This window comes from Doryrhamphus excisus, linkage group LG13, assembly GCF_037039965.1.
Source record: "Doryrhamphus excisus strain RoL-2023G ecotype Guam linkage group LG13, RoL_Dexc_Guam_v1.1, whole genome shotgun sequence".
NCBI classification, from domain to species: Eukaryota; Metazoa; Chordata; class Actinopteri; order Syngnathiformes; family Syngnathidae; genus Doryrhamphus; species Doryrhamphus excisus.
In genome coordinates, this window is record NC_136369.1 from 802965 (window position 1) to 1069703 (window position 266739).

The 266739-nt window shown below is 47.4% G+C and overlaps 11 protein-coding genes and 1 long non-coding RNA gene across 23 annotated transcripts; 8 read left to right on the plus strand and 4 right to left on the minus strand.

Annotated features, from left to right (window-relative positions):
* Positions 1-1089: 1089 nt before the first annotated feature.
* LOC131139736 (uncharacterized) lies at positions 1090-16223 on the plus strand. The gene is made up of 9 exons (XM_078795828.1): positions 1090-1205; positions 1311-1641; positions 2301-3165; positions 4773-5032; positions 5232-5288; positions 6514-7366; positions 8278-8722; positions 12942-13023; positions 13902-16223. The coding sequence occupies exons 2-9, from the start codon at positions 1449-1451 to the stop codon at positions 15137-15139; spliced, it is 3993 nt and encodes a 1330-aa protein (XP_078651954.1). The 5' UTR covers positions 1090-1205; positions 1311-1448; the 3' UTR covers positions 15140-16223.
* A 729-nt stretch (positions 16224-16952) lies between these two features.
* LOC131139746 (uncharacterized) lies at positions 16953-19921 on the plus strand. Of its 3 annotated transcripts, none has more exons than XM_078795607.1 (3): positions 16953-17675; positions 18329-18759; positions 19653-19921. In XM_078795607.1, the coding sequence occupies exons 1-3, from the start codon at positions 17507-17509 to the stop codon at positions 19866-19868; spliced, it is 816 nt and encodes a 271-aa protein (XP_078651733.1). In that variant the 5' UTR covers positions 16953-17506; the 3' UTR covers positions 19869-19921. The 3 variants fall into 3 exon arrangements, with proteins under 3 accessions (XP_078651733.1, XP_078651734.1, XP_057945605.2); XM_078795608.1 differs by lacking the exon at positions 19653-19921 and adding an exon at positions 18914-19083; XM_058089622.2 differs by lacking the exon at positions 19653-19921 and having other exon boundaries at positions 18329-19202.
* A 78-nt stretch (positions 19922-19999) lies between these two features.
* LOC131139715 (uncharacterized) lies at positions 20000-36676 on the plus strand. Its single transcript, XM_078795829.1, is given in 21 exon segments — positions 20000-20397; positions 20593-20712; positions 21074-22213; positions 22719-22723; positions 22813-22915; positions 23170-23709; positions 23712-23940; positions 23942-24131; positions 24846-25107; positions 25329-26217; positions 27926-28010; positions 28361-28519; positions 29608-29865; positions 29926-29989; positions 31886-31979; positions 32124-32202; positions 32258-32736; positions 32781-32953; positions 33066-33253; positions 34615-34885; positions 35169-36676. Coding segments are annotated over 21 exon segments (6507 nt in total). The 5' UTR covers positions 20000-20303; the 3' UTR covers positions 36254-36676.
* Positions 26851-30827, minus strand: LOC131139748 (uncharacterized). Its single transcript, XM_058089624.2, has 2 exons — positions 30363-30827; positions 26851-28632 (listed from the first exon to the last, which is right to left on the minus strand). Exons 1-2 carry the CDS (start codon positions 30556-30558, stop codon positions 27893-27895), a joined length of 936 nt encoding a protein of 311 aa, XP_057945607.2. The 5' UTR covers positions 30559-30827; the 3' UTR covers positions 26851-27892.
* adamts7 (a disintegrin-like and metallopeptidase (reprolysin type) with thrombospondin type 1 motif, 7) lies at positions 34820-68331 on the minus strand. The gene is made up of 24 exons (XM_058089711.2): positions 68047-68331; positions 65615-65985; positions 64258-64441; positions 62766-62986; positions 58943-59026; positions 57709-57833; positions 56108-56257; positions 55367-55510; positions 53312-53456; positions 52037-52129; positions 51464-51609; positions 49675-49844; positions 49441-49574; positions 48434-48554; positions 48042-48286; positions 46012-46153; positions 44913-45039; positions 44430-44643; positions 41810-43231; positions 40381-40533; positions 39073-39246; positions 38603-38749; positions 37387-37549; positions 34820-37168 (listed from the first exon to the last, which is right to left on the minus strand). Exons 1-24 carry the CDS (start codon positions 68162-68164, stop codon positions 37050-37052), a joined length of 5112 nt encoding a protein of 1703 aa, XP_057945694.2. The 5' UTR covers positions 68165-68331; the 3' UTR covers positions 34820-37049.
* Positions 68332-70104: 1773 nt separating this feature from the next.
* Positions 70105-115897, minus strand: itga11a (integrin, alpha 11a). The gene is made up of 30 exons (XM_058088642.2): positions 115768-115897; positions 105337-105451; positions 100399-100511; positions 99954-100045; positions 99309-99423; positions 99096-99223; positions 98176-98324; positions 97238-97382; positions 96122-96287; positions 95903-95973; positions 93659-93803; positions 92481-92629; positions 89923-90066; positions 87362-87565; positions 86194-86324; positions 85221-85387; positions 82512-82651; positions 81677-81787; positions 81526-81611; positions 81247-81457; positions 81077-81175; positions 76434-76510; positions 76153-76236; positions 75998-76088; positions 75811-75924; positions 75290-75373; positions 75107-75217; positions 74941-75036; positions 73076-73189; positions 70105-72306 (listed from the first exon to the last, which is right to left on the minus strand). Exons 1-30 carry the CDS (start codon positions 115838-115840, stop codon positions 72229-72231), a joined length of 3603 nt encoding a protein of 1200 aa, XP_057944625.2. The 5' UTR covers positions 115841-115897; the 3' UTR covers positions 70105-72228.
* A 10200-nt stretch (positions 115898-126097) lies between these two features.
* Positions 126098-149840, plus strand: coro2ba (coronin, actin binding protein, 2Ba). The gene is made up of 12 exons (XM_058088647.2): positions 126098-126307; positions 141322-141522; positions 143514-143630; positions 143983-144132; positions 145212-145376; positions 146219-146335; positions 146407-146511; positions 146712-146808; positions 146961-147073; positions 147156-147246; positions 147788-147927; positions 149007-149840. Exons 1-12 carry the CDS (start codon positions 126293-126295, stop codon positions 149124-149126), a joined length of 1431 nt encoding a protein of 476 aa, XP_057944630.2. The 5' UTR covers positions 126098-126292; the 3' UTR covers positions 149127-149840.
* A 2332-nt stretch (positions 149841-152172) lies between these two features.
* Positions 152173-156757, minus strand: anp32a (acidic (leucine-rich) nuclear phosphoprotein 32 family, member A). Of its 4 annotated transcripts, none has more exons than XM_078795794.1 (7): positions 156585-156755; positions 154836-154985; positions 154645-154767; positions 154237-154438; positions 153195-153301; positions 152577-152652; positions 152173-152505 (listed from the first exon to the last, which is right to left on the minus strand). In XM_078795794.1, exons 1-7 carry the CDS (start codon positions 156636-156638, stop codon positions 152441-152443), a joined length of 777 nt encoding a protein of 258 aa, XP_078651920.1. In that variant the 5' UTR covers positions 156639-156755; the 3' UTR covers positions 152173-152440. The 4 variants fall into 4 exon arrangements, with proteins under 4 accessions (XP_078651920.1, XP_078651919.1, XP_078651921.1 ...); XM_078795793.1 differs by having other exon boundaries at positions 152173-152508; XM_078795795.1 differs by having other exon boundaries at positions 152173-152508; positions 154836-155001; positions 156585-156727.
* On the plus strand, positions 155600-157763 carry LOC131139248 (uncharacterized). The gene is made up of 2 exons (XR_013629695.1): positions 155600-157183; positions 157336-157763. It is a non-coding gene; the product is annotated as an uncharacterized LOC131139248 (long non-coding RNA).
* Positions 157764-159444: 1681 nt separating this feature from the next.
* On the plus strand, positions 159445-179625 carry glceb (glucuronic acid epimerase b). Of its 4 annotated transcripts, XM_078795672.1 has the most exons (6): positions 159445-159601; positions 166185-166265; positions 167052-167566; positions 169239-169484; positions 174107-174399; positions 175350-179625. In XM_078795672.1, exons 3-6 carry the CDS (start codon positions 167065-167067, stop codon positions 176079-176081), a joined length of 1773 nt encoding a protein of 590 aa, XP_078651798.1. In that variant the 5' UTR covers positions 159445-159601; positions 166185-166265; positions 167052-167064; the 3' UTR covers positions 176082-179625. The 4 variants fall into 4 exon arrangements, with proteins under 4 accessions (XP_078651798.1, XP_057945171.2, XP_078651801.1 ...); XM_058089188.2 differs by lacking the exon at positions 166185-166265; XM_078795674.1 differs by lacking the exons at positions 159445-159601; positions 166185-166265 and adding an exon at positions 165493-165603.
* A 3593-nt stretch (positions 179626-183218) lies between these two features.
* LOC131139505 (membrane progestin receptor gamma-B) lies at positions 183219-190495 on the plus strand. Its single transcript, XM_078795580.1, has 8 exons — positions 183219-183289; positions 184607-184734; positions 186838-187043; positions 187397-187523; positions 187691-187735; positions 188070-188166; positions 189171-189315; positions 189815-190495. Exons 1-8 carry the CDS (start codon positions 183236-183238, stop codon positions 190060-190062), a joined length of 1050 nt encoding a protein of 349 aa, XP_078651706.1. The 5' UTR covers positions 183219-183235; the 3' UTR covers positions 190063-190495.
* A 213-nt stretch (positions 190496-190708) lies between these two features.
* On the plus strand, positions 190709-205496 carry LOC131139240 (kinesin-like protein KIF23). 4 transcript variants are annotated; one of them, XM_058088632.2, is made up of 23 exons: positions 190709-190841; positions 191683-191749; positions 192613-192741; positions 192823-192928; positions 193003-193139; positions 193726-193838; positions 193911-194081; positions 195238-195350; positions 195911-196032; positions 196154-196256; positions 196328-196407; positions 197429-197548; positions 198055-198214; positions 198367-198531; positions 199548-199714; positions 199997-200170; positions 200341-200541; positions 200751-201038; positions 203706-203939; positions 204068-204156; positions 204733-204784; positions 204894-204934; positions 205052-205496. In XM_058088632.2, the coding sequence occupies exons 1-23, from the start codon at positions 190828-190830 to the stop codon at positions 205065-205067; spliced, it is 2862 nt and encodes a 953-aa protein (XP_057944615.2). In that variant the 5' UTR covers positions 190709-190827; the 3' UTR covers positions 205068-205496. The 4 variants fall into 4 exon arrangements, with proteins under 4 accessions (XP_057944615.2, XP_057944617.2, XP_078651823.1 ...); XM_058088634.2 differs by lacking the exon at positions 203706-203939 and having other exon boundaries at positions 205052-205494; XM_078795697.1 differs by lacking the exon at positions 200751-201038 and having other exon boundaries at positions 205052-205494.
* The last annotated feature ends 61243 nt before the right edge of the window (positions 205497-266739 follow it).

Consider the following 266739-nt stretch of genomic DNA (forward strand, 5'->3'; position numbering starts at 1 on the left):
CTGTTTAACAAACATTTCAACCGTGTTTTGTTTGTTTCTTGTAATATTAAGAATTGTAGTTAAAATGCTTTAAAATATTTTATATTTCAACTCTATGCTACGAAAATGAAGTTTGTTTTTTCCGATTATTTCATATTTATTCTTGTTTTTTCTGGTAATTCGTGACTTTAATCCCAAAAGATTTTGACTTTATTCTCATGACGTCATATCATATTATAATTTTTCTAGCATTTTCCAAAAATTCCAACTTTATTCAGTGTTTTCTTTGTTGTTCATATCATTACGACCTGAAAACAATTGTTCAATATTTCAGCTGTACGCTACTGAAATGACCATCACAATGTTATTGTACAATTACAAACAAATTACAAACCTTTTCTCTTAGTATTTTGATTGATTCTTGTCAGACTACTGCTGATCTTTTCATTTTTATTTTATTTTGTTATTTCATGTTAAAGTCTAATTTTGGAATGTGCCGCGGGCCGTTTAAAAACAGACTCGGGCCGCAATTAGGACACCCCCTTTTCTAAGACGAGTATCATCGTGGTGGTCCGTAATTAGGCGTGTTAGTGTGCAGTAACCAAGCGTTTCCGCTAGATGGCAGCATTTTACCTTGTTCATAGAAGCAAAAGCGAAGACGTCCATTCTTCTTTGTGCATGCCCATATCCATTATTTATTCATGATATGGCTCAACAAACATTCCTCTTGCTTCAGATCGCATCGCCCGTGGGCACTTTGAAGCTTCTCATGCCAGCTTAGCTTGCTGGCTGCTAACAAACACACACAGAAGTGATCAATGTTAAGACTTTAATCACATCATATTTAATAATACTAATATATCCAGTTTTATTCAGTGTTTTGTTGTTCATATTACGGTTTTCAAACAATAATTCAACATTTCAACTCCAAAAATTGTACAAAGCTCCAACATTCCAGGGCACCACAACCTTCATGTACAAATACAACCTTTTGGGTTAAACTATACGTTTAGAATGTGCGGCGGACCGTTGGGAAAAAGACCCGGGCCGCACTTTGGACACCCCTGTTCAAACCCAACAAGCTGGATCTTTCTGCTCGAACGTAATTGGTCACTGCAGTGTGTAGTAACCAAGCGTTTCCGGTAGAGGGCAGTATTTCACCGTCCCCATTCTTCCCATTGTGACCCCCATCGTGGAGGCAAAAGCGAAGACAAAACGTTAGCAAGGTAACTCCTCGTTTTTGCTGCCATCGCGGCATCGTTCGCTGCTTCGTGAACGGCCCTGTGCGTTATTTATGTCGTGTGGCTGAGCAAAGATTCCTCTCGTTTCAGATCGACTCGCCTGCGTGCACTTTGAAGCTTCTCACGCTAGCTTAGCTTGCTAGCTGCTAACAAAGAGCCGCGGAAGTTGTCAACACGTCGCTAAGCAGAGATCAAGCGATTGAGATCAAGTGTTGAGATTGTCCGAAAATGTGTAAAGTGCAAATGCTGAGAGCGTTGCTCAATCAGCGGCTAACTGCGGCTGTTGAAGAAATATTTGGACTGTTCGAAGTCATGATAGCGGAGTACGAGGGGGAACTTTCTCGAACAAAGGAGGAGAACGAGCGACAACGTCAAATGCTGGACGCCATTTTCAAGCCAGAGGATGAACTACAAAGAGCGGGTATGTTTCTTCCTTCCTCTCGCACATTCGTCATTAAAAAAATGACGCTTCATCTTTTTTGTAACGACGAGGCCCCAGGCCTTGCATAGGCTGGAGCTGAGCAACACTGCGCGTGCGCACAGTGGTCGCCATTTTGGGACGGTATCGACGTGTGACTTATCTGAAACTGTATGGTCGCATGTAAACGTCCTTAGCTGGACAATTACCGTTACCATTATCATCTTATTTTATCTTATCATTCTCATCAGGGTTTTCCCTTTCCAAATGAATACCGTGAAAGAGTATCAAAGGACTTTATTCTCTGAGGGAAACGGCGCCACATTCACTTAACCTCCAGTGGAATGTGGACAGTATGCTAAGCTACAGTGCTAATAAATAATTTTGGCCCGCATAAGCTGAGCAGAAGTGATTGATAATGTAGACCCTTGACTTAAATGTATGGAGTCACCATAAAAGCAAAGTTTCACAAGTATTAAGTATTTAATATAAGTATTTTCCCGACACTGCGGCCGATGTGCCCATGGGCAGCAGTGGTGGTAGCCCACTGACGTAATACATCAAAGCGTGGTGGTTCTTTCACGGTGAGATGATGTGGACTCCAGGCGTGTGGTTGCAGCTTCTGCCAGATATGATGCTAACATGCACCTTGTGTCCTGCAGATGTGGACGAAGAAGATCTTCCCCCTGAGCAGCAGCAGCAGCAGCAGTGGAGCTCCAGGGTGCAGCTGGAGGAGCCCCGGCCTCCCCACATTAAAGAGGAAGAGGAGGAGCTGGAGCCCGGCCACATTGAAGATGAGGAGATGGAGCCAGAGCCCACCCACAGTGAAGTGTGGACTCTGGAGGAGGGGGACTTCACCAAGTTCCCGGTGGTTCGTGTTATCGTGAACGCTGACGATGACGAAGACAAAGGTCAGCGTGAGGAGAAGAGGGGGGCGGAGCTCGCAAGCAGCAGCTCGGCCCACTGGGTGAAAACGGAAGTTGATGGCGACCGCTATGGAGGTTCACCAGCAGAGGGAGCGCCTCCGTCAGATAGCGAGGATGCGTCCCACTCTCCTGACACAGACGACGAAGACGCGAAAACTGACAATCGATGTCCCGGCGACAGCAAAACCTTGAAATGTCCCGTGTGCAACAAGACCTTCACCTACGGCAGCTACCTGACGCGCCACATGAGGAAGCACACGGGGGAGCAGCCGTACATCTGCTCGGTTTGTGGCAAAGGTTTCTCGGAGAAGGGCAACTTGATGAAACACTCCAGAACCCACACCGGAGAGAAACCGTTTTCCTGCACTATCTGCAACAAGAGCTTCCGAGAGCCGTCGACCTTGAACAAACACAAGAGAACGCACACGGGAGAAAAACCTTTCAGCTGTTCGTTTTGCGGCAAAACCTTCTCCCAGAGCGAGCACATGAAAATACACACGAGAAGGCACACCGGCGAAAAGCCGTACACGTGCACCATCTGCAACAAAAGCTTTATCGACTGCTCCACCATGGTTCGCCACATGAGGACGCACACCACGCAGTAGCGGCAAACCCTAAGCCGAATGCGTGTGTGTGGTGAGACTCTACCATCTACATAGAAGATGTATGTGTGTGTGTAGTTAGACTCTACCATCTACATGGACACGTGTGTGTGGTTAGACTCTACCATCTACATGGACACGTGTGTGTGTGTGTGTGTGTGTGTGTGGGGAGACTCCATAGAAGACGTGTGTGTGTGTGTGACTGATGAGACTCTCCCATCTCCATGGAAGAGACTCCAGGAGAAGTCTCCTGAACAGAGCCTGCTGGTGAGATCATCAGCAGCAGCCAATGAAGCCGTGGGACTTGAACTGGCTTAGAATGACGTCCGTCAGCCTGAGGCCAACACGCACGCTGATGTGCTTTTATTGTACATAGATTGTCATGTAAGACGTAGATGATACTTCCTGTCACTAAACAAGCACTGCTTTCTTCTAGACTAGAGACGAGTGTCAGATATACACCACAATAAATGATGCAAGTGTTGGGTAAATGGCCTCAACGGCGTGGTTACGTTTTGTCCCGTCTGTCTTGTAGGAAGCATTTTGCAATGTTCCTGTGGTTTCGGGTGAGGAGGCACACGGACTGAGGTATCTCCTCTCTCCTAACGGATACGCAGGCCCGCAAAGCTATTTCCCCGTTCAAAAACGCTCTTGAGCATTCTCTACCTTCTAAAGCTATAAAAACGGCTAAAAGAGGCAACTAAGAATGCACATGATGGGATGCACCCGTTCCGCCCATCTGAAAAACCCTCAAAAGCGCCCACGGCGGTCCATTTTTATGATGCCACCTGCACGCCAACCAAGCTACGGCGACGCGATGGTTACTAACGGCTGACAACTACATTCCTGGCATAGTGACACCACAACAGCTAGCGACTAGCCGGCTGGAGACTAGCTTCACCACGACGCTCCATTGCAATGCCCGAGGCCAGTGGTGGGGGGTAACCTCCCTTCCGGAGCTGCTGTGAGTGTTTGGGACGCGAGGTGTAGCGTTCCTTTCTGCGTTGCTGTGTGACAACAACGCACCCAGGAAGAAAGTTCCACCAATGCTTAAAATGACCAAAATACCGTAATACACTTACAATACCGTAATACACTTACAATACCGTAATCCCGAATGTGCAAGTCATCGCGTGGATATGAAACCATGTTCATGTTTCATAAACGGAAAAATAGTACACTTTCCCTTTAAGGCTAACATGATCCCGGCCAGTGGCGGCGCACTTTTGGTTTCACTTGCGCCACCTCTCGTGGGGGGGGGGGGGTACATCGGCCCATGCAGTACTGAAACCACATCAAAATTAGACTTCACGGCGTTCCCCTAACTTCCATCCATTTCTACCGCTTATCCTCACGGGGGTGCTGGAGCCTATCCCAGCTGCAAGTTGCCAAGCGACAGGGAACGTCGTCAAGCAGCGGTGACGTGTGGAGTGTTAAACGTCATCGGTCACGTGCTCAACGGACCGCGACACGCCCGATGAAAACACGGAGATAGAATGTCGCCATATTTGTAGTCAACTGTCGCCTACAACGGCGAAAACGCAGTTCACTCTCGGAGAACTTTGAAGCGTTTCCGGTTAGCTTGGCCGGCTAGCTGCTAACAAAGACACGGAAGTGGTCGACCAAAGCAGAGACCGAGTGTGAGTGTAAAGTGTCGGGATCGTGTGAAAATGTGTCAGGTCCAAATCCTGAGAGCGTTGGTGAATCAGCGACTAACTGCGGCTGTTGAAGAAATATTTGTAGTGTTGGAAAGAACCATAGCAGAGTACGAGGAGGAACTTTCTAGAACAAAAGAGGAGAACGAGCGACAACGTCAACTACTGGACGCCGTTTTCAGGAAGCAGGAAGTTGTGTTTGCATTTGCAGGTTGGTTTCATTCTTTTGTTGTGCCCGTGAGCAAGCTCCAGTTGAACGCCATCATGAGATGATGGATGTTGCCCGATACTGAAAGAATGACACTTTTCTTCATTTTATGACGTAAGACTCCCGTCTACATCAACAAATGAAACCGTAGGATCGTATCGAACCGTTTGGTAACGTCTGTACTGCCATTCTCTTCTTAAAGACACCCTTTTGACCACCACGTGTGACCAGAAAGAGATTGACACCCCCAAGAGCGATGGTCAGCATTTGATGACAGATACTTCCCCTCAAATTGTAGAGTGACGTCATATTTAAGACAAATACTGCAACATCCGTGTTAGTAGTAGTAGTAGTAGTAAACATTGTGTATCCACAAAATAGCCATAAAAACCATAGTTTTGTCTTGGTTGGGTTTAGAAAGACTCATTCTCATGGACTCTCATGGACTGTGATGTTTGCAGATGACGTTGGGATTTGTAGTGAGAGGAGGGAACAGGTGGAGGAGATGCTGGAAGAGTGGAGGTTTGCCCAGGAAAGGAGAGGAATGAAGATTAGCCGCAGCAGGACGTAGTATATGTGTGGGAACGAGAGGGACCCGAGTGGAAGAGTGAGGTTACAGGGAGAAGAGATACAGAAGGTGGAGAATTTGAAGTAGTCCGGGAGAATGGAGATAGTGAAAAGGAGGTGAAGAAGCGTGTGGAACGGGTGGAGAAACGTGTCAGGCGTCATGTGATAGAAGAGTTCAGCTAAAAGGAAAGGAAAGGTATACAAAACTGTGGTGAGAGCAGCCATGTTGTTTGGTCTGGAGACAGGAAGCAGAACTGGAGGTAGCAGAGATGAGGATGCTGAGGTTCTCATTGGGAGTGACCAGGATGGATAGGATCAGGAAGGAGTACATCAGAGGGACATTACATGTTAGAGGCCTTGGAGATAAAGTCCTTTCGGCCAGACTGAGATGGTTGGGACGTGTCCAGAGGAGAGATAGTCAATATATTGGTAGAAGGATGCTACCAGGTAGGAGGCGTAGAGGAAGACCACAGAGAAGGTCTATGGATGTAGTGAAGGAGGACATGAGAGCGACAGATGCAGAAGACATGTTTGGAGGGAAAAACCCAAAGAGGAAGACGATTCTCACGCGCCAATAACATCAGAAAAAAAACGATACCGATGTGAACGATATCCAATCTTTATGCCACCATTAGCTGGGGGGTGGGGGGGGGGTCTCGGTCAGTTCCTTCCACATTTTGCAGCACAACTTCATGCATCTCCACGTTTTCTGTCCTTGTGATCGTTGTCCTTAAGTTGACGTGTAAAACTCAATTGCGAATAATAACCACAAGATGATTTTATGGGATTAGAAATAAGATTCGCATCCATCATTCCCAGACGTGGCCGTGATATTCCTTGGCAACCAGGCAGAATTCCTGCTCCACAAGAATGAAGCTCTGTTAATGGCAGGTGTGCTGTCTTCTTGCGTCCTGCAGATGCCAGTGAAGAAGATGGTCTCCTTGAGCAGCAGGAGTGGAGCTCCAGGCTGGTGGCGGAGGAGCCAGAGCCTCCCCACATTAAAGAGGAAGAGGGGCAGCCACCGCCCCTGCACCTCAAAGAGGAAGAGCCGGCGCTCCCCCGCATTAAAGAGGAGGAGGAGGAACTCAGCGTCAGTCAAGAGGGAGCAACAGAAGCTGATGGAGACCACTGTGGAGGATCACCAGCAGACAAGCTCTTAGCTCCACTATCAGATAGTGAGCACACGACGTCACACTCTCCTGACACTGATGATGATGATGAAGACTCTACAGCTGATATGACATGTCACCCTGACAACACACGCTTGAAATGCCACCACTGCGACAAGAGCTTCGGCAAGAAGGGAGCTCTTGAAACCCACATGAGATACCACACAGGAGAGAGACCCTACGTATGCTCTGTGTGCGGTAAAGCCTTCACAATAAAAGGACATTTGAGCAGACACGGAAGAACGCACAGCGGGGAGAAACCGCATTCCTGCTCAGTTTGCGAGACCAGTTTCAGCGCTCGCTCGGCGTTGGTTCAACACATGAGGACGCACACCGGAGAGAAACCTCACACCTGCTTGGTCTGTGGTGAAAAATTCTCCCAGAAGGGAAATCTGAGCAGACACACCAGAACACATAGCCGGGACGGCGTTTTTGGCTGCTCCGTTTGTGGGAAAAGCTTCTCTCAGAAAGGATATCTGAAGATCCACACAAGAACTCACACGGGAGAGAAGCCGTACTCCTGCTCCTTCTGCGACGCCAGCTTTAGCGTCCGCTCGGTCTTGGCCAAACATGTTAGAAGAAGACACACTAGCCTACCGTGAGTAGTCGCTTCCTGAAATGCGAACACGTCGGGAGATGCTGTACAGTACTGCCTCCCGCCAGCTGGGATAGGCTCCAGCTGGGATAGGCTCCAGCTGGGATAGGCTCCAGCTGCCAGTGGCCGTCAAACAGGACGTGGTGGAAAACGGATGGATGAAGGTTCAGACGGCAGAGCTGGGTCGTTTCCGCCGTCATCAAGTACAAGCGGCCATGGAAGGCGACACTTGGCGATGTGGACGTGCAGGACACCTCCACCAGCCGGGGGGTTGGGAGGGGCGAGGTGTAGTGTGGTGTGGCGTGGTGTGGCGTGACGTGGCGGTACGCTGCCCACGCTGTGACGACGGGGATTCGTGAAGAGGCTGGACACAGGAAGACAATGGTGTCCAAACTGCAGCCTGGGGGCTAGTTGTGGACTGTGGCTCATTATCTGCATTTTCTGGTGGGTGGAATAAAACACAGCAAAGTGGAATAACAAAGCAAAAAGGAATAAAAAGCAGAACTGTTGACACCAACAACGTAAATATATGTACAACTTGTTTTTTAAAGGAATGACATAACATTGTCCATAATGGCCACCCATGCAAATTAGGGGATGACTTCATCATCATCATCATCATCACTGCCATGTACTGGAGGAACTATGGTAGACATCGGTCTACGGTCTGAAGATGGAACATTTTGAATGTGTCAATCATGACAACAAAAGACAGTTTGAACCCCCCCAAATACTTGAAAATACACAACCTATTTGTGAGCAATTGAAGGCAACACCAGCAGACAATAAGACAATAAAATGAGGGTAAGGACATCCAACATGGGCTCTTTTACTTTGTGCTAACGTTGCTAACAATGTCGCCTCAGTGGTGCTAAACTATTTGGACTTCTTGTCCACCGCCGCCTCCCCTGACTTAGTAGAACACTGACCACCAAAACAGGTACTTGTGGCAAACGTCGAGTAGAGAAATGTGATATCGCCCACTGTGTGGATGAATCGACATTTGGATCGATCCGCCCATCCGCCATTTTCTTCAGTCGCCAGAGACGGCGGGACTCGACGGGACTGGACGGAACCATGACCAAGCCCAAACCAAAGCAGAACTGCAGTGTCGTTGGCTGCACGGACCGGCACCGATCCTTGCACCGCGTCCCAAACACGAAGGACGTCCGAGCCAAGTGGATTCATTTTATTTACGACGGAAACGTCCCGGCGTCCTTCGGCAAAAGTCTTTTCGTCTGTGCCAACCACTTCACGGCGGACTGCTTCAGCAACCTGGGCCAGTACGACGCCGGACTGGCACTGAGGCTGAGTGTGAAAGATGGGTCCGTGCCAACTGTTCGAGCGACAGAAGAGGGAAGCGTAAGTTGCTCGTTTCTTTGCGTTAGCCTCGTAGCACAAGCTAACGCTAACAGTTGTATCAAAACGAAGACGAGCCAACTCTACGTTAAGTTATCGGGGTTCGTTTCCGGGTCGTGTACGATGCTGCTGCTTGTATGTTGTGCCTTCGATCGGGGCTTTAACGTCAGACCGTAACGTGTTTAGCCCACACAAGCCGTCCGTTCGCGCACTTCCGCACTTGGACTTTTTGAGTGCGGCCAAATGCAGTGAGCCGCCAGTACCCGGATGTTGCACTCGACAAGGTGAGTGCGCAGCCATGAACACACTTACCACCCTCAATGGCCGCCATCTTGGCTAGCGGTTAGAAAGGAAAGGAGCTGTCTCGAGAGAGGCATTTACCGGAAGTGTACCGATAATAATCCACGTGGGACAGCAGTATAGCGTTCAAATATGAATATTTGAGACCAAATGGGACAGCTCGAAGATTGACTGGTTTGACTTTGTCTAATTGGTCGGTTAGCTTGAAGTTGCTGTCCTGTTGTGTCTTTTCCTTTCCGGTTGGCTGAAGTATTCATTGAGTTTGACTTGGCTGCGTCCGAATTCAGGGCCTGCGGAACACTTCCTGCTTGGTCACGTGTCTTGGTAACGGTAGTGCTTTTATTGCATGTGATGCATCAGATTACAATTGAGTGATCACATCATCAGTTCCCAGTTCCACATGTCCAAAATCAAAGTCAAGTAGGCAGATAAAGAGAAGGGAAGCAAAATGTGAACCAAAGGAGCCCAGCTTGTTTTAGGATCTTTTTTTGTTTGTTGCCGGAAAGAGAAGAGGAGGTCAACCGTCGACAGATTTATTTCCCGACACGGAGCGGACCAGAGGTAAACCTTTTATTATTAACCACAGTAACATTCAGTGTTTGCCATGGGACTGCGATCTATTATTGGCGTCGTTACGTCATTAGCGTCATTAGCGCCATCGTCCATCATGCATGTGTTTCCCCAACATGGAGGATATTTCTAAACAAGCGTTTGTGTTGTTGCCAGACATTTCATCATGCAAAGCATGCAGACCCTCACCTGGGACGTAGCTGGCCTAGCCTAGTTTCGGAATGTACTGTAGCGTCAGTACACGTTAGTACGTGTACCGTGTACTCTGTGTACACTTTTGACGGTGCTCCCCTCAATGCTTTACTGTCACACCCCACTTCCTTCTTAATGGAGACGCCCATCGATGACATCATCGCCAACCCTTCTATGGCTTCTATAACCCTTCTATTAAAATGGAGCTGCGGTCGTCTTGCATGCCGGAAGGGGTGTTGCAAAGGAGGGAGACACGGGCTATTTAGCAATGGCGTCGTGCACGTGAAGCTAGCGGCTTGTGTAGGTGCTACCTTGCCAATGACACGCCCCCCAGCTTAGCCACGTCGAGCTGGAAGGGGCGGAGTCAGTGGCGTTGCAGCATAATTTGGGACGTTAGACGCGGGGGTGTCCAAATTGCGGCCCGGGAATATTTTTTTTCTATTGGCCTGCCCACATTGTAAAAATATAACTGAACGAGAAATATAAAAGTGTTACGAGAATAAAGTCGTAATATTTCAGGAAGAACATTTGAAAGATGAAATATTTGGGGAATAAAAACCATCAGAATGGAGGAAAATGGAGGAAAAGAGTGACGTTGATCGCAATAAGAAACTCTTTCACCGAGAGGACGAAGCCGTGTTGCAGTTTTTTCTTGAATTCAACGGTGGAAAAAGGTTTGATTTCTTCCTTTATTGCGTGTTTGCCCCCCCCCCCCCCCCCCCCAAATGTTTCACATCATGAACCAAACGTAAACAGGAGCGACTGACGACACTGAATGCACCCGCCTGAGGTAACCTGCTCTAGGTTATTAACCCCCCCTTGTCCTTCCAGCCTCCCCACCCACGGCGCTACTGCAGGATCAACAACACGGTGCCGTTACTGGCGCTCTACTTTGACGGGCAGAGCGACATGAGGCCAGACTTCCGTCTCTCCAGGGCCTCCTTCTCTGCCCTGATGGACCTCCTCGGGACCCAGTGTGACCACGGCTGGGGGCCCGTGATCGAGACCCTGGTCTTTCTGTTCTGGTTGGCCAGCGGCGCCTCCTACCGAGTGGTCGGCCGAGCGTTCGACATGCCCCGAACCAGCGTGCACCGCGCCGTCCACAGAACAAGCGGGAAGATCCGCGCTCTCCTCCCCCGGGTGGTCAGCCTTCCGTCTGCCGAGGATCTGGCCCCGCTGGGTGCCGGCTTTGCCCGCTTGGCCGGGTCGGCGGCCTTCAGCAGGGTGGTCGGCAGCATCGGGGGCTGCCACGTCCGTGTCAAGCCGCCCCTGGAGGAAGCGGCCGGGTACCTCAACCCCAAGCTGTTCCATTCGCTGCAGTTTCAGGCCATCTGTGACCACACGGCCAAGTTCCTGGACGTGTTCATCGGCTTCCCCGGGTCCGCGCGGGACACCAAGGTGCTGAAGCACAGCCCCATCTACGCTCAGCGGAAATACCCGCCACCCGGCTTCTGCATCGTTGGGGACGGCGTCTACCCTTGCCTCCGACAACCCATCGCCCTCATGACCCCCTACAGGCACCCGGTCCGCAACCACCTCCAGGCCCGCTTTAACGGCCACCTCTCTAAAGCCCGCTGTGTCGTGGAGAGAGCTTTCGGCATCATGGAGACCAGGTGGAGGTCTATTTTCTTAAAGGCTCTGGAGGTGGACGTCCTCTACGTCCCGGAGGTCATCGCCTGCTGTACGGTCCTGCACAACATCTGCCTGAGCAGCGGGGATGTGCTCGAGCCGGAAGAAGCTCGGGGGGACGAAGCGGCTTCCGACTACGCAGAGGACCCGGAGGATCCGCCGCCCGCGGGGACCGTCTGCGGCGCAGAGGACAGGCACAGGATGGCCATGCTGTGTTACGCCCCGGACCACGACTACTTGTAGATGCTAGCTTTGCTTGGTCTTCGTTCTGGCGCACGTTCGTCCTATTTTCATATTTGAAGTCTGGCATCGTGTTTCATCTAAAGTACTTTTGTAAATAAACGTGTTCAGTACCTGTGGAACCCGCACACGGACTGCTTTGTTTCTACGGTGACCCATATGATGTGTGGAAACCGGGGCAACATCTTTCTCAACATTTTTGACCAAAACCAAATCTGGAGCGTACAAAAACCAAAACACATACACCGGGGGTCTCCAGATGTTTTCCCCCAAGGGCGGCATCCTGACAGCTCAAAGCCTCCCTGGCATGATTCAGCAACTTGGCCTGAATATGCTCCATCTTGTTTGGAATTGTCCTCCACCTGGTTAGAGCTCTGGAAGCGCAGAGTAAATTTGCCGGAATGAAAACTCGCTCTTGCAGCTCAGCCTCGTTTCCGGAGGGGGCGTCACGGGGGTGCCACCTCTCAGCTGATACAGAGAATGGAAACGCTTCCCCGGGCAGATGGTGGACTTGGTTCATAGTCCTGCCAAAATGTTGTGATGCTGCTGGAAGTTCACATATCTCGGCGATACTGTAAGGCTGTAAAACCAAGTTATATAAACATCCTTCACAGCCGTGTGTGCTGGGGGGGGGGATTGGGTGAACTCCAGTTGGTTCCCATTCTGTGTTTTCAGGGCCACCAATCACGGCCATGTTCTGCAAGTTCTCCGTTCCATCCATTTTCTATGCCACTTATCCTCACTAGGGTGGAGGTATGCTGGAGCCTATCCCACCAGTCCAGGGTGGACCCCCCTGGACCAAGTTAGGGTACCAACCATAACTTGTACCAGGTACCAAGCCCAACCCTAGACGCCCCAGGTCTCGTATGGCGCCATGTTGGTGCAGCCGAGAGGTGTCACCCTGATGACGGCGGTTCTGGAAACGTAGCTTAACTGCAAGAGCTCGCCCGTCATGGCCGCTGTGCATTTTAAATATCATTTTTGAGAAACAACAATCCAAAAATGGAACAATGTAGATTACAAATTACAAAGAGTATTTTTAACCAACGTTGGTCAATCATCCTTTGGAGTTCTTGGAAAATTACTGCAATTTTTTGTTCTCTTGTATTTTTAGAATGTGCCAAGGGTCTTACATGGCCCCCGGGCCACACTTTGGACACCACTGACATGTCCTCAGCTGAAAATGTATTTACCTGCCCCCCGCCCCCAACCCCATTTTTTGACCAGTAGTGACATCTTACTGTGAAGCCATCAGGAACTGTCATTTTTTCATCAGCGTTTCTGTCTGCAGCGTCTCTGCGACACGACGACCACGCAGGAAGTCGGCAACCAACTCGCCATAGAAAGAGACGGGGCTCCCCTCAGAAGCACGGGTATGTCCAGCCAGACCTTGTCCACTCACCCCCGGTCTCACCCCCCACTTTAAATTCCCTTCTTAGTAGATGTAACTTGTCTAAATATTTATGAACATTATTAGAGCCCTGTAGACATGAAACAGCACCCCTATAGGCACCTTTCCACTTCCCTATTATGCAATATTGTAGACATCCTAAGAGACAATAAGACCTTTTAAGACATAAATGTGTTGATCTGAAGTCATGAAGTCCGCCATGGCGTGTCCCACATCATAGAGTGAAAAAGGTCCTCATTGTGTGTGGAAGTGGTAAATTTAGAAGAAATCTATTTGAGGCTTGATCACTCGCTTTCCAGCTCCCGGCCGTCATCAATGAATAATACGCATGTAATGGTGACCATAGGTGTGCTATTTTGGGCTATTTAGGTGTGCTAATCATGTTGGAAAACATTTACAACGTCGTACGGGTTACTTTGAATGCGGAAGTCTGGATGGAGGCACAGCTGTAATGTATTTTATCATAATGATGCAATATTTTCTTTAGTTTATTATTAGTATTAGTTTATTTATTTCCATCTCGATCCTTGGTGGTGGTCTCACTTCACATCATCTTTATTTCCATCCCTGCGCTTTCATCGTTTTTCCTCCCACTGTCGCCTAGATTTCCTGCATTGTGTGTATGCTAGCGGCCCCGCCTCCCCCCACAGCGACATCGTATGAACAACCTGGAAGAGCCCAAAGCTTGTATAAGCCACGACTGCCGTAAATGCGGAGACATATTGTTGTCCAATGAATGTCCCCCCGGCCCCCGGCCCCCAAACCGCTGCAGACACTACTTCTATTCCCTCACGTTTCATCTTCACTTTTCCAAAGTGTTTGTCTTCTTGTGTCCCGCAGACATCAGTGAAGGGGATTTTCCCCCCAAGCAGGAGGAGCCGCGGCCTGCCCACATGAAAGTGGAAGATGAGGAGACCCAGCCCCAGCCCCCCCACGTGAAAGCGGAAGAGGAGGAGACCCAGCCCCAGCCCCCCCACATCAAAGAGGAAGAAGAGGAGCCGCAGCCCCCCCACATCAAAGAGGAAGAGCAGCATCACAGCATCAGTCAGGAGGCGGAGTATGTGGAAGGAAAGGAGGAGTTCCCGGTGATCCGTGTCGTTGTGAAGAGTGAAGATGATGAAGGAGGCGTTGCCGGAGACCACCGTGGAGGACCACCAGCAGACAACCTTGTAGCGACGCTATCAGACGGCGACGACGCAACGTCACACTCGCCTGACACGGACGACGAAGAGTCTCAAGTCGATGTGACGTGTCACGCTGGCGACACGCGCTTCCGATGCTCGCAGTGCGACAAAACGTTTGTCAACAAGGGAAACCTGAAAAGGCACATGACAAATCACACAGGAGAAAAACTATTCATGTGCTCCGTTTGTGGTAAAAGATTCTCTCAGAAGGTCCACTTGATGACGCACACAAGGACACACAATGTAGAGAAACCGTTCACCTGCTCGGTTTGCGGCAAAGGATTCTTTCAGAAGTCACACTTGAAAGGACACGCGAGTACGCACACAGGAGAGAAACCATACACCTGCTCAGTCTGCAACACCAGTTTTAATTATCATTCCGTGTTGGTTCAACACATGAGAAGGCACACGGGAGAGAAACCTTTTATGTGCTCCGTCTGCGGCAGCAGATTCTCTCAGAAATCAGTTCTTATCAAACACAGCAGAACACACACTGGAGAGAAACCTTTCAGCTGCTCTATTTGCGGTAAAGTGTTCTCGGTGAAAGACACTTTGATAACACACTTGAGGAGGCACACCGGAGAGAAACCTTTTGCCTGCTCAGTCTGCGGCAAAAGTTTCTCTGTGCAGCAAGACTTGAAAAGCCACGCACGAACACACAGTGGAGAAAAACCTTTTCCCTGCTCGGTGTGTGGGAAAAGGTTCTCTGTCAAGGAACACCTCAAAAGCCACACACGAATACACAGCGGAGAAAAACCTTTTCCCTGCTCGGCCTGTGGGAAAAGGTTCTCTGTCAAGGGCCATTTAAAAAGACACACCAAAACACACGCTGGGGAAAACCTGCTGCCTGCTCAGTCTGCGGGAGAAGGTTTCCTGGAAGTGCAGATTGATTAGCCATGAGCGAAGAAGTGTTGAGTCGCGGTGCGTGCGAGACGAAAGGTTGGCCGATACGCCGACGTAGCCGCTTGGCAATCGCAAGGGTCCTGGTGAGAACAGCAGCGGTAAATGAAGCTGCAGGACTTGGACTGTGGGGCAACATCTCCACGGGGAAAACACCAACAGTAGTGCTCCAGAACTAGGTAGGACAACTTTTTTGCATCATCAAATGTTCAACCGCTTTTTTCTTGATGCAGAATGTCTGCACTGTCGGATCTCAAGGAGGTTCCGAGTAGAGCTTCAAACTGCAAAAGGAAGAATGTTAGAGTTTGCGGTTGATGGGTAGTCGGCTGACCATCAGCTGATCACAAGTCACTGTTATGGGCGTGCCCAGAGGCCTGCCCTCCTCCCCGCTCTGCTGCTCCGCTTAGTTTTGGGAGTGTGACCAATCACAGCTGGAATAGGTGCAGATTATGGAAGGCGTAGAAAGCCTTGCGTGCGGTGATGGTGGGGGGCTGCTCTGCAGGGGCCCACAGCGCAACACAAGGGCCCCAACATCAGCATCACGGGTCCCCTTTAAGATTGCAGGATTTAGTGTCAGGTCGTCACTCCGTCATCATCTCTGGATGGCGAAGGCCAGCGGGCTTTCCCTCTTTGAAGGCGGTGGGATTGTTGTGCTGCGTGAGCAAAGCCTCTGGCAGCGCGCCAGTGCTCACGAGGACGGTGGAGCAAAGGAGTCAAGGAAGATCCCAAAAATAGGCCGGAGGATTCCGGTGGCTGTCCGCCAGCTCACGGGACCACCCTCGGCCTGAGTGAAGGTCGCTGCTGGGGGGGCTTGCAGTCCGCCAACCATCAGACTCCGTCTGCCAGAGAAGGATTTAGGGTGGAGAAGAAAGACCATGGGACGTTGGAAGGTGGAAGAAGGTTCTGTTCTCCTTTGATGGTCCTGATGATTCCAGCGGGATGTTCTCCAACGGCACAGTGGAGGGGGGCCATTGTGACCCTTCAGGTTGTGCAGGGGCGTCAAATGGCAGCCGGCTATGTGGAGATGTGACTGACGGCCTTTCTGAAGATCCAATGTACTTGATGAGATCAACTGGTCTTCAACGAGGAGGTCGTTTGGTGGGTGACCTTCCATACATCACGTGGGGTGCAGTAGCCAAAGGTGCCAGTAGGTGGCAGTAAGGAGGTGTCAACGCCTCTTGTTTTATGTGGCCTAAAAGACTAAAAAATACACTCCTGTCGTGGTAGCGTACCGGGACATAATTCACCCCGGAACTATCGATAGGCGCTTCACTCCCATTATTCTTATTATTCTTATTTTAATGTAAAAAATACCTAAATATATTTTCAATGGCGTTATTCATTCATTCATTTTGTACCGCTTTTTCCTCACGAGGGTCGCGGGGGTGCTGGAGCCTATCCCAGATGTCTTCGGGCGAGAGGCGGGGTACACCCTGGACTGGTGGCCAGCCAATCACAGGGCACATATAGACAAACAACCATTCACACTCACATTCATACCTATGGACAATTTGGAGTGGCTAATTAACCTAGCATGTTTTTGGAATGTGGGAGGAAACCGGAGTACCCGGAGAAAACCCACGCATGCACGGGGAGAACATGAAAACTCCACACAGAGATGGCCGAGGGTGGGAATTGAACCCTGGTCTCCTAGCTGTGAGGTCTGCGCGCTAACCACTAGACCGCCGTGCCGCCCCAATGACATTATTTTAACTTTAAATAAAGTTGTGTTCTTGTTTGTAATAATGTGAAATGCTATTTAAGCTATTAAATGAAATTTAAAAATGATCATTTTTACCTCTCTTTTAACATATTAAGTGATTTGTGTGCCCGAGCCCGCCGTGGCGTAGTGGTTAGCGTTCTGGACTTTGGAGCGCCTTGGCTTCGAATCTCCACTAGTAAGCATCGTCGGTATTCATCCGGAATTTAAAGGGCTCAAGCCAAAAAATCAGTACGCCGATCAAAAAGTAATCAGGAAAAAAGCCGAAAGAAACAAACAAGTGATTTGCGTGCCCGGTGTGCGACGTTCATGACCGAAATGCTGGTCCGGGTTGTAATGACGCCTCCACTCCTGAGGGAGGCGGTAATACACAGGATGACTGACCCGCCAAGTCTGCCGGAAACCGGAAATAGGTCAAGGAGAAGAATGTAGCGAGATCGTCTGATTAAAGCCGTGTTTTTGCCTCAATCAAACAACACGATGTCTTCCTCGTAATGTACATATTTTTGTCGCATAACGGAGCGCACACTAACTTTTCTCATCAGGATAAACTCAGCGAAAATCGAAGCTTCTCGTGCTAGCTTAGCTTGCTAGCTGCTAACAAAGGGACTCGGAAGTTAGTCGGCTGCTGTCGTGTGAAAATGTGTAAAGTCCAAATGCTGAGAGCGTTGGTGAATCAGCGACTAACTGCGGCTGTTGAGGAAATATTTGTAGTGTTGGAAAGAACCATAGCAGAGTACGAGGAGGAACTTTCTCGAACAAAAGAGGAGAACGAGCGACTACTGGCCGCCGTTTTCACCAAGCCTCCAGGTTGGTCACACCAACGACCTGTCGTCTTCGTTTCAAAGCTGTGATTGATGCATGACAGGCGACTGGAGTGGTTATTTTTAGCCCGTCAAATAGGTCATGTACAGCTGGTGTCGGACCTATTTCTGATGTGCGCTTGAGCAACATATTTGTCATTTTCCTCCTTGTACAGTCGAGTGAGTGTTTTATATTAGTATTAATAATTCATGCGGCTATGTTCGTCTTCATTTCCTTGACCAAAGGCCTTGGTTCATTCCTCAAAAATGTACTTTGGACATGGAATCGCTTATATTCACTTTCAAAAGATGACGGGCGATTACAAAAAATACACATTTGCTTGGTTAAATAAATATCACTAAAACGACTCAACAAAGTGTAAAATAATACTGAAAAAATACATTTAATAAAATGATTGAAGTGTATGAAATACTTACAATATATATTAAAAAACATTAAAAATTGTTAATAATAAATACAAGTGGCAAACAAACAAATACGAAGAAGTTACTTACTTAAGGTTACTTAAGGTAAATCAATGAATGAATGACTGAAAAGTGTAAACCAAATGACTTTCATAAGGAATGAAATATATCACTAACATATGACATATATTACAAATAATCAAAAAGACTGAAACAATCATCTGGTGTCCCCAGACGTCCAACAGATCAAGGAGGAGGAGGAGGAGGCCGAAGATGCCAAGCTGCCATCCGTTCATGTCATTGTGAAGAGTGAAGATGATGAAGACGGCGGCGAAGGCGAGGAGAAGAGAGAGGCGGAGCCTCCAAGCAGCAGCTCAAGTCAACACATGACAACAGAAGCTGATGGAGACCACTGTGGAGGATCACCAGCAGACAAGCTCTTAGCTCCGCTATCAGATAGCGACGACACGACGTCGCGCTCTTCTGACACTGATGATGAAGACTCCAAAGCCGCGGCGACGGGTCACACCGACGGCTCACGCTTCAAGTGCTCGCAGTGCGACAAGACTTTCAACGACCGCAGCAATCGGAAAAGACACATGCGATGTCACACGGGAGAGAAACCGTTCCTGTGCTCAGTTTGCGGTCGGCAGTTCTCTCAGAAGGTACACCTGACGACGCACACAAGAACGCACACCGGAGAGAAACCCTTTTCCTGCTCTGTGTGTGGTATGCGTTTTGTGCGCAATCAGCATTTGAAAATACACACCACGACACACACCGGAGTGAAACCTTTCCCCTGCTCGGTCTGCGGTGCAGGTTTTCTACGGAACGGAGATTTGAAGAAACACATGAGCTCGCACGCGGGAAAGAAACCTTTCGTGTGCTCCGGCTGCAACAAAAGCTTCAGCGACCAAAGCGCGCTAGTCAAGCACATGAGGACTCACGCTGGTGACAAAGTGCTGAGCTGCAACGCTTGTGGGGAAATCTACAAGGGCTGCAGCGGTCACCTGTGTGATGGTGACAGCGGCGGCGCTAAATGAGGCCGTCTGACATCGGCTCACGTTTGGTGTTCGTAGGCCGTCCTTGAGATGGAATAAAAGTAGAAAATAACTGGCTCGCTCCTTTTAATCTGTCCAATTGGAAACTTCAGCCAATAAGCGAGGCTGAAGCGGCGCTCAGGGCGTTAGCCTTCACCGCACACTTTATTGGTAGGGGCTGTGATGGCACCGCCACACCTGAGGGAGGCAGTCATGCAGCACAATGCGCCTACCGTGTGTTACCGGAAGTAGCCAACAAAAGAAGGGAAACGTTAGCTAGCAGGGCAGTTAAGTCTGCGCTAGTTCCTTCTCATCCCAAGGCTGCTCTAGCATAGCCCTGTCAACCTATGAGGATGGATGGATGGGTGGATGTTGAGGATACAGATGGGTGGATGGATGGATGGTGAGGATAGAGATGGATGGATGATGGATGGATGGATATTATTCATATTTGGAGCCCCAATATTCCGTAACTCTGCTTTTTCCAAAGCATGTGTTTGTCTTCTTGTGTCCTGCAGACATCAGTGAGGATCTCCTCATCTCCTCGTCTCCTCCCTGAGCAACGAGTGAGCAGGAGGAGCCACCGGTCAGTTCGTCCTCTCAGCTGTCGAGTTTGTTTGAGGAGCACCGCTTTAGATGGCGGCTCAATTTCTCCACTTGGTTCAGGCCGTAATGACACCTCCACGCCTGAAGGAGGCGCTGGTGCGCTACAATGTACCGGCTGTGTAGGGTAACTAGCGTTACCGGAAGTAGTGCATTAAAAAGCCTCACAGGATCCAAGTCCGTGTCAATTATTCGTTTTTAGGTGCGTGCTTTTGTGTGTCGCGGAACAAACTACACGATATTAGTTTTTTACGACAGGATAAACTAATCTCAGTCAATTTTGAAGCTTCTCGGTCTAGCTTAGCTTGCAAGCTGCTAACAAAGACGAAGGTTCTCAATGCCTACTGCGCATGCGTCTGTCGTCATTTAGCGCTACTGTTTTAGCAACGACGCGGTTTCAAAAAAGTTAGCAAGGCGGCGAGGTTGTTCCCACGCTGGTTCCCTACTTTGTTAGCTACTGCTAAGAATAACAATCGTCTAATCGTCACTGTGAAGCTTCTCGGGCTAGCTTAGCTTGTTAGCTGCTAACAAAGAGACGAGTAAGAGATCAAGTGTGTGAAAGAAGGATGGCGGAGTACGAGGAGGTGCTTCGTCCGACAAAAGAGGAGAACGAAGGAGAACGTCGACGACTGGACGCATTTGTCAGGAAGCAGCGAGCAGGTTTGCTTCATTATTACTCCGACGTGTTTACTAACTTGAGATTTGATGTCAGCACTCGGACTAGAGGTTGTCCGCCTGCAGGTCATAAAATGGCGGCTCCTCGTGAGGACCAGATCGCCTTGTTGAAAAAAAACTCTTCTTCATCTTCCATCATAATCATCATCAACATAATAGGAGGCTTTTTGTGTCCTGCAGATGTCAGAGCGGAGGATCTTCCCCCCGAATGGCCCCCCCACGTTAAAGAGGAAGGGGAGGAGCCAGGACCCCCCCACATGAAGGAGGAAGAAGAGCAGCCACAGCCTCTTTATATCAATAGTAAGGATTTTTTATTGATTGACAGATCACAATTCAACGTGCGGCATTTACTGATCCCCCCGATCCCCCGGGGGGGGGGGTTATGACATACATAGAAAAAGCTGAAGAAGGAAGCGAGGAAGAGGGATGTATTTCTCCATGCTTCTGACCTACAATGGAGGTAGAACGTCATATTCTGGTGGGTCAGGTCATCAGGTTTGTGTATTTGGGACGGTTCTGAACGCTGGCCGTGTGACTTCCTTATATGGGCGTGCCCTCCTCTCTCATGAAGGTTTCACATGTTAGCTCATGTTTATTTAGTGTAAGTCTGTGCAGCGCTATCGAGTGTGAACACGGGGCCTTCCGTTTCTGTCTGTTCAAGGGGGAGAGATGGAGTCCCAGCACCCCCACGTTAAAGAGGAAGAGGAGGAGCCCTGCCCCCCCCACATTAAAGAGGAAGAGGAGGAGCACAGCATCAGCCAGGAGGGGGAGGAGTTCCCAGTGATCGGTGTCATTGTGAAGGGTGAAGATGATGAAGACGACGGTGAAGGTGAGGAGAAGAGAGAGGCGGAGCCTCCAACAGAAGCTGATGGAGACCACTGTGGAGGATCACCAGCAGACAAGCTCTTAGCTCCACTATCAGATAGTGAGCACACGACGTCACACTCTCCTGACACTGATGATGATGATGATGAAGACTCTACAGCTGATATGACATGTCACCCTGACAACACACGCTTGAAATGCCACCACTGCGACAAGAGCTTCCTTCACCGCTGCAGTCTGAAGCGACACATGCGGAGCCACACGGGAGAGAAACCGTTTGCATGCTCAGATTGCGGTAAAAGATTCTCTCGGAATTCCGATTTGACAATCCACACGAGGACGCACACCGGAGAGCAGCCGTTTTCGTGTTCGGTGTGCGGTTTAGGATTCGTGCGAAGTCAGCATTTGAAGATCCACATGACGATACACACCGGAGAGAAACCGTTCACCTGTTCCATCTGTGGTGCCGGTTTCGTACGAAACGGAGATTTGACAACACACACGAGGAGACACACCGGAGAGAAACCGTTCTGCTGCACCATCTGTGGCGTAGGTTTTGTACGCAGTGACATTTTGAAGACACACATGAGGAGACACAATGGAGAGAAACCTTTCTCCTGTTCGGTGTGCGGCATGGGTTTCGTACGGAGTCACACTTTGAAAACACACATGAGACGGCACACCGGAGAGAAACCCTTCTCCTGTTCGGTGTGCGGTAAGAGTTTTGTGGAAGGCCAATATTTGAACAGACACATGAGAAAGCACACGGATGAGAACTTGTACTCCTGTTCAGTCTGCAAAAAAAGCTATTCGGAGCAGTCGGCGCTGGTCAGACACACGAGGATCCACACGGGGGAGAAGGTGTGGAGTTGCGGAGCGTGCCCGGAAAGGTTCTCTTACAAGTACCAGCTCAACAACCACACGTGTGGCGGCCAGAGCGGCGGTGGCCAGAGCGGCGGCGGCCAGAGCGGCGGCGGCGGATGAAGCCGCACCACTCCACGTACACCTGAAGAACCTAACGTCATCACCACGCGCTGTGTAATGCGGTCGCCATCTTGTGTGTCACATGATCTTGTTCATGGCTTCTCCCATTTCACTGCAATAAAGGTCGGTGACAGAGTGCTTGAACATCCCTTGTTTACATTGGGATCGATATTGGGATCGATAGTTGGATCTATCCGCCCACCACAAGGAGGCGGTAACGCGCTAGAAGGTACTAGCTGTGTTTTACCGGAAGTAATAAATAAGAGCGGTTCACAGACGGTGACGTCTTTGAGGTCGTGTTATTATCTCACTTCCGCCTTTCCAGTTTTGTCTTTAGTGTCGCCAAATACACATCGTTAATTCTTCCGGAAGTCGGGATAAGCCGGTGACGGTGTGAAGCTTCTCGGGCTAGCCTAGCTTGCTAGCGACTCACAGACGGTGACGATACCAACACAACGCGCATGCGTCAGTCATTTCGTACTACGGTCATGTTTCAGTAAAGGTTGCAACGAAACTATTGCAAAATGTCAGCAAGACGACGAGATTGTTACCTCCCCGCCATAATTTGACTTTATTAACTAGCCGGACTAGTTTAGCTTGCTAGCTGCTGCTAACACGAGACCCGGAAGTGAAAGACGCATCGCTGCTTTCGCCCACAAAAGAGGAGAACGATCGAAGAGGTCGACTTCAAGAGGTATCGGTGTTTGGAAGACAGAACCGGTCTGCTTCGTTCCTATTCTTACTAACTTTACATTTCATCATTTAACTCTTTGTTCAAATGTTCTCTACCTGAAGGTCATTTTAATGTCGGCTCCTCGTGACGATCAATATGACGATATTATCGTTAAAAACGCAACTGGGTGTTTTATTGTACACGCTGTTATCTTTACTCGGACATATTGTTCTTATCACACATCGTCAACGTCTTTGTCGTCATGTGACCTGCAGACGTCGGCCAAGATCTTCCCTCTGAACAGCTGGACTGGAGCTCCAGGATGGAACGGGAGGTGTCTCGGCCCCCCCACCTTAAGGAGGAAGAGGAGGAGCACAGCATCAGCCAGGAGGGAGAGCATCCGGAAGGACCGGAGGAGTTCCCAGCGATCGGTGTCATTGTGAAGAGTGAAGATGATGAAGACGACGGTGAAGGTGAGGAGAAGAGAGAGGCGGAGCCTCCAACAGAAGCTGATGGAGACCACTGTGGAGGATCACCAGCAGACAAGCTCTTAGCTCCACTATCAGATAGTGAGCACACGACGTCACACTCTCCTGACACTGATGATGATGATGATGATGAAGACTCTACAGCTGATATGACATGTCACCCTGACAACACACGCTTGAAATGCCACCACTGTGACAAGAGCTTCCTTCACCGCTGCAGTCTGAAGCGACACATGCAGGGTCACACGGGAGAGAAACCGTTCATGTGTTCATTTTGCGGTAAAAGATTCTCTCGGAATGCGAATTTGACAATCCACACGAGGACGCACAGCCGTTTTCGTGTTCGGTTTGCGGTTTAGGATTCGTGCGAAGTCAATATTTGAAGATCCACATGACGATCCACACTGGAGAGAAACCGTTCACCTGTTCCATCTGCGGTATGGGTTTTGTACGAAATGGAGATTTGACAACACACACGAGGAGACACACCGGAGAGAAACCGTTTTGCTGTTCATTCTGCAGTGTGGGTTTCGTATGGAGTGAAAATTTGAAAACACACGAGAAGACACACCGGGGAGAAACCTTTTTCCTGCTCGGTGTGTGGTAAACGCTTTGTGGAAAACCCGTATTTGAAAAAACACATGAGGAGACACACAGGAGAAAAACCATATTCCTGCTCCAGGTGCATTAGAAGCTTCTCTGACCGAACCACGTTTGTAAGACACACCAGATCTCACACCGGGCAGAAGGTGTTCAGTTGAACCTTCTCCTACAAGCACCAGCTCCACAGTCACGAGTGTGCTGCTGACCCATGAAGCCGCAGGACTTCACACATCATGACTTTGTCTGACAACGTCAAGGAGAATGTGTGACGTCATTGTTGCGAGGGTTCACCCTTTCACTACAATAAAAGTAAAAAAAAGGCGAAGTTGCTTTTATTTCAATTCATCCTTTGTGTTCAAGTTTCACTAAATGGCTGCTGTCAATTTCTAGTCTAGCCAAGGGTGTAATGACACCTCCACACCTGAGGGGGCAGGAATGCATCAGACTGTAATGTCTCTTGCCGGAAGTAATAAGAAAGGCAACGGAAGGGGTAGCGGACGATGTTGCATATTCGGCCCGCCTCTTACTTTTTACATTTTAACGTTTGTACTTTTTATGTCGGATAAAAAACTACACATTAATTATTCGTATCGGCATTAACGCTTCTCACTGAACTTTGACGCTTCTTGGGCTCGCTCAGCTTGCTCGCAGACTGCGCATGCGTCCGCCGACATTTTGGACCACGATTTCACCCCGCCGAAAGGATTGGAAAAAGTTCGGAAAACGACCAGATTGTCACCGTTTTTGCTCGTTTTCTTCTCCGCATCCCGCGTAAGGAAGGAAACAATCGTTCCTTCTTGTTTGGACACAACTTGCCTCATTGCCGCTTTGTAGGCTGGCAGGCTAGCTTAGCTTGCTAGCCGCTAACAAAAGACGCGGAAGTGGTCGACACGAAACCAAACGGGATCGGCTGTGAGTGGAAAGTGTCGTGTCGTGTGAAAATGTGTCAGGTCCAAATCCTGAGAGCGTTGGTGAATCAGCGACTAACTGCGGCTGTTGAAGAAATATTTGTAGTGTTGGAAAGAACCATAGCAGAGTACGAGGAGGAACTTTCTAGAACAAAAGAGGAGAACGAGCGACAACGTCAACTACTGGACGCCGTCTTCAGGAAGCACAGAGCAGGTTTGTTGACCTTTTACTCTCACGTGCTGTCGTGTGTACAGAGTACGCAGTAGTTGTACAGAGTACGCAGTAGTTGTACAGAGTAATTTAGTTTCACTTGTACAACCCGTAACTGATCAGGTCAAAGGTCGTTAAGTTTCTTTCATTTCAGTACATTTTGTCCACGTGACGTGGATGTTTGAAGGGCGTGGCTCAAAATGACTTTGTTCTTGTGCCCCCAGTCAGTGAAGATGATCTTCCCCCACGCCCCCCCCCCATCAAAGAGGAGGGCGAGGAGCCCCGGCCCCCCCACCTTAAAGAGGAAGAGGAGGACCCCAGCATCAGCCAGGAGGAGCAAGAAGCGCCGGAGGAGTTGTCGGTGATTGGCGTCGTCGTGAAGAGTGAGGATGATGAAGACGGCGGTGAAAGCCAGGAGAAGAGAGGGGCGGAGCCTCCCAGCAGCAGCTCGGCTCCGCAGCAGGTCAACACCCCCGCAGGTCCCCATAGCGACGCCGACGAGGCCGACCTGACGTGTCACGCCGACAGCGCCCCGCCCTTCACGTGTCCGGTTTGTGGCAAAGGATTCTCTCGGAACGCACATTTGGTAACGCACACGAGGACGCACACGGGAGAAAAACCTTTCATTTGCTCCGCGTGCGGCCAGAGGTTCTCTCAAAAGGGCAGCTTGAAGAAACACACAAGAAGGCACACTGGAGAGAAACCCTTTTCCTGCTCAGTCTGCAACACGAGTTTTAGCGACCGCTCGGCGTTGGTGAGGCACACGAGAAGGCACACTGGAGAGAAACCCTTTTCCTGCTCGGTTTGCAACGCTCATTTTAGTCACCGCTCGGCTTTGGTGACCCACACGAGGGCGCACACCGGAGAGAAACCGTTTTCCTGCCCTGTCTGCCAAACACGGTTTCGAGCTCGTTCGGGGTTGGTCCAGCACATGAGAACGCATACGGGAGAGAAACCTTTCGCCTGCTCGGTTTGCGAGCAACGATTCTCTCAAAAGGCGACGTTGAGAGAACACGCCAGATTGCACACCGGAGAGAAACCGTTTACGTGTTCAGTGTGCGACATGAGTTTTAGCTATCACTCGTCATTCGTGCAACACACGAAGACACACGAGTGATGCGTTTGGAGGAGTCGTTACCCGGGCAACCTTTCATCCTAATAAACAACGTTTCTGGCCACACCTGTTTTGGGATCTCTGTTGGGTTCCTTCCGTGGAGGAAGGCTGCAATCTGCACCGCTGCGTCTTTTTCCAGAATAGTTTGAAAACGATACGCCGTAACCTTTTCACCGACACTTTTTACAGCATCCCTAACCTTTTCACCGACACTTTTTACAGCCACTGATACATCCCTATATACGTATAAAGTATATACAATATATACTCATTGAAGGGAATAGCTGAAAGAGAAAGACAAACACACACATACATATATACACATACATGTATACATACATATACATATATACAGAAACATTCATATACACACACACGTATACATACATACATACATATACATATATACAGAAACATTCATATACACACACACGTATACATACATACACACATATACATACATATATACATATACACACACATATACATAAATGTATATACATACTATATATATATACGTACTATATATATGCATGTATACATATGTGTATATATGTATGTGTATATATACATATATAAATACATGTAAATATATGTATATGTATACATGCATGTATATATACACGTATGTGTATATATATCTGTGTGTGCATAGATATGTATGTGTGTATATATATATATATATATATATGTGTTCCAATGTTGGTATTCTTTCTGTGTTTTCCTGGTGGGCGCTGCCGTCACCCCAGGACCTTATGAGAGGCCTTTTATTGGGACCAGCCTCAGGCAGACCAGAAAGGTCTACACAGGAAGAAGATTTTTCCATCTCTTCACGTCAGCTCATGAAAAATGCCAGCAAAGACAAAGGCGGGGGACTGGGGTGTCCAACGTGCAGCCTGAGGGCCATTTGCAGCACACAGTTGTTTATTGTCTTTAACAGGAAATCCAAAAACGGCAGCAAAAATGAAAAAAATGAAAACGCAAGAATGAAGTCAGAAGCGGACGTCATCTGACAAAGCTTGATGCTTTCAGAAGAACAAGGTTGGAATCGTCTGGGAAGAAAAGGGAGAAATGTTGGGAGAATCAAAGACAGTCAAATATTACGGCAATAAGGTCAAGTCGGACCAGGATTGGGATGAAAACCGATATGAGAAAAGGTCGGTTGGGAAGAAGCCATCTTGGGATGGGAATAAAGTCAGAATAAGGAAGTCCGGATGAGGAGAGGAACGTTTAGTGACTCCCTGTCCAAGACGCTCCGGGCCCCGGTCTTCGGGGGCCCTCACCGTTACGAGTTTGGACACCCGTGGCGTTGCGCCGGCGTGTGCAGGGGGGGCCAGCGGTGAGCTGGTGGTTACGTAATGCGATGAAGATCCTGTGTAACATGTAAACATCACGTATGTGAACAGACGTGCACACGGACACCTGAGACACCCCTGCTCCAGCCTCGCCAGGGTGGGGGGGTACGCTGGAGCCTATCCCAGCTGACTTTGGGTGACCGGTGGCTGGCCAATGGCAGGGCACGTTAAAAAGCAGCATCACTGTTTCCGTACATTCGTAAACATAAACATATTCCATTTTCCTTTATTTCTTTGAGGAAGCCAACACGGACACGAGAGTTGGGCGCTACGACCTGAAAGGTTGGAGGTCACGCTGCAGTGGCGGCGGCGAGGGCGGCTAGCCGGTGTGTAACAGCATGTGTTTCATCAGAGTGTACCTTCTGGGGAACCTCCTACCGCAGAAGAGGCAGAGAAACGGTTTCTCTCCGGTGTGCCTCCTCATGTGCGTGGTCAACGTGCCCTTTTGAGAAAACCTATTGCCACAAACTGTGCAGCTGTATGGTTTCTCTCCCGTGTGGATCCTCATGTGAACCTTCAAGTCGTTGTTGACCACAAACTTCTTCCCGCACTGGGAGCACTGAAAGTGGCGGTCCGGCGTGTGGCGTTTCATGTGGCTCGTCAGATTGAACTTCTTATCGAAATGTTTGCCGCACTGAAAGCAGCGAAAGGGTTTCTTTTGGCCGGAACAAGCCACGCCGCAGTCTTCGCCGTCAGCGTCGGAGGACTGTGACGTCGTGTCGTCGCTATCCGATCCGTCGCTGTCGGCTTCTGTCCCCGTGCGTCGACTTGAGCTGCCCCCTGGAAGCTCCGCCTCCTTCTTCTCGACACGTTGACCTCTGCCTTCATCACCTTCACGCGCTCCCTGCACGAAGACAGCCGGGAGCTTGGCGGCGTCGGCGTCCTGAAGCCAGCCTCGCCGCTCTTCCTCCTGGCCGATGCTGGGACCTCCCTCTTCCTCTTTAATGTGGGGGGGCTGCGGCTCCTCCTTCTCCTCTTTAATGTGGGGGGGCTGCGGCTCCTCCTTCTCCTCTTTAATGTGGGGGGGCTGCGGCTCAATGGGAACATCTTCACTGGCGTCTGCAGGACATAACAACACAGAGACGGGAATGCGTTGCACACAAACTGAAGAACTAAATACTACAGAAATATGTATGTACAGTATGTCACAAAAGTGAGTACACCCTTCACATTTCTGCAAATATTTTATTATATCTTTTCATGGGACACCACTGAAGAAATGAAACTTTGCTACAATGTAAAGTAGTCAGTGTACAGCTTGTATAACAGTGTAAATTTACTGTCCCCTCAAAATAACTCAATACACAGACCTTAATGTCTAAACTGCAGGCAACTAAAGTGAATACACCCCTAAGTGAAAACGTCCAAATGGGGCCAAACGTGTCAATATTTTGTGTGGCCACCATTATTTTCCAGCACTGCCTTAACCCTCTTGGGCATGGAGTTCACCAGAGCTTCACAGGTTGCCACTGGAATCCTCTTCCACTCCTCCATGACGACATCACGGAGCTGGTGGATGTTAGAGACCTTGTGCTCCTTCACCTTCAGTTTGAGGATGCCCCACAGATGCTCAATAGGATTTAGGTCCGGAGACATGCTTGGCCAGTCCATCACATTCACCCTTAACTTCTTTAGCAAAGCAGTGGTTGTCTTGGAGGTGCGTTTGGGGGCGTTGTCATGTTGGAATACTGCCCTGCCGCCCAGTTTCCCAAGGGAGGGGATCATGCTCTGCTTCGGGATGTCACAGTACATGTTGGCATTCATGGTTCCCTCAATGAACTGTAGCTCCCCAGTGCCGGCAGCACTCATGCAGCCCATGCAGACCATGACACTCCCACCACCATGTTTGACTGTAGGTAAAACACACTCGTCTTTGTACTCCTCACCTGGTTTCCGCCACACACGCTTGACACCATCTGAACCAAATAAGCTCATCTTGGTCTCATCAGACCACGGGACATGGTTCCAATCCATGTCTTTAGTCTGCTTATCTTCAGCAAACTGTTTGCGGGCTTTCTTATGCATCATCTTCAGAAGAGGCTTCTTTCTGGGATGACAGCCATGCAGACCACGTATGGTCTGAGCACTGACAGGTTGACCACCCATCCCTTCAACCTCTGCAGCAATGCTGGCAGCACTCGGGCGTCTATTTTCCAAAGACAACCTCTGGATATGACGCTGGGCACGTGCACTCAACTTCTTTGGTCGACCATGGCGAGGCCTGTTCTGGTGGAACCTGTGATGTTAAACCGCTGTATGGTCTTGGCCACCGTGCTGCTGCTCAGTTTCAGAGTTGGCAATCTTCTTGTAGCCTAAGCCATCTTCGTGTAGCGCAGCAATTCTTTTTTTCAGATCCTCAGAGAGTTCTTTGCCATGAGGTGCCATGGTAAACTTCCAGTGACCAGTATGGGAGAGTGTGAGAGTGATAAAACCAAATTTAACACACATGCTCCCCATTCACACCTGAGACCTTGTAACGCTCATGGGTCACATGACACTGGGGAAACAAAATGGCTAATTGGGCCCAATTTGGACGTTTTCACTTAGGGGTGTATTCACTTTAGTTGCCTGCAGTTTAGACATTAAGGTCTGTGTATTGAGTTATTTTGAGGGGACAGTAAATTTACACTGTTATAAAAGCTGTACACTGACTACTTTACATTGTAGCAAAGTTTCATTTCTTCAGTGGTGTCCCATGAAAAGATATAATAAAATATTTGCAGAAATGTGAAGGGTGTACTCACTTTTGTGACATACTGTCTAAGTATGCAAGATCAAGTAGTACAAACCTGCTCTGTGCAACACAACTTCCTGCTTCCTGAAAACGGCGTCCAGTAGTTGACGTTGTCGCTCGTTCTCCTCTTTTGTTCTAGAAAGTTCCTCCTCGTACTCTGCTATGGTTCTTTCCAACACTACAAATATTTCTTCAACAGCCGCAGTTAGTCGCTGATTCACCAACGCTCTCAGCATTTGGACTTTACACATTTTCACACAATCGCGACACTTCCGCCTTCCGCGTCTCTGTTAGCAGCTAACGAGCTAAGCTAGCTGGAGGAGCCCCAAAGTGCGCCGAGAGGAGACTGTGATTAAACTGCGATGTTTCGTCTTTGTCGAATGAACACAGAAACGAATAATGGCGATCGCAACAATTGGATTTGACGTTCAAGGCGGCTGGATTCTTACCGACCCGTCGCCGTTGCTGCTTTGCGCCTTCCGTCCGGTACTCGACTCTTCTTCGTCTGCTCTGACGAGGCCGCGCATCGCTGCCCCCTGTCGGCGGCTTGGTGGTATCGCTTCTTTTGTGGCTGGAACTTGGGAAGCTTTTGGGATGTTTTTTGTTTTTAGTTCCCAACTTCGTCTTGTCCATTTCCGCTCATCGTCATTTCATCTGAGAAACGTTTATGGTCTGACTGCACAATATTGATATACGCAATATAATAGACAATATAAGACACAATATAATAGACAATATAAGACACAATATAATACACAATATAATAGACAATATAATACACAATATACACAGGGGGGCGTTTTCTCTTCGAATTGACCTGCTTTAGTCCTACTTTATTATGTTGGTACTGTACTGCCTATTACCCAAACTTGGCTCCATTTTACATAGTTTGAATACAATGGCCGCCACTCGTAGCAAGAACGCTATTTGGTAAAAATGCGGGTACGCTGCTAACAGTCAGCTTGGGGAGGCCATCTTGGCTGAAAAGCTCTTTTTGCAATATTTTCCAAATATTTCAGCATTTACATTTTCTATTTCTTGTAGTGTTATGACTTTATTACCAAATGTTCACATTCTTTTTGGAATGTGTATAACTATTTTGCAACCTAATTGTCCAAAAATTGCAACAGTATTTTTAAAAAGGTGTTGCTCGTATGCCTTCAAGTGAGACACGGCTGGAAGAATAAAGTCAAAATATGGAGAAAAAAATCCTCAATTGGAGAAAAATTGCATATTAATAAAAATAATATTGAACAGCATGAAGCTGAAATCTAAGACTTTGTTTTGAAGAGCTAATATGAGAAACAACAAAAACATTAGCTTGCCAAGAAAGGGACAACGCCAACAGAATAAAGTCAAAATATTCTGGGAATGAAGTCAGAATTGCCAGGAAAAACTAGAAAATTCAAACAAAAACGGAGCAATTTTACAGGAATAAACTCCATATATATATATATATATGGCATCAAAATATTTGGAAAAATACTACACAAAAAGCAGAGCTTCCCGGGGTGGGAGGCGTTTGACTTGCGGGAGGTCAGATGTCACATGCGAGCATGACTGGGGATGGCGGCCTAGCATCCTTCCACCTTCTGCCGTTGGCTCCTTTCGGCTTCTGCGGCGACTACGCAGCCCGAGCGGGTTTAGGCGCCTATGGGCCCGGGGGATCCAGGTCAGACCACGCTGGAAGAAACCACATTCAGGCAGACCTTTCCGTTTGGGGGAGGATGGCGTTTATTACACAGCAATGAATGAGCAAACATCCAGAGTGGCAGGGCACATAGGAGAACACTTTGATTCCTTTGTGGAACCTGAGGAACATGAGGAACATGAGGAACATGAGGAACCTGATGAACCTGAGGAACATGATGAACATGAGGAACCTGAGGAACATGGCGAGCGTTCTACTCGCTGTGTGTTCTCATGTGTCTCAGCATGGATGAATAAAAGCTAAAGCTGGAGTTGCAGACGGAGCAGGAGAAGGGTTTTTCCCCCGTGTGCGTTATTGTGTGTTCCTTCAAATTCACCTTCCGAGTGAAGCCTTTGCCGCAAACAGAGCACACGAAGGGTTTCTCTCCGGTGTGGGTTCTCGTGTGGCGGAACCACGAGGAATGGACGCTGAAACTCATGTCGCAGACGGAGCAGGTGAAAGGTTTCTCGCCCGTGTGCGTCCTCATGTGGTTCACCAACGTGGACTGGAACCTGAAGCTGGACTTGCAGACCGAACACGTGAAGGGCTTTTCCCCGGTGTGCGTCCTCGTGTGCGTCATCAAATTCATCTTTCGAGAGAAACCTTTACCGCAGACGGAGCACGTGAAGGCCTTCTCGCCCGTGTGCGTGATCATGTGTCTCATCATCGTGGAATGGAAACTGAACATCATGTTGCAGACCGAACAAGAGAAGGTTTTTGGTCCCGCGTGTCTTCTCGTGTGCTCCGTCCAATCTTCCCTTTGAGTGAACGTCTCGCCACAAGCCGAACATCGGAATGTGGCGTCTCCCGCGTGGTCTCCCGCGTGGTCCCTCGCGTGTCGCTTCAGAGCCGTCTTCCTGTCAAAGGCTGGCTCGCATTTCACGTCCGCCCGGTCCGTGTGACGCATCCCATCGGCTTCGGGGCCTCCCCGGTCGTCGCCATCAGATGGCGGCGAGGCGAGGTCGCCGTCTTCTGATCTTCTCGTCTCCTCGCTTGGACTGCAATCGACCTGCGACCGCCGAGCGTCCCCGTCGTCATCTTCGCTCTTCACAATCACACAAATCACAGGAAACGTGCCGATGTCCGCCTCCTCCTGGGTCCACGCTCCCTCCTCTTTGATGCTGGGGGGCTGGGCCCCCCCCCCCTCCGGCCTGGAGCTCCACTCCTGCCGCTCAGGGGGAACTCCTGCAGGACGCAAACACAAGCGCTTTGGAAAAGCACGGGACTCCACATCAGGATACACTTCAGAGGAAAAGGTTGTAGAATAAATAAATAAACGTTTCCGGCAAGGACACACGCGGATACGCTCGAAAGAATCCGCTACGCTCGAAGGCATCCGCTACGCTCGAAGGCATCCGCTACGCTCGAAGGCATCCGTATCTTCAGAAAGCACCTGTGCCTTGTGAAGACGCCTGTTAGCATCATGTCATCATATGGTCGTACAATGGCCACCTTCTCTCTGCAATAAACCTTTTTGAGTATTTTGACTTATTTCATTCATCACAATTGTTTTGGTCTTTTCAATTTTCCAAATGTTTCCCACTTCTGGTAATATCAGGACTTTATTCCAATCAACTAGAACTTTATGTGCAAAATGACATTATTTGGATTTTTTCCGTCATAGTTACACATTTAGGCCTCCCAAGGATGATGATGATGATGATGACATCCATCCATCCATCCTCATCCTCACTAGGGTGGCAAGCTATGCTGGAGCCTATCCCAGCCGCCTTTGGGCGAGAGGCTCTTAGGACAGAATCCGGTCAGGCATCCAAGATGAGAGACGAGGAGGAGAACAAACCTGCCGTCCGTGACTCCATCTGATGCTTCCTGAAAACGGCGTCCAGTAGTTGACGTTGTCGCTCGTTCTCCTCTTTTGTTCTAGAAAGTTCCTCCTCGTACTCTGCTATGGTTCTTTCCAACACTACAAATATTTCTTCAACAGCCCATGGACGGCATACAAACAACACTTAGCATGAGATGCTAACTTCCGCGTCTCTTTGTTAGCAACAAGCTAAGTTAGCTTGAGGAGGTCCAGGCGAGCTACAAAAACCCTACGATATTTACTTATTAGATAAATAAAGACAAACACGTGTTTCCTAAACGGCAAATGACAAACTTTACGATAACATTTAAGGTAGCTTGCCTCCGACAGCCGTCACTCGGTGGTTTCCGGAAGTGGTACGGCAACGCCACTAGGACAAAACAGTTTATGCGCTCTCATGTGGAATTTGAAGTGAGACGTCGGTGTATATATTTTTACGTACTGCATTACATTTAATAAGTACCCACAATCAATGGTAGGCATGAATATATGGGAATATTTACGACAAAAACGAACGAGGTGTCCCCCCCCCTCACCTACCAACCCGCTGAAATCGTATTTTCTTCACGGATGCTCGCAAAGCCGGAAAAGGAAGGCAACCGTCCAGCATGACGTCACTTCCCCCAACGACACTAGCATCGGAGCGTCGGGGCAGTTTAACCAACACTGTCGTTCGACACATTTCGTGGAGTCTGTTTCGTTGTTGTCGTTCATATAATACGCCGTGTATGTCACGTGACCGTAGAAACCCCGGAGTCGAATCGTGCGGGTTAACCCACTTCCTCCAGCTAGCCTTGCATGCTAGCTGCAAACAAAAGGGACGCGGAAGTTAGCAACAACAAAACAGCCAAGTGTCGGGATCGTGTGAAAATGTGTCAGGTCCAAATCCTGAGAGCGTTGGTGAATCAGCGACTAACTGCGGCTGTTGAAGAAATATTTGTAGTGTTGGAAAGAACCATAGCAGAGTACGAGGAGGAACTTTCTAGAACAAAAGAGGAGAACGAGCGACAACGTCAACTACTGGACGCCGTCTTCAGGCCACGATTGGAGTCGCAGGGAGCGGGTTTGTTGGCTTCGCAATAGTACAGCGGTGCCTCGGTTTTCGTCATTCATTTGACGAAAAACCAAGCAATGTTTCCCATAGGAAATGATATCAATCCAATTGATCCGTTCCAGACGGTAGAAAATAATAATAATAATAATAATAAAAATAATGGTTTGGCAGCGTCACGTGGTCTGGCATGCTTCCAGGCTGCAGTGGACGAAAACAGAGGCACAATTCCATAACGGCAGTTTGACTGACAGCTCCTAAGTATGACGTGTGTTGGTCCTCTTGTGTCCTCCAGACGTCGGTGAGGAAGATGTTCCCCCTGAGCGGCAGGAGCGCCAGCCCCCCCGCATTAAAGAGGAGAAGGAGGAGGCTGACCCGGGCAAATTTCCAGTCACTCGAGTGGTCGTGAAGAGCGAAGAGGGCGAAGTAGAAGCCCGGCGCTCAGCGCTGGATCACAGTCAAGGCGAGAAGACGGGAAGATCAGAAGCAGACAGCCTCTTGGCGCCACTATCAGATGGCGACGACGCCACGTCGCGCTCCCCTGACACCGACGACGAAGACTCGAAAGCGGGCATGGCGTCACGTCACGACAACAAACGCTTTAAATGCTCCCATTGCCACAAAGCCTTTGCCCACAGGAAGAACTTGCAAAGACACATGAGGTGTCACACGGGAGAGAAACTCATTTCCTGCTCCTTCTGCAGCGAAAGATTCGCACAGAGGGAACATTGGATAGCGCACACAAAAGTCCACGCCGGAGAGAAACCCTTTTCCTGTTCCGTGTGCGACATGACCTTTAGATTTCAGTCCACGTTTGTGAACCACATGAGAACGCACACCGGTGAGAAACCGTTCACCTGCTCCGTCTGCAGCATGAGCTTCAGCGTTCATTCGTCTCTGTTGAGACACATGAGGTCGCACACCGGAGAGAAACCCTTCGCATGCTCGTTTTGCGGTAAAAAATTCCCCAGGAAGATGAGTTTGAAGGAGCACACGAGAATACACACCGGAGAAAAACCCTTCTCCTGCTCCGTCTGCAAGGCCAGCTTCAGGTTTCAGTCCAAACTGGTGAACCACATGAGAACCCACACCGGCGAGAGACCGTTCTCCTGCTCGGTGTGCCAGAAAACCTTCACTCAAAAGGAGCATCTGAGGATCCACATGGTGACGCACAGCGGAGAAAAAGCCTTTTCCTGCGCCGTCTGCCGTCAGAGATTCTCGGCCAAGAGCAGTTTGGTCACGCACATGCGGACGCACACCGGCGAGAAACCATTCAGCTGCAACGCGTGCGACGAGAAGTTCTCCTACAAGTATCAGCTTTGCAAACACGCGTGTCCCGGCGGTGAAAGCAGCAGCGGTCAGACGCGCCTGACCTCTTAGACGCCGTTTTTATTTGGGTCTGCGTCTGGCGTGCACAAGTCACGTGACCGCGCCGTGCGCTCTTAAATAAAAGCACATCTGTCAAATGTGATGATCTTGGCGTCTTTTATGACCGCGCCTGACACGGCCCCCTAAGAAAGTGTAGACCGAAGTCTGACTTTCTGGTCCGGTTTGATGCCTCAAGAAACAAAACACAACGACTTAAATACGAGTAGAAATAATCAAAGTACTACAAAAGTCCCTCTGGTGATACCAGGCCAGAGACTGAAGGGACAAGGGGGGTCTGATCGTTAGTTCCATGCGTCCCAGTTTGGACTGCCAGCGAGGTCCCAAGCACCATGTTGAGATAGTTTGGTCCTGATGGGTTTCAGTCTTTCATTTCCAGATTAAAAATGAGTAACAATCCAGAAACAAATGTCTATTGTTCACGTCGTGTGGTGGGAATCTGTTTTGGGGGGGAGGGGTAGGACATGTTTGACCGAGGTCAGGCCTCGGGGAACTCTCACAAAATATTCATGGTGGCTTGTCCAGCTGTGGAAATATCGCGTTGTAGCGGGCCTTCGATGGGGGGCCTTTGTTGGGGGGCCTTTGTTGGGGGGCCTTCGATGGGAGACCTTTGTTGGAGGGCCTTCGATGGGGGGCCTTTGTTGGGGGGCCTTCGATGGGGGCCATCCAAGCCAAGACGTCCCTCAGACATTCTGCTTTCATCTACCAAGTGATTATTTACATCCCTACCCCGCCACACGGAGGATGGAGGTGGAGGTTCGGCTGACGTGATGGAATCAAGATGTCCGCCTCAGTGGCGGCTGCAGGTCCGGCAGCACTGTGCTCGGACGTTGGCCATCTGGCAACGGCCTAACCAGCGGAGGGTCTGACAGAAGCGAGATGACAGACGGTTGCCGAGACAAGCGTCTCCTGTGGGGGGGGGCACAAGTGAGAATGCTGGACTAAACATTTGAAGGTTCAATTCACATTTGAATGGGGGGGGGGGGGTTGTTTGTTTATATGTGGCCTGTGATTGGCTGGCCCCCCGTCCAGGGTGGACCCCGCCTCTCGGAGAAAAGAGCGTGGCTGTAGTGAGTGCATCGTGTCTGTGTGGAACATTCTCATGGGATTGCATGCTGCTTCCTCACCAGAGGGGGCGCTGTGGCAGCCATCTAAGCGACAGCGCTGCGTGGCGTGCGGCTGCGGCTGGTGGTCACACTGAGCTCCATCCACTTCCTGCTCCTTCTCGGCCTTTGTGTCCACACACTTGATGAGGCGGCGCCGTACTCCGCTGCCACACGAAACGGAGCACTGAAACAAGAATTGAAATAACGAAACGGGATTTCATAAACGTCACGTTTGTCAAAATCTTCACAAGTTTGGTTTGATATGAAATATAGAACACGCTTAGCACACGGACGCCATGCAAGAGTTTTCTCCGTGCTCGTCAGTCGCCGAAAAGGAGCTGGTCGTCAAAGAGGAAGCGCACCGATAGAAGTGAGAGAAGCAGGTTAGCATAGCATACAGAAAAGAAGCAGGTTAGCATAGCATACAGAAAAGAAGTAGGTTAGCATAGCATACCAGAAAAGAAGCAGGTTAGCATAGCATACGAGAAAAGAAGCAGGTTAGCATAGCATACAGAAAAGAAGTAGGTTAGCATAGCATACCAGAAAAGAAGTAGGTTAGCATAGCATACCAGAAAAGAAGCAGGTTAGCATAGCATACCAGAAAAGAAGCAGGTTAGCATAGCATACAGAAAAGAAGCAGGTTAGCATAGCATACCAGAAAAGAAGTAGGTTAGCATAGCATACCAGAAAAGAAGCAGGTTAGCATAGCATACAGAAAAGAAGCAGGTTAGCATAGCATACGAGAAAAGAAGCAGGTTAGCATAGCATACAGAAAAGAAGTAGGTTAGCATAGCATACCAGAAAAGAAGTAGGTTAGCATAGCATACCAGAAAAGAAGCAGGTTAGCATAGCATACCAGAAAAGAAGCAGGTTAGCATAGCATACAGAAAAGAAGCAGGTTAGCATAGCATACCAGAAAAGAAGTAGGTTAGCATAGCATACCAGAAAAGAAGCAGGTTAGCATAGCATACAGAAAAGAAGCAGGTTAGCATAGCATACCAGAAAAGAAGCAGGTTAGCATAGCATACAGAAAAGAAGTAGGTTAGCATAGCATACCAGAAAAATAGCAGGTTAGCATAGCATACAGAAAAGAAGCAGGTTAGCATAGCATACCAGAAAAATAGCAGGTTAGCATAGCATACAGAAAAGAAGCAGGTTAGCATAGCATACCAGACCGTGGCGGCGTGTACGTCGTCCTCTAAGTCCTCTAAGTCCTCTAAGTCCCAAACATACGTACCTGTCCCCAGGAGCCCGTGAGCCACTGAGCACAAGGTTGCGTGTTGCAGCGCCGGATGTTGCTGGGCTGGAGGTCCAGGTCACATCGGCCCTCTTCTGGGCAGGTGACCATACGCTGTTGCCCCCCTCCTCCGCAAACCTCTGAACACTGAGCACAGCACAAACAACCGATGAGTACAGCTGAAGGGTTCGAACACGACGCTATTAGCTAGGGGCGTCCGGCCGGATCCAAAGGTGACAAGATGCCTTGCCCGGTGGAACCTAGGCTGGGACGCTAACACATGAATGGCTCACACGATCAATGACATGTATTGTCTTCCTCGTCCCTGGCCTCCGAGCAGGCAGGACGAGGGTTCAAATGCCGTGGCAGAACGAAGGGACGACGCTGGCGCCCCCACGCCTCGATCGGTGGGTCATGGCGTCCGTGCAGCAACACGCCAAACTGGGCGTTTCCACGGCGGTGATGCTCACCTGCCCCCAGGATGAGGCGTACCAGTCGACGCAGGGCGGAAGGCGACAGGGCGCTTGGCTCAGCGGCCTGACGGACGTCGCCCGACAGTGGAAAGGTCGTAGAGGTCTTTGATCCCGCATGTCAAAGCACTGGACCTCCCGAGACTTCAGACTAACGCCGCAGTTCTTGGAGCACTGCAAAGAGACACGAATGACGTGATACTGAAACTTCCATCTCACCACGGCTTTCTTCCATAACATTCCCATCGCCTGTTGAAGACCGAAGACCTGAACACGCAAACCAGTCCCATCTGGCCCTCTAAGCAGGCCTTGGATCTTCCTCATCATCAGGCAGAAGGTGCTAAACATAAGGAAGGGGGAGTTGAGGCTTCTACTATTGAATATTACATAATATAGTAATACTTTTGAAGAATACACGCACCGTAGTACTGACTCATCTTCTCCCAGCAACTCATCAAAGTCCTCGTCTTCTCTATCTGGACTGTAGAGCTGGGCAATGTGGCCATCCAACATGGCGGGTTCCCTCTCATCATTGTCGGAGTCGGCCTCGTTGGCAGGTGGCTGTTCCGCCGTGATGCCGGCTTCCGAACCCCAACGACGCTTAGAGCGGATACCTCGGCCCCGGAACTCGCCCGGCGCCGCCGCCGTGTTCGCCCTCTTTCTTCCATCGCTCTACGCCGCTCGCTACTTTACACCGATGTCCGACCGTAGGACGTCTTTCCTTCGCCCGCCCGGAATGATGGCAAGGTCCCGGTTCATTGGCTTCACTCGCTGGTTCACGGTGGCGGACAGACGGCCGCCATGTTGTTTTACAGCCCTGGAGGACCTTTAGCTTACGCACGCTACGTATTAGCGCAACTTCTCTGATTGGTTTATAACTGCCAATAATAATAATAATAACAACAACAACAACAATAATAATAATAATAATAATAATAATAATAATACTGTATGCCTGTACGGTATACTTCTCCAATTGGTATATCGCTGCCAGCGTACGTATTACGCCCGCGTGCCAGAGGGAACTGGTCCGACAGTCAACAAAGCGTAGCGCTGACCAGGACCATTTTAACAGATTTCGGGGTTGGAGTACACGTGAGTTGCACGGGACGGTAAGAGGTGCCATCAATGTTGGAGAAAAGGAAAGGCTTGTAACCAAGCTACATCGAGAATGTCGGTGTGGTTGGCTAGCAGACCTTAGCGTCGAGTGACCGGAGGCAGACCGATGGATCAGGACTACCGCTCCCTCCCCGAAACCGTGTGGCGTCCAAACAACCCAGAGGAGGAGGAAAAGAAGACAGGTCTCACCTTGCTCCATCGACCAATTCGCCACATGGAGCACGGTCGCAGGTAACAGCGCCGGGCGGGCGTGGGCCTCTTGGCCGGGTCGCAGTCGGACTCGGAGCCGGTACTGCAGGCCAAAGTCCTCCACATGGCACCCAGACCACAGCTTGTGGAACACTGCTTGGAATGACGGTGTCACATTGCAACAAAGAAAAGGTCATTCAGACGAGGAAGCAGACGAGGAACAGAAGAGGAACCAGACGCGGAAGCAGACGAGGAAGCAGAAGAGGAAGCAGACAAGACTCAGGATCTCAGTTCCTCCTAAATACAGGAAGGAATCCTTGAGACCCGAACAGGTCTTTCTGTTTGGCTAAAAGGAGGCGGCTAAGAACGCACGCGCCGGGACGCACCTATTCCGCCGATAAAGCCTTGTGAAGAAACCTTCCGTTTGCATCATGTGACCTGCATGTTAGCCAAGCTAGCCCGTGGTTATTCTTCTTATTAGCATTGTTGCACCCAAGAACTAGCCAGCTAGCGTAGCAACTAGCCAAAGGTAACGCCAGGCTTTGGAGCTGCTGCACTGCTGCTGTCTTCAAAGTACTGGAAGTACAACGTTAGCGTGAATGTACCCGTTAGTACACGCTGACAACATGGACAGAACCCTGAACTGCTGTCTTCAAAGTACTGGAAGTACAATGTTAGCGTGAATGTACCCGTTAGTACACGCTGACAACATGGACAGAACCATGAACTGCTGTCTTCAAAGTACTGGAAGTACAACGTTAGCGTGAATGTACCCGTTAGTACACGCTGACAACATGGACAGAAACCATGAACTGCTGTCTTCAAAGTACTGGAAGTACAACATTAGCGTGAATGTACCCGTTAGTACATGCTGACAACACGGACAGAAACCATGAACTGCTGTCTTCAAAGTACTGGAAGTACAACGTTAGCGTGAATGTACCCGTTAGTACACGCTGACAACATGGACAGAAACCATGAACCCTTGTTGGAGGTTTGGGAGTCTTAATGGCGGCCTTTCTGGGTGGAATAGGTGCGTCCCATTACCTTGCCTCTTTTTGCCTCTTTTTATATCTTTAGAAGACATGGTAGAGAAACGGTAGAGATGTGCCAGTAGTCATGTGATGATATTTGATGTGGACAAGCCGACAGGTAGATTGATCCCATCCTAACGTGCTCCAGTCCTTCTGACCTCCGGGTGTACACAGACGACGCTTACATCGACATTCCAAAAGCAGATTTACGTTAACGTAGCAACCAGTAACGAGTTCTGGGTATCGGTGGAAAAACACGTATGTTGCATCTGTCATGTTATCTCTCGGCTACGTTGAGAAGGTCGCCGAGCAGAACCAGACTGGGAAAAGACGGAGACAGAGCCGAGCTTCGTTCCTCTGCTCCAACGGAACGGGATGGACTCGTGCACACTCACCGAGCTCCAGTTGCCGCTCAGCCAGTGGGCTGTCACTCGGATGGGGGTGGGGGTGGGCGATCGTACTGATGTCACATGTGGGGTAGCTGGAGGCCCCGTCGTGGGGGGGACCGCTCCTTCGCTGGGGTCTTCATGGTGTAAAAAGGATGCTGGGTCTGTCCTTCCACTGGATGCGGGTTGGACTGGAGGCTGAGAGTACGGTTCCTGGTTCCGTGTTCCGGCAGGGACGTTCCGCTTACTTGGCAGGAACAGATCCGGGGAAAGGAGCAGAGTCGGACCCTCGGGGGGAGGCAGTGAGGTCCTAACGGGCCCATGGTGAGACAGTCCTGAATCTGGACTGGGACGAGTGGGATCCACATCGGCCAGTTCAAGGACTGGTGAAAGAACTGCTGATTCTGGGCTCGTTTGCGTGGTCGCTAAGTCCAATTCCAAAACATTGTCTTCCATCCAGGGTGCGTGCTTGTCAGTCTTTATTTGATTGGCTCCATCGGTCCCTGGCAGGGAGGGGCTGCCTACAACCTCAGTGGGGGGGAAATGTGCTGTGGTGTAAGATTCCGCCTCTCGGGGGCTCGCCGTCGCTGTCGCGGTGTGACGATTGCCATGGTGACGTACAGGAGTTGGCACCTCCCCAGTGGAACCACGGTTCTTCTCTGCCTGCTCCCTTTGCCGGCCCATATTCTCACTCTTGGTAGGCCACCCGCCGGGGACCTCCAGACTTCCAGGTCTTGTGCTAACATCTTCAGGCCGCAGGAGATCATCAGATCGCTCCTTCAGCGCCGATGAAGGCCCCGTTGTTGAAGAAGGTGGGGACCGAGTGCTGGCCACCGGCAGAAAATAATCCCCAAAGAGGTGGTCATCAAGAGCGGGTTCATCTGGGCCAGAGTTCCCGCTGTCCTTCACAGAGCCAGGATGGATGATCCGCGGTTCTGCAGGATTCCAAGACTGACTGGGGTCCTTCCCACTGGGGGGCGGCTCTTCCTCTTGGGGAAAATCCACTTCCTGAGCGTCTCTTGACTCTGTTCCATCACTCCCATCCGATAGGTCTTCATGGAAGTTGATGAAGTTGTAGTCGTAGTAAAAGTCATCCACTCGCAGGCTCTTCCCGGGAGAATCCTCTTCACTCTCGATCCGATTGTGGTAGTGGAAGTCTTCCAAAATGTTCTTCAAGTCATCTGGACTTTTCGATCGGACTTTGGCGGGACTGTGCTTGGGAATGGAGTTGATTTCATTGAAGACCTCTTGGCTTGTCCACCCACTTCCTGACCCGTCACCTCCTCCGAAGTTATCTCCAGGCTGTGGGCAGTCTTGATGGTTGCAGGGACTGACAGATGCGGGTTTCTCTTGCAGGTCGCAGGCCACACCCGTGTTCCTGGAGCAGGTAACATTCCGACGACGTAGTCCGCCTCCACAGGTTAGTGAGCACTGCATGACGGAGGAAACAGACCATCGTTAGTCACATGAGGGGGACGGCCATGAGACAGATTAGGCAAGATGCAATGTGGCCCTTTATATTCAGTATAGTTATTCCAGACTCCATTCACTGTGCAATATCTGGTCAAGCTCCACGTGTAATATTAAGCTCTAAGTGCAATATATGAACTTCTAAGTGCAGTATTTTTATATCGCCTCATCGAACTCACTAGCAAGGTCTCATCGTGTATCGACTGGTCATATATTTCATCTCATATTTCGTATTATCTTGCAAACTGTATTTGTATAGAACTCAAAAACTAAAATGGTTAATTTGTTAATACTTGTTTATATTGTTTATTTTTTATACTGTGTATTTTGTACTGCTTAACTGATTCTGTTCTCTTGCTGCTGTGCAATGCAAACTTCCCCACTGAGGGACAAATTAAGGCATATCTTATCTTATCTTATCTTATCTCTTTTCCCACTTTTGCTGGGCTTTTGTTTATTTTATTTCTGCAATGAGCCATGTTCCACGGATGGCCCTTGTGCCACGCTTTGGAGGGCTTGGGGCTGTAAGGATTGTGTCCTGGGGTGTCCTGGCTGGGTTGCACGGTGGAGGGTTTTACGGCTCTGAGACGCGTTGTTACGAACGTACGGCGTCATGGAGGTGGGCTGTCCACCTTTGTTGATGGCGTATGAACGACCTGATGACACGGACATGGCCACCCTTCCTGGCTAAATACAGCTAGCATGTTGCTCAGCTGGCAACACGGATCACTTCTATGAGACGAGTTATGAAACGGAAGCCATGATCCCGGGGGTTTGAACTTTGAGAGAAGCGTTTGCTCATCAAGGGTGCAGACAAGTCGGAACATCTGACAGATCCAAAGCGTGGAGTTGCTTCGTTTGGACATCAACAAGCCGTTTCATTTCCATGGAATAAAAGGAGCCACGTGTCGCTCGTTGACCCCGGGAACACGGAGGCAGGTTGGATCGCAAGGTTTACCTAAAGCACGCGATGCACTTCCATGTTGCTGTACTATCACCCATAGTTCTCAGCCTGGTTGGCCCCTGGCCGCCCTGATCCTCCGACCCCCCCTACTGGATTGGGATATGAATTGATCCTACAAGTAAATCAACACGTGGCGTACACACGGCGCTCGCTCGTCAACAATGAGTCGATGTGGAACGCTGCAGCCAGACTGACCTGTGACCAGCCGCCAGTCGTCCAGTCTGCGGGGCAGGGAATGTGCGTGTTGCAGGATGATACGGACTCGGGTTTTGGGATGTGCTGGCATTCGCTGGGCTGTAGGGCTTCCTGCTCCTCCACGCCGATGGCTCGTATGCACAGCACCGTCCTTTCAGCCATGCCGGACCCCCCGCAGCTCGCCGAGCATTTGTGCCACTCCCCCACCCACCATCTGCACTCACAAACACCAACGTTGGATGGATGGATGGATGAATGGATGGATGGATGGATGGATGGATGAATGGATGGATGGATGGATGGATGGATGGATGAATGGATGGATGAATGGATGGATGAATGGATGGATGGATGGATGAATGGATGGATGGATGGATGGATGAATGGATGGATGAATGGATGGTCACTTTATCGGCCGAACACACGTCTCTTTTTATCCGTTTTTATATCTTTACAATGCCCGTGTTCACAAGGCAAACCCACCTGGGCGGACAAGGCTCCTTGTTGCAGCTGCTTTGGTTGGCGTCAGGTCGGCTTGAAGGTTGGCAAAACGTCTGCTCCACTATCCCGTTGGTCCGTTCCACACAGTGGACCATCTGCCTCCGAACGCCTGGAAGCCACAGGAGATGGCAGTCAATGCACAGTACACGTGCAGTATGCATACTACACTGTATACGTAGTACACGTGCAGTATACGTTGTATACATAATATACATAGTACACATGCAGTATACATAATACATAGTATACATAGTATACACAGTACACATGCAGTATGCATACTACATGGTACACATAGTACACGTGCAGTATATATAGTATACATAGTACATGTGCAGTATACATAATACATAGTATACACAGTACACATGCAGTATAAATAATACATAGTATACATAGTACACATGCAGTATACATAGTATACATAGTGTACATAGTGCAGATAGTATACATACATAGTGTACATAGTGTACATAGTATACGTACATAGTGTATATAGTGTACATAGTATACATACATAGTGTACATAGTACACATACATAGTGTACATAGTGTACATAGTATACATGCGTAGTGTACATAGTATACATACATAGTGTACATAGTACACATACATAGTGTACATAGTGTACATAGTATACATGCGTAGTATACATAGTATACATACATAGTGTACATAGTACACATACATAGTGTACATAGTATATGTACATAGTGTACATAGTATATGTACATAGTGTACATAGTATACATGCATAGTGTACATAGTATATACACATAGTGTACATAGTACACATGCATAGTGTACATAGTGTACATAGTATATGTACATAGTATATGTACATAGTGTACATAGTGTACATAGTATACATACATAGTGTACATATTATACATACATAGTGTACATATTATACATACATAGTGTACATAGTATACATACATGGTTTACATAGTGTACATAGTAATACATAGTGTGCATAGTATACATGCATAGTGTACATAGTACGCATACATAGTGTACATAGTGTCACAGCTTGGCTCCAACAAAAGAACATCTCCCAATGGCAAATGACCAAATTACCTGTTCCACAGGTGACGCTACATTCAGTCCATGAACCATACTTCCAGAAGAACCCCGATCCAGGGTCCTGGTTGTCGTCAGCCCCGTCCTGACTGATGGTGTACTCGTAGCGTACGCCTGGATTCACCTCCTGAAAGAGGAGCTGCAAAAACAAAATCAACACAGATAAATTCATTTGTTTTACAAACGATGCCGATAGCGTCCTGCTCGCCATCACATGAAATACACATGAAATACACGTGTAGTTGGTGTAGTTAATGTAGTTGGTGTAGCTGCTGTAGTTGGTGTAGTTAGTGTACTTGGTGTAGCCAGTGTAGTTGGTGTACTTGGTGTAGTCGGTGTAGCCAGTGTAGTTGGTGTACCTGGTGTAGTTGATGTAGTTGGTGTAGTTAATGTAGTTGGTGTAGCTGCTGTAGTTGGTGTACTTGGTGTAGTTGGTGTAGCTGGTGTAGTTGGTGTAGTTGATGTAGTTGGTGTAGTTCAGGGGTGCTCACACTTTTTCAGCATGCGAGCTACTTTTAAAATGACCGAGTCAAAATGACCTACCCACTACAAAAATCCAAAACATATGTTTATTTTCAAATGTATTGAGGATTATTTGTACGTACAATGTATGTTGATGTACCTTACATAACCAAATGAGCCAATATTGCAAAACACGCATAATTAACTATTAACATTTTTTGTAATTACCTGAGTTTACTTTGATGACTTGCACTGAATTGAATCAGCCAGGGATGCATAGTCCGGACAGTAGCTGCTGCTAGCCAGGTTAGCCAGGTTAGCCAGGTTAGCCAGGCTAGCCAGGTTAGCCAGGTTAGCAAGGTTAGCCAGGTTAGCCAGGTTAGCCAGGTTAGCCAGGTTAGCCAGGTTAGCCAGGATAGCCAGGTTAGCCAGGTTAGCCAGGTTAGCCAGGCAAACGCACTTCGAAAAAGACATTGTGAAAAAAAAGTCCACCTCCCATTCCGTATGGAAGTGATATGTTTTTGCCTTTTTACTTGGTCCAGCTACTTCACTCATTTTAGTGACCATAAACTTTAGCGAGGGCTTAAAATCTGACGCAATTCGCCGACTAGCTTAGCACTTTGCATCGTTGTTTACGCATGAGCGGTGACCTAAAGGTCAAAATTCAGTTGTCATCTGACTGGTTGTCCTGTATGTCAATCAAGTAACGGGGATGGATGATAGGCTGACATGGTAAGTTCTGCTGCACTTAGAGACGTTGTTTGATTTGATTGGTCACCCGAAGGGCAACATTCAGTTGTCATCTGAATGGCTGCCCTGTATATCAATCAAGTGACGGCATTGATGCTAGGATGATATTTTTTTCATGTCACGCCGCGATCAACCGGCGATCGACCAGTACCACCTCCGCGATCGACCGGTAGATCGCAATCGACTTCATGAGCACCCCTGGTGTAGTTGGTGTAGCTGTTGTAGTTGGTGTAGTTGATGTAGCTGTTGTAGTTGGTGTAGCTGGGGTAGCTGTTGTAGTTGGTGTAGGTGGTGTAGATTGTGTAGTTGGTGTAGCTGTTGTAGGTGGTGTAGTTGGTGTAGCTGTTGTAGGTGGTGTAGTTGGTGTAGCTGTTGTAGTTGGTGTAGGTGGTGTAGTTGGTGTAGCTGTTGTAGGTGGTGTAGTTGGTGTAGCTGTTGTAGTTGGTGTAGGTGGTGTAGCTGCTGTAGTTGGTGTAGCTGGTGTAGCTGTTGTAGTTGGTGTAGGTGGTGTAGATGGTGTAGTTGGTGTAGCTGGTGTAGGTGGTGTAGATGGTGTAGTTGGTGTAGCTGGTGTAGTTGGTGTAGCTGCTGTAGTTGGTGTAGATGGTGTAGTTGGTGTAGCTGCTGTAGTTGGTGTAGATGGTGTAGTTGGTGTAGCTGTTGTAGTTGGTGTAGTTGGTGTAGCTGGTGTAGTTGGTGTAGGTGGTGTAGTTGGTGTAGTTGGTGTAGCTGGTGTAGTTGGTGTAGATGGTGTAGTTGGTGTAGGTGGTGTAGATGGTGTAGTTGGTGTAGCTGGTGTAGTCTGTTGGTCCCACCTGAATCCACAGTGGTTCTGTGGTGGGTCCGGGTGAAGTCAGGTTCTCCAGATGTCCCGTGCGTTCGTAGGTGAAGACGGTCCCCGCCGCCTTGTACTCCCCATTCCACTGGATGGTCCAGCCGCCGTTCAGGTAGTACTTCCCGGGAATGTCACCACGAAGCGCCAGAAAATTTCCAGCTGCCGCCATCTCCTCGATCCTGATGTCCCAGGATCCCTCCGGGATCAGTCCAATGTCGACGTAGCCTAATGACAGGACATCTCATCTAAGTGACGATGCTTGTGGGGTCACCTCTAAAGCACACGACCTTCAGGAAGAAGAAGCAGCTGTTTCCCGTCCGGAATGACGAGCCAGCACGGGAATCTGGAGGTTGCATCTTGTGGCAAACATACCCAGTCCTTGGCTCTCCTCAAACGTCTTCCTGATAGTTGTACAGGTGGAGCCATTGCCGTGACAGATCCCGCAGCGATCCTCCACGGCGCTGGACTCGATGACGTAGTCACAGCCGACATTCTGTGGCACGGAACCAACACCAAGACACGCTATTGGCTGGATGGTCGTGGACGCAGGGAAAGGCTTCGTCAGAAAGACCACTTCTATCGCCAAAGAACTTCTCCTATGAAACCGAATTTGTTCCACGTGTCCTCATTAGTGACACGCCTACGGAGACGTTTGTCAAAGAATGGCTGCCTAAAATGTCACCAAATGTCATGAAGGTCAGCCGAGTCCGTATTCGGACGGCGCCTCAGTGCCTGGCATTTTGGCCCGGATAGTCGAGTGGATCTTATCTCCAAAAAAGTAGCACAGCACGTTTGGGAGACGTGTTAAAAGCTTGCCTGCAGGGGCCAAAGCCAGCTTTAGGGGCCCCTAGCAGGCTCCTTTCATGAAGGACATGGTACGCTTCTTTGATGAGCTCTTGGATCTTGGCTATTCCGTGTTTTCCGGACTACAAGTGGCACTTACCGATGTTGGGTGGCGCTATCGTCAAAGCCAGTATTTCAAAGCATGGAGCAGCGAGCTAGCCAGAGTTGTCCAGCTAGCTTCTGGTCTTTGGGCTCCAGGTTCATCTACTCGGTGCTAACTTTGTTAGCGCACACTTTGGCTCTCTTCTTGTCATGATGCTAATTATGTTTTATCCCGAAAACTCCATTTGTGGCTGGTCGTGGACTGAACATAAGCCGTACGATGGCTGACCACGTGGCGTGAGAAATGAACAAGACCTCATGGAAATCTTGTGAGGTTCTCCTACCCAACCTTCATGACATTTAGGAGGACAAGCGGCCAATGGACGGCCCCTTTCACGGCACACGTGAAGTCCAGACCGACAGCGTAGGAGAGAAGGAGATAGGTCGGAGGGATGAAGTGGTTTCTCTTGAAGGTGTAGGAGGCAAATGGCTACCTTACAGATGCCGTTGACGCACATATCTCGGCTTTTGTTGCCATCGAGGCACGGAGTCCCATCGATGACAGCGTCACGCATTTTTTCAGAGAAATGTTCATTCAGCGGACGGCAGTGGAGCTCGCAAGGACTGACTGAAATAGCGTGGACACAAAGGCGAGGCCATCAGCAATGAACAATACGGACAATGGCCAAACATCTCCATCTTCATCTCCATCTTTATCTCCAACTCACCTCTGTTGATGACGGCCACCCAGTTGTAGAATTTGCCCTTATAGGGGGCGCTGTTGAAGTTACTGCACTGGATATCTCGGAAGGTGGGCACGTGACTCTGACATGGGCTTGTGCTACAGATCCGATACCTCCGTCTTTCACCCAGGCAGTACTTGCCCCTGTTCTTGGGACTGGACGACAGGGGGGTTAGGGTTAACCCAGTTGACTTGTGGTACCGTACACAGGAACGTGTCCTCATACACGTCCCTGGACTGGTCACCAACTTGTGGTACCATACACAGGAACGTGTCCTCATACACGTCCCTGGACTGGTCACCAACTTGTGGTACCGTAAACAGGAACGTGTCCTCACATGTCCCTGGACTGGTCACCAACTCGTGGTACCGTACACAGGAACATGTCCTCATACACGTCCCTGGACTGGTCATCGCAGCCCGAAGAAGCCATAAGAACCACATGCAAATAGCAGAGATGAGATTCTAAGGCCCCCCGAACTGGACTCCCTCAACACCTTGGCTGCGCCTAGAAATTCTGTCCATGAAAATTGTGAACAGAATCGGTGACAAAGGGCAGCCTTGGCGGAGGCCAACGTTTATCGGAAACAGGCTCGACTTACTACTGGCAATGCGAACTGGTCACCAACTTGTGGTACCGTACACAGGAACGTGTCCTCATACACGTCCCTGGACTGGTCACCAACTTGTGGTGCCGTACACAGGAACGTGTCCTCATACCCGTCCCTGGACTGGTCACCAACTTGTGGTACCGTACACAGGAACGTGGAGGAGTTTAAGTATCTCGGGGTCTTGTTCACGAGTGAGGGAAAGTGGGAGCGTGAGGTCGACAGACGGATCGGTGCAGCCTTGGCAGTAATGCGGTCGCTGTACCGGACCGTCGTGGTGAAAAGAGAGTTGAGCCGGAGGGCAAAGTTCTCAATTTACCGGTGGATCTATGTTCCCACCCTCACCTATGGTCATGAGCTTTGGGTCATGACCGAAAGAATGAGATGGCGGATACAGGCGGCTGAAATGAGTTTCCTCCGTAGGGTAGCTGGACTCACCCTAAGAGATAGGGTGAGGAGCTCAGCCATCCGGGAGGGGCTCAGAGTAGAGCCGCTTCTCCTTCACATCGAGAGGAGTCAGTTGAGGTGGCTCGGGCATCTAGTCCGGATGCCTCCCGGACGCCTCCCTGGGGAGGTGTTCCAGGAATGCCCAGCCGGGAAAAGGCCCCGGAGCAGACCTAGGACACGCTGGAGGGACTATGTCTCACAGCTGGCCTGGGAACGCCTTGGTGTCCTCCCGGTGGAGCTGGAGGAGGTGGCCGGGGATCGGGAAGTCTGGGCTTCCCTACTAAGACTGCTGCCCCCGCGACCCGGACCCGGATAAGCGGAGGAAAATAGATGGATGGATGGAGGTGACAAGGCCAAAAGTATGAGTGTGGTATCTTACAACCTTCAACCCCCGTGTAGACGACATGGAGCAGTTACTTCCTAGTTGGAGGCTTCTTCCTTTGACTCCGTGGACGGACTGAAGTCCCAGCCCTGATCTTCACCGGCTGGATGTTAGCATTCATCCATCCCAAACGTCTTTCACAGCTCACTTCCAGACGCACAAACCTCCTTAAGGGAGGCGTTAGCACGCTACAGCCGGAGATACAACATTGTAGCTCGACTTAGAGGTCAGACGCGTGGAAGAAGCATCAAGGTCCCCTTTAGAGGAAGCGTTGTGATGCTTTTACATCTCTAATTAGACATGCACCCCATCTGGTCTCAGGAGGGTCTAAAACTTACACGGGGTGGTCACAGTCTCGCTGGGCACTCTGGACTCCGGCTCCACATGACCTCGAACAGGCCGTCCACTCAGTCCACGACCCCCAGCCTCCATGGACGCTGTCTGGGGGACGTCCAGCCACCACACACTCCCCACTGGAACACCACTGGCATGAAGGAAAGACAGTTTGATGTGCAGACCTGCTGGAGCTGCTGGAGCTGCTGGAGCTGCTGGAGCTGCTGGAGCTGCTGTAGCAGCTGGAGCAACCGGAGCTGCTGGAGCTGCTGGAGCAGCTGGAGCTTCTGGAGCAGCTGGAGCAGCTGGAGCTTCGGGCAGTCAACCAGTCTACCTGTCTCCTTTCATCGAGCACACTTTCTTATAGCAGGAGTTTGATGAGATGTATTTTTAGATGTTGCCTTTTGTCAGTCCAAACTTTCTTCAGGGTCTCTGGAGGCTTCAACCGAGCCACACGTCAAACTTTATTTTAAAAATCACCATAATCAGCAATCAATACTGACAAAAAGTACAAAGAATGAAGGGAAATTGGCGAAGCGGAATTCATTTGCAGCTTTCATATCCGAACCGGGACTCACCTTCTCTTTGCCACAGCTGGTCCCGTCCACGGCCCCGTCCAGCTTGGAGTGACACGTGCTTCCCACCGTGCACCACAGCGTGCTGCACACGTTCTTGGGGAGCAGACCAAGACCAACGTCAACATGATTGTCCACAGCAGTCATAGTGGAAGCTGCTCAATGGGATTCAGGTAGCGTTCAAGGACACGTTCACTGAGGTGATGTGGTGTAATATGTTGTATGATGTATGATGTTGTATGATGTTGTATTATGTTGTATTATGTTGTATGATGTATGATGTTGTATTATGTTGTATTGTGTTGTATTGTGTTGTATGATGTATGATGTTGTATTATGTTGTATTATGTTGTATTGTGTTGTATGATGTATGATGTTGTATTATGTTGTATTGTGTTGTATTGTGTTGTATTATGTTGTATGATGTTGTATGATGTATGATGTTGTATTGTGTTGTATTGTGTTGTATTGTGTTGTATGATGTTGTATGATGTTGTATTGTGTTGTATTGTGTTGTATGATGTTGTATGATGTTGTATTGTTGGCTACACCAGCTGTACACGCATCGATGCTCTGCACAGCTTCCTAAGTACGTAGCAGTGAAAGCACCACGCGCGGATATCCGGGATAACTTCCAGTGTATGGAATACTCGGCAGCGCAGCTGAAGCCTTTTCCCCACTGGAGATAATCTGGCGGTTGGATGTTGCACGCCAAATACACAAAGCGTCCCACGGCTGATAACACAAAAGGTCAAATGCGGCGTTTATCAGGGAGTTCACTCACTCGGACCGCCGTTGGTCTTCTTTCCTTGTTCACGCGCATGAATGAGCATCTTCTGGAGGAAAGGGCGAATGCCAAGGAAAGGAGAGCCTGTGATGTCACGTTACTGAAAGGAATCCTTCCAACTGCATCCTTCTTGGGCTGCATCCTCTGTTTCCCTTGTTGCCATGGTGACGCCTCTTCTGGTGCTCCACTTCCAGTCATGGCGACTCTTTCCCTGCTTCCCCGAGTCCAGCGCTCGCTTGGGCGATACGACTGTTGTGTTTTGGCGGATGCTCGTTGGGGCAGACGCTTGTACCGTTTTGTTGGGTCCAGAGCTTCAGACACTTTGCCTGAGGAACTCTTTCCCAGAATGCTTTGGGATCTTTTCACGCTTTCAAAGTCAAAGAGACGCGTTTGTTCGCCGGTTTGATCGAGGAAGTGTTTGCAAACAACGTGATGGACAGGAATGAGAGACTGGTGGCGAATGAAAAGGAAAGATGGGAAGGTGGTCTTACATCCATGTCATCGCAGAGCACGGATCCGGAGCCATACTGCAGCCGGCACTGATGGGCGGCGCTGTACAGAACGCCAGGAAGCAGCAGACCATCAGAAAGCGCATCCGCCGCCGGAGCGTCGTCAAGGCACCGACCCCAGCCACGACTGCAGGGGGGGAGGGGGTAGGGGGGACAGGTCACCAAACAGTCTTTCATTTCAAAGGACAACAATAAGGATTCCATTTAGAAAAGCATTCCGACTGTACCGACCATTCCTCTCTTAAAGGTAAAGTGCACCTCTTTCTCTTTTTGTCTTCTAAAGTTCTAGAAGTTGTTTGGTGAAAATGTTGCTTTTGGCGTCTGAGGCCAGAGGATCTGTCCGTGTTCCAACGACAACGACTCAAACACACAATCTCAAATACACACTCCACTGGCTTTTGTCCTGCCGTGCTCCTTCATTGGCCCACCTGTAAAGCTGACTTGTAACAAAGGTAACAAAGCCTCTCTCTGAAGGCTGATGATGTCACAGGCAGAAGGAGAAAGGAGATCTTTGTTGGCTTCATCGAATCTGGCAAATCACCAGATTGATCACAATGACATCATCGTTCCATCATGTCCGCCCCGTGATCGTCATGCACCCCTGATTAAAATGTCCAGGTCTCAGCTCTTTTTGTTTCCTGCTGCTCTTTTCCTCACCTTTCTGGTCTGCTTGAACATGCAACCCCTCAACCCCTCAGCTCCTCAACCCCTCAACCCCTAAGCTCCTCAACCCCTCAACCCCTCAGCTCCTCAACCCCTCAACCCCTCAGCTCCTCAACCCCTCAACCCCTCAGCACCTCAACCCTTAAACCCCTCAACCCCTCAGCTCCTCAACCCTTAAACCCCTCAACCCCTCAGCTCCTCAGCTCCTCAACCCCTCAGCTCCTCAACCCTTAAACCCCTCAACCCCTCAGCTCCTCAGCTCCTCAACCCCTCAACCCCTCAGCTCCTCAGCTCCTCAACCCCTCAGCTCCTCAACCCCTCAGCTCCTCGACCCCTCAACCCCTCGACCCCTCAGCTCCTCAACCCCTCAGCCCCTCAGCTCCTCAACCCCTCAGCTCCTCAGCCCCTCAGCTCCTCAGCCCCTCAGCTCCTCAGCCCCTCAGCTCCTCAACCCCTCAGCTCCTCAGCTCCTCAACCCCTCAACCCCTCAGCTCCTCAACCCCTCAGCTCCTCGACCCCTCAACTCCTCAACCCCTCAACTCCTCCCTTCTGCTGAGAGTCAACACACACTTGGACCAATCACGTGCGGCTAGAACAGAACAACCAAACTACGGCTTGTTCACTTCCAACAACAAACACGCCATCACGATTGCTTACGTAAGTACGACCTCGGGTGTGAAAGTATCGGTCAGCGATCTCCATCATGGCAATCCTTGCACCAATATATTACATGTGTGTATGTCAGTGGAATCATATATATGATTCTATCTAAGCAGCATGCATAAGCAGCATGTATATAAGCAGCATGTATATAAGCAGCATGTATATAAGCAGCATGTATATAAGCAGCATGCATAAGCAGCATGTATATAAGCAGCATGTATATAAGCAGCATGTATATAAGCAGCATGTATATAAGCAGCATGTATATAAGCAGCATGCATAAGCAGCATGTATATAAGCAGCATGTATATAAGCAGCATGTATATAAGCAGCATGTATATAAGCAGCATGTATATAAGCAGCATGTATATAAGCAGCATGTATATAAGCAGCATGTATATAAGCAGCATGTATATAAGCAGCATGCATAAGCAGCATGTATATAAGCAGCATGTATATAAGCAGCATGTATATAAGCAGCATGTATATAAGCAGCATGTATATAAGCAGCATGTATATAAGCAGTATGTATATAAGCAGCATGTATATAAGCAGCATGCATAAGCAGCATGTATATAAGCAGCATGTATATAAGCAGCATGTATATAAGCAGCATGTATATAAGCATCATGTATATAAGCAGCATGTATATAAGCAGCATGTATATAAGCAGCATGTATATAAGCAGCATGTGTGATGGGCAGGACTCACTCCAGGAAGCGTGTGATGTACTGGCGACTGCAGCGGGACCACCTGGGCAGGGAGGTGCCGTACAGCAGCTGAGGCGACATGATGAAGGGTCTTTTCCCGACGGGTTGGCAGTCATTCCCGTTGCCGTCGTGCTGAATCCCAAAGCTGACAAAGAAGCAAATAGAAGAATAGAAGCACATAGCCGCATGTTGGAAACCCACATTTGAAAAGATACATCCCTCTTTATGATCAACTCCCAGGAAGCATGAAATCCAAGGAAATCCAGCTGGAATGGGTGCAGGTTGTGGAGGATCTAGAAAGCTTTGTGTGCGGGTTATGGTGTGTAGCGGCTCTACAGGAGTCCACACCAATACAAAGACCCCACGTGAGCCTCATAGTCCCCTTTAATCATTAGCATGCTTAGCATGCTACCCAACTGACTCCAATGAAACTCCAATGATTTGAAAGTTCAAGTGTTTTGTTGGGACAAAATTCCGGGTCTGGATAGGAGCGTTGTTGTGGTATTTCACATGTGACTCAGTTGTTTTGTCCAGATCAATGTGACAGGAGCTCATGTGTCATCAAAGGATAGGAATGGAAATGGAAGACAGGTGCCAGCGGTGGGACGGGAAGATGGAAAGACTACTTTAGAGTTGATGAATGAGGAAAAGGAGAGCGAAGGAAGAGGAGAAGAAGCGTCTGCTGTGGACCAGGAAGTAGCAAAGATTGGCATATGGAGGACCATGCGTGACGGAGGCTTACTTGTGACCCAGCTCATGTGCGACAGTGAAGGCCAGCGGGAGGCCGGTGTCCTCGCTAATACTGCAGCTCCGATGTGATTGACACATCCCCGCCACATGGGACAAACCCAGCGTTTCACAAGGCTTGTTGATGGACGCACAGATGTCCTTCCTGCGGAGACGAAGAGTGCAATCTTAATTCCATTTGGCCGGCAGGAGATGGGTGACCATGACAGATGATGGCTCTTCATGACGTGCTGCCATTTTACCATGCCAAGAATGCCAATAATATGCAGTTGCATACCTGAGTACCGCCTTCATGTACAACATCTGATTTTAAATACTACCTTCAGTTGATTATCACAGTGGTAAAAGTGGCCTGCATGTGCTTTTTCACACACTTTAAAGAACCAAAAGTCAATGAAAGAAAAACTTATTTCACTGCTAGGAAGTAAAAAGTTCCATTTTTAGACCTCCTGTCCATCAAGGTCGACATGAAGGAACTAAAAATGTATCGTCTGGCAAGGAAGTCGAAGAAGAACGACATGCAGGAGGGTGATGATGAGTGGGAGTGATGGCGTTGACGTCAGAGACCAATACTTTAAAGGAAAATGCAGTTTTTTAATTTTTTTTTTAGAATCGTGCCCATCATCCACAATCCTCATGTGAGATGCAAACTCCTGCTCTTGTCTGTGCCTTCTAAAGATATAAAAACAGCAAAAATAGGCAGGTCATTGAGGAGACACGTCGGTTCCGCTAAGAAAGCCCGCCATTAAAGCGGTGATATGATAGCGATAGATGTTTATGTAGGTTTGATGAACTGCTGTAATGTTGCTATGCTAATTTTAGCATGTTAGCAAAGCTGACATCAGCATGTTAACAATACTTAACGTTAACATGCTAAACCTATCATGATAGCGTGAAGTGTTTGCCAATGTTAGTAATAATATTAAAAATAATGATTAAAAATGCTGCTATGCTAATGTGAGCATGCTAGCACTAAAATGCTATGCTAGCTCTAGGTTTTTATATAAGTGTGTACTTATGAAAACAGCTGTTATTCTGCTAATTTGAGCATTTTAGCAAAACTAACATGTTAGCATGTTAAGCTAACATGCTAGCATGTTAACAACATTTAGCGTTAGCATACTTAACCTATCATGATAGCGTAAAGTGTCTGCCAATGTTAATGCTAATAAAATGATTAAAATTGCTATGCTAATTGTTACTATGCTAATGTTAGCATGCTACAAAGGCACTTAGCATGTTCATGTACCGTTTCTACTGTTCCACTGCATTTCTACTTGTGAAAACGGCTGAAATGTTACTGTGCTAATGTTAGCATGTTAACAATGCTAACATTAGCATGCAAAACCTAGCACGATAGCGTGCCTGCCAATGTTAATAATCATAAAAACTGCTAAAAAAGCTACTTTTCTAACGTTTAGCAGTGTTCTATCTTTAGAAAGCCAAAGTCTGCCACTGGGACTGGGCATGATTGGATGCAAAATTCCCCAAAAGTGCAGTTGTCCCTCAAAGGGAGGTGGCAGCAAAATGAACTTCTGGCACACTCTCCAAGTGGCCGCCAGTTCCCTTGAATCACGGACGACAGCCGTCGCTCACCTGGTGAGGAGAACGGCGACATCGTGGTGAAGAGGATGGTCGTCTGCCTTCACGTTGAGTCCCTTCTGCCACTTACAGAAGCTACTCAAGCTGTGGTCGGCATGGTGAGTAATCTTTAAGTCGTCCTGCACATCACGAGGACAAAGTTGAGCAAACGTAGATCGTAGATCATAGGTCTAGCTTTGAGGACAAAGTACGATTAGTCAAGAAAATTGCTCATGACGAGAAAAGTACGGTGTTGCCGTTTGATAGACAGATGCACCGAGCCAATGGCGTTTTCTTTCAGCCGCCCAACTTCAAGCACGCTCCTCTTCGCCTCGTGCAATAAAGCATCATACAAAACTACGGCCGTGCAAATTAGAATACTTTGGTTACCTAGAAGTATCAGTACACAGCATACACGTACCAGTACACAGCATACACGTATACCAGTACACAGCATACACGTACCAGTACACGGCATACACGTACCAGTACACAGCATACACGTACCAGTACACAGCATACACGTACCAGTACACAGCATACACGTACCAGTACACAGCATACACGTACCAGTACACAGCATACACGTACCAGTACACAGCATACACGTACCAGTACACAGCATACACGTACCAGTACACAGCATACACGTACCAGTACACAGCATACACGTACCAGTACACAGCATACACGTACCAGACGTCTTACAGCTGATGTTTGTGCTCCTTGTTTTCCGGTTCTTCAGCTGACACGCGTCCACAGAAGCGCTTTATTAATATCTTTTCTGCATGATTCCAATCCTTTGTAACGTATTCTTAGTAAACAAAGCCGGGTTTGCCGATGAAATGCCGGCAGCCACCAAAGATGAGGCTGCCCGGCATCTCTTCCTGGTTTAGTGCCAAGCCAAGCGACGTTCTCTTTTTGGACAGCAGCAAGTCAAATGAATCAAAGAAGTTTGATGCTCTGCTCAACCAACCAATGAATTTGACTGCCAAGATGGAGGATGCAAGAAAAGTGGATGATTTTGATCGGGGAGTGATCAAACCCGCTGGCATGGATGAGCACCGTCCAGGTCAAGCTGCCACTAAGCTGGGCTAAGCATTAAACACATGCGGAAGATGGAATGCAGTTGGAGCGCCACCTTGAGGCATCTTTCAGTGGAGGCCACCCAATAGGATCAATAGGTTATTAGGAAGCCGTGGACCAGAATGAACATCTCAACATCTGAACATACGCTCCATCGTTTTACCTCATCCTGCTCCAGGAGTACGAGTCGAACGACAACAATGTTGATAGCGTTTCCGATACTGGCATCTTGGAAAAGACCCGCCACCTGGAAAACACAGCAGGGGTGGGAAGGGGGTGGGGCGGGTTCATGAACCAGGATGAAGATGTTAAAAACATCATTTGCATACAAATATAAGTAATATTTCCTGTTCTAATGGTCTTGTTGTTTCTATAAACACTCTGGTCACTGCTGGCCTGGCGGTTGGCCGACCTTCCCTGCAGGCCCCCTGCTGAGTGGCTGGGTCAGAGAAGTATGGTTTCAGCCCTTCAACCACATGGAAACTGTTGTGGGTGTCCTGGAATGGTATTGTCTTGACAATGGAATCGGAGGCGACGGACAAGCGGAATGATGAGGAGAGGACCAAGCCCACATCTTGAGGGAATCTTTGGGACGGGGACAGCAGTTATTGAAAAAGGCGGATTGTGTCCCATCGGTGAAATCAAACGTCAGCCAGGCGATTCCGTTGTCCGTGAGGTGGTGAAAAGATTTTAGGCGGGAAAGCAGGATTGCATCAAAAGGGGTTGTGGAACTGAGGGGGACTACGGAATCCGGACTGAAGTTGGTCCTACAGTCGTTGGTGAGATGGCTCCCCATTGAGGTGGCAAAGCCCGTTGAAGGATCTTGGAAAGGAAAGGATTTGATTTGGACAGAAAGTTATGGATGGAAGTTGAATTGGGCTTTCTTGAGGATGGAGGAAACGACAGCAAGTTTGGGAGACGGAAGACAGTGGAGGAGCTACGAGGACTTTACAATTCCATATGGGAGTTGGTGGGGGGGGCAGTGATTAACGGGGATGGATGGGATGGAGTATTTCTAGGAAGTGATGCCTTCAGGAGGTGGGTGCAGATGTGAGGCCTTTAGATCGTATGAGAGCGATCATGAAGCCAAAAGAAACAGTGGAGATTCTGGATGAACATCTGAACTCAGACGGCGGGTTCATAACGCGACCGGAGGCGCTGAGCAGGGAATGTAAACCGAGGTCGAATTTGGACTGAAACGTTCTTACTTGTTCCTCAACACGTGCTTGAAATGAGACCCGAGTCAGAGATAAAGGACTCGTACCGAGCTGTATGGCGACCATTATTATCCTCTCCGCGTCGGCAAATGAACACCGAGGTCGTCAAGGCGACGTCATTCACTTTGCATCCGCTTTTTAAAGCTTCCGCGGTTCGATTTTCAGCCTCACGCTGGGATTTTAACCTTTGCTGTATTGATCTTATTGTGAATGAAAACACTTCATGGGATTGTTTTCACTAGAAGGTCCATTGATTCTTCACCTCCAGCCACGGGCTTTCCATCTGCACCCATCCTGAGGTTGAAATGTTCACCAAAACCATCCCAACGTGGGACATGAACACACCATGCTAACGTGTCATACTTCCTGTTAGCAGCCACATCCATGGTAACGTGTCATACTTCCTGTTAGCAGCCACATCCATGGTAACGTGCCATACTTCCTGTTAGCAGCCACATCCATGGTAACGTGCCATACTTCCTGTTAGCAGCCACATCCATGGTAACGTGTCATACTTCCTGTTAGCAGCCACATCCATGGTAACGTGCCATACTTCCTGTTAGCAGCCACATCCATGGTAACATGTCATACTTCCTGTTAGCAGCCACATCCATGGTAACGTGCCATACTTCCTGTTAGCAGCCACATCCATGGTAACGTGGCTGCTAACAGGAAGTAAAAAGGAACGCTAACATTTCCAAACTGAAAGTGTTGGCAAGCGTTGGCAAGCTTGGGAAGCGTTGGCGTTGGCAAGCGTTGGCAAGCGTTGGCAAGCGTTGGCAAGCGTTGGCGTTGGCAAGTGTTGGCGTTGGCAAGCGTTGGCAAGCGTTGGCAAGCGTTGGCGTTGGCAAGCGTTGGCAAGCGTTGGCAAGCGTTGGCAAGCGTTGGCAAGTGTTGGCGTTGGCAAGCGTTGGCGTTGGCAAGTGTTGGCGTTGGCAAGCGTTGGCAAGCGTTGGCAAGCGTTGGCGTTGGCAAGCGTTGGCAAGCGTTGGCTTTCAGAGATGTACTGTCCAGCTGCCGCACGTGTGTTTGGACAAGGAAGTCCAGTTGAAGTGGAAGTCCAACTTCCCAAGTCGGGCTTCCTCCACAAGACAAGGTCGCTACGGCAAGAAGAGAATGGAACATCTGCTCACTACGGAAGACGATGCCATTCACCGTGAGGACGGGAGGCAAGAGGCGGTCTCCCTTGACGTGCCGCAAGATTGTTTTCATGAATGGAAAGATTGGGAGCGTGGAGGTTGGAAGCCTGACAGGATGTGAGGAATAATGACAGTTTCCTGTTTCTATTGTTGGCCACACAAGCGGCAGCTCCTCAGTCGCTGACCTGCTGTGGCGCATCCTTCTTCTTCTGGCGGCAGTTTAATTAGCTCCTGTCGGCAAAGACATCAGCTATTTGGGGAACGCCACTGGGGGTCCAACTGGAACGCCCGGGAAGTCAGGTTGACTGAACCCAGACGGACGGTGAAAGAGACGAGTCAAATAACCGTTTGTGTATCTGGCAACCCCCTGCCCTCCTTTAAAGCAATCTCAATGATGCTCCGCTTTGACGGACAGCCAGGGATATCCATCCGACGCCGCCATCACCGTGGCGGAGCGCGGCACGGCATCATCCTCAAAGCTTTCATCCTTTTGCCTTCATCCACCCCACGTGGGATTTGAAACAAAGCATTCACGTCTAGACTTCCCAAAAATATATTCCACCAGGAAACAGAAGTCAAGAGTTGCCTGGAAGCTGACTGGTGATGGAAATGGGATGGAGATGTCCTCCACGCAGGAATCATGGAGATCTAGACACGAGTCTTCGTGTCTGAGGGACGGATTGGACTGACATGACGGCAAAGTGGGGAAAGATTCAAGGATGACCATAGAAGATATGAAAGATAGAAGTTATCAGAGTTAGAAGATGGAAGATATGAAAGATAGAAGTTATGAAAGTTAGAAGATGGAAGATATGAAAGATAGAAGTTATGAAAGTTAGAAGATGGAAGATATGAAAGATAGAAGTTATCAGAGTTAGAAGATGGAAGATATGAAAGATAGAAGTTATGAAAGTTAGAAGATGGAAGATATGAAAGATAGAAGTTATCAGAGTTAGAAGATGGAAGATATAAAAGGTAGAAGTTAGAAGATAAAAGATGGAGAACGAGCTAAGAACGGGCCGTACCAACGTGACGTAAACAAGCCATTTTGGTACGGTTGTTGATTTATTTCACAAAAGCAAAACATATTTGTGTGAAAGTGAGAATTATGCTTGAAACGTATGTTTTCACAAAAAGCTGCTTTTCTCCCTTTTGTAGTTGGGAACTGATATTTGCCTGAAACGGCTGATTAGCAGAGAACGGTCAAAGGTAGAACCAACTTTGTTCTGGTAGGTTCCATGCCGATACGGCCATAGAGCCCAGTAGTCAGCGGTTAAAATGGCCGCTCTTGGGATGCGTGCGATCACTCCCAGGTACGCAATCCTAGCTTCCCACACGAGGATGAGGATGAGGATGCTTGCTGGCATTCCAAAGAATGTTCACGGCCGACACGCCAGTAGACACAGTGGAGCTAACAGCCGTGTTAGAAAGCCACATGAGATGTTCATGATGGAAGTATGACGTATGACGTATGACGTATGACATATGACGTATGACGTATGACATATGATGTATGACATATGACGTATGACATATGATGTATGACATATGACATATGATGTATGACATATGATGTATGACATATGATGTATGACGTATGACGTATGATCATACATGGCGTCATACTTACGATGTTCATAACCGCCAGGACGTAGCTTTCCACACCTTTGCTGCCGTGGTATTCCACCATTTTCGGGTCGGCCACCACCAGCGTCTCCACCCACTTCTCTTTGCTGACGGAGCGTTGACGGATCCTCCTCTTCCTCCTCTTCCTCCTCCTCCTCCTCCTCTGCTGGGTCTGCTCCCAATGTTCTCGCTGGCGCTCCGTCTCCTCCAAAGTGGGATGGGAATCTACGAGGAGCAAAATGGAGCAAAGAGGCATCATCATCATCATCATCATCATCCATCCGTGCCATCATCATCATCATCCAGTATTAGTGTGTATATTAGTGCGCATATTAGTGCGCATATTAGTGCGTATATTAGTGTGCATATTAGTGTGTATATTAGTGTGCATATTAGTGCGTATATTAGTGTGTATATTTGTGCGTATATTAGTGCGTATATTAGTGTGTATATTAGTGCGCATATTAGTGCGTATATTAGTGTGTATATTTGTGCGTATATTAGTGCGTATATTAGTGTGCATATTAGTGTGTATATTAGTGTGTATATTAGTGTGCATATTAGTGTGCATATTAGTGCGTATATTAGTGTGTATATTAGTGTGCATATTAGTGTGTATATTAGTGTGTATATTAGTGTGCATATTAGTGTGTATATTAGTGTGTATATTAGTGTGTATATTAGTGTGTATATTAGTGTGCATATTAGTGTGTATATTAGTGTGTATATTAGTGTGCATATTAGTGTGTATATTAGTGTGTATATTAGTGTGTATATTAGTGTGTATATTAGTGTGCATATTAGTGTGTATATTAGTGTGTATATTAGTGTGCATATTAGTGTGTATATTAGTGTGTATATTAGTGTGCATATTAGTGTGCATATTAGTGCGTATATTAGTGTGTATATTAGTGTGCATATTAGTGTGTATATTAGTGTGTATATTAGTGTGCATATTAGTGTGTATATTAGTGTGCATATTAGTGTGCATATTAGTGCGTATATTAGTGTGTATATTAGTGTGCATATTAGTGCGTATATTAGTGTGTATATTAGTGTGCATATTAGTGTGTATATTAGTGTGTATATTAGTGTGCATATTAGTGTGTATATTAGTGTGCATATTAGTGTGCATATTAGTGCGTATATTAGTGTGTATATTAGTGTGCATATTAGTGCGTATATTAGTGTGCATATTAGTGTGTATATTAGTGTGTATATTAGTGTGTATATTAGTGTGTATATTAGTGTGTATATTAGTGTGCATATTAGTGTGTATATTAGTGCGTATATTAGTGTGTATATTAGTGTGTTATTAGTGCGTATATTAGTGTTATTAGTGCGTATATTAGTGTATATTAGTGTGTTATTAGTGCGTATATTAGTGTGTATTAGTGTGTTATTAGTGTGTTATTAGTGTGTTATTAGTGCATACATTAGTGTGTATATTATCACTTTTCCCAGTTGTCAGTCTGGTAGGAAAAGAGGAAAGTTACTTTTGACTCCACAGGAAGCGTTGAGCGTTTGGGTCCCTGGGATGGACCCTCCAGGCGGACGCCAAGACGGGGAGGGCGCCTGGCGCTTGTAGACGGCATGGGCCTGCCGCCGTGGGGGCTCATCATGTGACTTTTCCAAAGGCTGGATGAAGAACTCTTGGTCTGCCAGCTTGAAAAGTCCTGTCTGAAGATACCAGGGAAACGAGGTCAATCCCAAAATAGAGCAGGCACCGATGGAAACGAAGATGCACCCTGCGGGTGACTGGAACCCTCGCCTCAAGTCAGCTGGGATCGGCTAAGGGAGACCCTGCAGGACTACCGAGGACTAACTGTAACTAACTCAGGACTAACTAACCAAGGCACACTAACGCTAACTAAAGCCAAAAAGTCGGCCAACGGCAGCGGAGAGAAATGCTGCAGATGTCGGAGGGAAGCGGCCGCCAGGGGGCGCTAGTGCTGAAGGATAACCGTCTCTAACGACGTTAGACGAGGGACGTTCGATTCCAATCGCTTGGCTAAACTGAACATTTGTACATTTATTCATGATGAGTGTTGTTAGCAAGACCGTCACACAATTCCACGGGTCCCTGGCAAATAAATGTTTTTTTTTTCCGTTATTTATTGAATTTATTTTAACACTGAAATTGTTTTGAGGGCAACAATACAGCAAAATTGTTCAGTGACGATTGGAAAAGTTAGTACGTAGCCCATGAACGTGGTATCCGGTTCCCCGTGGGGCAAAACCGAGCTCCTAACTAACCACATTGCTTGTTTGTTTTAGAAACAAAATGGGACTTGGTAAAAAGTCTCTGGCATGAAGTTGCTGAGGTTTTACAGGCTCGCGTTGATTCTGGCGGCGATACGGGAAAACGGCGATGCGCCCCTTGTGGGCTCAGTATGGGTACTGGCAACCCTACGTGACGCAGCACGCGTGCAGCGATTGCCACCGCACGGCGATTGCCACCGCACGGCGATTGCCACCGCACGGCGATTGCCACCGCACGGCGATTGCCACCGCACGGCGATTGCCACCGCACGGCGATTGCCACCGCACGGCGATTGCCACCGCACGGCGATTGCCACCGCACGGCGATTGCCACCGCACGGCGATTGCCACCGCACGGCGATTGCCACCGCACGGCAATGGGTCTTTGAGACCAGCCCTTTGAAAGGCATTTGTCGGCGTACGCCAACACGTCTTTTACGGTGGCGACCGATCGATCAGACAGATGATGTCCAAGTGGGACCGATGGACCAATTCCTACAACATTTGCAGCATTTCTCTTTGACATGAAAGCGACCGCAACCTTTCAGTGTTTGGGACTTGAGGTGCGGCCCCTCGCCATTAGCGACTCACCAGTCCATCACAGGTACTGATGGCGGCGCTCCCTTGGACAGCAGCCTCATCCCGCACTTCCCCCAGGAAATGACACTGGGAGGATCCGTGGGGGCGGACCTTTGCCCCTTTGAGGCCGCCGTATCTCCTCTCCGTCAGGAATCCGGGGGCCAGCAGGTGCGGGTTGAGCGTCAGGTTAAAGTGCAAACTGTGGCCTGCGTGCCATAACCGGTAGAAGACTCTCTCCTGGTCCGCCGACTCCGCTGAGGCATCGCGGCGCTGCACGCGGCGGGAACGATGACACAGGAAGTTGGACAGGAAGTGACCTCTGACATCCACTCTGGTGGGGTGAACCACTTCATACCGGGGGAGGTCCTGGTGGACTGGCCCTGCTGGTGGGAAGAAGCCAGGAAAGGAAGATGAGCTGGGAAGGGAAGATAATCCCTTCCTCTGCCTACCCGGCTATCCGGCCGCCATCTTTGCCGAGCCTCACTGAGCCATGCCACATATTTGACCACGTACGTTTGAGTCCGTATTCTGCAGTGTGACTGGCAGCAGGCGGGTACGCGGCTGATGCTGGACCATCCGCCATGCGGTGGAAGATCCCCATCGGCCCACAAAAAGACTCGGGAATCACTGCCCGACTCTCTGTGCCGTTTCCGACAGCAGCAGGGTGGAAACGCACAAGACTCCTATTCATGGTCCACGCAGAAGGTCAAAGGTGAGCCTCGGCAGCTGAAGTCAGATCAGCGCTCGCTTCTTTTCTTGCTGAAGCAACAAACGCGCTCATGTGCATTTGGTGACGTAGCATAAGCAAGCAACACCATGATGGAACATCTGCTGCAAGCCCCGTGAAACCAGAGATGGGAGTCTTCAACCCCTTTTTTGACTGAAACGGGATTCACGGGTCGTTCAATGGTTCACTTGCCCACTGCTTCTTCCACTAGTGGAACTTGCTCAAGGGTGCTTGACGACGATTTGAGATTCACCGACTCTCAAGTTGACAAAAATTCGAATTCCATTGAGTCACGGGTGCTTGATGAAGACTCACGAGTTTCACTGACTCACGAGTTTCACTGACTCACGAGTTTCACCGACTCACGGGTTTTACTGACTCACGGGTTTCACTGACTCACAAGTTTCACTGACTCACTGGTTTCACTGACTCACGGGTTTCACTGACTCACGAGTTTCACTGACTCAAGGGTTTCACTGACTCACGAGTTCCACTGACTCACGAGTTTCACTGACTCACAAGTTTCACTGACTCACAAGTTTCACTGACTCACAGGTTTTACTGACTCACGAGTTTCACTGACTCACGAGTTCCACTGACTAACAAGTTTCACTGACTCACAAGTTTCACTGACTCACAAGTTTCACTGACTCACAGGTTTCACTGACTCACGGGTTTCACTGACTCACGGGTTTCACTGACTCACGAGTTTCACTGACTCAAGGGTTTCACTGACTCACGAGTTCCACTGACTCACGAGTTTCACTGACTCACACGTTTCACTGACTCACAGGTTTTACTGACTCACGAGTTTCACTGACTCACGAGTTCCACTGACTCACAAGTTTCACTGACTCACAAGTTTCACTGACTCACAAGTTTCACTGACTCACGAGTTCCACTGACTCACAAGTTTCACTGACTCACAAGTTTCACTGACTCACAGGTTTCACTGACTCACGGGTTTCACTGACTCACAAGTTTCACTGACTCACAAGTTTCACTGACTCACAAGTTTCACTGACTCACAAGTTTCACTGACTCACGGGTACTGCAAAGACTCGTATTTGACTCGACAAGATGACTGTATCAGGGACTCACGGATACTTGATGAAGCCTCGAGTTTCACCAACTTACAAGCTGACAAATACTTGACTTGATACTCAAAAACTCAACAAAGTTCATACAAACAAAGACTTGAGTCTCACTGCCTCACAAGTACTCACGAGTACTCACAAGTACTCACAAGTACTCACGAGTATTGATTCCAAAGTTTCATTCAAATTGTAATGCTCTTTTCCTTAGGGTGATGATCTGAAATATGAATTCAAGGGGGCGCCTCCCCTCATCCCTCATGACACCTTGATGGACCTCCTCCTCCTCCTGCTAGCTTCCATAATCCATAATCCATAATCCATAATCCATAATCCATAATCCATAATCCATATTTAACATCCAGCGGGTATGAGCAGAGAAGCGCATCAAATGTGCTACTTGGTATAGGAAGCAACTCCACGGGGAGGATTAGAACTTGCATCCTGCAAACCCCCCAGAGAGATTCTCCTCACCCTCCTTCATTTGCAGACGCTGGGGTGGGGGGTGGGGGGAAGTGGGGGGTTAAACCTTCCTTTCCACAAAAGAAGACCCGCTTTGGTTCTTCACCTGATTTGACAATGAAAGCAACCGGTTCAAGTTTCACGTCCGATGCCGAACTGACCTGGCTGTGGCGGCCCCCCCAGCGCCTCGCAGCCTCCCAGCACGGCCACGAGCGCCACGAAGAAGCGGACGAGAGGAGCTCCTGGTCCGGCGGGAAGCCCGCAGCCCGAACGGGTCATTTCGGAACACAAGCCGGAGTTTAGAGCCGAGTGACGGTTGGCTTCATCCCCACCGGGGCCGCCGCGTACGAGGACCCGCTCGGACCGATCCAGGCCTGGTCGCTATCGGGACATTTCCACGCTCGCTCGCGTCCGAGTTCTCCATCCGCGCCGACAAATAGTGACAGCCTGGAAAGTTAGCAAAGTTGGGCGGCGGAGCCACGCCCACGGATGGGTGGGCCCAAGACAATGGCCTTTCTCTGGGACCCCTCCCACAAATGGGACATCCGCCTGGAGGACTCTGGCGGAAAGATGAGCTTTCACCCGCCTTGACCCCCCCGCCCCCGTCTCTCTCTCTCTCCCCCCCCCCCCTCTCTCTCTCCCACCTTCTCACGGAGAGCTGAGCCAATAGAAAACAGGATGTTGTCATATGTTGTCATATGTTGTCATATGTTGTCATATGTTGTCATATGTTGTCATATGTTGTCATATGTTGTCATATGTTGTCATATGTTGTCATATGTTGTCATATGTTGTCATATGTTGTCATATGTTCTATGTTGTCATATGTTGTCATATGTTGTCATATGTTGTCATATGTTGTCATATGTTGTCATATGTTGTCATTTGTCATAACAGAAAAAATGTCCACAGATATTAGGGTATTGATGATATTGATGATATTGATATTGATGTACATTGTAAATATCAAATAAATGTATTTTCATCTGTCAAAGTGGGCGATGTTTCTCTCGTCTTTCTTTCTCGGCAAATATCAAGTATCGTTTGTGTTTGTTTTCTAAAATCATGTGTGAAGTAAAACATGATTTTTATTGGAGGAAAATAGGGACAATACTCCAAGGTCTGACCAGACCTTTTGGAAGGTGTGTGTCCCATTCTGGCACAAAGGGTAAAATATGGTGGTGGTAGTGGGATGGTCTCCAAGACTTGCTGTGATCAATGGAAGCATGAATTCAGCAGGTCCACCACTGGATGGCTGAAGAAAAACCAAATGTAGACGTTGGAGCGGCTGGTCCAAGTCCTGACCCGGACCCTGTGGAGATGCTGGACCAGTATTCCAATTTGATGATTGTTTGAAAAACAAGAAATCAGGAAGGGGAAAACCCTTGTTCACCCCCCCCCCCTTCCAGTTCTGGGACACTGCCATCAGTCATTTGAATGCAGGTGTCCAAGTGTTCCTGAATGCAGCGTAATTACGGCCCCCTGCTGGGAATCACCAGCTGCTTCTGCTGAGCAGAGCGGAGAACCTGAGGTGGAAGACCATCATGCTGCCCATCAGCATGGTTTGGTTGGCTTGGAGGTCTTCCTTCTGCTGTCACCCAGACAGACCCGGATGACCCAGATGTCATCCGGCCAAGCCTCTGCACCGTGTTCCGTGTTCCACCTCGGAGCATCACGGAGCGGTTTCATCACCAAAACTGTAATATGTACTTTAAACAAAAGAAGATACACCAATACTTGTTTGTACATACTAGTATTATGTATTACTGCTGGTGTGAAACGCAGTAGTTCAACATACCGAGAATTCACCCAATTCCGGATCAAATCCAAAGAAAATTCTCTAATGAATGCAATTCATCAGCCTGACAAATAGAGTACTGCATTACCAGGATGATGCAGTATAAGAAGTATACAACGGGCCTGCAGTTATCTCTCAGCAAGGGAAGTACTTCATGGTCTTCATGGTCTCTGCTGTTGCTTTTTTGTCGCGCAAGAACACGACGGCACCAAGACCAGCAAGTCTTTGGCCTCGTTGACTCTTTTCACGTCCTTCTGTAGACAGGATGTGACTTGTTGGAGACAAACGCATGTTTTATTCATAGACTTATTCCAGCTCCTCTACACTCCATCGGGACAAAGAGACTTTCATTGGCAAGCCCACCAGGATGCTGGCACGCTGCGTCGGCGACACGCTGCACTTTTACTTCATCGACGTCACGTCCAGGCCTTTTCTGCTGCACGAGAGCGACGGCCGATGTTTTGGATCAATGAGTAGCATTCGTTAGCAGCTTGGCTCCATCCAAACCCTCGCATCCTCACGTCCTTTTGGACGCACAATGCCATAAACCGGGTCAGGACTAGTAACAGGCACGATATCTTTGTTTTTCAAACCGATAACTTTCTGCTCCTTAAGACCAAAAACGTTTAATGTCTACTTTAAAGAAAAGAAAAGTTTAGTTTGTCCACACCTGGAGGTACAAAGGACCGGAAGAAATTAGGATTTGACCAAGTGTACAAATTCATCATCAAACATCAAGACATGACTACTAGCACATGACTACCATCAGGAGAACCAGAGTATGGGGCGGGGGGGTGGGCACCTGCTGTGGCCCAGCAAGGTGCACTGTATTCGGGCACACGCTCCGAGGATTTTCCCCCTCATCACAGAGCATTAGGCACAGCTAGCATGCTAAATGTCTTCCCCAGAAAGTGGATGTTTGTTTACAAGTGAGCTCAGGGATGCTACGTCAGGCCGACATCATAGGCAGGAGAAAAAGGAGCACCTGATTTGCTCACCTGCACAGTATGGCTAATCTCCTGTAACTGCAGTGTTTTTTAATGACAGTGGTGCCTTGGTTAACATCCGCCCCGGTTATATTATTTTCTATGGGAAAATTAGCTTTGGTTAGAATCCGTTTTGGTTTGAGTCAGACCTTCTGGAACCAAGGCAGCACTGTATGGGGGATTGGCACTACTTTGTTATCAGATTATCGTATGTATGACGTACATATTTCCCTCATATCGGCCTTATTATTGTGCACCCCTAATTTAAAAGGATATAAAAATGTGTATGAAGCTATTTACAAGTTCAAGTTAAATCTGTACAAAGTCAAAGTGCATCAAATAATTAAAAGATCATCTGGCATGTTTTCAAGGATGAAAGTATTCTTGAAAAGGGAGTTTCAGAGAGAAGACAAAAGTCTACCGTAAATTTCAGTGATAAGCCTTAGAGGAAAAAATTGATTAGTACGCATAGAAGCCGCACTGGTGCATCATTCCGGTGTTTTATATTGTGGTGCAGGAACCAATCATGAGCAATGAAAAATTGGAAATTGCAAGATGTCATTCTGACTGACATTAAACTCATCACACATGCACTTAGCACTCAAACAGTATAACTTTACAAGATGTATGAATGTATAAATGTGAGTTTCATATGAAAAAATCGAACATTTTAAAGTTTGAATGCATTTCGGTTTCATTGGAGGAGCATAGAAACCATAGAAAATGGTTGATGGTGCAGTAATGCTGCCTCTGTCCTCCAGAGGGAGCCAGAGAACCTGGAGCCAAAAGCCCAGAGGCAAGCTGACGTCATCGCAGCACCTCAATGGATGCTTTGCTGAGACGCAATGCCTTATGGTAAACTTGAATGTTTTTTTCAGTGTAATCCCATATTGACTCATGTTTGTATATTTGTATACATATTTTCAGTGTTAAGTGACTGTGTGATGGATTTAGTGTTGTTTGGAAGATGACACCGTGAGTCAGACTGCTATACTGGTATACCTGATGACCCCCTGCTAGCTCGTGATTGGCTCCTGCCAGTTGAAGACAAAAGTAGAGGCTCAAACGCTGGAATTTACGGTACTTTGAAAGTCAACCGTCTCTTTTTTACATCAAATTCAACACGCAGCAAATATCTTGACTTATGGGCGGACAGGTTGAGGTCGTTCATGTACTCTAACGTAGCCACTTCAATAAATATGACAACAAGCAGACCAGGAGGAGGACCTCCAAAGAGGTTCATCTCTGTCCCTCCTCAGCACTCGGAGAACTCCAAAGGAAGACGAGCCCCAAAGGCCGTGAAGGTTTGACAGCGAGGACGGCGGACGACGCGGACGTCGAACGTCCTTCGTGTCGCAACAGTGCAGATACGCTGTGAGTGTGACAGTGCTGACTCCCAGGGGTCAGGGGTCGTGGCGTGGGACAGGTCCGGTGTGCGACCGCACGGGGCCGTCCGGGCGGCGCCGCCGTGGGAGTTGGAGGACGGGAGGAAGGAGGAGGGGTCCCTGAGCGTCGGCTCCCCTGGGGGAAAGGCGTCTTGCTGGGGCCTCCAGCCTGCGTTACCGTTCCTCGGGCACTTTTCCCATTGCTTCCCGCTCATCCTCGTCCCCCCGTTTCTGCCTCTGGAAGAAGCCCAGCTGGAAAGGAGAACATCCCATTCAGGACGGATTTGGCTTGAATGAATGAATTACAGGAATCAAACCACCACACATCACGGAAGGAGAAAAGTGCGGAAGGAAGAAGGAAGAAACGGAGGGAAGAGCGACACGTCCGTACGCTGGCGTTACAAAGGCCGGCGCCCGCGACCTTGCATCCCAGGGAGAAGAAAGGAGGAGGACAAGTCCTTCGTATGGGGAAGCTAAGTACATCACAGACACGGAGGAGGTGTGGCCAAGGTGAGGCCGCGCGTCATGTAAGAAACGGTGAACGGTCAGGCAAGGTTGCTGGTGTGAAAACGTCTTCCTGAGATGATTGACATCAGCGAGCAAATGGAAATATTAGCCAATCACAACACGGGTTTTACATTCATCCATTTTCTACCGCTTATCCTCACCAGGGTGGCGGGGGTGCTGGAGCCTATCCCAGCTGTCTTGGGGAGAGGCGGGGTCCACCCTGGACTGGTGGCCAGCCAATCCCAGGGCACATATAGACAAACAACCATTCACACTCACATTCATACCTATGGACAATTTGGGGGGGGGGGGCAATTAAGCTAACGTGTTGTTGGAATGGGGGAGAAAAGCAGAGTACCCGGAGAAAAGGACTTCACACAAAAACAAACCAGATTTCCCAAGGGCTCTTGAGCAACACGATGGAGCCGCTGGTTGTTGTCCACTTTTCAAGATGGCGACCGACACGACAGTAAACACGCCGCCTCGGGTCGGCTGGTGGGACCACCACACTTACCTTCCACAGGGCCAGACTGAGCAGAGCCAGCAGTAGGAGGCCCCCCAGGGTGCTGCCCAGGACGATCCAGATGGAGATCCGGTAGTCGCCCTCCTTTCGGACCTCCAGGATGATCTACAAGGACCACACAAGACCAGAACCTCAGCTGCTCTGTCGCTTACAAATACACACATGGAATATCATTGTACATTTATACTTACAGTACATACGTATTATACATCTACGTATACTTACAGTACATACGTATTATACATCTATACTTACAGTACATACGTATTATACATCTATACTTACAGTACATACGTATCATACATCTGTACTTACAGTACATAGGTATCATACATCTATACTTACAGTACATAGGTACATACGTATCATACATCTATACTTACAGTACATACGTATCATACATCTATACTTACAGTACATACGTATAATACATCTATACTTACAGTACATACGTATTATACATCTATACTTACAGTACATACGTATCATACATCTGTACTTACAGTACATAGGTATCATACATCTATACTTACAGTACATAGGTACATACGTATCATACATCTATACTTACAGTACATACGTATCATACATCTATACTTACAGTACATACGTATAATACATCTATACTTACAGTACATACGTATTATACATCTGTACTTACAGTACATACGTATCATACATCTGTACTTACAGTACATACGTATTATACATCTGTACTTACAGTACATATGTATTATACATCTGTACTGTAAATGAAATTCAGTGAAATAAAGTGAATTTCCACGTGAAGAACGCGCCGGTATCGATTCCGTACGGCCGATACCAGCCCAATTGTATTCCCTGGATCGGACAGAAAGTGGGTGGTGACGCCCCCCCCCACGAGCAGCAGGACAGCAAATGTGATTGGATGCTGCGCTTCGTGTGCCGACCAAGAGATGGCAGCAGAGAGCCGTTGGAGTCGACAAGTTGAAGCCGCGGGTCCTTTCGGTCCCTGAGCACCACGAAGCAACTTTTCCCTGCCGGTTCTTCTTTGCTTCCGTTTGCTCCATTAGGGGACGTCTGCCCCCCCCCGACTCTCTGGACTGGAAGAACCGGGCAACCAAACCAAACCTGCACATGGCCTAGTTTAGTACACGGTTGTGTCACGGCCATGAGCCAATACTCCTCTTAAGAGGAAAAACCATCAGACAGGAAACACAACAACAGATCAGGTGATCGTTGGATTGGGGGGGGGGGCACAGCGATGATTGGGCCCATACCAGGGAATTATATCATCATACAGAATAAAAAATATCTCAGATATTCATCCATCTGTTTTTGGTGCCGGGTATGCCAGAGCCTATCCCAGCGGGGTCCACCCTGGACTGGTGGGCACTTATTGACTCTTTATCTGGACGGGTGGAGGCGGGGCCGCTAGTATGCACACGGAGAAGAAATGAAATGAGTACACTGAAAAGTAAAAATCAACTAGTACACTGCAATATGTACTAGTATGTACTTCCATTGTACTCTTCTTCAAAGTAATGTTAGAATGTCAACGGTGACCATGGTGACCCGGTCCGGTCTCGTGGCACCCCCAATGATCAGCCATGTTGGACCATGAAACATCATGACATTCATGACGACTGTCGCCTTCCAGGGTTAAGCTTTCCTACGTTCTTGAATGCAACAGTTGAAAGCTCCAGTCCTCCAACAAGGACATCAGAGGAGTCGCGACCAAGCGCTCCTCCTCATGATGCTAAGTCCACACAAGGCAACGGCCAAGGCTTCAAACAGGAAGTGCCGGAGGTGGCCCCAGGCCAGTGGGGACAGGGTCAGGCCAAGAAGGCCACCCGGGCGGCGTCGTGCTGACTCACATTTCTGACGGGCCTCTCTTCTTGAAGGAACATGTGACTGGCGGGGGGCAGCTCCACCGACGCGCTGGTGACCAGTTCAAGGATTTTAAACTTCAGCTAGACGAGAAAAGAAAAGGCTGAGTACACCGAAGACCCCCCAAGGGTACTCAGAAGTAGAAGTACTCACCGCGTGTAGAGTGTGTACTCGTAGGACGCCTGCGATTCTAACGGAGATTTCTCTGTAGGACGCCACGCTGACGGTGCACTGGATGGGCAGCACCAGGGTGTTGCTTCGGTTCTGTGGCCACAGGAACAGAGTTAAGACGTGAATCGGTTCTGCTGGGGGACTTTGTTTGGGGGCGTGCGGTACCAAGCGAGAGAAGCGGGTCAGGTCCTCGGGCGACGCCCTGCTCTGCGCCACGTGCTGAGGCGGTAGACAGTAGGTGCCATCTCTCTGGGGGGGGGGACATCTGTTAGTGAGGGGGGGCCATCACCAAATGGCGGACCAAGCGATGAGCCTTAGGACCCATCAACAATTCAACTGGAAATCTAAAACTATGAACTTCTTTCACTTTGGGCTTTTCCCTCCAGGGGGCACCCCAGCAAACCAATCTCCTCCTTCCAAGGTCCCCCATGTCCTCCTCCGCTACATCCATACACCTCCTCTTTGGTCTTCCTCCACGCCTCCTACCTGGCAGCATCCTTCTACCGATGTGTTCACTACCTCTCCTCTGGACATTCACAAGCGTTGGAAAATACCAGTACAACACTAAATTCATCACAGAGCGTCTTAACACTGAAATGTACACCTGGCAAATATAACAACATCGGGAAACATCGGATGGTTGCGAAGAGGAGCAGCCGTTCTTCAGTTTGAGAAAGGTCATGTACCTCGTCAATGTGGAAATCAGAAATCTGGAGCAGCTGGTTGCCATTTTTGGTCATTTCCGGGATGTGGATGTTGAGCTGCAGATCTCGAACGGGAAAGTAGCCCAGGTTCTGGATCTGCAACAACGGCGTGGCGGTCATGGTGCGCGTCGGACACGGACCAAGCCACCATTGCAAGGTGAGCACTCACCTGAAAAGTGAAGTTGAAAGGAGGACCGGTCACTCCGGGCTCCTCCAGCGAGAGCTCCGACTTGATCTCATAGCGCGTCGGGTTGGAATCCCTGACGTGAGGAGCAAACATGAGAGCAGGCCGTGTCTGAGCAGAAGGTCCAAGGAATGGCAAACCTCGTGAAGAGAAGATCGGCTTCGTACTGCAGGGAGTAATGGATGTCGTTGGAATTGTCTGCCATGTTCACCTCCTCGCCGTTACTGTTGCAACACAACAACGTTCCCATTAGGGTTAGATTGTAGGCCACGCCCATCACCACCTTTTTAGATCTACTTTTCAAACTTGATGAAGTGACGTTTGATCAGGAGGCCGATCGGGTTTTTGTGGTTTTCCCTCATTGTGGAGCGTTGTGGACTAACCCGGGTGTTTGGGGGCAAAGCGGGTTGGGCGTACACACCTGCTGGCTTCCAGGATGACCCTCAGGTGGTCCAGGAAGACACTGCGGCTGAACTCGAACTCCAGACGGAATAAAACCTACAAGACAAATACGGTAAAACGATCATCAGATTGTTTTCAGGACTTCAGCCAACGCTCATCAAGTGTGTAGACAAGCACGATGTAGCCCAGCAGACATTCAGTCATGGTTCATAGTCGTCAGCGTCCATGGGTTATTAGCCATGACCACACCCAAGCGCTCCAATGAATGAAAATGGCTGCTAGGCCGCTAACGAGCTCACCTTTGGCACCTCATTATCTCCTCAAGCGGCGGTGCACCAAAGAAAAGGAAAGCCATCGACCCGCTCGCCAAGCACCATCATGAAGGATAAAGATGGCTAATGCTAATAAACGCTAAAGCGGCCATGAGGAGGTTTTCCTTCCAGACGAGGCGGGACCAATATTTAGAAAACCATGAAAAGGCCTACAAGACAACCCAGCCTTAAATAAGCAGCCGCTGTCCTTTGATGTTATTCTTGTGTGGTAATCCCTGGTAACTTTGGGGTTCAATTATCGCTCCTCACTAACGACTTTTTACACAAATGACTTCACTCATGAATTGACGAGTTGTGTTTTGTGGTTGATGAGGCCTATTCGTTTATTGGATCGTTCCAAGTTGCTCAGTCGACTGATGACTGCATTTAGGGAAGATCCATCATCATCAGGACCATTTGAAGGACTTGGTCACGTCTTGGCCGGCGGCGTTGTGGCGACGACCCCAGAATGCCGAGGGCGGGACCCAAATGTATCCAAAATGTTTACTGGGAAGACGAGAGGATCCGACAAACACCAGCATGACTCCTTGTTGGAATCGGCCCTTTGGATTTAGAACAACATATAATATTAGATCATATATAATAATAATATATATAATATTATATAATAGTAATATATATAATACAGTATATAATACAGTACATGTGTACTGAAGGACTTCATATTGAGTATCTGTACTGTATAATATTTCATACTAAAAAAACAAGCTGGGACTGGACCCGCACCTTCTGCCCTAAAAAGCAGCAGCTGTAGCATTACACCACCACAGTTGAAAATGAATCCTGATTGTGTGCGAGTACACAGCTGCTGTCTTCCATTTACCAATCAGAAGCTGCCGTTTGGCCCATTGTGGGAACGCGGGGAGGGGGGGGGTGAGCATGGCTGGGAAGAAAACGAAACGTATAGAAAGGAAAACAAAATGAGATCTGGAGCACACATGGAAAGTTGGGGGAGGAGGGGAGCAGCGGGGACCGGTGGGGAGCAGAGAGGAGCAGCGGGGAGCAGCGGGGATCGGTGGGGAGCAGAGAGGAGCAGAGAAGAGCAGAGAGGAGCAGCAGGGACCAGCGGGGAGCGTTTACTGTCCTCCATGCTCCAATAAAGTGAGCAGGTCCAAGGAGCAAAGAGGAGCAAAGAGGAGCAAAGAGGAGCAAAGAGGAGCAAAGAGGAGCAAAGAGGAGCAAAGAGGAGCAAAGAGGAGCAAAGAGGAGCAAAGAGGAGCAAAGAGGAGCAAAGAGGAGCAAAGAGGAGCGTGAAGGAGCTCTTAGCTTCCCTCCTCCACATAGCATGACTCATCCTGACGGACCACAGACATGGTACATAAACAAATGGGAACCCCCCCCCCCCCACCCCGACCACATCCATTCTTTGGAAAAGCCTGGAAAAAGGCTTATCTTTTCATTTCCCGAAGACTGGAGTGAATGCTAAAGACAAACACGATATTGGAGGGCATGCCTCAGGGAAATCAACGTGCTTTTATTGTTTTGCTAACTCGTGTGCACCAAAGCGTAGCGATGCCCATAACCGCAGTGATGGGGGACATGGTCCCGTCACGGGAACAAGCGTCCCGAATCCATCGACCAAGAAATAGGGATTCGTTTCCTCCCGAGTTGTTTTGTTTGAATCCTTTGGAGCGTTTGGACGTTGCTGCGGGTTTGTAGCGGGAATCAAACTTTGAGTTTACGGGAGAACCCGTTCAAGTTCCTGCAGGCCTGGCATTTCCACTTGGGTTCCCGACTATCAGAGAGGAAAGTCTTGCTTTGTGATTCTCCACGTCCTTCAGAGTCAACGCACGCGTTCGAACCCCTGGCAGATTTTAGGACTGACAGGAGACGTCTTGGTTCCGTTGGCGGGGAGCGCTACGGCCAAACGCCATATTTTGGTTGCCCGGGTGATGACTGCTGTTTATGATAATAGTGCGGTCAGGACGTTGCATAAACTCCTTCAGTCTACTTCGGCAGGCAGCACAGCAGGCATGCCCAGACATCAGCGGTCCGGATGGCTGCTGTGTAATCTGCTTTGTGTGGGATGTCTTTGATTGCACGTCTCTGAGGACCATCAGTGTCATCTTATGAAAGGGAAGTCAAACATCGCCTCCCTGGAGGAGAAACGTGACACCAGCACAGAAAGCCGTGGCCCATAAATACGTCACGAGCCTTCGGAAGGACTCGGAAAAGTCCACTTTCAACAACTCAATGGAGGAATGAGAACCAGATGGCGGACTCCTTTTCCTTCTCGCTCACCTGCTGGACCAAACAGGCACAGGAGAGGCGGCTTCCTTCAAGACCTCAAATTAGGCCAGTCCATTAATACTTCATTCATTCATCAGCTTTTGACTGGAGCTCACGCAATAATAATTCAACATAATTAATCAGAGATAGAAATACTTTTTAATCCATAATAAGTCGGGATGGACATTTCTTGTGGGCACCGATTCGATACGCCACGACGACGATACCAACGTCAAATTGTACGGAAAAGGATATTAACTTTGGAAATATGGGCCCCTATTTCATTCAAATAACATAACATAACATAACATAACATAACATAACATAACATAACATAACATAACATAACATAACATAACATAACATAACATAACATAACATAACATAATATAATATAATAGAATAGAATAGAATAGAATAGAATAGAATAGAATTCATTCATTTTCTACCGCTTTTTCCTCACGAGGGTCGCGGGGGTGCTGGAGGTGCTGGAGCCTATCCCAGCTGTCTTCGGGCGAGAGGCGGGGTACACCCTAGCCAAAATAGAATAGAATAGAATATATACTAACTAAGTCCACAGGTTTAGTATGTTTAATGAAAGCTGTGATTTGCTTGACAGTCCTTGAACGCACCACGCCACACAAGTGGACTACTTTGTTTTGTCTTTCAACTCATTTTTGGTCCCAAATGTGGATTCTATATGGGAAGGCATCAAGGTAGGCTCTGTAAAGAACAAAGTCCAGGCTGGTCCTGGTGGATGGGGTCTCTCTAAAGACCAAAGTCCAGGCCGGTACTGGTGGATGGTGGCTCTCTAAAGAACAAAGTCCAGGCTGGTCCTGGTGGATGGTGGCTCTCTAAAGAACAAAGTCCAGGCCAGTCCTGGTGGATGGGGTCTCTCTAAAGAACAAAGTCCAGGCCGGTCCTGGTGGATGGGGGCTCTCTAAAGACCAAAGTCCAGGCCGGTCCTGGTGGATGGGGGCTCTCTAAAGACCAAAGTCCAGGCCGGTCCTGGTGGATGGGGGCTCTCTAAAGAACAAAGTCCAGGCTGGTCCTGGTGGATGGGGGCTCTCTAAAGACCAAAGTCCAGGCTGGTCCTGGTGGATGGGGTCTCTTTAAAGACCAAAGTCCAGGCTGGTCCTGGTGGATGGGGGCTCTCTAAAAAGACCAAAGTCCAGGCTGGTCCTGGTGGATGGGGGCTCAGCAAGAGTCCATAGAAAGAACGTTGGTGTTGTTGCATCATCCATCTAGCAGGACTTTGAAGCTAAACTGGATTTCAAAAGACCATTTCATTCTCCATTTTTGCCGAGTATCCGTTCCGCTTGAGGCTCCGCAGTCGTTGCTGCGTTTCCTCCAACTACGGCGTGGGCCGAGGCTCAAACAGGCGTGTGCACGTGAACGTGCGTGGAAGAAAGGAGAGCATTTAAAGGAAACATCTGGTAGCGTCGACGCCGCTAGTAGAAACATCTTTGCACAGGAACAAGGAACAAGCAGAACTCCCACGCAGCGCAGGAAACATGGCAGCACGACAGCCGAGGTTATGGCCCGCTTCCCGGGAATCCATACAGCAAGTTGGAAGTAATACTTCAATGATCATATGTCTCTACGCGGGATGACACACTTGGAAGAAATACTTCAGCAATGAGATTCAACTTTGACCTCAGCAACCCGTCTCTCACATGAAGGACTTCCTGCTGACGTTCCCAAAGACTTCCGACGGGTTTTAGGTCCATGAGGGGCGCCAGTAGCTCGGTCCGTGAGGACCAGAGGATCCAGGTCCCGCCGTGGACCAAAACAAAGCGTTGGCGAGATTCCCGTCTACTTGGAGGCTACTGCTGAAGTGCCTTTGAGCACTGAACTCTCCCAGTCTCAGCTCACGGGTGCAGTCGCTAAATGATGGTTGATGGAAGACGTGAACCTAATCTTTGTTTCGTTAGGCTCGTGTTTCCATAAGAATAGAACCCAATATTGTGCGTGCCTTGACTAATCGTTGGAAATGGTCCAAAGTGGGCGGTACCCGAGGGGTCCATTCAGTCAGACGGCTGGCATTGAAAGAGTTAATCGCCATATTTGCCGTAGGAAAGAAGGACATCGGCGGTCTCACCTGTGCCTTGGACTTCATGAAGGGTGCGCTGACGTTGCAGACCTTCTCATGCCTCAGTTTGTCTTCTGGGTAACACTCGATCCTGACATCGGCGTTGTCCTGGGATCAGCGATACAAAATGGCGTCAGCGTCCCCCCAAAGCAGCCGGAACGTTCATGACGAGCTCGTACCTTCAAGATGAGGCTGGAGAAACGCAGATTGGGCGAGTAGCTGATGTTGAGGCGAGCATTGTAAGCGTTTTCTCCTTTGTTCTCCAGCCGGGCGTCCACCACCACGCGTCTCCTGTTTGCTTCTAGAACCCGCAGGGATCCCTCGGCGCCGCCTTCACTCAGATGGCGGCAGAAAGCCCCCCGAGACTGGACAGGCTGGGAGCAGAAGCGACTGAGGGAGGATGAAGGCAGCGTGTGAATGCGAATGCGGTTTCTGCTGATGGATGATGCAACTCCTACTTTGGAGTCATCAGGTCTGTCCCGGTCTGCAGCGCTAGGTCCGGAACGCAGCGCTCATCCTCATCACAGCCGTTCCAGAAGGGCAGCTAGCGATCCACCAAGCGGGTCAGAAACAGCGTGGCAAGACTTCATGTTGGCTTTGGTCTCTCACCTCCGTCTTTGAAAGGGTGGGCCAGCTTTCATCCAGAACCGGACCATCTTCCGCATCCCACAAGCCCACTTGGACCGCAAACACGATGGGTCTCGCGTAGTCGATGGTTTCCTGCAACATGCACCGTGGGCATCAAACTCCTCTTTTAACTTCCATATGCAGTATATGAATATGGGACTCATTATTACAATTATTATTATTATTACTATTATTATTATATTATTATTACACCATGGCCCTGCTTGGATGATCAATACAACAGATTGATGGACAGCTTGGAATCAAACCTGAAGTCAGAGTCTTCATTCAGTCAAATTGAGTCTCATCAAATATTCGTTAGTCAGTCACTCCAACTCCAATCTTCATCGAGGCACCCATTAGTCAGGGATACCGGAGTCTTCATCAGGCACCTTCCTATCCTCCTTCCTTCCTTCTTTCCTTCCTTCCTCCCTTCGCTCCCTCCCTTCGCTCCCTCCCTCCCTCCCTCCTTCCTTCCTTCCTTCCTTCCTTCCTTCCTTCCTTCCTTCCTTCCTTCATTCCTTCATTCCTTCATTCCTTCCTTCCCTCCTTCCTTCCTTCCTTCCTTCCTCCCTCCCTCCCTCCCTCCTTCCTTCCTTCCTTCCTTCCTTCCTTCCTTCCTCCCTCCCTCCCTCCCTCCCTCCTTCCTTCCTTCCTTCCTTCCTTCCTTCCTTCCTTCCTTCCTTCCTTCGCTCCCTCCCTCCCTCCCTCCCTCCCTCCCTCCCTCCCTCCTTCCTTCCTTCACTCCCTCCCTTCCTCCTTCCTTCCTTCCTTCCTTCGCTCCCTCCCTTCCTTCGTCCCAAGAAGTAATCCTTACCATAACATGGAAGTAGATGTGCTCACAGGTTTCCTCCCCAGGAAGAAGAGTCAGGTTGTGAGGCTGAGACTTGCTGGGATTGTCGAGGACGGCTCGTGGATTAAAACGTCGTTCCACAATGGAGACGTTGTATTTAATGCCTGGAAAAAGAAAGCCTTATATTGAAATCAATGCATGGACTTTCCCCCATACCTCTGCATGCTAAGTAGTATATTATATTCTAGTATTGTAGTATTGTAGTATTGAAGTATTGTAGTATTGTAGTATTGTAGTATTGTAGTATTGTAGTAGTATTCTATCACCATCGACAATGGTAAAGGGTCAGCTTTACTGGATCACACGTGATGCTAAAAGGTATTTATGAGTGGGAACCAGGATGAACGGCACAGGACTCGTTGCCATGGTGACCGTAAACCAAATGGAGCTATGGAAGCCCCCCTCCTCTTCCCAGCTGAGGGGGGGGGGGTGAGGGCAGTATAAGTGGTCTGATGCTTGGACTGTGAAAGCTCACGTTGGTTTAAAGATGGACTTCCGTTTGTAGACAAAGTGTAAAATGGCGGCGGCGGCTAATGACATCACTCTGGCGGCCGACTGCAGTTTTACCTCGTCTCTTAACGCGGTCTGAATGTGTGACCGACTCGTACAAGAATCCAAACCCTGAACTTTAGAAATGACTCATTTCCAAACCACATTGTTTGACAATTTCCATGTATCGCCTTCACTTTTCTTTCTCGATGGAAAAACCGAGGGATGCGGTACCTGAAACTGGAGTTGAGCAGCCAATTAAAGGAGCTACGCAGACCCAAGGGCAGGTCGGGGAGGCAACAGCCTAAGCAGGGAAGCCCAGACTTCCTCTACCCTGTTACTTCCCGTAGCTCCTACCGGCAGATCCCAGGCCAAAGACATGGTCTCTTCAACGTGTCCTGGGTCTTTCCTGAGGCCTCCTACCGGTCGGCTATGCCCTGAACACCCCAGGGAGGCGCCTGGGAGACATCCTGACCAGATGCCCAAGCTTCCTCATCTGGCTCCTCTCAATGCACTCGTGACCTTGACCTTTCGGTCACGACCCAAGTCATGACCATAGGTGACCATTGGTGACCATAGGTGACCATAGGTGACCATAGGTGACCATAGGTGACCATAGGTGACCATAGGTGAGGGTAGGAACGTAGATCCAAACGGTAAATTGAGAGCTTTGGCTTTCGGCTCAGCTCCTTCTTCACCACATCGGACCGATGCAGAGTCCGCAGACGCTGTGATCTCAGGTTTCATGAGAAAGACCACGAGGTGCTCAGCTCCTCCACTTGAGACAGGATCTCATCCCTGAACTGGACGTGGCACTCCACCCGTTTCCAGGCAAGAACCATGGACTTGGACTTAGAGGTGCTGATTCTCATCCTGCCGCTTTCACTCGGCTTTGAAGCGATTCCAGTGGGAGTTGAAGGTGACGGCTGGATGAGGCCAACAGGACCACATCATCGAAAAAAGCAGACACCCAACCCAAACACCCGGGCTGCACCTTCAAACTGTCTCCATAAAAGTCATGAACAGAATCGTCGAGAAAGCGCAGTCTTGGTGAGTCTTGGTGAGTCTTGAGTCCAACCCTCACTGGAGACTCAAGGTCAGGGACCAAAGTGCCTGAATTATGTGGCTGGAGTACCGTTGATGCACTACACCGCTGATTTGGGTGTCGTACAACTTCATGGCAACCCTCCCTTCCAACTAAATGATTCTGTGTAGAAGATTAAGAAGAAAGATGGGAAGAATTTGCGGAGTCTGTTCCGAGGAGCGGATGTCGGAGCCAGGAATGCTGGGAGATTTCCCTGAGCTGCTTCACTGACAATTTGCAAAAGTCATTTTCCGATGACCAGGAGAGCTGAGTACCTTCATCCAAGTCTGGCACGGTCAACCACGCCTTCCGATGACGGATGGGCGGGATGTGCCACCCAGCGTCCACAGTGAAGAAATCGGAATGGTGCTGTTCAGCCACAAGTCCCAACTGACCGGCAGTGGGAACGCAGCCTTGCTCAGGTTTTAGCTCCTGCAAACATCTGCCCGGCATTACTCGCCAGACATAACAACGAGTGGAAAATGAAATCAAGGTGTTCCTGGATGTGACCGGGAAAGACCAGATAACGGCCTCCGTTCTCCGTTTAGTCTGTTTCGGCATGTCTTGATTTATTTGAAGGATGCGGGGGGGGGGGGATGGGGGGGTGGGAACCCCTTCACCTTTGCTTCCGTGCAGTGAAACAGGAAGCTGCCATTGTTTCTGCCTAAATAAACCTGGAGTGAGGAACCCGTGAGCACGTGTGCAGGTGGACGCCCGCCTGCTTGATGAACTCGGATAAAGAGTCGACTCTGATGGAAAGGTTGATGGGACAGACCCCCAGGTCATTAGCGGCATTGGGCTGGATGGGAAATACCATTATTCCTCTGGGGGAAGTAAAGGAACATATTTCTTTTGGTGCCACCACACAGGAAAGGACATAAAGGATCTACTGTACGAGCTTTTATGGCCTTTTCCACTAAAAACCAGCCATGTCGCTTCCTGCCGTGTTTCAGCAAGTCCAAAAAACATCTGACCAAACGCCTACGGCAGCAGATCAGCCGTCAGCATCTTTTGGTCTCAGAAGGAAAAGACGTTTTAATGACAAAGAGCCACCAAGCTTTGCAAAGGCAGTCTGAGAGTTGGCTTGTTTGCTGGCTTACCGACTTCCTGCGTGGCGGCAATGGCGGTCCTTGCCGTGATGTTGAAGCACACGATGGCCGACATGCAGGTCACGTCCTTGCCACCCCTCTGACAGTCCTTCACAAAGATGTTGATCTTGCTGGGTTCAAACCTAACGCTGGTATAAATGCGGACGACACTCCTTGACCTGTCAAGACGGACAACAGACCCCCCAGTCTCAGGACGACTCGTCACAGGCATTTGGAACGTCACACCATGGATTAGTGTACATGAACCATCATCTCCGGTTTGCTTGACCTTCCCAATGCACGCTCCGTACCGCACGCATTGTGGTATTCAATTCCTGCTATTATCTCACAAACATCCATATTGGAAATGCTGCCATGGTCTTTATGTCTTTGGCCTCAGCAGCGTTTCTGCATTGGGGATGGCCGAGTACAACACCAGGTGGCGACCGTCAACGGAAACTCGACTCCACACCTTCGGGTCGGCTGCCCTGAAGAGGCTTCGTTGGGAAGTTCAGCCGTGAACGCCCGTGGCCACCTATGGCCGTAGCGCCGGTTCACGGCTGGAATCAGGAGGTCTTGGTCTCAAAACCTTGCTGGCTGCTGGACTACGTCAACAAATGTAACCGCTGAATCGCTACGTTTTAAAATATGGCGTTTTTTATTGCATCTTCAGATCAGGGATGGGGTCTATCATCTACTGTGGTCTCCTGCTTGTTAAGCCCTTTGAGGCTCTTTTGTGATTAAGAGCTATAGAAATAAACTTGACTTGATTTTGACTTGACTTGTACCACACAGAGATTGACATCCCTAGCGAGCATCCATCTGGCAACATCTGTGACGGCTCCACTGAACGCTACTGTGGAGGAAAACCTTCCACTACCTTGACATCTTCTTCCTGATGAGAGCATAAAAGTGTCGGGTTCTACCTTACCTACATAATTTACGGTCAACGGTTCAGCGTTCGTAGCGGACACGGACCACTCACCACAGGAGAACAGCTGCACCAAGGGATCCAACCGCCAGATCCACTAAACCATCGTTGTTCATATCCATCATTCCGTGGATGCTGCGGCCGAAGTACTGCAGGCCGGGCGCCAAGTCCGCTGCTGCGATCCTCTGAGAGAGAGAACAACACAAAGGAGAGATGGGAGCACAATAGACCAGTCATGTGACCAAAACCACCACTGCCGCAGGCTCATCTGGTATCGCTGTCAAGGTCAGCGCCAATACTTGAGGTCGCCGTGTCTCGCCGCCAATCAGCGACCTGCCCAAGGGGGCGTGGTGGTCTCCGGCTGGAACAGACGAGCTGTCCATCACATGCATTAGCTATGAATTCCGGCTCATGGAAATCCGAGCGTGTGCGGCCGGAGGAGTAAACAACATACCGCCGGATCCCCGCCAGCCGCCCGGACTGCTTGCCAACCCGGTTGGGAGAAAATGGAAAACATCCTTCCGATCAGGGAAATCATTTCAACGTTCCAGTTGTATGTTTGTGATATGACCGCCATGGCAGCTCGCCATTACCCAGCCGCCCCCCCCCCCACTTCCAGCGCTCACGTTAACTTGCTGGGTTGCTGGAAGCTTCGTATCGCTTTCGTTTTGACTTGGATGCTTTTGATGATGATCATGACTTTCCGTTGTTGTGCGAGAACAGGGCGGCCAGCATCCAATGGGACTGGGAACGATGGCATGCTGCCAGGAATGCTAATGCAGCCGCATGGAAGTGGCAGCGTGCGAGGCGGCGGTGGACGCGCTCGTTACGTGATGCGTTGGCGTTTGCTAGCTGCCTGCTACTTGATGTCCATTTCACTTGGGACGTGTCACATCAACCCACGATGGTACTGATGGCCTCCCAACGCCTCACGCCACCGGCGGAACGGTAACGCTAATTATTGGAGCTGCCATTACTGCTGCCGTTTTCGTTTTTGAATTTAGAAAAGTTAACGCGAGGTGTAGCGTTCCTTTCTGTGTTGCTATGGGAACTCAATGTACCCAGGAGGGAAGGATGGATAGAAGAGTTGGAATTAGCAGTTGTTAGCATTCGTTAGCATCTTCCCTTTGGCTGTTTTTCTGTCTTTCCAACGTACAGAAAAGAGACAGACGTTTGCTCATGGGCACGTTGTTAAAGTGTCCTTGAACCAGTAACAACCTACCTGCTTGTATTTGCGGAGTATTCTGTTGTGTTGGCTAAAGAAAACGTAAATGGCGCCTTTGTGATCGTCTTCCAGCGGCGCTCCGACCACCAGGTCATTGAAGCCATCCCCGTTTAAATCAGGAACGGGTGCAAGCGAAGACCCAAAGCGAGCATTCTGGCCGCCGTTGTGGATCTCCAGAGCGCCCTCAAAAACAAAACGATTCTGAAATGAAAGATTTGAGATGGACAAAGTCAAGCTTCTGGGAATAGCGATCACCATGGATCACCAACAAAGACCAAAGCGTTCATTCGTGTCCTTCAGCTCTGACGTGAGGAAGAACCATATCAGGAAGTAAGGGACACCTTGTTGCCAGGGGCAACCAACACGATGCTGATAGGGCAGCAAAGCTGTTTAAGGACTTTAAGGTCCCTGTGGGACAAAAACCTGCTCCCAACTAATCGCATTGCTTGTTTGTTTAAGTGAATTTGGAGTAGTTACTAAAGAACTAAGGCACATACATTTAGAGTAGTTACTGAGGAAATAATGAAGAGCTAATCAGTAGTTACCGAGGAACCAATGAGGAACTAATAAGGAACTAAGAAGTAGTGGTTAGGGTTAGGTAGATAGGTTGTGTGTACTTTATTGTAAAATGTTACCATGTGCGATTCCACTGATTCCGTTTTGATACCATACTGAGTAGATTGAAGGCTGGTATCTGTGATCCCGATCCCGATCCCGTACATCCCGTGTGTCTGGTACATTCCCACATGTTTAGTGTATTTCATGTATATACACCACATGCATATACTGCATGTTTAGTGTATTTCAGATCATAGCATCACAATCATTGATTTGTTTTTGACTTGATGGTGTCGTTTCTAAGTAGCTCAGGATTATCTTTATTTAATGGCGTCATTTACACAGGAAAACGGAACTCAGGAGTTTGCAGATTTTTCATCTCTACAATGAAAAAGAGTTTGGAGAATCTTTGCTGATTTCCAACATCTGTGAACATCGAGAACGTTTATCAGGAAGTTGATCTCAGGCCCTTAAACGAACGCGAGGCTACAGTAAAGGTCTGCTTTATTTCTTTCTAGAACTTCCACGGATATTTTCTTCATTCCTCACTGAACACAAACAACAGGAAATGAGCCACATGGAAAAGGTTGCATTGCACGTTGAAAAGTGTTTGCGTCAGCGTCTGTGGCTTTCATGTCGCTGCTGATGAATTACGCCGACCGATGGTGACGGGATAAGGAAGAAGCTGAAGATATTTCTCACCACTCGTGGAGTTCAAATGCTGAAATGCTTCCAAAGCAAGCGGCTGTTCAGCGTCGGCGCCACCGGCTCATCATCGAAACATGCGCCGTGACACGTCGGGTTGCCAACGGCTGAAGCGAGCCGACCAGGACGCACCCGGGATGGATCAAACAGGAAACGATGTTCTGACCGCCAATAAATGTCTTCCACAGCCGATGCAAACAAGCATCAGCTTTGAAAGGCTTTTATTGGAGTCTGGTGGAAACCCGTCATGTGACACGGCGGGTTGCCAACAGTCGTAGCGAGCCAACCAGGGACGCACGTTGCCGTCAGAATCAACAGCAATCTGTTAAAACTCGAAGGCTTCGGTCTTCGACCTCGACTACATGACACAGATCTCACCTTCAAGGACTACGTGCTAACTGATCAATCCTCTGAGGGGAAACAGTCCGAGACAACGCCGCGTCCAAGCTCAGGTGGAAGGGATCCAAGTTTATGGAAGTCATTAAGTGACTGGAAAATGTTTCCAAGAAAACCTTGTGACCGAACGGAGACGAACGCCATTGGATCAGTCGTCATGCACATCCTTGCTCTACTTGGCTTTTGGCTTCATAACCAAATTTAGAGCAGACGGAAGATGAGGTGGTCATTTCTGCTCTTGAGCAAATGCCAATGAAGCTGATTTCGGGCGTATTTTCCTTCTGAAGGAGTGGCTTACGATGAAAGGTCTATTCCCACGTGGTTGAGACGTAAGGTTTGATCTTTAAGGACCAAAACCGGCGTAACTAATATTGCTGATTTTCATCCCAGTTAGTTGTAGAATTGGAGGGTCACCTTCAGCCCGGGTCTCTAAGAAAAAAGTTATATGTACCCCATAAAGGTGATATCCGCTTTCCCTCGGGACAAAAATGAGCTCCCAACTAACCGGCATGGATCGTCTGGTCTGTGTCAAGTCGTCCAACTGAAACCATCGAGGCTTTACGGACCGGAGTTGATTCTCAAGGCGATACGGGGAGTGTCGGGTGTCGGCAACCCTACACAGCACACATGAAGGGTTTCCCGCCACACTGGGATAAACGTACTTCCCTACCGACTTCCTTCTTCTGATAGATTGAAGCTGGGGCCCTTTGGCATCTCCACGCTTGGTGGAGTCAAACTCATGAGGCAAACGTCTGCCAGAATGCAAAAGGTTCTTTGTGTGTGATTGGTCACTTTAGCCGAGGATGTCTGGAGTTTGAACGTGTGACCCCACCCTGTTGGTGGGTTCACGTGAGTACAGTACGTGGTCTGTCTTCCAAGACGGTCCACTTTCTACCTACCAGTTCTGTCAATCGGTAGATGTAGACCTTCCCTTTCTCCATGCCGCCGCTGAAGAACATGGGCGCCGCCACCAGAAGGTTATCAGTTACACCATCTCCATCCATGTCCACTGGAGCGATCTCGCTGCCGTAATATGAGCCAATCTGAAAATATTCCATAGACATGTGACAGTACAGCGTTATATGTTTTTTATTTCTGTATATGTTATATACAGTAGTTACATATAAGTTATATGTTATATATACGTTATATATAGGTTATATGTTATATATGTATATATACATCCAAACATCATGACATGACTAGACCAGGACAACCAGAGTATGGACGCGGAGGGGGAGGAGCTACCTCCTGGGGCCCAGCAAGGTGCCCTGTATTCGGGCCCATGCCCCGAACCGCGGAAGTCCCTGGCCTCTGGTCTCTTTTGGCATTTGGTCCAAGAAATGTATCTTTGTTGACAAGTTAGAGTTCAGGTCATCTCACCTTATTGGGGCACTTTTCTAGATGATTGGATATCTGAACAGTTTTTATCCAATGATGTTATAATTCCCTCATATCAGCCTGATAATCGTTGGCCTGATAATCATCGTGTTCCTTCCTAAAAACTACATTTCCCATGACAACGTAGTGACGGGGACCAGTGAAGGTAAACTTAATGTCACATGTTGAAGTCCTACATGACCATCTCTGAGGCATCTTAGGTAAGTTTGATCAAGTGTAGAATTACGACAGCTTCTGATTGGACCGTGAGCTTCTTAAGTAGTACTACACACAGTACTACACCGGTCGCCACTTACACACCCTTTAAGTAGCCATGTTACTCCCACTGTACAGCTTAGCTAGCTGTATTAGTTAGCTGTGTTCACCATTGTTTAGCTAGCTGTATTAGTTAGCTGTGTTCACCATTGTGTAGCTAGCTGTATTAGTTAGCTGTGTTCGCCATTGTTTAGCTAGCTGTATTAGTTAGCTGTGTTCGCCATTGTTTAGCTAGCTGTATTAGTTAGCTGTGTTCGCCACTGTTTAGCTAGCTGTATTAGCTAGCTGTGTTCGCCACTGTTTAGCTAGCTGTATTAGCTAGCTGTGTTCGCCACTGTTTAGCTAGCTGTATTAGTTAGCTGTGTTCGCCACTGTTTAACTAGCCAACTTACACGTTTTTATTTAATCAAAAGCTAAAACTTTGTGTGTACGAACCATCCCGTGTTACACCGTGGACAGACATATACTTCATGTACAAAACTTTATTTGTCTTTAAATTTAGTGGCTATGGCTTCCACATCGGTGCGCTCTGCAGCGTTCCAATCAGGGTCCATTCGTGATATCAACCTGCAATCGGTGGGACGTATAATTGGACAAGCCTGCCTCTGGTCTTGGCTGTGGTGCTGGAACCGGCTGGAACTAGCTGGAGCTAGCTGGAAGTAGCTGGAAGTAGCTGGAAGTAGCTGGAACAGGCTAGCTAATGGTCTCTCTCTACTGGATATTGTAAGAAAGATGGCCGTGTGTTTTGTGAATAAATGCGTTCTGACATTTTTGTCGATGTTTCAGACTGGGAGCTTTACTGGATCAGTCCCTGCCTGGAACATCATCTGTCAGGAATTTGATTAGAAACATCTGCCAGTAAAAAACACTTTCCTAAGAGCTGAGAAATTAAAAAAGGTTCCCACATGAAAATATCGGCAGAATGACTGCGAGGGTGATGGGCGAAGAATTCCTCCAATGAATCATTCATTTCCACTCAACAGTAGTCGGGATGCGACACACGACAAACGCGTCCGTGGAAGGCCTTTGCCGTCTGTGACAGATATACTTATATATACTTATATATACTTATATATACTTATATATACTTATATATACTTATATATACTTATATATAGATACTTAGTGTACCCTGCAAAACATGCCGCCAAATATCTAGCAGGACGTTAAAAAGCTGTCATTCAATGCGCCACTTGGACATCTCCCAATCCCACTACCACTCCCACTCCCACTACTGCTACCACTACCACTACCACTACCACTACCACTCCCACTACTGCTACCACTACCACTACTACTACCACTACCACTACCACTACCACTACCACTACCACTACCACTACCACTACCACTACCACTACCACTCTCACTACCACTCCCACTACCACTCCCACTCTCACTACCACTCCCACTCTCACTACCACTCCCACTACCACTCCCACTCTCACTACCACTACCACTACCACTCCCACTCCCACTCCCACTACCACTACTACTACCACTACCACTACCACTCCCACTACCACTCCCACTCTCACTACCACTCCCACTACCACTACCACTACCACTACCACTACCACTCCCACTCCCACTACCACTACCACTACCACTCCCACTACCACTCTCACTACCACTCTCACTACCACTCCCACTACCACTACCACTACCACTACCACTCCCACTACCACTCCCACTCCCACCACTCCATGGAGTCTGGTGATTCCTGAGGCTCACGCTGCTGACCAAATTCAAGCTTTTGAAAGAAAAGGCAGGAAGTCGTTTGAGTGTTTGATGCCCTCACCTGCTGGCCTTTGAGGGAGTGGACGATGGTGAGATTTCCGGGGCTTTTCAAGGTGAAAACGATGACCTTGCCCGTGTGGTTGAAGCGTGGGGCTCCAGCAACAAGCAGACGGCCATTTTTGGCCGACACCACCGACGTCACCGTATAACCTGGTCAGGGAAAAAGAACGATCACCAACCAAGACTCGGGTCCTGGGTTGAGTCATCTTAAAGTCTGAGAGTCTGGGACCAGAATCCCAGAATCCCAGAATCCCCTGCTTTTTCCCGTGGCTTTCTTTTGTGTATTCCCACTGAAAATTCCACTTGATCAACATGTACTTTTCCACCTCCATAATACTCCTGGTCTCGCATTCAGCCCCCACCTCGCATTACATCTGGTCTTAAAGTGCTGGAGCTGGCAGCCTGCTGGATCAGCTCCGTCAGACCAACCACAGATGGGAAAAACAGAGATTTGTGGCGGAGCTTCTGGATTGGATGGAAAAGACCCAGTGGGGTGCGGGGGCACGCGGGTCCCGTACCCAGACAGACGCGCCTGCCTTTTCGGCTGCTCGTCCCGCTAAGGGTCAGGGCTGAGCTGGAGCCTATCCCAGCGGACTTTGGATGACACGTGGGGTACCCAGCCAATGGCAGGGCAGATACAAACAACCAATCACAGCCTCATTCCTGTGACCTATGACCTTTGACCCACATCACTTCATTAGCACGCTGTCCGATAACGAAGCCCAGCAAGGTGCACTGTGTTCGGGCACACGCTCCGAACGCTGCGGTGCTGCCGTTTCAGGCGGCTGGTGAGGTTGTTGTTGTTTGGTCCAACCAGCACCACAAATGTCTTCCTCATTCAGGGAATCTTCTAACAAGCCAGCCCAGGGGAAGTTATGGCAGGCCGTAGGAGACAAAAGGAGCGCTCGATTTGCTCATCTGCACAGCACTGGTAGCTTATGATATCTTATATCTAAAATGATTGATTATTGGAGCTATTTTTAATGTCAGCAGATTGATGGATATGACGTCTGATTCCCTGCTAAAAAACTCATCCGGACACAACTATGGTGTGTTCAAGGATTGTCAAACAAAATGGGAAATCTCATCACTTGACGACATGATCACAATGTTGCTCTCTAAAAACGAATGCCGAACCCGAAAAATCAGCTCTGACCAACGATGATGAAAGATCCTCACCCAAATAGGCGCCGTGGTTTTTCAGCTCTTCCGGAAACTCCTGCATGTAGGCGGCTTTGGGAGGCACCACCTTCCCATGCCGCGTTTCCTTCAGGACCGCCCCGTTCCAATCGTAAGCCCCAACCGCTCCCACCAGGGTGCCATCCTGCAGGTGAAACATATTCCTACAGGTAAAACATATTCACTTGAGCCAGGCCGGTTATCCACCGTTCAATTCCAAAGACTGACTTTTTCCATGTTTTTTTGCACAAGAATGAAAAAGGGGTGATGATGCAACTCCACATAAGGCTTTTCCCTTTAGGGCATCGTATGCCATAACAACGGCCATGGAGCGGATCATGAAGCATCACACCGTGGAATGGTTGAAATGCACGGATATAACCGGCAGGTGGAGCAAACAGTACCTGCTACGTTCTACTTTAGTCTGGATGTAAAAGCACAGCGTTAGCGACTAGCGCATTTCACTTTCCTTTTCTTATATGTCCATGATTGACTGATCAATCCCAAACGAGGACAGGAATGGACATGGAATATTGGAATATTGAAGGGAATATTCATTGAAATTGGTATTTTTCCATTTCATGGTCGCTGGTTAAAGGTTTTCATTCATTTTATTTTGTGCTTCTTTGGTCCACCGGGCCGTACAGTGACCCCTCCCACGTGAAGATAAACCATCCCAGACATGTCCCGCCCCCACGCGTGCTGGTGCGTAAAGATGCCAACATCAATTACGTATCCTGCATCAACTGGATTCTTCTCACTAAACAAGCAACATCTGGATAAACCATAAACGCTGATGTCGAAAATGTCTGGCCGTTTATGACACAAGCCGCGTTCACGGTCGCAATCACCAAAAACCATCTGGACCTTCACGACATTTTTTCCTCCACATTCTTTCCAAGAAGTTATCCTACTCTCAACCTTCAGCTTGACTTCTGAGGAGCATCCATGGAATCTGTCCAAACCGTTCTGTCACCTATCGGCAAATTGGAGTGGGTTCATGTCTCTTGACAAATCCCACTGGGGAGGAGCTTCAGCCATTTAAAACATGAACTGGCGTATTTCTGAAACATCGCTGATGGTGATGATAGCCACCATCAGTCCAGGATGTCTTCTGTGAAAAAGCACGTGAGCAGCGTACAGTGGCGCCTTGGTTAACGTAATTATCTGTTCCAGAAGGTCTCTAACCAAAGCATATTTCCCACTGGAAATTAGGTCAATCAATCCATCTGTTCCAGACGCCCAAAATGTCAACGCAAAACACATTTTATAGACAATACTTGGTTATTGTAACGGGCCTTTTTGGAAGGGGCGTGTCCCGTTACATCTGGCATAAAAGTAACGCAACAGCAGAAAAAGATGCTCAGGGGGGCCTGCAGCTTTGGCTTGTTCTCCTCCTTTCAAAATAAAACCTTTCATTTCAAAAGTGTATTTGTGTTCTGTTGTGTTCTATATTCTATATTCTATATTCTATATTCTATATTCTATATTCTATATTCTATATTCTATATTCTATATATTTACATTTCTTTGATGATCTGAAACATGCAAGAAAATAAGAAGTCAGGATGGGGGCAAACACTTTCCACCCCACTGCAGCCTATAGCAGGGGTCCTCCTTCTTTTAAGGATGAACTGCCCCCCCACCCCCCAAGCACTCATTATAAATAAATGGAAAAACTAAATAAAAATTAATATTTCAGCCATGTGCTTGGTCTTGGTATCGTCTGATTTCACACATGGATGCTCGGTATCGGAATCGGCAGCTTGGTGGACGCATCCTTAGATGGCAGCTATGCAGCCTAAGAGACCCGCCTAAAAGACCAGCCTAAGAGACCCGCCTAAGAGACCCGCCTAAAAGACCAGCCTAAGAGACCAGCCTAAGAGACCAGCCTAAAAGACCAGCCTAAGAGACCCGCCTAAGAGACCCGCCTAAGAGACCCGCCTCCCGCTGTGTCGCCCAGATCCCAGGCGGGGGTCGGGATCGGAATAACAAAGCCGTCATCTTTAAACTCCTGTTCCTCTCCTGTTCCTCCCTGGGGAGCCAGCAGTCCTTTCATTTCCCATCAGCGCCAGGCTGAAGTGGAAAGAGGTCAGGGGCCCCCATAGGGATCCCCGAGCGTTTGGGCACGTCGGGAAGTGGAAGGTGATAAATGATAAATGCTGATGAGGAGACGCTATGATGTGCCAAACATGTGTTGCTCCGTACGATGACGGACGGTTCGATAGCATAAATGCGACTCACCTCCACGTTGTGAGCGGAGAATCCGGCTTGAGACATCTGGAGACCAAAGGCCGTCCCGTTTTTACTTGTTCCTGCGCCAACACATGAATATCTTAGGAATCCATCACCCCTTCCGTCCAATCATAAAATACTGTCGAAAGTGACAACGATGGCCGCCAAAGCCACGAGCGGACACAAACGCCGCCCACACGTATGACAACATGGCGAGGACTAGCAGACCTTCTAAGCTGAAGATGCGCTCTCCGAGTGCGTCCACGATGTCCTTCAGCGCAGACTCATCCGTCACGTTGAAGAAGTGTTTGTCGTCTGGGTCGCTGGCGATGTACTTGATCTCATTGAGGAAGGCCTCAGGGTTGATTCCCCTTCGGTTGTAGTAGCCAAGAACCTGCGAAGACACGCGAGTCAGCCTTGTACACAACGGGGGGGGGGGGCATGACAAAATGATCAGACATCAAGAATCAGCTGACTCATCATTTGAAATCACGCCAATGAGGTGAGAATACTCGTACTGTGCGGGCGAGCGAATCAATCAATCAATCAAATCAATTTTATCTCCTTGCTGCCGTGACTTCCCCTGAGCTACTTGGAAACAAACATTCACTTTAAGAGGAAGGATGTACCAAGTGCTCCGCAATGGGGGGGTCTTATCATCCACCCGAAGCACCAGCGCAGCAGGATTAGCATTATGGCAAATATTTGCCAGGGACCTCCGTGGCGTCACAGCAGCTGCTCGGAGCGTGTGCCCGAATACGGTGCACCTTGCTGGGCCACAGCAGGGGGCTCCTCCCCCTCTATCCTCTGGTTCTCCTGGTAGTAGTGATGTGCTAGTCGTCATGTCATGTATTTGATGAGAAACCAGCAGGTACACTTGGTCACATCCAACTTTGTTTGAGTCCTTCTTAGCTCCAGGTCCACATAAACGACACTTGGGTCTGAGTTTAAAGCTGTGGGCACCATAACATTCAAATAATATACTGCATTAAAATGGGCAGTATATTGTGCATTGCTACCCTTTACCACGCTAGTACCTTAGAACTTTCACTTTCACTTTGTCATATAATGGTGTTGCCCTCACCCATTCCATTTCTTCCAAGCACCAGTAGGTGCAGTAAACGCATCATGTGGTCTGGACGACATCATTTCCTTTAATTGCACTTCCACTCAGCGTCTGGCGCTGTGTGAGCCTTTAGCTCCGATGCTAGCATGCTAGTGTCCTACTTGTCCTCCCGATGAGGTCACCACTGCCAACGTTTGCTGCACCAGACGTTTAGGAGCCTTCACAAGAGTAAGTTGAAGCTCATAAAGCCAGATGATTAAACGGTCTAGCAGACTCACCGCAATGGCGTAACGAGTGATTCCATCCTTCTCACTCTCCTCAATGGCTGGTTGGAGGTCGGCGCTGTCATGTGACTCTCCGTCAGTTATCACAATCATCACCTTCTTGGCACCGCGTCGACCTCCTTGTTTGAACGCCTCAGAGCTGGGACAGAAGCGGGGGGGGGGGGGGGGGGGGGGTCTGTGACATGTGGAACCCAAAGGATGGGGCTGCTCATGTACAGTGGGGTGAAAAAGTCATTGCCCTCTAAAGCCCCCCACCCCAGTGCTTGGGGCCCCCCTTAGCAGCAACAACTGCAATCAAGCCTTTAAGATAACTTGCAATGAGTCTTCCAGCTGTGGAGGAATTGTTGTCATTCAGCCACGTTGGAGGCTTTTGAAGGTCATGCCACAGCATCTCCATAGGATCCAGGTCAGGACTTGGACCAGCTGCCCCAAAGTCTTCATTTGGTTTTTCTTCAGCCATTCAGAGGTGGACTTGCTGCTGTGTTTTGGATCATGGTCCTGCTGCAGAACCCAAGTTGCTCTCAGCTGGAGGTCACCAATAGATGGCCGGACATCGCCTTCAGCAGAATCCATGCTTCCATGGATCACAGCAGGTCTTGCGGGTCCTGAAGCAGCAAAACAGCCCCGGACCATCACACTACCACCACCTTATTTTACTCTTGCTGTGATGGTATTTTTCTGGGTCGTTTTGGTTGGTTGGCCACTCCTGGGAAGGTTCACCACTCTTTCACCATTTGTGGGCAATGGCTCTCACTGTGGTTTGCTGGAGTCCCAAAGCTTTAGAAATAACTCCTTTTATTGTAGATCTCAATGGTTGGAGGTTGGGGGGGGGGGTCATTGGGCAATCACTTTTTCCCCACACTTTTTCATATATATATTTATACGTGTACATGATATTAAGCATGTTTCCCAGCATGTATGCTGGTACGTACCGTGCTATGTTGATACCAAGAGCCGTGTTGGTCTCCTCCCCGCCTCGCTGGTTGATACTGCGTGCTCTCTTCACCACTTCTTCAACAGATTTAAAATCATTGAGTTTGAACTCGTGTACAACCTTCTCACCGTACTGAACAACTCCGACCTGAGCAAAGAGACACAACGACACAGTCAGCACAGCAGCAAAGTCAGGATGCTCCAGTCAGGGTTTTACGCTGACAGTTCCAATGCTGATCAGACCCTGGCCAATTAGACCCTGGCTAATTATTACAAACTAAACTTATTATGTCATTTGGGTTTTTTGCCTTTAGTTTTGCACTTTTTGACACGATTATGTTCATGAAACAACCTCACACAAATCACGTTTGCAGGACAAGAGTAGTATCATAACAACAAGAAAGCAAAGCTGTTCAGTGACCCTTGAAAAGTCAGCATGTACCCAATGGGACAAAAACCAGCTCCAAACTACCCGTATTGCTCATTTGTTTTAAAAACAAAATGTCCCTTTGGTAAAAAGTCACATTTGGAGTCCAAAGACCAGATGCTGAGCGGATAGCTCTCGCGGATAGCTCTCGCTAGCTAGCTAGCTAGCTGACAAGGGAGTTATCAAACGCGCTGGCATGGATTGGTGTAGTCCGTGTCAAGCTGTCAAACGGAAACCATTGAGGTTTACACACTAGTGTTGATTCTCGCGGCGACAATGCGCGTCCTTCATCGGCCAAATACGGGTGTCGGCAACCCTGCGTGGCACAGCAACATGTTGGCTTTGCCGCTTCAAAAGGAAATTAGCGACCTATGCCGATCACACGTTTTTTACTGAAATGTACGGATAGCAATTGGTGGCTCATCGATTGTACAAACGTCAACAGATAGAGAAATTCCAAAGCAGATTTGCTGCGTGTGACGTCCGACTCACCTGAATTTGACCTGGTCCAATATAGAATTTCTGAAGGATGTTGATAAGAAAAGCTTGCACTTCATACCAAGGGTAGATGGAGTTTGATCCATCCAGAACAATCACGATGTCCATGTAGGTCTCACATCCTAAAAACATTCAGCAGATACGCCATCAGGTTCTGGAGGAGCAACCAACGTGTTTGCTATTGGAGAAGGTGGGTGTGACGCTTACTCTGAAAGGCGGGTGCAATTGTTCTGGAGAACTTGAAGCTAGCGTTGACCCTGGAGCAGATGCCAGTGCTGTAGTAAGAGCTTCCGCACTCGTAAGACCAAAGTGGCCCACAGGCCTGCAACATCAAACATCAAAGAAGGTGATGACCTTCCAGTCCAAAGAGCTTCTCTGTTCTTCAGATCATCGAGCACGGCACAGTTTGATACATTTCCCGGCCTCTGTTGGAATGCCAGGCAGCACGGTGGCCTGGTGGTTAGCATGATGGCCGCATACTCGGGAGATCGGGAAGATCTGGCTTGGAATCTTGGAATCGTGTACGTGCCCTGCCATCGACCGGCAACCCGGCCGGGATGGGCCATGGTACGGAAAATGGATGGCTGGAGGTAAAAGTTGAACCTCTGACACGGATTCATTCTCCACCGTTTTCATTTTGACTTCCAGGGAAAGTTGATCCAAGCTCAAAATGAAAACAAGGTGAGGTCAGTAGCTGCTACTCATTAAGACAAAAGCCGCGCGTTTGAGCCCCAGTTTGGCGTCGGACACGTAGAGATCCATGTATCGATATTAGCAGGTTCTCACAGTATTTCAATTCATTGGGGGGGGGGGGGGGGATAATTGAGAGCGACTGGAGTAAGACGGTCTCACCACAAAACTGTTGTCTTTGGGATTGGTTGTGAGCGTCATTCCCAACCTCATCTTGTCCTTCCGCTCGGACACGTTGGTCAGGGATATCCTTCCTTGATGGAAAAACAAGTCATGACCTCACACGCTCATTTCCACACAAACCCCCCCAAACATGCCGGGACCACACGCCACTTTCCCTTCAGTCTGTCAGGCCACACAAAGCAGACATTTTAGATGCGAACGTTTAGTTGGCATCGAACCAAGGAACAAGCCCAACACGTGAGAACCATGTGGGCCCCTCAGCGGTGCCAAACACATGGAAGAAACCACGGGACTGTAAAAAGGGGACGGTTGGCTTGGGACCAACGTCTGTCTCACACACGAAGACATGCAGGAGAACATATGACAAGACGTTCCAGAGGGAACTAGTTCCCTGCCATCCAGCCACATAACGGCCTTTACTTACCGAGGTTGAGTTTGCTGCAGCCGTTTCCGTTTGTTCGTTTGGTCAGCGAACACTTGTACACGTCCCCCGTCTGGTACGCGCCGTTCATCTCGTACGGCGCCCCCACCAGCAACCTGCAAAACACAAGAAGAAGGAGTTTGCATGTTCTCCTCGTGCATGCGTGGCTTTTCTCCGGGTACTGCGCCCCCCCCACTCCAAAACATGCTAGGTTCATTAGCCACTCCAAATTGTCCATAGGTATGAATGTGAGTGTGAATGGTTGTTTGTCTATATGTGCCCTGGGATTGGCTGGCCACCAGTCCAGGGTGGACCCCGCCTCTCACCCTAAGACAGCTGGGATAGGCTCCAGCACCCCCGCAACCCTCGTGAGGATAAGCGGTAGAAAATGAATGAGTGAATGAATGAATGAATGAGTGAATGAATGAATGAATGAGTGAATGAGTGAATGAGTGAATGAATGAATGAATGAATGAATGAGTGAATGAGTGAATGAATGAATGAATGAGTGAATGAATGAATGAATGAATGAATGAATGAATGAATGAATGAATGAATGAATGAACGAATGGCCGTCATATGCGTACGACTGCTAGAAAGCCACAACGTTGTTTCTTCAGGCTTCGCTGACAACGCTTTTCATCAAGCGCTGAAGCTTCACATTTCAATCGGCGGTCCCTGAACGCACCGTAGCTGTGTGCAGAGACACTAAAACACAAGCTTCAACAGTCGTGGATCATCTCAGATGATGATTGATTAGTAGTGAGTGGCTATACATTTTATTAGGGATCAATGCATGGATCGATATTCCTGTGATCCGACTACAACGATCTGTGCCCAGCAAAGTTTCCATCCAGGAAAACGTATGAACCTAACACCTTTAAAAGCCAATCAATGGATTGAATCAATACTCGGGAGGAAAGATTAAGCCCAGCAGGCTAAAGTGCAAAAGCTTTGTCAGAGACCTCCGTGGGTCACACCGGCTGCTCGGAGCATGTACCCCAATACAGGACACCTTGCTGGGCCACAGCAGGTGGCTCCTCCCCCTCTATCCTCTGGTTCTCCTGGTAGTAGTGATGTGCTAGTAGTCATGTCCCGATATTGATTAGGACAAACCGGCAGGTACACTTGGTCACATCCACTTTTGTTTGAGTCCTTCTTAGCTCCAGGTCTACACAAACTCATCTCCATTTTATGGGCATGCCTGTTACATCTATGATAGATTTATTGTGCTTTTCCAGCATAACCATAACACCCACAGAAAGTGGGGAGCTACTGTATATTCTGACATAATGCAAGGGCTACGTGCCCCCATCTCTTGGTGTGAGACCCCCCCCAAAAAAACAATGAATGAGAAAAAGCTGTACAAAGATCATATGATGCTGTTTAGGGGCGGACACAAACAGTTGGAAAAGATACAATAAGTAATGTAATATGTAATATGTAAGTTTAGTCACGGGGCAAATAAAGCATCCTTAGACATCATGACTTACAGTAGAGCATCCACTTCCTGCTCAAATGTACACGTTTAGAATGATAATCATAATAATAATAATGATAGTAGTCTCAGAGGAGTCGTTCAAATGAATTACAGTAGTCAACATCTCATGGCAAGAACTTTGGTCGCAGACCACCCTGGTATCCGATTAGGGTTCCTCCGTCCGTGGAGGACATTCTTTCGTCATGATGTAGTCGAGCCTCTCACTTGACTTCCCCGAGTGGGGCCAAAGTGCTCTTATAAATGTCAATAAAAGGATTTGAAGATCTCTTAGACTGAAGAAAAGCAACCAAAAAAAAAAGCTGTTCCAGGACCAGTCATGACTGGGACTCAAATAAAACACCGGACGATTCCATCCATTGGAATTCCTGGTGATGCTTCACCTCCTGCTGTTGCTTCAAAGGGAATTTCAACACGTCAGCAGTGGAGGTGAACGACAGGAAAAGCAGTGGAGGAGCAGAGAGTTCAACGTGCTCCACAGGAAGGACACTCGACACCGCCTTATTGCAAAAGCAGACCATTGCCAGCCGGCTCTGGACTTCTGGGTCAGGAGAACCGGGGTGCCACGTGCGTCTTGGTGCCCCCGGGTCCAGTTACCGCCAAGAAGATTGTTTTTGTAGAAGATGGATAAAGTTTGACATTTGACCATTCTCCTGATCTTCACATTTTTACTCTCAGATGGCCTGAATTCTGGATTCTGGAACAACGGCGGTCAAGAACCATTTCATTCCAGGATTGAACCGATATTGGGTTTGGTTATTGATTTTGTCCCAATCAATATCTCCCCCTCAATAGGGGGAAATCGGAATCTGCTCATCTTATCACATCTGCTGAGCAGGACTGACTGGGTGATTATGAAGGTCATGCAAAGTCTGTGATGTTCTCACTTCCTGGAATTATTAAAAGTAGGGTGCACCTCTTGCCCAAAGTCAGCAGGCATAGGCTCCATAGAAAAAGAATGAATGACCCGCCTGGTCCAACCAGAACCAGAACATTCTCCATGAGCTCCATCCAGGGCAGAGCTCCACCAGCTAGCATCCGTTCCTTGTAACGAGAGGCCGTGCGTCATCTTTCTGCAACATCGGGGGATGGCGGCTTTGGAATAACGATGCACGTTGGCCCATCATGATAACAATAACTCTAATATGATAATATGATAATATGATAATATGGTAATATGATAATATGATAATATGGTAATATGATAATATGATAATATGATAATATGATAATATGATAATATGATAATATGGTAATATGATAATATGATAATATGGTAATATGCAGGCCAGTTGGTACCAGGGTTCATGTCTGTCCTCAGATCGTGGCCACGACTTCCGTAGATTGTCAAACCATCAGCGACCCCGCAGTTGTAGCTGCTGCTCACCATTGAGGTGCACGACAATGTCAAACTAGCTTAGCTATTAGCTATGACCGCCATGTAAACAAACTCACTGATGGAAGACTTTAGCCTAGTAGCCTCTGACACGCAAACCGTGCAGCTTAGCAAAGGGGTGGGGGTCAGATCCCCAATGAGGACAACAGTAGAAAAATAAACAGTGGAGGGAGACGTGTCATGAGATGTTTGCTTGCAGCATGCTTCTCTATGCATCTAATCAAGTCTTTCCCGGTCGAGTTTCTTAGGCCTCCCATCAACTCCCGATAGATAACCTGCTGGAAGATCCATGGGGATCTGCTCTGGGACACCATCTATCCATGGGGATCTGCTCTAGGAGACCATCTATCCATGGGGATCTGCTCTAGGAGACCATCTATCCATGGGGATCTGCTCTAGGAGACCATCTATCCATGGGGATCTGCTCTAGGAGACCATCTATCCATGGGGATCTGCTCTAGGAGACCATCTATCCATGGGGATCTGCTCCAGGACACCCTCTATGCATGGGGATCTGCTCCAGGAGACCATCTATCCATGGGGATCTGCTCCAGGAGACCATCTATCCATGGGGATCTGCTCCAGGAGACCATCTATCCATCTATCCACGACTGGGAGATCTCACGATTGGCTTCATTGGCTTGAGATAACGATGGCGGACCTTCTGTAAATCCTATAAAGTTCATTTGACTGCTTGCTAACGATATCTTTACCTGGAATGGACGATCCCAACAACCATTTACCAGGAACACCTGGAACATGACCAGGGGTGCCCTAACTTTTTCATAGCACGGTATTAGGGACGACGCTTCAGCTATGACGTATTTTTGCTAGGGCGACCCTTCAACTTGGTTCTGTTTGTCTGTTTATCTTTGTTTACATAATTATATATGACAGTATTTGATCCAGTGTGCTTTGGGAATACGTTGGGAAAAATAATAACACACATGCATACACACCAACACGCACACACACACACACACACACACAGTGAAAAGCCCGAGCATTTGAGTCAGGTTGGAGCGTTGAGGTTTGAGGTTGGTTTTATTGGCAGCTGAAGGATCTCGCATACAATACTGTCTTTCTTTTCCAACACACAATCCCAGGCTGAGACCATCCCAGGCCGCCTCGGGCTGAAGGAGGAGGAATAACAGTCAACCAAATCAGCACGGGACACTAAGCCGAGTATGTCATCTTTTCCATAAACATTATTTCACCACTTTGGATTGGATTGGATTGGATTGGATTGGACTGGACTGGATTGGACTGGATTGGACTGGATTGGAGCTGGCCTTGTGGCAGCCTGAATAATCATCTGCTACGTATGAAATATATATCATGGATGGTACTCTAATGATGGTACTCTAACTCAACCAATCCCAGTGTTCCCAAGTACGGATGACAGGGTTGTCCGTGCATTCCGGTCTGACCGAGTTCTGATCTGCATGGGACTAAAGTCCTAAAGTCCTAGTGAATCAATCCGGAGTTTGACTTTCCCCCAAAGTCTTGAATTCCTCTTCATCTTCGTCACTTGGAAAATTCCATACTTCCAACATTGGTGGAACACTTCCAGTTCCAGTCCGCAAAGTACGCATGATCCTGGTGTGGATCTCGGTGTTCTTTGGAATGAGCACAAATCCACAAAGAGGAACTTCTGAGAAGATTAGCAGGAGTTTCTTTTCCAAAAGTGAACTTGACGTGTTTTAGCATCATAATAAAACGTCCTTGATGAATACGGACATCGTTTACAGTCCACTCAGCGTTTCTTGCGTGTTTGTCGACACACTTTGCCTACTTGGGGGGGGGGGGGGTGCCATTTGGTACAACTAGCACACAAAATGACAAAATGTCTTCCTGAGAAGTGAACGTTTGTTTACAAGCAAGCTCAGGGGAAATTAGGACAGGCAGGAGGAAAAAGGAGCGCTTGATACGTTCACCCGCATAGTAGAGCCTCGCCTCATTGTTTTGTGAAACCATCTGTTATCAGAGCTATTTTTCATGTTATTGTATGTATTATGCGTGTATTTAAATAGGAGGCGTGTCTTACCATTTTTCGCCCCCAGCAGCCACATGTTGCTGAACCGTGTATCCAAACTGGGCTTGCTTTGGACCTTTGATGATCCGGTGTTTTGTTACGTCAATATTAAAGCAGTCGTGAAATCCTGGAAAAAGACAAAAAAACTCATTAGCTCCTAAAAGACATCAATCAAAGCCAGCACTTCAATCCATATGCAAAGATGATCATCTGTTCCGGTTCCTGAAGATTCCCATAAAGATTCTTGGTGCCGATGCTGTTAGGAGGCAGCGTCTTGGTTTAAAGGACGGTCCAAACCAAAGTTCCTTGTCGATAAAATGTCTGAACTTTTGATCTTGTGACGGATAATCAGCTTTTAATCCAATTTTTAACTTGTGAAAATACAATTTCACATAAATGTCAGGAAAACAAGATTCACTCGTGGCTGATTGACACCTCGACTCCACGTGGGATAGCTCAAATGTCTGGTCTCGTACTGGGAGTACATGTCCTGGTGTCCAAACCCTCTTAGATACAAGTTCCTGCGATACAGTTGTCGCTCGCCGCATTTGAAAAGTATCGGAATTATTCAATCCTGCTTGAAAATGTTAGTCAAGAAATATCCACATTTAAACAAACTTTACTGTTTTATAACCCAAAAGGGTTTATATAATGGCTAAAATGTTACTTTGCTAATTTTAGCATGCTAACAATGCTAACATTATCCATCCATCCACCCTCACTCGGGTCGCGGGGGTATGCCGGACCCTAACCCAGCAGTCTTGGGGTGAGAGGCGGGGTCCACCCTGGACTGGTGGCCAGCCAATCCCAGGGCAGATATAGACAAACAACCATTCACACTCACATTCATACCATGTGGGAGGAGAGCGGAGTCCTCGGAGAAAACCCACACATGAGAACATGTGAGAACAACTCCACATAAAGATGCTCGAGAGGAGAATCGTACCCAAGTCTTCCCAATCTCCGGACTGTGTGGCCTGCGCATGCTAACATTAGCACAGAAATATGCAATTGTAAGCAAAGTTAACTTTTTACCCTAATTAGCATTGTCGTGGCACAGAAATGTGCTGAAAAGTGTTTATATATGTTATGAAATGGCTAAAATGCTACTGTGATAATGTTAGCATGCTAACAATGCTAGCATGCAACATCATGGTAGCATGGTAGAGCAACGTGTCTGTGTATGTTAATAAAAATGTCAAAAAATGATGCTAATGTTATGATGCTAATATTAGCATGCTAGCAATGCTGATAACGTACAAAACCTAGCATGATAGCGCTAAGTGTCTGCCAACGTTAATACTCGTGCAAATGTTAAAAAGTGCTTTATGCTGATGTTTGCGTGCTAACGCTAATTGCTAATATCTCACATGACAGCACTAAGTGTTTCTAAGTGCTGCTTTTTGCGTTCATCCAATATTGTGCGACACAACAGCGTAATGTTTCCGTGAAACATGAAGGCTTGATCTCCAACTTACCCGGCGTTCCATGCCCAAGCGCCACCTAGCGGCCCAAATGCGAATCACGTGCATGGGGACAAACCCAAGGCAGAAGGCAGAAGCACTGCAGGGGCCCCAACAGCACTCGGCTTTTATGACGTGATTCCAGATCAAAGCAAATATGTTTTCTTCATTGTATGCCGGCTGTCACTCATGTCAGATGACAGCTTTGCGGGTGGCGGGAAACACTCGTCTGGTTTTCATCCAAAGGCCAGACACAAAAAGTCTTTTCACGACATCCAGCAGAGCCGTGTAGACATTTGCTACAAGGCGACATTTGCAAACAAGGCGGAGGAATGAAGAACATGTAGAGCAGACGCCGCAGGGGTCAAAGTTGAAACAAGGTTATACGCAATAGATGATTTGTATGCCACTCATGATGACAGCTGGACACATCGGGCACATCGAGCTTCTGGCTGATGTACAGTTTCCAGAAGATCAGTGGTGGCCCTGCGTTAAAGATAGGCCAGGCATCCTGGCACCAGATCCAGATGGTTTGTGCTCTAATCAGGATGCACCATAATGGTTGGACACGAGGGAATTAGGACGTCATAGCAATAGATAATCTGCTCTGGAAGACTCGATGGGAATCTGCTCTGGAAGACTCGATGGGAATCTGCTCTGGAAGACTCGATGGGAATCTGCTCTGGAAGACTCGATGGGAATCTGCTCTGGAAGACTCGATGGGAATCTGCTCTGGAAGACTCGATGGGAATCTGCTCTGGAAGAGTCGATGGGAATCTGCTCTGGAAGACCATCTATGCCCTGCTGCTACGTTCCCCAAATGACTGCGTGGCAAAGCTAGTTGTGGTGACCATGAAGGAGGAAGATCACTGCACCTCCAACATCCAACAACTCATAAGTCAAACGTACGAACCACGAAATCTGAGGCCGCTCGGACAAACGGTTGTTGGTACGACCAAATCACGTATATGCGGAATATTCGTATAAAACCCCCAGAACGCGTTGGATGGTCAAGTCGGGGGCCACGAAACACGGTCTAGACCGCAAGTATGAGAGCCCAGCTCCAGTCAACGTCTAGACGATGGTGACCCCCCCCCCTCCAAAATAATGTTGAGCTAGTCCAGCTCAGGACGTGACGTGTGAAGAAAGTGCAGAACGATAATCCGGTAGAACAAGATTGGGTGAAAGGACTCTCGGCATCTGGTCTCTCTCATCCGGAACGTTGAGCAGCTGGTTTCTTTCCTGAACACCGATTGGCTCGCAACAGATGTTTGACACCATGTGCATTCCTAAGATAGAGAAGATTTAGGCATGCTAACAAGGCGTATAAACAAACAGCAAACATAAACAAACATCTACTTGCTGCTGAATGATACCTAGCAAGATAGCACAAATGGTTTACATATGTTTCTACTTTCTACTGATGGCTAAAATGCTAGCATGCTAACATGCTAACATGCTAACATTAAAATGCAACATCCAGTGTGATAAGTGCTTCTATGCTAAAATGCTTCTATGCTAATGATAGCATGCCAAAGTTAACACGATAGCATAAGTGTTAATGTAAGTTTCTACTTATGATACTGGCTAACATGTTACCATGCTAATATTAGCATATTAGCAATGCTAATGTGAGCATGCAAAACCCAGCATGATAGTGCCTGTCAATGCTAACATGAATGAAAATGTATAAAAATGCTACAGGGCTAATGTTTGCATGTTTCTTTACATGATAGCATTATGTGTTTTTATATGCTGAAAAGGCTACTATGTAGCTGTGCTAATGCTAGTATGTTTTTGTGGCCGTTATCCAGCGTAAATTCAATTGTTTATGTCTTAAATGTCTTATTGTATTTTATTAGGTCTACTATCCTGGCTAATGCAAGCGTAAAGGTGACTGTAGGGGTGTTATTCATGCCTAGAGTGCTCTAATAATGTGAAGTGTATTTGTCACTATGAACATGTTCCATTCATAAAGAAGGAATCCTACTTTGCACAAGTTCAGTTATCACGGTCAGTAATGTAGTAATATGTAGTACATATTTACTACATACTACATATCCTTTCCAGGTGATAAAGCTGCTCTCCCTCTCTCTCCTCCGGAAGGTTGAGCAGCTGTTTTCTTCCTTGAAGGATTATTGGATCTAAACCACGTTTGACACGGCGTGCATTCCTCAGATAGAGAAGATTTAGCATGCTAATAAACAAACAGCAAACGTTAGCAAACATCCGCTGGCACTGCCTCGCTATCTGGGAACATCTCTCCAAACTCTGGCTGACGTCATGGAGTCAGTGGGTCATTCGTGCTTGTCAATCAACGTCGGTCCTACGCTGACTGGCACACATTTTAAGTCTATATTAAGTCTATATTAAGTCTGTTTTAAGTCTATATTAAGTCTATATTAAGTCTATATTAAGTCTATTTTAAGTCCATTTCACCAAATTCCCTGTAAAATAAATCATCATTGCTACTCTGTGAGCTCTGGTGTAAATATTGACACGTTCTCCACATTGCTCACTTCCTGTTGCATGAACGCTTCCCATGTTGGGAAGGTTGGCGTTTGATCCCATCCAAACTTGGATATTTGTGCTTACATAGAAACATTCACTGATTGGCTGGGAAAAGAAGCGTTGGGAGCGGAATGGAATCAGCTTCATGTCTTCAGCCAAGATGTCTTTTTCTTTCAAACTTTCTGCTTGTCAAGACCGACTTGGTACAGATAATCCATTTATATCCAAACCTGCCGTTTGTGTACACCTGGAGGTAAAGAGGACTGGAACAAGTTAGGATGGATTAGGATTTGTCCTAATCAAATATCATGACATGACTAATCTATCGACTATCGGAAGAAGCAGCGTATGGAGGGGGAGGAGCCACCTGGCGTGGCCCGGCAAGGTGCACTGTATTTGGGTACACGCTCCGAGCAGCCGGAATGGCGCCACAGAGGTTTCTGACAAACCTTTCCAAACTCCACGAAGCCGGCGTTTCGGGTGACTGATGAGGTTTTTTTGGGTGCTCGATGGTGGCCAATCCGTTATCAGCACGACTTTGTCTGGTTTTTCAGTGTAACATAATAATGCCCTCATAAGGATCACGCACCCCTGCTTTAGCATCTTTCCCCGTTCACTGTTGGGAATTCTTTTCCTTGTGGATTCAAAGGGCAGTAGTTACATTCATGCACTGAGACGGGAATTTTCCAAAAGGTCTTCCCAGAAATGGATGAAAGCTCAGACATGGACAGGAAAACGTATGAGCAAGTGAAAATATGAGAATGGACTTCAGGCTCGGAAAGTGGCAAAGCAATTCCATATTCCAAGAAGTATCATCATGTGTTAAGTGCAAGGTCAGAGTTCCACTGGGAATTCCGACTACCTGCTCCCATGCCCAAACAAATAACGCTAAAGCTGGGCTTCCATGTGACCCACATTAGCCCACTGCTGTGTTTGGCCCGACGTCAAGCTGCAGGAGCTCGAGCACGGACCCGCTGACACCAAGCAGCCACCGCAGTGCGTCGTGTTAAGCGCTCTCGTGCTCTTTGGCATTAAACGGAATCAAACGGCACCTCACTCTTTGCTAGTTCATTCCCTGAGACGGAAAGTCAAAGCTAATGAGTGAAGTCCTCCGGTCTGAGACTTGCCAGCTCGCACGCTTGCCCTCGGGTCATGGAAGCTGGGCACACGGTAAAATAATCAGGAGGATTTGGAGCCGCTTCAAAGCAGTCGGTCACCAAATTGATACGATTTTAATCAGCGTGTTCATGGCGCTGGTAGCACAAAGTAGCTAGGATCCGTCTTGTCCGGTTTTGGCCTGAAAAGGTTTCAGTGTGGACGACTGAACGTCGTAGAAGGACTACAATACGTCCCGAATACAACAAATACAAAGACACATTCATCTAGAAGACACTTTTTCCTCTTCTGGGACGTCTGCAGGTGTCCAAGAACTGGAACTGGAAGCGTAATCGTAACTGGAACCGTAATCGTAACTGGAACCGTAATCGTAGCTGGAACCGTAATCGTAACTGGAACCGTAATCATAACTGGAACCGTAATCGTAAATGTCGAGCTGAAAGCCACTTGCATCTGCTCCACAGACAATGGAACCAGTCGTTGCTTCCCGACTATAAGTTGAGGCGCTTGAGCAAGGCACCGGGGCAATCAACCCTTGCATGACTCGCATGCCAGCACGCGTGTGGTCTGGTTGTGTGCGCCGTGCAACACAATCTATACGGAGGGATTGTAATCAGCATAGCACATTTTGGAAACTGTTGGAAAAAGCTGAGCCGGAGCCAATGAAAAAAGGCGCAAGGAAAATGAGAAGAGTTTCTACCCAGATGGAATCTGACAATCCGCAGCGTTCCGTGTTTTCCATTGATCCGCTGGGTTTTCTATTTCAGTGTTTTTTCTGAACAAACACATAACAGACGGACGACACTTTGTACGAAACATCTTGGCACCTGATACGACCGTCAGGCTACGCCAACGTAAATACTGCATCCCAAACCAGATGTGGGGACATTCAACTAGCAACTGTGTGCAGCCTTTTAACCCCGCGGACCGGTCGGGCCAGTTGACCCTGGTTTCCATGACAACACACGAGCAACCCCAGATGTCTTTGATTCATTGGTGGAAATACGGCGACATCCCGCCAACACACACAGTAGTTTGTTACGGTTAGTCGCTCGCCTCCAATCAACATTCGTTATTGGACGCGTTGTGGTTTCATCGTAACGCTTGGAAAAACACAACCGTGCTTCTCACAGTCATCGCCTCTTTGTGGAAGCGGAGTCGCTTTTGCTCCGTCTGCTTCTTCGAGGAATCAGAGGTCAACTAACGAATCATAAAAAGGCAACAAGAACAGCAACCTAAAGTACTTCAATGAAGTACTCGTGGAACCCAGAAGATCATGATCACATGATCAGACGATATCAGACGTGGAAACGCCAATTACATTACTAGTAGATTCCAATATTAGTAGATTCCAATATTAGTAGATTACATTATTAGTAGATTACATTATTAGTAGATTCCAATATTAGTAGATTCCAATATTAGTAGATTCCATTATTAGTAGATGACATTATTAGTAGATGACAATATTAGTAGATTCCAATATTAGTAGATTCCATTATTAGTAGATTCCATTATTAGTAGATTCCATTATTAGTAGATGACAATATTAGTAGATTCCAATATTAGTAGGTTCCAATATGAGTAGATTCCAATATTAGTAGATTACATTATTAGTAGATGACATTATTAGTAGATTCCAATATTAGTAGATTACATTATTAGTAGATTACATTATTAGTAGATTCCAATATTAGTAGATTACATTATTAGTAGATTCCAATATTAGTAGATTCCAATATTAGTAGATTCCAATATTAGTAGATTCCATTATTAGTAGATGACAATATTAGTAGATTCCAATATTAGTAGATTCCAATATGAGTAGATTCCAATATTAGTAGATTACATTATTAGTAGATGACATTATTAGTAGATTCCAATATTAGTAGATTACATTATTAGTAGATTACATTATTAGTAGATTCCAATATTAGTAGATTACATTATTAGTAGATTCCAATATTAGTAGATTCCAATATTAGTAGATTCCAATATTAGTAGATTCCAATATTAGTAGATTACATTATTAGTAGATTACATTATTAGTAGATTCCAATATTAGTAGATTACATTATTAGTAGATTACATTATTAGTAGATTCCAATATTAGTAGATTGGATACTCCAAATTGTCCATAGGTATGAATGTGAGTGTGAATGGTTGTTTGTCTATATGTGCCCTGGGATTGGCTGGCCACCAGTCCAGGGTGTACCCCGCCTTACGCCCGAAGACAGCTGGGATAGGCTCCAGCACCCCCTGCGACCCTCGTGAGGAAAAGCGGTAGAAAATGAATGAATGAATATTAGTAGATTACATTATTAGTAGATTACATTATTAGTAGATTCCAATATTAGTAGATGACAATATGAGTAGATTCCAATATGAGTAGATTCCAATATTAGTAGATGACAATATGAGTAGATTCCAATATTAGTAGATGACAATATGAGTAGATTCCAATATTAGTAGATGACAATATGAGTAGATTCCAATATTAGTAGATTCCAATATTAGTAGATAACAATATGAGTAGATTCCAATATTAGTAGATTCCAATATTAGTAGATGACAATATGAGTAGATTCCAATATTAGTAGATTCCAATATTAGTAGATGACAATATGAGTAGATTCCAATATTAGTAGATTCCAATATTAGTAGATGACAATATGAGTAGATTCCAATATTAGTAGATTCCAATATTAGTAGATTCCAATATTAGTAGATTACAATATTAGTAGATGACAATATGAGTAGATTCCAATATTAGTAGATTCCAATATTAGTAGATTCCAATATTAGTAGATGACAATATGAGTAGATTACAATATTAGTAGATTACATTATTAGTAGATTACATTATTAGTAGATTCCAATATTAGTAGATTCCAATATTAGTAGATTCCAATATTAGTAGATGCCAATATTAGTAGATTCCAATATTAGTAGATTCCAATATTAGTAGATTCCAATATTAGTAGATTCCAATATTAGTAGATTCCAATATTAGTAGATTACATTATTAGTAGATTCCAATATTAGTAGATGCCAATATTAGTAGATTACATTATTAGTAGATTCCAATATTAGTAGATTCCAATATTAGTAGATTCCAATATTAGTAGATTCCAATATTAGTAGATTCCAATATGAGTAGATTCCAATATTAGTAGATTTATGGGCTGGATGAGGTTTCAGGATTGAAGCCAAAGTCAACATAGTGAAAACTTGTCTGAAACCGACCAAAGTAATCATGGAAAACGTTCCTGCCGCTTGCAGTTCATGCAAGACGCTGTTTTATTGGCAGCTGGTCCACAAAATAGGGATCTCTCTTCTGCTCTCCCACGGAAAGTTGTGTGCTACGGTGAAATGCGTCCAAGCGGAAACGGCGGTTTGGTTGAACTAATGTTCTGCTCCACAGAACCGCGTTTGCCAAAATTGTCCCCAAGCCATGGGGGTGGCCACTGGGGTGGCTGGAGCGTGACCCAGGGTGGCCACGGCCACCCCGTACCACCGCCACTGCAACCAGGGTAAAAGCTGGTCAAACAACCAATCGCATCCGTATGGTTAGACATTTATGTCCATAAAAAATCAATAACTAGCACACCAGGTGACGTTGCACAAGTTTGACTTCCTTGCGTCGGCTGCACGAATGACGTGACGGCCATGCGTCCGAGCAGCCTCGGATTTCATGCGCGGTACGAACGTTTAACTTACAGGTTGTACGTTGGGTGCACGGCCATCTTACTGCTTCGTGGTCACCACAGAAAAAACACGCAGGGAGCTCCACAAATGGCACGGCGAAACAATCTGACGTCACATGACCACGGTCTACTTCCACAAGGAGGGAAAGTGTCTCTGGGAGCTCGGTGATCCGGGATGTCCTCACTCCGAGTTATCTCATAGGATGATCAGATCCCAGTCCCAAGAACACACAAACACAGCCTCGCTCTCGTTTGAGGAACGTGTCGGACCAAACATCCATCCTCCCACCATGAGCAGCATCTTCTCCTTCTCTGCATGGCTGGAGTTCTCCTCCCTGATGGCACAATTCCTCTCACCATTCCAACTAATTCCACAGTTGGGGGTCAATGCTGACTGGGAATGCAAGTATTAGTCGTAGTAGTACATGAATATTGTGCTGTGGTGTACTCATGACCTCATGATCAACTACAGTGGATGCCTGCCATTCAGCAAATTCACTGATTTTGGTTAAAATCCGTACGGTGACCTCATTTATGGCAGTTCATTAGTAGGCCTAATTAGTAGACTTAATGACAGGAAATAAGACTCGTGCTTGTGTGCGTTGCTATGAATGTGGTCTGACGGGTGGAGGTGGAGGACAGGAAGTGATGTCAGGAATTTAGACTTGACTTTTAGCTTGGAGTGGAATGCAGCCGCAGCAGTAGCCCGTTTAATTATTATGATTACTAGCGATGCACATTAGCTTTTATTCAAAGCCCATCCATTTGTGCTCCTCAAGGTGATCTAACTTTTTCATTTCAACCGTAGTTTGTTGGCAGCTGGAGCTAAGAAGGACTGGAACAAATTAGGTGTACCTGTTGATACGTCCTAGTCAAACATCATGACATGACGACTACCACGTCACTACTACCAGGAGAACCAGAGTATAGAGGGGGAGGAGCCACCTGCTGCGGCCCAGCAAGGTGCACTGTATTCGGGCACACGTGCCGAGCAGTCGGTGTGACACCATGGAGGTCTTGGGCAAACCTTTTGCACTTTTCAAACAACGTGACGTTGGTGTTTCAGGTTGCTAATGAGGTTTTTCTGACCCCCCATGGACCCCCCCCCCCGGGGTGTCTGGTCCCGTGTTTGACTTCACACTGTCTCACTGCCATCGTGATTTGACTGCTAATTGACCGCCGTCCTGGCCGACCGAGAAACCGCTGCATCAAGACTACATCAACTTTCTTTTGGGACAGAGAAGTCTGCTTCCAATGAGGACGCATGCCCCCCCCCCCCCCCCCACCACCTCCCGCCTGCGTCAAACAGTCAACATTCTTTCAGTAGCCACCAAACACTCCTCTCCGCTGGCCACCATGACACAAGGTCAGGAGGTCAAGCCAGGATGTTAGTCACACGGGGATTCATTCATGTAGGACGGTAGGATGGTATTACTACAAAAATACACGTACTAGTTCAAAGTAGTACTTCTCATTCAGGAACAGGAAACAGATTTCAAAGTCATCTGCCTTTTCAGACGTTATTCAACTTATCCACTTCTCAAACAAAACAATCCCAAACTTTCCAATGACAGCAGATTCCGCATGGAGATCCAGACCGACAGCCCCATTACCACGGGGGGGGGCCCCCGGGACCCTTCACTCACCTAACAGCTGGCTGCAGGTCCAGAGCAGAAGGACGAGGTAGTACTCCGTACGCGGCCTGACGCTGGTATGCATGGCGGCTGGAAGCGTGGACGCGCCGGGCTGAGGCGAGGAGACCAGTGGAAGGCAGTTAAAGATCCCACTCTGATTGACTGCAGCTCCCACTCACAGCGCTGCCTGGGTCTCGGGTGGGAGGGGTCTGCAGCCCCAGAAGGAGGCCCGAAGCTACAGATGGGATTGCCTAAAATCAGCTCTTCTAAACTGCTATTCCTATCCTGAATATTTCATCTGATATTATTGCTTCATTATCATTATTATTATCATTATTATTATTATTATTATTATTTTTGTCATTATCATTATTATTATTATTATTTTTGTCATTATCATTGTTATTATTATTATTATTATTGTCATTATCATTATTATTATTATTATTGTCATTATTATTATTATTATTATTATTATTATTATTATTATTATTATTATTATCGTCATACGGACGCCCACTTCCACTGCATGGAATTATGAACATAATGATCTCTACCTCGATGGTGAGCTTTTCCTCATGCTGACATTACTAGAAGGTAGATTGGAGGTAGAAGGTAGCAACATAATAATAATAAAGATAAATACATTTCCAACTTGGCATTGGAGCTTTTTAAAAGGCAGCACGGATGAAATATTCCTAAATCGGAGGGCGAGCAAAGAGCCTCGGGGTCGGCAGTAATCCAAAGATGAAAGCATTCTTCATGAACAAAAAGTGGTCCATAATGAGAACTGCTGACAGGCTTTGTGGTTACAAAAATCCTAGCCGGACCCCCCCGGTGCTGGCATGATGACTTTGATTGACTTCACATTAAGATGCATCGCAGTGCGGGAATGGAGGCCATGTGCCAGCGCAGTTTACGGATCTGTCAGCCATTAATTCCCTCGGACTGTTTTTCCTCAAACCGTCATCGCCGTGAGGATTTTAGCTCGCTGCTAAGATGGCCGCCACTGGCCGTCACACATTTTACATTTCATGAAATGCTCTTGTCAAACAACACACCCTGCAACCTTGGTTAGCGTCCGCCCCGGCTAGCGTGTTTTGGTTCATGTCAAAAATTGAAGTTGCAATATTTTAGCATTAGCGGTCAGCGCGTCTTGTCGGGTTGTTTACTTGTCCTTCCTTGTTAGCCCTATTAGCTAGCTTCCTGTGAGCTCAGAGGAAGTTACGGCAGGCCGCTAGAGGATAGTCGGGACTTTTGGACCTAAACTTGTACGACATCCCCATCAGCCGTGACTGAAGGGGGCGGTAAGTCACCCTTGATGCACTACACTCTTGTTGGAGACAACGCCCTGTCAGAAAATCCCAACTATGCCTTTAACGTCACAGGCGGGAGGAAAAAGGAGCGCTCCATTTGCCCACCCTCACAGTCCTGGTAATCTTGCCTAATTGGGTTGTTTTTTTGAATGATCGTTTTCTCTGTTTTCATATTTACTGGTATGACATCATAATTCCCTCATTGGGGCCCCATAATTATGGTGCAGTCCTAGTTTTCCAACCACACGCTAACACGTACTTCTCAGCGCATATCAATGACGAATGAAACATGGAAGCTTCCGTTTCCCTTCCCAAGGAAATACGACATCACACGGACACCACCTTCCTGTTTTGCCATGAGTTATTTCTTCACCTTTGTTATCAAAATGCTGCCACTCGGGACGTCCCGTGCCTCCAGGTGGGCTTGAAGGTACTGAGGTGAGAGTTTGAGAACCACGTCTTCAATGATGTTCATTCCTCCCTCTTCAGTCGTCATTCCTTTCCATTTCCAGGTGTTTTCCGCACGTGATGATTGGATTTGCCATTGGATGATGCTTGTAGACCTGAAGATGAGCCCCAAAAAGCCAAATCTATACTTCCCTCACCTCTCTCGAGCCTCTCCAACACCAAGCACAGCTGCTAGCAATTACTTCAATCACCCTGGATTATCCTTCTTGGTCCCATTGGTCCGTCTCCTCAGGCCAGGACGGTAGCTTTCCCCGACACAAGACCAGGCCTCTGGGATCAAAGGTAGAGAAGCAAATCGCTAAGATGGTGAATGCATGCCTCATGTTGAGGCTCGCCGTCTATTAAACATCAAAATGTTGTCACGTCTGAGACCTCCAAGCCTGGTCTACGTGGGTTGGACTGCTCTGACGCTTCGGAACGTCCAAAAACCTTCTGCTTCAAGACCTTCCTGTATACGGGACCGCTGACCGAGTGGACCTGTTGGTTTCTTCTCATCAAGCATCATGACACGACTACTAGAACCACTAGGACCACTAGGACCACTAGGACCACTAGGACCACTAGGACCACTAGGACTACTAGGACCACTAGGACCACTAGGACCACTAGGACCACTAGGACTACTAGGACTACTAGGACCACTAGGACTACTAGGACTACTAGGATTACCAGCACATCCCGACCTTGGAGAGATGCAGAGCATGGAGGGGAGGAGCCACCTGCTGTGGCCTAGAAGGTGCACTGTATTCGGGCACATTGTCCGAGTAGCCGGTGTGATGGCCCGGAAGTTTCTGGCAAACCTTTTGCTGGATGTTTTTTCCCCTGATTTGGTACAGCTAGCACTAGTCTAGCACTAGTCTTCCCCAGAAGGTGAATGTTTGTTTACAAGTCACCTGAGGGGAACGAGAGGCCTTCACCCCACAGGCAGGAGAGGAAAGGAGTGCTGGCTTGGGAATAACACTGCAGAGCAATTTATAGTCTGGAAAATCCAGTAAGTGTAAAAGGTAAACAATGGAATTCCAGGAAGTGAAAGTGGGAACTAGCCCATGACGTAATCAAAGCATTTGGGCAGGAAGGAGTTAAAGGCAGACGGGATCAGACTCAAACAGCAGAGATGATGCAATAAAAGAGCAGCGTTCCATCCTATTGCTAACGACCCGTGTTGGCCCGTCTCCAGTCACCCAAAATGGCTTCTAGTCCGTATCCTGTTTTTTTCTGTCAGCCATCATTCTTGGAAATCAGTCTTCCGACATAAAACTACACACCGGAGTTATTGCCAGGAGGGATGTCTTTCCATGAATGGCGGCCAAGGAAGGTAGGATGGAACAATGGCTGTTTGATAGTCCTCATCCTACGTCCTCCTGGCTCTCCATGGACCTCCTTCAAACAGAGCTGGGTGCTTGCTGGGCTGGGAGGACAGCAGGAAGCCATGACTGCTCCAGCAGGTATCGGCCTGAAGAAAGCATTCTTCTTCTCAAGGTGTTTGGAAGCACGTGCAGGAAGACGCAGATCTCCACATCAGAAGTTTATCATCCAAGATCTACAACGTCATGCATCAATCTCATTTTGTCTTTGCAAAGCCACCAAAGGACATCTCTGATGATTGGATGCAAAGAAAAACCTAAACCTTGTGGTGAGACGTTCTTGGTGTGAGGCAGCTGAGAACAAAACTGCTGCTTCTACCAACTTCTCCACCATGAGGGGAACAAAAACCTCAACAGCCACCGAAACGCCAGCGCTGCAACGTTTGGAAAGTGCAAAAGGTTTGCCTGAACCAGGACGTGGTCTTGCAGGAGGCTTCCCTGGTGAGGCGCTGGATGCAGATAGCGCCATCATGACAGGGCCATGCTTCATGCTATCATGTTGCTTCCCTGGCGAGGCGCTGGATGCAGATAGCGCCATCGTGACGGGGCCGTGCTTCATGCCGTCATGTTGCTTCCCTGGTGAGGCGCTGGATGCAGATAGCGCCATCATGACAGGGCCATGCTTCATGCTATCATGTTGCTTCCCTGGCGAGGCGCTGGGTGCAGATAGCGCCACCGTGACGGGGCGTGCTTCATGCTGTCATGTTGCTTCCCTGGTGAGGTGCTGGGTGCAGATAGCGCCATTGTGACGCTGTTCATCCCACTCACACCCGTACGACACAAACCAAGACCTGCGTACCCCCCAAGGCTGTCGGTGGGTCGGTGGGTCATGTTTAGGGATATCATGTTTATGTCAGAGATGCACAATATCTTTTTTTGACAACTGATACCAATCAGGTTCTGCTTCTCCAGCCCGATGATTCCTAGAACCAATTTTCATACCTTCATTTTTAATGAGATGGAGAAGAAGGACTGGAACAAACTAGGATTTGATTGATTTGTTCTCATCAATACCCTGACATGACTACTAGCACATCACCACCACCAGGACAACCAGACTATGGAGGGGGAGGAGTCACTTGCTGTGGCCCAGCAAGGTGCACTGTATTCGGGCACACGTCTGTGAAATAAAGCAACGTTGCTCCTCGAGAGAAGAGAAGGTAGATGTTCCTGTCTGAGCCTGGGTGAGTCATGGGAACTTTTCCAGATATCTGGCAGCTTGACGGGTGCCAGTAGCAACAGCGGGGAACTGACTAATGTGGAAACTGCAGCCGCACGCCGGCGGAATGTCGTGGAGCTCACGTTCAATTTTGGTCCAAAGTCATGTCTCGCCTCCCATTGGACACGCTGTCAATGTCAAATCAATGTCAAATCAATGTCACAGCATTTGAACGGACGACAAGTGAGGATGCATCACTTTGTGCTGGAATGAGCCGTGACATGGAAGTAAATTAGAAAGGCGCGTCCTTCCTGTGTCTTACTGCTACTTTGGTGGGACAATTCATTTGCCAACCAGAAGATGTCCGCTGTGATGGCTCCAATTCCATTCTCCAAGTCTTCCACACGTCTTTCTCTTTTCTGGACCTTCTAAAGATAAACAAACAGCTAAAACCTCTTCACCTCCAAAGTCCGCTATAACAAAAGACCTTCAGTACGGCTAGACCGTTTGGACCAATCGTTCATGGCCCACAGGATCTGGTCTTCTATGGCTACGTGAACATGGAACCTCCAAAAGAAAGATTAGACTTTCTAGTCTTTCTTCAGTAAAAAGTTTGTTTCTCCTTTGTGCTTCCGAGCAGCGCCCTCATCAGACCTCGTCGGAGGTCCATGCGGTAAACGTTCATACCAAAAGTGACCAGCAGATACGGCGGCACACCAGGGCTGCTCGGAGTGTGTGTCCGACTACAGCGCACCTTGCTGGGCCCCGCCTGGCGGCTCCACCCACTCTACGTACTGATCAAATATTTCTACTTTCTTCTTTATCTTTTCTTCTTATGACTTTATTCCCATAATACGACGTGTTCCAGTCTTCCAGAAGGATCGTGGATCACGCGTTCCTTTCAGCTTCATGAGATGCATGCTGACCTTGAAACATGACAGAGGTCATCTGAAAATGCCAAAGCATGCATACGTTCCAGGACTGCAGTCCCAATTCCATTCTTGGTGTAACAGGAGATGCTGTTGGAATGGGTAAAGTCCCCACCAGGGACCTCTCATTGCCCGGGGTCATGACCTTTGGTCAGCAAAGGTCCCATGGTCAGAGGCCCGTGGACCCGGGGGAGTTCCCCATGATCACGTGACAAACACGAGAACTCAGCTACTTCGTACGTTGACGAAAAGAAATATGGAGGCTCTGTGAGATCAGGATCAATATCAGAAGCTCTTGGACTTCCATGGAATCATCTTCATTGCTTCCATGGTATCTCCAGTTGGCCTCCTGGCAGTTTGGGTATGTTTGATATTCTCACCTCCGTCTGCTTTTCTTTTGGTCAGGGCTGCAAAAAGGAAAACTGCGAGTGTCAGCATTTTGCTAAACTCTTAAATCCACAAAGTACGGAGCTGATGGTTGATCTGGCCGCCATGTTGCGTCTTCAATGAAGCCAAGTCATCTTCAGAGTTCAAGGATCTCCTTCATTCAGCATTTATGTGACGGGGTATGATAATTATTGGGACAGTATGAGGGATGGATGACTTCCCTCTTACCTTTAGAGTAGTCTGTGCTCACCTGGAGCAAATGAGCAGGTGACCAAGTGTTGGTTGGACCTCATGGAACATCATGACATGACTACCAGACTACACATCACCACCATCAGAAGCAGAGGATGGGGGAGGAGCCACCTGGCGTGGCCCAGCAAGGTGTACTGTATTCGGGGACCCGCTCCGAGCAGCCGGTGTGCCGCCATGGAGGTCTTTGGCTAACCTTTTGCACTTTCCAAACGCCATGGCGACGGCGTTTCAGGCGGCTGAGGAGGTTTTTTGTCTTCTTCACGGAGCATTCAGTAGAACAAGGACACAAAATGTCTTTATCGGAACCTGAATGTTTGTTTACAAGTAAGCTCTGGGGGGGGGGGGGGGGGTTACGACAGGCCACCAACGTCACGTCAGAGAAAAAAGGACGCAGCGCAGCCACAACTGGTGGCGAACACGCAGCAGCAAAGGAACGTCAGACTGGAGTCTGTGGAAAAATGGAGAGTCGAGTCGAGTCGAGTCTTCCTCGACCAAAAGTGCTGAAACTGCTGGCTGGTGCCCCAATTTCCTGGGCCAAACAGCTGGCGTCCTGGAATGAGAGTTCTTACTGGAAATACCAAGTCAGACCTTTTCAACAAGCCCTGCTGCTTCCACGATTGGGGGGGGGGGGGGTTAGCAAAGCTGCTGGCCGTCCTGTTCAGGAACATTACACAAAGTATGCAGCTTTTATATCAAAGCTCACTATTCATACGTCCAAGTCCAAGCCATCCTTGTCCTTCACTTCCACGGCTCATCCGGACCCAAAAGGAAAACCTCGAAAGTGGAACACGCTCACAACAAACTTGGCATCCATGAATGTATAACCCGAACCCTAACCCTAACCCTAACCCTAACCCTAACCCCTAACCCAAACCCAAACCCTAACCCTTAACCCTAACCCCTAACCCTAAACCCTAACCCTAACCCAAACCCAAACCCTAACCCTTAACCCTAACCCCTAACCCTAACCCCTAACCCAAACCCAAACCCTTAACCTTAACCCTAACCCTAACCCCTAACCCTATGGAGACAGCTTCCCAAAGGCTGGAGGACATGGCGATCACACCCAAAGACCATGAGAGGCCGACAACGTGTGTGATGAAGGAATTCACCACAAAAGACTGCAAGCTAGTGAGGCACGGCGGTTGGCGGGGCAGCACAGAGGAAATTGATTGACAACGGTCTACAGCCAATCAGGACGCAGAAGACAGCGAGTGGTGCGGACAGATTGAAGCGAGAGACAGTCAACTTCCCACAATGCAATTCTTCCTAAAGGGCCGGCCGGGCTCAGTGTTCAAACGCTGTCAGCACTAAAAAGTGAAATCAGTGAAGGAGATGAGAAGCAGGCTAGCGGAAGGGAACAAAGTACGACCGTTAGACTTGGTCATGTAAGGAGGAGAAGAACACAAACATACGCCGAGACTGGGATACTATGAACATCCGGCAGCAACACAACATTTGGGCAGTTTGACAAGTGTGCTGATGACAAATGTACTGAACCAAGCGGAGGTTTCTTTGTTTTGGTGTCACCACGACGATGATCTAAATGTCATTTTTGCACATTTCAAGAATCCAACAACGTAGAAGATAAATCCAGACAACACGGAACGTCATGAAGCAAAGTGGATCAATCGTGTCCGATTAGCTGCTGCTGAACCGCGTCAATCAATCAATGATCAGCAAGTGATCGGTGCATCCAATGGAGCACAAAACTTACGGAAAACCTTTTTGACTATCATGACGGCCTTTTTCTTCCCCGGCACTGATGTTGGGCTTCCAGAGCATTCCGTGGCTTTTGCCTTAATCCCTGGTCTGCTCGTGTTGAGCCCGGGAATGAAAACGTCAGCTTTGCCAACAAGCCGTGGAAGCAACGCAGGAGCTGCGCTAATTGGGGAAAGACTTCTGGATCGAAAACCAGGAGCTGGCTCGCCTTTTTACTGGGAGAAATGGGACCACGCAACAACAACAACAACAACAACAACAACATTTGTGTTGAGTACAACAATTGTGTTGTCGTACTCGTCTTGGCCTGCACTTGTCAAATATTGCAGTCATGGACGGCCTTTTATTTCCTACATTGGAATTGTGCAGAGGAACACCGTGGATTTTCTAGGGTTGATGGACTACCCAGCCATCCCAGACTGGAATATTTCCTGGAGAAAGAGAGAAATAATCGTGACGCCACGAAGGCAAAATGCTACGCTACGTTTCGTATGAACGTAAACTTAGCCAGACTGGCCAGAAATAAGACGGACATTCGTCATAAGATCAGAACTTATTGCAGTCAAATGAAAACGCCTTCTGGAGTGGAACATGTGACTCTCAGCACGCACTTCCTGGTTCCTTGACTCACGCACTTCCTGGTTCCGTGACTCCAGATTGTCTGCCAGGAATTGCTATGGAAAGTATGGAAGGTAAAGCTGCTCGCCACGGATGAACAACGGCAAATAATCCGTGGAGCGACGTTGTCTTGACGTAGAAGTTCAACGTGAGGTTCATCCTTTGCATTTCCATGGTGCGTTCAAGTGCCTCCGAACAACATACGAAACCTCAACACCTGACAAAGAAACAATAGCAGTGATGCATAAATAAATAAACATGATTTTATTATCACGTATTGATCAATTATTAGCAACGTGCATGGAATGAGATGTTTCTCTGCAGGAAAAAGGGGGGGGGGCTGTTTGTTGGAAATAATCAGGTTTTTGATCAGTGGTGGGATCAACTCCTCTTGGAAGTGCAGCTTGGAGCGTTCCACCAGAGCGACGGCAGAGAAGATGTTTTTCCACCAGACGTCGTATAAATCAGCACCAACGACCGGCAGGTGAAAAAATAGAGAAACCAGAGGCCGGGAAGGGAAAAGCCGAGACGGGAGGCTCCGGGAAGGGAAAAGCCGAGACGGGAGGCCGGGATAAACCAGACGGCAACGAGATGCCGGGCCTGGGAGTAAACTCCGACACGGACTAAATGCTGGAATTGTTCAGTCCGGGTTTGCGATCAACACGGGAGCGGATGACCTTCATCTCCATGACGGCCGCTCCCGCCGTCTCTCACACTTCCTACTTCCTTCACACATTTTCCCTTCTGGACCCCCCCGTCCCCCCCCCCCCCCTTGTCCATTTTGCTGAGGCAAGAGGAAGTGTTTTTGTGTGCAGACTGCGGCCGGCTGGAACTCCGTGCCGTCAGCTCCAGAAGCTGAAATGTGAGCAGCCGTGCATGAAATGTTCCAAGAGAGAAGGGAAGTAGCGGGTGGGGGTTGGGGGGGGGGGGGCGTAATGGGAAAGCTGCTCTTTAGGTCAGATGTGAGTGTGGGCCCTCTGGTGGTCCCCCTGCACCATTCTTCCCAGGCGGGGGCGCTGTTGCACCACGGGCTGCTTTATTCTAACAGTGGGTGTCATGTTTTCGGGGGGGGGGGTCCCCATCATCCACCATCTTTATGTGAAACATGAACATGAATCATCACAGCACATCTTTTGACATGATTTTTTCTTATAAAATGGTTCAATGTTCTGTCTTTTTATTCTCTTTCTTGAATATTTGATAATATATTTGGTCATTCATTCCATTTATTCATTTGTTTTCTTACATTCTCGAGTTTGCTGCAGGTAGAAAGCATGAGAATGTTTTTCAGGTAATGACGCAGCTTGGCCACCAGAGGGCAGCAAAGTGTTCCTAATGGAGGGCACCGGGACTCCCAGGATGGAAGGAGAGGATGCCGGGAAAGGTGAGCACATCCATGCTATCCACTCTTCCGTCTGGGAAGCCCACATTAGTCCAGGATCTAACACTGGTGTCAAAGTCAAGGCCCGGGGGCCTGATTTGTCCAGCTGTGACATTTTATGTGGCCTGTGAAAGCCTGGAAATAATGAACATTTAAATTTATATTATTTTTATATTCATATTCATATTATTTATTACTTTTTTCATATTTTAGTCATGTCAACAGCAATATTTTTATATGCTTCCATTTTTTAAGTTGATTGATAATGAAAGATTAATGATGAGAAGAATGAGATGAATGATTCATGATGAGTGTTGTGTTGATAAAACAATACAAAGTTGCTAATGCTAATTATTAATAACTATCCTGAGGTGATTATGGCGGTGGGGGGGGGGGGGTAGAGGATAGTATCTAGCGTGCAGTGGGCAGGGTAGCAAACTGCGTCAGTGTACGTCCACCCTCCCCCTCCTTCCACCTTCATCCTGTTTTTGCAGAGTCACACCCCCCCCCCATCAATAAAGTTGCATGAGCCCGCGGCTAATCACACGGCTAATCACGCTAGGAGATGGAGGGACAGAACAGGCCGGCCAGACTTAGTGTGCAGCATCAATCCGTGTGTGCCGCTTCCATGCAGGAGGGAGGGAGGGAGGAAACGAGGGAGGGAACGAACGAGGGAGGGAGCGAGGGAGGGCGGGGTCTATCCTGCAGGGAGCTTTTCCCTCCGTCCTTAGCAGCTGCACACACACACACACACACACACACACACACACACAGGGAGGCAGCCATGACCGGACTGCGGTAGCAGTTGATCCATCAGTGCTTCCAGAGCCGCGCGTCCTCCTTCCTCCCTCCTCCTCCGGCAAGCCGCTCCTCTCCTCCTCATCACGCATTGATCTCTGCTCCAAGGGGACGCCGGCCTGCACCTGACCCACTGATTCTGCATGACTGTCACAAAGGTAAGCGGTGCCGGGTGGCGTGCCGGGTCGGGGAAGACCCCTTTGATGGACTCACGGGGATCGGAGCGTTGCAGCAGTTGTGACGCGTGTGTGCGTCTACGGAAGAACCGATGCCAAGTCCAGATTGTCAGGATGCTGCTGCCTATGGATTAGCGATGTGTGGGTCGATACGGCGGATAGTCGCCTAAAATGGATATCTCGTCATTTGAGGTCATGTTAGTGGTAAACGTTGACTGATGGGGTCATGCGTTCATTTGGGAATCAAGTTCTCAGCATAGTTCTTCAGAAGTCATCGTTGATGGTATTCCTTTCCAAGTTGGAATGTGTTGGTTTGTCCTCATCAAACATCATCACATGACCGCTAGCACACCGCCACCAGCAGGAGAACCAGAGGATAGAGGGGGAGGAGCCACCTGCTGTGGCCCAGCAAGGTGCACTGTATTCGGGCACACGCTCCGAGCAGCCGGCATGACGGCACGGAGGTCTCTGGCTAACCTTTGCACGTTCATAAGCCTCAGCGCTGGCGTTTCAGGCGGTTGATGAGGGTTTGGATGAGGAAGTGAGCTCAGGCGAGGTTACGACACAAGCCGGAGAAAAAAATGATCGATACAGAAATATTCGTTCCTCCGAGGCCAGCGCTTGTCCTGAAACCGATTCTCAAATGGAAGTATCGATACTTGGGTCATTTGAGGGAATGTTTGTCTCAAACGTTTGAAACGTTGACCAATTGTAAACAAAGCCAAGTATAAATTGTAAATAAAGGTTGAACTCATTCAAAAGACAAGCCCTTCAGTGGCGGCCATTTTACACCATTTGGACTGGCCTTTCACGGCCCACAGAATATGCTGTTCTATGGTTATCAGCATCAACATGGAACCTACCTAAAGGAAGATTAGACCTTTCTATCTTTGTCCGTTCTTTAGTAGTCAGCAGTAGAACATCGCTAAGTTTCAGGACAATATCAGTTCCCGACTAGAAGAGAAAGATACATTGCTAGCATAACAATATAGTAGTAGTAGTATATATGTATATATATATATAAGTACATAACGTGCTTTTTTGACAGCTGAGATATTGAAAGTACTACACCAACATAAACAACACAACGAGCCTCGCCCTAAAAATCTATTATTTACAAATATAACACCATCAACTATTTACAATTTTCACGTGGAACTGAATTATGTGCGTGCACGTGTGCACACGCGTGCACGTGTTGATGCGTAACCTCCACGTTCCCCGACTTCCTCCTTCCTGTCATGTGATTTGTCCTTCCAAATGATCTCTCATCTTGTGCCCCCTTGTGGCCGTTTGTATGGCTTCAAATTGCCCTGAGGGGAAAGACATCAGTGGGGAGTTGCATCATCACCTCTGCTTGCAGCGTCCTGATCTGGAGGCCAAGATTGTGGTCTTTGCTTAAGACTGCAGCAGCAGGTTGAATCCTCTTAATCAATTAGCGGCAGAACGACTGAAGAAGCGAGAGGAAGAGTAAAGATGGAGGAAATGAGAACACCTTACCCCCAAGAGGACTTGGACTTGAACCAGGACTAAAATAGATGACACACACACGCAAGGGTGGCCTATTTGCGTGTACGCCCGTACCTCGGATTTCGTGATTGGGGATGCACCATAACTTCTCAGAACCGATTTGGTATCAATAACTTTTTTATACCTACTGATTAAAAATGGATTTAAGCCCAGTTTGTGTACACCTGGAGGGCAGAAGGACTGGAACAAAGTAGGATGTGTTAGTTTGTCCTAATCAATACCACAACAATACCAATACCATCACATGACCAGCACATCACTACCACCAGGAGAACCAGAGCATAGAGGGGAGGGGCCGCCTACCCAGGCCCAGCAAGGTGCACCGTATTCGGGCATGATGTGTGACGCCACGGAGGTCTCATGGAGCCTTTTGTACTGATGGCTGATAAGTGGGAATGTTGGGAATCAAAGAAGACCATTTCATGGAACTCCGGAATGCTCGGCTTGTCATTTATAAATTAGTAAATGTGGGTTTCCCGTCTGTGGGTGTTGTCTGATAATAATGATGTAATGATGGCGGTGACCCCCCCACATTGCCAAGTTATGGTCCTTTGGTACATTCCCATGGTTTTGTGGTGATGAAACGCAGATCAGATGTTTCTCCTAAAAATACTTTAGGAGCAATAAGAGCCACGTCGCCCCCACCGGGGGCTGCCCACTGAAGGCCCAGATGCTGATGTTTTATCCCAGACCTGCGACGTGCACGGAAAAGCTCCCTCCATGGAAACGGCAGCTTTGTTCCGTGTCTACAGAAGCACACAGACGCTCCTCTCAAACTCCTAATCATCTTCCTGTGTTGATGGTGTGGGAGGTGTGAGGACCGTGGCGTGGGCTCTCCACTCCCACAGCTGACAAAAAGCCTTGCTCTCTTTGCTTGAAAGCAGCCAAGAGCAAAATGTGCAGACTACAGACAAGACCAGGATCTTCTTTTGCTGGACCAGGAGCAGTTGCTTCATATTTAGGAGAACAAGGATGGCATGTTGTCTAAATGCGGATGAAGCGTGTGTGTGTGTGTGTGTGTGTGTGCGTATGTGTGTGCGCGTCTGAGTGTGTGTGTGTGTGCACGGACCAGGCATAGACGGGAAATAGCGTTTTCCAGGCTCCGCCCGCCAGCAGCAGAAGTCACCTTGGGAAGGATGCAGGACAAGAGCTGCCATGCTGACGGTGCTGAATGATCCTCCATCCCTCAGCACATACACACAACACCGTAGATGGGGGGGGGGGGGGGGGGGGGTGCTCACCCATTTCATCCTGCTGCTAAAATAAGCAAGTCCCAAAGATCTTCCTCCTATTCTAAACCTGGAGAAGACCCGTATTTAAGTCCGTTGTACATCAGGAACGTGTATTCTTTGTTTACACGCCATTGCACAACACTAAGGCCCAGGCTACGGGATCCCTGCAGGGCCAAACAGACACCTGCTGCTCATAGCATTTAGCAAGCTAGCCAGCTAACGAGTTAGCCTCCAATTGATTTGTTCTAAACTTCAAAAAGGTTTTTAGACAGAGTGGGGAAGAAGGACGAAGTAGAGGCCAAATGTACCACTTCCACACGGAATGGGATCTTTTTTGCCATTGCTGAACACAATACTACATACCAGCAGAATACTACATACCAGCAGAATACTACATACCAGCAGAATACTACATACCACCAGAATACTGGACACAACTTGTCTTTCGATATCTTTGGCCTCATACATGGCCGTCGTGGACCAGGAAACCGCCATCATTTATTCATGAATCTCTGAAAAACCAGAGGAGATGTTCAAAGCGTGATGGAGGGGTGGATGTCATTTGGTGGGCAGTCGCCACAGATAGATTACAGGCCTGTGGGAACCCCTCAATGGGTTAACCAGTTTGTAAAAAAGGGAAAATCACAAATGCCAATTTCCCTGAGGGAATCCCAAAGGGATTAATAAAGTATTCCGTATGTCTGAATGTGGACACGGCGGATAAGGAAGTGGAATATTTGGTGGCAGGAACATATTCATGTTGGCTTCATTTGGCTTCCATTTGAGCCGCTGGATGAAGTCAGAACTCATCGTACGAACACAATCAGCATCTGGATAGAAAAATATGTGGGTCTTCTGCATCGTCCAACCACTTCCACATGAAAAGGAGGAGGACATTGGTTGGATTGTTTGGAGCTTTTCAGAGCAGAAGACATGAAAATGATCATCACGACCACGTGTTCCAGTCGTGCAGAGAAGTTGATGGTTTGGTAGAATTACCGTTCTTTGTCAATACGTCAAATGAACTTTAAATTGAATCCAAATTGAGGGGCTTTGTGCTAGCGTCTTTGTGCTAGCGTCTTTGTGCTAGCGCCCTTGTGCTAGCGTCTGCGTAGCAGTGTTGGTTTCGACATATTTGGATCATTTCAACCTTCACAAGCCTGCCTGATGGCATCTGGCGTTACTTCCATCAAAAACAGCAGCGTGTCTTTGTGCGACCACAAATACTGATGATGATGATGGCGGACTTGGACCAAGACATCTAGCCGTGTACGAACATAACGTTACGCCTGGTTGGGGTGTCCATATGATCTTCTTGTTTCCTACTGGCCACAGATCGCTGACCTGAGGCACTGGAGTGGGGGCCCTTGCCCCTCACCTCTTGGCAGTGGTGTGAGGCACTGGGTCACTCCGCCCCGAAAGTGGTGGGGTGGGACCACTGCGATGGACCGCCCACTAACACTTCCGTCCAGCCTCATCCAGATTCATCCTGTTTTCCTCGTGGAAGAGCCAAGCTTAGCTCGTCTGCCAAATCATTTCGTTGAGGAAAACAACGCTGCTCCACGGCGGACATGTTTTGTGCCTCCACATCTTCTGTTGACATCCACTTCATAAAAGCAATCCTGCTTCATTGATTGGTCGTCGTTGGCTCTGCTAAAACGTGACTAGAACATTTGTCTCGGTTATTGGAAGTCAATCTAGTTTGCTTTTACAAATAGGTCAGCGCACGTTCAAATCCCCGGACTCGGCTTTCAAACGAGGCCTGACCAGGTTGAGTCGTCTGTGGGGCAGACAGGAACTTAAGCTCTTTAACCTTTTAAGACGGACACTTTGCTCCACCTTGAGGTTTAGCCACGGACGTTGCTGCCGTCTATCACGCTCATGAATCCGCACGAGGATTTGAGGAACACAATGACCGAAGCCAGGAACGTCCCTCCCACCGACGTTCTCCTCACAATGAAGCCCAGCAGAAGAAGACGTCTTAGGAAGCTTGTTTTACGAAATAAACAGTTCCAAAGGAATATCATCTGAGGAGGCACTCGGACTAACTTCCCAACTTGGACTCCATCCATCCATCCCCCAATCCCAACAGTTGCTGGTGGGGCGGTTCTGCATTTTTACATTAGGACCGGTTCAAGATTTTGGACTTAAGGGGGAACTATTGTGTTTTTTCCACTTCTGGATCTGCACGCTCGCTTTTACAATTCTACGGTTGTCAAGGCGATACGGACTTCCTTATATGGACTGCAGATTACCTGCACTCGGTAAACGCGGACCTACGTATCCGGAAGTCCTTGGGAGCGCTTGGGAGTGTGACCAATCCCAGCAGAGTGGGCGTGCCTAGAGGATGGTTGGGGGTGGAGTAAATGAAACAGACCCTTTGGATCAGAAGCAGGAAGTCCATGGAAACCCGGCAGAAAGAGGTGCAGATTCGGGTGATGGTGTGTACTGCTCTACAGGAGTCTACAACTCAAAGCACAGAAAAGCACCCTGAAAGGTGGTTTGCCCCTTTGGGTGGTTTGCTGCCATGCAAGTCCAGTCGGTACTCAAGTGCCAACCTGACAAATGCTGAAATGGGTTTTTATGGGGGTGCACAATTATGACTATCAGGCCGATATGAGGGAATTTGGGGGCATTTTGAGGAATTTGGCTGTACCAAATTCTCCCCCATGAGAGGGGGAAAAACCCATCAAGCACACAAAAACCTTATCAGCCTTCTGAAACTTATTCAAGAAGCACATAAGGTTTGCCAAAGACTTCTATGGCGCCACGCCAGCTCCTTGGTGTGTGTGCCCGAATACAGTACACCTTGCTGGGCCACAGCAGGCGGCTCCTCCCCCTCTATCCTCTGGTTCTCCTGGTGGTAGCGACGTGCTAGCAGTCATGTCACGATGCTTGATTAGAATCCTCCTACTGCGGGTGTTTACAAACTACACTTCCATTTCTGGTCGGTTGTTCTGCTTCTTGAGCTTCAAGTGTTTTGCCTACTGAAGTAAAAATAAGAGCCGGCGCTTCCTTGAAGGCGGGGCTTGCCATGCGGCGCCATGAGCTTCACAACTTTACACCTCAGGCTTAAGAAGCGGAGGCGGCCAAGATATGGACGTGGGCGGATGACTTCCATTTCCATGGTTGGTGCTACCAAAGAACTGCTGCTGTCTTTGCTGCCCAACAGAAGCCTGCAGCTTGCACCCGCTTGTATAAGTAGGAAGCAGGACCCCCTCAGGACCCCCCCCCCCCCCCATCCTGGCTTTCTGCATCAACCAGGCTCTCTCTAGTGTGGATTGTTGCCCAGTTGTCTTCCTGTCTGTCTTAGTGGAGAGACCATAATGACCACCACAAAACCTCAAGTACTTCCAGAAGACCACCAGACAACCCCCCCCCGCCGCCAAAGAACGTGGGCACTAAAGGCACAAAGGGGCTAGATTGTGCCTCGTGTTTCCGTTCATTTAGCTGTGAGATGCGTGACGAAGATGGACGGCGAGCTCCTGGCACGGAATGTTGGACAGATCCTTCTTTTCAATCACCCCCCCCCCCCCCCACACCCCCGCTTGTGATTTGCACGAGAAGTTAAAATGGTCCACTTGTTTTGTGTCGGACGACAGACAGACCAGTGTGTGATGACAGGGGTGTGGGGGGGGCGGGGGCACACAAGCCGTATGCACCACTTGGCTTTGCAGAGTGCAGAGGAGACAGGAAGGCCGTCGTAGTCCCAACACGTCACCTAACTCTGCTTTGGTCTGCTTTGGTCTGCCACCAAAAACCACAAACCTCAGCTCCTGTCTAAGGTCACCTGACTATATAGGCCACTCCCCTAGCTAGGCGGCAAACGCTTTCACAAGTGGGTGGAGTTTCACTCAGCACACGGGCAGATACCGACCTGGTAGATACCAGCCTGGCAGATACCAGCCTGGCAGATACCAACCTGGCAGATACCAACCTAGCAGATACAAACTTGGTAGATACCAACCTGGCAGATACCAACCTGGCAGATACCAACCTAGCAGATACAAACTTGGTAGATACCAACCTGGCAGATACCAACCTGGCAGATACCAACACACCTGGCAGATACCAACCTAGCAGATACAAACTTGGTAGATACCAACCTGGCAGATACCAACACACCTGGCAGATACCAACCTAGCAGATACAAACTTGGTAGATACCAACCTGGCAGATACCAACACACCTGGCAGATACCAACACACCTGGCAGATACCAACCTAGCAGATACAAACTTGGTAGATACCAACCTGGCAGATACCAACACACGTGGCAGTTACCAACCTGGCAGATACCAACCTGGCAGATACCAACCTGGTAGATACCAACCTGGCAGATACAAACTTGGTAGATACCAACCTGGCAGATACCAGCACACGTGGCAGATACCAACCTAGCAGATACAAACTTGGTAGATACCAACCTGGCAGATTCCAACACACGTGGCAGATACAAACTTGGTAGATACCAACCGGGCAGATACCAACACACGTGGCAGATACCAACCTGGCAGATACAAACTTGGTAGATACCAACCGGGCAGATACAAACTTGGTAGATACCAACCTGGCAGATACCAACACACGTGGCAGATACCAACCTGGCAGATACAAACTTGGTAGATACCAACCTGGCAGATACCAACACACGTGGCAGATACCAACCTGGCAGATACCAACACACGTGGCAGATACCAACCTGGCAGATACCAAATCCCTAAAAAGTATAAAAATTGCCTAAAATAAATTGCCGGACAAGCCCCCAAACGTTACGTCCCAAAGGTGTCTAAAAAGAGAGAAAGGTTGCAGTATGAAGCATCCAACACAGTACGGGACGTAACAGGAACAGTCGCCATTGTTCTCTCTTCCATCGTGACTCCAAAATGGAGAAGACAGCTTTTGGTTTCTCTACAATCTTTACTGATAGGACTGATAGGAGCCAAACAGGAAGAGGAAGCCAGAAGCCAAAAGCCAGACTGCGTCCGTGGCATCGCTACTAGGAATGATAATAGTCAAATGGAAGTGGCACTGTCACATGAAAGGAAAACTGCTAGCATGTGGGCGCTAACGATGCATGTAATGGGACACATCCATTAAAAAAAGTACGCCATTTTGTATTAGCATAACTGACCTGTCTATAAACATAGCTCCAGCACCATTGTTATCATAGCGGCTAACACAAAGAACAAGCATATGAACAGCTAGGAATGTGTACATGTGTACAATGTGTGTACAATGTGTGTACAATGTGTACAATGTGTAGATGAACTTTGTGAGAGAACCTCCTGCTTTGATTTTACAGCCCGTCATCTCAGCAACTGCCCACAATCTATTTTAACTTCAATCCCCAAATTAGAAGCAGTCAGCTTTCTTGTAGCCTAATTGAAGAGTGGGGCGCCCACAATGGGCTCACGTTGGGGGGGAGAAACGCCATCTTTCTTTGGGACTATGAGGTCCTCCCAACCGCAAGCAAAAGCAGCCTTGTTTACAATCGGAGCGTTATATCCGACCCGGTGACGCGAGCGTCGTTTCATTCAAAGCGGGATTCCAGCTGTGTTGGCAATTCCATGGCAGGGAACTTCCCAATGAGGAAAGACGTCATTCCCTCACACGGCCTTGGAAAGATGCTGGAAATGTCTTCATGAGGCTAAGACCTGACTTTAATGATTTGATGAAGCCGAGATGGCTACTGCTGCTTCCATACGCTGTGTTGTGTTGCAGTACATACAGTATATTTACGTATATTTACGTGTACGCCTGTGGCACATCTGTGGGTGCGCTGCATGAGGTCACCATCTACATGCTGGCCAAGCACGGAAAAGAACCCCCAATATTTGTCTTCATAAATGGAAAAATAAATCAATAAATATGACAGCCAGTGACGTTGCCAAAGTGTTCATTAAACACCTTGAGTGGAGGAAGCGACGTAGGCCTCACACGTGCAGAACCAATCATGTATCCGATACGGATCTTACATCCGTACTTCCTGCATCCTTGACTTTATTGGAAGGTTGACGGACGTTGGTCTTCCAACTTATGTGCGTACGTAAGCGACAGTCGTACGTCCCAGCAGCCTCAGGTTGTACGTCGGGTGTGCAAAACACAGCAATTTGGGGAAGACCCCCAAAAATTGTTTGTCCGTTTGCGTCCGAGGCTCAAAGCCCATCTTCAGTGGCTCTTCAGATCAGCTTCCATTGACACCAAACAAAAATATTGGCAAACAGCAAATGACTTCCTGTCAAAACGAAAAAACATTTTACGGTTTCAGCCTCTCATCCACATGGAAACGGCGTTCCTGGTGACCTGAAAAGGTATTTTTTTGAAAACTGACAAGATGTGAAAGAGTTTGATGTTTCACTTCGGCGTTTCTTCCAGAAAAGATAACGTTACAGAGCCGATTAGACGTCAGCTTGGCGACAAACCGACTTACGTCTCACCCGAGTCAACAATCTCCTGATTGGCAAAGCAGACTGGCAGAAGTAGTTCCGCTTCTTCGTAAGTCCAGATCGGCCTTGGAAGGCGGAAGACCACAGGCTTGTGCTTTCGTCCTTCTCCTATAGTTCCATGTGTCACGTGGTTCCGTCCGCATGTCCGTTCATCGTTACATCGCTACGTTCTGACCCAGTGATCCGTTCCCGTCCAGACGCCGTTTAACTCTTTACCAACCCAGCACAGACGTGAACGTTCTTCACACCACCAACATAAACATCCCAGCAACGTTTCCATGTGTTGCTACTCGGGACTCCGCCTCCATTATTCATCTCCAAGCCGTTTGATTCAGGCCAGCGGCGACTTGTCAAGCCGACTATCCATCTTTATCTAGTCCGCAAAGCGGCACACACAAAACAAACTGCAAGCTAAAATGCTAAGCAAGCAGCCTTTTTGCGTGGAGTAGAAACCTTCACCAGAGCAGGAGACAATGAGCAGGAGATGAACAATGCCAAATCCAGACTTCATCGTTTTGGTTTCCTATTTTCCACTGAAAGAGCAGATAATGGACACCAAGGCGGATAAACAGAGCGAGTTGTGCAATGGGTAGACAAAGCGTGAGACACAAAAGGGGGAATAGTTGAGGGACAGCCACAGAAAAGCTTCCACCATGGGAAGACATTCAGATCTCATGAGCTCATCGCCTGTCAGAAAACGTCCTCACGCCACTCAAGTTCTTGGAGCTCAAAGTGGGCAAAATTTCCTGATGATGTACAGCATCTGTACATCTACACGCACCATGGACGGGGTGGAGCCCCGTCTTTCCGCTTCATCCATCATCCATTTCCCATGAAGCCTCCTGGTAACATTACCTGGCATTTCCTGGCATGGCTGGAAGCTTTGACATGCTCTGGTATCGGCATGGACTGGGAGGAATATCACCGGATTGGATGTGCAACACAACTAAGCCAAGGGCAAATAAATGCACCATAATTCTCCATAATCATCTGATAACATTAAATTAGCTCAGATAACCCATCAGTTCAAAACAACGCCAGGCAGTGGTTATGAAAGGAGGGGATGTCATTCCGCTGAAGAACAATCAGGGTGGTTCTCTGGTTCTCTCCATGCAACAGAAGTTGCTTGATAAATCTCCCGTCATTTGATCCCACATCACATTCTCATGCATGAGACTGACAATGGCAATACTGTATAGTCCGCCGTGTGTCCTCACGTCACCCCTTGGCTTTGGTTTCCTCAGCATTGCTGCCAGATGCCGAATGTCGACAACGGCACATCCAGGATTGTACGGGATGCTGAGCTGCGTTTGCCAGCACCAGGAAGCAGAGTGAAGATGAGAGAGGAGTGGGAGCACATCGATAGCGAATGATCCTGGCGCCCACGCTTACGTGCACAAACGCACGATGGCGTTCATCCGGGTCAAACTCAGCTCTCCGGAACACCTGAGAGCTTGGATAGCTAATATCAATATTCCTTCTCTTCCGGCTTTCATTGTCAGGGCCCTAAGAAATACGGTTGATATTTTTAGAATTGTGTTTCTGACCTCGGACATTATTTGATCTTATTCTACCAGCATGGATGGAGTGGATGCTTTTTGGGTAACTTTTCTCATGGGATGTCAGCCCGTGCACGCATTGCCCGTGCTTGTGGGGCGTGCCCTTTCCTGTAATACATCTGTAATACATCTGCATTGCAAAAATGCTTCCTCGGAAAAAAATCAGACCTCACCAATCGCTTGCCGTTATGGTTGCTTCTCGCCTGTCCATACTTGGATGTGTGATGATTCCATATTCCACAGCGGTTCCTATGTTCCTTGACAAATAAGTCACCGTTGGCGTACTACGTTGCTGGTGGGGATGTCACATGACGTCACGCCAAAGATCCATACTATCCCTTTAAGGAAGACGTAGTCCCCAGTTTAATTCCAACTGTGTTATTAATGTAAGATATACTCTTTACACAGTTAGTGGGGGGGTCACAACATCTCATACACACAGCAAGTGCTGCTAAGCTAAGCTAACCCCGCTAGCTTCCATTGACAAGTTCGGGAGGTGGGGCTAGTGTTTGTGATGAGATTGAGAGACTGACGTCATCGCAGTGTCATTACATCACCTGTCTGATTCCGCCTTGAACAGTAAATTCCTTTTCCATTGGCCGATTCCGCGGTCCGTTGATGCAGGAATCATGGGACTCGTTGCTTTCCTCACCCTGTTTGATCCTGGTGAAATGAGCAGCATAAGCATATTCATCTTGTAGCTTCTGGGTCATGGGTCAGGGGTCAGGGGTCAGCGGCGGGTTGGATGACTTTCGTCCAAGTAGAGCATCCTAAAGCAAGGCTAGTTGGAGTGAAATGCAGCTGATGAGACGAGGACCAAGAGGACCAAACAATCATCAGGGATCAAGGAAAAGCTTTGAAGGCTTTCTAGCGGTCATTTCCCCGTCTGGGAGTGGATGGGATGTCGGTGTGGGGCGTGCACCTTCCTGTCAGGACAGGAAATGACTCAAAGCGGGGATAAAACTGAAGCCATCCAGTTGTTCTCTTCATAACATCCCCTTGGATGATGCTTTTTAATAGAGATGCATAATGTCTTTCTGCTTCTCCAGATCGATACGCACCAATAACCAATCCATCTTTGTCAATTTCGATGGAAGTGTAGTTTGTACACACCTGGAGGAAAGAAGGTCACGGCGACCAGGAGAAGCAGAGGATAGAGGAGGCGGAGCAAGGTGCACTGTATTCGGGCACACGCTCCAAGCAGCTGGTGGGGGTGGGAAGGGGGGGGGTCTCTGGCAAACCTTTAGCACTTTTCAAACTTTAAACTTTTTGAACCAAAAATGTGCAAAAATACTGCAATCACTATTCCTATGACTTGCACACCAATATCACGAACGGCAAAACCCCGATACCAATAGGAGCTGATATCTCATTTTCAGGCTAATGTAACTCCCCTGCTTCAGCTAGCCCTGTGCACCGTGGTGGGCTCGAACCTGCGACCTTTGGAATGAGAGTCGAGAGCAGTAGACGTCTAGCTAGAAGCCCAACAGTCAACTTGACACCAAGTACGGCTCTTCAGCTTTAGGAAGTGACGATGGACACACACGTGTTAGCCCAGTATCGATATCAGCCATTGGCTGATATGGCTGTGCCGATATCGCCTGTGAAACCAATACGGCTGTGCTGATATCGCCCCTTAAGCCAATACGGCTGTGCCGATATCACCCGTGAATCCAATACGGCTGCACCGATACGGGCCCACTGAGTGATGGTTCAGTGCTGCCAAGTGGATGCTGCCTTGGTCTCCCGTGACGACCAGCCAACCAGGAAGTGAACGTGAGCATCCCGGCTGAATAAGGACGACATGATAAAGGTCTAAATGTGTGGCGGCACAAGCCAGCTGGGAATAGCGTGAATACTGAAGAGCCGCTTACGGAAGGGAAGGCCAAATGAGAGATGAGTCCATGGGGCTTTGGGAAAGGAGGCTACTGGCTCTCAAAGTGGGACACGGGCTGAGTGCAGGAAGCCCGATTGACAGGCTGGTGATAAACAGATCAATGCAACAGACTGGAAAGATGTGCATGAGTGACCTTTCCATACGGAGATGCTCGATGCAACTTCCTGTACGGCTGCAAGGCCGACGCTTGGCTAGCAAAAAACACAAAATGAGCTTGTGGATATTATGCACCACCATCCATCCATCCATCCATCCATCATTTTCCCTTAAGATTCACCCACGGACACAGGCGGTTGAAATGTGGTGTATTCACCCCACACAGCAATCATTTATAATATTTACTATTTATTATATCTGCTGATATTGTCTGTAGCAATTTGCTTAAATAAAAAAGAACAGTCTTTAATAGAAATAAGCCTCCCTGATCCAATCTGCTTAAAACAAAGGCATAGCAGCCATCCCTCATGACATCTGTTCCTGCATGAAGGAACATCTGGCACTGTGCCTTCACCCCAGCATGCTCCCTTCCTAAGACCCTTGATGGTGAAGGTGTGAAACCGTCCAACACATTTGGATGCTTAGTTGCTATTGCCAAATAATAATAAAAAGGTGACCGTAAAATCATACCACATGACAGACTAAAGCATAAGAAGAAGGCTCGTCTTGGAATACATGTGTTGTCTTGGAAGTAGAAGACAAGAACGTCCACTGTGGTGAGTCGACACTGGAAATATTCAAATATTACGCTGGGTTGTCATCAAAGCTCACTTCTAGTCACGTGACGCCCATGTCAGCGTTATTATTCATCTAGACTATACGTGCGATGTAACCTCAGCTTCCGGTTGCCATTTTGCTTAGCTGGCTAATAGCATGCTAACAAGAAAGGCTGTATTGTGATTTAAAACATCAACAACACAGTTGGACTCACAAAGGAGATGAAACGTTGGAGTTGGTTTATCCCAAGAAGATATCATTTGGACACAACTTTCTGTATTTTTAATCTCCGGTGAAACAATGGCCTGGAAGGGTTCCCAAAGTGCGGTGCTGGGGCTTCAGTCCATCCGCCGTAAGAGTCGGGGAAGAAGCCTTCAACTAGGAAGTCACAGATCTAGATCCTACACGCTATGCTCCCCTAGGTGGATCAGTGGTGTGTGGCTACGTGTCAATCTAGGCTGTGTGTGTTTGTGTGTGTGTGTGTGTGTGTTTGTGTGTGCGTGTGCAAGCACATATGGTTGTGGTGGTTAATTGTTGATAAAACTCGTCTGTGAAATAGGATCCTTGTCCATAGATGGAATGTTGTGGTAGTTGGAGCATAGGAATCGTGTTTCCAACCTTGGCCATTTGCTTGTGAAGCTGCCACTAAGACCAACTATAAGAGTGTACATAAGACACAGGATGTACTCTATTGATGATGCTAAGGCAATGCATCATCATCATTGGTGCATGAAAAAACACGATGGCGCCTTTCACTGCACATCTAAAGCCCAACAAGTTCTTTCCAAGTCCAAAAAGTTCCCACAGCAAAATAAAGAAGTATTCCAGGCAAGCTGTGATGCTTCCGTGTGCCGGAGGAAGGAGCCAACTTCCCACTGGGTGAAAATGTGGCCCAAGGAGACAGGATGCCGTCTCTCTTTTTGTGATATTTACTACTCACGGAGTTGGGAAGTGGTGATGAATGACTGTACAGTGTCACCGCAGGGGTGGGGGGGGGGCAAGGGTGGACGTCATTATCTTCATGTGGCATGAGAAATAGTCCTGTGGATTCCAGATGGATGTTGGCTCCCGGCGTACAGATCCCAGGCAGGCGAACATGGAAGTACAGTTGCTCTTCAAGTGCTTTTCATGTTCCAAATGCAGTGACCTTGTCCCCCCCCCCCCCCCCCATAAGCTGCTGGTCCTGATAGTAGTGATAGTCAGAACGTCGCTGTGGTTGGTTAATATGCAGGTCACATGATGGAAATTAGACTTTACAGACCGGATGGTGGTGCCCCCCATTAGCTGCCTCTTTGTTAGCCGTTTTCATATCGTTGGAGCGCACAGAGAAGAGAAAGACACGAGTTCCATGTCTCCCATCAGGATTGAGGATGATGGGCAAAATGGTCGTGGGATTTATCAAAACGACCTCATCATTCCCATAATTATCCTGCATTTTAAATGTAAACAATATGGACCATTGTTTGTGAAGTGGCTAACCAACGTTAAATTTGTGAACCGTTGCCGCTTGGTGGTGTGTGTGTGTGTGTGTGTGTGTGTGTGTGTGTGTGTGTGTAAAAGGTAAAGCATTCCGATTTGACACGCTTTTAACGGCCACTCCCTGCTTTTATTGCCAGATGTCATGGCGCCCGACCTACCGAAGCTCCAAGTTTCGAAATGTCTACGGGAAGGTAGCCAACCGGGAGCACTCCTACGACGGTATCCCCATCACCAAGAACGTGCATGACAACCACTTCTGCGCCGTCAACTCCAAGTTCCTGGCCGTGGTCACTGAGAGTTCTGGTGGTGGCTCCTTCATCGTCATTCCCGTTTCGCAGGTAATTCGTCTGCTCAGAGTCGATGTGTCCAATCCTAACCCTAACCCTAACCCAGAAGAACGCGGTGAGGTCCCTGGTGTTGCACCTGACAGAGAGCCAGTTGCTCCATCCCAAAGGCGTTTTTTTTAGACTTCAGGTCAAGATTGTGTGGAGTTCTTCCACGCCTGAGCATGCCTTCATAGACCGGCCTCTGTGGGGACTGGGTCGCCCTCATGTTGGAAGACAAAGGGTCTTCTAGACGCCTTTCCCACAAAGTTGGAAGCACCGTCAGTCTCCTGTCCAAAAGGTCTTGGACAGACAAAGAGTTCCGATTCAGGGAAAACTAATGGGTCTAGTCCAAGACCAGAGTAGTTTTGTATTCGCAGTATCAAAGGCGGCAACAACACTTCTAGCAGTCAGTTCTGGTGGGATGTAAAGCACATCTCGGACCGCAGGCATTTTCATGAAATTGGAGCATTTTATGATCAGTAATAGGACACATTTTGAATCAGATGCATCATATGATGTCATAATTCCCTCATTATTTCATCACCACGAATACTTCTTAGTCCCGTTTCTTTATTTGTTCATCAACTGAAAAAGTTTTGTGTTCTTAGCTTTCATATGAAAACGACGTACAAGCACGCTATCCTTCCCCGGGGAAGCTTCTGGTGCTTTGTTGTAAAAGTCTGAGCTGAGATGTTTAATCCTCCATCTCGGCAGTCAAATTCATTCTTTCATTTATTCCTCTCTATGGAAGGACGGCAGTGACAAGCACCTTCCTGCTCACGTACGCCCCCACCCCTCAGGATGACATTTATGTGTATTTTATTGCGGGATTAGCAAAAACAACACTTGCATGGTGTCTAATCCTCGGATTGGCCACACGCTGACTAACACAAACTTGCTTACTTGGATCTGATCAGGACGTTTTGGACTTTGGACCATTTTTACCTTAGAAATGTTGCAAAACGACTGGAATGGTTTCTAAATAGCCGTCATGAAAACGTGCCGCCATTTAGACACCGCCCTCCTTTCCTCCCCGACGCCTACAGCAAGGTCACGTCCTTCATCACGCCTGACAGCCGCTGTGACGACCACACAAGCCCCCCCCAGACAAAACCAGGAGGGGAGGAGCTACTGCTGGCACCACCTGGCACCCAGACGGGCACCCACATGGACTCACCAACGCCTCACACAAAGACACCCGGTCCCTGTGATTCTTGGCTACTAACCAAAGCTAACGCTACACGTGGGAGCTGCCGCCATTGCTGCTGTCTGTTTATGAGGCCTTCCTTTCCTTTCTAGGTTGCTATGTGAGGTCAAAGCACCCATCTTAAAAATGACCACAATATGACCAAAATTCTGCTAGTATGACGTGTTGCCATGGATGGACCTGTACTACATGCTGACAGCGCGATAGTAAACCATAAAACCTTGTTGGGGGTGTGTCCCGTTAGCTAAAGTAAAGTTCTCATCTGCTCCTAATCCATGTGTGTGCCAGAAAGGATGGAGCTGGAAGGCCGTCAAAGGTTCGCCGAGGACTACAAATCAATCACGTGACGCGCCGAAGAACCGGACTCTGAGGCGGGGTGTCGAACTTTATTCTTTTACAGGACATTAACTCACACTCCCCGCTGCGTGAGACATAACAGCCAACCCCCAGCAGCAACAACAACACCCCCTTCGTCTCACGCTCAGCCCTCCGGGTGGCAACTACTCCCCTATCAATAGTTCCGGGGTGAATTGTGTCCAGCAACCTAGCACTACACAAAAAACATTAAAACGATTTCACCGAATGTGACGTAACACAAATCTCTTGGGTATTAAAAAAAACGAGGTCGTTGGACGAGAGTGACACCAAAATCCATGACGTCACCGTTTGCTATAGTTTGTTATGGTGTAACAGCGCCCCGCGGCGGACACAAGCTGTTATTGCAACAACTGAATCCTTGCGTTTATTCCAACATATCGTCCATGCTTGACACTTAAAACTTGAATGTGGTCTACAGGCGGGCCGTCTGGACTCTCACTACCCAAAAGTATGCGGACACCAAGGCAACGTGCTGGACATCAAGTGGAATCCCTTCTTCGAAAACATTATAGCTTCCTGTTCCGAGGACACTTCGGTAAGTGACGCCTTTTCCCTCCTTACGAACAACATGTCTTCTACCTACTTCTACTACTACTACTACTACTACTACTACTACTACCTACTTCATTTAAATCATCCATTATGACCTCAGTAGAGCCGTGTAGGATACACACATTCCCAGCACGCTTCTCCATCGCTGTGCCATGGATAATTGATGGATAATCTGAAGCCATCGTCCCTGTAATCCGATCTAATCCTAAAGCAAAGACTGCACTGCTCGCTGTTTCAGACCCCCCCCCCCCCCCCCCCCCAACACACCTACAGTGTGTGTGCGTGTGTACGTGTGTGTGCGTGTGTGTGTTGACCTGCATGTCATCATTCGTCAGGTGCGAGTATGGGAGATCCCAGATGGCGGCCTGAAGCGCAACATGGCGGAGGCGGTGCTGGAGCTGTACGGCCACAGCAGACGCGTGGGCCTGATCGAGTGGCACCCCACCAGCAGCGGCATCCTCTTCAGCGCCGGCTACGACTACAAGGTACCGGGCGGTGGAGAAGTCTGGGATGGGCTCCGACTCTCCTGTGACCCCCGGCTGCCGTGGGCGTTCCTTGAAGGGAAAACTCCACCTGTTTTATTTTGGCCGTCATCCACAATCCTGATGTCAAACTTCACCACACGACCACGAGATTTGATAAACTATAGTTTCATATCAGTGCTCTCATGCTAACATGCACAGTAGTACTTCTAGTACTTAGAGTACTTACAGTATTTCCCTTTTCTGTGCGTTGTAAAGAGAGAAAAGCAGCTAGCATGTGGGAGCTAACATTGCATGTAATGGGACGTAGCTACAGTATTTGGACTATACAGCCTTTTAAAAGTACCCCCAATTAGGTTTTATGCTTTTATATCCATGCTGGGACGGGTACAATCATGATGGCATGTAATACTTTACAGTATTGCAACAATTTGACCATTTTTTCTTCCCCTTTACGTTGCATTCTAAAGAGGGAGCTAACATTGCACGTAACAGGACACATCGACAGTACAGTATTTCAAGTATAAATACTTTAATAAGGTTTCATGGTTTTATATCCACGCTGGGCCACGCAGTAACAGGTAGAGTCACGATTACATGGAATACTGACAGTACTTTGCCGTGTTTTGATCATTTGGTCTTTCCTTTGTCTGTGCTAGCAAGCGGGAGCTAACAATGCACATAACGCAGAGCTTCTCAATTATATTCCCCATTTGGAATACTAGAGAAACTGATATTTATATTCTGATATTTATTCATTGCAACAAAATGAATAGCATACGAGCGTATTCAAGAGGCAAATTGGACGTTGAGTACTATAAATTTGTACATGTTGGCAGGCCTCTCGTGCCAGGGGGGCACCAGGGGGGCCCGCCCGACTATTTGAGAAGCACTGACATGGCGGGACACACCTAATCTATGATAAAACGATCACCAACAATGTTGTATTTACGTAGCTGACCTGGATAGCGACTAAGCTAGTTGCCATTGTTATTGTAGCAGCTAACAGGAAGAACTTCACCGCCTCAGCGCTCGGGTTAATTACCAGGTCAATTAGTGTAACTAGTCCACTTCTTTTAAAGATCCTGATTTGGAACTTGGAGATCGGCGAGCCGGTGAAGATGATCGACTGCCACACGGACGTCATCCTCAGCATGTCCTTCAACACGGACGGGAGTCTGTTGGCCACCAGCTGTAAAGACAAGAAGCTGCGAGTCATTGAGCCGCGCTCCGGGAGAGTCCTGCAGGTTAGATAGCAACGTTCAATTCCAATGGCCGTCAGCAGGAAAGCGCTCATGTGATTGGCGGTACCGCTGTTTGTGTTTTTGAACGCAGTCATCTGGAAATATATTATTATTATTATTATTATTATTATTATTATTATTATTATTATTATTATTATTATTATTATTATTATTATTATTATTATTATTATTCCACTAGTTTGTCCTCTGACTAGCAAGTTAGTATTTGTGCTATTTATAAGCTACAAGCTTACATAGGCCGTGTTGTCATGGTGGGCTGTCCTGTCCCTGGGGCTGAGTTTGCTGAGGTGGTCCAGAAAGTCCTCGGTGGCTGGATGAGAGCCACCGGAGTTCCTTCAGGCCCCGGACGCTGTGGGGGTGTCGCAGTTGACACAACCCTACAGCCCTGCATGGACATCGGGGGCGGTGCCTGTGGATTGGCAGACCAAGGTGGTGGGGACCGGAGGTTGGGGATGAGATCCTGGGGTCTTCTTGACAAGCGAGGGAAGGATGGAAGGTGAGATGGCAGGCGGATTGGTGCGGTGTCGGCAGTGATGTGGACTCTGTATCGGTCTGTTGTGGTGAGGAGAGAGTTGATCGATCTACTTTCGATCTACTTTCCCATCCTGACCTCGGGTCACGAGCTTTGGGTGGTGACCAAAAGCTTCTCACCTAAAAAGTAAGCTCGTCTTAGAACTTAGACCAAGTTGTTGGCAAGCCAACAAGAGTTGTGGTTGACGTCTCCCAGGGAAGACTGATGGAGAATGGCAGCTGTCAGTCTACTCATGCAGTCCATGCATCTCTTGTGGTTGGAGCATCCACCGTGTCTTTGTTCTGCCCACCAGCAAGCCAGCTACAAGAACCACCGTGTGAACCGGGTGGTTTTCCTGGGTAACCTGAAGCGACTGCTCACCACGGGCGTCTCTCGTTGGAACACACGACAGATTGCGCTTTGGGATCAGGTCCGTCGACACCTCCGTTTGGGTGCGTCTCCGATTGCGTCTCCAATTGTGTTTGCGTTTGCTGGTCCCAGGAGGATCTGTCCATGCCGGTGGTGGAGGAGGACATCGACGGCCTCTCAGGGCTGCTGTTTCCCTTCTACGACGCCGACACCCACATGTTGTACCTGGCAGGCAAGGTCAGCACTGCTACCAACAAACATGGTGGACATGGTGCTTCTCTGGTGTCTTAGAAGAATGACAATATTCCAATGGATTCCACATGGAAAAGGAATGTGCTGTTCAGGGCTTCAGCAAATATTTATTACGTCAAATATGAAGAGTTGTTTGGCGAACGCAAATCCGTTTTACCGTGTGGTGATACTTGTACTCTTACTAGGGAGACGGCAACATCCGCTACTTTGAGGTCACCACAGAGAAGCCATTCATCCAGTACTTAATGGAGTTCCGGTCCCCGGCCCCTCAGAAAGGATTAGGTAAGTCAGCTGTACGTCATCACTACAAGCCGCCACCCACTCGCCGTTTAGTCTGCTCCGCCACGATAAGGCTAGCGAGTCCCAACACAAAGAGGTTGTGCTTGTCATGATGAACGTACAGCAGCTCTCACAATGCCGCCCGTCCTCCCCAGGTGTGATGCCAAAGCACGGGCTGGACGTGGGCGCGTGCGAGGTGTACCGCTTCTACAAGCTGGTCACCCTGAAGGGCGTGGTGGAGCCCATTTCGATGATCGTGCCAAGAAGGGTCCGTGAGAAAGCAGCTGCGGCGTTTATTTCCGTCCATTTTCATCCGTGTGTCCCCAACTGAAATGTTTCTGGTCTTCCAGTCGGACACGTACCAGGAGGACATCTACCCCATGACGTCGGGAACCCAACCTGCACTTTCTGCCAGCGAGTGGCTCAGTGGTATTGACAGAGGTAAAGAATACCCATCGGATCTACGGCGTCCACCGCCTGGATGTCCATTTGTAGACGAAGCTTGACCAGGAAACTAAGTAGCTAGCCACGCCCCCAGCGGTGAATGTTGGCGTATTGTCAGGGCATCGAACCAATAGAACTGGACTGTTAAGGTGCTGTACAGTTTGACATGCAGTACTTGCTGGGAACATGCAGTACTTGCTGGGAACATGCAGTACTTGCTGGGAACATGCAGTACTTGCTGGGAACATGCAGTACTTGCTGGGAACATGCAGTAACAGCTACTACAGTACATTCAGGATAACATGAGTCTTCTCTTTCCCTTTTCCGTGCGTTGCAAAAAGAGAAAACAGTCCTCTGCACGTTAAGGGACACACTGATTTCGATACATTTTTTATTCATGTTTGGGAAAGTAGTTGGTGACTCATGACTTGTTTTGTTGGAAGTGCCAGACAATGGCGTCCAGTTCTGTCAGTTCAGCGAGCTAAGATGGCGTCTTATTAGCGTAAGCTTGACGGAAGATGATGTTTGTGTGCAACAGATCCAGTTTTAATGTCCCTCAAAGATGGCTACCACCGACCAAACCAGCTGGTGTTCAAGGCCCCGGTGAAGGAGAAGAAAGGCGTGGTGGTGAATGGCATCGACTTGCTGGAGAACGTACCGCCCAGGACAGAGAATGAGGTATTGAACGTAGCCGTTGGTACATCCAGATCCAGATCCTAAGTACGTCAAACTGTACCCTGTAGAGTTTACACCTGGAGGTCAGAAGGATACTTCCTAATCCAATATCCTGACATGACTACTTGACCGCGTACATGACTACCATCAGGAGAACCAGACCATAGACTACCACCAGGAGAACCAGACCATAGACTACCACCAGGAGAACCAGACCATAGACTACCACCAGGAGAACCAGACCATAGACTACCACCAGGAGAACCAGACCATAGACTACCACCAGGAGAACCAGACCATAGACTACCATCAGGAGAACCAGACCATAGACTACCATCAGGAGAACCAGACCATAGACTACCATCAGGAGAACCAGACCATAGACTACCATCAGGAGAACCAGACCATAGACTACCATCAGGAGAACCAGACCATAGACTACCATCAGGAGAACTAGACCATAGACTACCATCAGGAGAACCAGACCATAGACTACCATCAGGAGAACCAGAGGATAGAGGGGGAGCAGCCACCTGCTGTGGCCCAGCAAGGTGCACTGTATTCGGGTACACGCTCCGAGCAGCCGGTGTGATGCCACGGAGGTCTCTGGCGAACCGTTTGCACTTTTCAAACAACCCAACGCTTTTTCAGCGTAGACTTTGCTGGGCCACATCAGGTGGCGCCCTCAGCTCCGTACTCCGGTTCTCCCGATAGTTCCTAATGACCCTCCTGCTTTTTTTATTGTTCGCTAAATGGATATATCCCTTACTGGGACAGACCAAGAGGCAGCTGAAATGAGTTTCCTCCGCAGGGGGGCTGGACTCCCCCTCAGAGAGAGGGTGGGGAGCCATCCGGCGGGGGGGGGGGTGCTAGGTGTTCTTGTGATGCGGCGTTCTTGTGATGCGGCGTTCTTGTGATGCGGCGTTCTTGTGATGCGGCGTTCTTGTGATGCGGCGTTCTTGTGATGCGGCGTTCTTGTGATGCGCCGTTTTTGTGATGCGCCGTTCTTGTGATGCGGCGTTCTTGTGATGCGGCGTTCTTGTGATGCGGCGTTCTTGTGATGCGGCGTTCTTGTGATGCAGCTCCTGCGGATGTTCTTCCGGCAGCAAGACGAGCTGCGGCGGCTGAAGGAGGAGCTGACCACCAAGGACGTGCGAATACGCCAGCTGGAGCTGGAGCTCAACAACATGAAGAATGTTTGACCTCTGACCTCGCCACCCGCTCTTCCTCCTGCGGCACGCCCCCCCCTCCACGTTCGATTGCCTAATTCCTGTCCTGACTCGCGTACGGTACGTTCCGCCGTGTGCTGATGTTTTCCTGACTGCGTCACGGCGTGGGGGGGTCAGGGGGTCGGGGGGCCACCTAGCGCCACATGGATTGGGACAGATGTTTACGGGAATAAGAATCCTTGCCATCAATTAGCGAACACGTTTTATGTCAGCTTGTACTCCACTAAGAGACCTCCGTCGCTCCGTCGCTTTTCTTCTCCTTGAGGCCATTTTGGAGGATCAAGAGATAACTGACTGTTTCGCCCCCTGGAGGCCTTAAAGCGTACGGCGACGTCTTCGCTACACCGTCATCGTACTCCAGGACTCCGCCCCTCCATTGGATCAACGTCAACGCTTCCGTTGCCGTTTGGCCCAACATCCTCCATCCCGATGTCAGACACGCCTTTGCCTTTTCTGTGCTGGGGGGGCTGACATGCACCTCATGGGACACGCCCCTTTTAGCCATCTGAAGAACTCCAACAGGGTTTTATACGTACGACGTATTATACGTCATATTATATGTATATTATACGTTATACATCATATTATACCACATTATACATTATATTATGTTATAATGTATAATATATATTATATATCCAGCGGTGACCCATTCCTGATCTCTTATTGTTTTGCATGAAATCCTTCAGAACAATCCAAAGCTTTATCGCCGTGTGGAAAAGCGACTGCACCGTGTAAAAAGCAAATTACGTAACTTCCAAGTCGGAGTAGTAAAGGTTCTAAAGGCGTTTCTAAAGTTTTGGGACCAGAAATGTTGAAAACACGGAAGAGTTAAATATGATTTAACAGAGATTTATTAGTCTGGAAAAGGTCATAAATCCATTTCTAAAGCTTTGGGACTCCAGCAAACCACAGTGAGAGCCGTTATCCACGAATGCTGAAAACATGGAAGAGTGGTGGACTCTCCCAGGAGTGGCAGGCCCCCCAAAAACAGAAGTGCGGGCCTCACTCGCCTCAGTTAAGGTCAGACTTCATGACCCCACCCTGAGAAAGACTCCGGGCAAAGGCTGGTCTCCAATTGGCCAGGAACCATCTTGATGACCCCCAAGACCTTTGGGAAACACTCTGTGGTGGGACCAGTCAAAAGGGGTGTGTCCCAGTACGGACCATGGAACGTTGTCTCCCTCTTTAAAAGCACAGGAAAGGGAAAGGAAGGCGTGGCCGCGTCCCACCAAGGATTGTGGAGGACGGCCGGACCAAGACTACATTTCCTTGAAGGAGCGTACGGATGGAGGATGTGACTCCCAGGCGGCCCAAACACGAAGAAGGAAACTTCTGTCCATTTTCTATTTATCTGGGAAGGCCTGGGAAGGACGGCCATGATTCCAGTGGAGTTGCACTCGGTTATTCCACCCCACCCATTCCTCCCCGTTAAAGCTTCCAATGATTGATCTGGGGGTGGGGGGTCTATTTAGTTGCCACGTGTATGCCTGCTATGAGCGTGTCCGCCATGTTTACTCCTCCATCTGCCATTTTGCTCTGCCGGCATCCGGAGAGGAACAGAACCTTCAGTTCTCCGTTCCTCAGCAGACGTCTGTTGTCCTCCCGTAGAGGCTGGTAGTCGCAGCCATAGAGACGCTCTTGGCCAACTTGGATCCTCTTAGACGCGCTGTAGACCCCCGCTGTGTTTTAGTAAAGCTTGACTCTTCCAAACCTGGATCACTGCTCAGCGTTTATTCTTCACCGGCTTGACGGGAAGGCTGAAGCGGACACAACAGCAAACTCCACACAGAGATGGCCGAGGGGGAATCGAACCCTGGGTCTCCTAGCTGTGTGGCCTGCGCACTAACCACTCACACGGGTAAATAGTGACACAAATAAAGTCATCAATTTACAAGAAAAAAGTTGTTAGATTACAGGAATAATGTTGTAATTTACGGGAATACATTAATAAACTTATGAGAAAAAAAGGCGCACATTTACAAGAAACATTACATTTTCAATTACAAGAAAAATCCCTAAATGTGTCAGTACATTTCTGATGTCATTTTACAAGAATTAATTCATACATTTACAAGAAAAAAGTATTAAATTACAAGAAAAGCATTCAATTCACAAGAAAAAAAACACACAGGCAAATTTTGGACTTTATTTTCGTAAATAAACTTGCAACGTTCGGTTCCAGGCATCGCCGGAGACAGCGCTGATGTCAGCGACCTTTGGCCTTTGGCCAAATTTACCAGATTGAAAAGTTAAGTTCACATTTATGAGAATAAAGCATTTAGAGACAAAAAAAAGCAATAAATTATTGTAAATTTGAGAAAAAAGTTGTACATATACAAGAAGGAAGGGATACATTTCCAAGAATAACATCCTAAATTTGGGAGACTAAAGTACGGGATGGATGGATGGATGTTAACTTTGGTAGTTTTGTTGAAAGAAAGAAGCCACACGCTCCCAAATCTATAAAAAGGGTTTTATTGAGGTGAATGGGACGGGGAAGGAAGGTGGTTTACTAATCCATGTAGATATATGTATATATATATATATACATATATATAGATATATATATGTATATATATACACACACGTCATATTCCAAATCCTAAGACTTCACTGCACACGTTTGCGGCATCAGCAACCTTCATGAGGCCTCCACAGCGTCTCCAGCAAGGAAAGAGGGACGAAGCCGCCGAGGGTTTTCTCCAAGGGGGAATACACGTATAAAGTTGGCTCCAAATGAGAGAATGGTCACATGGTCTGTGTGGGGGAAGGGGGGGGGGTACCGTCTTGACCTAAACATCATATCTTATGACGACGTACTGTCTGCTTTGACATCAGTTACACGTGTTCAATGTCTGCCGCCACCGAGAAGATACAAAAAAATAGATTTGGTTATTATTTACAAGAAACACGTCATATCCCAACTATGAAGCTGATGGGGGGGGGGGGGGGGTCATACACGAGGTGTACATCAGGGCAGCACACCAGGACACGGATCTTAACAAAAAATGCAGTCGAGGCGCTCTTTCCTGTTTCATCTTCAACACGCCATCATGATTCACACGCGGCTGTAGAGAACCCACAAGGAAGTCATATCCTTGCCTCGCTTTAGCTTCCAAAACGTGTCGGCAACCCTGCTGGCGTCAGGAGCATCCAAGGTGACAAAGCTGCAAAGAACCAAAGCTGTCCTACTGCGGGGAAAGACACCGGGAGGAAGACCGGGACCAAGACCGGGACCAAGACCAGGAGGAAGACCGGGACAAAGACCAGGACGCAACACCGACTCAGTCGTCGTCATCGTCTCCTTCTTCATCCACTTCCCTTTTTCTCTTCTGACCCCGCTCTTCCTCTGCTGGAAGACAGCAAAATACGTCAGGACGCCAGGAAGCACGTTTGCCATCACATCCACACTCCGCTCACCCTCCTCCTCCTCCTCCTCGTCTTCCTCATCCTCCTCGTCTACGTCTCGCTCATTCAGGTCATCCTCCTCTTCCTCCTGATGATCACATGCTGGTGTTATTACATCCTTCAGTGACATCCTTTACCTCACCAACCGCTCCAGCAGGTAAATATTCCCCGGAGAACATCCCGCCCATCCCATCACGCCACATCCATCTACATCCGGCAGGAAAATGACTCCATTCCACGTAGAAGATGTCTGAATTTACAAAAAAAAAACGTAACTGACTTTACATGAAACATGTCTCCATTTTGCAAGGAGAACATTGGAATTCTGGGAAAAAAAGAAAAGACTTTTACATGAAAACGTCTGAAATCTGCAAGAAAAAAGGCGGAATTTTACAAGAAAACGTGTGGATTTTGATACAAAAAATTCAGGAATTGTGTATTATTTTCCTCCCCAGTCCAACTGGAGGCGGGATAGGTGGAATGTTGAGATGTTTGATGAGGGATGTGACCAGAGCAGATGGTCCATGAGAAGAACACAAGATGAGATGTGAACATTTTATCAGCGTTCAGTCAGAACTCAGGACAAGCGTGGAGGAGACGAATAAAAGGTTTCCATCATTCCGGTCTCACCTCTCCGCTAAGGACCGCCTCTTCATTCTCATCTTCATCTTCCTCTCCATCTTCCTCCTCCTCATCTCCCGCTGCAGTGTCATCATCGTAGTCTTCCTCGTCTAAATCTGGGTGAAACCACGTGCGGTGGTGTAAGACCAGCCGTGCAGCACAACAATCCCACCCATTCCTGGGAATTGGGACATCCCAGCCATACATCTGATAAGATGAAAAATAGCTCCCATAACCGATCATGGAAAAACATTCTACTTACTGTCAGCAAATCAAGCGCTCCTTTTTTCTCCTGCCTGTGATGTTAACGACCTGACATGACTTCCCTGAGCTCACTTTAAAGGAACTACACATGCATGGTATCTTCTTCTTCTTCTTCTTCTTCTTCTTCTGCTTCTAAAGAGCTTTGGTGCAGATAACCCTATAACTATAACTTCTATAGATGGAAGTTTATCCTTTGGATGGAAGTGTAATTTGTCCTGGTGTGTCCCAATCAACACCAGAACCAATATCATGACATACCAGGAGAACCAGAGGATGGAGGGGGAGGAGTCGCCTGCTGTGGCCCAGCAAGGTGCACCGTATTCGGGCACCTGCCCCAAGCAACCGGCGTGCCGCCACGGAGGTCACCGGGAAACCTTTTGCTCTTTTCAAACACCAAAGCGCTGCCGTCATTTTTCACAAGTAGCGAGCCAAAATGTCTTCCCCGGAAAGTAACCGTTTGTTTACAAGTGAGCTCAGGAAGTTCCCACAGGCCCTTATCGTCACATGCAGGAGGAAAAAGGAGCGCTTGATTTGCTCACAGTGTGTGTAATCTCACCCCATTGGGGTGTTTTTTTACATCATCGGTTATCGGAGCCATTTTTCATCTGATCAGATTTATCTGTTATGATGCCCTAATTATTATTAATTAATAATTCCCTCACCTGCACAGTACAGGTAGCCTCGCCTCATTTTTATCATCACAGCTATTTTGACATTATCAGATAGATTTGACACCATGATTGAGTTTCAAAATCCTTCCTATTAGCCTTCATGTAAGCAAACCTACCATCCTCATCCTCCTCATCATCATACTCCCAGCCTTCGGGGTAAAGCTCGGAGTCGGAATCCGGTGCCTCTTTGTCGTTTTTGTCGTATCCATCCAAATAGGTGAGCTGCGGAAGTAGCTTGAAAACGTTCTCTCTGTACTCGCTCTGGTTGGTCACCTCACAGTTGAACAGGTCCAGGCTCCTCAGGGCGCCCAGGTCCTTCTGCACAAAAACAGCGTTCAACCAGCAACCTATGGATTCTCGACATCGGGTGTCCCGGCGCTCGCCGGGTTAAACCATGAGCACATTTCTCCTCCGGGAAAACCACATTACGCTACCAGGACGTAGTTCAATTCCACTGAAATCCAACCAAAGCCGGGCCGTGAGTGGAGGAGCGCGGTTCCCGTCTGGTTGAAGCTCCAACTCACCAAAGGTTGGATGGTGCTGAGGTCTTTGATCTTGTTGCCGCTGAGGTTGAGATGGGTGAGGTTGGGGCATTTCTCCGCCAACACGTCCAAGCCTCCCGAGATCTTGTTTTCGCCCAGTTCCAGCTGAGGGCGACGCAAACCATCACCACGTGCACGGCCTTGGCGGAAGAACGGAAGAACCAAAAACCAACCTTCTTGAGTTTTCTCAGCTTGGGCAGGTGCGCCACTGTGGTCAGCCCCACGCGGATCGTGCTCAGTAACTCCAGCTCCTCGAATTCATCCGTGAGGCCCTCCATCTTGCCGTCGTTGGAGCAACAGTTGTCCAGGACGAGCTTCTTCACCTACACGGGGGACAAACTGACATCACGTCAATGGCCGTTTGTGCTGGCTGAACCAAAAACTCACACGGCAATCCATAAGCGTTATTCCGCAAAACTGCACAAACGACGAGGGACTATTTTGTTTTCATTCAGAGCATGTTGGGGGCTGATTACGTAACATCTTTAATTAATAACGTAACTAACTAATTTGGTTTAATTTAGCATTTATTGCACAAATGGAGAGGGACCAAATGCTTTCGTTTTGAGCATGTTGGGGGGGTGATCGTGTGATAGCCCAAAACTTAATAATAACTCATAATGTCTGACAGCACAAACGTCATTTTAGTTGCACAACCGCCACACAAACAACAAAAATCTGTAATAACTACAAAATGCAAGCGTCACTAATGTTCATTTCAATTACACAGACGAAGGGGACTATTTGATGTGGTGGGGGGCCAACTTGACGTAGTTTGACTCTTCAATATACTAGTATGCCACAGCTCTCACTTTGTTGCATAAATAGATATTATCAGTTTGTCAACACTATTTCAAATCAATGGGGGTTAAAACAAGAACCGCAGCTCCACTGGGAGCTATTTTAGTTGTTAGCGACATCACATGACCTTACAAAATGTTATTGTACGTTGAGCGGATTGATATTCACATGAGTGATGCGTCCTTCAGCACGACAACCAATCAGCACCGAGAACCGGAAGTTAAAAGAAATAGACCCGCATGCCATTCCTCCGCTCACGGCGATCATTTGGTTTCGACGCGAGATTTATCCCACTAACATGACACAGAAGGCGCATAAAGTTGTTTCGTGAGAAAAAGAGACCTTTATCGCCACGGCGATAGAAAAGACACTAGGCCGAGCAATCGGAGCCAGAGGGGTCATTTGTGAGTAGGAGGGGCAGCTAAAGCCGATTACTCTGCTGTTTGGTGTAGCTTTTTCTACAACAAATTGATTAACATGGAATCCGTAGGCCGCTATTAATGACCAGGTATGGTGCATCTTTGGTCGCTTGTGCTGAATAAACGCGGCGTTCCGACTGCTTCGAAGTCCCTTTGCACGGCAGTAAAATGGCGGCGTGTCCTAGTTGTAGAAAATTCGACAACATTTCAGTGTTTTCATTTAAAACGGCTACCAATACGAACGCAAGGCTGGAAGTTGGTGCACCAAATGTGTGTCGTTGTACTTAAGTCGTCTTGGTTGCGGTGCTTTTAGGTGACACGTTCCGTTTACAAGTTTACACGTTTCCGGTTTCAAGCAGCACCGGGGACTCCGGTGCCGGACAGGCGACACCAATAACGGCGCCGATGTGGGCTCGTTCGCAGACGGATTTTAAAAAAGTTACTCATACGGCCTCATGCCGCTCGCCTCGTTGTCAAATAGTCCCTTACGACCAAGGCACCGGCAGCACCTGTCGCCATGTTCGCATCAACGTCAACCGACGTCCGCCACATCCTCGGACTTGGCAAACTTTGTCTCTCTCTCTTTCTCTCTATCTCTCTTTCTCTCTCCCCCTCGCTCCACCGCGCCAAGGCAGCACACGACAGCTGTCCCCCATTTGGGCGAGAGGAAGCATACACACATTCATCCGGATGTCAACTTACGTCTGACGGAGTGCGGTTCCGCAGTTCCAGATGAATTCTTTTCTTCATCTCCATCCTGGATCAGCGCGCCCTTTGACTCCCACTTTGAGTAATTAGCACCAAAAGCTCCTGGCACCTCCGGAGCAACGCTGCTGCGCGTCATGCAAACTTGATCCGCTGATGTGGGCGGGAGCGCGAGGTTTGGATTGTCGTCATTGCTGGCCAATGGGAGTCGTCGATGGAGGAGCGAGCTGATCTACATCCAAACGAGCCAATGACGTGGCTGGCACAAAACGGGGTGGGGTTTTGTTGTCAAAGCCTGAACGTTGGAGCCTCGCTGTCACTTGGATCAACTATTTACTCTTGTTACACCGTGAAAGCACGCGCCAAGCCAATCTTTTAACATAGTTATAATACAAATATTTATATATAAGACATGTCACAATAATTGCTAGAGTTCGCACACCCTGAATTTACTCGTAGGATTGACTAGTCTGTTCAATTGAAAGAGTCGTTCAAAACTCGCGAGTGTTTCAGTGAATCGGGACTCACTGGTACTCGTCCCTGCTAACTCGTTCACTGATTCACCCCTACCACCATTTGCTGCAAAATTAAAAAAGGTAATCAGGAAGTCGAGTGAATTGGCCACCTGAAGCACGCAGGTTTCTGTGCTATGTGAAGGGTGACCTCAAGTGAATAAAGTATCCGATTCACTTATGTGAGTGACTCATAAGAACTCACTTATGCATTTTCTACCGCTTTTCCTCACAAGGGTCATGGGGGTGCTGGAGCCTATCCCAGCTGTCTTCGGGGGAGAGGTGGGGTCCACCCTGGACCGGCCGCCAGCCAATCACAGCTCATAAGAACTCATGATGGTAAAAAGGAGTTTCCCATCACCACAGTCTCGTGATAAGTCTTTCTCAAGTGATACTGCAAATTTTCATAGCGTTCTGACACCAAAGCAAATAAAGGTTCAGTGAACAATTTCACCACTCTTCCATGTTTTCACCATTTGTGGATAATGGCTCTCACTGTGGTTTGCTGGAGTCCCAAAGCTTTAGCAATGGATGTATTCCCTTTTGCAGACTAATAAATCTCTGTTAAGTCAAGTTTTAACAAAGAGGGCAATCACTTCTTCACACGGGGCCATTTAGCTTTAGATTTTGTCTCCTTTAATAATAAAGTTTCATTTAAAAACTGCATTTTGTGTTCATTTGTGTTGTCATTGACATTTAAGTGCAATAAGGAAGGGGGCAGACACTTTCCACACCACTGTATGTGGGAGTGGTATTTTCAACATACACAAGTAGAGAAAGACATGACAAGTGTTGCTACTGAGTTGAGAATTTAGGATTTTAGGGCATGAAAAGCTGCTATGGATGTTTCCTTTTCCCATGTGGAGCCACTTGGAGGTAAGATGGCGCCGCAGAGGCCCGTGCTCTTGCAAAAGGTTTAGTGTTCCACAAGAGGGTGATGTGTATTAAGTAGACAAACATCTCCAATGTATGCTACGGTATCAATGAGAGATGGAATATTTGGCAAAATAAAGGACACCAATGCCGCCTGCCCTTCATTCATGTTGTACTGGAGACCAGAAGAACCTCCTCGCTTGCTTCATGTAGCTCCTGCAAATGAAACTGAAGTGCAAGAACAACGAGAGCCCTGTGAGCCGTCGCGTTCATTATTCATGATCATTGATTGTGGCAGGTTGGAGACACTTCCTTGTAACGCAACACCCGCCCAGGACGGGCGGGTGAACACATTCATCTCCTCTGTCTGACCAACCTTGCCCCCAACACTTCTTCATGTCCGCTACCACCCGGGGTTGCCAGCAGACGGTGGGAAACTCAATTCCCGCCACCCCCAAACGTCCTCTGCAGATTTTGGATCATCATTTGCAAGAAAGTCAGCGTTGCAATTATTCCATGAGATTGGACTCCAGAGCCTTCCTCTGCGATCATCTGGTTTAATCCCGAACAATGAAGAACCTGTCATACATCATACGGATGTGGCCCTGGTAACCAACAGTAGTAGCGGTCGTGGCTCAGCAGCATGTGGTCCAAATCTGATAACATTTCAATAGCTCCGATAACCGATCATTAAAAGCATTTTACAGCCTGCCGTAACTTCCCATGAGCTCACTGGTAAACAATCGCTTTCCCAGGAAGACATTTTGCAAAAAGTGTAAAAAGTTTGCCAAAGACTGAAGTGGCGTCACACGGGCCGCTCGGCGCCCGTGCCTGAATGCAGTGCACCTCGCGGCCATGGCAATAGTAATGATGTGGTAGTGGTTATGTATAGTGTTATCGTTAATTAATTAATTGATACCATATCGGTTTTGAGTAAAAACATTTGGTAGTTTTTTGCAATTGGTATTTGTCTCTGTGAATTCATTCACCTATCCTGCTGCTGCTGCCCAAATTAGGTAACATGGCATTAAACATCCCCCCTTTCCACTTCCCTTTCCGGTCTGAGGTGCTGGCTAGCTCAGGCCGAGCCGAGCACTAGAACCCGGGAACTGGCGTCACTTTAAACGCTTCCAGTCCCAGCCAATGGCAGAGTAGGGCGGGTCATCGTTGCCGCCTTTCTTCGTGATGGTAAGTCAGTAAACGTACTGTAATATCTGTGACCACAAGCAGGGGCATTACGGTACTATGGTGTCACAACAAAAATCACTTATTGAGTGACTCGTAAAAACTTGTGTCGGTGTAAGGAATCGAGTTTCACATCATTATTTATTATTACAACGTCCGTAGAGTGGTCACGTGTTCGTGGATTGTTGACATAGAAATTTAGCATTCTGATTGGTCGACGGGGTTCTCGTTTTGCCTCGCGATATTTGCAAATCCTTGCAGCTCACAGGCAGATCCTCCACGGCTGCCTCTGTGGTCAGTCGCTGTTGTGCCGGAGAGGCGGTACGATCACCCCGTCCTTCAGCGGCTGCTTCCGCCTGCTTTAGTGTGGATCTTCGAAGCTAACCTCCAGACGAACACAGCAAGATTAAGCTCTGCGCCGTTTATCACCTTTAAATGCTGCAGGTAAGGTGGACATCAGTACGTGTTGGGTTTTTTTGGCTTCCTCTAGTTGGAGCACACTTGGATTTAACGACCCCCCTCAAAAAATCATAATCATCATGGAAAATCGCCACTTGTCTTCTCCGAAACAGCATCTTGTTCGTATGGCTTCGCCGTCCTTTGTGTGTAACATGTTGTGGGTGTGTGCCGGTGGAAGTACAGCAGCAGAAGAAGAAGGCAGGAACTTCAAAGCTCCTTCAGCGTCCCTGGGATGCAAAGCCCCGTTAGCTTGAATGCTAACGACACGTCTGCATGGTGATCCACTCTGGTTCACTTGCATCATTCCTTCATTGCTTCTTCTCGTTACCTCGTCGGAGGCTGGCCGTTTGTAGTTTAGACTCCTTGGGGGAACTTGGTGTGTGTTTGCCCCGGCGATGCATGCTAGCTCCACCGGGGTAGCGGTCTCAACTTATCCCCTTTCACTTTGTTCCCAAAATGCACGCTAGCAACATGAGCGAATAAGAAGTGCAATTATACTAACTGTACTCTAAGATTCCTGATATCCACTTCTTTATAGATGTATAAATAAACATACAGTATTCAGGAAGCCTAAGGTCCCCAATAGGTGGCCCGCAGATCACTTCAGGCCCGCCAGACATCTCCAAAATAATGAAACCTCGGGATGCGTGATAATTAACAGGCAGATATGAGGGAAATATGATGCCATACAAATAGATTAGAAATAGCTCAGATAGCCGACCATGTTTTTAAAAGGTGAAAATACCCGTATAGTGCGGGTGACAACATCAAGCGCTCCTTTTTTCTCCTGCTCGTGACGTTAACGACCTGCCGTGACTTCCACCAAGCTCACTTGTAAACAAACATTTCTCACGCTCTACGGTGGGGGTGGGGTGGCGGGGTATTGAACACCTGACACACCAGCGCCATGGGGTTTGAAAAGAGCCTGTGCCCGAATACGGTGCACCTCGCTGGGCCACAGCAGGTGGCTCCTCCCCCTCTCCACGCTGGTTCTCCTGGTGGTGGTGGTTTATTTCACCATATTTCACCAGGACCAACCAACAGGTACACTTGGTCAAATCCTAATTAGGTTCAGCCCTTCTTACCTCCAGGTACACAAACTACACTTATGTCTACATTGAAAACGTGGGTATCATTACCATATATTACCATATTACCATATTACCATATTACCATACCATACCATATATCCATACCATATATATAACAGATATATGTATTTCTTCTTTTATTTATGTTTGTTTCAGATCATCAAACAAATGTAAATATTAATGACAACACAACTACACACAAAATGCAGTTTGGGGGATCATCAAGATGTTTTCTGGCCAAATGGAGATCAGCCTTAATGTTCTTTTTGTCCAGCAATGGTCTTGGTCTTGGCCGTCTTAGTGAAGGTCAGTCTTCATCAGTCCACCATAACAAAGTGAGGCCTGCACTTGTTTGGATGTTGTTGTGGGGCCTTTTGTGACCTGTTGTGCCTGCGCTCTTGGGGTCGTTCTGGTTGGCCGACTGGCAATACACCGACTGCGTGCGGCCATGATGCTTAGAGTGCTGATTCAGGAAGTGGAGTGGAAGTGGAGTATACGCTAATACCAGCTTTTGAAGTGTTCTACAGTGTTCTGTGGTGTTTTGATGTGACAGATTTAAGTAAGTTTTATCAAGTGTAGAAATACTACAGCTCCCAGATGAGGCCCAAGTACGTACCAAAATGTTTCTCTTCTAATTTGGTGGGTGCAGCTTCTATTCAGCTTCTATTCTATTCAGTTGATGGTGTAGCTCCCACAGACGTGCCAGGAAATTCCATGTTTAGTCCCTCCCACTTTTCTCGCCCCGCCACCTCAGCACATTGGGGCTCGCCCCACTATTTGAGAAGCACTGCCTTCAGGACAAGTCCTAACATTTGCTGGTCACATGCCCGTGCATGCTCTGTGCATTCTTGCCAGTACAACAATATATCGTAATATATGCTGTTCTTCTCAAGTTGAGCGTGTACTTGTGGGTGGAGTGTGAGATTGTGCTGGTCTCTGTGCATCGTGATATGCTGAACCGTTTCCTACTCCTTATCCTGGTCGCAAAACGTGAGTTTGTTCCTGCGTATTCAATACCACGTTAAAAATATACATGCACGCCATCTTCTTTTTTTCAAACCGATACCAACTTTCTGCCCCATCGAACACACAAAACAGGAAACACCAGAATCGCTACGATGCCTGGGCTTGCTGTCCTGCCGCCGTGTTGGAAAAGTACAAAAAGTCAGCCAGCGACCTCCGTGGCAGCACAGCGGCCGCTCGGAGCATGTGCCTGAATACAGTGCACCTTGCTGGGCCACAGCAGGTGGCTCCCCCCCTCGATACTTCTACTGATGGGGGGTGTGGGAGTAGTCATGTCATGATATTTGAATGGGGGCAAATCAATCAAATTCTAATTTGTTCCAGTCCTTCTTCCCTCCAGACGCCCAAAGTACATTTCCATCTACTTTAAAATAGGTTGGTAGTCAGACTTGAGTACAAAGTGTAAAGTAGCATGTTGTTCCATGTCGCTAACGACTCAGCGGCTCTTTTATTCATCTGTGTTAGTTTTTGGCACAGCGTTGGATGATTCAAGGCCCCCTGGGAGGGACTAATGTTGTCGAACCGAGTCCTTTGACCCGCACAGTGCAGGCAGCCTTGGACCTCGAAGGCAACACACACGCTGCTTTTGTGTGTGTATTCTGAAGCATTTTGCTCCATACGTCTCCTCCATTTGCTCCAATACGAGCTAGAAACAACTTCATCCACAAGGACGTCGCAAGGTTGGCCCCACTGTGGACAACCAGGAAGTCAGGACTGGTTGTTTTTCCAAGGGCTGTATTTATACTCTGGTTTTGCCGTACAGAACCACAATGATACCCGTGGTGTCCGAGCTTGTACTGCGCATGCAGCCAATCTTGATTTCTCTACTCAGCATTCGTTTTACATAGTATCAATAATTGAAAAGCTACTTTTTAAAAATGTACTCTTTATATTTATATTTAACTGTAGGTTGTGCCTTCTTCCTGGAGGTAAGAAGGACTGGAACAAATTAGGATTGACCAGGTCTACCTGTTGTTTGATCTCGCATCCAAGCAAAGCATTCATTAGTGCCTGCCGAGGTGCTGCAATGACGTCAGCCACCTGCTGGGCTCCTCTGGGTCCCTTTGACGGACAGAGGCAGCATTGCCGCTCCATCCATCCATCCATCCAAACTCGTATTGGAGCACGTTTGTATGTTTCTTGGGTATAACTAAAGTGTTAAATTGCTGTGTGATGAGTTCAGCATTCTTTGTGAGACTGTTTTGTTATGGGGACATGTGTGGCTTATATATTTACAAATCTGTTTTTCCCTCTAAATTTTATGGGTGAAAATTACACAGCGGAATTTACGTTATGTTGTTTACTTTATTGAAAAACTCTTGACATTCCAGTAGCAATATGAAATACTCCAGAGAAAGTCAGTTTTATTGCTTTTGATGTGGTGTACGGGCATTATTATGCCAGATATTATTATTACATTCATGAAATCATAATAATAATAAATTCTTGACAATAATTTGTGGGACAAATATTGTCCTGACAGGTCTACTCACTGTGGTCTTAAGATTGTATCCTTAAGTTCCTGCCAGCCGAGTTCTCATGGACTGGTCTCCTACCACCCGTGTTTGGGATCCGTTCTCCCAACAGTCCATTCTCGCTCGCCGGTGTAGATAATATACGTATTTGCATTTGATGTATTAATAGCTACGCTATGAAGCGCTGGCTTCTTGCGATTGGTCCATCAAGCCCCTTTTTGTTCCTCCGTGACATTCACACTTGATTGGGATGAAATGAATTTCTCCTCCTTCAGCGAAGGGGCGTGTGACCTTGGCCGTGGAGATCTGTCAAGGTTTTATTGGATTTGCAGACGCACTGAAGCAGACCGCGCTGTCATGCTAAAGTGCACCCAATGCTAGTAGCAAGTAGCTAGCTCGCCCCGCAGACCAGCCAAAGTCAGACACTCATGCACCGTCCTATCAGGGATGGACATTTAACCTTCCATGTCTTGGAGTGGGGGGGGGGGTGTATTGATGGTATGTTTCGGACCATCATAACACCATAACCATAACATGATTCTTCTTACCGATAAGTGACATTATTGACAACATCATTTTGAGATCATTACCTCATGAATGTAATGATGACATATGGCGTAATAATGAAGCAGCCAATTTGAAGTCTTTCATAGGGTTGGACCATATGGACCATGTGTATCCCGATAGGACAATATAACATTTCGGTCCTTCGAGTTTATAAAAATGTCAGAGCGTGTCTTCTTGGCATTGAATGAGTTCATTGAGTTTTCAGTCTTCTGCACTCTGTGTGTATGCTAGAGGCCCCGCCTCCACCCACCAGAGACTGTTGGACTGACAAAAGGGCTCAGCCCGTTCATGCCGTTGTTGTATGGAAGAAGACGGTGACCTCTCTCCCTTCCTGTTTGGGAAGAGAGACACGCACCCACACGGGAATCTATTCAATATCATCCACTTCATTGTCATTCATTGGCCAATTAATTAGCGTCCCAGGCTGACTTGTTTTTTCGGAAAGAGCAATCTTGCCTGGCGGGACCCGGTGACACCGCTATAAACAAATGTGCTAAGTGGGGAAATGGAGTTCTCATCAATCTTCCAAAACCACCTCGCTTTCTCCGTCCCCTCACTGTGAAGTCTTGACATTCGCCCGAGTCGACTTGAGCAAGGAAGGAATCACCTCTTGTACCCTTTTTGTTTCCTTGCCTTATATTTTATTCCTTCATATGTTCCTAGACCGAGGCCTACGTGTGTATACCATCAAAGGCTTTTTGCCAGCTTCCTTCTCTCTGCCAAAATCCTCTCTGAACGCCGACAGCACGAGCTGCTTAATATTCCCAACTAGTCGCCGGCCTTTTCACTCAACTAACGGCTTGTGAAGCTGCAGGTCTTGTATTTGGGTGGAAGGCAGCTGGAGGACGGGCGTCCTTTCCCCCAATCTCACCGAGCCGGCGCTCGCACGGTCAACGCTGCTCGACCCAGGGGGGTGTGGCCATACAGGACTTGTACGAGAACCAGATGAGATTTTAACGGAGAACATGTGACCCTATTTAGCATATTTAGTATTAATATGCTAATACGGTCATGGAAATCTTCAAGTTGAGGGTCGTGAGCTGAGGACAGGCCGTTCTGGTGTTCTAACGTTGTCGTGTTCATGGTATGATGTCATAATTCCCAATGATAATTATCATGCATCCCTGCCAGATACGCTAGGTATATATTTAGCTAGCCGTCCCACCTGAGTACAGGTTGCACGGCCATCCCAGCTACTGCAGTAGATTGCTGTGATATGTTTGTTTATGTTGGTGTTCGCATCTTCACTGCCAGTTCCTCACCTCTGCTGCACATTTGACCCTTTGACCCATAGCGTGACGTGGGCTGTCGGCGTCCATCACCATATTCTACAAGAAGATCAGCGTGCCACCTCCCAATTACTACTTCTTTCCTTTCTGGGTTTTAGCTAATTTCCACAGCATTTCAGTCCAGCTCCCGTGTTTCATTCTAAGTGTTGATTGTCACACCTTTTCAAAACGTTTCAGTCTGATTTTCAGAATTCACCCGCAATGTCTGCTGACATTGCATCATCTAGTTGATTGTCGTTATTATTTCTTCCTAACAATCAGGAAAATAATCTCTAAACGTCCATTCAACAATATTTTCCTGTGTATTGCCAGCCTTGAAAAATGTGATGAAAGGTCTGTCAAACGACTCGGAATTCTGCCCCCCCCCCCATCTCCCTTTGATGATGAGTATGCTTAATCTCTCACTCGGGTAATGAGCTGCTTTAATCCTCCAACTGGAGATATACCACGCAGGCGCCGGAAAGCCGCTTACTCCATATCGGCCGTCCTCCAAGCAGGTTATCAGCCATGCAAATCCACGTTGATTTCCCTTCAACCCGTAGGTAAGACTTCCCGGTGTCACACGCAGCCTTTTAGTTGAGGGAGGACCGGAATGTTGGCGCCGATTGATGCCGCTTTCAGGAGCGACATCCGGACCGCTGATGTCGGCTCAGCCACTGTCCTTAACTCATTCAATCCCAGCCATTTTCCACGTCTATGGCGATGTCAACATGGAACCTACCAAATGAAACATGAGACCCCGTCTTTCAGAAAGACCTTTTCTTGTACTTTCGTAATCAGCGGTAGAACATACGTACGTTTCAGGAATATCACTTCCTGACTCGGGAAGAAAGTTTCACTTTGACACAAATATTGGTTGCTGTTGGACTCTGCCTAAGAACCGTTAGTGCAAATGTAGGTGCACTACGTGTGCAAAGCTAAATATAGCCCCACAGGCCCACGTGGGACGGGACTTTAAAGTAGCTCACTGTCTCACGACAAGTAGCGCTGTTGCATCACCAGGACAGGACTGATGACCAGTGGAGTCCCTGCAATGTTTGCCGTGTACTTTATTATTATAAGTATTGTGTCTGTCTTGCAGTGACATCTTCTACTGTTCATTGCTGAGATCTTTTGGTTCCAGGGGGCAGCGGTCTCTATGAAGTGAATTCCAGACTTCCCGGTCCCCAGCCCCCTCCTCCAGCGCCACCGGGAGGACACCAAGGTGTGACTGTGAGACATAATCCCGACCAGGTGGCCTTGATCTGCCCGGGGGCCCTCTCCCGGCCGGGCATAGAGGGAGGGAGGGGTTTCGAGGTGATCTCCAGGGGCAAATAGACTAGATGCTGGAGCCACCTGAACTGGTTCCTCTCCATGAAGGAGCAGTGGTTCTTCTCTGAGCCCCTCCCGGGTGACCGAGCTATTTCATCCGCTAGGATCCGCGATCTCGTTCTTTCGGCCACGACCCAAAGCTCATGACCATTGGTAGATTGGGAGGGTTGGGGTGGGGGGGGGTTAATTGAGAGCTTTGCCTTCTGGCTCAGCTCTCGCTTCATCATGACGGTCTGGTACCGCGACCGCTTTACTGCAGACGCTGCAATGATCCGTCTGTCGTCCTCACCTTCGTGACCTTCCCTCACCCGTGAACAAGACCCCTACATACTTGACCCCCTCCACCTGGGGCAGGTCCTCACCCCCAACCCAATGAGTGCAATCCACCCTCTTCCAACTGGGACTGCTGAGTCTCATCCAGAAGCTTCACCCCGAGATGCAAACCGCCCGGTGAGGCCACCAGGACCATATCGTCCGCAAATAGCAAAGATCCTAAGATCCTAAGATCCCCAAACTGGATCCCCCTAGACGCCATGTCTATGAAAATTGTGAAAAGAATCCGTGACCAAGCACAGCCTCTAATGGGTTCATCTCCATCCAGGAGGCAGCCGCTCCTGTCGGGTATCTGGTGGCCTTCATGGTTGCCAGTGTGACACCAGAGTGTGTGTTTGTCTTTCAGGTGAGCTGGGACCATGCGCTGCCTGGCTGCTCGTGTCAACTATAAGACCCTCATCGTCATCTGCGCCCTTTTCACGCTCATCACGGTGCTGCTGTGGAATCGCTGCTCCACCAACACCTCCCTGCGCTTCGTTCCTCGAGCTGCTTTGGTGGCGCCCAGCCCCAACGGGGGCGACGCCAGCAGTCAGCAACACCCCGCGCAACCTCCAGAACCTCCACCGATTGTGAGCGGAAGCAAGTACGAGGAAATCGACTGCCTGATCAACGATGAGTCCACCGTCAAAGGTCGGCGTGAAGGTGGAGAGATCTTCATGCCCTTCAGCTGGATGGAGAAATACTTTGAGGTGTACGGCAAAGTGGTGCAGTACGACGGCTACGATCGCTTCGAGTTCCAGCATAGTTACTCCAAGGTGTACGCCCAACGGGAGCCCTACCACCCCAACGGCGTCTTCATGTCATTCGAGGGCTACAACGTGGAGGTCCGGGATCGAGTGAAGTGCATCAGCGGAGTGGAAGGTAGGATTTACTTTGGCATCGCGCTCTGACTTTGTATTCGTCAGGGAATTCGGTTGAAAGCTTCGGTTGAAGCAGAGACTTGCGGTGAAAGCAGTCTTGGGAATTGAACACTTGAACCCAGTTCATGCAGAGCGCACGCGAGGTCATATGGGGAGGGGAGTTACTCAGCCCTAAAAACGGAACATAACGAAACAAAACAAAACCCTCGACTCTGACATTCGACAAATACAACATGCATTTAAACAAACATGTTAGCTCAATGCTAATTTGCATCAAAAATCCCATATACATGCTAGCAAATAGCGTTACACTCCTCTTTTCTCCTGCCTGCGATGTTAATGTCCTGTCGTAACGTCCCCTGGGCTCGCAGGTGAACCAACATTCGCTTTCAAGACATTTCACGTGCGGGCTGTACCAAATCTCTGCCATGATGGGGGAAAAAAACATCATGTACAAAAGGTTAGCCAGAGACCTCCATGACGTCTCCGTCCGTGGCTATGTGGCGCGGGTGCCCGAATACAGTGCACCTTGCTGGGCCACGGCAGTTGGCTCCTCCTCCTCTATACGCTGGTTGTCCTGGTCATGTGCTGGTAGTCATGTCAAGATATTGATTAGGACAAATCAATCAAATGCTAATTTGTTCCAGCCGTTCTTACCTCCAGGACGTTCATGTAAAGAGCAGCCATCGATTATCGCTATCGTATTGGTCACGAGAAGCTGCAAATGATCAGCATGGATATCACAGGCTGGAGAACAAGTGTTTGATTTGCTCATCTGCAGATGGTGTACCCTTTAAAGCGACCTTTAAATGGTCGGTTATACGAGCGGATTCATCGGCATGGCGTCATAATTCCCTCCCATCCGCCTGATAACCGTGGTTCACCCTGCGGTGTTTTTCAGCCGAAGGCTTCTTTTAAACACGTTGGAGTGCTGGTGCAAACATTCGGAGACACGAGGAGACGGCAAAGTGAAGGCCGACTGTAATCTGATCTAATCTGGACCACTTGTCTCCTTTCATAGGAGACAAAAATAGCTCAGCCAGGAGAAAATAAAATCTCATTAACTGATAACTGACGTCAGGAAAAAGACCACAGCCCAGACGTTGGCGGCTGTTAACGATGTTATACCCCGATACTTTATTATTAATATATATTATTATACTTTATTATTTCCCCAATGAAAGTAAAACCTTCATTGCGCTTTAAAACAGCGCCACTGTTGGATTGCGAGTGCTCACCTCCTTAAGTTCTTTCACCGGGCAACAAAGTCTCGTGCCACCATGCTAGCTTAGCCAGATTTGGTATCCACATCGTAAAATTAAAAGGTGTGTCTCCCGCCCATCAAACCAGTGGCGCACCCTACTGGTGTGTGTTTGTCTTGCTTTGACATTGCACAGCTTCCGGGTCAGGAAAGCATTGCTGTGTCCGACTAATACACAAACACATCATCTACACAACGTTCATGAGCGGGCATCGACTACCCTGAAGCGCACTTGGATTGTGGGAGAAAACATCTTTAGCGTTGTTAAGACGTGCGGAAGAGTCAACAGAACCGATCAACCATCACAACTCTGCACCAAGTCCTGCAGTTGGAGTCAAGAAGCGTCCACTTTCTCTTTTGTTTGAACACCTGAAGACCTTTGGTGCACAAACTGTGGCATTTGTCCTCCCAGGTGTTCCTCTGTCCACGCAGTGGGGCCCTCAGGGCTACTTCTACGCCATCCAGATTGCCCAGTACGGCTTGAGCCATTACAGCAAAAACCTGACGGAGCGCCCCCCCCACCTGGTTGTCTATGACGCAGCGGAGGAGAGAGATGGCAGGAGCGGCTCTGCGGCTTGGACTGTACCAAAGGGCGCCAGTCTCGGCCGCGTGTACGACAAGAGCCGAGCTTCCTCGGTGCGCCAGTTCAGCGCTCCAGGTACGTAAGCGTTTGGAGGACGAAACCATAGCGGCACCATTGCCTCAGCTCTAGACAGACTATATCTGCTTGCCGCAGGTTGCTTACCTTAGAGGACACACCAACCCTAGACTGACGCCAGCAGGAACCAGTTAAAGCAGACACATAGCCACACACCGCTGCTACTTCCTGGTGGGAGGCTTCTTCCTCCGACGGACTGAAGCAAACTTCGCCCTGCACGCTAAAAACTAACACATGTTTGGACTTGATCCCTTCCCAGATAAAAGGGGATAATCTCATTCACACTGAAAATCAATTCATAACAATAAAAAAGGGGCGCTTGATTTGCTCACCCGTACGGCCCGGGTAATCTCAAATAAATAATGTTTTAATAATTCCCTTATATTGGTCCAGTAATTGTCGTGCACCCCTAATTTGAAGTAAAACGCCATGCATGGAATACTCAAATAGTCTATGAACTCTTTCAATCCCAGCCATTTTGTAAAAGACAACCCCTTCAGTAGCGGCCATTTTACACCATTTTGACTGATCTTTCAGGGCACACAGAATATCGTGTTTTATGGTTATGTAAACATGGAACCTACCAAAATGGGGATGGGGCGTTGGGGCTTCGAAAAATGTATACATACATCGCTGCTATGAATGATTACTGCATTTTCCGGACTACGAGTCGCACGTTTTTTCGTAGGTTGGCTGTTCCTGCGACTTATACTCCAGAGCGACTTATAAATGAAAAACTGGTTATGTTCCATAAACACTGGACACCTTTTCTGTTCGTTTATTTTTGGTGTAGCTGAATAAGCATTGTGTTAGCATATCTTACACCTATTCAGCCTGTTCTCTATTCTTTTATTGTTAGAACTTGCCTTCCAAGAGGACGGAATGTCTGTTTTGGTCAAGTAGTTGGGAAAATAAATTACACGCAGAAAATGCCACTTATACTCCACTGCGACCTATGTATGTTTTTTTCTACCCAAGTATGCGTTTTTGGGCTTGTACTCCGGAGTGACTTATAGTCCAGAAAATAGGGTAATTGTTGCAGCTGCAATGATACGCATGCGTTTACTGGAATATAGATGGCCTGTCTTATGTCATGAAAGTTGAGATGAAGACATGCGGTGGACATGGTTTGTAAAGGAATGTTCCATGGACTGAATATTGAAGCTACGGTGGGGGGGGGGAATATCAGCCAGCCAAGCACACGGTGACTTGTCATTGTCATGGTGAACGCCTGCTGTTTTTCTCTCTTTGTCCTCCATTGAGCTGCCGTCCACTGGAAGTTTCCTTTCCTCCTCCTCATTCTTCCCTTTCAGCCTCTCATCATCAACAATTTCTTTTCATTTCCTGCCTTCCACACCCCCCCCCCACCCCCGCTTCTTGCTCACCTTGCTTTCCACCTCAACTCCCAATCATCACACTCTTACCTTGGCATTTTCATCATTACTCAGTCTTTTCTCAGCACCTTTTATTCTCCATTCATCTCTGGTGTCGCACATTTCAATCTCTTACGTTTCCACCCACTCGCCACGCCGTCTTGTCTCTCTGAGTATTGCAATCACGCTCGCTCCACCTGTTTATACTCCATATTCCCTTCCCTCGTCAGGAAAGACATCTATACGTTCTCTTTCATTCTCCCCCCACCCTCCGTTTCCTCCTCCTCCTCTTCTCACGGCGTCATTTTTCCTCCTTACTGTATCTGGGGCGCCGGCGTGGAGCAGCATCTCCAGTCCTCTGACAAGCAGATCAATTGTCTGTCCCCTGATAATAACCAATATTTACCATCTGCACTTTCCTGCACCAACACCGCCCATGAAGAACCACATCAGGTTGGATCCACTGCACTGCTACTCTTTTCTAAAACAAAATACAAATACAAACAATAAGCAATTCTGCCAATTATTGGCTTTACTCTGAGGATTGAATGTAAAATGACAGTCCTTGACAACCCCTCTTCCTTTTTGCAAATAAGCTAAAATGATGCAGCTGTTGCCCTGGCTTTCAAAAGCTGGTATTTAGTATTTTTAAGGATTTTATCCAATTATCTAAAAGATTTCATTAAAATATTAAGTGTAAAAACAATTCAAGTAGGGACGCGCAATATGTACATTTTGATGGGCATGCCCCGTGTTGCGAACCTCTGGTAGCTAAATGAGCTGAAATGCTAACATGTTAGCAGTTAGCATGCTAGAACCTAGCAAGATAGTAGGTATGAAATGTGTCCCTCCGTCGTGAAATGTAAGAATATGCATATAGACATGAGTAAATTGAGTACATGCTAACAGCATGCTGACACCGAGCAAGATGGCACTATATACCAAAATTACCAAGACAGTGTCGCCATACCATACCATGACACGATTTAGAGTACATTAGCTAAAATGCTAACAGTTAGCATGCTAGCACCTAGCAAGATCACACTCTGTACTGAAAGTGCCCTGGCAGTTCTATTGCATCCCAACATCATGCCATACATGTATTTGCATGCAGACATTTGCTAAACTACCACCATGCTAGCACCTAGCAAGATAGCACTATGTATCGAAATTGCCAAGGCAGCGCTATACTGTCCCATATGACGTCCTATGTCATAGCTATATTGACATGTGGAAATTGGCTAAGATGCTAACAGTTAGCATGCTAACACTTGACAAGATAGCACTATGTACCGAAAGTGCCAAAGCAGCTCTATAGCATCCCTACATCATGCCATGCATGTATTGGGATGTAGACGTGAGTCAATTAGCTAAATTACTAAGATGCTAACAGTTAGCATGCTAACCCCACTCCATTGTATCCTAGTGGCACCACAAAAGAGCCAAACCGTTCCTGTCTGGACCAGCAAAGACACTGGACTAGAGCTGTCCTATCAAGTCTGAGTCGTGTTTGTCCTACCTAGTCTTTAAGCATGAACTGATGGAAGCTAACAACCCGACCCCTCCAATTGAGTCCGTGGTGAGAGCGCTAGGATGCCAGACTACTTCTACTGTTCCCAAGATCTGCTACCTAGCTCATTATTTTTCAAATACTATGCTAATTTAGTGCTTTTACCACACGGGATGTGTCAGGCTCACACGCACGCTGACAAGCTACTCCCGGGACAACACGGCAGCCTGCCGCTGCACAGCCAGCGTAATTAAGAAGAGCAGGAGGGAATGAAAGAGCGGGATCGTTCCCAGCGAGACAGCGGCACCAAAGTTGCTGAGGCAAAGTTTCTTTTTGCAGCCGGGATGTCTGCCCTGAAACACGACGGGATGCGGTCTGCTCCAGTCGCCTTTTGTCAGTTGACGTCAAGCCCTGAAGCGGCGGCAGCAACTGTCCCATTTGGCCTCGTTACTCTGCACAGCTGAAGCACTCCCAAATACTTCACACATCAAGGCCCCTTCTAAGCTGGCCACACCAAAAGGCTGCAGGACTTGGAAAGCAGAGATGAGTAATGGAATGACGCCGCGCACAAGAGCCCTCGAGGCCGGCCAGACAGCGGACGGAGTGAAAATGAGGCGACCGGGGGTGTGTGGGGGGGGGCACACGTGACACCAGCCAAGAAGAGACCCAAAGGACGTCACCAGGACAAGAAGGAAGGAAAGAGACAGACTGGAAGACGACAGCTCTTTTAATGCACTCATAAATCCATTACTTAAGGCGATGCGGAGCCTAAGTGGATTTGTACTGTGGCCCCGTGATTACGCTGCCATCAATAAAGGATGGCTGGGGAACATAGACCACATTTTACCTCTTCTGCTCGCCGCTTGAGTACGGCTCGTTACAAGGTGACAGGGAGACCATGCACGCCTGCTTCACATCCTACCCAACATGCAGACCTAGGGCCGGCGCTGGTTCATGCATGCTCACGCACCATGCAACAATATCACACTTTATGGCATCATAATTACAGCTCTGAAATGTCTTACTTGGACATATCTTCATTGAAAGGAAGAGAAAATATAATAGAACATGGCGGGACTGTAACATATTTAAAAGGAATAACTGAATTATTCCTAAATAGGCTCCCGATAATAATTGCATGGATATGAGGGAATTTTGAAGTCGTAACATTAAATCTGATAACATGAAAAATATGCTCCCAAAAAAGAAACCTGAAATACCCAAAAGGTTTGCCACAGACCTCCATGACGTCTCCGCCCGTGGCTACGTGGAGCGTGTGCCCGAATACAGTGCACCTTGCTGGGCTACAGCAGGTGGCTCCTCCCCCTCTATCCTCTGGTTCTCCTGCTGGTAGTGATGAGTGATGAGTGATCAGTCATGGTAGTTGATGAGGAAATATAGATATTAGGTACACTTGGTCATATATTGTGCATCTCTATTCAACCTTAACTTAGGTTGGTGTCACTCCGCTTTCAGGCCACGCCTTCCCTGTCGACAACGTGTACGTTGTGTCGTGAAAAGGGTGCTGTTGTCTGAAGTCCAGGCTGACGGAATAGTCGTGACCTCTGAGGAGTTGGCAACCATCCAATGGCCTGACAATACCGTGACCTGGCTGAATGCTAATATTCATACGCTTAATATCATAAATATGATGAGAATGCTCTCTTTTTGTGTTCCAGCTTCTCACCGTGTATTTTTAACATGCTGCTTCTGACCACTTCCACACTACCTCCCCACAGAGTCGTCTGAGGGCGTGTCACTCTCGCTCGACAACACCAAAGACTTCATACTCAGCTTGGACATCAAGTTCACCTCCAACGGCAGCTTGACGGTCATCCTCGACACCACAGAGAAAGGCCCGCCCTTCGCCATCCGCTACGTCACCAGCACTCAGCTCATCGCCTTCAAAGATCGAGAAATCACCTACGGCGTTGGGCCGCGGACCGCCTGGAGCACCCTGACACGAGACCTGCTCACAGACCTCAGGAAAGGCGTTGGTTTGTCCAACACCAAGGCTGTGAAAGCCACCAAGGTTGGGATGATGATGACGCCGCTAATCTTCTTTCAATCTCTTCCTTTCATATTCATACCTTTCTATTGCTCTTTCTACCCACTCATATTCATACCTTTCTATTGCTCTTTCTACCCACTCATATTCATATTCATACCTTTCTATTGCTCTTTCTACCCACTCATATTCATACCTTTCTATTGCTCTTTCTATCCACTCATATTCATATTCATACCTTTCTATTGCTCTTTCTACCCACTCATATTCATACCTTTCTATTGCTCTTTCTACCCACTCATATTCATACCTTTCTATTGCTCTTTCTACCCACTCATATTCATATTCATACCTTTCTATTGCTCTTTCTACCCACTCATATTCATATTCATACCTTTTTATTGCTCTTTCTACCCACTCATATTCATACCTTTCTATTGCTCTTTCTACCCACTCATATTCATATTCATACCTTTTTATTGCTCTTTCTACCCACTCATATTCATACCTTTCTATTGCTCTTTCTACCCACTCATATTCATACCTTTCTATTGCTCTTTCTACCCACTCATATTCATATTCATACCTTTCTATTGCTCTTTCTACCCACTCATATTCATATTCATACCTTTCTATTGCTCTTTCTACCCATTCATATTCATAAATGTGGGAGCGTTAGCATTTCCCTCCAAAGCTTGTGGTAGGTCATGTACCGGCGGGTCATGTACCGGCGGGTCATGTACCGGCTGCCTTTATGCAGGGCTTCCTCTTCCTGTCTTACAATACACTTCTGCCCTCTAGTGGCCATTTTGATTTAAAAGTAGCTCTCAAGCCTAATCCACTGGTGAGGAGTTGCAACATCACCTCCTACATAAGATGTTTAAATAAGCTGTTGTGTTTCTAGAAACGAAGGAGTTAACATGGTTCCTATGACGCACCTACGTGCACACCTTGTCCCAATCTTTGTCCCTCAGATCATGCCCAGGCGAGTGGTGCGCGTGGTCCTCCAGGGGCGGGGCTTTGTGGACAACATCACCATCTCCACCACCGCCCACATGGCCGCCTTCTTCGCGGCCAGCGACTGGCTGCGGCGCAACCAGGACGAAAGGGGCGGGTGGCCCATCATGGTCACGCGGAAGCTGGGGGAGGGCTTCCGGCCGCTGGAACCCGGCTGGTACTCGGCCATGGCCCAAGGCCAGGCCATGTCCACCCTGGTGCGAGCCTACCTCCTCACCAAGGACCAGGCTTACCTCAACACGGCGCTGAAGGCGGTGGGACCCTACAAGGTTCCTTCGGCGCAGCACGGGGTCAAAGCCGTGTTCCTCAACAAATACGACTGGTACGAAGAGTATCCCACCTCGCCCGGTTCCTTTGTCCTCAACGGGTTCATCTACTCCCTGCTGGGACTCTACGACTTGAGCGAGACCGCCGGCGAGAAGCTCGGCAGGGAGGCGGGGCAGCTGTTCAGCCGCGGCATGGAGTCGCTGAAGGCCATGCTGCCGCTCTTCGACACCGGCTCGGGGAGCATCTATGACCTCCGCCACTTCATGCTGGGCGCCGCCCCCAACCTGGCCCGCTGGGACTACCACACCACCCACATCAACCAGCTCCAGCTGCTGGCCTCCATCGACGGCGCTCCCATCTTCAGGGACGTGGTGAGGCGCTGGAAAAGCTACTTGAAAGGGAGCCGCGCTAAGCACAACTAGACCGGCTGGACTAGACTGAGACTAGACCACCTAGACTGGCTGGACTGGACCGGAGCGTCAAGACGCTGACTGGATGCTCGTCCGAACCGGAACAGGAAGCTTTTATTGCGTGCCGGTCCCAAGTAGCTTTCTCGAACTCGAGGTCCGGTGTTGCAGGCGGGGTCGTCTCCGCAGAACTGTTGGTAGCGCGCTTGCTTCTCCAAATAGTCTTTGGAATTATGGAATTATGGAATTATGCACAGGCCGGGTTTGAACATGCAACGCTTCTGCGTCCCCAGGAATGACCCCCACTGTCCGGGTTGCATTCGCCACAACAGTCCTGTAAATATGACAGTGAACGCATCACAATCTCATACGTTCTTTCAATGATAGCTTAGCACCTTAGTTAGCGCTATGCTAACACCAACAGACAAGCTACAAAGTGTAGACTTAGTAACGCGGATGGCCGCCTCTCTGCACATCCCTAATATCAGGGTTCCACGCAAGTGTGGAATTTGATGCCGTTACCACCTTCCTGTTTTCCGAAAGATAAAATTATGAATTTTTTGATATTTTATTCATTATTCATCTCCAAGAGAAATTCACCTTTCCAGTCCAGGCCGGTGTGTAGTATATGTCCCCCCCCCCCCACACCAGGGATTATCCGCTTAGTCTTTCATGCAGCAGGACAGTGATAGTAATCTGCCACTGACACTGAATCAGCATCTCCTAGTTTGAGTCCATGGTTCTCCCCCTAGTGTGGGGTGCCATCTCCGGGTCGGGGACGAGGAGTTGAAGTACCTTTTGGATCAGGTTCACGGGGGAGGGCAGGATGGAACGCGAGATCACGCCGTCTGCATCGGTCCGTTAGGCAACGCTCTCAATTTAGCGGTGGAGCTACGTTCCTACCCTCACCTTTGGTCCGAGCTTTGGGGATTGACCGGACGGATGAGATTCAACCAACCAACCAATCAACCAACCAATCAATCAACCAACCAACCAACCAACCAATCAACCAACCAACCAACCAACCAACCAGAATCATCTTATTAGTCCAATCATCTGAAGCTGCTTGTTTTGACGGACCAAGTCATGGGTTGGTCCTGAAGAACCAAATGAATATGAAGCAACACAAACAGTTGTTGGTTTGGTTGGCAACATATCATAACATATCATAACATGTCCATCATCCAAGTCAAAGCTGATGCGTGTGAATATCTTGTTTTACGGAAAACCCAAACTAGCTGCGCCACATTCCCAATCACTAAATATTCGCCTTTGAGAGGCTGGAATGAGAAGATGTTCACCTTTTCAAATCAAATCACGTTTCCAAGTTCTTAGTTCCGTTTGTTAGTTTTTAGTGGACTCATGTGGATTGGTACGGTTCTTGTTCAGTAATAACCAAATTCCCAGTGATCCCATGGTCCAAGCGCCAATGGAAGACATCCGTAAAGGCTTGGAAGACCCAGGCCAGTCTGGAGGGATTCCCGCCTCTTCTCCGAGATCTCCTTGTAACAGTGCACAGAATCCACGACCCCGCCTGGCGTTGCTTAGCATCCAATCATCTTTATCCATAACAACGGTGGTGACAGTATGGCGGCCATTGCTGGGGGGCGTGTCTCCTCTCTTAGCTTTTTGTGAGGTTCATTTTCACTTCCACGGTGATGGCTTTCCTTTTCTTTGGCGCACTCGGGAGGCGTAGCTTAGGCCGTGTGCTGGAAGGAATCCCTGCTGAGTAGAATTACTCCTTTCACTGACGGGGGCGGGTGAGTAAACGCGGAATGTCGTACAGGAAGAGCGCCATACAGCGATGATGCAATGGTGGACATGTTGGCGATACGTCCTCGTATGAAGACAAACAGCTGGGGTTATTTTAGGGTGTGTAAGGGAACACCACACACCTGAGAGTATTTATACTCTAAACACAGTATAAAGAGAGTATTTGTACTTCTATGGTTTACTTTGAAACAGATAAATAGATAAACCTCTGCTAAAATGCTAGTACAGTACTTGAATCATATGTTAGTACTGCTAGACCTGCTCTACTTTATACTTTACTATCATCACTGTAGCTACACAGGAAGTTGAGTTCTTTCAACCAAAGTCTCTCGTGAAATACTCTTTATATTTTTGTGCAGATTCAGCATTTTATGAGTGAGGCGACACCATGTGACTTTGCCTTTTCAAGGAAGAGTGCACCTTGCCCTTGAGCCACGGGCCTTGTGTGAGATTTGAACCACGCCTTTCTCTTTTCGGCCTGTTGGAAAGATGGAAGAACCGACGCAGAGGCAGCTGCCGGATGCTGGTGATGGGACGACCTCATTCCGCCTGGAACGCCTTCCAAGGTCGAGAAGGACTTGCTATCGTGCTCCGTGTTAGCATGCTAGCATTTAGCATTGCGGCATTGTTAGCCATTTTCATTAGCAGACACTTGTTTGAACACTTAGCACTATTATGCTAGGGGTTGCATGCTAACATTAGCATGTTAACATTGTTACCATTAGCATAGTAGCATTTTTAGCCGTTTTGTTAAGTGGACACTTACATGAACACTTAGTGCTATTAGGATGTTAGCATTACTAGCATGCTAACATTAGCATAGTAGCATTTTTAGCCGTTTTGTTAAGTGGACACTTACATGAACACTTAGTGCTATTAGGATGTTAGCATTACTAACATGCTAACATTAGCATAGTGGCGTTTTTTGCCATTTTCATAACTAACCATTTATATATGGTAGGCGTTGCATGCTAATGTTAGCGCTGCATTGTGTTAGCATGACTGTAGCTTGGTTAATCGTACCCGTGGAGCCTCGGTGCCGCCTTTTTCAGACTTTTTTCCACAAGGTGTGTCCCATTCCTGCCGGTTGTCTAAATTTAGAAGAGACGGAAAAGAGAAGGACGTGTTTTCATATCTCACAGAAGGATTGTGGTTGATGGTTGAATCCCCCCCCCCCCCCCCCCCCAAGGTGCACGTTTCCTTTAGCTCCTAATGGTCGTGTAGATGTTAGATGTTAGAAATAAGATATGCGAGGTCAGAGGTCAAGCGAGGTGTGCAAGCAGAGATTAGCATTTACTGGTGCGGCTGCAATATTTGACATCCATTCATTTTATTTTCTACTTTCATTACAAAGTGTGTGTGTGTGTGCACGTGTGTGTGTGTGTGTGGCACCCAGGGGTTTGCAGAAGAACTGAATGTTTCTGCCATTTAGACAAAAGCACAAGTTCCATGGAAGCTGGGACGAGGTGATCATGTGACTGTAGTGATGTTGGAATGACGTGTGCCGCCGTTCTTCACTCTCGATGACTGAACTTTCCTTTTCTCTCGTTGTCCTGCTCGTCTTCTGTCTTCTGCCTGCTGGCGCCCGGGCCACGTGCTCCAAAGTCATTTATGCAATAAAAGGTTGACTTTGGTGGGCTGCCGCAGCAGAGAGACGCTCGTGCTCGTACCAAGTTTCCAGTGGAAGCACAAAGTGCAAATGTCCCTTTTTTTAAATAAAGCCTTTCTACACACAAAGTACATTTTTCAACATGTACAAAGAAATAAAAGCATTTTCCTAAGCTTTTCCCGGCTCAAATATTTATAAATATTATTATAAATCTTATTTACACTTTCCTATCTCATAGTTCAACCTTTTCTCATCATGACTTCATCACAAACATCATGATGTTTTTTTTAAATCTCATTTCGATTTCCCTATCAGATTTTTTTTCCCTGTTTTTATCTCATAATTATGACTTTTAATCTCGGATTTTTTACTTTCCTATCTCATGACTTTTTAATCTCAGAATTTTGTCTTCTCATAATTTCAACTCTATCTCGTAGTTAGGAAAGTCAAAATTCAACAAAATCCTATATCATAATTCAGACTTTTTTCTCATCATTTAGCTTTTTGATCTTATAACTCCAATTTATCTCATATTCTTTTTTATTGCCTTCTGGCGTTTATGCACCAGAGCCATCATTTGTGGAGCAAAGCAACACGCTCGTCCCTCCCCGGCGTTTCTTCAGCTCTAATGATAAAATATCGTCCCTCCTGGTGGGGGAGTGGCCTCCCAGTCTTGTAATAATCCTGTCATAAAACCCATCATGGCTCCTGTGTGGGCCTTCCTGTCCTGTTCCCACACAGCGTTTATGGCGTCCATAAATTCAACCACTTGATGAAATGAACGCTGTTGAAGCCAAGCTTATTGCGTATTGCATATTGCATATTGCATATTGCATATTGCGTTGCTACGCTCGCATGGAGCCTTCTCAGTCAAAGGCTTTGTGTACTGTCATGTCGTGCTAACTGTTTATATATGTCTACCCATGCAAATAGCTACAAATGCTACTATGCTAATATTAGCATCCTTTTAATTCTAACGTTAGCATGCTAACACCTAGCCTGATACCTGATATGAGTATGTGCTTATAAATGTCTGCCCATGAAAATGGCAAAAATGCAACTATGCCAATATTAGCATGATAGCAATGCTAACATTTTAACATTAGCATGCTAACACCTAACATGATAATGGTAGCTGTTTATATATGTGTCTGCCCATGAAAAAAGCAAAAACTGCAATTATGCTATTAAGTTAGCATGCTTATGCTAACATGTCAAGACCTAGCATGACAGTGGTAGTTATTTTTAATATATATGTCGACTCAAGGAAATAGCAAATAATGCAAGTATGTTAATGCTAGCATGCAAGCATTGCTAACACCTAGCAGGCTAACATTAATGTGCTAGCGAATCTAACATGCTAGGTGTTAGCATGCTAACATTTATTTTAACATGCTGCCTTTATTTTTTTTTTTAAATTCCAACTATTTCTACTTTCTTCTCGTAAAATTTGACTTACGACTGCGTTCCCTTGCTATCGTATCACAGCTTTTTTCTGCAACTTATTTTATCCAAAAATAGCAACTTTATTGTTTGTTTGTTTCTCATCATATGAAAAAGTTCAAAACGCGTCTTTTTTCCTTTAAGATTTCAACTTGATGCGACTAAAATGATTTGTTCATTCAATAAAAATAATATGGTACTTGAACGCACCACTATGGGTGCTAACTTTGTTCCACGCTGCATAGACATTCTATACTACTTTACTGTACTATGATATTTTACTTTTCTTTCGCCTCATATTTGGTCCCAAATATACTAAATATAACCTTATACAAAGCGGGGATGCATAAAGGTAAGATTTGCTAACATTATTGTGTGAATTCATGCTAGCACATTGCTTGTGACAAAACAACGATAACAAAGACCGGGCTGGTACTGGTGGATGGTGGCTCTGTATTCATTGAGTACTTTTAATAATTTTAGTAATTTAGTAATTTGACGTTGTTGCTGTATTAGTTTTACACAATAGATCATAATCATAAAAAGATAAATATAATGCTGTACGCTTGGGTTCCACTGCTGTATTTGGCTTTCTGTTTGAAAACACTGACGCCTTGTGGTGACACGTGGTAGTACAGTTCTAGCGTGGCAAACTGAGCTTCCGGTTCCTGACATTTACACAGTTGCACGCGCTGTGACGTCACAATTGCTCGTAGTCGCCTCTGCCGCCAGAGGGCAGTCAAGACGCTCGTTCTTCAAAAATAGAAAGCAAAGTCCAAATATTGGGAGGAAAAAGTTGTCATAAAAGGAGAAAATGAGAAAAAGCTAATATGAGGAAAAGAACATTTTAGGAGCGTCAAGTTGAAATGTTGAAAAAAGTCAAACTAAACAATGAATGAATTAGATTGTTGAGAACGTAATCTTAGCAGAGGAAAGTCCAAATATTCTTGCTTTAATAGACAATAATAGTAAAGAAGTCTATAAAAATATGTGTATTAATATTAATACTAAAGCAAACAAACAGGAATAAACAGAATATTACATTTGAGGCGGTTTCCGTAGCTGTCCCAGGCAATGCCTGTTTCGACGGCGCATTAAAATAATCTGACATTTGGAGAAGCAACTCCTCCATTTGCCAGACTAAAAAGTAACATCTTACATTTAGCACTTTTATTCTCGCAAACGTACAACTTTTTTTCTCGTAAATTGATGAGCGTATAAATCCTAAATGTACACATTTTATCCTGGGAAATGTACAACTGTTTTTCCTCATCAATTTTGGAGAAAAAAGTCCGAAATTTACAGGAAAAATGTTGTAACTTGTTTGTATTGCTGTCCCAGGCAATGCCCGTTGCAGAGTTTTTTAAGTCGTAAATTATGAGGAAAAAAGTCTTCAATCTACGAGAATCAAATTGTTTTTGTTTTTGTCAATATAAGACTGTTTTTGGATCAACGTATGACTTTCTTCTCATGGGTTTAGGCGAAAGAAGCCGTACATTTAGAAGAAAATGTTCCATTTGAGCCGGTCTCCATAGCTGTCCCAGGCAATGCCTTCAAATAATCAGAGATTTGGAGCCATGTACATTTCTGGGAATAAAAGTAATATTCCGCCCCCATCCTGCTGGATTTAGGACCTCATGGTGGAAAGCAGGCAACGGTTCGAGTCCAACCGCTCCAATTTGAAAAGTTCAAGACCGTTTTCCCTTTGCTGGAAGAGGAGGCAGAATGTCTGTCGTGGTGGTAAAGGTTGCCGATCCACCCCCCCCCCCCACCACCCCCACCCCAGGAGCGCCAAACAATAAGGACTCGTCAGGCCGGTCGAGAGTGACTCGTGTTTGCTTTGATTTCCTCCCCGTTTGAATAAGATAACAGACCCGAGGAGCTCCCGTTGGGCCTGTTCGTCTTTCAGGGTTTGGTCATGTGGACAAACGAGAAAGTGGCCAGCTTAACACCCCCCTCCACCCATCCACCCACCCGCCTGCCCCCCATGGAGGCCTTTCACACCCGTCATTCATGTTCCTAATCCTGTGTTTCATCACGTTCTCTAACTTGAAACACTTCACCTGCACGCAGCATCACGTTGTGTTGCAGCGCAGTACGGGGGGGGGGGGGGGGGGGGGTAAAATGAGGGGGAGTGGCACAGGTACGCTGGAGGAGGAGGGAGGGGAGGGAAAGCAGGAGGTGCTACCCATGGCAACCCAAGGTTTACAAAGCCCAGAGACACACCCAGCCTGGGCTCGATTCCCTCGCAGTCGTTCCCGTCAGCGCTTCCCGTCAGCGCTTCCCGTCAGCGCTTCCCGTCAGCGCTTCCCGTCAGCGCTTCCCGTCAGCGCTTCCCGTCAGCATGCTCAGCCTCACGGAATTCCCCAGGGTCCTCACCATCAATCAGGTGCCCAAAGTAAGTCCGCTCTCGTCTTTATTGGAAAAACAACAAGTATCTTTTTAAACAACCGGACAGGCGCCGTCTCGCTTCTTCAAAGTCACAACCAGAACTTCTTTAGCTCTACTTTTTACAATTTTCATGGAAGTAGCGTTGGTGCACACCAGGAGGGGGGAAGGACCGGAACAAATTAGGATTGGATCGATTGGTCCTAATCGACTCCCATGACATGACTCATAGCGCACCACTTCCATCGGGAGAACCAGAGGATGGGGGGCAGGAGCCACCTGCTGTGGCCCAGCAGGGTGCTCTGTATTCGGGCACACGCTCCCAGCAGCCGGTGGGCCGCCACGGAGGTCTCTGGCGAACTTTTAGCACTTTTCTAACGCTGCACTGTTTTAATGACTTTATTGTTCATAGTAGTACTAGTCGTAGTAGTTGAGTGTAAAACCAGGCCTTCATGCAGGCCACTCTATTTGAAAGAAACGTGCACTTTTTCTGGGAATTTGCCCATCATCCACAAGGCTTACGTGAGACATGAACGCTTTTCCCTTCGGGGGTCTCCACACATCTTTCCCTTTTCTGTGCATTCTAAAGATATCAAAACAGCTAAAAAGATGCAGCTAATCCGTGCAGGTAATGGGCACACCTATTCCACTTAGAAAGGCCGCTAATTAACCCCCCCCAAAAAAAACTCCAACAAGGTTTAATGGTCTTCTATCCATGCTAGTAGCATGTAGCAGCAGTAGCAGCATTTTGCTTCCTGGTTGCTTTTATTTTACATAGTAGCAGACAGGTACGCTACACCTAGCGTCAAAAACACGGCAACAATGGCGGCGCCTCTAATAGGTAGCGTTACCTTTGGCTAGTGGCCTGAGGCGTTGTGAGCGCGAGTGTGGTAAAGCTAGTTGCTAGCTGGCTATAGTCGCTAGCGGTGTCACTACACCAGTAACGTTGTTCTTTGGCGTCACAATGTTAATGACAATAATAACTAATATGCTAACATTAGCCTGTTAACATGCTAATATTCGCATGTAACACCTAGCATGGTAGCACTACGTGTCTGCATGTGTTAATAAAACACTACTACTACTACTTAGCATGTTAACAGTGCTAACGTTAGCATGCTAACCTAATGATAGCAAGGGTTCTCGCATCGTTGGAAGGTGCATTGTGTTGTGGTAGTAAAAGATGATAAGATGTACTTTATGAATGAAGTAGACCGACTGAAAGAACACGTTCGTCGTTTACGACATCCTAGTGAGGTCGGAATGCCATTAGAAGAAAAATCCGTGATGGTGTTGGAGGAAGCTAACATCCTGTTGTGTTTCGGAGGTGTTCCACGAGGACAGCATCATGTCCGGCTACCGTCGCCCCCGCAGCTCCGCCACTGACTGCATTCTGAGCATCTTCCAGCTGACCAATGAGACGCTGAACATCTGGACCCACTTTTTGCCCACCTGGTATGGCAACTCCTTCTTAGAACATCTGATATGGAGAGCATTTCATTGGATAAGAATGTTCCTGCTCATTTGCTGTCCTTATGTATTTCCTATAATTCTGATATTTACCTTTCTTTCCTCCGTGTGTATGAAGCGGGGGTGCATGAGGTTACCCGGCTGATATGAGAGAATTATGACGTCAAACTGACAAATCCGATAACATAAAAATTAGCTAACTTAGAATGTGGCGAAATTACCTGCCCTGTGCGGGTGAGCAAACCAAGCCCTCCTTTTCTCTCCTGCCTGTGACGTTAACGTTAACGTCCCCTGAGGTCACTCGGAAACGACCATCCACTTTCACACCAAGACATTCGGCAGGCTAGCATGTAGCAAATACTCCGATGAGCTAAAAAAAACATTGAGAACACAAAAAACCTTATCAGCCACCTGAAACGCCAGCACGTCGCCGTTAGAAAGTACCAACAGTTTGCAGAAGGTAAACGTCATCAGAAGGTAAACGGCATCAGAAGGTAAACGTCATCAGAAGGTAAATGGCATCAGAAGGTAAACGGCATCAGAAGGTAAACGTCATCAGAAGGTAAATGGCATCAGAAGGTAAACGGCATCAGAAGGTAAACGTCATCAGAAGGTAAATGGCATCAGAAGGTAAACGGCATCAGAAGGTAAACGTCATCAGAAGGTAAATGGCATCAGAAGGTAAACGGCATCAGAAGGTAAACGTCATCAGAAGGTAAACGGCATCAGAAGGTAAACGTCATCAGAAGGTAAACGTCATCAGAAGGTAAACGGCATCAGAAGGTAAACGGCATCAGAAGGTAAACGGCATCAGAAGGTAAACGGCATCAGAAGGTAAACGGCATCAGAAGGTAAACGGCATCAGAAGGTAAACGTTCTACCAGAGGAAAAGAGCTAGACAAGTTAAAGAACATTTTCCATTTTGCAAGAGCAAAAGGTTTGCCAGACCTCCATGGCCGGCAGCTCAGAGCTTGTGCCCGAATACGGTGCACCTTGCTGGGCCACAGCAGGTGGCTCCTCCCCCTCTATCCTCTGGTTCTCCTGGTAGTGGTGGTGTTCTAGCAGTCAGGTCATATTAGATTTAAGATTAGAGTATTCTTGGTCACATCCTAACCAGTTCTGGTCCTTCTGACCCTCAGGTGTGTAAAAATACACGTACATCTAAATTAAAAATTCTTATTGTGTATATTGGTCTTTAGAAGCAGAAAGTTATCATATTGGTTTGGAAAAGAACAGATATGCTATCTCTATTTTCAGTTCTTTGCTGGTAAAAGATGGATGGATGGATGGAAGGATGGATGAAAGAAAGATGGATGGATGGATGGATAGATGGATGGACAGATGGAAGGATGGATGAATGAAAGATGGATGGATAGATGGAAGGATGGATGAATGAAAGATGGATGGATAGATGGATGGGTGGATGAAAGATGGATGGATGGCAGGATGGATGGATGGATGGATGGGTGGAAGGATGGATGGGTGGAAGGATGGATGAAAGAATGGATGGATGGATGTATGGATGGCAAGATGGATGGATGGACGGATGATGGATGATGGATGGATGGATGGATGGATGGAAGGATGGATGGATGGATGGATGGATGGATGGATGGATGGAAGGATGGATGGTTGGATAGATGGATGGATGGACAGATGGAAGGATGGATAGAAGGAAGGATGGATGAATGAAAGATGGATGGACAGAAGGATGGATGGATAGATGGATGGATGAATGAAAGATGGATGGATAGATGGATAGATGGATGGATGGATGGATGAAAGATGGATGGATGGCAGGATGGATGGATGGATGGATGGCAGGATGGATGAAATGGATTGATGGATGGAAGGATGGATGGATGGATGGATGGCTGGATGGAAGGATGGATGAATGGATGAATGGATGAATGGATGGCTGGATGGATGGATGGATGGATGGATGGAAGGATGGATGGATGGATGGATGGATGGATGGAGCATGAACAAGCATCAGACTTTGGGTAGCAGCCCCTCGCCGCTCCAGAGAAAGGATGAAGGTTGGTGACGTGAAGGTTGAAGGTGTGCTTCTGGTGTTCCCCCTGGCAGGTACTTCCTGTGGAAGCTCGTCAGCGTGGTGCTGATACAGACGGCATGGCAGCACACCTTCACCTGGCCCCTGGTGGTCCTCCTGCTGTCCTGCTGCATGTACCCCCTGGCGTCCAGCTGTGCCCACACCTTCAGCAGCATGTCGGCGAGGGTGCGACACATCTGCTTCTATATCGACTATGCGGCACTGAGCTTCTACAGCCTGGGTGAGTGTTGGTATTGCGTCTACAATATGAATATGAATATGAATATGAATATGAATATGAATATGAATATAAATATGAATATGAATATGAATATGAATATGAATATGAATATGAATATGAATATGAATATGAATATGAATATGAATATGAATATGAATATGAATATGTCTGAACGTGTGCTGCTGCTCCTGCATCATGATGTCATGAGGAATAAGCCTTCTTCTGGATCCATGTGGAAAGAGGCGGTGGTGGTGTGCCTCTTCCATGCAGAAGAAGGCATCATCTCGGAGTGCTTTGGTTTTTTCCACACTTGGAAGGAGGTTAGCAAAACTGTCAAGTGTGTTGTACTTCAGGGTCAGCAGTGACATATTCGGCGTACGTATTCCCGGACAAGTGGGTGAACGGCTTCTTCCACCGTTGCTTCATTCCTCTGGCTTTGCTCAACTCTTTCATCTGCACCGTCTTGGCCTGCTACTCCAGGTACGGTAAGAAATACTCTCACCTAGGACCTCGTACCTCGTAGCCTTCCTACCATCATCAGTATGGTGCTGGTTGCTAGTCATGATGATCCTTTAGATCCAATGAGATGAAGCCATGAGAAGTCATCAAGTCAAAGTTTGTCTGCTCATCTCTCCTTTTGCTCTCAGGCTTGGATTCCCATTTCTTCATTACAATCCCAGGGTGGTGAAGAGGTACGTCTTTTACGCTTCCTCTAACAATTCATGCTAAGCTTTCCCCCAAAAGTTTGTTTCGAGGATGTGAGGACGTGGCGTCATTGTGACGAGAGGCCAAACGGTGATGACGTCCATTTCTCCTTTTAACCACAAAAAGAGGCTCGACTGGTTTTACAGAAACCGTGGCTTTAATTGGCCTTTAAATGCAGTGATGGCGTCAGATGCCTTTTAGAGACGGATGACGGGGACGCCTCGTGTCATCACGTCTGGTCCAATGTCAGATGAACGCCAAGTCCTCCTCCGGCATATTTCATGTTGTAAATGTGTTGTTTCTCCTTTTTGACGCTTTCAGGTTCCCTGAGTACCAAAGTCCAAGGTTCAGCAAAGTCCTTCGTGTCGCCGCGTTTGCCTACCCCTACCTGTTTGACCACATTCCTCTCTTCTACAGGGTAGGGCTACGTTTGTCTGTGGCTCACGTGGGCGTCTGTACACAACACCTACCGACTCTTTCCTCCTGCTGAAAGCGGCCTTGCATGCAATGCGCCGTGTCCATGCAGTGTTGCATTCCAGACATGCAACACTGCATGGACACACAAGCACCAAGGCAGAGATGTCTCGTCACATCATCTCAGGTTAGCATGGCGGACGTTAATGGAGGTTTGACTGAGACCCCCGTGGAGTCACGCTAGCTGCTTGGAGCATGTGCCTGAATACAGTGCACCTTGCTGGGCCACAGCAGGTGGCTCCCTCCCCCCCATACTCTGGTTCTCCTGATGGTAGTGATGTGCTGGTTGTCATGTTCATTCACGAGGGTCGCGGGGGTGCTGGAGCCTATCCCAGCTGTCTTTGGACAAGAGGCGGGGTCCACCCTGGACTGGTGGCCAGCCAATCACAGGGCACATTTAGACAAACAACCATTCCCACCCACCAATGAAGCTAACGTGTTTTTGGAATGTGGGAGGAAACCGGAGTACCCGGAGAAAACCCTCGCATGCACGGGGAGAACATGCAAACTCCACCCAGAGATGGCCGAGGGTGGGATTGAATTCCAGTCTCCTAGCTGTGAAGTCTGCTAACCACTTGACCGCCGTGCAGCCTGAGGACAAATCAACAAATCCTAATTACTTCCAGTCCGTCTTACCTCCAAATGAACTTTTATTCTCCTTTGACGGTCCTGATGGCTTCCAATGTGACTGGCATGACAAGGAGATCCCACCTGAGATGTTTGGGCATCATGATCCTTCAATGGACAATAGAGGTTAAGGTTGTGCAGGGGCGTCAAACGGCAGCCAGCTATGTGGAAATGTTGCAGGGGGCATCCCTCGTGACCGAAAGCCCTGGTCTGTGTGGTAATGATTGGCTTCTTCAGCACAAGGGGCTTCTTCGTGGTGCGCTGGGGGGGCGTGTGGCCTCTGGGACTGCAGCATGACGTGTGGGGTCTTGTCTTGTCCAGGTCTTCCTGTGTGTAGGAGAAGGTTGCACAGACAGTCACACCAACGTCCTCCACTACAGGCACATTGCCTTGGCCTTCCTCACCGGCTTCCTGTTTGCAACACATCTACCTGAACGCCTGGCACCCGGCAGCTTCGACTACATCGGTGAGACTCTAACCTTATATAACCTTATATAACCTTATATAACCTTATATAACCTTATATAACCTTATATAACCTTATATAACCTTATATAACCTTATATAACCTTATATAACCTTATATAACCTTATATAACCTTATAGTATGTCTTTCTGTCTTCGTTCATTCCTGGCTGAGAGGATGGGGAACAAGACAAAGAGAATACGTCACTTTGCTTCTTAGTCACATCTTTCCTTGCGTTAACTGACTAACGTGTGTCCTTACCCTTCTATTAGGGGGGCCAAAGGGTAGAGGGCCACCTGTAACTGCCCGAATACAGCGCACCTTGCTGGGCCACAGCAGGTGGCTCCTCCCCCTCTATACGCATGCTAGCAGTCATGTCATGATGTTTGATTAGAGGAAATCAACACGTCCTAATGACCTCTAGATGTGCTACATGACCTTGGCTGTCGTGACCCCACCCTGCGTGACCTTTGGCATGACTCCACTGCTCCCTCTGCAGGTCACAGTCATCAGCTCTTCCACGTCTTCGGCGTCCTCGGAACCCACTTCCAAGTGAGCGCCTTGGAACAAGACATGGCGTCCCGACAACCCTGGCTGGTCGGCCACTCGCTACCCATCACCTTCGCTAACTCGGTGGGCGTGGCGCTGCTTTGCCTGCTGCTCAATTTGGCCGTCATCGTCGTCTTCAGTCTGCCGCTCCTCACTGCACCGGCGTGTCAGAAAAACAAACATCGGAAACCTTCTTAGTTCCCGATTCCCATTTACACGCACGCATGCAAATATACTTCATATTTCTTTCGATACTGCTTGAACTGCAAAATCATTGATGTCATAAAAATGTAAAATAGCCATCGTCTACATTTAACATCTGCTTTTGCAAATGATTAGTTTCAATGCATTTTTTATTTTATTTTATTGAATCTATGTCCTTACCAGGTAAGTCAATTGAGCACCAATTTTCCTTGATTATTCTGGTCAATGAAGAGCTGAAGGGAACAAAAACTCGATAAAGATATATTTCATTGTGCCACACTGAAATATTTTCATCTGTGTATGAAACCCATGTGATCGATATATTTGATCATGTCAAAATAAGGGAATTTTAACATGCGACGCTTTGATATGAAACTGAAAGTATTTATTTATAATGTTTTTTTAAATAAATTATACCAATCCTGTCTATTTGTTGTGCATTTGTTTTACAGGTTGTATTTGGAAAGTTCAAAGTATACAAATATTAATTTATACCGGTTGTACTTTAAATAGTCTATACTTTCGGCTTTTCCCTTCCGGGGTCGCCACAGCAAATCAATGGCCTCCATCCAACCCTGTCTTGTGCATCATATCCTATTTGAATACATATGAAGGCGGGACTTCCGCCATCGAACGCTTGTCCTGCATTGTGATTGGTTAAAGGACCAGCTGATCTACAGCCGTTTCACAAGAGGGAAATTTTAAAATAGGCGAGAGGCGTTCTTGTATGAAGTTTGGCGGAGTGTAACAGCACAAGCGATGTATAGACCGGGGTATGTAACGTCTTATTTCCCTCACTTGTCAGATACATTAGATTGCGCCATCAGTTGGTTCTGGATAAAAACTGTCGATGATGCGGAAGTACAGTTGCACTGTTTAGCGCTCCGTCGGTGTTGCTAAGCTAGCGAGCTAGCTAACTACTTAGCTAGGTCTGCAAATGACGACGTAACTTCGCTTCATGCTTTCATTGATTTTGGAACATATGAAGGAATAATTTACACATTCGGATAACGTTCGCAAGATCATTCCTTTGTTTGTGACTTCACATTTTGATCGTCTGAATAATAACAGTCCGGTGTTATTTGAAACGGACCACCGTGACACTTGTCAGTTCATAATGATGTAACATTATCGGATTAGCGTGAATGATAGTCTGGCTGCTTATAATGCGCACTCAAATAATTATGAGTATTGAAAATGACTTGTCAATGTAAAACTACATGACATCCGATGTTTATTGAAAGGTATTTATTTAAATACACAATGAAGAGCTATACAAATACATAAAATAAAGACAGACCCATATTTCTAACTATTTGCAATCAAACAACAGAAAATCATCAACACATAAATTAAAAGTGCAGTGCCGGCAGCAGTCATTCATTACAAAGAATCATCTCTTGGAGCCGATTCGTTCAGGATCAACGCATATCTCGTTGGTTCATCATTGGTTCATTTGGTCAAGCCTGAACGCAGTCCAGGACCAAACGGGGGACTCTAGTCCTGAGCAGGCATGGGCCAGAATGATAACCTCGGGCAAAATATCCCGCTTTGATAGTTAGACATGTGAATGCATCCTCAGGTGTCCATCATTTCTCTTATTGTTGCTTTCAGGAAAGCCAAGACTCCTCGCAGGCCAGGCCTCAAAAAGAAATCCAATGCAGAGAAAGACCCTGTTGGTGTAAGTAAGACGCCTCACGACTTTAACTTGACTCACGTGTGCTCTGATGAACAAATGTTGCTAATACATACACTGGTGGCCCGGCCATTCTGGTCGTCATCACGACTTGCATGAAAAGATGTAATATGTAGATCCTTGGTTTGTGTTCACTGCATAGTGAAAGATCTCATTTGGAGAGGGTGGACTCCTTGCACGTTGTGTAGACAACCTCAACAGCACCGGCTTCTTTCAGGCCAAAAGATTTGTCGGACTTCCATCAAAATGGCCAAAAGACACGCGTTTGTCCAAGGTGGAGGCCAGTTTAGCAAGTGTGAAATCAATCACTTGAAGAGGCTGATTATATTGAAGAAACGGTGTATACCATGGGGTTTCCAAAGTGCGGCCTGGGGGCCAGTAAATCTAATACATGTCAAACAAAAAATGTGAATAAATGTGCAAAAAATTATTATTGTGAAAAAGAAATTGTGATTTTTCGAAAAGTGTTAACCAAATAAAAATAAAATGAATTGTTAAAAACCCTAAAAAATAGACTTTGATAGAAATGTAAAATAAACTACTTAAGTGTAAATAAATAAATATGAAAAACGTAAATAAAAATACAAAACCGATATAAAACCTAAATAAAAATGAGTGTAAAATATTTAAAATAAATGAAAAGGAAGAATTACTTGAAAATGTAAAAAAAAAAATGACTTAAGAGTGTACAAAAAATACAAATAAAAAAAAATGAGGAACTATGCATTGACACATATCTACTTTTGGATGTGGACTCAAAGCACTCGTGCCTCACAAATGAGATACCACAGATGGATTGCAGTCCTGTGGTCCTCCATCCCATGTGAATGTTGGGCTTTCGTGCGTAGGTGTACTGCCGTATACGCCCGCTCGCAGGAGAGAGCGAGGAATGTTGCGTGGAAATGATCAGCAGCTCCACCATTCAGCTGCACGCGCCTGACGGCCTGAAAGCCAACCGCAACGGAGAGTACAAAGAGGTAAGTGAGGAGAGGATGCATGGAGTGAAGCGTCCCAATGTCGCCAGCGTCCCACGACGGTGTTTCTTGGTGATATTTCAGACGCAGTACTCTTTTAAAAAAGTCTTTGGTATTAACACCACTCAAATGGAGCTCTTTGAGGACGTCGCCAAGCCGCTGGTGGAGGACCTTATCCAATGTAAAAATGGTAGGAGAACGTAAGCATCTTGATGATCTATCCACGTGGTTCTGAACTTCATCACCGCCTGTCATTTCTCACAGGTCTGCTGTTCACATACGGCGTGACAGGAAGCGGTAAGACCTTCACCATGACCGGCTCGCCCGGGGACGGTGGACTCCTCCCACGTTCCCTCGACATGCTCTTCAACAGCATCGGCCCCTTTCAGGCCAAAAGATTTGTAAGACCCTCATGAAAAGGCCCGTTAGACCTGTGGTGATGATACTGAAGGCTTGGTGCGTGCAGTCCAAGGGCTTTCCTCGGCATGTTCTCTACATAGAAGTGAAGAAGAAAGCTAAAACAAACGGCACACATGGATAAATCTGCAGTCATTGACGAGAAAAAGTCCCAAATTTTAAACAATATGACAAAGTTGTTGGCCAACAATATTATGATGGAAAACTAAAGTATATAACAGCATAAAAGTGGAAATATTAAATGTCGAAATATTATGAAAAAACAAAACTGGGAATAAAGTTCATCATTACAAGAAGAAATTGGAAAAAAGGAAGGGGGGGGTGGAGAAAAAGAGCAAATACGGAAGTTGATGCCAACAATCCACTTTTTCACCTGTGGTGTACCTTCAAGCTGACATGCCGCTTTTCTAGAAATACATACTAATATGCGGTATAACGTCTTGCTTTAGAAAACATCCTTTCACATTTTCCTGGCTGGTGTATACACATGTAATGCTTTGCTCATGTAGTTTTTTTTTTTTTACTTTGTATCAAATACTTGCATATGAAATGTTGAGAATTTTGCCCTAGGTGTTTAAGACTGATGACAAAAATGGGGTCGACATCCAGAACGATGTTGACGCTCTTCTGGAGAGACAAAAGCGAGACTGCCAACCCTTGGTGCCCAAAACGCCTTCCTCCAGGTAGTTCTACTTTTGCGTCTCTGCAATCTCGGCCTGGAGGTTGAAATGTTTTCCCTTTTATGCGTTTTGCAGACAGAAGGCTGACCCAGAATTTGCGGACATGATCGGTCCAGAGGAGGCGTGTAAAGCGGACAACGTGGACGAAGACTGCTGTTACTCCATCTTTGTGTCTTACATCGAGATCTACAATAACTACATCTACGACCTTCTCGAAGACGCCCCGTTTGACCCCATCAGGCCAAAGTAAGAGGACTCGTGTCCAATTGGGTTCACATTGGGAGGGGGGGGGGGTTTCACATTGTCATCTGACAATAATTTTGTCTTTTGTTAGGTGGCTTGGTGTAGGCACGCCCATAAAGAACATGGAGTTAGTGTATGTGGGCCATAAAGCTTTTCATTTGTAGGCTTGGCTTGGCTGTAGCAGTCATGAGTAGCTAACACCTGGCCTTTCCCCTTACACCTATTCATCACCTTTGCTTAAATATCTTATGTTGTTTGTAACGGTGTGCTACATTGGTAGTTAATTCGCAAAAATGAAAATCTTCTTTTGAAGGTGAAGATTGGTCGCCTTCAAAACACAAAACTAAGTGTAAATACTTCTGCAGTTGCTTTTCGTGTTTAATCGGCTTTGTAATGAGCGTAAGAGGGGCTTTATAGCCCGATTTGTTAGATTTTGTTGCCGCGGCCCAGAGTAAACATGCATATAACTGAAAAGATATTCATATGACATGTACATATAATACTTTACAGCCTTGTTGTTATAGTGGAATAGTGTTTTAGAAGACTATGTAAACAAGCCCTGCCTGACTCTGTTCTATGGCAACTCTGATGTCGTTTGTACCGGTGGACTCGTACCCTTTTTCCTTAAACCTTCCGCTTTTGTAAAAGAAAAACGAAATCTGAGAACATCCAGCAGCAACACAACATTTTGGCACAATGGCAATTTTGATGAAAACTATCCCGAACATGGCCCACCTGGAGAGGCTGAGCTGCGAGAGCTAGCTCGTCATGGATGGCGCCATTAACTACAAATGTCATTTTTGCAAATTTACCATTTGCTTTCAAAAATGGAACAACGTAGAAGCGAATTCCACACTACAGTATATACAGTACAACATACTGAAGCAAAGCTGATGAATGATGTGATGATCCTACGTACCTATGTTATGATACCCGTGTGTCATTCTGGCTATGCTAGCTATGCTATGAGCTGTCACTGTTACTCCTGGAATGGCTTGAACTGAATGCAGCTGAATCCCATCCCTGCCAATGAGGCTGACGTCTGAATTGAGCCCTAACAGTAGATCAGGCATTTACTCCCCCTGTACCCTTGCCTTCCCGCCTCTGTTTCGGCCTGCGCCATCGCTGACTTTGTGACTATAAAGTTTTCGTCCTTCAGAGCGCCTCAATCCAAGATACTGCGTGAAGACCAGAATCATAACATGTATGTGGCCGGCTGCACAGAAGTTGAAGTCAAGTCTACCGAGGAGGCCTTTGAAGTCTTCTGGAAGGGTGGGTCCACGTTGGTTAGATGTCCCCTCATGAGACGATGGCAAAGCAGAACTTTTCTGAACCTAATTTTTGTCAAATTGCAGTGTTTGTTTTTTTTAGTTGTTTATTTCAAACATAAAAAATGTGTCATTCTTTTAGTTTTGTTTCTCATAATTCAACTTCTCTGGTAATATTTACCCTTTTAGTATTTCATCTATTTGTGCGTGTGCTTGTTAAATTAACATGAAGACGTGTCCAGCCTCATCACGGTGATACTGTCAAAACATGCATCAAATGTCGTTAAATTCAGCTTTGTGTCAAACAGTACAAAAATTGTTTCACACGAAGACAAAAAAGCCAATCTGCTCAAATGTTAATTTTTTAAACTCATTCACTATCAAAGATGTAGTTAAACATAGCACTCATCATAAATACCGGCATCCCAAGTTCCATCCACCCACCCAGTTTCTATGCCACTTATCGTCACTAGGGCGACGGTACGCTGGAGCCTATGCATCCCAAGGTGATGGTGACCATAGTAGAAGGTTAGTTTAGTAGCTGTGCTCTTTCTGCTCTTTTAGGACAAAAGAAAAGAAGGATCGCAAACACTCAGCTGAACCGTGAGTCCAGTCGCTCCCACAGCGTCTTCACCCTGAAGCTCGTTCAGGCGCCTCTCGACGCCGATGGGGACCACATCATGCAGGTGACCTGCCCTCAGCTAATAACATTTACACAAAGATTGTAAATCTTGGTTTCACGTTGGTTTTTCAGGCTCTGATAACAAAGCAAGCGGATGATTTCATTCCATACTTTTTTGTGTTCAGGACAAAAACCAGGTGAATGTGAGCCAGCTGTGCTTGGTTGACCTGGCGGGTAGCGAGCGCACCAGCAGAACCAGAGCCGAGGGGAGCCGTCTGCGTGAAGCAGGCGAGTCCGGCGGATGGTGACCAAGGCTGGTTGATTTGTGCACGTATCATACGCTTGTGTGTCACCAACAGGTAATATCAACCAATCTCTCATGACTTTGCGCACATGCATGGAAGTCCTGCGAGAGAACCAAATGTGTGGAACGAACAAGGTAAGTATTTTCACTAGGGGTGCACGGTCATTATGGGGGAATCGTGACTTCCTAGCCATAAATCCCATAACCAGTCATGTTAACTTCCCTACAGCTCATTTGTAAACACTTGATTGAACAAAGATTTGTAAGACTCTGATTAAAGTTACCAGGAAATCTTATTACTGTACATATCACCCCCCCTCCCTCCCTCCATGAAAGTAATACAATTTGTCTTGACCTAAGTTAGCTTTCCATGACGCTCATAGTGTAGGCAAATTCTCAATTGAACAAAGGATGTATACCAGGGGTGTCCAATGTGCGGCTTGACCTGGTATGATTATGTGGGAAAATGTCATTTTAATAACATAAAGTCATATGATAAACCAAACGGTGAATAAAGTTGTGAGCTTTGGAACATCTGGTTGTGGAAAAAGTTATAAGAATAAAGTCCAAATATTATGGGAACAGTCATTACTATAAGAAGAATATGGAAAACAAGGAAGTTGAAATAGCCTGAAGCTGTCACAAGAATAAAGTGAAAATATTAAGAGAAAAAAGTTGCAATTTCACCATAATAAACTGTAAAAATGTCATTTTAGTAGCATGACGTTATATTGGGGAAAAACATTCAAAGTTGTAGTCTTGGAATATCCGAACAAACTAAATAAATTTGCCATTTTTGGAAAATGCTTGGAAATTTAAATAAAATGGAAATAAAAACAGCTGGACTTTTGCAAGGATATTCAAAATATTAAGAGGAAAAAATTGTGTTCTCACGATAAAGTCCTAATTTTAGGAGAATAAACTTAACTAATGACTAAAATGTCAGTTTAGTAGCATAATGTTGAAATATGAAAGTATTTTTGACATCGTAATCGTGTGAAAAAACAAACAGAATGATGAATAAAGTTGTAATTCTTGGAAAACGGGTTGTAGAAAAGGTTACGATCGGTGTGATTGAGACCATCCTCGGCTTTAGCAGCAGGTCTCCCGCCCTGGATGGACCAGCTTCTACCTTCACGGTGCTGTTGTTTTCCAGATGGTGCCGTACAGGGACTCCAAAGTGACTCATCTGTTTAAGAACTACTTCGATGGAGAAGGAAAGGTCAAGATGATCGTGTGTGTCAACCCCAAGGCCGATGATTATGAGGAAACCATGGTAAGTCACATTATTCATCAAAACACGTTCCATTGCCTGTCTTTCCACTCGCATTCATGCCGCCACGGCTGGGATTGACTTGGGATTCCAAGAATCCCCCCCGAAATGTGTTCCACACGATTGTAGGAGTAGGAGTGTGATATCTGATCGCTCCGTAGCTTAGCATGACTGGAGACCAGAATGGATGGAAATGGTGTTAGCAGCACGCTAGCTAGTCAGTGGGAAAGATCAGCAAACATGCGTATATAGCCATCTCATTTCCCTTACTTATCATGTATTGTATATAACAGGAATGGCTGGAACGCCAAAATAGAAGCACCACATGAATACAGAGCCACCATCCACCAGTACTAACCTGGACCTTGTTTAGCACAAATATACACATCAGCCCTAAATACGGTCATCATATTTGCACCTTTTCTAATATTATTAAGACACAGGAACACGGCACACGTTCAGTTGCTCCGTGACGCTTGAAGAGCATAATGGCGTTTTGTGTGCTGCAGCTGGTCATGCGCTTCGCAGAGATGACACAGGAGGTGGAGGTCGCACGGCCGGTGGACAGGCCCATATGCGGCCTGGCTGCAGGACGCCGGCACAGGAACCAGGCGTACAGGGATGAACTGCCGCGTGGCCTGGATGACCGAGCAGGTCCCAGTCGTGCTGGTAAGTCATAACTGCTTGGCCGCTCTGCTACTATGTTGTTTTGGGAACATCTGGTGTGATGGGATTAGGAGTCTGTGTTGCTTGTGTATGACCGTTCATCTACCGACCAAACATTTAACATTTCTTGAGCTGGTTTATAATGCTCCCCACAGAAGATGACCCAGTTCTGCTGAATCAGCTCATTGAAAGCCTTCCGCCTCTGCCGGCCTGTGAGCTGGTGGACCCGGCAGATGATCAGACGCTGCCACGCCTGATTGAGGTTCTGGAAAGGAGGCATCATATCCGCCAGCGGATGGCGGAGCAGTTCAACAAAACCGGTACAGAAGCATAGACGTAGCACGGAATACTCAATCAGTACTGTCCATTTACAGTACACAGAATACGTATTTGGGTTGTAAATCTGTGATAGGTGATTCCGTATGCCTCTAGATACAGGTTGTCATATCATTTTAAATGACAAACATATGTCTTACAAACGGAACAATTCATTCAGTACAGTGTACAAACGATTCCATTCGGGCAGGGGACCCCAACCATCAGGCCACGGGCGCAATGATCAAAAAAACAAAACCACACACTAAAATAAGTTGTATTAATAACTTGGATTTGTGCACAACCTCAAGTTGACATATGCTAGCAAATAACATACAATATTCTTTGGAAAAACAAAGTCCAGGCTGGTACAGGTGGATGGCGGCCCTGTATTCAATTAATGCTTAGAATTTGATGTTGTTCCTATATTAGTCATGCACAACACATAATGAGATAAATGAGCTGACGCCAGATTGAAATGCCAACTGTTAGCATGGTAAGTCTTTATGTAAGTTTATACATGCGAAAATTTATAAAATACTAGTAGCAATGCTAACATTGAACATGAAAACATTGTCTAAGTGTGTACCTTTTAAAAAAATAGCACAAATGCTAACGTGATAATGTTAACATGCTATCTATGCTAAGACTTAGCTTGATAACACTTAACATTTTATTACAGCTTTAAAAAATGTCTATGTAGGTTCATATCTTTGGAGAAAAAGCTAACATGCTAGCACCTAGCATGCCAGTACTTGGTCTTTATCTAAGTTTATGCCTGTAAGAAGGAATTAAGCCAACTCTTGTCGATCCAGGAGGATGCTAACGATGCAGCCGTATCTCTCGCTTGTCAAATCAACTCTACGGAACGTATGTTTGACTTTACAGTTTTTTAGCGGCACGTTATGTTGTACTGTATACTAGTGGCCACCAGAGTGTTTCTTTCAGGCACTACTGGTAAGAAACATTCAGTCTCCTATCAAGCCTACTTTAGTTCCTCACATTGTGCTTTCCTCTGCAGCCAACACACTGAAGTCCATGCTCCAACAAATTGATGGTCAGTGTGGCGCAAAAGAGAATGTCATCCATGACCAGCAAAGTAAACTGAGCGAGAAGGACAAAGTCATCATCAGCCAAAAGACGGAGATTGAACGGCTGGAAAAAAAATCTAAAACCCTGGAATACAAGGTATTGTCTCTGCTTCTTACTGTATCTGTTTACAATTCTCATTTTAAAGGAAAAGTGCACTTTTTTATTTTGCCCATCACATCCCTTTCTTTGTTATGTCAAATCAATCTTTAAATTGAGCAAAATGGGGCAAAAGTTAAAGTATTACATGCTATTTTTGGTTATGGTCATGGTGTGTCGCTGCTCTATAGGAGTCCACAACTCAATACAAAGGGCCAAAAAATGAGCATAATAGGACCCCTTTAATATAAAATCGCATTCTGGTCATATTTTTCTGCCTAGATTGACATCCTGCAGAAGACCACTGACATGTACGAGCATGACAAACGCTCACTGGAGCAGGAGCTGGAGACTCGCGCTCAAAAGCTCCAGAGGGAACTCTCTGAGAGGAGGCGGATGGAGCAACGCATGCAGGGCATGGTCACCGACACCAGGCTCAAGTGGGAGAAGGAATGCGTAAGTGGAATTATCATACATCCTTCCCAAAACATATCAGCGTTCAAGCACAGCTGCTCCAATTCATTCATGGATTTTCTTTGTGGTGTTAGCGGTGGTGACTCCTAAATCAGGAAAAAGCTTTTTTTTGGTTTCAGTTTATTCACTCTACTCTGCTGTTGGCTGTTCAGGACAGACGAGTGAATGCCAAACAGCTGGAAATGCAGAACAAGTTGTGGGTGAAGGACGAGAAGCTGAAGCAGCTGAAGGCCATCGTTGCAGAGAGCAGCAGCAGCAGCAGCACAGAGCGTCCAGAAAAACCACAAAGGCCCTCCAGGGATAGAGATCGCAACCACGGCCAGAAGAGATCCGCATCACCATCCCCTCATCCGGTCAGTGATTTACTATTTCACCAGGTCATTCATGCCAATCATAATATAATGACCATCAGGGGCATGCGTTTGCCGCTTATTGATCCATTTGGCATTCTACTCTGACTCCTGTAACTGGTGGCAGCATGTTTGTGTGCGACGTAAACCGTGTGTGTTTTTGTCTACCTTAACACGCAATACTTTGGCCTTGTTCCCTCATCACCTTGCAGGACTTCAGGCAAACCCCTTCCCACCAGAGTCAAGGCCAGATTAGGGCAGTTCAGGACACGTCCCCCCCCAGCTATCCTTCAGTAGCGTCCTGCGTCTCTCAGTGGGAGCTGAGGTGCCCAGTAGACACAGACGCTCCCTGTAGACAAGCGGAGACCCCGCGGCATAGGAGCCGGGCTCCCGCCGCAGGCTGTGGCGCCTCCAGTGTGTCTCGCAGGAGAGGCCAGCGCTGGGCCGCAGACGCTGAAAGCAGTCTGGTCTGCGAGCTAGACCTAGAGGCAGGAATAAGGGTTAGTGTGTGTTAGTCCCTTAGATACCCCCACTACTTTGCTTGCTTACTTGAAAGGGTCCTGACATGACTCATCAACTTTGCGTAAATATCTTCTCGATATTATTTGCAATCATGTTCTACATTGGTGGATGTTTGAAACGGTACAGTCTCCCTTCCCGAAGTGGCGCCATCGGAGGGCTGTCACTCAGGTAAACAAACATGGCGGTGTACGAGACAGAGGACGTTTCCAGTGATTATAACTTAGATTTGAGCGATAGTTTTTGAGGAGGGGAAAAAAGGAAGAAACATTTGGAGATGTAATGGAGAATTCTCAGAAGACATGGAGATGATCGGTCACCTTCAAAACGTAGAGTCAATTGTTTGGCTTTGCTTTGTGTCCTGAACTCCTCTTTTGAAAGGAATGTTTTGCACATTTCTTAGACTATAATTTCATGATGAATTGGAAAAATGCATTTTTAATATGTTGCCTGGACTGCAGTTGCATTATCTTGGAATCATTCTAAATGTTTGATGGCAAACGCTAACAGGGTTTGCCCTAATGAATGTCAGAGCTATTTTGACTGACACATTAGCGGCACTCACGATGTTTGAGGAATTGCTGAACATAATTAATCAGGTCGTCAATCAACTACCTGCCAACTTTGATAATGTGAATACCAAGTACTAATCATTAATATTTACAATAGTATTTTTAGATTTTATGGATGTTGTGTTTTATAGAAAGAGGTAGATCATTTTGACTTGATGCTGAAAAAGGGCATGCACCCCAGATATACACGAATGATGTTATAGAATAAATATACATATTTTCTATATATACGCCTAGTATTTGGAGGACAACACCGAACCAAGTCGGCCATCTACCTGGAAAAGTGTTTGTTTACTGTTCTTCAGCTGAGACGTGTCGCCTGACGACGTTACTTCTAGAAATGAGGCCGGGCTGTGAGCGCTAGCTAGCGCTAGCTCGTCATGGGTGGCGGCGTCAACGTTGAATGTAACGTTTGTGAATTTACTGCTTGCTTTGAAAACTGGAGCAATGTCGAACCTGATTACAAACAATATAGAACATATTGAAGCAAAGTTGATGAATCATGTCGGGGGGGCCTTTTAATAGGTGTATAAGCGTCTGCTAGTTTAGAATCGCATCCTGTAGTGCAGGGGTCGGGAACCTTTTTGGCAATGGGAGCCATGAAGGCACAAATTTGCAGTGTTTTTCTGTGGGAGCCATGTTCTATTTAGAAATAAGTGTGTGCGTTCTTACGTAACAATTTTAGAAGATGATGTCTGTGATATTATATGATGATAATAATATATCACAATGTTGCTATACTGAAGCTAACCAAAAATAATAATAATAATAATGTGCCGCCTTCTGCTGCGTGGTTTTGGATGCTGCTATTCATCTGCTTTGTCAAAAGGCGCGGCTCTGCAGAATAGCTAGCTGATCTGATTAACGGAGGCAAGTTTACTTCTCAGTGACCTGGCCTGACTCCTGCATCATCCAGTAATGGAGTTCTGGTGTCTGACCCGGAAAGTATGGGAAGGACAGCAGGCGTCGGCTATGGCCACCTGCACTCGAAAATGTGTGGACGGATAAAAATGCATGAGATGGTTATATATTTTGAACCTTGATACTGTTTGAGTTTACGTGTCAGTGGGAAAAAGAAAGTAAATACCTTTTATGGTGTTAAATGTCTGAGAGCCAGATGAAGCCTCATGTGGCTCTAAAGCCTTAGGTTCCCTACCCTGCTGTAGTGGCTTGATGCGAGTGTGGCATTCACATCAGTCCCCTTTGCTTTAAATACTACACCCATCTGTCAAGTGTCAATCATATAGACTGCATGCTAATGGAAGTAGTGTCGTTTATATGCTATACCTTGCTTGGACACTTTCCTTGGCTTACCAAGGTGCTCTTTACTCTGGCAGCAAACTGACTTCTATCACTAAGTCATCTTAAACAACTAAGTCATCTAACTACTTTGCACAATCCACTTTCCTGCGTCTTTGCATGCCAAGCTACCAAAGTACCAGGATGCTTTCCTGTTTCTGATTCTTTTCTCTGGGATTTTCCGATGCACTTGGCTATGAATGTACTGCTGGAACTGTCACACATTGAGTACACGCTGTAGTTCTTGGTTTCCTTTCTGTTTTACATTCTAGAACATTCCAGGCTGGTTAGGGCTGTGTTCCAAAAAGGGATTCAGACTCACTCAAGCTAACGAGTAACAAGTGGGGGTGCACAATAATCACTAATGATCAGGCCAATATGAGGGAATTACGGCTCCGATATCTCATCATTTAAAACATAATCATGCAAAACCATCATTTAATAAAGTTTAAAAAACTAATTGATATATCAATAATTTTGCAAGAATAAAGTTTGATTTTTTTTTTCCCTCCTCCCAAGTTAAAACATTATGAGACACAAACTAAAAGTTATAATTTCGGGAAAAGTGACACTTTTATGGAAGCCAAGTTAAATAATATGGGAATGAAGTCATAAAATTAAGATTATGGAAATATGTAATGCTTTGTTTTTTTAAAGCAAAATTAGTTCCAAAGATATCTTCTGACTTCCAGCAGTACGTCATCTTCTCCGCCCCGTCAAAGGCAACTTCAACTTTAATTGTGTCTTGGTTTGTCTCTCCTGCACCGGGAACGTCAGGCGGCTGGGGGATTGAATCCGGTTCACAGGCGCTCACACTCCGCAGGCGGGGAGAAATGGGTAGACCACAAACCGGCTTCTAACGTTGACGTAGACTCGGTCATGCGGCCAATCATACCCAATGCAATCCAAGTGGCCACCCCCAGCGGGAAAGCTCTGTCTAAGAGTCACAAGTACGTGCTCAGACATCAAGAGCTGGCTTCCGACGGGGAGATAGCCACCAAGTTGATCAAGGTAAAAGTCATGATTTGATTGGATGCTGCTTGATGTGGCGTTTCACGTATTAAAGGGCCAGACACTTTTGTCCCTATCATATTTCCGTCTATCATGTTTCCTTTTATCCTGCTGTTTTCCCTCCCCAGGGTAACGTTTTTAAAACCAGAGGTGGCGGCCAGGCGGTGGAGTTTACAGATATTGAAACACTGAAGCACGAGTGCCCGGCTGGACCAAGGTAACATCTTGCAAATACTACTAACAACGCAGTAGACCGAGGCCTGACATGATCATGCATTTATCGATTTATCAAACAATAAAAAAAGGAGCTGGGTAATTATGAGCCCTGGATAAATGGACATACAAGTGTATGTGCGTCTGCACCATGTTAGCCTCTCTGTGCCACACAGGCTGCATGACAAGAGGGTTCACGCTGCATGAGTCTGTGGGCATTGGCTCTACATGAAATGTACACAGGTACACTTGAGTACCACCTAGCGGCTCAAATTTGTCATGACACAATCATCTTCCAATAATAATTGTAATGATAATTGGTTTCTAAAAAAAAGTCCAAATGAGCCAATATGGGTGAATAATGAATGTTTTTTTTGCCGCAGTAACGTAGTATCGTTACCTTTTGACACGTTTTGAGTGAACCTCAACTTTCGATTTGGACTCCTTGTCAGGTTTTTAGTCAGCATGTCGTACATATCATATGTGAAACGGGCTCTAGGAAAGTCTACCTATACTTTAGTTACTTCATGGACTAAGCAGTCCAGATCCAGATGATGAAAGACGTCTTGTCGTGTTTCAGTCGCAAGAGGAGATCTGACTCTTCAGAGACGCAAGAGGAACAGGAAAACCGGGTATGTTTTCACTGAAACATGACGTCACGTGGACCCCCGCCCCCACCACATGTAGATTGTAGTCCTGAGGGGACCGTACGTCCTTTGATGAACTCTTCTTTCCCGCCAGGCTCCTGTCGCCAGCGCAAGCGTGGCCTTCGGCTATCAAAAGTAAGAACGTGCTTCCTATCAGATGTACTCCACTTGCTTCCTTTGTCACCACTTGTTGATTAGCATCTTCCATCTTCTCTTCCTCTTGCTTTGCTTCATTTCCTCTCTCCCTCGCAGACGCAGGAAGCCGTGATGGTTTGCTTTTTTCTACGTGACTCCGGAGCAGGAAGGAACTATGCAATATTTTTAATGTTGGATCATGTCATTTTACACGATTTCAGGGCATGCCCCACAAGCTGATTAAGCAACACAATCGGTGTTTGCTGGTAGGGGTTCCCTTTCCTGAATTTTTTTCCATCCTGTCCATGACCTGTATGAGACTTAACTTAAGAAGGTTTCCCTGCCACCCAAACTGATGTAGCATCAGAAAGTATTGACTTTTTCTAAGTATACAGCCTTTGTACACGTTTAGCACCACTGCTTTACTTGGCAACATGATCACGAAAGCAACAGGGAATATGGAGCTGTTTAATAGTTTAGTCCAAATCAACGTGCTGTAAATATGTGCAATTATACTTCTTTTTTTTTTTACTTTTGTAAAAAACAACACATTTTTTGTGGCATTAAATGTATTGAAAGAAGTTGGGATGTGATGTAGGAGCATCCTGCTGCAAAATGGCGACTCAAGGCCAATCACCTTCTAGCATTCACACCCTTTTGGTTATTGGTCAGGCCTGGAGGTTTCACACTGTTTGGCAGTCCTTGAACGCACCATCGTGCTCTGGAGGGAGACACGGCACCAAGCCGCAGGTGCCGACAGCTCCGGATTCGCCACGGGAACGTTCCAGCACAGCACGGGTGAGGGCGGGGCCCGGCCGGGGCAACATCAACAGGTGGCGCAGTGGAGTGTTTGATACCGGAGGCCTGCCCCGGAACCTGGATACTGCAAGGTGTGTCCTGTCTTGTCTTCTGAAAAATAACTTGGACAGAAATTTATCCAAGGGTGGCACGGCGGTCTAGTGGTTAGCGTGCAGACCTCACAGCTAAGAGACCAAGGTTCAATTCCACCCTCCTCCATCTCTGTGGAGTTTGCATGTTCTCCCCGTGCATGCGTGGGTTTTCTCCGGGTACTCCGGTTTCCTCCCACATTCCAAAAACATGCTAGGTTAATTGGCCACTCCAAATTGTCCATAGGTATGAATGTGAGTGTGAATGGTTGTTTGTCTATATGTTCCCTGTGATTGGCTGGCCACCAGTCCAGGGTGTACCCCGCCTCTCGCCCAAAGACAGCTGGGATAGGCTCCAGCACCCCCGCGACCCTCGTGAGGAAAAACGGTAGTGAATGAATGAAAATGTATCCGAATTTGCATATTTAAATGTAGGCGTGTCGTGGGCGGAGTCTGGTACTCCTACACGTGCCCCCCATTCCACCCTGATTGGCTTGTACAAAGGAAGTTTGTACTTCGTCCTCGCGGTTTCAAACATCAGGACTTTTGGCGGATGCTAGTTTGAAGATAACACGATGTTTCAGTCTTGGGACTCCCGGGACTCCCATTCCACGACTGGATGGGTCATCTGTCATGTTCATTGATTAGCGGTGAGTAGTACTGCAGTGTCTACTTTTAATTGAAGGACAGAGGTGCGTTCACTGACTACCAGTCCGTAGACGGTGTACAGCCTCAGCACGTAACACACAATCTGCAAGGTCACCTTCATTTAACCTTTCAACCGGAGCACCGTGACCTTGCTGAAGATTCGCTGAGCCTCTCGTTTCCATCCCGTTGGAAGCGGAGAGAAATGAATGTGCAGTTCTTCACCTGACCACTAGAGGGCGTGCTGGCATCGCCTATGAGGGCCAGCCTGGGTCAGATGGAGCTTCCACCCTGGGGTCATCTTCTGGCTTTAGTCAGGTCCACCTGAAGCAGGTGTGGCAGCCTTTTTACTTCCCAGGAAATAAGTGGCGATAAATGTTAATACTTCTTCCGTTTATTTGTGTTTACAGTAAACATGGATTGTTTGATTCCAAGGAAGTGTTGAGTACGGAACACCTTATTTGGCCAAACTACAATTTATGTCCACTTTTATGTCTGACCCCCCCCCCATCACATTTTAGGTGACCGTCAACATGTGTTTGTCTAAACTAAAGATGTCATTTGGCCTAGCAAAGTATTTATTTCAAACATATTGTTGTTTTATATTTTGAAATGTATAGTTTGGATGGTGACGCCATAATCAGAAAAAAAGCTGAAAGAAACAAAATAGTTTGGATGATGATGTTGAATATTTTGGGATGTGCATTGATTTGGATTGAGAAGAAATGTTCATGTTAAAATAATGTGTCCAAAGGTACACCAACATACAGTTATTACTGAACTGAGGCACATTTAGAGTAGTTACTGAGGAACTGATGCGGCTGTGCTAGCATCCATTCTGTGTTGATGAAGCGGAGGCGCAGGCGGAGGCGCAGGCGGAGGCGCTAAGAATGCCAGGAAAGGCTCCATTCAGGTCTTGTCTCCTCCAGGCCTGCTTGTGAAAATATTGACACTTCCTTCTCCTTCCAGCTTGCGTGTTTAACCAGCCGGCCTTTACGTAGTGCCCCCCCCCACACCCCCATTCTATGACTCCTCTAACCCAAACACTCGCTAATGGCTTTTTAAAGCACCTCAATCTAACCTGTCACCTCCATGTTTGTTTTACCTCCCGACCTTTCTCTTCTATTTGGCCTTTTGGACGTGAAACCTTGGGAATGGACTTCGCTCCGTGGCTTTAATAACGCTTTGGGAAGGCTTCACACGTACATATTTACTGTATTTCATCTTTAATAACGCTTTGGGAAGGCTTCACACGTACATATTTACTGTATTTCATCTTTAATAACGCTTTGGGAAGGCTTCACACGTACATATTTACTGTATTTCATCTTTAATAACGCTTTGGGAAGGCTTCACACGTACATATTTACTGTATTTCATCTTTAATAACGCTTTGGGAAGGCTTCACACGTACATATTTACTGTATTTCATCTTTAATAACGCTTTGGGAAGGCTTCACACGTACATATTTACTGTATTTCATCTTTAATAACGCTTTGGGAAGGCTTCCACACGTATATATTTACTGTATTTCATCTTTAATAACGCTTTGGGAAGGCTTCCACACGTACATATTTACTGTATTTCATCTTTAATAACGCTTTGGGAAGGCTTCACACGTACGTATTTACTGTATTTCATCTTTAATAACGCTTTGGGAAGGCTTCCACACGTACGTATTTACTGTATTTCATCTTTAATAACGCTTTGGGAAGGCTTCCACACGTACGTATTTACTGTATTTCATCTTTAATAACGCTTTGGGAAGGCTTCCACACGTACGTATTTACTGTATTTCATCTTTAATAACGCTTTGGGAAGGCTTCCACACGTACATATTTACTGTATTTCATCTTTAATAACGCTATGGGAAGGCTTCCACACGTACGTATTTACTGTATTTCATCTTTAATAACGCTATGGGAAGGCTTCCACACGTACATATTTACTGTATTTCATCTTTAATAACGCTTTGGGAAGGCTTCCACACGTACGTATGGACTGTAAATACATGAGCATTGTTTACCACGCCATCCTTTGTCAACACCTTCCTCTTTCATGTCTTCATTTCCCTCCAATCAACCAGTAGCATGTACATGTGTGTACATGTGTGTACATGTGTGTACATGTGTGTACATGTGTGTACATGTGTGTACATGTGTGTACATGTGTGTACATGTGTGTACATGTGTGTACATGTGTGTACATGTGTGTACATGCACGTCAGGCCTGTGCAAACGTCAGAATTCCTGGGATGATTTGAATCAACTGATGTGGAATTGAGAGCAATTCCTTGGCATCCGAGTGAGGATGAGATGGGTTGAAGGTCCCGTGGCTTCAGATGTTCCGTGTTGTCCCCGCTGGAGTCACCACGTTGGCCCGGGGTCCACATCACGGTCCTGGGGCAGCTAGTAGCTTCGTCTTGTCATGATGCTAACGATGTGTGTGATACTGATGATGCTAATGGCTAATGGTGTGTTCTTGTCTCATGGATCTAAGCGGGAACCAAAGACGCCACAGTCGTGATTGTGGAGTAGAACCGCTGAGACGGGCGTCCTGGGTGGAGGCGGGTGGAGCCATCACGTCCTCAGCCACCGTCGGGCGTGTTTGCCTACTTAGCCTGGTGATGTGTGCCTAGCTTAAACACTTTAACAACGAACGTACCGCCGTGCTTTGACCAAGCGTGACCTTTCACCTTCTGCTGTGCTAACAATCTTTGTCACTGCCGCTCACCCCGACTTGGGGTCCAGACGGGATCAGTCTGCACCCCAAGTTGAAGTGGTTGGTCCACCCTGAGGACTTTTTGCTCCCCTCAGCCAAGAAAAAGTAACATTCACCAGCGCCGCCCTTCCTGCAGTACCACCCACAGCCGCGGGGTGTCACTGTTGGCCCGCTGACGTCTTCCTCCCTCCTGCCAAGGAGACAGATGGGAGAGGTTTGCTGGGGGGGGGGCTGACAAACAGAGCATATTCTCATTTAAGTGTTTGCACAAGCGTTTCGTTCTGTCCTTTAGCCCCCCCAAATAAATACCTCAATAATCATATTTTAATAATCATATTTTAGCTTGATGATTGGGAAACGATGGTGGTGACCTTGGCTTCACGTTGGATCTTCGCCTCTGTAGATACTCAGGAACTCATGCTAAGGCACGTAGATTTAGAGTAGTTATCTAAGAACTGAGTAGCTACTCAGGAACTCATGCTAAGGCACGTAGATTTAGAGTAGTTATCAACTGAGTAGCTACTCAGGAACTCATGCTAAGGCACATAGATTTAGAGTAGTTATCTAAGAACTGAGTAGCTGCTCAGGAACTCATGCTAAAGCACGTAGATTTAGAGTAGTTATCAAGAACTGAGTGGTTACTGATGAACTCATGGCTAATGGACATACTAGATTTGGAGTGGTTATCAAGAACTGAGTGGTTACTGATGCACAGCCCAAATCTAGAGTAGTTATGGAAGAAGTGATGAGTGGAGTAGTTACTGAGGAACTAATGAGTAGTGCTTGGGTGGGTTGGTACCTCATGAAGTTGGCATCATTACGTAATATTCAATCTGCTGCAATATCCTGTCCCACTCCTTGGCTATCACCACCCCCACCCACCCCCCCCCCCCGATCCCCCCCACCCCGCCCTTTGCTTCTTCGTCATGAGGAATATGGAAGACTTATGAAATGAAGGTGCGTTCGATGGCGCGTGTTATTGCACGGCGGACGGAGCCATTAGGCTGCGGCCTCAGCTGATTTATTACGGGTGGGGGGGGGGTCGCCTCGTATTTTTGCTTAAGTGAACACTTTCCCTCCAATCTGCTTGTGTCCTGTGGGGGGGGGGGCGTGGGGGCTTTAGCCAGGCTGGACATTATGAGTTGGTTTTATTCAAATAAATCCCAACGTCTGTCTTCCCCGACAGCAGCCATCAACGGATGGACACGCCCCCTCAGTTCCTGATGGGCAGACGTCAGGGAATGGTGGCGTCGTACCGACCGTCTCTCTCACGTGGACGTCCCGTCAACGCCACCGTGTCCTCCATCTCACAGCCCAAGTCTCCTTGGAGGAGGACGTTTCACCGAAGATCTCATCGTCTCCTCAAAGTAAGTCCACCATGTTTTTGTTTCAATGAGGCGCCTTTCGTGCTTCCTGTTTCTGATCCTATCAGCCAATAGCGGGGGTGCAGCCGGGAAGTCTGGACCCCATGGAACAAAAAGTTTCACTCATTCCATTTTCGGCCATTTTGGCTGATCTTTGAAGGCCCACAGAATATGGTGTTCTATGGTTCTACAAACATGGGACCTTCCAAAGAAAGATTAGACTCTCATCAGAAAAAAAGTTTGGTTTTACCTTTTGTGTTCTTCAGTAATCAGCAGTAAAACATAGGTAAGTTTCAGGAAAATATCAGTTCCCAACTAAAAAAGGGAGAAAGTGGCTTTTTGTGAAAAGAAGTTGAGGATGTCTTCTGCCATCTTTGCATGGAACTGGGGGGGGGGGGGGGGGTTTAATAACAGCGCCACCATGTGAGCATCCTTTCATTTGTCATTGTGGGGGAAAGTGTGCCCCCCCCCATGTGTTGTTTGTGTGAATGGGAGCGTTTAGCAGCAATTGAATGCACCCTTGGTGCCTAACCTCATTGAGCAGAGTGGATGCCAGACCTTCACATTTAATTCAGCGTGAGATTTTTTTTTTGGGGGGGGGGGGTCCTTTGGGCCGTGGTGAGCCAAAGTCTGCTCTCAATTATTTCTGCAAAATTGCTTTATTAGGTCCACGCTCGATTAAATATTCATTATTGTAAAAGGGGCTTTTTGTGTTTCCATAAATCCACCTTAAATCCATCCCAGCGTTCCGGAATGAGGCCACGTGACCACGAGGACCGGTGGGGGCCACAGACTCTGAGACCCCCCCTGTGTTTGTTGTGATGTAAACGATGATGTCCTACCTTTGTGTCCTCCTCGCCTCTGCCAGCGACAAACAAACGCCGCCTTTCGGAATATCCGAAAAGCCGGAATTCCAAGCGGCCGTGAGAAGAACAAACAGACGAGAGGCTGAGGAGATGCTTGGCGTGGCTACGCTGTGTTTGCTCAGATATTACCTTTCATATTTGCCGGACTTTGAGGGAACGGAAGTATTTGGAATTCCTGAGCGGATTGGGCCAGGCAGCCTGGAGTAAGCCCGTGTTTATTTGTTTAGCGGCTGGGGGGTCGGGGGTGGGGGGGTCAGGGTTGTGTTGACACAGAAGGTATTAGCTTTGTCGTCTTGTTCATATTAGGACGGCGCTCTTACCGCACATGCTCCCCAACGGGACAAACGGCAGGCAGATGCGTCCGCTGGTCTCCTTGGAGACCAAGTCTTGTTCCTCGGCCAAGTCGTGCTTCAGTGTTGGCCACCGTGGCATCACGTCTGAGGTTCTAACCTGGCTTCCGTCCACCATTCCCCCGAGATGGTCCTCCACCGTGGTGCATTCAAGGACTGCCAGATGAAGTGGCATGACAAAAACATGCAAAAACTGTAGAAAAACAAGCAGGGTTGTTCTTTTCCTCAAACTGATACTGATGACCCAAATCAACTCCTTCAATGTAGGTGCCAGTGTCCTTTGTACACAGCGGAGGTCGGAAGGACTGGAACAAGTTTGGATTTGTTTGTCGGAACCAAGAATCACGACGACCAGGAGAACCAGAGTATAGAGGGGGAGGAGCCAACTGGCGTGGCCCAGCAAGGTGCCCCGTATTTGGGCACTCGTTCCGGGTACCTGGTGTGACGCCACGGAGGTCTCTGGCCAACCTTGTGACCTTTTTAATATCTGACTCAAACCAAAGCAAAACGGACTCTAACCAAAGCATATTTTCCCATAGCAAATCATGTAAATCCATCCAATTGGTTCCAGACACGCCCAAAACAGTTTTCTAGAATATTTGCACTCTTTGCAGCTAAAATGACATTATTTGTCTGCAGATATTTTTCCTCAATATTGTGACTTTATTCTTGTAAAATGTCAACGTTCCTTTTTAGGTCTTATTTCAGGATCATAACTACATTTTCCAAACGTTATTTTATTTAGTTTCAGTTAAAAAGGCCTTTTCTACAAGTACATGATTATTATTGTATATTTTTATTCTCAGGAGATTAAAGCTTTTTAGTTTTGTTATGTGCATCATTTTTGTGCATTTCCAATATTTTTCTGCAAACAAAAAAAGAAATGTTTGTCAATGCTGACGTCGCAGACCGATGATGCAATATCCGGTTCCAGTTGCCATGTTGATTAGCTGGATGCTAACAGGATGCTAACAGGGAGGGATGCTTTGTGGGTTTAAAAAAAAAACAAAACCTGTGGTGTAACTTTTCAACGTTAAGTGAAACGCATGCTAACCGGGGCGTACGCTAACCGGGGCGTACGCTAACCGGGGCGTACGCTAACCGGGGCGTACGCTAACCGATGTTCCAGCGTATCGTTTCATGTGAAACGTGAATGAGTCGGCTGGAGGGAAGGAATGGGAACGAACGTAAGGCTTTGCTAACGGGGCTCGTGCGGTCGATTATCTTAATCGGTCCATTCATGGAACACGCAGGACGTTTCCGAGCGGGGGCTGAAAATCCCGGGAATGCGGTGAAACACTTCCCGTGATTGTAATCGTCAGCAGATTGACTGATGAGCTTGAGAGTCACCGAGGCGGGACCTGCCAGGGGTGCCGGGTTTATTGGATCATGACGGGAGAGCCATGCGCCGCTGGGACCTCTGATGACCTTTGACCTTTGCAAAGCTTCCCATGGAGCGTTTATTAAAACGTGTAACTGTGTCTTTAAAAGGTTGAGTCTTCGTTTGTTTGGAAAAAACATCAAACATTTTTCCACCAAATTTTCCAACTCCATATTTTAATGGAGTGACTATTAAAACATTCATTTGGCAAATGGCAGAAATGGGAAAATCAGCAATAATTTTCCCAGAATAAATGAAAACCAGAGAAAACCTAACAACGTCCTAATTTGAGGCGAACCGCGTGGGAGCATCAAGTTGGAATATTCCAGAAATAAGACGGCAGTCCCGATCTGAAGAAATAAAGTTCTGTGTTTGTTGTTTATGTGGAAGCTCATCCCTCAGCCAATAAATCCCAGGAAGCACGTTCGGCCGGCCTGCCGCTCCAGCCAATAATCACATGACGCCCGAGCAGGGCCGGGAACAATCTGGCAATAAAGAAGTCATCAGCACAGTAGCACATTTAATTTACTCTTTTATAATTAACCTGGGGAGGGAAAAAAGTCCATTAAATCATCGGATGGGCTCAGGTAAAACTAAACTTGATTATGCTCCAAAACAGGGCGGGGTGTCGGGGTGGGGGGTGGAAATATTGTCATTTGTGTGCGCGGCGGCGGCGGCGGCGGCGGCTTGGTGTTGGAGCTGTTAAATTGCGACTCACACATCAACGCAATTAAAGTCATCAGTGGAATGGCGGCTTTCTGCTTGAATTGCCAGCGTTAATTAGCCGGCCGGGCTTCTTTGAAAGAAGTTATGGCGGAGCTTTATCTGCCGCTCCGGATGGCTGATTCTCACCGAGACCGCGGCCTTTCTCCGCATTCCGACCTCAGACAACGGGCGGTGTTCAGCCGGCCAATAGAATTTGCACGCCAAGTGTACGTGCAACTAATGATTTCCACTAAGCCGCAGCGCTTAATGGCTTCCTCTTTTAAAATGCAAATATGGCTCGTTTATTCGAGGGGCAAAGCTTCTATTCTTCCTGCTGCTACGCTTTACTTCCCACCCCCGGCCGCGCCTTCCTCCATGCCGGAAGTATCCGGGTCTTATTCCGGAGCTTTCTCGTCAACGATCCGCCTTGAAACGCTGGTCCAATATTTTGATGGAGTTTGCCGGTTGTGGAATGCTGACCTCGGAGTAGCTTAGGGATGGATGCCGAACTTGGTACAGCGGCGCCTTGGTTAACATCTGACTCTAACCAAAACAGACTCTAACCAAAGCACTTTTTCCTCATAGAAAATGATGGCAATCCAGACGCCCCAAAATATGGACACAAACCACATTTTATAGGCCAAGTGAACACGTGATCACTTTGATGTGGTTTTGCTTGACTGTACTGGTCTCCAAGCAAAATGACTAAAAGTAGTGTCGTTTTTCTTGGTTTAAGTCACGAAAGAAAGAAAAAGTAAGTCTGAAGTGTCTTGGGTGAAAATTGGACACGTATGCAGACTAAAAAAGCCGAAAGGTTGATCAGAAGGTAGAGTGGGTCTCCAAGCAAGCCCTTCCGCCCGAGGGCCCCGTCTGCACGTTCCATACGTTCATCTGAACACGTGGAGAGTTTTCACGTCAAATGTTTTGCTTTTATCTTCAGCGATCTCTCTTGGACGTGGAAGGAGAGGAAAATGGAGAGAAATGTCACCAACGTTAGTCGAAATGGACTTTGGCATCAGTTTCTTGGAAGCAAGGCCGATCATTATAAGCAGCTGGTGGCAAACCTGCAGTCCTACAAAGTCTTTGGCTGCAATCTTCACTGAAGACACCCTTTTTGCATCCCCATCTGGATTTACACTTCTCCACTGAACTGTGGGGGGTAAGTGATGAGCGCTGGGAAGGATTCCACCGGGACACTCGGAAGAAAAGGTGGCAGGGAAAGTTGAATCCATGTCGGAATGTGGTCAGGAATGACCCCGAAGTCGTTGTTTTACAAAGCTCTTTGGTCACTTGAGGTCTTTAGATATTTCCTGTTCATGTCTTGACACATAAAGTTCAAGTATTATTTTGAAGCAAAATAATAGTTTGATTCCCCGCTCGGCCATCTCCGTGTGGAGTTTGCATGTTCTCCCCGTGCAAACATGGCTTTTCTCCCGGAACTCCGCTCTCCAGCATTCCAGGGTGGACCCCGCCCTCATCAACTTTGAAGGTCATTTCTCCAAGTTAGCTTTCAGAAATGGAAGAATGTGGAGCATAATTCCAAACGATATTCATCTTAGCTGCCATGGATCCTGCAGAGTAAAGATGCCTTTAAAGACATTCTCTTCCGGGTGGGATTGGAAGTTGTTGCCAAGTTGCCAAGTCGAGTTGACCTGAAGGAAGAGGAACAGGAAGTCGAAGGATTGCGGGCCTTGAAGGGTGTTGGTGGTGGATCGGCCTCAACGCTGTCATCACTCGGCCAACCACAGCCTGGGATGCTCAGTGCCGCAGCAGACCAGACCGCCGACAGCTGCGGAACACCACGCTGTGCCAGGAACGCCAGGAACGCCAGGAACATGTCCAGCAACGGGAGTGTTTATCCCTCACCCCTGCCTTCCAATATTTCCCTCAGCGCTTGAATGGCTCTTGGCGAAGACGCTGGCGTCCTGATTGCTGTTGACGTGGAAGCAGCTTGACGCCAAACGCTCGTAAACGTGTTCAACGTTTATGGATCACGCTTCCGACGGCTGGCGTCATCTTGCCCAAGGAGGAGGGACAAACATTTGGAGATGAAGTGGAGAACTTTAGAAAAGTATTTTATTTCAAATGTTCCAAATACTTCAACTTTCTTCTTCTATTTGTGGTAATGAGGACTTTATTCCCACCATATTCCCGTCATTTTATTCCTTCTTTTGGTTTTCATAATATCACCACTTTGGAAAAAAGAAGTTCATCTCCTTAAATTCAAATTTTTTTTCTAAATATTTAGAATTTATTCTCATAAAAGTGTTTTTCTATTTTTGCTTAAATTTTCAAATTAATTCAACTTTCTTAAAAATGACCTCCACATAATTATTCCCATCTTATTTTCATCTTATTCCAATAATAAGTATAATACTAATTAATAACTATTATATACATATACAACTATATATAATAATTATAACAATAGTAACTAATCTGAAGTACTTTATTTATTTTTCATAATATTCCAACTTTTTTTTGGCATAAACTTTCCAACTTTCCTGCTCAAATGATGTTGCTGTTCCTTATATTTTTATAATATTGTCACCTCATTCCAATAATATTACAACTTTTTCTTCAACCTCGTTCTCCAAAAATGACATTTCACAACCGTGGGAAAAAAATCCGGTTATTTTTCTTGAATGTTTCAATTTCTAAAATCTCATCATTTTCCCCTCCCAATATGATGAGTTTATTCACATCAAATGTTATTTTTCTTCCTTAACAGTTGGACCATATTTTTATGAAATTATGTATTATTTTTGCTGTTCTGTAAAAGCCCCCCCCTCCCCAGTGGGGGCCACAAGCCTCTTGGCCAGACGCGGGTGTCCTAATGCTAGTCAAACATTATCCTCGATGGCCAAACTCAACAGCGTTCAGGCTGGCAGGGCAAATATTAGCAGAGCACACAGGAAGGGGGGGCGTGGCCATGCCCTTCTGTTCCTGTCGGCTCCTTTTGCACAGCAGCAGCAAAGATGGCCAAGCAAACACAAAGCGGCAAAAAAAACAAAGATGTGGATTCAGACTTTTTCTGTCCGGAGCCGCCTCCTAGTTTGATGGAGACGTAGCGTAACCCTAACCCTAACCCTAACCCTAACCCTAACCCAACAGCAAAAAAAAAAAAAAATCATCAGTCATGTTTTACAAGAAAGCCATCTTACGAAAACGAAAAAGTTGTAATCTAACAAAGACATCAATTTACAAGAATGATGTTATATTGTTATGAGGAGAAATAAAAACAGTTTAAATATCGTAGAAAAATGTTATGTCCAAATATTATTAGAAACAAACAAGCTAAATACATTTGTGGTTTCTGGTTGATGATGAATTTAAAGGTATTCCCGCTGGAATACGGCAACTGAAGACGAGAGGCCAGTGTTTGAGTGGTTGAGTGTTTGACCGGCGTCACCACTCTTCCTAATAAATCAAAGCGCTCCGCTCTCCTTCTACACCATGTTTGAATTGTAAATTTGTTGGCATGAGGTGAAGCGGGAGCTGCTGTTCCAGAATTATCTATTCCGTTGGAAGGGCTGCCAGGATGAGAGAGCCTTCCTCCGAGGGCGGCTGCTGTCTGCCGCAATCCGGCCTGATCAATGGCTGACTCCGTGAGGATCCCGGGGCGAGCGGAACAAGGTGAAAAGAGATGCATTTTTCTTCCCAGCTATTAATAGGAGATCAAAGTGCGCCGGATTACGTGTCGCAAGTTCGTTTGCCGACTTTTCAAACCTTTTTCATGTGCTCCCTGAACTCCAAGTTTAGCCTCATGCAATACGCATCAGCATCTGCTTCACACTGCATCTTTAATCGGGGGGGGGGGGGGGGCGTCAGCAGCCCGACCGCTAATTCAGGCGCGTTTTGCTTTTGCAAACCTCGTTTCAGATGAATGATGATAATAATAATAATAATAATAATAATTCACTTGTTCTTTCCTCATTTGGTAGAGATGCCACTTGGATGTTTGACCGGTGTCATGGCGACGCATGCTGGCGGGAACCTCAGGATGCAGCGACGGGCCCAAGTGCAGGTCAAAGTCATTTTATTTATGAGTGCAGCAGAAGTGAAAGAAGGAATTGGGTAACAGGAACCTGCCAAAACAGACCAGAACTAAACAATCACAAACCAAATTAGCAGCAGGAACGTGAAGGCAACGGAAACGACACGGACCTAAACTGGAACAAATACACAATCAAGTATAAAAAACTGAACGAATGGTCATGCATTCGGGAGCACAGAGTGTGACAGTACCCCCCCCAGATGTCACAAAGGGGTGGGTGGCAGGGGGACAACAGGAGGTTGCCCCGACATTGGGGGTGAGGTCAACCATTTGATCTCTCAAACGTGTTCATGTCCAAACTGGTAGAACGTCATAATAGGACATACAACACGACAATGGTCAGTGAGGAACAAACGTGTCTCCTCTACAATAAGGTACACGAAAATACCGTAGTTACTGAAGATCACTTGGGTACACGTTTGAAGTATTGCGGAACTAAGTGGTGGTTAAGGTTGGGTAGGTTCGTTCCTCGTTGGGTACTAATCGTCATTTGGCGTAACTGATTGTAAAGTGTTGCCATCTGGTTACCTTTGTCCTCACCACTACTCATCAGTTTTTATACTACTTTTATACTACTGTATTTGTGTGTACCTCATTGTAAAGTAAGACCCAAATGGTATTTCATCATTTCTACTTCAAATAACATAAAGTACGGCTTGATGGGGTACCTCTGGCAACGGTCCACAAAGGCGACAGGCGGTGGAGTGGGAAGATGCAAACATCCACCTTCGTCCGTCACACGTCTGGAGCCATCACAATCAATGTGTTTCTACCTTCCCCTCTTCTCTCCACCGTGCAAACACTTGGCGCCTCCAGGCATTCTCCTGGTATTTCCTTGCCTCAAACTCCTGAATGAGTCTCAGTAGTAATTCCACTTTGTGGTATGTCGAGACGAACTTTGGGAAGCTGAAGACAACGCAGCCAACGTCCGTGTGGGCGGGGCCTTGGAATAGAATCCCAAGTATGACCTTTGGATGCGACTTCTATCCCGAGACACACGGTCACCATGGGGATCTTTTATGATGTCATTCCCGTTCATGGGATGGCGTACGAGGATTGGAGATGGGAACAGGAAGCCACTCTTGGCGGGACTTCCTAATAAACGACTCGGGTTCTGTCCTCGTGTCATCTCATCGAAGGAAGCGAAAGCCTGAAATAACGGCCCAAGAGGACGAAGGCTGGACGAGGATCAAGGATTGTGGAACGTAAACAAGCATGAAACTGCCCCCCCCCCCCTCGTCACGGATAACCAAGGCAGTCATTTTGGGATATTTCTGGCAAAGGGACGTGTTGATGATGTGATGGATATTGGCGGAATGGCGTGGGAAGAGAGAGAGTCGATGGTGCAGAATGAAAGTGAATTGTGGCGGCAAATGGCGGCGGCGGCGGCGATGATATGCTACTTTATTGTCTATTTCACACTTGGATGACTTTGCTGACTGGATGGTTGGAGGCCATTTGTAATTGGGGGGGGGGTCTTGGTGGAAGCATGTGATGGGCTGGGAAATAGCATCCTTTGGATTGGGACACGTGGAGCGATGATTCCGTGTATTTTGTTGTGAAGACGCCATGCCGGTCATCTTCTCCGTGGAACCAAGTAGAACACCAACATAGCACGGACGTACGTGTGGAATTATGGGCTCGGATCTGACCTCATGACCCCTACAGTACAGTAGGCCCCCATTAGATGCAGGTCAGAGGTCAGAGGTCAGCCCATGAAATGCCCCCCCCCCAAAGGTTGACGTCATTGTCACCATTTGCGGTCACAGGGAATTGTAATAAAGTTATGGGGAAGTTTGACCACCACATGATGTGTGGAATCTCACTTTTTGGGAATTGCTCCCATCATTCCCAATCATTATGTGAAACATGAACACACCCCCCCATCGTTATGATCCCGTTTAGTGCCGTAAAGACACAAAGTCAACACGGCTGTCGGAGATGCTTGGTGGGGTTGGTGCGTGGTGCCAACACACTACTACTACTACTACTACTACTACTACTACTACGACTACGTATGACTACTACTACTACTACTACGACTACTACTATGACTACGACTAAAACACGATAAAGATTTTAAGTCTCTTGTAATTTAGTTTTGTTATTTTTATGTATTTTTTGTTTGTTATTGTTTATTGCTTTGAAGGGGAAATAAGTTATTGTTGTTATACTGGTTATTATTACTATTCTTAGCATTATTATCGCTATGATTATTATTTTTTTTATTGAGTGTCTTCTCTTATGTGTGGATTTTTATCTCCTCCCATAACGCATAAAAATATGGAGGGGGGGGGGCCCTCTGTGGAAATAGTTGTGACCCCCCCCGTTGTGGTTTACATCAACTCATTCAATCTCAGCCATTTTTCCAAAGACCATCCCTTTGGTCCAAAGAATGTAATTGGTATGAGTACCTAGTTGGGAAGTTGGGATGGGGGGTTCGTGGTTCTAAAAAGTATACATCTATCAATAGATGTATATCAATAACAATACATCTTTGATATTCCAGAAAGCCTCTCAAGGTTGCTGATGGTAGAGACGCTTCGTTTTCTGGGGCCGTAATTTAGTCGTTGCTTCAAGCTGCTAAATGTTCCTCGCTGCGTTGGACCCGTGCCAGATGGTTCTCGTCAAAAGTCCCACTTGGCCGAGGGCCTGGACGCTAATCTGGTTAGACCCGGGTTCATGGCAGAAGGCAGACTTTCTAGCAGGCACCGAGTCTGGCCGAGAGAGGTAGAGGTGACATCCGGGGCGCTGGACCGGGACCCAGGACCTGGAACAGGACCCGGAACAGGACCTGGACCAGTACCCGGAACAGGACCTGGAACAGGACCTGGACCAGTACCCGGAACAGTACCCGGAACAGTACCCGGAACAGTACCCGGAACAGGACCCGGAACAGGACCTGTAACAGGACCTGGAACAGTACCCGAAACAGGACCCGAAACAGGACCCGGAACAGCGCTTCATAGCAGACTGGTTTGGCTCGGTCGTCTCGTTAGGCCAAACCTGCTACCTGCCACAGCTAGCTCGTTAGCCTGAACATGAAGAATGAGCAGGTGGGCTATTATGGGATGGTCGTCGGTTCATCACGACTGTCAGTTTACCGTAATGAGATGTTGATGTTTATTTTTAGGAATTTGCCTGTCAATCAAAATCCAAGTCGTTCTCCTTTCTGTGTGCTCTAAAGATATAAAAAGAGCTAAAAAGAGGCAGCTAATGAATGAATGGCCGCCAGTAAAACACCTCCAACAAGGTTTTATGGCTTTAAATGCCAATATCCTCCTGGTGCATACGTGTGTACCAGGATACGTACGCGTGGCGAAGGAGCCTTCTTTCCACGCACCGTGGGGGGGGTGACGGCTTAAGAGTGGGGGGGCGACTGAGCCCGGCCGTAGAGTCTCGATGCGTTGGCTGACCTTGAGCAGGTGAATGTCGAGCGGCTGTCGGCAGGCGGAGAGACGGGAATATCGTCACCGGCTGACAGTTGCTGACCTGCGGAATAAACGGCGTGTCCCGATGCAGCTGGCGAGTCGGAACTGGAATGACTCGCCGACTTTCCGTGTCTCCTCGTGTCGGCTCACACGCGACGACAAAACGTCCTGACACGGCGGAGCCGCACATCAGCACCCCGCGTTCCTCACCCGACCCGGCGCCAGATCAAGCGGCTGTCAAAGTCGTGACCCTGACACGCGGAAACGCTATCGGTCATCAACCTCCGGCAACGGTCCACAAAGGCCGACGGGCGGTGGAGCGGAAAGATGCAAACATCCACCTTCGTCCGTCACACGTTTGGAGCCATCACAATCAATGTGTTTCTACCTTCCCCTCTTCTCTCCACCGTGCAAACGCTTGGCGCCTCCAGGACGACACGACAACGAGACGCTCAAAGCGCCGCCGTTTGAAAAGTTTCACTTCCGGGTGACAAACGCTGAAACATAGCTGACATTCCAAGTCTTTTTGCTCCTCCCTCCCCTCATGGACATGTTGGCACCGACTACAAAGAATGAAAAAGCTGGCATTGGGTAAGGATCCGAGGGCCAGGCATCAGAGGAGAGGAGATCACTCCTGGTAGCATCAACCTGGCACGGCTTTCTAGGCGACTCCACAGATTAGCCGGCGGTGCAAACCTGGAAGACTGCGAGCTGCTGGCCAAGCACATCAATGGATAGGACCCCCCCCCCCCCCTCGGGCCCCCCGCAGACATTAAAGGCATATGCGCGCATGGCACGTCAAATTAAAACGCTGACACTGAGCTGGTTTCATCTCCTGGAGAAGCACCTGGCCAGCCTTCCCGACCTCAGTGGAGATATCGTCTGATGTTGTCCTCCAACGTTAATCGTTGACTGACTCTTGTCTCCTCCAGCATGCAGACGGACCTTCAGCTCGGTCAGGCCTCCAGTTCAGCAATGCAGGCTCTTCTGCTCCACGAGGAGGTCCAGGTGGCTCGTGTCAAACCACACAAGCAGCTTAGAGTCAACAGCGGAGGCCGTATTGCGTCATCTTGTGTAGGCTGGTTGCTTGGCAACCTGGTTGCTTCACTCTGAAGACACACTCACACGGCCGAGACGGACACCAGCCGGAACCAGCCGGAATCAGACACATAGCCACACACCACTGATACACGTAGGGGTGCGCTCCCACCCCTGCAAGGGTGGAACCCCGGAATGCGATACGGAGTGGGTACTTCCCACTTGGAGGCATCTCCACAGCGGATGGACTTCTTTTTCCTTTGAGTTTGTTTATCCCAACAATAGATCAGCCGAACCCACCTTCCTGCATTTTCCATCTTTAGTGAAGTTCTTTCTTGGGATCTGCAACAAAGTTCAGCGCTAGGAAGAAGAAGAAGAAGAAGAAGGAAGGAACCTTGAACCAGGAAGTGCCCATTCAAGTCTCACTACTTTGAGTATTAGTATTAATGAGTATTATTGCGTATTAATGAGTATTAATGAGAATTATTGAGTAATGCTACAATGCTAATGTTAGCATGTTAACAATATTTACATGCTAATGTTAACACCTAGCATAATAGTGTGTGTATAAGTTTCTACCTATGCAAAAATGCTACTACGCTAATGTTAATATGCTAGCAGTTCTGACTGTTAGCATGTCCTGTTTACGTTGTGCTTCTAGACTTTGGAACGTTCCAACTAGATGGGAATCGTGTGAATGGTGGAAGTTTGGAAAATGGCCCATTCACTTTCAATGGGAAAAATAATGTGGAATTTTGGGATTTCTGGAAAGTCTGAACATTTGGGGTAAATATCTGAGATGGTTGCGGTCTATTACTGATGAGCCAAACGAGGGCAAAGAAGCCGATCATGGAAGCAAAGACACGCCAAGGCAACATCAGCATGGATAAGTTGAAGGTAAGATCTTGAGAAGATGGATCATAAATATCATACATCATAAATATGTCTGCATTCATGCCACGCCGTGTCATACACAGGTCGGCGTGCCAGGATACGATCGTTCCGGTCTGGGTTCTTCCCACGTGGACGACCCAGCGAATGGAAAGACGGCGTCGACGAGCGGCGTTCCTCATCTGGTTTGGAAGGCAGACTTGGAAGTCTAAATGCGGTAGGTGATAAACTGCGCTGTAAATATGATCCGCCCCCCGCCCCCACCCCCCTCCCCCGGCTAATGAGATGGTTTAGCCAGATGAGGCCTGGCATAGCTGGGAAGCTGGGAAGCTCGCGACTGCTCCCGCCGCTTAGCAGCCTTTATTGAAGCTGGCAGATCCTATTTTCACACCCGGAGCAAACTTGACTCCTGGTGTGGCGTGATCCCAGGATGCCAGCTGCTTCTCACTCTTGATGGACGCATGGATCAGAAAATGGGGGGGGGGGGCATGCTAGCTACATGGACAAATTGTAGAAGATACCAAGTTGCAAATACTTTGTAGCAGATTTCCCAGAGTTGTCATTCCCGTCCATTCATCCGGCGGAATGTTGACTTCTCTTCCATCTCTCCTGTGGACTTTGGAAGGTGGAGCACGAATCAGGATTTTTTTACGGAAATGGTCCGATACTAATTGGTGGCCGATGGATCAGGTGTTATCGGAATTGGTACCGCTGGTTCCGCTCCACAGCACCGATGTCGTGGTCATGTGACAAAGTGATGATGAGGAGCGTCGTCAGCACGGTTCAACAAGGTCAAGTGAAAAGTGTCGGCGTGGCACTCGAACAGACGCGCACGCGGGCCGTGGAAGTGGCGGAACGGGGCGCACGTGTCTTTTGGCCGCCGGCGCTGTGCTAAAAATGGACGCGCATCGGCGGCTCAAATCCCGGGACAATGCCGATCTAATCCGAGCCAACGTGCCAGAGTCGTGTCGCGCCTCGTTTAGGTGGCCACCATTGACCTTTAGCAGCGGCGGGGGGGGGGGGGGGTTAAGAGGAAACGACAGGTGGCGGCTCGGGTGATGAAATGTGGATTGCTTCAAGTTGCTTTCAGCGGGACCGTGTTGTCACCCCCCCCCCCCACCCCCCCACAGTATTTTTACTATCCACCCACATTCCCTGCTTCACTTAGCACCCTCACTCCCCCCCAAGCAGCTGGAGTTGGTGACACCTGTCAGCAGGGTGCTCATACCCCCCCCCCACACCCCCCCACACATTTACAAGGCTCACAATCATGCACTCGCCGTGTTGGCACCGGCTTTAGGACACACCCCTACTTCCCCCTACTTCCTGGAAGTCGCTTTTCACCGGTCCTTTTAAGAGAATTTTTAAAATGTGTAAATTCTAAATAACATTTAGGAATTTTTGACATTTATTGATGACTACATCGGATTTTATAAGAAGGAAAATATGGGACATTATTTTGCAAATCCAATAGTTTTGGCACGTGTACTTTGGCGGTCCTTGAACGCCCCATTGTGGATGTACTAACTACTTCTGGATTTCTGGATTCTTAGCCTTTCATTTGCTCCCAAACGTGGATACAACGTGGGAATGCATAAAGGTCGGATTGGATGACCTTCTAGCGTCGCTGCTTCGTTTTTTGCTGACTTTCCAAACGCTGGCGTGTGCTTGATTCGATCACCTGCACAGTGCGGGTGATCTCGCCTCAATGGAGCCGAGCGTTTTATCGGAGCTGATTTTAATGTTGTCTGATTTTCCGGTTTGACTTCAAAATTCCATCCTACCGATAATTAGCATGTACCCCTCATTTAGGATAAAGGATTTGGGATAAAGGGGATAAAGGATTTGGGATAAAGGGGACCTATCATGCATGCTATCAGCATTTGCGGTGCTTTGTGTTGAGTTGTGGACTCCTGTAGAGCAGCGACACACAATAAGCTTTCTGGATCTTCCAGATTTCGCGCCTTTTTCCGCAGCGTTTCCATGGACTTGGTGGGACTCCTGAGAACTTCCAGATACGTACCATCAGTCCGTGTTTACCGAGTGCAGGCTATCTGCTGCCCACAAAAGAAATCAATCGGAACTGGCGTCAGTAGAACTCAAACTAAAAACCAAGCGTGCAGATCCATCCCAAACTTAGTAAGAACATTCTTAGGTCAGAAGAGGGCGCATAAGAAGTATTATGGGTCCCCTTTAAGAACACGTGTGTATCAATAACACGATAAGATCCACGCCATGTCGTATGCTAACTGGAGCGTGCATGCAAACTGAGGCTGTTTTTTTACATGAACCGAAAAGGACGCTAGCCAGGGAGTACGCTAACCAAGGTTCCGCCGTATTGGTCCTATTATGGAAATACTTTTATTTTGAAGGTAAACGGGCTTCTGCGTGATGTTCGCATGGCCATGAGGTCCCACCTGCAGAAGCCCAGCTAATAAATTGGGATGTCAGGCCCGCCTTGACCAAACTTCCTGTCATCCATCACCAAGTTGAGCCGAGCGGCAGCGCCAAGAAAGAAATTGTTCAGCAGCAAAGAAGAACAAGTGTTGCATTCATTACGACGGGAAAAAGCAGGTGTGAAAACGCAGCCAGTTGTTTGTTGACAGCATCCGCCATCTTCTCCTCTATTCCCAATCTGGGAACGCTCCACCGCCACACACGCACACGCCCGTCGTTCCCCAAGCATCCAGAGCACTTTGCAGCTTGTTAGTGGGGCAGGGTTGCTGGTGCGACGTCTCCGAGGCAGCGCCATGAAGGTGACATCTATCACGTACGGCGCTGGCGTGCTATAAATACCAGCGGCGCTCTCTCGCCGCCGGTGACAAGTACAAGTGGGAGGGGAGCATCTGACACAAGGGCTGGGGGGGGGTACTGTCACTTCCTGGGGTGTCTTAATTATATTGTTCACACGCAAAACCAAGTGGGTGTTGGGTAAAAACCTGCAAAGCGTACTTGAAAATACAAACCTGAACGTACAAAGGAAGTCGCTGATAAAGCAGGAAATGCATTTTACAATTCTACTCATCATTTTGTCCTACATTGTATGATGGTATGTACTGTAGATACATTTATATTCACCTTGGGGGGGGGGCGTTTAGCTGTAGCCTAATAAGCAAAGCAAACGTGTGAGTAGCGTAGCATTGAGGGAATTGTACCTTGGAATGTTTTTATGCACAAAGTACAGCAAAAGTAAGAATAAATAAATAATAAAGGTCATCATTCAGACTGAACACCAAATTCAGGTTTGAAATGAAACTTGGTATTATGATATATTATTATGATAATTTTATATATTCTGGTATATGGTATATTATGACCTCCTTCACTGTTGGAGCTCCACTCCACCTTTTGGTGTTTTTGCTGAACTCAACATAAATATTGAAACCGTACAAGGAAGTTTTCGTCAGAATAAAAGAGTTTGTTTTTAGCCTTTTGGGGTCTTTACAATGGCCAGTAGAACATGGAGCGGTGCTGATTTTGACCCAAAAACAGAAAATTAGCTTTTTCATGCAGAGAAGCAAATTCAAGCAGAATGACGACTGCTTGACGACTGCGTGCGAGTGTCAGTTGTGGCCGTCAGTTGGACGCCCCTCCCATTTAGTCGTCGCTTGGGGCCCCAGGCGGGGCTTTACTTGGGTGGAAACAGGCTAAAGGTTGCCGCCGAGTGTTTGTACAATGAAGGCCTATGGAGACATGCTAGCATAGCAGCATAGCTTCCTACTCATCTCCATGCAGGTCTGCTGACGGCGGGCAGGTGGGCGGGACCTTTGTCATTGCGGATAAGAGGGGAAGAATGTCGGGCTACGGTGGGATGATGTTCGGCAGCGGCTTCGATTGTGGTTCCCAAGCTTCGTTTTCAACAGTTGAGTCTTTAAAAGCATCGAAAGAAAACGGCCAACGCCCAGATGAGGGCGGAAGATAAGCCGACACGACACAACGTTTCAGCTGCCAGGCCTCCTTTTCTTTCCTGCCTCTTACTCGTCCAGTCGCCATGATGGAAGTCAGCCAGAGGCATTTTCCGGCGTGAAAACACGGCGTGGATCTTGTCTAAACGTGATGATGTCCCACATTCGTCCATGATCAGTCGTGGACGTTGTGGGCCACCTCCGTGGAGCTGGAGCCCCGCTGACCTCGCATGGCGACGTTAGTGACCACGAGTAAATGAATACCTCGGGGTGAATTTACCGGGACCGTTTGCTGGCTATGGAGGAAGGAAAAGGAACCTTATTTACACTAGCAACATGCTAGCAACACATGTGAGACATGAACACGCACGTCTTTCTCTGGTCTGCGTTATAAAGACATCAAGACAATAAAAGAGGCGACTAATTGATGCTCATGAAGGGACGCACCTACAAGCCAACCCATGAGAACGCCGTGCTGCCAGCATGTAGGAGAATAAACGTTTATGATCACATCTCATACTTACATGATATTATCTTCTATTATTACTATTCATTTAACATTTTAAAAGAACATTCTTGGAAACATTATACATTAATTATAATAATTATTATCATTATCATTCAAAATATTTATTTTTAAGAAATTTTCTTGGACATTGATATTTTTTCATACTTTTCCAGACCTGGGAAATGTCTTAAAAACATTATACATTAATTAGAATAATTATTATCAGTATAATTAAAAATATTTTAAATTAATTTTCTTGGACATTCATATTTTTTCTTACTTTTACAGACCTGGAAAATGTCTTAAAAACATTATACATTAATTAGAATAATTATTATCAGTATAATTAAAAATATTTTAAATTAATTTTCTTGGACATTCATATTTTTTCTTACTTTTACAGACCTGGAAAATGTCATAAAAATATTATACATTGATTATAATAATTATTATCATTATCATTAAAAATATTTATGTTTAATTAATTTTCTTGGACATTCATATTTTTTCATACTTTCCCAGACCTGGAAAATGTCATTAAAATATTCTAATAATGAATACATTCATATTAGTAGTATTATGGCTAATATGAATTCAACAAATATTTCTTTTTGGACACATGCATATTTGTAAACATATATGTATATTTGCAACGTGATGCTTCCCAAGTTGCGTCGGAAGCGTTCATGTCGCCGTAAGAAACGCAGACGTTTGCTGCTGTTGGCTTTTACGAGTCCAGCTGCTTGAGGAAACGTCTGCTAAGGAACCTGCAGTTCCACGCTGGGCCTTTAACAATGGCGTCATAAAAGATCATCCACATGGGATCACGCACGCATCCGCCGCCCGTAAACGGGAATGAACCTACCACGTCTTTACAGACGGCTAGTGAGGAGCGTCGCCATGTCAGGGCAGTTGGACCGTTCCAGACGTGAAGAACCCTCCAGAGCGCTCCGTCGAGGATGGAGGTCTCGCTCCTCCCCTCTCCTCCCCTCTCCTCCCCACTCCTCCCCACTCCTCCCCTCCACAGCCCCCCCCCCACATTAACTCTCCAGCCCATTCAGCCATGATTAGAAAAGCCTCTCAGCAGCAGAGTTTGCAATCATTTGACCCTCATGAATTCCAATCACCCCCCCCCCCGCTCAAACAAGCACGTATGATGACGACTAGCATGGAGAGACCACATTTGATAGGAAAGAAAAGAACACGCTTGCAAATTCACACGCAAACACGACATTTCTTCTTATGTAGAATTGATTGAAAATAATCACATGCGATGGAACCTCAGTTAGCATCCGCCCCCGTTAGCATGTTTTTTTTGACAAATGTTATTATTAACGGCCAATCCCAACAACATATTTCCATCTTTTACGGTTGGGCGGTGATGATGCAACCCCCCACTAATGGATTTCACTACAGAGCAATTTGAAGGCGTGAACACGGCCACAAGGTGGCAGTAGTGTACTTGGTTAGGGCTCGGACGGAAAGAACACACGTGACAGGAAGGAGGAGGAGGGATAGCGTGGGCGGAGTCTAGCGTGCAGAAGGTTACACACCCATGCGTGTGCACACGCGCACGTGCACGTGCACAGTTTGGCTCCAAATGTGACAATGGTAAATAGTTTATGGTGTTAAATTGGTCAATAAATCATTTGTTTGGGTCGTTTATGTTGCTTGGAACAGGATCATTTTGCCGGCTTGAATAGTTTTCCGTGTGGATGCGTGTCCGTTTTCCTCAAAAAGTGGCCTATTTTCAGAGACAAAAAAAATATATATTTTTGGACTAAAAATCCCAGAATTTGCGAGCCATACTTGAAAGAAGCCTAAATGATCGGAAAATGAATTTCTTCCAATTTGAATCTTTTTCTCTTGACTTTTAAGAACGTGATGCGTTTAAAGACGTAATTGATCCTAGATTGGAGGAGAACGTCAAGCTAGCAGGAGGGTCTGGAGGTAGGCCAGGATAATCTGATAATGTTCAAAACCAGCAAGTCCACTTATTGTTGCGTGGCTCCTTCGCCGGCGCGTGACAGCGCTGATGGCGATGACCTTTCCCCGCTGCCACGCCACGTTCCCGTGTCTCTGTGGCCAGCAGCGGCCCTGTCACCTACCATCAGCACCAAGCTGTCCGCCATGACGGCTGCGACGCTTCCTTGCCGCCGCTTTCCAATCGCACACGTCTCGTCCGCAAACGTTTTTACCTTGTTGTTACCTTGTTGTTACCTTGTTGCTACCTTGTTGCTACCTTGTTGCTACCTTGTTGCTACCTTGTTGCTACCTTGTTGCTACCTTGTTGCTACCTTGTTGCTACCTTGTTGCTACCTTGTTGCTACCTTGTTGCTACTTCTGCTACCATCGATCACATTTGATGCCGTAAACATTCATTTCATTCACAGAAGGAATAAAAAACGTGTACTTAGCATGCTAACATAGAAATAGCCTGCTTGTACCTTGTACCCACAGTGGAGGGCAATTGTGTTTGGTGAAAATTGGTGGTAAACAGGAGGGGCGTGTGTCTGAAAAATGCAAAGAAAATGTTGGAATGTTGGACAGGCGTCATTTCCTAGAACTGGTCCTGAATGCACCGTAGAGGTGGCGAGACCAGAAGGTTAGCCATATTAGCCATATTAGCCATATAAGCCATATTAGCCATATTAGTCATATTAGTCATATTAGTCATATTAGCCAAATTAGCCATATTAGCCAAATTAGCCATATTAGCCAAATTAGCCATATTAGCCATATTAATCATATTAGCCATATTAGTCATATTAGCCATATTAGTCATATTAGCCAAATGTAGCCATATTAGCCAAATTTAGCCATATTAATCATATTAGTCATATTAGCCAAATTAGCCATATTAGCCAAATTAGCCATATTAGCCATATTAGTCATATTAGCCAAATGTAGCCATATTAGCCAAATTTAGCCATATTAATCATATTAGCCATATTAGCCATATTAGCCAAATTAGTCATATTAGCCATATTAGTCATATTAGTCATATTAGCCAAATTAGCCATATTAGCCATATTAATCATATTGGCCATATTAGCCAAATGAGTCATATTAGCCATATTAGTCATATTAGCCAAATTAGCCATATTAGTCATATTAGCCATATTAGCCAAATTAGCCATATTAGTCATATTAGCCATATTATCCGCATACGGTCTCATCTGTAAGATTCAAAGAATGAGAAAAAAGAAGCAGCTTATAAACCGAAAATTTGGTACTTTAGAAAAGTCAGTCTGGGTACTAGCAAGACGATGTACCTCCCAGTCAGTACTCATCGGGTAAATAAGACGTTGATACGATAGACGCTCTCGTGAATTCATTTCAAATTTCAATGTTTATTATGGTTGCGTCATCAAAAGATCCTTTTGTCGCTGTGGCGACTCCGAAATCAGGAAAAAGCCCAAAGAAACAAACCAAAAATACTGAGAACTGTCTGTAGTATTTTCTGATATTAGTATACGTAGTATATTGATGTACTGTACTGTATAGTATATGATAAATATGATATCTGAAACATCCTTCATGGTGTGGCCACATCTTTGAAATTGACAAGCGCCTGATCTGCTGGTGAACTTTGAGGTCTAATGGCTGCTAACTCGCCCCCCCCCCCCCCCCCCCCCCCCCCCCCCCCCGACAAGGCGGATTACGGGGTGCTGAGCCGTGTTGTCGTCTGCGTGATCGGAGCAGAGAAGGTGACAGATGTCAAAGCTGATGTGTCCATGGACGCCGACTGCGTGTTTGTGACGTCTGACTGAGGCTGACAGTCCAACCCGCATCCGACGATCCCAGGATCCGCGGATCCTCGGGGCCGCCGTTTTATGATGACGAGTGGCGACACGAAAACACTCGCAGACACTCGCACTCGGGGTGAGCCTGACTAAAGCCGACACGGGAACAGACGGATTGAAGCATGACGGACAGAAGTTGAAGTTGGGATGGGAAGATGGAGAACAATTCCTACTTCCTGGTTTGCACGTTGTTGCCGCCGATGTCGGGTCAGAGGTCGTGTGCCTGTCACGCACTCGTCATCAATACATGTCAAAATGTACGGTTAATCCACGGCTGATCCAAATCGGCAGCCTAAGACCCTGAAGGGAGAACCCCTAGCTATGGTACATGATGGGGTTCATGCTCTCTGGGCCGCAGTTTGGACACCCTGCGTTTGAAGAGTTGAGCGTTTGGGACGTCTGTGAGCCCCCTCGTCCACCATTTTGCTTTGCCTACGCTGGAACTACTCTCCCCCCCCCCCCCCCCCCCGTTGCTAGTCTTGGAGTTCTTGCCTTGTAAAGTGTGCTTATTTGTTGCTGAGGTTGCTGGTCCCACGCTGTACCCCCCCCCATAGGAACGTAGTTTGGATGGAATTGTCTTGTTTTTCTCCTCTTGTTTCTTCTCTCCATTTTACCCCCCCCCATCCATGACCTCTCTCTGTAAGTAAAGACAATTCCGGTTGGCAAGGCAGGAAGACATTGAATATCTTATTTCCCATTGACCCCCCCCCCATCACCCCCATCAGCTCGGTGACATAATTGATATCAACTATTCAGCCATTAGTTTATTTTTACTTTTTTATTGGCCCCCCCGCAAATGACCCTAAAAACCTCTTTTACCAAGAAAACAGCAACAATTAATTCTAATGAACACGCACGTGAAATGAAACGTGATGCTAACGACCTTTCCTAACGTCCTAACTTTTTTTTCATTCATTCATTCATTTTCTACCGCTTATCCTCGCGAGGGTCGGGGGGGGGGTGCTGGAGCCTATCCCAGCTGTCCCCGGGCGAGAGGCGGGGTACACCCTGGACTGGTGGCCAGCCAATCACAGGGCACATATAGACAAACAACCATTCACACTCACATTCATACCTATGGACAATTTAGAGTGGCTAATTAACCTAGCATGTTTTTGGAATGTGGGAGGAAACCGGAGTACCCGGAGAAAACCCACGCATGCACGGGGAGAACATGCAAACTCCACACAGAGATGGAGGAGGGTGGGAATTGAACCCTGATCTTCCTTTAAACACGGTGTGGAGTTTCCTCGGACAAGTCTTTGCTCTGTATTGACTATAAAATCTACAACTAATGATCCTTAACTGCTAATTAATGATCGCTTTGCTGGACAACTACACACTATTGTTTTATACTCGTTACACACACACAGACACACACACACACACACAGACACACAATTGCTATTTGAGATTGGCTGTGAAAGTGTGTGCGTGTGCATGTGCGTGTGCGAGCGTGCGGATGATTGGTTGCTTGGCAGCGGTGGCGCTAGCTTCATTCCCCTCCTAATGAGGGACTGATGGAGGAGCCTGGAGGCCCTCTTGTCTCTCCCTCTTTTCCCTTTCTTGCATCTTCAGGACATCTCCTGCTGATTGCCGTTTCTCCGTGACTTTGCAGGACCAACAAGAAGACAAAAAGCCACCCATCCATTTGTTAGCCTGCTGATTCTTTACTGGGGCGTCTCCCGGAAAGGGGGCGCTTGATAGACAGCCAGTCAATCATATTCTTGCTCCCCCAGCTCAGTAGCTCCACACCAAAGGAAGCTAAGGAAGCCAATCAATCTGCTAAGGAATCCGAGGTAGTTTTTAGGGTTACGCACCCCATCGGTCTTCCCCAAATATAGTGGAACCTCTATTAGCATACTTAGCATGGTTAGCATACAATATGTTTGTCAGAGTTGACCGTAATTAGACACTACAAGTTGGGGTCGGGGTGGCACGGTGGTCTAGTGGTTTGTGCGCAGACCTCACAGCTAGGAGACCAGGGTTCAATTCCACCCTTGGCCATCTCTGTGTGGAGTTTGCATGTTCTCCCCGTGCATGCGTGGGTTTTCTCCGGGTACTCCGGTTTCCTCCCACATTCCAAAAACATGCTAGGTTAATTAGCCGCTCCAAATTGTCCATAGGTATGAATGTGAGTGTGAATGGTTGTTTGTCTATATGTGCCCTGGGATTGGCTGGCCACCAGTTCTCGCCCGAAGACAGCTGGGATAGGCTCCAGCACCCCTGCGACCCTCGTGAGGAAAAAGCGGTAGAAAATGAATGAATGAATGAATGAATGAATGAACGTGTGACTTTTGGTGAGGTGGACTTTAGGATGATGGATGATGGATTTCATGCTAAAACTCGTGCGATGCTACTTGGTGCTTGTGTATTTTCCCATTGTGCTGCATCCTTGCCTTTCGTAGAGCGTTGATGCCTCGGCCTCAACGGCGACAAATCCTTCCTACGGCGTAGCGTGGCGTACAAAGCTATAGCGTCACATTGGTTCTCGTAGAGAGGGAATGTAAATGTCACATAAAAACACCTTCAGGCCTCTCGCTGCTCCAGTCGGCCGAGCTTGGCAGCAGCGGAGAAGGAGGTCGACGGTCAGAGGTGTCAATCATCTTCCGTTTCCTCTCCGGATATTGTGTAATATATTATATGAAGTGATCAGGATGCAGGATGCCTGACTAGCATAGACATGGTTGGCTGGAAGGACGTAGACGCTAACGATTGCGGTGAATGATGATCAAATTAGTAGGGAGCGTTTTAACGGAATGACGGATGAGGAAGCGTTGGCCAGGTTAGCAGGTTAGCAGGTTAGCAGGTTAGCAGTTGGCTAACACACACTACAGGACAAACGCCGTGTGGGCCCAGACGACCATGATTACCCGGGTAAATCCGTGTGGCCTTGGGATCGGGACACATTCCCTTGGCTTCCCTCTGTGATGATGTAATTTTCTCCCAAACCTTTTTCATGCTCCACGTCCTGCACATTACCCCCCCCCCCCCACATGGCAGACAGAGACTTTCCCCCTCCTGATTCTTTCATCAACATATTCTTGGATTGCAGCGTTTTGTCCCTGCCTGGCACGCCGGCGGACATTCACGGGACTGGGAAAGACATAACTCCATACTTTCCCAATTCTTCCAATTGTAAATAAATCCTTGAAATATTCCAATATTCATCATCAATTCTTAAATGACATCAAACTTGCCGACCTCAAGCGCACCCACACCAATCTGAAAATGACGCGGAGCCTTCGTCCCCGAAGTCGACACGTTTGGTCGACAAAGTAAACACAAACGGAACAGAACAAAATGGCGTCCATTGGCTCAAAGTCATCGCAGAAGAAATGCTGCCCTTTAAAAGCCAGAATTTGAAGAAATGCTGCAAACGTTAGACAGTATGAATTGTGTGTCAGAAAATACAGTGAAAGGTATGAATCCCAATCCCGTGAGTTGGGTGCTCTGTGAAATTTTGGTTTCCTCCTCATCATAAAATAACATGAAGCTGGAGCTGACCCTCAAGCCCTGACCAATCACAACAAAGTAGGCGTGGTTGAGGGTGGAGGCTGTCAAATCTGAGATTTTCAGCCAAGAGAAGAATGCAGATTTACCCTGAAAACAAATTCCGTTTTATGGAATATTTTACTTTATCATTTCCAAATATTACATTCTGCTCATTTTTTGTCTTTAGGAATTGGGAACAAATATGTCTTTCCCTTCCCCCCAAAGAAACACTTCCTGGGAGACCCTGTAAACAGAGCAGCCGAGTTCGGGGGGGTGAGAGCGTATATGGCAGCATACGCCCATATAAGGACGCCCGGCGCTATGTGACATCACAGCGAGCCAGTGTCACCACGCCCTCTGAAACCGAGCAGTCAGATCCATCCAAAAAGGACGACATGTCCCCTTCAAATGGTCATGTGATGTATTGATGATAAGTCGGTGGTTTCCATGGAAACAAGACAGCACAATGGTGAGCAAGCATTAAATAGGAGATAAATACATTTGTATCTTAATGGCTGTGTCGGATCGGGCGATGTTGAGAAAGAGAGAGAGGAGTCTGGGAGGGGGGGTATATTTGCTGGGGGGGGTAGATATGAATTATTCATGACAGCAGCTGGTCTGGTCTTCTTCAGATGGATTCATTATCGAGGCTGGCCAGGTAATACAAGAAATGTCAAGAAAAAACACCAGAAACACTGGATAATAGTAGCAAGTCAACGTGTGTGTGTGTGTGTGTGTGCGCTCTACCAGCGTGCCCCGGAGCAGCGGTGGAGAGGTGACCCCGCCATGGTAATAATGTGCTGAGGATTACAATTTGATGGAACCAAGCCACAAGGGTTCTTTGTTGCCCACTCCAATGACAGCTTGTTGCTGCCGGGACTTTACAAGCCCCACTTGACAGGCGCACACACACACACACACACACACACACACACACACACACACACACACACCTTCTTGTCTTTAGCTCACTCTCGTCTCAAAAAGGGCAGCAATCCACGTTTAGAGCTTATTCACGTTATTATACCAAGCAGAAGAAGAGCCTTCATGCTACGAGTAGGCGTGTGACCACGCAGGCGATGGCGTCTACGACGGGGTCGGCAACCTTTAGCATCAAAAGAGCCATTTGGGCCCTTTTGCACCAAATTAACTCCTTCAATCCCAGCCGTGTTTCCAAAGAGAACCACTTCGGTAGCGGCCATTTTAGACCATTTTGACTGATCCATCCCATAATAGTATGACTTTTTTCCTGTAACTTTCTTTCTGGAAAATTTCTTGTATTTTTTAATAATAATAATTAATAATCTTTCCTTCTTAGAAGTGGAACATTTTTTGTTGTGAATTCACAACTTTTCTCGCAAATTTGAGAATAAATTCAAGGCTGTAAAGTCGTTTATTCCCGTAAACTCACAACTTTATTTTCGTGAATTAAATAATGAGAATCATGAACAACTTTGTTCTCATAAATTTAAGATTTTCTTTTTTGTAAAGTGACAACTTTTTTCCCGTAAATGAACAACATTCTTGTGAAATTAAGAAAAAAAAATCTGAAATTTAGGAGAAAAAAGTTGTGACTATACAAATAAAAAGTCCTAAATTTCCGAGAATAAAGTTGTAAGTTGGCCGCACACGGCTGAGTGGTTAGCCTGTTAGCCAAACTCTGCTCGGCCATCGCTGTGTGGAGTATGCTTGTTCTTCCCGTGCATGCGTGGCTTTTCTCCGGGTACCCCCCCCCACATTCCAAAAACATGCTAGGTTAATTGGCCACTCCAAATTGTCCATAGGTATGAATGTGAGTGTGAATGGTTGTTTGTCTATATGTGCCCTGGGATTGGCTGGCCACCAGTCCAGGGTGGACCCCGCCTCTCGGCCAAGGTCAGCTGGGATAGGCTCCAGCGACCCTGTGACCCTTGTGAGGATAAATGGAAATTGTACATTTACGGGAATAAAGTTGTAAAATCTCCTAATTTACAACTTTCTTTCTCATAAAAGAAAAAGCTGATGAATTTAAGAAAATAATGTAAATTTTACGAGCAATAAAGTTGTAGTCTATTTTCAGGGGATAAAGTGGAAGATTAACGAGAATAAGTGAAATAATCGGAGCTGATATTTGGGGTGCTAGAAGTTGAAAAGAGGAAGCGTATCTGCTGTCTTGCATGGTTCGAGGGAGCCAACAACAAATGTGAGGCGTCTTTTTGCACTTCCTTTAGTCTACAAACGAGCTGCAAACTGATCAAGTGCCAGTTGAGGAGGAATATTTCACATCCTCTTCAGTCACAAAGGTGTTAATCTCACTTGTGCAGAGGGAAGTAATCCTCCTGCCTCGCCGCTGTCGTCGTAAACACATCCAATTAATTAGACAAATGTGATAGTGTCGTTCAGGATAATTGTTTCCTAACGCGGCGGGGAAACGAGCTGCGAGCAGTCAATCAGACGACATCACAACAGAGATGTTGACTGGATGGATGGATGGATGGATGGAAATGTCTCGTGTCGCTACTTTACAGTCAACTCAATCTCCAAACCCTGTGAAGCACACGGAGGGTTCCTTTATTTATACACTGGAAACACTTCTTTTCCATGATTTATATTTGTACATTAACAAAATACTATGAAAGAATTCATGATCAATATATTCAGGGATGTCAATCTCTTTGTGGGAGACGATTTGATACGACATGCCGATATTCCCAGGCTAAGACGGGCATGCCAAGGCTAAGACGGACATGCCATGGCTAAGGCGGGCATGCCAAGGCTAAGACGGGCATGCCATGGCTAAGACGGGCATGCCATGGCTAAGACGGGCATGCCATGGCTAAGACGGGCATGCCATGGCTAAGACAGACATGCCGTGGCTAAGACAGACATGCCATGGCTAAGACGGACATGCCATGGCTAAGACGGACATGCCATGGCTAAGCCGGACATGCCATGGCTAAGACAGACATGCCATGGCTAAGACAGACATGCCGTGGCTAAGATAGACATGCCATGGCTAAGACAGACATGCCATGGCTAAGACGGACATGCCATGGCTAAGACGGACATGCCATGGCTAAGACGGACATGCCATGGCTAAGACGGACATGCCATGGCTAAGACGGACATGCCATGGCTAAAATAGACATGCCATGGCTAAGACGGACATGCCATGGCTAAGACGGACATGCCATGGCTAAGACGGACATGCCATGGCTAAGACGGACATGCCATGGCTAAGACGGACATGCCATGGCTAAGACGGACATGCCATGGCTAAGACGGACATGCCATGGCTAAGGCGGGCATGCCATGGCTAAGGCGGGCATGCCATGGCTAAGGCGGGCATGCCATGGCTAAGGCGGGCATGCCATGGCTAAGGCGGGCATGCCATGGCTAAGGCGGGCATGCCATGGCTAAGGCGGGCATGCCATGGCTAAGGCGGGCATGCCATGGCTAAGACAAACATGCCATGGCTTAGATGGCTAAGGCTAAGATAGACATGCCATAGCATAGCATTTGAAGACCTTTCTGAAGGTTAAGACCAGGTGGGCAGACTTTTGGCTCGCGGGTTAAAAAATGTTGGGTTCAAAAATGAGGCGTAGGGTCCATCAGAATTACATACTTGCTCACAGTAACTACTTTTGTTTCTCGTCATATTTGCTCCAAAATGCCCATCCTGACTACATGAAGGTCAATTTTCATGACCTTGCCGAGTGCTAATGTGTATCTATTTATTTTTTATTTTTTGATTTGGCCGTTTTTTTCCCTTGCTGAGTTGAAGCTGTGGAGGTTAAGCCACAATTTCACCGTCCTCACCCCTAAAACGAGAGAAAGCCCCAATTATTGCACAAATCCCTCTTAAATGTGCATAATCTCTTTTGTTACGCAAACTGTCTGCAGTGATTTTCTCTATTTTCATGTGTTGACTCATTGAGCGAAAGTAAGCTTTAATCCTTCTCTTGCGGCGGGTTTGCACCGAAGCCCACAGGAAGTAGAACATAAGGCACTTCAAAAGACGTACGGAACTCATGAAATTAAGGCCCGGCTTCCTTTTGTGTAGAAAAGGCGCAGCTTCCACTGGACTATGGACGCAGTCAGCCGCAAACATCTAGCGGCCTCCGACTATCTTTATGATCATGTCTGTTTCTGATGTTTACATGTTGTGTATGTAAAGTGACACGATGCAGGAACACCAAACAAAAGCACCACACAGGAACCGAAACCAGAACAGAGGAAAACCAAACCCAAAAGACTACAATAATTCATTAATCCCACAATAAATTAATACAAATTTGTATTGTGGTACAAATATTTACTTTACACAAAATATGGTTTGTATGCTTTTGTTTGAATACATTTCCAGTGGGAACCGCTACTTCATTCCAGAAGTCCCGATGCTAACCAAAACGTACACTAACCAAATCTGTTTTCCAATAAGAAATAGCGTTTCAGGAAATAAATGTAAAGATAAACGTCATTAATTTGTTCCAGAAGGTCGAGGCTAACTGAAACAAATGCTAACCAAATCAATTCTTCCCATAAGAAGTCATGTACTGCAAATGTAGTCCGTTCTAAAAAACCAAAATGTTAACAAAAGATGTTTTGTGTTATTATTATTAGCTTATTAGTCATTATTGATATGATTTAATAGTTATGTGCATGTCAAACAATGGAAATGTGCTTTGTGTTAGCATTTCTAACGGGCAATGTAACTTCTGGTTCCAGTTGCCATGTTGTTTAGCCAGCTAACAGGATGCTAACCAATATCAATAACCAATAAAGATCACCCTTGGACTCATGCAGTGTATTCATAACACCACAATGTATGCTAACTGGGGAATGCTAGCACAATTGTTGCATACATTTTCAACTTTAACCAAAAAACACGCTAACCGAGGTTCCACTCGTGTTGTTTCAGAAACCATCCAACGTGACAGACGTGTAGTGGTTCGCTTGGCTGACTGCCTTTCGGCCCAAGTCCGATGGGACGGGGCCCCGGTGGACCTGAACTGGATGAGAGGTTGGATGGATGGAAGCGAGATCTAAACTGACTTTGTAAGTTTGGTTCCACGTCCGTCGGGCAGCGGTTAAGCACCGGGATTTGAAAATGGAGGCAAAGCAAACACGCGGCACCAAGAATGAGCCGAGCAAATACGGAACGCCTGCTGAGCAGCAGCGGGAAGAACTTGGGCTCCCGATTGGGTCCATACCAGGCAGACAAATAAAAGAAGGCCCTTAAGCTCTTGTAATCAGGAGGGAAACAGACAAGGCCTCCATGTTTTTACCTTCCTAAGCCTCGTTGGAGTTTGGGGTCCAACGCCAGTCTTTGGGTAGGCGCTGCCAAATGGCAGTAAACATCAAAGTCTTACTCAGTTAGCCTCCTTGCCGATTCCTGTTAGTGTCCCAGGGATTAGCATTAGCATAATTGAGGTTTATGTACAGACGCTGAGTGCAAGAGCTTGATGGATGGCTATTCCGGAATGCTAATGTGTGTTGTGTAATGGGGATTTTCAATCTAGAAAGACCTCCCCCAAAACCTATTATACTGAGTAGTGTGTGTATAAAGACAAGCAACTACTTCACGTTATACTCCAAATGAGTAAAGCCATACTACGTACGCTACGCACGCTACCCGGCTGCTGTTTGATCAAAGTCAGTGAATGTTGTCATTCATCCGGGTCTTGCGTTCCCAGGGCGCCCAATCCATCCCACACGGAGGTTCTCGAAGTAGGACGGCCCTCGTCTGAGGAGCTGCTGCAGCATCCAAAGTATTTGTTCTCCATTTCGCTCTTTTGTGGTGTCAAATAGCCGTCATGAAAGCCCCCCTGACTTGATTGATCAACTTAGCTGGAATATCATATACCGTGGGGCAAGAAAGTTTTTGCCCTTTTCCTGATTTCTTCTTTATTTTTTGGCATGTTTGTTACACTTCAATGTTTCACGTGAATGAAATATGAGTCAGTGACAACAAAAGTGAAAATGTGATGCCCCCCATGTGATTGCCCCCACTTTACACTTCCAACTTTAGAACTTAAGTGAGATCAATTGAGATGGATTATTATGGTAAAGGTTATCAAGTCATTTCTAAAGCTTTGGGGCTTCAGCCAACCACAGGGAGAGCCATTATCCACAAATGGTGAAAACACGGAACAACGCTGAACCTTCCCAGGAGAGGCCAGCCCACCAAAATGACCCCATGAGCGCAGCCATGGCTCATCAGGGAGGTCACAAAAGACCCCTCAACAACATCCAAAGAAGTGCAGGACGCAAAAGTGCAAAAGTTGAACTTTTTGGAAGGTGGTGGTAGTGTGATGGTCCGGGGTTGTTTTGCTGCTTCCACAGAGAAGAAAGCTGACCTCTTGGAGACCTCTTGGAGACCTCTTGGAGACCTCTTGGAGACCTCTTGGAGACCTCTTGGAGACCTCTTGGAGACCTCTTGGAGACCCCTTGGACCCGAGAAGCATAATGCAGTCGACAAAGATGTTTTTTTCGGTGAATGACAGAATCTGGTGCTGCCAATAGCCGCTGTCAGTCTTATCGGCTAGCTTGGCTGTCTGCGTTTCAGCTCGTTGAGGCTAATTGTGTGCTTGGAGTCGGAGATGAACTAATTAGTGGGTGCATGGAAGGCTCAGCTCATTAGCGGCTGGGAGAGGGACTGTGCTGTTGCGGCTCCGAGGGCTCTCTCGCCTCAACATCTCGTCTCTGCACAGACAGGAAGTAGCTTCATGCAACTTCATTAAAGCGTCCCGGGTTGGTGGTGAAGAACTCTACAGACCTGAGCGCTGATGGCGCCGAACCCAACTTGGTAGGACTTATGAAATGATTGATTGAGCGGTACCACAGAGAAGGGTTTGACCCTTGGTCCATTCTCTGCTACAAGAGGTTCAAGGTGGTTTGAACCGCATTTGACCGTGTCCCTAGCGGCACCCTTTGGGGGGACGGGGGGTGGGGGTTCTTGGTGCACATTGCCAGCAGTTGAGCCTGTTTCCGGTGAACCTTGGCCTCCGCCAAGACTGCCCTTTCTCACAGATTATGTTTTCATGGACAGAATTTCTAGGCGCAGCCGAGGTGCAGATTGAGTTTGGTTCAGGGGCCTTAGATCTCATCTCTGCTATTTGCCAACGATGTGGTCCTGATGGCCCCTTTGGACCTTCAGCGTTTACTGGGACGGTTTGCATTCTGGGATGCGACTCAGCATCTCCAAATCAGAGGCTCCCTCCGGATTGGGCTTGTGGTCCTGCCCCAGGTGGAGGAGTCCAAGTATCTCTGGGTCTTCTTCACGAGTGACGGAAGGTTGTAGCGTGAGGTTGATTACGGCGTCTGCAGTAATTCAGTCGCTGTACCGGGTCGTGACTGAAAGAACAAGATGGTGGATACAAGTGGCTGAAATGAGTTTCCACCGTCGGGTAGCTGGACTCACCCTGATAGGGAGGGGGAGGAGCTCAGCTTCTTTCCCGTGGAGAGGAGCCGGTTGAGGTGACTCAGGCATCTAGTCCGGATGTTTCCCGGATGCCTTCCTGGTGAGGTGTTATGGGCATGCCCGGCCGGGAGAAGGCAGACCTTGGACATGCTGGAGGGATTACGTCTCACAGCTGGTCTGGGAATGCCATGGTGTCCCCCTGGAGGAGGTGGCCGGGACCGGGAAGTCTGGGCTTCCTTACTGAGACCGCTGCCCCCTCGACCCGGACCCGGATAAGCGGAAGAGAATAGAATGATTGCAGTGTTTGTTGTCAGCACAAACAAAGACGGGGAAAAGTCTTAAAAATTAATTTGGTTTTGTTCTGCGCATGTCCTGGGGGGCCTGGGGGGGGGGGGTAAATAGATGGGACTGGGGGGACTATCAAACATCTGAAGTTTACCTTCAAAGATTCTGGCCTACGTGATCTAATACGTCACATCTCAATACATCACATTTATGGCTCCCTCTGTCAGCGTGAGGGGGGGGGGCGCGGGGGTCATTAATCTGGATGGATGAGAGCAATCAGCGCCAGTCAGGGACTACAATACCAGCCCCCGTCTCCTGCTTGGTGCCCTTTAATGGCCACTTAATGTGGCTGACAAATTTACAAGGCATTAAACATGACCTCGTCAGCCAGTCAGCCGGGGGTGGGGGGTGGGGGGTGGTTGACAGGGTGACTGGCGTCTAATCTCATTTTCTCCCGCCGACCAGGGCGATAAACACGCTGGATCCGTATATCAGAGGTGGGTTATGGCTCGTGGGTCCCCGGTAGGAATAATTCACCCGAGCACCCGTCAACATGAACGCATCCAACCAATTGGGGGCTGCCACCCGACTCTGCCCCCTCTTTGTGTCCTTCTTTCTCCCCTCCCCTCCCTGGAACTCATGTTTCCCACGTCCGACCCCCCTGCCCTGAATGTCTCACACACCCCGTCGATGTGGCGGCAACATTTGCGGATGACTGATTTAATGGCGGCCATCAAAGGCATCGCCGTAATCACATCTCTAATTAGAATGAATTAAAAGCTGCTAAAGTCGCTTCCCCGACTTAGCATTCGTTTACTCTCTCAAGTCTTCAGACAAGCAATCAAGTGCAAATTCTCCACAGCGCTCTGGTCGGGTCATTAATGAAGCCCCCGAAGCACCTAATGATGAAGATAACGTAGCAATCTAACGGCCAACAGGCGCTTTCCGCCCTCCTTTACGGCGCTCCATGATCGCACCCTGGAGCTGTTACTCCATCTTGAGGAAACACAAATCGGTTGCTTTGACCCGCGGCTTGTTAGCCTGCTGCATATTCATCAGCGGTTTGGGGGGGGGCGTGAGGGGGGTGTTGTTTTTGCTCTTAATGAAAGTCAAAGAAAGGTTGAGGCGAAGGCACGGCGCTGCTGTAAATAACATGCATCATTCATCGGCTCCAGCGCAGGTTTGTGTGGATTGGGGGGGGGGGGTTTAGCCATGTGATGGCGGCTTCAAGGAGCCCGGGACAAATGGGGGTACCACATGGACACACCAGATGTTGTGCTTTGGTATGTGCATAGCTCATCAAAACCTACAAGCGTTGCCACTATTGCCCCCCCCCCACCCCCGCCTGGGCCGGCCTGCCCATCTGCTTCCTTCCTGCCAGGCCCCGGTGCATTGTGGGGCTTGGCTTTCGCTAACGTGCTCCATTATGAGGATGGTTGGGTTTTCTGGGAAAAGAAAGCGATGAAACTGATGGATCCTAGCGCAACAACATCGATATCGTTATTGGGAGTGCACCATAATTATCGGGTCGATATTTATCATACTGACAAATCCGGTGAGATTACCCGTACTGTGTGGATGAGCAAATCAAGCACTCCTTTTTTCTCCTGCCTGTGATGTTAACTTCCTCCGAGCTCACTAGTAAACAAACATTCTTTTTCCGGGGACGCCACGAGGAAAGAAACCTGTCAATCACACAAAAACTTCATCAGCCAATGAAACGGCATCGCTGCATCGCACCAGCTGTGCCCGAGTAGAGCGCACCTTGCTGGGCCACGCCTCCATGTCATTTTCTGAATGCCTTATGTTTATTTTTGAGTTCTTTTTGCCTTTTTTAATCAGGAAAATACGTAACGTGGACAAGAAATATGTACATTTGGCTTCCATAACGTGTGAGTTTTGTTTTTAGTAATAATAGGGCGTATTCAGCCACCAGTCAGCCGGATTTATTAACTGGTATTTTTGAAAAGCCCTGATAGACTCGAGCTGTGAAAGTGTATCCGTGTATCCGTGTATGCGTAGTCATTCAATCCCAGCCATAGTTTCAGGAAAATATCAGCTCCCGACTAGAAAAAGGAGACAAGCAGGTTTTTGTGAAGAGAGACTTGTGAAGCATAACATTTGCTTTGAAATGAAATATGAAACAACCATAGCAATATGAACAGCACAAACACCAAACAACCATTTATTAGCAAATGTAACACCATGAACTATTTACATTTGGAACTCAACTATTTGTACGCGTGTGTACGCGTGTGTACGCGTGTGTACGCGTGTGTACGCGTGTGTACGCGTGTGTACGCGTGTGTACGCGTGTGTACGCGTGTGTACGCGTGTGTACGCGTGTGTTAAAATGCCCCTTCTATGCTCCACCTTCTGCACGTTACACTCCTCCACGCTCTCTCACTTCCTCCTTCCTCCTTGTCCTCCATGTGTGATTTTTCCATCCACGTGATTCCTGCTGTGAACGTGAACTTCTGCCACCTTGTGGGCATTTTTATGGCTTCAAATTGCTTTGCAGTGGAATCTATTAGCGGAGAGTTGCATCATCACCTCTTTTTGCCGGCAAAAAAAGGTAAATAAGTTTTTGGTATTGAAAGAGTTCATTCATCATGTACCATGTCGTTGTTGTAGGTGGTGGGAATCGGTTCTTGTGTTTCAAGTACACGGGCCAGACGTGGCCATGAAAGAGGCCGGGGGGGTCCGGTACCGTGTGGTTCCTTGAGCTTTATCCAGATCTGCACCAACGTCGTGAGGGATGTATCTCGCATCGTATCTCCATCGCTAACTAACTGACCAAGATGGATGGTACCATCTTGCTTAGAGTGCTACAAGATGCACACTTGAAGAAAGTAAGAATAATATTTAGTGTCGCTCGCCTCTTTTGAATATTTCAAGTCAACTCGCCTCCGCAATCAAGTTGCTCCTCCAAAGCAACCATCAGCATCGGAAAGAAAGCGGGTGCCGCTAAGGCAATCATCTCCAAAGTGCGGCACGTAAATTATTAACGGCCCTCTAAGCTCCTTGTAAACACAAGCGAAAAAGAGACGTGAATCTTTGCAAATAAAAGGGAGGAATTCGTTCATCGTTTATTCATCTCCATATGAGTCGTTGAAGAGCGTGGCAGATTGCTGTTTACTTGCTGCTCGCTTGCTTCCTTTTTCTTCCCAAAAAAGATGAATTGATGTGATTTCAGTTGTAACGTATTCTCTTTATCTGCTCCGCGTGTCTCACTTTTCACCCAGCCTGCCGTCAGAGAACCAGAGCGAAGAAGCAGACGTGCGGCAAACATTCCGCTCGGTTGGCTGGACGTGGAATCGCTGCAGATGACCTCCGGCAGGTGAAGCAAGGCAGTAGAGGTGATGAAAGCTGCATGCCTCTAATTGAACAGGTTGAAAAAGCTCAAGAACTCAGCATTTGAATATTCATGAAGGAAGCGTGTTTTTAGACTTTTGCTCCCTGAGGCCAAAAAATAGCATCTCAAGGAAAAGCACACTTTTTTTTAAATTTTGCCCATCATTCCCAATCCTTGTGTGAGACATGAAGACACATCTTCTACTTTTCTTGTGTGTGTTCTAAAGACAAAAAAGAGCTAAAAAGAGACAGCTAAGAATGCAAAAGCGGACAAACCTTCATTCATTTTCTACCGCTTTTTCCTCACAAGGGTCTTGTCGGAGCGTTTGCCGGTGTTGTCATCGCATCCAATAGCGTGCGTTCATTAGCTGCCTCTTTTGATATCACACAGGAAAGAGAAAGACGTGTGTTCTTGTCCCTCATCAGGATTGTGGACGATTGTGGACGATGGCTGCACTTTAACTTCCTTTCCTTTACCACCCAGCTAGCTAAGAGACGGAGACAAAAGCCGTAGCGGCGTGAGCGTGAAGTGCCAACATCGCGTGTTGACAGCCAGCCTGCATTCACTCTCGACAAAGATGGCGTTTAGTGCCAACACGAAGGCGTCCATGCTTGCCAACAGGAAGTGGCCTGGGCTGCCTCGGCTGCCGAGCTGCCAGCAGCGCTTGGCAGACGTCTTCAACTTGGTGTGTTCGCCATTGGTCTGCCTGACTGATGGACGCCTGGTGCACCGCCATCCGCAGGTGAGTCGCCATCATTGAGGGTGACGCCATGAACCATCCTTTAACTTAACCGGACAGGTAATCCAGTCTCCGGTGACATTCCCATTCCCATCTTCTGAGTTTATCCAGGCTGCACTTTGCTGTGAGAATGAAGTTGAAATGCAGTGGAACTTTGATTCATTCGTTCCAGAAGGTCCGACTCTAACCAAAACGGACGTTAACCAAATCAATTTTACCTTTAAAAAAATACAATGAAAAAGCCAAATATGTTTTTGAAGTTTTAAAATGATAGTTTGACATGCAGAAAACTATTGGAATAAATACAAATGAGGAATGAACAAGGTTGGTTTACCTTCATGGAAGTTGTGGTTGTCCACGTGAGTGGAAAGGAAGGTGGTGATGGTTGGGAACAGTCGCTGGCGTATGATTCCCACCGTATGATTCCATATGCTTTCCCTGCCATCACAGTGTACTGGTACTGTAGTTAGTCAGAGTACTTTCTAAGTCGAATCTGTCCTTGGGCTGGGAAGCACCGACTTTAGTCCATCCCTTATGCCATCTCCATGGTGGTCTCCAGAGACTTTCCAGTCTTTGCCATCTGTTCATCTCGGGTGGCGACGAGACAACCTCAGCAGGCTCAGAGTCAAAGACGATGTGGTTGAAAGGGGACCATCCCCGACATGCGGTAGTTTGGTTCTGGACTAGTTGACATGCGGTCCCGGCTTCATTGCCTCCTGGCCAAGGTTCAGGTGAAGGGCTCCCTCTGCTCAGCGTACGAGCTGCAGAACAGGGTGTCGTTCTTGCCGTCGTCCGGCTCACACCGCTGTGACCAGATAATCAATAATACGGCAAAACGGGTCTGGTGCGGATACGCAACCCTGATGGACACCAGCTGCTCTCGCTGTCGTGGATTCAAACACGGCTCTCGGTGGCGTCACAGAACATAGCAGAACCTCCCTGCGCTCATCCTGGCACGGCTCTCCTATGATCACATCTCCAATGTTTGAACAACGCTGTTGTCTTTTCCGTGTTTGCTTATTTAGGAACAAACATTTGCCCCAACACGCCGCTGCTGCAGCTGCCGCAGGCGAGCTCTCCCAGGAAGTGTTATTAATTGGATAATTAAGTGCACGGTAATGAGCTGGATTATGCCTAATTATGACAAGATTTGTTTTGGCATTTTGTCTTGTGAGGAGCTGGTGAAGTTCTAAAGTCTACCTTGGAGTTCATTACGATGATGTGCATGCACCTGAGGAACAGGGCAGGCATCGCTGGCAGGCACACATCTGGGCGACCTTTGTGTGCGTCCGACGTGCTAACCCACACTTTGTTTACGCGTGTTTGGCCACGCCCAGTAAACCATCGGACAATCTGACCCGCACGTTTTGTACATCCAAATTCACTTGGCAATATTCCTGAAGAGGAAAAGCAATATGGAGCGTCGGGATCCATTTTGCTTCTGACCAAATGTTCGATATCGCTATCGGTATTGCTATCGCTATTGCTTTGGTATTGGATCCATACCAAAATGGGTACTAGTTGTCGCTACAAACTATATGAAGAATATTTTCAAATACTTCTTAGACTCATTTATTTTTATTTGAACTTTAAAACATGTCTTAGCTTTTGTTGATTTGTATATGACCAATTGTTCTTTTTCTAACTTCACCTGCCTCCCCTGACAGCACGTCACTTATACAGCGGGATTATAAAAAGTGGCATTTAGCGATTGACGCAGTTAATAATCATCATACTAATTAATTAATACTGTTAATAATAATCACATAATAATGACAACATGGCAAAGTCACTCAGCCTGTCGACATTTTAGTACTTTATGTGGACAGTAATACGCTATGTACATATGTACATGTCATACTTAAACAGTTCAGATCATTCAACAAATATAAGTATTGCATTAGTATTAGTATTAGTATAAGTATAAGTACTAGCCAATGACGACACAACTGAACACAAATTGTAATTTTTTCATGAAACTTTTTATTATTACGGGAGAAAAATTGTGACAACTGCAAATGGGAGGGGGGGGGGCATCTGACACAAGGGCAGTGTCGAGCTGGGAGGAGGGGGGTACTGTCACTTCCAGGGGTGTCTTATGCGAAACCAAGCGGGTGTTGAGTAAAACTCCATAAAGCCTTAACTGGGGCAAAGAGACCTGCACTTCCTTAGTTCTTGTGGGGTCTTTTGTGACTTCATGCGTGAGTCGTGGCTGCTCTCTTGGCGTCATTTGGTTGGCCGGACCTTCCTGGGAAGGTTCACCACTGTTCCATGCTTTTGCCATTTGTGGATAAGAATAAGAATAAGAAGAAGAAGAATAAAACTAGATATCAGCTGATATCCTGATATAAAATGGATACAATGATACCATGATATAATGATATACCATGATATCCAATGTATCAACGCGTGTAAAACATTAGCAGTCGTATCCGCCCGGGGCTTCCTGTAATTCTGGAATAGCGGTCTTGCAGGTTTTAAAGTGACAATCTTTGTAGAGCAAATGTGTGAAGATAGTCTGAAAGTTGTTAGTTGACGTCAACAAATGGACTCATGGAGCCTTGAGCTACCTGAGAGGCCGCCAGGCTTCAACATGGCGGCCCTGTTTACTTAACGATGGTGATGCTTCGTCATTCGGCACCCTCCAGGGGAAACGTTGAATATGAAATTAGACACACAGGTAGTACTCGTGTTCCGACGTTTTGTGGTTACATTCACTCCCATAAGTTGGTAATGCTGTCCAAAGAGAAGCTTGAGCGGGGATTTTTATTATTTTTTTTTTTAAGGTGTTGCTACTTGGTGAGTTTGTCTTTGGGCCCCCTGATATATCATATTTTTATGCTTTTGCATTTGCAAATTTGAATGACCTCAAGTTCATATTCATGAAAATGGCAAAAAATGCTAGGATGCTCATGTTTGCATGCTAACACCTAGCATGATAGCGATAAGCGTTTACATGTGTCTACCCAGGAAAATAGCAAAACATGCTAACATGCTAATGTTGTAATGCTTCTCCAAAGTCAGCTGGGATAGGCTCCAGCGTATCCGCCACCCCAGTAAGGAATAGAGAATGGATGCACGTGTTTACCTATAAAAGTAGCAAAAATGCTAGTATGTATAGTACACTCATGTTTACGTACTAGCAATGCTAGACGTGATCTGGACCACCCCCAACATTTCATCAGTTCTTTCATTTCTCATTTCTGACATTCCTGAAAATGTTATCCGAATCCCATCAACTTCTTAGGAACACAATCAGACAAACGGTTTATTCTTATTGTCACTGTTCAGAACAAAATAAGAATGAAAAGCCAGCAGTTATCAGCTTGGCTCCACCCCTACACAGATGAACATGATAAAGATATGAATTCCTTCATATTTGCTGCCATCGCCAATCACAGTTCTTGGATCTTTGAGGAATAGCTTAAGCCAAGGAGGGCCTGGTGGCTGCTTATGGAATTGGGAAGTTGGGGAGGAAAAATAAGCCTTCATTCAGTCTTCCAAACACACACACACACACACACACACACACACACACACACACTGTAAAATACACACATGTTTTATGAAAGCGTTGGCTCCTGCAGCCCCGATAAGAAAGCTAAGTCAGGGATTTAGAGCTTTAGCTTATCGCCATCTTTTACCAGGCTTTCTCCTCAAAGTGCACTAAGCACGGCCGCCAATTTGCATAGGATGCATGGGGGCAGGGCAGGGGCTGGGCGGGGGCAGGGCCGGGGCCGGGGCCGGGGCCGGGGCAGGGCAGGGGCTGGGCGGGGGCTGGGCCGGGGCTGGGCGGGGTCTGGGCCGGGGCTGGGCGGGGGCCGGGCGGCAGGGCGGACACCGCGAGGCAGACCAAGGGGTGACAATAAAGCCAGAAATCCGAAACAGATGGATTTACATTCCACCAAATGGAAAGCCGGCCTCAAACCCGGTCCGGCATTTGGGAAAGGCGAGCCGCACACGGGGGCGTCGCACACAATACGCACGTAATTCCTCAAGGCACGGGCGGAGAGCTCAGTAACACGGGACTTTCATTTATTCCGGCAAAAAGATGAGATTACGGAAAAGCTCATTTCCTGCTAAACTTGGACTCTGCTTCCCCAAATAAAATTGCTTTTATTCTTCCCAACATGTGTTCCCGGAGATTAAGGGCCTGTAATCTGGCCGGCTTTAATAAGACTCGGAATGCCGAGCCGAGGCTGAAACACAAAATGTGGAACGCGCTTCACTGAGCTCTGTTCTACCCAATCACGTTAATCCTGTTTATTCCATTAGAAACAACCTTCCAGGATGGAGATGAAGAATACTCGCTCCGGGATTTAGACCAGTCTGGGCCGCCCCCCTTCCTTCCATCTCAGCGTCACACACTGGATCACAGTGGATCATCTTCTAGGACGTTTTGGTCTTAGAAGGATGAACCATGACAAGTAGGGTGAGGTTCCTGCTCCTCTTCTTCTTCCTGCTCCCCTTCTTTCACTTCTTCTTCTTCTTCCTGCTACTCTTTTTCCTCCTGCTCCTCTTCTTCTTCTTCCTGCTCCTCTTTTTCCTCCTGCTCCTCTTCTTCTTCCTCCTCCCCTTCGCCTTCCTGCTCCTCTTTTTCTTCCTTCTCCTCTTCTTTCTCTTCTTCCTCTTCTTGTTCTTCTTCCTCCTGCCCCTCTTCTTCTTCTTGCTCCTCTTCTTCTTCTTGCTCCTCTTCTTCTTCTTGCTCCTCTTCTTCCTCCTGCTCCCCTACGTCTTCCTGCTCCTCTTCTTCTTCCTGCTCCTCTTTTTTTTCCTTCTCCCCTTCTTTCTCTTCTTCCTCTTCTTGTTCTTCTTCCTCCTGCTCCTCTTCTTCCTGCTCCTCTTCTTCTTCCTCCTCCCCTTCGTCTTCCTGCTCTTCTTTTTCTTCCTTCTCCCCTTTTTTCTCTTCTTGTTCTTCTTCCTCCTGCTCCTCTTCTTCTTCCTCCTCCCCTTCTTTCTCTTCTTCTTCCTACTGCTCCTCTTTTTTTCTGCTCTTCTTCTTCTTCCTCCTCTTCCTCTTTTGCCTCCTGCTCCTCTTCTTCTTCCTGCTCCTATTTTTCTTCCTCCTCCCCTTTGTCTTCCTGCTCCTCTTTTTCTTCCTTCTCCCCTTCTTTCTCTTCTTTTTCTTCTTGTTCTTCTTCCTCCTGCTCCTCTTCTTCTTCCTCCTCCCCTTCATCTTCCTGCTCCTCTTCCTTCTCCCCTTCTTTCTCTTCTTCCTCTTCTTGTTCTTCTTCCTCCTGCTCCTCTTCTTCTTCTTGCTCCTCTTCTTCTTCTTGCTCCTCTTCTTCTTCCTGCTCCTCTTCTTCTTCCTCCTCCCCTTCGTCTTCCTGCTCCTCTTTTTCTTCCTTCTCCCCTTCTTTCTCTTCTTCCTCTTCTTCTTCCTCCTGCTCCTCTTCTTCCTGCTCCTCTTCTTCTTCCTTCTCCCCTTCTTTCTCTTCTTGTTCTTCTTCCTCCTCCCCTTCATCTTCCTGCTCCTCTTTTCTCCCTGCTCCTCTTCTTCTTCCTCCTCCCCTTCTTTCTCTTCTTCTTCCTACTGCTCCTCTTTTTTTTCTGCTCTTCTTCTTCTTCCTCCTCCTCTTCCTCTTTTGCCTCCTGCTCCTCTTCTTCTTCCTGCTCCTATTTTTCTTCCTCCTCCCCTTCATCTTCCTGCTCCTCTTTTTCTCCCTGCTCCTCTTCTTCTTCCTCCTCCCCTCCTTTCTCTTCTTCTTCCTCCTCTTCCTCTTTTGCCTCCTGCTCCTCTTCTTCTTCCTGCTCCTATTTTTCTTCCTCCTCCCCTTCATCTTCCTGCTCCTCTTCTTCTTCCTCCTCCCCTTCTTCTTTCTGCTCCTCTTCTTCTTCCTCCAATGAGTGTCCAATGAGTCCTAGCAGATGGAGGAAGCCATCTTGGAGCGTATGGAGGCTACGTGTCAGTGAGAAGGTCTGCTAGCTCCAGCCTAAGAGGATTGAAGGCAGCTAATCCAAACCAAAAGACTACCATAGCATGTGAATGATTGCATTCTGGACCAGATTATTTTGGGTTGCAGATGAAGGATTCAGGCCAGACAAATCTTCTCATGTCTTCATGATGAGCAATCAAACGTGCACGGTTCCTGTCTCCGTGTGGGACGTCATGTCCTTGAGAGGAAACATCTGCTGCTTCTGTTCAAGGTGAGATTGTGTCCAATAAACCAAAATGCTGCTTTTTGAAAAACGTGTGTTCAAAGACCTACCACTTCCACAAGGGATGGGAGGAGAACTTTCTGAAAAAAAATCACAAAAATTCCCTGGCAGGGCGGCGAGGGCCACTGCTGTGTGCTAGTGGTGTGTTCATGTTTACCCGTCATCACATGCACACGTTCTCTTCCCCAGGTGAGCAAGCGAAGGCACCACAAGAGGCGTAAGCTGAGTGACAGTCCAATCGTTGCCAAAGAGCTGGTCTCCCACGCCGAGCCGTCATATTCAATTTAGCCTGAGCGGCCAACGTTGGCAGAAGGCAAGATATTCACACACATCAGCTTTGACTTTATTATTATTATTAGAAATTATTAGAATCATTAGAAATACAAGTATGAAGATGTTATGTATATTTATTATTATTGATGATGCTTTAAAAATACAAATATTACAATAAAAGTACAATAATTAAAAAGTAATATTACAGTATAATACAAAAATATTACATACTAATATTTCATACAACTTATAATAATAACTATTATTTTTATCATTATTATAAATGTAATTTCTATAAGAAATTATTAGAAATATTTTTAAAATACTGTTAGACAATAAAAACTTATGATAATATGTATGTACCTGTACTACTACATAACTACTAATAACATTTTTTATTATTAGTACATACTTTATAATAAAATTGTCATTTAAAATAAGACAAAAACATAAAAATACATAATACAGCTGTAAAGAGAAATCATGATTCTGGAAAAAAATTCTCTCTTAAAATGAAAATGAAATTGAAAACCAAAAGTAAAACACACAGGAAGGAAATTAGCTTTTATTAGTGTCTCTGTGACAAACGTGCTCAGCAAAGCAATGCTTCCTCGTACTGAACGTCCCACGATGACCTCAGGGTCGCTGGTCATCCAACCTTGTGTCAATCACAGTGTCTTCTGCTGTGAGGAAGCCGGTAATAAAGAAGCCTACGTGATGTTCAGGTGCGCCCCGTGAAAGCCACACACCGTCAAAGAAATGTGTGGTAAATATCTTGCAGGCGTGTTGACCCGCCCGTCCGTGCATGGTTTGGACTGGAGTGGCAGCTGGCAGTTACAACGGGTAAAAGAGTGTTTTGTGTACACAAACCCAGCCTTTGTACTCTGGAGTTGGTCCACCAGAGGAACCACTGTAGTGCTTTTGTTGTTATCAGACAAGCCAAAGCATGCACACGTTCATGAATGTTCAGTTAGCAAGTTTTATTTGTTTGCATTTGGCTTGTGTGCAGTCAAACACAGCACCCTGCATGCAAAATAGGTGCAGCTGGCTGTTTATTTGCATGGATAGCAGATGATTCCTTGTTGCAGGAACGGCTTCCCAATCAGGACTGTAAGTAAGTAAGTAAAGTAAGTAAGTAAGTAAAGTAAGTAAGTAAGTAAAGTAAGTAAAGTAAGTAAGTAAAGTAAGTAAAGTAAGTAAGTAAGTAAGTAAGTAAGTAAGTAAGTAAGTAAGTAAGTAAGTAAGTAAGTAAGTAAGTAAGTAAGTAAGTAAGTAAGTAAGTAAGTAAGTAAGTAAAGTAAGTAAGTAAAGTAAGTAAAGTAAGTAAGTAAAGTAAGTAAGTAAGTAAGTAAGTAAGTAAGTAAGTAAGTAAGTAAGTAAGTAAAGTAAGTAAGTAAGTAAGTAAGTAAGTAAGTAAGTAAGTAAGTAAGTAAGTAAGTAAGTAAGTAAGTAAGTAAGTAAGTAAGTAAGTAAGTAAGTAAGTAAGTAAGTAAGTAAGTAAGTAAGTAAGTAAGTAAGTAAGTAAGTAAGTAAGTAAGTAAGTAAGTAAGTAAGTAAGTAAGTAAGTAAGTAAGTAAGTAAGTAAGTAAGTAAGTAAGTAAGTAAGTAAGTAAGTAAGTAAGTAAGTAAGTAAGTAAGTAAGTAAGTAAGTAAGTAAGTAAGTAAGTAAGTAAGTAAGTAAGTAAGTAAGTAAGTAAGTAAGTAAGTAAGTAAGTAAGTAAGTAAGTAAGTAAGTAAGTAAGTAAGTAAGTAAGTAAGTAAGTAAGTAAGTAAGTAAGTAAGTAAGTAAGTAAGTAAGTAAGTAAGTAAGTAAGTAAGTAAGTAAGTAAGTAAGTAAGTAAGTAAGTAAGTAAGTAAGTAAGTAAGTAAGTAAGTAAGTAAGTAAGTAAGTAAGTAAGTAAGTAAGTCAGTCAGTCAGTCAGTCAGTCAGTCAGTCAGTCAGTCAGTCAGTCAGTCAGTCAGTCAGTCAGTCAGTCAGTCAGTCAGTCAGTCAGTCAGTCAGTCAGTCAGTCAGTCAGTCAGTCAGTCAGTCAGTCAGTCAGTCAGTCAGTCAGTCAGTCAGTCAGTCAGTCAGTCAGTCAGTCAGTCAGTCAGTCAGTCAGTCAGTCAGTCAGTCAGTCAGTCAGTCAGTCAGTCAGTCAGTCAGTCAGTCAGTCAGTCAGTCAGTCAGTCAGTCAGTCAGTCAGTCAGTCAGTCAGTCAGTCAGTCAGTCAGTCAGTCAGTCAGTCAGTCAGTCAGTCAGTCAGTCAGTCAGTCAGTCAGTCAGTCAGTCAGTCAGTCAGTCAGTCAGTCAGTCAGTCAGTCAGTCAGTCAGTCAGTCAGTCAGTCAGTCAGTCAGTCAGTCAGTCAGTCAGTCAGTCAGTCAGTCAGTCAGTCAGTCAGTCAGTCAGTCAGTCAGTCAGTCAGTCAGTCAGTCAGTCAGTCAGTCAGTCAGTCAGTCAGTCAGTCAGTCAGTCAGTCAGTCAGTCAGTCAGTCAGTCAGTCAGTCAGTCAGTCAGTCAGTCAGTCAGTCAGTCAGTCAGTCAGTCAGTCAGTCAGTCAGTCAGTCAGTCAGTCAGTCAGTCAGTCAGTCAGTCAGTCAGTCAGTCAGTCAGTCAGTCAGTCAGTCAGTCAGTCAGTCAGTCAGTCAGTCAGTCAGTCAGTCAGTCAGTCAGTCAGTCAGTCAGTCAGTCAGTCAGTCAGTCAGTCAGTCAGTCAGTCAGTCAGTCAGTCAGTCAGTCAGTCAGTCAGTCAGTCAGTCAGTCAGTCAGTCAGTCAGTCAGTCAGTCAGTCAGTCAGTCAGTCAGTCAGTCAGTCAGTCAGTCAGTCAGTCAGTCAGTCAGTCAGTCAGTCAGTCAGTCAGTCAGTCAGTCAGTCAGTCAGTCAGTCAGTCAGTCAGTCAGTCAGTCAGTCAGTCAGTCAGTCAGTCAGTCAGTCAGTCAGTCAGTCAGTCAGTCAGTCAGTCAGTCAGTCAGTCAGTCAGTCAGTCAGTCAGTCAGTCAGTCAGTCAGTCAGTCAGTCAGTCAGTCAGTCAGTCAGTCAGTCAGTCAGTCAGTCAGTCAGTCAGTCAGTCAGTCAGTCAGTCAGTCAGTCAGTCAGTCAGTCAGTCAGTCAGTCAGTCAGTCAGTCAGTCAGTCAGTCAGTCAGTCAGTCAGTCAGTCAGTCAGTCAGTCAGTCAGTCAGTCAGTCAGTCAGTCAGTCAGTCAGTCAGTCAGTCAGTCAGTCAGTCAGTCAGTCAGTCAGTCAGTCAGTCAGTCAGTCAGTCAGTCAGTCAGTCAGTCAGTCAGTCAGTCAGTCAGTCAGTCAGTCAGTCAGTCAGTCAGTCAGTCAGTCAGTCAGTCAGTCAGTCAGTCAGTCAGTCAGTCAGTCAGTCAGTCAGTCAGTCAGTCAGTCAGTCAGTCAGTCAGTCAGTCAGTCAGTCAGTCAGTCAGTCAGTCAGTCAGTCAGTCAGTCAGTCAGTCAGTCAGTCAGTCAGTCAGTCAGTCAGTCAGTCAGTCAGTCAGTCAGTCAGTCAGTCAGTCAGTCAGTCAGTCAGTCAGTCAGTCAGTCAGTCAGTCAGTCAGTCAGTCAGTCAGTCAGTCAGTCAGTCAGTCAGTCAGTCAGTCAGTCAGTCAGTCAGTCAGTCAGTCAGTCAGTCAGTCAGTCAGTCAGTCAGTCAGTCAGTCAGTCAGTCAGTCAGTCAGTCAGTCAGTCAGTCAGTCAGTCAGTCAGTCAGTCAGTCAGTCAGTCAGTCAGTCAGTCAGTCAGTCAGTCAGTCAGTCAGTCAGTCAGTCAGTCAGTCAGTCAGTCAGTCAGTCAGTCAGTCAGTCAGTCAGTCAGTCAGTCAGTCAGTCAGTCAGTCAGTCAGTCAGTCAGTCAGTCAGTCAGTCAGTCAGTCAGTCAGTCAGTCAGTCAGTCAGTCAGTCAGTCAGTCAGTCAGTCAGTCAGTCAGTCAGTCAGTCAGTCAGTCAGTCAGTCAGTCAGTCAGTCAGTCAGTCAGTCAGTCAGTCAGTCAGTCAGTCAGTCAGTCAGTCAGTCAGTCAGTCAGTCAGTCAGTCAGTCAGTCAGTCAGTCAGTCAGTCAGTCAGTCAGTCAGTCAGTCAGTCAGTCAGTCAGTCAGTCAGTCAGTCAGTCAGTCAGTCAGTCAGTCAGTCAGTCAGTCAGTCAGTCAGTCAGTCAGTCAGTCAGTCAGTCAGTCAGTCAGTCAGTCAGTCAGTCAGTCAGTCAGTCAGTCAGTCAGTCAGTCAGTCAGTCAGTCAGTCAGTCAGTCAGTCAGTCAGTCAGTCAGTCAGTCAGTCAGTCAGTCAGTCAGTCAGTCAGTCAGTCAGTCAGTCAGTCAGTCAGTCAGTCAGTCAGTCAGTCAGTCAGTCAGTCAGTCAGTCAGTCAGTCAGTCAGTCAGTCAGTCAGTCAGTCAGTCAGTCAGTCAGTCAGTCAGTCAGTCAGTCAGTCAGTCAGTCAGTCAGTCAGTCAGTCAGTCAGTCAGTCAGTCAGTCAGTCAGTCAGTCAGTCAGTCAGTCAGTCAGTCAGTCAGTCAGTCAGTCAGTCAGTCAGTCAGTCAGTCAGTCAGTCAGTCAGTCAGTCAGTCAGTCAGTCAGTCAGTCAGTCAGTCAGTCAGTCAGTCAGTCAGTCAGTCAGTCAGTCAGTCAGTCAGTCAGTCAGTCAGTCAGTCAGTCAGTCAGTCAGTCAGTCAGTCAGTCAGTCAGTCAGTCAGTCAGTCAGTCAGTCAGTCAGTCAGTCAGTCAGTCAGTCAGTCAGTCAGTCAGTCAGTCAGTCAGTCAGTCAGTCAGTCAGTCAGTCAGTCAGTCAGTCAGTCAGTCAGTCAGTCAGTCAGTCAGTCAGTCAGTCAGTCAGTCAGTCAGTCAGTCAGTCAGTCAGTCAGTCAGTCAGTCAGTCAGTCAGTCAGTCAGTCAGTCAGTCAGTCAGTCAGTCAGTCAGTCAGTCAGTCAGTCAGTCAGTCAGTCAGTCAGTCAGTCAGTCAGTCAGTCAGTCAGTCAGTCAGTCAGTCAGTCAGTCAGTCAGTCAGTCAGTCAGTCAGTCAGTCAGTCAGTCAGTCAGTCAGTCAGTCAGTCAGTCAGTCAGTCAGTCAGTCAGTCAGTCAGTCAGTCAGTCAGTCAGTCAGTCAGTCAGTCAGTCAGTCAGTCAGTCAGTCAGTCAGTCAGTCAGTCAGTCAGTCAGTCAGTCAGTCAGTCAGTCAGTCAGTCAGTCAGTCAGTCAGTCAGTCAGTCAGTCAGTCAGTCAGTCAGTCAGTCAGTCAGTCAGTCAGTCAGTCAGTCAGTCAGTCAGTCAGTCAGTCAGTCAGTCAGTCAGTCAGTCAGTCAGTCAGTCAGTCAGTCAGTCAGTCAGTCAGTCAGTCAGTCAGTCAGTCAGTCAGTCAGTCAGTCAGTCAGTCAGTCAGTCAGTCAGTCAGTCAGTCAGTCAGTCAGTCAGTCAGTCAGTCAGTCAGTCAGTCAGTCAGTCAGTCAGTCAGTCAGTCAGTCAGTCAGTCAGTCAGTCAGTCAGTCAGTCAGTCAGTCAGTCAGTCAGTCAGTCAGTCAGTCAGTCAGTCAGTCAGTCAGTCAGTCAGTCAGTCAGTCAGTCAGTCAGTCAGTCAGTCAGTCAGTCAGTCAGTCAGTCAGTCAGTCAGTCAGTCAGTCAGTCAGTCAGTCAGTCAGTCAGTCAGTCAGTCAGTCAGTCAGTCAGTCAGTCAGTCAGTCAGTCAGTCAGTCAGTCAGTCAGTCAGTCAGTCAGTCAGTCAGTCAGTCAGTCAGTCAGTCAGTCAGTCAGTCAGTCAGTCAGTCAGTCAGTCAGTCAGTCAGTCAGTCAGTCAGTCAGTCAGTCAGTCAGTCAGTCAGTCAGTCAGTCAGTCAGTCAGTCAGTCAGTCAGTCAGTCAGTCAGTCAGTCAGTCAGTCAGTCAGTCAGTCAGTCAGTCAGTCAGTCAGTCAGTCAGTCAGTCAGTCAGTCAGTCAGTCAGTCAGTCAGTCAGTCAGTCAGTCAGTCAGTCAGTCAGTCAGTCAGTCAGTCAGTCAGTCAGTCAGTCAGTCAGTCAGTCAGTCAGTCAGTCAGTCAGTCAGTCAGTCAGTCAGTCAGTCAGTCAGTCAGTCAGTCAGTCAGTCAGTCAGTCAGTCAGTCAGTCAGTCAGTCAGTCAGTCAGTCAGTCAGTCAGTCAGTCAGTCAGTCAGTCAGTCAGTCAGTCAGTCAGTCAGTCAGTCAGTCAGACAGACAGACAGACAGACAGACAGACAGACAGACAGACAGACAGACAGACAGACAGACAGACAGACAGACAGACAGACAGACAGACAGACAGACAGACAGACAGACAGACAGACAGACAGACAGACAGACAGACAGACAGACAGACAGACAGACAGACAGACAGACAGACAGACAGACAGACAGACAGACAGACAGACAGACAGACAGACAGACAGACAGACAGACAGACAGACAGACAGACAGACAGACAGACAGACAGACAGACAGACAGACAGACAGACAGACAGACAGACAGACAGACAGACAGACAGACAGACAGACAGACAGACAGACAGACAGACAGACAGACAGACAGACAGACAGACAGACAGACAGACAGACAGACAGACAGACAGACAGACAGACAGACAGACAGACAGACAGACAGACAGACAGACAGACAGACAGACAGACAGACAGACAGACAGACAGACAGACAGACAGACAGACAGACAGACAGACAGACAGACAGACAGACAGACAGACAGACAGACAGACAGACAGACAGACAGACAGACAGACAGACAGACAGACAGACAGACAGACAGACAGACAGACAGACAGACAGACAGACAGACAGACAGACAGACAGACAGACAGACAGACAGACAGACAGACAGACAGACAGACAGACAGACAGACAGACAGACAGACAGACAGACAGACAGACAGACAGACAGACAGACAGACAGACAGACAGACAGACAGACAGACAGACAGACAGACAGACAGACAGACAGACAGACAGACAGACAGACAGACAGACAGACAGACAGACAGACAGACAGACAGACAGACAGACAGACAGACAGACAGACAGACAGACAGACAGACAGACAGACAGACAGACAGACAGACAGACAGACAGACAGACAGACAGACAGACAGACAGACAGACAGACAGACAGACAGACAGACAGACAGACAGACAGACAGACAGACAGACAGACAGACAGACAGACAGACAGACAGACAGACAGACAGACAGACAGACAGACAGACAGACAGACAGACAGACAGACAGACAGACAGACAGACAGACAGACAGACAGACAGACAGACAGACAGACAGACAGACAGACAGACAGACAGACAGACAGACAGACAGACAGACAGACAGACAGACAGACAGACAGACAGACAGACAGACAGACAGACAGACAGACAGACAGACAGACAGACAGACAGACAGACAGACAGACAGACAGACAGACAGACAGACAGACAGACAGACAGACAGACAGACAGACAGACAGACAGACAGACAGACAGACAGACAGACAGACAGACAGACAGACAGACAGACAGACAGACAGACAGACAGACAGACAGACAGACAGACAGACAGACAGACAGACAGACAGACAGACAGACAGACAGACAGACAGACAGACAGACAGACAGACAGACAGACAGACAGACAGACAGACAGACAGACAGACAGACAGACAGACAGACAGACAGACAGACAGACAGACAGACAGACAGACAGACAGACAGACAGACAGACAGACAGACAGACAGACAGACAGACAGACAGACAGACAGACAGACAGACAGACAGACAGACAGACAGACAGACAGACAGACAGACAGACAGACAGACAGACAGACAGACAGACAGACAGACAGACAGACAGACAGACAGACAGACAGACAGACAGACAGACAGACAGACAGACAGACAGACAGACAGACAGACAGACAGACAGACAGACAGACAGACAGACAGACAGACAGACAGACAGACAGACAGACAGACAGACAGACAGACAGACAGACAGACAGACAGACAGACAGACAGACAGACAGACAGACAGACAGACAGACAGACAGACAGACAGACAGACAGACAGACAGACAGACAGACAGACAGACAGACAGACAGACAGACAGACAGACAGACAGACAGACAGACAGACAGACAGACAGACAGACAGACAGACAGACAGACAGACAGACAGACAGACAGACAGACAGACAGACAGACAGACAGACAGACAGACAGACAGACAGACAGACAGACAGACAGACAGACAGACAGACAGACAGACAGACAGACAGACAGACAGACAGACAGACAGACAGACAGACAGACAGACAGACAGACAGACAGACAGACAGACAGACAGACAGACAGACAGACAGACAGACAGACAGACAGACAGACAGACAGACAGACAGACAGACAGACAGACAGACAGACAGACAGACAGACAGACAGACAGACAGACAGACAGACAGACAGACAGACAGACAGACAGACAGACAGACAGACAGACAGACAGACAGACAGACAGACAGACAGACAGACAGACAGACAGACAGACAGACAGACAGACAGACAGACAGACAGACAGACAGACAGACAGACAGACAGACAGACAGACAGACAGACAGACAGACAGACAGACAGACAGACAGACAGACAGACAGACACCAGCTCGCCGCCCCTCCCCTGCAGCAACTCCAGAGTAGAACAAGGTCCAGCCCCTCTCGAGGAGTTTGGTTCCCGGAACCCAAACTGTGGGTCGAGGTGAGTCCGACTATGTCCAGTCGGAATATCTCAACCTCTCGCACAAGTTCAGGTTCCTTCCCCACCAGAGAAGTGACATTAGTTCCGATTCAGTCATAATAAAAAAACTTGCAAGATTTGACTCATTCATGATTCCTGCATCTTGAATACATCCTGTCATAACGCTAAGCATCTTATCTTATCATTGATTATGGAATCATAAGCCGCTTTAATCATGGCCGCCTGCTTAATTACCAGGACCAGCGTGGCGTCCTCTGGCTTCCTGAGGCGTAATCTGCACGGAGCCGTGGCCCTCGGCCATTTGGCACCGCTAGACTGTTTCATCCCAAAGTCTTTGTTGATGTGAAAATAGCGGCGAGCCCCTGACCCCCAGATTAGTCCCTGCTGGGAGGGGGGGGGGATCAAGGCCACTCCCACACACACAAAGGATGAAATGATTTAGGAATCCACGGAGCATCCGTGCCAGCCTATTTGTGTTTGCTTACGTAGAACGTGTACGTAGAACGTGCATGCGGTCTAAGACAGTCTGGTCCTTTATTTGCGTGCGCCCACCAGAACACGTCACAGGGTTTAAGGGTGCATAATCAGCACCCTGGACAGTTCTCACCCAGGGTGCCACAATCATTTTGGGAGCTTTAAAGCCAACTTAAAGCAGTCTGGACTGGATATGGAGCTTTTGTTGGGGCCTTTGATCCTCTACAAGATGTTTACTACATCCTGGTCTGCAACATTCATGTCTGCCGTGGGGTGAGGGGGTTAGGGTCAGAATTAGGGTAAGGGTTAGGGTATGGTCAGAGTTTGGGGTTAGGCTAAGGTAAGGGTTAGGTAATGATGTACTGCATATACTGCATATATATATACCCCCCCCCCCCCGTCAGCAGAAGGAAAGACAGAAAGCAGTGAAAGGACATCAGAATTGGAAGGCCATCGTGTGATGGAGCAAATATGAAAAGAGGAAGCGATGAAACGCTCGTAAAGGCCGACTAGCATTTGAATGGCTCCTTATCGCTCCTTATCGCTCCTTATCGCTCCCACTGGAACGGAATGTCAGAGGGCGGACCCCCAATCAGTCAGCCATCCATGCTTGACGCCCCTGGAGGCAGCGGAGAGGAAAGAGAGCGAAGCTTAAGTAAACAGAAAAGCACAAATGAGCTCGGCGTCAGCTCAGCAAGCGCCGGCCACCCTCGTGTGGATGGGATGGGCACACATTCAAGTGATGAGAGACCTCTAGACATGGAATAACACCCCTATAGTCTCATCCTCCCCCCCCCAATGACAGTATCGCCTCGTTTACAGTCGCATGCATTTTGTGTGCCAATCAGAGCTTCATATTCCGTATAAAGTATAAAAGCACTCGCCCCCCCACCTCCCCCCACCCCCGGCCAAGGAAGGCAGCCAACATGGTGGAAGACGCAGGTAATTGCCCTCATTTGCAGCCCTGACAAAAGCCGTGTTTCTGCTGCTCTTAAGTCATCAGTGGAGTGTCACTCAAGCATTCTTCAAGGCTGCTGAAAATTGGATGCACCCCCCCCCCCCCCCCCTCACCCCCACCCCCCTTGATAACCCGACTGGGGTTATTATGAGATTCAGTGAGGCGTTTTTACTACATTTCACTTTTAGCTGCTTTCAACTGGACCTGCTACACGTTTGTCTCTGGTTGCTGCCGAGATGTCCTCCACGTCTCGTACGAATCCACACGCAGAAGACGTCGTACGAATCCACACGCAGTAGTCCACACTTTCAACAATCTACTAATACTTTCCAAGTACAAGAAGATTACTGTGGTTTATCACATCTGAGGTCAAGAGGAAACGGTTATGCAGTCATTTCTAAAGCTTTGGGACTACAGCAAACCACAGTGAGAGCCATTATCCACAAAGAGGCCATCTGTTGGTGACCTCCAGCTGAGAACAACTTGGGTTCTGCAGCAGGACCATGATCCAAATCCAAAAATCCAAATGAAGAAAAACCAAATGAAGACTTTGGGCGCTGGTGCAAGTCCTGACCTGGATCCTATGGAGATGCTGTGGCATGACCTTCAAAAGTTCTTCATGCTGGAAAAGCCTCCAACGTGGCTGAATGACAGCAATTCCTCCACAGGCTGGAAGACTCATTGCAAGTTATCCCAAAGGCTTGATTGCGCTTGTTGCTGCTGGGGGGGGGGGGGGGGGCACATGTGAAACATCATCAATGTTAAACAAGATGGCAACTGAGTCGGTACGTCACGCTATAGCCGCTCTGTCTGCATGGCCGCTGAGCTCAGGGTTGGGGGGGCGAGGGTGGGGGGGGTGTTCTAAAATAAGCCTACAGTGCATATGGAAGACATTTAACATGATGAAGACGTGACCCCGCCCTTGAAGGAACCATCTCCACGTGACCTTGAAATGCGACCTTTGTCTTTCTCCAGGTGGCCACTAATTCCTGGTCAACAGCTCTGACCTCTAATGGTCCACCAAGGTCACGCTGGAGGACTGAAGGACCAGGTATTAGCCCCCAAGCGCCGACATAAGGAGATGATTTTCCCACTTTTCTTGGGGGGGGGGGGGGGTGAGGTGACCCCTGACCTCACAGAGAGAACAAATAGCCGGGGGCGGGGTGCTAGGTGTACTGTCACAGCGTCCACACGGGACCTGGCTACTTTTGACATGCGTCTACTGACATTACCCATGGTGCCGCCCTTCCTCAACACCTCCCCCGACCGAGCGTGTCTGTGGGGGGGGGGGAGAATAAGCCGCGTTTGTGTACACGATACAGGAAAATGGAAGCAGGACCCGAAATTAGCACCAATAGTTCTGGTATACACAGTAATACAGTAGCATGTACAGTAGCATATACGTAGTATATACGGTAGTATATACAGTAGTATAAACAGTAGTTGCTGTTTGACTACTTCATACTGATATCTTGGGGCGGGGGGGGTCATAGCTGCTGGGGGTGAAATGCCAAGGTCATGTGACAGGCACATGAAAGTGATTTCAAGTGTGAAATTGTGCAGGGTGGGGGCAGGCAGCAGTACCCCCCCATGGCTTTGACATGAATTGAAATGCTTGGAAATCAAACCCTGGGGTCACTTTAGAAACATTTCACAAAAGCCACAAATATTTGTCTCAAAGGGATAGTTGTGCATTTCTCCTTTTTTAGTTGGGAACGGATATTTTCCTGAAACATATGTATGCTGGAGCCTATCCCAGCTAGGTGGGTGGGGTGGGGGGGGTTGGGGGGGCAGCCATTCATACCTATGGACAATTTGGACGTGTCCACAGCGGCTGATGAAGGACGGAAGGACAGGAATCAAAGGGAGTCCAATTACTCCCGGGATCTGGAACACCAATCGTCTTTGGCTAAAAGCAGACCTCCTTTCATCTCTCAGCGTTCCCTGGAAGCTCGTGCTGATATCCCGGGAGAAAAGAAGAATTGATTTTTCTAATCTATCCGTTTTAAAAAATGGCTGCCCCATCAAACGCATGTTTTTATGAGTCGGCTCGGGCGTGAGCAGCTAGAGGAGCTGCAGAGGAAGTGAGCGAGTGGATGCACAGAAACAAAGACAAGGCATGGGGGGCTGGGGGGCTGGGGGGCTGGGGGGCGGTTGGTGGGCTAACACGCCTGAGTAGACGGCAGGGAAGAAAGAAGAGCAAGATGAAAATGAAAAAGGCTGTCTGGAGGAGAAAAGGGAGATGGAAAAGCCTCATCAGTTTAGTCTGGCTGCGCCATGAAGGAAAGATGGAATGGGGGCACACGGGGGCTGTCAGCTGGGAGAAATACAACCTTTACCCCCCCCCCGGTAATGGAACCAGGACAGATGGGGAATCCTTCACTGAAAAAGCTGTTAGCTGTCAGAAGAACAATAGCAACAATAGCAAGCCAGTTTAGATGCTGAGCCTGTCACAGTGGGAGGAGGCCTTCACTACACACACGTGCACACACACACACACACACACACACACACACACACACACACACACACACACACACACACACACACACACACACACACACACACCACGCACACACACACGGGACAGGGTGGCACAAGATCATGACAAGACTTGACGTTCACAAAAAACTACACATGGGCGGCTCTTTAACTGCCGAAAAGCCAGCATTTCCAGAAATGCTGCAAACTTTTAACAGACAGTCAAAAATGTCAACCAATGCACAACCACTTCCACAACTCCACAGAGTATTAAAGGGAATGACATTATTATGGTATAGTATTCCTATTTTGAATATTATGGGAGATATCACCTCAAAAATGTGGTTTGGGTTCCAATTTTTGGCTTCCTGGAACTCAACCGTTGGTTTTACTTTATTTCTGTGGTTTTTTGGCCTCACTTTTGGATCTTTTATATTATGATGCTATTTTGTTTTAAAGATTGTAGAAAAAGAAAGCAGCGTTTGCAAAGACACGGCACGGAGGAAATGGAGGAAACGTGGACAGAGCAGGGTGGGGTGGTGGTGGGGGGGGGGGGGGGGGGTGACAAAGAAATGCCTCCATCTTGCATGTCCATCCATCCTGCCTCCCTCTGTCAGACATCACAGCCTCACCCCCGGCACCCCCGGCACCCCCACACAAGTGAAAATGAACACTTTTGCCACCTGTGGTGGGAGCACAACCGGAGAGGAGCAAAGGAGAAGGGAATGGGGGGGGGGCTCAAGTCTGGATGCAAAGACTCTTACCGGTGTGCAACATTCAAGGATAAATCACTCTGGAAGGCAAACTAGCCGCAGGGTTGCTGGTTGAAAACCATCAGCGGTAAACTGGTAAGCACCAAGCCAACACATTCCCAAACTGGTTTCATTGTTCTAGCATC

Bases quoted from the DNA above. Each gene is read 5' to 3' on its own strand.
- LOC131139240 (XM_058088632.2), top strand. The intron at 197,549-198,054 runs GTAAGTCACATT...TGTGTGCTGCAG, and splicing joins ATGATTATGAGGAAACCATG to CTGGTCATGCGCTTCGCAGA. The intron at 204,157-204,732 runs GTAACATCTTGC...GTCGTGTTTCAG, and splicing joins GAGTGCCCGGCTGGACCAAG to TCGCAAGAGGAGATCTGACT.
- coro2ba (XM_058088647.2), top strand. The intron at 143,631-143,982 runs GTAAGTGACGCC...ATCATTCGTCAG, and splicing joins CCTGTTCCGAGGACACTTCG to GTGCGAGTATGGGAGATCCC. The intron at 144,133-145,211 runs GTACCGGGCGGT...CTTCTTTTAAAG, and splicing joins GCGCCGGCTACGACTACAAG to ATCCTGATTTGGAACTTGGA.
- adamts7 (XM_058089711.2), bottom strand. From the start codon at position 68,164: ATGACCCGTTCGGGCTGCGGGCTTCCCGCCGGACCAGGAGCTCCTCTC. The intron at 48,287-48,433 runs GTATGTTTGCCA...TCCTGTCATTAG, and splicing joins TGAGGAGAGCCAAGGACTGG to GCTACGTCGACATTGGACTG. The intron at 44,644-44,912 runs GTGGGTTTGCCT...TTGTGAGTGCAG, and splicing joins AAGGAGCCTTGTCCGCCCAG to ATGGTGGGTGGGGGAGTGGC.
- glceb (XM_078795672.1), top strand. From the start codon at position 167,065: ATGCGCTGCCTGGCTGCTCGTGTCAACTATAAGACCCTCATCGTCATC. The intron at 169,485-174,106 runs GTACGTAAGCGT...ACCTCCCCACAG, and splicing joins GCGCCAGTTCAGCGCTCCAG to AGTCGTCTGAGGGCGTGTCA. The intron at 174,400-175,349 runs GTTGGGATGATG...TTTGTCCCTCAG, and splicing joins AGGCTGTGAAAGCCACCAAG to ATCATGCCCAGGCGAGTGGT.
- LOC131139748 (XM_058089624.2), bottom strand. From the start codon at position 30,558: ATGTGTAAAGTCCAAATGCTGAGAGCGTTGGTGAATCAGCGACTAACT. The intron at 28,633-30,362 runs GTTTGTACTACT...TATGTCCTGCAG, and splicing joins AGTTGTGTTGCACAGAGCAG to ACGCCAGTGAAGATGTTCCC.
- LOC131139746 (XM_058089622.2), top strand. From the start codon at position 17,507: ATGTGTAAAGTCCAAATGCTGAGAGCGTTGGTGAATCAGCGACTAACT. The intron at 17,676-18,328 runs GTTGGTCACACC...TGGTGTCCCCAG, and splicing joins CGTTTTCACCAAGCCTCCAG to ACGTCCAACAGATCAAGGAG.
- LOC131139736 (XM_078795828.1), top strand. From the start codon at position 1,449: ATGTGTAAAGTGCAAATGCTGAGAGCGTTGCTCAATCAGCGGCTAACT. The intron at 5,033-5,231 runs GTTGGTTTCATT...CTCTTCTTAAAG, and splicing joins AGTTGTGTTTGCATTTGCAG to ACACCCTTTTGACCACCACG. The intron at 7,367-8,277 runs AGTAGTCGCTTC...CCCCTGACTTAG, and splicing joins AGACACACTAGCCTACCGTG to TAGAACACTGACCACCAAAA.
- itga11a (XM_058088642.2), bottom strand. From the start codon at position 115,840: ATGCATACCAGCGTCAGGCCGCGTACGGAGTACTACCTCGTCCTTCTG. The intron at 86,325-87,361 runs GTAGGTTGTTAC...TCTCTCTCTCAG, and splicing joins TACTCCGCAAATACAAGCAG to AGGATCGCAGCAGCGGACTT. The intron at 81,612-81,676 runs GTGAGAGACCAA...GTGGATCGCTAG, and splicing joins CCACCCTTTCAAAGACGGAG to CTGCCCTTCTGGAACGGCTG.
- LOC131139505 (XM_078795580.1), top strand. From the start codon at position 183,236: ATGCTCAGCCTCACGGAATTCCCCAGGGTCCTCACCATCAATCAGGTG. The intron at 188,167-189,170 runs GTAGGGCTACGT...TGTCTTGTCCAG, and splicing joins ACATTCCTCTCTTCTACAGG to GTCTTCCTGTGTGTAGGAGA. The intron at 189,316-189,814 runs GTGAGACTCTAA...CTCCCTCTGCAG, and splicing joins CGGCAGCTTCGACTACATCG to GTCACAGTCATCAGCTCTTC.
- anp32a (XM_078795793.1), bottom strand. From the start codon at position 156,638: ATGGAGATGAAGAAAAGAATTCATCTGGAACTGCGGAACCGCACTCCG. The intron at 154,986-156,584 runs GTAAGTTGACAT...TCCCCCGTGTAG, and splicing joins GGAACCGCACTCCGTCAGAC to GTGAAGAAGCTCGTCCTGGA. The intron at 154,768-154,835 runs GTTGGTTTTTGG...CGTCGCCCTCAG, and splicing joins AGCTGAGAAAACTCAAGAAG to CTGGAACTGGGCGAAAACAA.